The 274,076-nt window shown below is 43.1% G+C and overlaps 30 protein-coding genes, 1 non-coding gene and 3 pseudogenes across 47 annotated transcripts; 15 read left to right on the forward strand and 19 right to left on the reverse strand.

Moving 5' to 3' along the window:
* Window positions 1–4,936: 4,936 nt before the first annotated feature.
* Window positions 4,937–5,745, forward strand: LOC133888487 (36.4 kDa proline-rich protein-like). The gene has a single exon (XM_062328758.1). It carries the CDS (start codon window positions 4,996–4,998, stop codon window positions 5,473–5,475), a length of 480 nt encoding a protein of 159 aa, XP_062184742.1. The 5' UTR covers window positions 4,937–4,995; the 3' UTR covers window positions 5,476–5,745.
* Window positions 5,746–6,528: 783 nt separating this feature from the next.
* LOC133888485 (coatomer subunit epsilon-1) lies at window positions 6,529–11,062 on the reverse strand. Its single transcript, XM_062328757.1, has 7 exons — window positions 10,785–11,062; window positions 10,604–10,687; window positions 9,149–9,300; window positions 8,426–8,561; window positions 8,167–8,322; window positions 7,964–8,043; window positions 6,529–6,832 (listed from the first exon to the last, which is right to left on the reverse strand). The coding sequence occupies exons 1-7, from the start codon at window positions 10,944–10,946 to the stop codon at window positions 6,739–6,741; spliced, it is 864 nt and encodes a 287-aa protein (XP_062184741.1). The 5' UTR covers window positions 10,947–11,062; the 3' UTR covers window positions 6,529–6,738.
* A 505-nt stretch (window positions 11,063–11,567) lies between these two features.
* On the forward strand, window positions 11,568–13,074 carry LOC133888486 (probable cinnamyl alcohol dehydrogenase 3; annotated as a pseudogene).
* Window positions 13,075–13,306: 232 nt separating this feature from the next.
* On the reverse strand, window positions 13,307–15,983 carry LOC133888483 (pentatricopeptide repeat-containing protein At1g79490, mitochondrial-like). The gene has a single exon (XM_062328753.1). The coding sequence runs from the start codon at window positions 15,845–15,847 to the stop codon at window positions 13,499–13,501; it is 2,349 nt and encodes a 782-aa protein (XP_062184737.1). The 5' UTR covers window positions 15,848–15,983; the 3' UTR covers window positions 13,307–13,498.
* A 100-nt stretch (window positions 15,984–16,083) lies between these two features.
* LOC133888488 (uncharacterized) lies at window positions 16,084–17,286 on the forward strand. Its single transcript, XM_062328759.1, has 3 exons — window positions 16,084–16,282; window positions 16,601–16,724; window positions 16,826–17,286. The coding sequence occupies exons 2-3, from the start codon at window positions 16,628–16,630 to the stop codon at window positions 17,050–17,052; spliced, it is 324 nt and encodes a 107-aa protein (XP_062184743.1). The 5' UTR covers window positions 16,084–16,282; window positions 16,601–16,627; the 3' UTR covers window positions 17,053–17,286.
* Window positions 17,287–17,428: 142 nt separating this feature from the next.
* Window positions 17,429–20,454, reverse strand: LOC133888484 (zinc transporter 3-like). Of its 2 annotated transcripts, XM_062328755.1 has the most exons (3): window positions 19,712–20,454; window positions 19,016–19,165; window positions 17,429–18,381 (listed from the first exon to the last, which is right to left on the reverse strand). In XM_062328755.1, exons 1-3 carry the CDS (start codon window positions 20,351–20,353, stop codon window positions 18,076–18,078), a joined length of 1,098 nt encoding a protein of 365 aa, XP_062184739.1. In that variant the 5' UTR covers window positions 20,354–20,454; the 3' UTR covers window positions 17,429–18,075. The 2 variants fall into 2 exon arrangements, with proteins under 2 accessions (XP_062184739.1, XP_062184740.1); XM_062328756.1 differs by lacking the exon at window positions 19,016–19,165.
* A 13,404-nt stretch (window positions 20,455–33,858) lies between these two features.
* Window positions 33,859–36,837, forward strand: LOC133889744 (polygalacturonase QRT3-like). The gene is made up of 3 exons (XM_062330206.1): window positions 33,859–34,310; window positions 35,099–35,335; window positions 35,423–36,837. The coding sequence occupies exons 1-3, from the start codon at window positions 34,074–34,076 to the stop codon at window positions 36,410–36,412; spliced, it is 1,464 nt and encodes a 487-aa protein (XP_062186190.1). The 5' UTR covers window positions 33,859–34,073; the 3' UTR covers window positions 36,413–36,837.
* A 2,800-nt stretch (window positions 36,838–39,637) lies between these two features.
* LOC133889269 (uncharacterized) lies at window positions 39,638–41,478 on the reverse strand. The gene is made up of 2 exons (XM_062329779.1): window positions 40,940–41,478; window positions 39,638–40,336 (listed from the first exon to the last, which is right to left on the reverse strand). The coding sequence occupies exons 1-2, from the start codon at window positions 41,287–41,289 to the stop codon at window positions 39,838–39,840; spliced, it is 849 nt and encodes a 282-aa protein (XP_062185763.1). The 5' UTR covers window positions 41,290–41,478; the 3' UTR covers window positions 39,638–39,837.
* Window positions 41,479–42,446: 968 nt separating this feature from the next.
* On the reverse strand, window positions 42,447–46,699 carry LOC133888274 (uncharacterized). 2 transcript variants are annotated; one of them, XM_062328452.1, is made up of 10 exons: window positions 46,460–46,699; window positions 46,108–46,330; window positions 45,019–45,090; window positions 44,678–44,767; window positions 44,518–44,560; window positions 44,270–44,376; window positions 43,954–44,049; window positions 43,222–43,412; window positions 43,068–43,137; window positions 42,447–42,946 (listed from the first exon to the last, which is right to left on the reverse strand). In XM_062328452.1, the coding sequence occupies exons 2-10, from the start codon at window positions 46,318–46,320 to the stop codon at window positions 42,839–42,841; spliced, it is 990 nt and encodes a 329-aa protein (XP_062184436.1). In that variant the 5' UTR covers window positions 46,321–46,330; window positions 46,460–46,699; the 3' UTR covers window positions 42,447–42,838. The 2 variants fall into 2 exon arrangements, with proteins under 2 accessions (XP_062184436.1, XP_062184437.1); XM_062328453.1 differs by having other exon boundaries at window positions 46,425–46,699.
* Window positions 46,700–46,981: 282 nt separating this feature from the next.
* LOC133888276 (small ribosomal subunit protein uS17) lies at window positions 46,982–49,074 on the forward strand. The gene is made up of 6 exons (XM_062328454.1): window positions 46,982–47,133; window positions 47,787–47,827; window positions 47,915–48,015; window positions 48,291–48,435; window positions 48,529–48,618; window positions 48,810–49,074. Exons 1-6 carry the CDS (start codon window positions 47,122–47,124, stop codon window positions 48,904–48,906), a joined length of 486 nt encoding a protein of 161 aa, XP_062184438.1. The 5' UTR covers window positions 46,982–47,121; the 3' UTR covers window positions 48,907–49,074.
* Window positions 49,075–51,074: 2,000 nt separating this feature from the next.
* LOC133888323 (UDP-N-acetylglucosamine diphosphorylase 1-like) lies at window positions 51,075–56,910 on the reverse strand. Its single transcript, XM_062328515.1, has 15 exons — window positions 56,563–56,910; window positions 55,927–55,981; window positions 55,667–55,818; window positions 55,519–55,558; window positions 53,630–53,719; window positions 53,431–53,543; window positions 53,238–53,312; window positions 52,969–53,008; window positions 52,798–52,880; window positions 52,646–52,723; window positions 52,410–52,553; window positions 52,260–52,327; window positions 51,856–51,970; window positions 51,597–51,753; window positions 51,075–51,477 (listed from the first exon to the last, which is right to left on the reverse strand). Exons 1-15 carry the CDS (start codon window positions 56,734–56,736, stop codon window positions 51,380–51,382), a joined length of 1,482 nt encoding a protein of 493 aa, XP_062184499.1. The 5' UTR covers window positions 56,737–56,910; the 3' UTR covers window positions 51,075–51,379.
* A 5,619-nt stretch (window positions 56,911–62,529) lies between these two features.
* On the reverse strand, window positions 62,530–73,244 carry LOC133888363 (uncharacterized). Of its 2 annotated transcripts, none has more exons than XM_062328568.1 (5): window positions 73,206–73,244; window positions 65,034–65,111; window positions 64,830–64,934; window positions 64,508–64,657; window positions 62,530–64,138 (listed from the first exon to the last, which is right to left on the reverse strand). In XM_062328568.1, the coding sequence occupies exons 1-5, from the start codon at window positions 73,215–73,217 to the stop codon at window positions 63,167–63,169; spliced, it is 1,317 nt and encodes a 438-aa protein (XP_062184552.1). In that variant the 5' UTR covers window positions 73,218–73,244; the 3' UTR covers window positions 62,530–63,166. The 2 variants fall into 2 exon arrangements, with proteins under 2 accessions (XP_062184552.1, XP_062184553.1); XM_062328569.1 differs by lacking the exon at window positions 73,206–73,244 and adding an exon at window positions 66,601–66,833.
* A 629-nt stretch (window positions 73,245–73,873) lies between these two features.
* LOC133888362 (probable potassium transporter 11) lies at window positions 73,874–79,134 on the reverse strand. 2 transcript variants are annotated; one of them, XR_009903786.1, is made up of 10 exons: window positions 78,201–79,134; window positions 77,376–77,601; window positions 76,869–77,114; window positions 76,687–76,737; window positions 76,177–76,440; window positions 76,027–76,079; window positions 75,833–75,947; window positions 75,397–75,651; window positions 74,135–75,268; window positions 73,874–74,026 (listed from the first exon to the last, which is right to left on the reverse strand). XR_009903786.1 is itself a non-coding variant. In XM_062328567.1 (9 exons), exons 1-9 carry the CDS (start codon window positions 78,318–78,320, stop codon window positions 74,226–74,228), a joined length of 2,373 nt encoding a protein of 790 aa, XP_062184551.1. In that variant the 5' UTR covers window positions 78,321–79,134; the 3' UTR covers window positions 74,061–74,225. The 2 variants fall into 2 exon arrangements, 1 of the variants encoding a protein (XP_062184551.1); XM_062328567.1 differs by lacking the exon at window positions 73,874–74,026 and having other exon boundaries at window positions 74,061–75,268.
* Window positions 79,135–93,041: 13,907 nt separating this feature from the next.
* Window positions 93,042–95,263, forward strand: LOC133888615 (peroxisomal 2,4-dienoyl-CoA reductase [(3E)-enoyl-CoA-producing]). The gene is made up of 5 exons (XM_062328923.1): window positions 93,042–93,331; window positions 93,836–93,995; window positions 94,200–94,369; window positions 94,449–94,671; window positions 94,936–95,263. The coding sequence occupies exons 1-5, from the start codon at window positions 93,146–93,148 to the stop codon at window positions 95,088–95,090; spliced, it is 894 nt and encodes a 297-aa protein (XP_062184907.1). The 5' UTR covers window positions 93,042–93,145; the 3' UTR covers window positions 95,091–95,263.
* A 148-nt stretch (window positions 95,264–95,411) lies between these two features.
* Window positions 95,412–99,575, forward strand: LOC133888616 (MADS-box transcription factor 31-like). 3 transcript variants are annotated; one of them, XM_062328926.1, is made up of 7 exons: window positions 95,412–97,000; window positions 97,451–97,673; window positions 98,216–98,285; window positions 98,365–98,526; window positions 98,635–98,679; window positions 98,790–98,834; window positions 98,920–99,135. In XM_062328926.1, the coding sequence occupies exons 2-7, from the start codon at window positions 97,486–97,488 to the stop codon at window positions 99,133–99,135; spliced, it is 726 nt and encodes a 241-aa protein (XP_062184910.1). In that variant the 5' UTR covers window positions 95,412–97,000; window positions 97,451–97,485. The 3 variants fall into 3 exon arrangements, with proteins under 3 accessions (XP_062184910.1, XP_062184909.1, XP_062184908.1); XM_062328925.1 differs by lacking the exon at window positions 95,412–97,000 and adding an exon at window positions 99,296–99,575 and having other exon boundaries at window positions 97,013–97,673; window positions 98,920–99,131; XM_062328924.1 differs by lacking the exon at window positions 95,412–97,000 and having other exon boundaries at window positions 97,013–97,673.
* A 6,024-nt stretch (window positions 99,576–105,599) lies between these two features.
* On the forward strand, window positions 105,600–115,671 carry LOC133888472 (gamma-aminobutyrate transaminase 1, mitochondrial-like). The gene is made up of 19 exons (XM_062328741.1): window positions 105,600–105,781; window positions 106,580–106,710; window positions 106,839–106,923; window positions 107,088–107,160; window positions 107,269–107,366; window positions 112,217–112,309; window positions 112,748–112,821; window positions 113,018–113,056; window positions 113,204–113,292; window positions 113,398–113,474; window positions 113,558–113,632; window positions 113,837–113,884; window positions 113,973–114,056; window positions 114,136–114,223; window positions 114,330–114,408; window positions 114,507–114,597; window positions 114,685–114,763; window positions 115,009–115,124; window positions 115,209–115,671. Exons 1-19 carry the CDS (start codon window positions 105,740–105,742, stop codon window positions 115,281–115,283), a joined length of 1,536 nt encoding a protein of 511 aa, XP_062184725.1. The 5' UTR covers window positions 105,600–105,739; the 3' UTR covers window positions 115,284–115,671.
* Window positions 115,672–123,462: 7,791 nt separating this feature from the next.
* Window positions 123,463–132,979, forward strand: LOC133887830 (uncharacterized). Of its 2 annotated transcripts, none has more exons than XM_062327814.1 (9): window positions 123,463–123,626; window positions 124,636–124,735; window positions 125,418–130,103; window positions 130,218–130,442; window positions 130,534–130,692; window positions 131,179–131,337; window positions 131,645–131,803; window positions 132,110–132,256; window positions 132,341–132,979. In XM_062327814.1, the coding sequence occupies exons 2-9, from the start codon at window positions 124,664–124,666 to the stop codon at window positions 132,557–132,559; spliced, it is 5,826 nt and encodes a 1,941-aa protein (XP_062183798.1). In that variant the 5' UTR covers window positions 123,463–123,626; window positions 124,636–124,663; the 3' UTR covers window positions 132,560–132,979. The 2 variants fall into 2 exon arrangements, with proteins under 2 accessions (XP_062183798.1, XP_062183799.1); XM_062327815.1 differs by lacking the exon at window positions 123,463–123,626 and adding an exon at window positions 123,797–124,545.
* Window positions 132,980–140,835: 7,856 nt separating this feature from the next.
* LOC133888227 (protein NARROW LEAF 1) lies at window positions 140,836–147,119 on the forward strand. Of its 2 annotated transcripts, XM_062328387.1 has the most exons (7): window positions 140,836–141,285; window positions 141,870–142,407; window positions 143,609–144,136; window positions 144,251–144,394; window positions 145,071–145,311; window positions 145,708–146,208; window positions 146,447–147,119. In XM_062328387.1, the coding sequence occupies exons 3-7, from the start codon at window positions 143,657–143,659 to the stop codon at window positions 146,833–146,835; spliced, it is 1,755 nt and encodes a 584-aa protein (XP_062184371.1). In that variant the 5' UTR covers window positions 140,836–141,285; window positions 141,870–142,407; window positions 143,609–143,656; the 3' UTR covers window positions 146,836–147,119. The 2 variants fall into 2 exon arrangements, with proteins under 2 accessions (XP_062184371.1, XP_062184370.1); XM_062328386.1 differs by having other exon boundaries at window positions 140,836–142,407.
* A 708-nt stretch (window positions 147,120–147,827) lies between these two features.
* LOC133887905 (lecithin-cholesterol acyltransferase-like 4) lies at window positions 147,828–152,317 on the forward strand. Its single transcript, XM_062327921.1, has 11 exons — window positions 147,828–148,644; window positions 149,013–149,104; window positions 149,456–149,574; window positions 149,732–149,867; window positions 149,977–150,028; window positions 150,408–150,508; window positions 150,615–150,797; window positions 150,878–151,035; window positions 151,408–151,462; window positions 151,570–151,623; window positions 151,704–152,317. Exons 1-11 carry the CDS (start codon window positions 148,410–148,412, stop codon window positions 152,118–152,120), a joined length of 1,602 nt encoding a protein of 533 aa, XP_062183905.1. The 5' UTR covers window positions 147,828–148,409; the 3' UTR covers window positions 152,121–152,317.
* A 360-nt stretch (window positions 152,318–152,677) lies between these two features.
* On the reverse strand, window positions 152,678–153,608 carry LOC133887906 (cysteine-rich and transmembrane domain-containing protein WIH2-like). Its single transcript, XM_062327922.1, has 3 exons — window positions 153,450–153,608; window positions 153,176–153,323; window positions 152,678–153,036 (listed from the first exon to the last, which is right to left on the reverse strand). The coding sequence occupies exons 1-3, from the start codon at window positions 153,481–153,483 to the stop codon at window positions 152,991–152,993; spliced, it is 228 nt and encodes a 75-aa protein (XP_062183906.1). The 5' UTR covers window positions 153,484–153,608; the 3' UTR covers window positions 152,678–152,990.
* Window positions 153,609–157,817: 4,209 nt separating this feature from the next.
* Window positions 157,818–159,127, reverse strand: LOC133888836 (cysteine-rich and transmembrane domain-containing protein WIH2-like). The gene is made up of 3 exons (XM_062329210.1): window positions 158,809–159,127; window positions 158,264–158,417; window positions 157,818–158,111 (listed from the first exon to the last, which is right to left on the reverse strand). The coding sequence occupies exons 1-3, from the start codon at window positions 158,834–158,836 to the stop codon at window positions 158,066–158,068; spliced, it is 228 nt and encodes a 75-aa protein (XP_062185194.1). The 5' UTR covers window positions 158,837–159,127; the 3' UTR covers window positions 157,818–158,065.
* Window positions 159,128–162,821: 3,694 nt separating this feature from the next.
* LOC133888665 (uncharacterized) lies at window positions 162,822–168,298 on the forward strand. Of its 3 annotated transcripts, XR_009903810.1 has the most exons (6): window positions 162,874–163,019; window positions 163,333–163,442; window positions 163,579–163,634; window positions 164,480–164,838; window positions 164,990–166,031; window positions 166,127–166,523. XR_009903810.1 is itself a non-coding variant. In XM_062328992.1 (4 exons), exons 2-4 carry the CDS (start codon window positions 167,171–167,173, stop codon window positions 168,114–168,116), a joined length of 750 nt encoding a protein of 249 aa, XP_062184976.1. In that variant the 5' UTR covers window positions 165,840–166,031; window positions 166,127–167,170; the 3' UTR covers window positions 168,117–168,298. The 3 variants fall into 3 exon arrangements, 1 of the variants encoding a protein (XP_062184976.1); XR_009903809.1 differs by having other exon boundaries at window positions 162,822–163,019; window positions 163,333–163,634; XM_062328992.1 differs by lacking the exons at window positions 162,874–163,019; window positions 163,333–163,442; window positions 163,579–163,634; window positions 164,480–164,838 and adding exons at window positions 167,297–167,372; window positions 167,467–168,298 and having other exon boundaries at window positions 165,840–166,031; window positions 166,127–167,194.
* Window positions 168,299–173,618: 5,320 nt separating this feature from the next.
* On the forward strand, window positions 173,619–179,914 carry LOC133888502 (protein argonaute 2-like). 2 transcript variants are annotated; one of them, XM_062328774.1, is made up of 4 exons: window positions 173,619–174,238; window positions 174,875–175,030; window positions 176,526–177,678; window positions 178,131–179,914. In XM_062328774.1, the coding sequence occupies exons 1-4, from the start codon at window positions 173,704–173,706 to the stop codon at window positions 179,581–179,583; spliced, it is 3,297 nt and encodes a 1,098-aa protein (XP_062184758.1). In that variant the 5' UTR covers window positions 173,619–173,703; the 3' UTR covers window positions 179,584–179,914. The 2 variants fall into 2 exon arrangements, with proteins under 2 accessions (XP_062184758.1, XP_062184759.1); XM_062328775.1 differs by lacking the exon at window positions 174,875–175,030.
* A 3,595-nt stretch (window positions 179,915–183,509) lies between these two features.
* Window positions 183,510–187,894, reverse strand: LOC133888430 (protein FAR1-RELATED SEQUENCE 5-like). 3 transcript variants are annotated; one of them, XM_062328669.1, is made up of 6 exons: window positions 187,070–187,894; window positions 184,591–186,628; window positions 184,387–184,502; window positions 184,220–184,297; window positions 184,101–184,142; window positions 183,510–183,946 (listed from the first exon to the last, which is right to left on the reverse strand). In XM_062328669.1, exons 2-5 carry the CDS (start codon window positions 184,949–184,951, stop codon window positions 184,119–184,121), a joined length of 579 nt encoding a protein of 192 aa, XP_062184653.1. In that variant the 5' UTR covers window positions 184,952–186,628; window positions 187,070–187,894; the 3' UTR covers window positions 183,510–183,946; window positions 184,101–184,118. The 3 variants fall into 3 exon arrangements, with proteins under 3 accessions (XP_062184653.1, XP_062184651.1, XP_062184652.1); XM_062328667.1 differs by lacking the exons at window positions 183,510–183,946; window positions 184,101–184,142; window positions 184,220–184,297; window positions 184,387–184,502 and having other exon boundaries at window positions 184,961–186,628; window positions 187,070–187,147; window positions 187,246–187,894; XM_062328668.1 differs by lacking the exons at window positions 183,510–183,946; window positions 184,101–184,142; window positions 184,220–184,297; window positions 184,387–184,502 and having other exon boundaries at window positions 184,968–186,628; window positions 187,070–187,147; window positions 187,246–187,894.
* A 204-nt stretch (window positions 187,895–188,098) lies between these two features.
* Window positions 188,099–191,374, reverse strand: LOC133888431 (uncharacterized protein At4g15545-like). 3 transcript variants are annotated; one of them, XM_062328672.1, is made up of 10 exons: window positions 190,820–191,374; window positions 190,667–190,735; window positions 189,589–189,642; window positions 189,397–189,466; window positions 189,215–189,289; window positions 188,876–189,034; window positions 188,744–188,786; window positions 188,587–188,665; window positions 188,354–188,489; window positions 188,099–188,267 (listed from the first exon to the last, which is right to left on the reverse strand). In XM_062328672.1, exons 1-9 carry the CDS (start codon window positions 191,096–191,098, stop codon window positions 188,400–188,402), a joined length of 918 nt encoding a protein of 305 aa, XP_062184656.1. In that variant the 5' UTR covers window positions 191,099–191,374; the 3' UTR covers window positions 188,099–188,267; window positions 188,354–188,399. The 3 variants fall into 3 exon arrangements, with proteins under 3 accessions (XP_062184656.1, XP_062184655.1, XP_062184654.1); XM_062328671.1 differs by having other exon boundaries at window positions 188,876–189,124; window positions 189,397–189,463; window positions 190,820–191,373; XM_062328670.1 differs by having other exon boundaries at window positions 188,876–189,124; window positions 190,820–191,371.
* Window positions 191,375–192,411: 1,037 nt separating this feature from the next.
* On the forward strand, window positions 192,412–192,531 carry LOC133889857 (U5 spliceosomal RNA). Its single transcript, XR_009903939.1, has one exon. It is a non-coding gene; the product is annotated as a U5 spliceosomal RNA (small nuclear RNA).
* Window positions 192,532–192,600: 69 nt separating this feature from the next.
* Window positions 192,601–195,390, reverse strand: LOC133888433 (uncharacterized). Of its 2 annotated transcripts, XM_062328674.1 has the most exons (5): window positions 195,034–195,390; window positions 193,907–194,095; window positions 193,038–193,589; window positions 192,844–192,935; window positions 192,601–192,675 (listed from the first exon to the last, which is right to left on the reverse strand). In XM_062328674.1, the coding sequence occupies exons 1-3, from the start codon at window positions 195,211–195,213 to the stop codon at window positions 193,230–193,232; spliced, it is 729 nt and encodes a 242-aa protein (XP_062184658.1). In that variant the 5' UTR covers window positions 195,214–195,390; the 3' UTR covers window positions 192,601–192,675; window positions 192,844–192,935; window positions 193,038–193,229. The 2 variants fall into 2 exon arrangements, with proteins under 2 accessions (XP_062184658.1, XP_062184657.1); XM_062328673.1 differs by lacking the exon at window positions 192,601–192,675 and having other exon boundaries at window positions 192,763–192,935.
* A 1,188-nt stretch (window positions 195,391–196,578) lies between these two features.
* Window positions 196,579–201,705, reverse strand: LOC133889585 (probable LRR receptor-like serine/threonine-protein kinase At1g56130; annotated as a pseudogene).
* Window positions 201,706–203,069: 1,364 nt separating this feature from the next.
* Window positions 203,070–212,724, reverse strand: LOC133887958 (probable LRR receptor-like serine/threonine-protein kinase At1g56130). The gene is made up of 24 exons (XM_062327999.1): window positions 212,446–212,724; window positions 211,620–211,806; window positions 211,270–211,341; window positions 209,990–210,061; window positions 209,835–209,906; window positions 209,542–209,613; window positions 209,358–209,429; window positions 209,207–209,278; window positions 208,594–208,665; window positions 208,428–208,499; window positions 208,247–208,321; window positions 208,045–208,116; window positions 207,887–207,952; window positions 207,726–207,800; window positions 207,289–207,333; window positions 207,126–207,190; window positions 206,644–207,023; window positions 206,350–206,548; window positions 205,909–206,070; window positions 205,696–205,814; window positions 205,077–205,287; window positions 204,759–204,990; window positions 203,967–204,117; window positions 203,070–203,524 (listed from the first exon to the last, which is right to left on the reverse strand). Exons 1-24 carry the CDS (start codon window positions 212,561–212,563, stop codon window positions 203,186–203,188), a joined length of 3,072 nt encoding a protein of 1,023 aa, XP_062183983.1. The 5' UTR covers window positions 212,564–212,724; the 3' UTR covers window positions 203,070–203,185.
* Window positions 212,725–217,485: 4,761 nt separating this feature from the next.
* Window positions 217,486–220,354, reverse strand: LOC133889743 (multiple organellar RNA editing factor 3, mitochondrial-like). The gene is made up of 4 exons (XM_062330205.1): window positions 219,850–220,354; window positions 218,300–218,397; window positions 218,140–218,205; window positions 217,486–217,948 (listed from the first exon to the last, which is right to left on the reverse strand). Exons 1-4 carry the CDS (start codon window positions 220,200–220,202, stop codon window positions 217,701–217,703), a joined length of 765 nt encoding a protein of 254 aa, XP_062186189.1. The 5' UTR covers window positions 220,203–220,354; the 3' UTR covers window positions 217,486–217,700.
* Window positions 220,355–221,910: 1,556 nt separating this feature from the next.
* On the reverse strand, window positions 221,911–222,622 carry LOC133888848 (auxin-responsive protein SAUR71-like). Its single transcript, XM_062329220.1, has one exon. The coding sequence runs from the start codon at window positions 222,527–222,529 to the stop codon at window positions 222,179–222,181; it is 351 nt and encodes a 116-aa protein (XP_062185204.1). The 5' UTR covers window positions 222,530–222,622; the 3' UTR covers window positions 221,911–222,178.
* Window positions 222,623–232,412: 9,790 nt separating this feature from the next.
* On the forward strand, window positions 232,413–233,127 carry LOC133888913 (auxin-responsive protein SAUR32-like). Its single transcript, XM_062329308.1, has one exon. It carries the CDS (start codon window positions 232,566–232,568, stop codon window positions 232,902–232,904), a length of 339 nt encoding a protein of 112 aa, XP_062185292.1. The 5' UTR covers window positions 232,413–232,565; the 3' UTR covers window positions 232,905–233,127.
* Window positions 233,128–245,019: 11,892 nt separating this feature from the next.
* LOC133889586 (peroxisomal ATPase PEX6-like) lies at window positions 245,020–252,501 on the reverse strand (annotated as a pseudogene).
* Window positions 252,502–256,868: 4,367 nt separating this feature from the next.
* Window positions 256,869–259,434, reverse strand: LOC133889837 (uncharacterized). The gene is made up of 2 exons (XM_062330315.1): window positions 259,144–259,434; window positions 256,869–258,796 (listed from the first exon to the last, which is right to left on the reverse strand). Exons 1-2 carry the CDS (start codon window positions 259,318–259,320, stop codon window positions 258,335–258,337), a joined length of 639 nt encoding a protein of 212 aa, XP_062186299.1. The 5' UTR covers window positions 259,321–259,434; the 3' UTR covers window positions 256,869–258,334.
* Window positions 259,435–274,076: the final 14,642 nt, after the last annotated feature.

Raw genomic sequence — 274,076 nt, forward strand, 5'->3', positions numbered from 1 at the left:
ATGAAATTATATCGAACAAAAATTAAGGATAAATTTTAAAAAATGAACTACTTCGTGAAGCAGTTTGGATAACTGTTTGTACAACAAATATTTTTCACCGAACCATATCTATTTTACCAGAAATTAAATTAATTCACAAACATATCGCTCGATGAACGGATGATATAATGGTGTCACACGTTGAGTAGGTGACATAAAATTCTCACTCGTTGAACGAATTGTAACTTCTCTCAGTACCGAGGCCTATAAAATCTCGTCTATTCATTAGGCGACATCTTATTCTCACTTAATGAAACAGCAACGGTACACTAATCCTGCTATTTTTTCAAATGGACATATAGTTTTGAAAAAATTAAAAAATATATATTAAAAAACCCGGAGCGGAGGGCGTTGCAGAGTGCCGGACCGTACTGCCGGCCTCGTTTCTCGATTTCCCGGCCACCAGCCATTCGCGGTCGATGCCCAAATCGCGGTGCGTTGACAAACCTCGCTGCATATGGATGGGCACGGGATATATAATCGATCGATCATCGACGCATGCAGGCACGTACTGGTCGCCGCCGCGCGCGCGGTCGATCGGGTCCGTAATACACGCGCGGTGTCGGTCGGGCGGGGTCGACGCCCGCAGCACCGTCGTCGTCGCCCACGCCTCCGTGCGTCGTGTCGAGACGACGCGTACGTACGAACTACGGCGACGTGCTGCCGAATGCCGACCACCCGTGTCCCGATCGATCGGTCAACAATGTACACGCTGCTGCAGTGCTGCTTGGACGTGAGACGGCGTACCGACCATTGTTCCCTCCTCCCCAGGGCAGGAGGCATCGCAGCCATGGCCAAGGATAGATCGAGGCGCATGCATGCATGCCAAGCCAAGCCAACTGCTCAAGTAGTGCAGACATGAGTTACATTACGAACAACTAGAACGTGCATTTCGCCAACTAATTAAAGAGTAGGGTCTCCATCGAAGGAAAAATCCACTAGATTACGTGTACGCATGGTTACCAGGACTGTTCATTTGCAGCCAGCTTAGGCCGAGTTGTTTGCATCTCTGATCTGTTCATACTTCATAGCCAAGAGGCGCCCATTCGTTACACAGTATTCAAGCCACTGTTCGTACAAAGCGACAAGATCCGGCTATCTTCTGCAGCTTGCAAGACGATGTACATTGTTCGTCCATATCAATTTCAGTAGATAATCATCACTGCTTGCGTATTCTATCACACCCGGCCAATGAAGTCAAATTCAATTCATTTTCTGATATGTGTGCGTGGCGAAGAGTTGAGATACAGGTACCACATCCAGGCATTTGATTTTCGTTTTACAATTTTTTTTTGTTTACTAGCGAAAAAACCGAAATCCATGAAATTTTGTCGATTATTTTTCGTCTTGTGCTCTATGAATACCACACATCAGTGGTAAAAAATCCAGAATTAAATATTCATTCCTCTCCAAAATTCCCAAAATTGGCGAAATTTGAATCACTGACCACATCACATTACATATAGTCAGTGGCAACGAATTCACCACATGTTACTGTTTTCAACTCTCCACATTCAACGAACCAGTAGGGTTTTCAGGATTCCTCTCTGATTCAGTTCGCGTACCATGAATTTAGGAGAGTACTTTAAGCTCAAACCCACCCGAACAGGGTGTTGCCAACTTGACAAAATATTTCCACTAGTAGTAAATAAGTACTAGTGGCAGATGGTTAGTAAGAAATATATTTCTGGAAGAAAAAAAACTGATCTACACCCGAAGAGTCGTCGCCAGCCGGAAGACAAGAAGAAAGGCTCGCATTTGTGTTGGACAAGGGGCCAGCAGGTAATGCAATTCATGAACGGGAGATGTTGTGGCGCCCAAAGAATCTGAGTAACAGTCACAAATTTAGTCCATATATATGTGCGATAGGCTTCTAGCACATGCAGCATCATACATGCATTGTTCAGTTCAGACAGGTCGGGGCGAGAAAAACACTGAAGAGATGGCTGGGATGATAGGTATGCGCGATGTCGGCACGGGAAGGTGCCAAGCCGTCGCGCCATGCCCTTCCAACGGACTTGCAATGCTTGACATCGATCGATCGCCCTTCTCGGATCGTTATTGGATGGGGGAGAGAGACCGTCGCTGGCCTCGCTAATCCGATCCGTATCCATCCATTCTCTCTACTGCGTGTTTCTACGGAAATACGAGTAGTGTGCGTGCTAGTCTGATACGATATAGCTCGTACGGATGGTAGAACGTATCGATCGGTCGATGGATCATCATCACGTCGAACACGAAAATTCTACTAGGGTATTCGTACGTGTGGCTTATCAAGACTGTTCATTTGTATCAAGATTCGTGTTGAAATATGTATGATTTAGAATGACGACTAAAGAGGGTAAATAAGCGTCTTAACAAATTTCTTTCGAAATAGATAGTCTTCTCCTATTTTTTTCACCCAACGCACCTTAAGAATAAAACGCAACATAAAACATAGAAACACAGTGGAAACACAGAGCTCAACCCGCAAAATCCGTCTAGAATAGAACAAAAACTCAAAGAATTCAAAAACTAAACTTGAAGATCTAATCAAATGTGAGTCTCATGGTTGGAATCAAATACTAGGTTCGACAGTAAACTAATCCATAACTCATCCCTATACAAAGTTTGAAACTTTAGAAGAAAGATTCAAAAATCAAAGATAAGATCACCGGCTAAAGAAATTCTACAGGTTGATGATATAGAGGCAAGGGAGTTTAAGACCTATGAGTCTACACTCGTATGTGTTTTTTTTATGCCTGTAGCAATAAGAAGAATGGCTTTACGAGGTGCGGAAAATTCAGCTCAAAAATCAAAATAAAAATCACAACGAAACACCAAAAACTTACAAGGAAAACCAATAGAGTGAAACTAGAAGGATGAAAATTCAAGCATATGTAAAAATATAAACTTTATTACTCAAATAGGTTAGATCTATTTTAGGTGGATTACAAAGATTTTTCACTCCAAACCCTCACATAATATATAGTCTAAACACTCATCCTTCATCTCCTATAAAACTCTAGCACTAGACTCTTAAATAAATGGCAAAATAGGCTCAAATGATTGATTATCCCTCTCACATAGCTATATCCCTCTATCTATAGGCTAGGAAATCTGAACCCAAATTTTCTAACTTTTTCTCAAAATATCTATCTCTTGCAGTAAACTCCTACCTGTCACTAAGGGTATTTTGGTCAAATTTTTTTACATTCATTGGACGGCCGCAACGCCTTCATGACATAACTTCGCCTCGACGCAAACTTTGCGATGGTGTCATGTACTCATCTAGTCCTCCAATGATTTTGAGATCAAACCGTGAAATTATCTGCACGCTTCTCAAAGTGTGACTCACCACCTGTTTACACCTTAAGCAAGCGCTTTGATGTCGACACGTGTACTCTGTCTTGCGATCCTGACTATCGGTAAGTCTCTCATGCTCCCGATCCTTTAGGCCGCTTTGTTACTTGCACCAGCATCTCTTTCGCTTGACTTTGTCAACACACCGTCTTCATCTCCTGTTTCATGATTTACTTGACGTCAACGTGTACAACTAGGATCACTCTTTACTCCGTTCGGCCTCCTTAATCACCCGGCAACAAGCACCCGTTTAGCCCTGATCACCCGTTGTCAACCGCCAAGTTATATCCATCACCTATATACCATGACATAAGCAAACATATTTCTTCAACTACAACTATAATTAGTTCATAATGAAAATACTCAAATCAAGCTTAAACAATCTAAAACTCAACAAACCAAATCGATATCCTTATCAATCACTCATCATATATAAACCAAAGTATATTTTAACTTGGTTTCTTAAAAGTTAGGTAAAAATAATAATCACCAGGTAGGTGAAAGAATACGAATGAATAAGTATTAGATGACAATAATGGATGATGGAGATAGCCTATGCATATACAAGGACATGCAGAGTTATATTTCGTGTCTAAAAGTCCAAAAACCGTGACTCGATGGATCCCGTTGCGGAGATGGACACCCCTTGGCACACGGTAGAGCTAGCCATAGAAACAATACGATGACTGGTGGTTGAAATAGCATATGGAAGGAATGCACTAGCTACCCTCTAAATATCTGAGGACAAGGTCAATGGAGTGAGGGCCCATGCAAGTGTATATGCATGTATGTTGGAAAGAAGAACCCAATAATTGCTAGATTTCGGTTGTATAAGATTTTGCTTATGTCTCGGCCACATTTTAGCCAAGCCGGATAATAGTATATACTATTATACTCCTGCCAGCTGTACAATGTACCCAATACTAAATCAGTAAATTCAACCAAATGCATGTCTTTCTGACCATTTGACAGTGTGTTAGACTGTGTGTGGAGCATGTTCCTTGCTGTCTTCCACACACAAAATTTAGGGAATAGTTAGCTACATGATGATACTATTCAATTTCTCTCTTCTCTTATGATTCGAATCATAAGACGGATAATATGAATAGAATCTTGAGAGTCTTTCTAAACGTAATCTTATAAAATTTGCTTCTAATAGCAGCGGGTACTCTGGATGCATGCATGCTCTTAAATTCCTCGGGACACATGCATCAACAGGTCAATTTGGAGCCCGTATTGATGTGATACTCAAACTTACTGCATCAAGGAAGACGCACTTGCTAAAAAACTACAACAAAACAACCGAGCAAATGCAACCAGCGACAGTTAAAACAGTCTTATATCTGGCTGGCTGTCGATTCAACCGCGACATGCAGACCCCACGTCCTCACAAGGTCACATGCGCCGCGCGGCAGCAACGTTGCCCGACTCGACGCCAGCCACAACCTTGGGCGCCACTCACCGAGACATGGCACTCTCCCAACGCCATGTACAGTGCGCCAAGACACCGTCATTTCACGCCTTCACGGCCTCACGTGGCGCCTATATAAGCGCGCCCCCGCTGCCCTTCTTCCCTCGCACCATCTAAGCTAAGCTCAAAGCTAGCCACACGCCATGGCCGCCGCCGCCGCCAAGAACCACCGCATTGTTCCCCTCCTGCTCGTTGCTGCCACACTGATCGCGCAGCTCGCGCCGGCCGCGGCCTGCCCCTACTGCCCGACGCCGAAGCCTTCGCCGCCGCCGCCCCCGCCCCCGAAGGTGAAGCCACCGCCGACGCCCGTGCCGTGCCCTCCGCCGCCGGCCACGCCGACGCCTCCGTCGCCGACACCGTCGGGCAAGTGCCCCATCAACACGCTGAAGCTTCTGGCGTGCGTGGACGCGCTCAACGGGCTCGTGCACGCCGTGGTCGGGGCCAAGGCCAGCGAGGCGTGCTGCCCGCTGCTCTCCGGCGTGGCCGACCTCGACGCCGCGCTCTGCCTCTGCACCACCATCAAGGCCAAGGCGCTCAGCGTCAGCGTCGTGCTGCCCATCGCCATCGAGGTGCTCGTCAACGAGTGCGGCAAGCACGTGCCCTCCAGCTTCCAGTGCTCGTAATTAAGTTCACTAATTACTGCATATGTGTATCATTATATCTGAAGGCATGATGGGTTAAAGTTTTATAGTACGTACGTACATGAGCTCTGACGTCTTGAGGTGTAGAGCTGTGGAGTGTGCATTTTGCAATTGTCTACCGATATTGTATCCTGAAGACGTGTGATTTGTGGTTTTGGGTTTATAATAATTAAGTAAGTTTATGAAAAAACTGTGTATGATGTATATGAATCTTCCGGTGTATGCTTTGAAACATGTCAACTTTCGTGTCAAGTCATGGGAAAGTTATGTTTTTGCAACTAAGAGGTTTCATTTCATTCTTTAGCCACTACATTTTTTTTTTGAGTTTTCATTTTTACAACTCTTCAGTTCATGTGTTGTTTATTTTTGGCTCTACCATAAGTTATCTTCAAGTCAACAATTGTTGACAGGACTAAACATGCCAGATCTATGGGAATTGACCAAAGTATTTCTAAATGATGGTTCATTGGATTGGGCTGAGGAAATGGTGGGTGAGGGGTGATTATAAAGGGGCAAAATTGTCATTTTGCATCTTACTTCATACCTTGGCCTACGGAATTAGTCGACAGTGTCGACTCGACACAGGGAAAACTAACTTGTGAAAAAAAGAATTCGGTGGCAAAAGGCCAAAACCAAGACATCCAGATGACCAGATCCTTTCGTTTTGGGACAGCCATCCAACAGATCGATTTGTTACACTTCAGCACGTCGAAATCTGAAATCAACTGGACGCCCTACATGTATCACTCGGAGGAGCTCACGGTAAGCAACAAACAGCAGCAGGAAACCATGATGCAGTAACAGGACTATCGCCGAAGTATTTCCTCATGCTCTTCTATAAATGGCACTCTCAGGTCTCAACAGAGACTCTGTTTCTCCAGCGACATACGTCTAGTAGACGAACATAAGCAAACTGCCACCCAAAAAAAAAAAACGTCAAATTTTCAGGCAGGTTGCCACGGGAAACCAGCAACAGGTCCAGCATGCCGCGCGAGAAAGTTGCTTACAAGATTCAAAGAACGTCGCCCACAACAATAATCGACAGTATTAGTAATCGGGCAGAATAAAACAGAACAGCGATGTTAATGACAAATGTAACAACTCGATATTCTACATATTCGTTTATACAGCAGTTGTTCTAGTACAAGATTCGAAAAACCATCATACTTCACTGTGTTAACACATTCAAAACGGAAAACGGGATCAATGTGCCGCTTTCTGTAATCAGGCAGGGGTTTGTCGAGCTCAAGCGACAGCTTGGAGAGCCCTCTCGAAGTTGGCTTCTGACGATGCCGCGCTCTTAACTAGCACATGATCAGGATGCGATAGCTTCAGCTGGCTGCAAAAGGAAAGAAAGTTAGAAACAAACTACGCTTGTTTTGGCTAGACAAAAGTAAACATTGTGTTAGCAAACAGGTGCTAAACACTGAAACAAAGGCGAATTCTATGTACAATGCCCAAGGTGCACCGGAAAATGGTAAATTCAATTTATCCATACTACCTAGTCTTCATTTTACCCTCAACTTTTCAACATATCAATCTTCTTTGTGATTTGTAAACATCACTCCAAAATCAAAGGAGCGTAGGGGATCCTAGCATGATACCCTGCAAATTCTCTTCATACTATATTGGCAGCATATAAAACAAGTAGAGCAGTCTTCTTGAATACGCGTAGACCAAAAGTTGGACTGGTAAACACAGCCAACATAGGTCAGTTTCAAACTGCTGGGGAAACCTTATCAGGATATATGAGATCAGGAAGAAGTGGCTATAAGCTGTGCGGCATGAGACTAGAACAGACAGATTCATCCAATTGAATAAGAGAAACAGATTTGCTAATTGAAATGGAAAAATATCTCATGACAATGTCCCTGTGGTCCTACTCCCAACACATTGCGAGACCCCAGATCAACATGTTTCTTCGATAGCTGAGGCCAATCCTACAATTGCTAGAACTTGAGTAAAATAGTTGAGTGGCTGCTGTTTGCAAGGCTGAGAAGCAGGAACAATATACTAGTATTGCTCCAAGGTGGCGGCACTTTCTTTTTGAGACCCCAAGGTGGCGGCTCTTTTGCATAACAGCACATGATAATTACACTAGAAGTATAGAATGCTAGTTTCTGATGCCTAATTGTATTCTCAATGTAACTGCTAGTCTTAAAAGTTTAAGCCATTAAACACTAAGTTGACGGAAACATTAATTCCACAGAGTCTCTGTTCGTCTTGCACTCTTGCTAGTTATTTATGTTTATAACACATCATCTGCTAATAATGGCTCCTCTCAGTACATATTGAACATAGGATATGTGCAGTCCAAGTACATTCATCAACTAGTATATTCTAGGATCACTAAATCAGGCGTGCATTTAACATATTAGTTCAAATTCATAAGAGGAGCCCTACACAATCACCTAATGAGTAGCAGAACAGCAGAAGAAACAGTATAGATGTTTTTCGTTTCACTTTGTACCTGAGGAATCGCGATGATGGTTTGCCAAGGTGGAGATTACATACAATAAGATTGGCAAGAGTTTCAGGATCTTTTGCATCCTACAAGAATTAAAAAAAAAGGTTTGAGTATTGTCTTGAACATTACACCCTTATGCATTTCAAATAAAATAACAAATTTCAAATATTTTTTTATTGCTGGAAAGGTGAGTCATCAGTGCTAACCTTGTTCAATGCTTCAAGCAATAGAGTCTCGGCCTCCTCAAAGCTTCCCATGTGCATACAACAAACTGCCTTACCATTCAGAACCATCCCTGTCATTGGGTACTTTTCAGCGAAATCTTGGAATATGAGATAAGCTTCACGGATCTTAGAGCCGCCCTACACCATTGATTAAAGTGCTTTTAAGCACATGTTTCCAGTAAAGACCAATGCAGTGATGAAACTTGAGTATTTCATAACATTGGACTGTGAAATTACTTACAACAGCAATGCCCAGCCATGCATTTGCAAGTTGTGTCAGAGTATGATCTTCATCAATTTGTTGCATGATCTTCAATTGCTTCTCAGCATAGTCTGAACGATGCATCTTAATAAAGATCTGGACATTCAATGCATGCCTGTAACCAAGCGAGTGCCCATTAACAATCTGTGTTAAATTTGATGGATGCCGAACACACTAAAAAATGAGGTTCAAAGCACAAAGATTCACAGTGAATTTACAAATCACCAATCTCAAAATCCAAATTTGTGAAGTGGTATCATATATGACTTCCATTTACAGTACATACCGAAAAAAAATGAACATCTATAGATGATCCTACAACCAGAAAGCACATTTAAGATAAATATCCCCAAAAAATGAACATCTAAACGGCCCAACTCTAAAACATCACAGTTTCAACAAGATAAACATAAAGACCATCTGGTCATGGAAGGCGGGAAGCATAAACACAGCAGAAGTGTTCAACTACATCATAGAGGTAGTGAACAATGAAAGAAACTGTAGTCTTTGTAGTTACTTCTCCAGAAGTAAGATTTTGATTTTTTTATAGTGGACAAGAAATAAACTTGTACAGCATTGTCATGAGTCAATCAAAATTCATTGAGCATTGCTGCTGTTCAGTCTCATCCATAGTTGCGAGACAATTCATTCAATACTGAAAGTCTAAACCATCAAAAGATGGAGGGGAAAAAAGAAACTTACAAATCCAGAGTTCCTCCAGAGTGTGTGTGCTTGAGAGCCTCATTGTAGTCTTGCTCATGCATAAATATAATTCCAGCAATCAATCGCAGAACAGGATTGCTTCCAATTGCTGAATCGCTCAGCCATTCCTTGAGACTGGAGATTGCACCTTCCTTCAAAGTTGCACAAGAAATAACATAAAAGGATTTTCAGACTATCTGGGTTGAAAGGAAAAGGTACTAATGGAAATTAAAGGAATTATGTCCATCTTCTAGGTCTCAGCTATACAAGAAACCTATACTATAATACGCACCAAAAGCAGACTGTTTGAAATTCGAAATATACTATTTGCATGTGATCTTATTGGGAACTTGAGTATATACATCCAACCTTTCACTTTTATCGCACGTACAGGGTTTTAAACAGCAGTGCCTTTAAAGTGCAAAACACAGACATGAATGCACACGCATTACACAAGTGTGCTATCATGAACTACTATCTAATTACTGGAACTGAAATGAAGAAAGGGAAACAGTCAAGCAAAGTCTTACTCTCCAGGTGCCACAAATGAGTTATCATCATCTGTCAATTCGCCACATGTCATTACTTCTGGTGTGGGGAAAACACATATTCTATGGTAATAAAATCCTCAAGCAATATCACATGATCTAATGTTGTTTGTATGATATCATTATGGGTTTCGACAAGAAACAAACGATTCCAGAAATAACATTTTTTGGTAGCATTGCATCATCTTTGGAAACTTTTTCAAGACCCAGAGCTAAAGTTGTGTCTTTATTTCCCAAATACTACACATAACACGTCTGAGTTTGTAATTAAATGGCCCAGTTAGATTTTTTCTTCAGAATAAGTTTAGCTGCTTCACACTGTAGCAACCTTACAGACAAAATATCATCGTAGCTCATAGGTGTCTGCACAGGTTGCACCAACAATTTGAATGGGCAGCACATTACATGTCCAACACCCAGTCCTACGCCAACAAACCTGCCTGACTGTGTCGAGGAAGTGTTACTACTACTGAATTGAATTGTCAATGCTAAATTGGTGCCACGTCACCGAAACTATGTTGTTGCAGAGATGGAAGGGAGAAGAGGGTATTTTCCTCTAGCAGAATACAAATGTAATACATTATTGAATGCTGGTAAATGCCTGATGCATAGTAAGTGTCAAGGGCAATGTTCTAAGAACAAACAAAACATATAGCCCTTGTGCAAATGAGCTGATGCTTTCGATTGAAATGGCACTAGCGATCAATTATCAACAAACTCGTCAGTCCTTAGCCTCTAGTAGTGCAAATGATGCACATGATCTAACCCCAGATCACATTACTCACTATTGCAGCGACAGATCTAACCCTCCGATCACAACAAACCCCACTCAGCAACCCAGATCCAAACCCCGCGCATCCCAATCAGGAACAGATAAGAGGCTACAGATCAGATCCAGCGCGCTAACCTTGTCGCCGGAGAGGTACAGCGCGAGCAGCTTCACAGCCTGCAGCGACGTTGCGGCCGACGAGTCGATCTCGCTGATCACCAACTGCACACAGAGATAGAGACACGCGAGGACGCCCACCGATCAGAGGGAGAGCCAATTCCGGCGAGCAACGGGGGTGCGATGGGAAGGGGACCCGCACCTGGTAGGAGCTGAGGGCGATGTAGGAGCGGAAGACGATGGCGTCGCGCTCGGCGTCGGCGTCGGCGTCGAGGCCCGGGACGTCGCTGTTGTTGATGGCCGCCTGGTAGGCGCCGAGGTAGAAGAGGTTGCGCAGGTTGAAGAGCAGGTCCGGGGTGGCCATCGGTGGTGCGCCGGCGGCGACGGGCGGTTCAACGGCGAGCGGGGAGATCCGAGAGGGTACTCACGCGGCCACGCCTCTGCCTGTTTGGTGACTCGAGTGGCTGAAGGGAGAGAGCAGATTGGGGCCGTATTTATAACTGGGCTATAGTTGGGCCTCGAATGGAGGCTTGTGGGCCCGAGGAGGACGGGTATCGTGGTTTCATGGGCCGTGATGAGGAAGATTCAGCATAGTACGTGGGCTGTGGGCTCAGAAAGTTTGTCGGGCCATTAATTTTGGGCTGTTTTGGTACTGCAATATGGAGGCCCGTGCGTGTTTAGTGGTGATGCGTTTGTAGGAGTTTTTTTATTTTTATATTTTCTAACATAAAAAATTAAATAAATAGACCCAATTGTTGCTGGGTACATGTTCTTACTAATTACTTCATCAATTATTGCTATCCTCGCATCGCTACATTACTTTCATTGAACCAATCCAAATGAACTGTTAATGTTATCCTCAATGAATCTGATAATACTACGTCTGACATGAGGCCATCTCAAATTCTTAATGCTCTTATCTTCAACAGAGGCAACGATTGCTCCGAATACACAAATAATGCTGGTGGATGGATGCAGGCACGAGATCGCTGGACTGGTCACCGAGGTTGGCAAGAACGTGCAGAAGTTCAACGTTGGTGACAAGGTTGGCGTCGGGTGCATGGTCAACACTTGCCAGTCCTGCGAGAGCTGTAAGGAAGGATTCGAAAACTACCGCTCCAAGATCATCTTCACCTACAACTTCCTTGACAGGGACCGCACCGTCACCTACAATGGCTACTCCTACATGGTCGTCGTGAATGAGAACTTTGTCATCCGGTTCCCTGACAGCATGCCCATGGACAAAGGCGCGCCGCTGCTCTGCGCTGGGATAACCGTGTACACTCCCATGAAGTACCATGGTCTGAACGAAACCGGGCAAGCACATAGGCGTGATCGGCCTCGGGGAGTCGGGGGGCTTGGGCATGTTGCTGTGAAGTTCGCAAAGGTGTTCGGGATGAGGGTGACCGTGATCAGCACCTCGCCGAAGAAGAGGGAGGAGGCTATGGAGAAGCTTGGTGCGGATGCCTTTGTTGTTAGTAGCGATGCTAATCAGATAAAGGTAAGAAATGTTTGGTTAGGTTCATCCGTTCATGGGATCTCAAGTAGTTCAATTAAAAGATAAATTAAATGAACACGTTGCAGATGTAATACTCCTGTACTAGTATCAAGGGGCTATCTTGCATTGCATTAGGGGGAAATGAACTATTTATTGTGTTGCTTACACAAACTTCAGTCAACTCACATGGCTGGACCTGCCTATCTATCAATCTGTTACAGTTATTGTGCAGCTTCAGTGCTCTATAAGTACTAGCATCCTTGGTGAAATTTTGTTGCCTTCCTTGGTAAAATTCTGTTGCCTGATCACAAAACATCCAAAGTTCTATGGACTCAACTTCAGATCAGGTTATGTTAGATCATGGTATCATCTTTACCTGAATGTTTACGCCTGTATTTTGATCTGTGTTTTACAGTCTGCGATGAGCACAATGCATGGCATTATAAACACGGCCTCCGCAAGCATGTCCATGGACCCTTACCTTGGGCTCCTCAAGCCCAGGGCAAGATGATCTTGCTTGGCCTGCCTGAGAATCCTCTGCAGATCTCTGTCTTTGCTCTCGTTGGCGGTAAGTCAGTCTCTGAATTCAGATTGAATTCCGTATCTACAGGGATCATGTCTACATTTGCGCGTTATCTCATTCTTTTCGATCAAATTATTGAAAGGTTTTGATCTCATTCTTTTCGATCGAATTCCTGAAAATTGTTGCAATGCTACTCTGATGATCTTCCATGGTGGTGAATGATGAGAACGGTTGCGAAAATCTGAGCACACAGGCGGCAAGACTCTGGCCGGGAGTTATATGGGGACTTGGGGGAGCATCAGGGACACGCAGGAGATGATCGACTTCGCCACCGAGCATGGGGTGACGGCCGACATTGAGCTGGTCGGCGCTGAAGACGTGGACTGGGCCATGGAGCGCGAGCGCCTCGCCAAGGGCGAGGTCAGGTACCGCTTCGTCATCGACGTTGGCAACACCCTCATAGCGGCATGACCAGCGAGCTCTGTAGTTAGCTACGACATCTGATTCCTACTTGAATAAATAAATGTAGTAAGAATGGTACATTGCTTAAACATACTGTCGTGTGTTTATGTATTGTGTGATAAGGGAAGGGATTATATTTGGAATAAAAAGGGAGGCACTATGTAGCCATGCAGTATATGCAACTGTATTGTAGTCGTAACACATGCTACGTGCTGACGCTCAGATGAACAGAACCTTACGCTTAGGGAGGAACCGTTTGTATTCTCTCTCTTTCTCTTGTTCCCAAACTGGTCCAATTGTTCAAACATTTCGAATTATTATACTTGTGCACACAGAGAAACGGATGGACATTCGCACGGTTTGAAGAAAGATTTAGTATACAAATACATTTCAGCTTGGAGACTGTGTTCAAGCTACAAACTCCAGCATCTCATCACCTTGTCATGCCAAGGGATCTGGGGAGGGACAGGGACCGGGCCTCCGGCGCCGAGCTTGGGAACATCACGTTGAGCCTGTGCATGAGGACGTCGGCCTTGGACGGTATCTCGTTCAGCAGGAACTGCTGGACGATCGGCTTCTTGAACCACTCCAGCACGGAGTCGCCGGGCGCCCGCAGGACGACCTTGTTCACCTCGAACGGGGACTCCAGCGACGCCAGCACCTGCGCCACCACCATCTTGAGCGTTGGGCCCGTCACCAGCTTGATGCGCCGTGGCACCACCCCGTAGTAGAGCATCCGCTTCCTGAACCGGTGCAGTGTGTGCACGGTCGCCACGAGTGCCGCGCCCACGGACAGGTTCCGGACGTCCAGGGACCAGGCGATGTGCTGGTCGAAGACGATCGCCTTGGCAAACAGCTTGTTCTCGTACGCAACCTTCCACACGCAGCGGGCGCGGTTCATCTGCCCCATGAGCACCAAGTAGTTGAGGAGGACGTTCACCAAGTACCTGGCCGCGCTCTCCTCGTTGTCGTAGTCAATGCCCTGGAAAAACTCGCGCACAAAGGAGAGCACAGGCTTCTTGCGCTGCTCCGGCCCGGTGAACAGCCCGCACATGAAGTCATGCGCCTTGTGCTTGCTGGCGCTCAGGATGTCCATGATTGCCCGCTCTCTGCTCTCGTCCTGACACCGCACCAAATGCGCGAGGATGGATGTGTAGAGAATCAAGTCCACCTTAGCTGCCCCAGCGATATATGTCTCGAGCAGTGGCCGCGCCGAGTCATACAGCCCTGTCTTCATGCAAGACTCGAATAGCTGCCTTATGATGAAGTTGTTGGTCCTTATGCCAGCTGAGCCCATGAACCGTAGCCACCGGAGTGCAAGGTCAGTAGATCCATCCTTGATGTAGATCATCAGCAGGTCACTTGCAGTCACCTCGATCGGGAACCCTGACGCCTTCATCTCCAGCAACACCTTTGCAGCCAAATCCAACAGCCTCTTATTCGCCAGCATAGTCAGCAGGGCTGAAAACGTGCTCAACCCCGGCCTTGTCCCTGCATTCGCCATGGAGTGATACAACCGCATCGCTGCATCCACCTGCCCTGCCGAAGAATGCATTTCCACCAGACATGAATATGTGGACGGTGTGGGGAAGAACCCAGCCTTCTCCATGTCACCGAACAGCTTGGCGGCGATGTCCAACCTTCCAGACCGTGCATTCGCCTCAACCACCATGGTGTACAACCCGAAGCTCGGTCGGAGCCCTCCCCGCCTCATCTCCTCCCAAAGCTCCATCCCAGCATCCAGCTTCCCAGACCTCAACAGTCCCTCCACCATGGCGGTGCTCACTGCCGTGCTCACCCGGTGGCCCACGGCCACCATCTCTCTGTACATCCCCATGGCCGCGTCGAGCCTCCCTGCCTTGGCCAGCACGTCCACCATCACGGAATACACCCCCGCCGGAGCCCGCCCGACTCCCTTCCTCTGCTTCATTTCTTCGAACATCTTGCGGGCGGCGTCGATCCTCCCTGCGCGCGCCAGAGCAGGCACCGCGAGCTCGTACGTGCCCCCGTCGAGGGCGCACCCCGACGCCACCATTTCGTCGAGTACCTCAAAGGCTTTGAAGGCGAGGCCCCTGGTGAGCAGCAGCGAGAGGAGAGCGTTGTACGCGGGCGTCTCGAGGCCCCTGAAGCCAGCGTCACGGAGGCGTTTGAAGCAGTAGAAGGCCGGCTCGAGGAGGCCGTGAGTGGCGAGCGCGGAGACGACGGCGTTGAGCGTCTTGGGGAAGGCGGCGGGGTCGGGAACGGCGAGGGTGTCGTCGAAAAGGGCGAGGAGGTCGGAGGAGTGGGTGGCGGGCGGAAGGCGCGCGGCGAGGAGCGAGGAGAGGTTGTCGGAGGGGACGAACCAGGGCTGGAGGCGCGCCCAGGCGATGAGGCAGATGAGCGGGGCGGGGTCGGATGCCGGGAGCGAGGCGGCGGCGAGGAGGAGGAGCGCGGGGTCGGGCGCGGAGGGGAGCGCGGAGAGGGCGGCGGAGAGGGGCGCCCCCGAGCGATGGCGGAGCGCGAGCGCGGCGAGGCGAGCCGCCGCGGCGGGGCGCGGCAGTGGGTGCGCGGAGGCGCCAGAGAGGATGGTGGTGTCCGCGCCAGGCACGGCGGGCCGCGCGCCGGTTGCCGAGGAAAGCAGCGCGCCCGACTCGTCCAGGTACTCCACCGTGTCCGTCCACTCCGGCGGCGGCGGCGGCTCGAACGAGAGGCCCCGGCGGCCCCGCGCTAGGGGTAGGGAGAGGGGGATGACCGCGCCGCCGCGGGGGCGGATGCTGCGCGCGAGGCCGACGCGGAGCAGCATCGGCTCGGTGGCTCGGGGCTAACTGGCCGCCGCCGGTGGAGATGCGGCCAGAGGCCGGACTCGAGTGGAGAGTAAAATTGCAACGACCAGCCAAGTTGACAGCCCGTACTGCAACGGGCCGGCCCGCTTCAACCCACGAATGGGCCACCCGCTTCCATCCGGACATGGCCTTCTTCTCCTTCCGCACGTGGCGGTTGCTGATCCAATCGACGGCTCGACGCCTCTGCCTGCTTCCTCCGGGCTCTCGGAGTCCCACGCCACCGTCGAGTCCCCTCCCGTCTCCAGTCTCCACCGAGCCCGCCCTGCTCCAGCCTCCACACCCCCCCCCCCCCTCATCCACGGAAGAGTAGTAGTCGCCGTCTTGCTCCTCCCCTCTGCTGGACCGGTGTGGACTGGAGATCCCATCGCGACCTGGATTGGCTTCCTCTTTTGTTGGTAAGGAATCTCTAGCCTGCTTCCATGGATCGTTCTAAGGGCCTGTTTGGAAGAGGAGGAATGCTCTAGGAAATTTTAGGATTTGGTTCAAGTTTGTACTAAATCCTAGGGTTTTGGATCCTAAAACCCCTTTTCCAAACATGGCCTAAAATAGTTGCTCTGCTCGGGATCTCTTCCTTGCTGCTAGCGATCAATTTTTTGGGGGTTCAACTGAACCCCCACTCCCCGAGTTGAGCCATCTCCTTGCCGTTTACCCCTTGAACTGCAGTATGTGCGAGTTGATTTCATGGTACATGTATATCTTGCCATTTGTTTCAGCATTCCCATCAGGCATCAGGAGAAGCGATGTCAGGAGTGATCATGAAGTTCGCGGTTACATCCATGGTGATGTGGATGGCCCCGGTTGCGATCGTGTATGGGTTTTACTACCAGATAATTCCAGGTTTGGCTGCTGTTCTTCCTACTTGTCGTGTGCTCCGTCACTTTTGTGGTGGTGAAGTGCGTACATTGGTATTTGGAAATGATGTTTTACTTCTTGATCAGGTGTGAGCCAGTTGTCATCCTCGACACAGACCCTGGCCAGCGGTTTCCTTGCCGTCATATCAGTTAATCTGGTCATTGGCTTTTACATATGCATGGCAATGAAGGAGACTCCCCACCAGGAGCCACAGCCAGATCCAACCTTCCTGGCGAACGCTAAAGCAAGTATTAACCAGCCAACATCTTCTCAAGCGAGTGATGAATCCAAGGGGAAGGGGAAGGTTGAGTAAGCAGTACCGCAGGTTGACTTGGTTCTTGTGTATGTTAAGCGTGTGTTATTCAGGAATAGCAGCCACATCCTTTTAAATTGATGATTTCACTGTAAATTTTGAGAGTTAAGGTTATGGAACCATATGATGGACCTTTTGTACCCGTTTACTATGGATACTGTGTTATTAGTATGCTTATATGTATGTTTGGTGCTAGACGGATAGCTATATGGTTGTTAACTGCTGTTTTGGTGACATGATTGCAACTTTGATCCAACATATTTACTCTTGAGAGATGAGATTGAATTTCATGATGAACATCCAAACTTTTAAAGGTTAAAGTTTGTTAAATTGGCATTAGTTAGTTAGCCAGTAAGTATTTGTGAACAATGGGTTGAGCTGGACATAAGGATCAAATAGGACTTTGTTTTACTGCAAACAATTACATAGTTTTTGTGACACAAAAAAGATACACTCTTCATATATTGTTATTGACTTCCTAAAGGATTTCAATCGTATATGAAGCTTTGGCCCAACATAGAATAAAGGAGCACTTGCTCTGGTAGCACTTCAGAGTTCAGTCCTGTTTGTTACATGTTCCTTTCTTGCAGGAGCATACAACTGTTGAATAACATGTATATACCTTTTCATTTTTCAAAATCTTCATTTCTGTACTGAAGCTTTGAATTTATCTGGTTTGATCGTGTAAGTACGACTTTTATTCTGACCAAAATAGGCATGCTGTGTTGTTTCTGATATTGGAAAAGCAAATGATGCAGGTTTGTTAATTCTACAATAAAAGTTCATGGCAGTAATATTGTACTACTTATGACTTTATGGCTTAGGAGTTAGGCTAAGCTAGTAGAAAGCGACTAGCCAAGATTTTATTGTCTTGGAAAATAGAAAAATCATGGATGAATATGGTAAGTACCTCACCAAGAGCATGTCATTTTGGGAAGATAAATAACTCCTGGCCGAATGCAATCAGGCCTTAAACTTTAGCCGGGAATAGGTGGAAACACAGTTCTTTGTTGCTCTAAAGATCTATGCCCATATGGCAAGCATGGACATCAGCCCTGCGCCTACGAAAAGTGCAAGATATGTCATCAGCTGAAGCTTTGTGTTCGTCTGTAGCTTCAGTTTATTGAAATCTGTGGCTAGAAGGTCAACTAGGGACATATAGATCAAAATTCCTGCCGAGGCTGAGTTGAAAACTCCTTCGACAACGAAGGCAGTAGAACTATGAACATTGTAGCTAGATGAAATTGCAATCCCTAGTGCAATGCCCACGGGTGTGGTCAGGGAGAAAAACATTGCCATCATGACGGTTGCCCTTAACTTGAAATTTGCCTGCAGTGAGAAGTGGAAATCAAGGAATGTTAGTGTTTAATTGATGTGAAGCACACTATGAAATTAGCTTTTCTCCTTGGTGTTCATTTATTTTCTTTCTTGAAAATATGTGCTAGCTTTAGTTTATGAAGTAACATATCATTGCTAGGGTCTGTTTGCATGAAGCAATTGGTGCTCTCTCTCTCTCTCTCTCTCTCTCTCTCTCTCTCTCTCTCACACACACACACACACACACACACACACACACACACACACACACACACACACACACACACAGTTGAGGTTTGTTTGATTTAGCTTTTGCAACATCAGTCTGTGGAATGATTTATCACTGATTGGTGTTGGGAATATACTTTGTGTTTATTATTATTATTGGAAAAAAATGATTAGTAATGGTTCATGCTTGTAACGTGTCATGTTACTATCCAAGAACATTTCATTTGAACTTTATATATCTCAGCCTTTCTCTTGTTTATCACCCCTTTCTCCCAAAGGGATCACTTCTAGAGTTCTGGTGGTACACATGCTCTGACATGCTGATTTATGGAATTGCCTTTTTGTACAAGTTGTAGCTTCTCATTATTTTGTCTGTGGGATATATTCAGGTATTTTAGGTTGTGGTGCAAGAATATACCTGCACAATACAACCACCCAAGCCTATGCCTTCAAAGAATTGATGGAAACTAAGGGCACCAACAAGAGGCCTGATGGTGGATGACCTCACAGATGCACCTAAGGACACCCCAATGATCACTGAATGCACCAAGATTCCGAGCTCAAGGACCTGCATGGTGAGATATTTAACTTGTTATCTCAAGGGCTGTTTGTCATGAAAATGCCAACCTAGTTGGGGAACAGTGTGCAAAAGGAGTCAGTTCTAAGGATGGAGAGGAACATTATGCTCTGAAGAACAAATTATCACACCCACCAATAGGTATCGATCTCCTCTCCCAACACCTGTTTCTTCATTATTGTATGGAAATATGTACCATAGTGATTTTGGAGAAATACTAATATCGTTATGTTTTTTTATCTGGAGCTGTGTACGGGAATTATGTATATCTAATGTTCAATGTAAATATCTGATCGATCATAGTAAGATATCTGGAGCTAGTTCAGCAAACTGTTATGTTATTATCTTGATCTGATTATGTGCACTATTAATGGAAAAACGAGGTATTCTTTATTCTATTTCAAGTTATATATTTCATGCTTCTTTACCATTTTCTTTGCTGCACTGTTTTCTGGCACTCGTGGATTAACAAAACTTCAACTTTTTTTTCAGTACTATAGTGAGAGAGGCTTATGAGCTTCAAGTGACTGCTCTTACCTGAGATACCACCCTGTGCCGGATTGTGTCAGCTATTGAAGCCTCCTCTGGTGAACTGATGACGTCCGCTTCTCCATGTGAATGCCCATGTGTTGCATGGGTGTGCACATGCACATGTTGTACATGCCCAGTCCTCTCCTCGTCTACAGGTTGCTCATGTATCTCTAGGTTGTCAATTGGTCGTGCCTTGCTGAAGTGAGACCGGCGGTAGTACCCAGCAGCCACTGAGTCTATCACCATTGTGGCCATTGCAGCAGACATCGAGACGAGGCCTGCGAAGGGGAAACCATTCCTATCCCTGCCACCTTTGTGGAGGCACGGGGATGTCAGGCCATCAAATGCTGCTGGCAGAATGTGGACCATGCCAGTGGCAAGGATGACACCAGCCGCAAATGCCTTGACCGCGAAAAAAATGTCACCATCAGGGTTTAGTGCGGCCATGGAGCGGCCAAGCACCGGGACCAACACGCCGGCTGCTCCGGCTGTCAGGATGGACGCCATGGCGATCAGCTTCAGCTTCATTGCACCATGGCTGTCAGCCCCATCTGTGGCATTTGTGCAGTTGGAGGTGCTGGCCGCAGCCAGTTGTGCGAAGAGCAGGAGCCATGGAAGCACTTGAAAGGTATGCTTCACAGCCTCCATGGCACTGATTATGTCTTGTATGGTATGCTGTGTATTCCAGACAGTATGAGTGACAAGGGCATGGAGCCAATGGTTGGTACTTTATATAGGAGGGAATGTGTTGATTGGGATGGTTGCTGAATTGCCATCCTGCGGCCTGGTGGGGTCTGCTACTCTCAGTTTCCACATCCTGTGGCCATGTGTCAAAAACTACTGTGCAAGGTGGTGTTCATACTGGAGCCTATACTATACTAGTCACCAGTGTCAAGGACTGAATCCCCACAAGGCCACAACATGGTGCTGCTGTTAGTTGCCACTTTATGATGATGTTTAACGACCAGTGAATAGTCGAACATGGAAAAAAGGAGATCCAGCACAGATCTCTGAATCTGATCATCCTCGGTGTTAGCTCCTGCGTCGCTTGGTTGGCTTGTTCAATGACTGCAGGATCATATGGATTGGCCATGGTATATAGAATTCTATGCCATTCATCCTGGGAAAGCAAGGAACATATTGAAAGGAAAAAGGCCTACTGACGGCTAAGGACGCAAAGGGGTGAGTGATGCTTTCTGGTCTAGTCAGAGCTCAGTGTAGTGTTCACACCATGTTGTCATCAGTTAGATAATTAGACTAAACTCTTTCGGGACTTGCACTTTTCTGGTGAGTTCTTTTTGGGAGCTTGCTGATTTTCTCGATGGAGGGCTGAAAAGATTGGGTTGATGATTGGTGAATCATTGACCTGATAAATTTATAGAATAGATTAGGATGTTTTGAGTAGACAAACTATAGGAAAATATAGAAGGGTTTTTATATAGTTTCAGACTTTAATTAAGATAATAACTTTATATCATATTTGTCTTGTATTGAATAGAGTCTGTTACAAAGAGGTGCGTGATTAGTCTGGATGGATCTAAATGTAGTTGGTGACTTTCTTGCTTTGCTCATGGTGTCTTCTCACTTGTGCGATTTGTAAAGACTTGTTAGCTCTTAATGGCTCGTAATGGCTTGTAGAAAGACTTGACCTCTGTAGGGTCTATAGACTCTGTATATTAGTGGGGATGTCGTAAGTCATCTAAAGTCTTTTTGTTCTTGGAGTTTAACTTCACTATTTACAAGAAGATACCTTAAGTTACTATAGGTAGTTTTTTTTATCTACGAATCTTTTTCTCAGAGATAGAGATATGCATTGAGAATTACACGAAATATTAGGGTGTCTGGATAGGTTAATTATCTATTAGTCATCATCAAGCTCCTGACTAGTATGTGATATGAGGTTTCGACGGGTCAAATACTTGGTCAGTAAAGATAAGTATTTTGCCCGAACGTGTCATTGGGTAAGATTCAGATTTCTGATTGGGATGATACATCTAACTGGATTCTTTGGGTTCTCATATCATCTATTTAGGATTCCGAATACCTTTGAATTCTCAAATGAATCCTCGAGATGATATTCCATTCAAGTAGGGTTTCTGATTCGTCCGAAAAGCATCATCCTGTCCTTGCAAAAGGACGATGAGGAAAAGATTTATTGATGGTTAGGTTTGGAAGTTGGACTGTCACAACAGAAGTTTTACGTGGTGGTGAAGAGATTATTTTCTTTTTTTTCTGGTAAAAGATCATGATGATGTTTGAAAACTGAGTTTATTTATCGGTGTAGTACCTCAGCTCTCTTGTTATTTCATACCAATAGCCCTCGCATGTGACAAAAGAGATCCTAAATAGAAAATGTGATAGGACCCGACACAGAATATCATAGTTCCGAGTAATACTTTGAACCGCTGTAGTGGCTAGTCAGAGCATCATCGAGTTCGCTTAAGTTTTCTTATGTAACATGTGCTTGGAAATAAAAACTTATTCTTTTGTTAGTAAAAAACACAAAAGAATATAAATAAAAAAGGTGGAACTTATTGGGAACTCGATACCAAGGAGATAGCGAAACCTAACATGCTTGGTGCTATTTGCTTCTCTTCTAGCTAGGATAGGAAGACTTCGTTACTAATCGGGATGCTTAATCGGGTCAGCCCTAGGTCCGATATGAGTGGGAGGTGTTGTAGCCCCTGACACTCAAGGACGATAAAGAACCTTTGTCACACCCCATGAGTTTCTAACTTAGAACATCGTCTCCACGCAAAGGAAGTCACTTTGCCACACACATAATATATTATTGTTAGCTCTTGGTATATCGTATTCATCCAGGTGGCTCGACTGGTTATCTGGGAAAAAAGCTCAAAGATAATAAGATAAAATTGGCAACTGACCAATATGAATTAGCCGGTCGGGGTACGAGAAAATAATCGAATGCTCATATTTCCCCTTTAGTCATATAAACTCTTGTTTCCTGAAATTGATTCCCGTGTGACCTTGTCTGGGCTTATCTAGGTGCGCGTGATAGATAGAGGTACCCAGATTACGGCTTACCGCCGATGTACCCATCTTACGAGTGCTAGACGTTGAGTTTAGGGAAGAAGAAAAAAGAGCACAAAGAGATTCAAACGACTTCACAAGAAATACAAACATTTACTAGTGTGAACTTACCCTCAATACTTATACATAGAATTTTTGGAGTTGGTCGACATTCTAAGAATTATTGAAGACTCATCAATCCTCCATTGCTAAGAGACCGAGGGTGAGTGGATTCAACAACTGTGTGGAGAGCATTCCACATTGAGGATAGCTTGTTGCTGTTATGTTAGCCCTGAACAGGTCGTAGAACCAGGTTCTCGGCTTGGAGGGTTCATTGTCGAACGTCTTGGTCATAGTAGCTCTGGAGGGATTTTATATTCATTTGATCATATCATCACTTGAGTCCTTCCTCGGTAGAGATATCGAATGAGACGAAAAGGAACTTGAAGTCCCTGGGCCTTAGAGTGGGGTCCCGTGAATTTGCGAGGTCATCATCTTGAGTGGACGGATTAGGCCCCCCATCTCCAATGACGAAGACTTCTCAGGGGTAATCTCAAGTGGAGGAGGAGTCCAAATCCATCGTAGATTTGTCATAGGAGGAAATCTTCGGGTAGGTATCTCGATAATCCATATTGTTGAAAGCTGCGAGGGAGGATCTAGACTTGCAGCGAACGTTGTTCTCGCGATTGTCTTGGCAACTGAGTGGATTGAATTCGATGTCGTAATCCTTGCCGTATTGATCCATAAAGTGACTTACCTCGTCGCTAGAGTTGTCGCTAGTTATATCTTCACCGAGGTCCACCCGATCGAATGTCGATTCGTCGTCGGTCGAGGGAGTGAAGTTGTCGTAGAACACTTCGTCCGAGAAGCCAGTCCTTGGTGCAAGTTTAGACGAAGCCGACAGCATATCGTGTGTAGATGTTTCAACGCCTATTATCATGATTCTCATGAATGACGCTAGCTATCGATGATTGGTGAACCGCCGATCTTACAAATTTATAGAATAGATTGATAATGCTTTGAGTAGATGAATTACAGAAAAACACAGAGAGGTTTTTATATAGGTTCAAGCCTCCCTTATAATAATAACACTACATCTTGTTAATCTTGTATTGAATAGAGTCTGTTACAAGGGAGATGCGTGGCTAGCCTAAATAGATCTAAATTTAGTCAATGATTTACTTGCTCCGTTTATGGTGTCTTCTAGCTTGCGTATTTTGTAAAGACTGTTAGCTCTCGATGGCTCGCAATGGCTTATAGAGAGACTTGTCTTTCGTAGGGTTCTCAGTTGTCTTTCGTAGGGTTCTCAGGTTTCGTATATACAGTGAGGGTGTCGTACTTCCTCTAGAATCTTCTTTCTTATTTTCAAAGATAAACTTTTTTATTTATAAGATACCTTAGGTTCCTAAAATTAGTTTTCTTTCATCCAGAGATCTTTTTCTCAGAGATAAAATATATCTGAGAATTAAAAAAAAACCCTAAGATGTCCAGATGCAGTAGTTATCCATTAGTCATGGTCAAATTGTTTGGCTAGTGTCTAACCTAAGTTGATGAGAATAATATTTGTTAATGTGAATGACCGATGGAGTCACTCGATCAATCAACCTTTCTCGCGAGGTTATTGCTTCTGTTTGGGTGTTGCCGGTTTCCTTATCTTCTACAGTATCCTGGTGTCGCAAGGAAAAGCACTAGTCTTCATGTCGCCTCACCATGCTGCTTTACCCGAGTGCTCCTGAACCAAACTGATGTGGTGATGTCAATGACATTGGCAGCCATCGCGACGACTTTCTAGAAGCTGCGTCTCACCCTTTGCTAAGAAGCTGAAAGCTCTCTCTACGGAGAGAACCCCTAAATGTATCTGACGTTTGTTGATCCGGACTATCCATCCCGACATACGGGAAAGATCAAAGGCTGGTTTTGTTACAAACAACTATCCTGTAAATATGATTACATCCTGAACATGGGTTCAAAGGTGAAGCAAATGAGATCATGCGAAACGGAAGTGATGGATCTAAGAGAAAGCAACTCTATTGGGGCCCTGACTCCACTGTGAGCCAGTTCCTGTACGTTCGGACCAAATGCATCCGATGTACGGCCGTTTGGCTCTTTAACTGCCAATTGATTGGGTCACATGATTTTGGATACTTGTTCGTAGTTCCACTAACCTTGGCGCACAGAGGTCTCTTCGTCCCATATCCAATGTCGAGCAATATTTGTGCATGCATCAAACTCTAGCCATCAAATAAGGAGGGACGGGACCCCCTGGTTGGAAGGTTGATGGTGAAAGCTGAAACTTTGTGATGGGAAAGAAAGCTCAATTTGATGGAAAAGAAAGCTGGATTGACATTGCCAGATTCTGGCCCCAGTATGGATAAAAGATCTCCTCATCGATTTGCCGTATGCTTGGCCGGTGTTGCTTGCCATGGTCAAGCTATCTATAGATTGAGGAGATTTAGAATATTAAAAGAGACTTAGATTAATTCTTCTATTGCTTTATTATAATGGATGTTATGCCCTCCTTTACATAGAGTTAATCTTAACAATTTAAACTAACAAAAATTATCACTAATTAAACAAGTCATGTGCTACAGTGCCACGGTTATTGTTCACGGGGTCGTAACTTGAGTTTATTACCTACCTGGTCTATTGACCCCTACAGGGCTGGGTTATGGCCGGTGCACTAGAGAGAAAGAAGCCGGCGAAGGCGATGTGACACGCAGAGAACGGCATATTGGACGGGACAGCGAGATCCTTGTACATCAACAGCAGAAGCACCATCAGAGCAACTGTGGAGGAACCAATAATGCTCGCGAGATGCATGCATATGTAAGACGATGATGGTACGCTTGACTTGACCCGAGGGAGATAGTGCATGCTCGCTTGGCTGCTTGACTCGATGCTCTGCCTGTAACAGCACTGAAAGGAATCTGCAGGGAATAGCTAGCTCGTGCAGCTTCAGAAAGGGGCCTAGTTTTTTCACAAGGTGGCAATAGATCAACCAAATCTGCAACCTGACGTGCTACTGCGTGTATCATTAGGTGTTTCGCTAGTTGGAAGTACTGGCAAAAGGTCAAAGGAATTTACATGTACCACTAATCGATTTGAGCTGTGCTGCATCTGCATTTTGCCAGTAGCTTCTGAAAACTGAGGAATGGAAATTGTGGGTGTAGAAGGAAATAGTGCAAAGGCGGATTCTGTAATCTGTACCAGCGCGGCCACCAAGCTCTGACCTTGGCCACCGGCAAGCTCGGACGCCGCGCGCGACGCGGTTTTCCATTGGTTGGTACTTGGCAGGACGCCACGCTGGGGGCCCGTTCCTGTGAGTACGCGCGTGCGGCGTCGCCTCGAGGGCTCGTCGACGAGCTTTTCCATCGCTGAGCCGGCGTTTCGAACCCCGACCACGGCCGCTGAGGCAGTCGGTGCTTTCCCATCGCATATCCCGGCCGTCTAGTGCGGGAAGACACCCGCGCGGGTGCTCGTTTATCAGGAAGGCGAGAGTGCGGCGCCGCCCACGGAGCTCCCCGGAGATCCCTGCCGTGGCCGGCGGGGACGCAGGTGGGCGCGCGTGGGGGGAGAAGCCAAGAAGGGGTGGTCGGCATTTCAAATGTCGACAACCATACGGCCCAATGATATTTCGTGGCCCAGTCATACAATGCGTATTAAGCCCATGAGGATAAGGGCCCAAGTTTGTTTCAAGTCTGGGCTCCGGCTAGATTTCGTGGCCTGTTTAGAGTTTTTTATTTTAATCTTTTCACATTTAGCAAATTTAATAATTTTAGACGGCCGTTTAAACAGATGCTTATAGTTGACATTTTAAATTTTAAACGGGCATCTAAAGTTGCTAAATTTAAAAAATTGAAATTAAAAAATCGCCTGTTTACGCTCTGGCTTAATTTTCCATGAGCGTGCGTAGCCACCAGATTTGAACAAATAATTCACCACTTTATTTTTTAAAAGATAAGAGAAGCTTTATTTGGAGATGAATAGTGTTCCGGTCTCTGCACCGAGCATGATGCTGATGCACCAAGCCAAAGCAAAGGAAAAAGGTGTAGTGCGCACCGAGCAACACTGAGTCTCCGACCTACAGCTCAAAACCACCCTACAAACCTACAAATTCATGGGTGGGATTGGCGATTGTTTCATCCGAGTCAGTTGCCGTCGAAGCTGCATATGGATGAACGAATTATGAGGCGCGCAGTTTGGTCTCCTTTGCGTCAGTCGCTCTCGGTAGGTATATGGCTAGGTGCGGGCAGTTGGCAGCGACACCAAACACGACCTGATTTGCGAGGCTCTCGCTTTCTTCCCTCCCATACGTACGTACGCACCTTGATTCACTTGTCAAATATGAAATATATCCCGCGAGCTCGACTGGCTACAATGGAGCAGTACGTAGTCAAGGTCGTTATCTCCCCTGAATTTGGGAGACGGTGTTGTGTGCCTGCACCACGTGAGAATCCGGTGCCTGATGTATGTCAGCTGATTGCCCTGTACGTAGTAGATAAAGTGATACTCACTCTGTTAAAAAATCTTGCACTAGTAGAAAACTGATCGACGTAAGTAACCAACTTCTATACACGCGGCAGAGATAGTTACATACCGAATGAACACTTATAAATAGCTTGACTTAAAATATATATAGGTAATTAGCAAAAATTCGGATACAAAGGTTAAGTATATTTATATGCATAAACGATTTGAACTCAAGTGTAAGTATCTACACCTAACTAAAACACTATTATATCTTAAAATCATCAACATAACAAAACTGTAACTTATAACATATCAACTCTTCATCAACATCAACAGTTATGTCCCAACATTCTATCACAACATCCTGGTATCGAAGACTCTACGATTAATACAGATGGAAAGTAGCGTGCTCATGATCAAGAGCGTGACAATTCGAATTGTTCTTACACCCCGCAAGAGTCACATCTTACCCACACGATACGAGAAACATTTAGCTTGTGCTACCCGCTAAACTGCACACAAGGGGTACATGTGTCAATCTTTTCTAATTGAGCCCTGGCCGTTTGAATATGCACATATAGGTGTGGAGGTCTAACAGGGCTACTTCCGAAGCACCCTAGTTACGCCTAAAGATGTGGAGGTAGCTAGAACTACTCCTCAAGCAAACTAGATACCTCTACAAGCCTATGATGCTCACAACATCTTTCCGATGTTACCTCTACAAGCCTATTATACCCATGACACCATAAACCCACATGCCAAAAAGTCACAGCTACAAAAGATATTTGGCTTATCTTACCATTATATCGACATGTGGTGAGTACGGAAAGTGCTAGAGCCAACAACAACAACAACGGATGATGTTTAATCGATTCAAGCGGACATATAGCATTTGAGACTCCCTTCTCGAGCCATCCCTCTTGCCCACCAAAATCTTGTTTCATCCTAACTAACTTAAACATTCCATCATCATCATCTTTGAGAATAAAAATATAAGCTCTAAGCTCACGAACGATGGTCGAACTACTACTCGACTTCTACCGACGACATAAGCCTTGCTAAGCATGACATATTCATTTTAAATTAGACCATTGATTGTTATACCCAGAGTTACAATGGATAAAAGGATATCGATACCAAGGAACATTAATGTAACAATTAGGATCCAATCCTAAAAACCCGACCTCGACTAACTATCATGCATGACATACATATAGTATACTTTATCAAATTAAAGACAACATGTGATCCAAAGTAATGGGTGCAACATGCTTAGATGCTTGCCTTGCTTAAGTGCTTCACACACAATATCATAATCAGGTTCCACCTCAAGAAAACCCCCGTCGATCTCTGGTTTATCGATCGCTAAAACAAAGAACGGTGCATTACAATTGACATGACGAAATGCTATGATATATGCACCAAATACCATAAAAATAAGAGATGAGTTATTGAGTAAAGAACATGATGGGACAAGAATCATATGAATGGAAGTGCTAAAGCTCATGTTATAAAAGATTTATTTAAGGTCTGATAAAAAAAATTATAATTAAGCTAGCTATCAAGATTAAATGAGCTTCACAATTTAAAGTACACTTTCATCCTAAAGTATATTTTTATTAGATATCACTGATCATAACATGAATTTTCCAAGTAGTTTCATAATTTTAGGATACCACATTAATTAATTGTGAGTTAATTAAGCTAAAACATAATTAATTAATTAATTATAAAAAATATTTCTGGAGTTCCAACATTTTTAACATGTAGCTAATACTCATACAAAGCTAACATAACTGGTCTCATAATTTTTAAAGTTTATATGAATTAACTATAAAATTTACAAGCTATCAGCAAAATAAAAAAAAAGAAAAAATCTGGAGGGTCCGGGTTGAATCCGGAACCTTCGGGTGGAGGTCCTATGTTAAAAATTACTTGAATTAACTTGAAAACCTCCGGGTTGTAACATAACGCGAGCTTTTTGACGATTCTTTAACCGATTCGACTTACATATTAAAGTCTAACCTAAATAAGCATGTATAGGCACTAAGACATGGATTCGAATCCTAATTTATCCACTCCACCAACTCGAATCACTAGCTCGTCTCATCCAAACATCTCACAAATGCTCCATTTCATCAAGAACAATATGCATCACCATTCTTCAATTTGCAGCTCCAAAACATGAATTCATATATCCTAAAATGTGCATTGTTGCTACGAGATCCTAGGAACTTACCCAAGATCTTTTGCCAAGGCTTGTGTCCATCGATTTGGGGAAAAAACAAGGAAAAAAGGCTTGGAGGAGAGGAGACCACGCTGCTGAAAATTCAGAAAAAGAGGGGTGACGAAAATTGATTGAACTCCTCCAAATCTTCATGCATGTTAGAATTTCTTGGGTGTATAGGAAGCTTAGGAGATGGGGACTCCTCCAAATCAACATTTGTTTTTCCCAAACGAGGTACTTTAGTGCCTAAGAATTCTAATCCAATTAAATGGATTCACTGCCACACCTACATGAGACTTAAATTAGTGAAAACTTTAACATTATTTATTTTCAAAATACACAGCAAAGATCAAACCACTATTAGAAGTAACTAGTACTCAACCATGCTTAACAATTAAACATGATGCTTATGATGCTCATGATGTATGATTATGCTTAATGACATGATTACGGAAATTAGGTTGTGACACACATAAGAAAATCCCGCGACCAACTTTCATTGGTTGCGAGATAGGCACTCCTCCCCGACGGACAGGTCATGGCCGGCGTAGAGGTCTCGTGTCCCGTTTCATAGCATTAAATGCTACGTGATGAGCTCTTAGGTGTGTCAGACTGCTTCACATGCATGCGAGATCGGTGATGGGACATGGTAGACCGATTGAGTAGGGTGAGGTAAGCGTGGAGGAGTCCAACAGATGGGACGAGCTCGACAGGGTCATTAGAGCAAGAGGGGTACCTGCACCATCTGTTATAATAGCATATGAGTGGAAGGTTTAACTAGACATGGGGCTACTGCTTTTGGACCTATTTGTAAGTTCTCCTTCTCTCTATTCTAGTATATAATGAGAGGAGGACCTGGCTTATAAAGGGGAGGATAGAAGAGAGGAACCGGGCAGAGCAATGTATCTCAGCAGAAACTCATCTATAACAAATTCACAAATACTCATAACAAAATACACATGACGTAGGGTTGTTATCCTTCAGGAGGCCTGAACCTGGATAACCCCTGGTGTTCTTTAGTTCTAGAAGATACACATCCGTCCAAGACGTTGATCACGCGCTCATCGTCCAATACATCTCGTAATCATTGTCTAGAATTAACCCACGACATTTGGCATTCCAGGTAGGGGACACCTTTTCGAGTTTGGTAAGTTTTAGTAGTTTGTTTGGGCTACTCCTGGCTACATCCGTGGCAACCGCCGAACCCCGCTCCAAGGACCTTAACCGTCACATGGTATTCACCGTTGGGCACGACCCAAAAGAGTCTGACCGTGTAGTACGGGGCGCCGGAGGCCCTCATGTTTAGAGTACTGGTTGTAGGCTTCGAGCTGTGCGCCTTAGGGAAGCCTGCCCTCACTACTACAACGCCGTTGGGTAGACCGTCCGCAGACCTATGCGTTTTTTCTCCTCGCCAACGCGACATCGACAGCGTGATCTGGAGCCATCGGCTAGGAAAGATCCCCAAATAGGTAAGAGGGTACCCTGAAATTAATCAGCTGTGTGGCCTTTTGGGCAGGGTCATCTCGAGGACATGAAAACGGGTCTTCCGCTCTTCAAGTTTCTAATAGAAAGAACGACCACTTCTGACGGATACCAGAAACAGGGGCAACCTTCCAGGATCTCAATAGGTGGTCCTTTTGTCCTCCTGTACTACCCACTCCTCGACAAAATGAGGAGTCGTTGCCCTATTTTGCAGCTACCCTCACAGGTCGCGGGAGCAGTATTGGTCATCGAGCGGTGAGGGTTTCTGTGACCAGAGATGACGACTTGAGGCCCATCTCAATGTAGGAGCCCACAACACCACCGTGGAGACGAAAGCTGCAACTTCCGGTAACCAGCCCGATCTATAACCTGGCCATGTAGAAGTACCTAAAAAGGTTGAGGCATGACTCGATCCCGATGAAATTCTTGCACAAATGAGCGAAGACGCTTAGCATGATGATGGAATTGGGGTTGAGGTAGAGGTGACAGACGTTATAGAACGAGATGACGGTGGTGAAGAATTCGGAGAAAGAAGGAACAAGGCCGATCAGGAAGAACGAGACGAACATTACAATCTCTCCATGACGGGGAGCGTATGTGCGAGACCGGTAATGGGACAGGACAGACCGACTGACTAGGGTGAGGTAAGTGTGCAGGAGTCCAACGGATGGGGACAAACTCAGCAGGGTCATCAGAGCAAGAGAGGTACCTGCACCGTCCGTTATAATAGCCTATGAGTGGAAAGTTTAACTAGACATGGGGCTACTGTTTTTGAACCTATTTGTATGTTCTCTTCTTCTAATCTAGTATATAACGAGAGGAGAACCTGATTGATAAAGGGGAGGATATAAGAGAGGAATCAGACAGAGTAGTGTATCTCGACAGAAACTCATATGTAACCAGTTCACAAATACTCGTAACAAAATACACAGAACATAGGGTTATTATTTTTCAGAGGCCTGAACCTAGACAACCGCCGGTATTCTTAAGTTCTAGCAAATACACACCCATCGTCCAATACACATCGAAATCATTATCTAGGATCAACCTACGGTATTTTTTTAATTGATTCGTTTTCATTATCCCGATATTCCCATGTTGATACCCGTTTCCGACTTTTGTATTTTTTTAATTCTTTTTTCATATATTTTTAAGAAAAAAATACGAAAATAAAATGGTTAGAGTATTTTGCGACGTTTCCGTCCGGTTTCATCCCACCCATCGCTGGTAGAGAAAAGGACGGAGGAGATGACAACGGAGGTTTGCTCCACCGGTCTTCCAGATTTAGATATATGTGACGGACCCGCTGATGCGACCTGGGAAGCAACAGGGGAGAGCGACGCCGACGGTGGATGCTTTCGGTTCGGCGCGTCGTGATCGGATACGGCCACGTATGGGATGGGACGTCGGGGCACTCGTTTCGTTTCGTTTCGTTTCCTCCTTCCCTTTCTTCTTGTGATGTGCCCAACAGATTCAACAGCAGATGCCAGCTGAAGCTTACTACCTTGGGACGCAAATGCAACTACTGTACGTACGCTTAGCGTTGTCGGTGCAGTGGAAACTTCCTGCAGAGATCGTCAGGCGAATGCCCTTCTCCTGGAAGATTTCAGAAACTATTTTTGCAGCGACCCATTTTGCAGCGAACCAGCAACTATTTTTTGCCCATCACGACCTGACATTCGTCGAGCGTCTGCAGCGACGTGCGGAAAGCGAGCTTTGCAACTTCAATTCTCATTTCAACTTTAAGCGAGCGCCAGCAGCATAATTGTGGTAGTTCCTGTTCTTTTCCCTCAAATATATAATAGATGCTACTTCTTTTGAGATTTCAGTTTCAGAAAAATATAAGTTTTTTGCAGACATGATCGTACCTTCCAAGTGTAAGTAATCAATTCTGGCTAGTTGGCAAAAGATCATAAAAAGGGCACAGCACACTCGCTGCTACTTTTTCTTAAAAAAAGCAGATCAAACCCCAACGTTAAGGTGCTTTCTTTCAGAGTCCTGATTGACTCGCTGCTAGTACAGCAACACAGTTCCATCTCCCAACTTATTCAGAAATACTCTCAACATATATATACAGTACAGTACACCGGACGGACCATAAGTTAGAACATGGTGGCTTGCAAGAAATTCTGAGCATCTCAAGCATGCAGGGTAGGGAACAAAGACAATGGGAAAGGAGATCGAGCACCCAAGGAAAAGGAAAGAAGAGAAAGGGTAGGAGGAAAAAGATGGGGAAAGCAAGGGCAAGCAACCAAACGGAGCAAATGGGGAGAAAAAGAATCCCCACACACCAAAGGAGCTTTTCTTGAGCTCCTTCGATCCGATTAAACAACACCCGACACACCAAGCCGGTGCACTGCACTTCTAGAATCTTGATCGATTCGCACGGCACGCTCCCTCGTTGAATCTACCGTCCCTTAATCTATTCACCACCATCATGTTCATGCATGCCAAGAGTTACCGTTGGTAAATTAAGTTAATATGGTACATCCAACCACCATTGATCGACAGTATAATAATCAAGCCGGGTGATTACTGGGTCGGTCTAGCTGAACTGCAACATGTTCACATAGCCCTCCCTGCCGTTCGTCAGAAACAATAGTGCTGCAATGCTGCATGCACTGAAACAGTCAAAAAGGAAGAGCTTCTTGCTGCGATATTCAATGGGGTAATCCTACGCTGTATATGTGCTGTGAGTTGGCAGGACGATTGAATCGACTTGTCAAGCAATTATCGAAGGCGTTGCGCTTTTGGAATTGATCCTTTCGTCAATTTCGGCCTGGCTCCTCCCGTCCTCCGTTGAGTTGCAATGACCGCTTCCACCAGCCTTGTAACCATCGTGCGGCAACATGTCACATTGGTAGCTTAGCTGGTATACCTACCTACCTCTCTCTCTCTCTCTCTCTCTCTCTCTCTCTCTCTCTCTGCTGCGCAGGTGCTTGTATTTGTAACCCCACACGCACATACATCTCTCTCTCTCTCTCTCTCTCTCTCTCTGTCTGCGCAAAGCATTGCCATTTCAGCAGCAAGGGGCAAACACATAGCGCCGCACGCAGAGAAAGAGAGGGAAAGGTGAGGAGGACTGGACGCCATTGATGTCGTAGCAGAGAGGTCAGGTCAGGTCAGGTCAGGCACAAGAAACCGAGAGAGGGAGCAAGCATGGAGCCTGCAGGAAGGAGGGGAAGAGGTGGGGGCATCCTGCCGCTCCTCGGGGCTCTGCTGCTTGCATTGGCCGGCGGTGCAAGTTCGTGGCCTCACGACGGCGCCGTTGGTGTCGGTGCCGTCGCCGGCGGTCCCGGTAGAGTGGTCGGCGGCGAGCGGCGGTACGGGGATCTCGCGCTGAGGAGGATGGAGAGCGTCAGATCTTCATTCGGGGCAAGAAGAGATTTAGCAACGGTAAGCACGCGCTTAACAGCTGCTGTAACATGCTAATCTTTCATTATATTCCGACTTGAGTGCGGTTCAGGTGTTGATTGCTCCGTCCTACCTCCTTTCCTTTAGTAATGAATTTCTTAATGAGCAATTCGTAGTATCGTACACTTCCGTTTGATCATATTCTTGGAGTACGGGCAGTAGTAAATTGCAGGGAGAAATAGAGATAGAGAGAGAAGGTATCGGTTTGCTTTGCATTTGCAGTAGCTTTTCCAACAAAAAAAAATTCCTGCACTTTGCAAGAAAGGCAACGCTTTCCAACCAAACGGAGCTTAATTTGTATTGTAAGCATCTCACCGTCTCGTTTTCTGCCGGGCGTCGCTGTCGATACTCACCAAGAAATCCAAGCCTTCCGAAGAATCGGGCTTCACAAACTACTATACTCAAACGTCAGGCTCATCAATCAACTACTCACACAGACAAGATACCGGTACAACTGCAAGGGCGTCAGGTTTTGACTGCAGAACCCATGACGCCGTGTGAATCTACCTGCATTTCAGCACTTGGCACCAGACTTTGGACATTTTTCCAGCTTCTCATGCAATCTCGTCAAAAATGTCCGGCAAGCTTACGCACCAGCAGATCGACTTTCTCCGGCTGTCCTTCCATCTCTGATAGCAGCTCGAGCACTGTACCAGCTGCTAGCCACCCCAACAAGCACCAGATGCTCGCGTCGCATGGTTGGCGCTTAGGCGCGGCGCACTTGGCCTGTCACGTCTGACTCTGACCTGGCATGGTGAATTTCGTTGCAGGCTTCGGCGGCCGCGCGGGTGTACCACGTGACGGACTACGGGGCCGACCCGACCGGCGGCGCCGACGCGACGGCGGCGATCAATAAGGCCATCGCCGACGCGTTCAGCCCGCCGTCCAACGGCACCATGACCGGCGGCATCCCCGACCTCGGCGGCGCTGAGGTGCACCTCGACGGCGGCACGTACCTCATCAAGGGGCCCCTCACGCTGCCGGCCTCCGGCGGCGGCAACTTCAAGGTAAGAAACGACACGCCACGTCGTGGTGCTGCTCGAGTTTTCCGGCCAGTTTGCAGGCTTGTGCTGAAACTGGTGTGCACGTGTCAGATTCACAGCGGGTCGTTGCGGGCGTCGGACGACTTCCCGACGGACCGGTACCTGATCGAGCTGTCGGCGAAGGGCGGCGGCCGGAGCTACGACTACGAGTACGCGACGCTGCGGGACCTGATGCTGGACTGCAATTACCGCGGCGGCGGCGTCACGGTGGTGAACTCGCTCCGGGTCGGCATCGACAACTGCTACGTCGTGCACTTCCAGTCCGACGGCATCGCTGTGCACGGCGGGCACGAGACCTTCATCCGGAACAGCTTCCTCGGCCAGCACATGACCGCCGGCAGCGACCCCGGCGAGAGGGGCTTCACGGGCACGGGCATCCGGTTGGACGGTAACGACAACTCCGTGTCCGACGTCGTCATCTTCTCCGCGGAGACCGGGATCATGGTCACCGCGCCGGCCAACACCATCTCCGGCGTGCACTGCTACAACAAGGCCACCGGGTTCGGCGGCACCGGCATCTACCTCAAGATCCCGGGCCTGACGCAGGCGTGGATCAGCAACTGCTACATGGACTACACCAGCATCGTCGCCGAGGACCCCGTGCTGCTGCACGTGTCGGGTTCCTTCTTCCTCGGCGATGCCAACGTCGTTCTCAAGGCCGTCAACGGCGTCGCCAAGGGCGTGCAGGTCGTCGGCAACCTCTTCAGCGGCCGGGACAAGGGCATCGACATCGTGCAGCTCGACGGCAAGTTCGCGACTGTGGAGCAGGTGTACGTGCAGCAGAACTCGGCCACCGGCATGACGGTGAAGTCGACGTCGGCTCGCGGGTCGATGGACGGCAACGGGACCTCGTGGACGGTGGACTTCTCGCCAGTGCTGCTGTTCCCGGACCGCATCGGGCACGTGCAGTACTCGCTGGTCGCCGGCGACGCGTTCCCGGGGCACACGCTCCGGAACGTGTCCGGCAACCAGGTCGTCGTCGCCACGGACAAGGCCGTGTCTGCCACGGTCCACGTGCTGGTAGACCAGAACAGCAACTGAAGCGAGTCGAGACTCGAGCGCGCGCTGCTGCTGCTGCCTGCTCGTGCGACTGCTGCGAGCAAGGCGTGATTCCGTTCTTTTGTTCTCGCAAAATTCACCCATTCATGTGGTCTGAGAGATAGCGGTTGTTTGACCGAGAAAATGCTCCAGAATGGATCATTTTTCGCTCTCTGAAATGAAATGTCTCAAAAGCAACATAATGGATCCTTGATCAGCCACTTTCCAAAATATCGCGAGCTCTGACAGTACACCAAAACAAGCTAAGCTGTTCGTGATTTCACTTCTGAAATCTGAGCACGAGCAGACAAATTAAGGACCTTTCGCTTGCAGTAGATCATAGGTGACATGATCCAGACCTGGCCGGTGTGTTTTCTGGTCAGCTGTCTGTCGATGATAAGATTTTGCATTTAGTGGCTATTGCAGTTATTAGTACATGCGACCAGGAAGGGTACCTCCGATCAGTGGTCAGTACCTGTGACCATAAAAAGTAACTTTGACCAAACAGTACATACGACTAGTAAACAGTATTTGCGATCGATGAATAGTATCCCTGACTAGCGATCAGACGATACGGACAGATGTTCAGATTAAGAATGTAGTCGAATCGAAGAAGTCCAAACTATAATAAAAGATACTCAGTTAGATATATGAGAATTTACACGGTTGAATAGGAAAGATATATTAGTTATAGAAAGTCTGGAGATCAGAAAGTATAGCTGAATAAGGTTTATTCAGTTTGTATTAGAAGTTCTGATCTTATACGGCTAAGAACTGCCATACTTTAAATATGAGAGGGTCATAGCTGATTGAAATCATCACCAATTGATCAAACATAATTTACATTATCTTTCGTCTTTTGCCTATCATGTAGTTTCATTCACTTTTCTAATCTACATTGCTGGCTGTTCTTGATCTCGACGACCAAGGATGAGCCACCAGCCATCTGCGCTCTGACGGGTTCCTTTCGAGCGTGGGTGACAACGAAGGTTCAATGACACAACACTACGACCAGGGTATCCTGAGTGCTGCTCACCGGATATTGCACACCAGGTGCTCAGTGTTTGACGTGCCATCTTTTCGCGTCAACACTGTCACTCTCAATTGTACCAGAAAATGGTCCTCTATTCATGCACGCTTAATAATCATTTTCTCCATTCTGATTCAGAAAGTGGCCCTGGACCGAAACTCTGAAAGTAAGATGCTACTAAAAGTTTCTAAAGCATAGCCAGTAGCTCACCTGCTTTTCCGGCTAATTTTCAATCCGTTCGACTGGTCATTTCTTGATGCTAAAGTTTCAATGCTAGGGTGGCTTAACTTTTGCAGTTCAACTGCCAGTGCTTCAAACTGTTTTGCCAAGGTTTCCAGTCGACGAGATATGGCCTTTTAGAAGTTCTGGTGCAAGTTTGGACACCGTAATGTGTTAGTTTACCAGCTTTCGCTATGCGTGCTCTGTCTCTTGATCCCCTCATTCAGAAAAGCATGTAAATGGAAATTTTGTATTCATTATCTAATATTTAAGCAGCTCAGCTCACCACTTCCTCTTGTCGATTCCGCGCATAATTGACAAGCTTCTGAATTTTGGATCTCCAAATGCACGTTATGATTGATATTGAACGGCAAGTTCCCAGTTCTGTACTGAATCCCAAAGTTACTGACACACAAGGTCTTAAGGAATGCTGGTCAGTCAGTAATTGCAGTTTTCTTCTCTATTTCAACTCCACAAAAGTCTAAGCAAATCCATGAGCCAAGTTCTGTCCTTCAAGCACACTGCATATACAATGTGGAGCCGGTGGGAGCTCTCTATGGCTTTGGTCCCAGACCATGTGAATTGTGGCTTCTGGAAATCTGAATAACAGCATGATACATGGTCACTAATCCAATATTATTATTTTGCGAAGTCCACGGATCGGATACCATAAGCTATGCAAAATAGAATAGCTCCGCCTATGGCTATTTCACCGTCAATATTGGCTTGTTTAAAGTTTTGTCAATTCTGTATTAGCACCTATTATGGTGCTAAGTTTCAGTACAAAAAAAGTGTAATTTTCCTGCTCCTCTGTTCCAACTTGTCAAACTATTTAGTGGGAAGAAGGTAGATAGGTATAGTTTACCATCTGAATAAAGGTCGTGTCTGCAGCCAAATCAATAGAAGTCAAGGCATGACTGTGGAATTCAGTTCAGATTATTTGACTTGTGAGTCACCTAAGTCTAACAACTAGATTTCTTCTCTAAGAGATAAAGAACCTGGGGGTTTGCAGAAACTAAAATATACTATGCTACCTTGTAACAGATCCAACACCTTCCTACTGAGATCTGCATGCCGTGATGGCATCAGGATTAGTTTGCTAGGGTAGTTGCGCCTCTGAAGGAGTAAAGAACAAACCTTGTTGGGAGTTGAGACCTCATTTGACTTTCATCGATCGTACTGATTGTTGTTGGTAAACTAATCTGACAAAACGAAGCACCCACCTATGATTTGAGGTCAATAATTTAAGATAAAGTACCAAGGCAATTTTTGTTAAGGGAAGTAATGCATCGTACAGTACTTCAACGAATAAAGTTAGCAAATTGCAAAAGTTTGTTCTTTGCAAACCTGATACGCCTGTCAATCATTCATGCTGAACATACTTTCAATCTAACTCGATAGAGACAGGATTCGAGAATGATGCCATCAATCTCTTTTCGATGAAAGGTCATAGCCTGATAGGTTTTCACTTTCAGAAGAGATTTTAGTGAATGCATTTTTTTCAGATGCATTAATTCAGGATCCATTGTCAGACTCTTAGCTTTTCGGAGGCAAATTCTAGTGCATGATTTTTTTTTTAACAGACGTTCATAATCAGTTGACTTAAGCAACAGTAAAACTTCTGTTAAGACTTATCGTAGTTCAACAAAATTATTTCTTGTAGAAGAAATCCAGCAGCAAGTAGCTACATGCCTGTGCTGCGGCCTGTAAGCCTAAATTATGGTCCCAGAAACACTACCATACTATCTTCAAAGTTCAGTACTTCACTCTTGAGTCACAGAGTGAGGTACCGTAAAATTATTTCTGAACTCTTCACCCAGTATTGAGGGCTCTTCACCGTTCATGAATCCTCACACTTGTTCACAACCCAATCTGCCAAATTCTTTGAAAATTGAGCAAGCAGTTCAAAAATATTGCAATCATAATCAGCAAGTTTTAAGAATCATATTTTGCTCAAAATCCGTGGATCTCACAGGATATAAGCGTGAAAGCATTACCCCAGAATGTGACAAGGATGATCAAATATAGACATCTAGCATGTATTTTATCTAAATTTGTTGTTCTAGAGCTACAGTATAAAAAGATATACTAGTAGTATTGTGATTCATGTATCCACATTCTATACATTTTCCCTAGGAAAACTCACTACCAAGCAACTAGTCCTGGAGCTCATTCCATCCTATGAACAAGTTACTAGACCTTCAATGCCAATGCCAGTGGAACTATGGCCTTCTCGCTCCACAGCTTCCACCACCGCTTCGTAAAGCTTTGTCCATGAGCACCCATCACCTGTCCCAACCAAGTCCCAAAATGTCAAATTCGGGCTTGGCGGGCATGTGGCGACTACCATGTCAGCAATGCTGCCCACTTTCGCTACAGATCGCGGGAAGTCCAATGCCAAGTTGTCGACTTTATGTTCATAGATTTTTCCATTCCTGTCAACTTTGTACCTCGACGTGCCACTGAAGCAGCCATATGATTCCCACGGGACACGTGGGGTGCCCCACAGCTCCCACCGGACAACTATTGAGTTCTCTGTCAGTTGCCAAATGCGTGATATGTCAAGCCCAATCTCGTGGAACAGTAGACGCCCGTGGAATCTAAGTGCCCAGAATATTGTCTTGTAGTTGTCGATCCCATGGAATGTGTTCAGTGGGTCGACAAATGTGATGTCTTCACTGCAATATGTGTAAAAAACATTTTCGGTCACCACTGTTACATGAAAAAGTATGTAGAGCATGCCTACAAAGAGATAAGTTTGCAAGAGATGCAATTTACGCAGCCCTAGCGTTCTTGTCAGACATGATTACAAACTCAAACTAGCATAATTGCTGATGATGGACTGTTGCATCCCATTGCACTCTAACAGCGTAGCATCAGAACTAAGTGATAAACCGGTGGATGTTCATCAATTGATTCAGTTGTCAATCTTGAATATGACAAATAATCAGTTCTAAAAGGCTAACACTGCAGCAGCAGAACAAATCAACAACCAACTGTTTTTTCATTTCTAGAATCATGGTGGTATCAACAGTTTTACATGATTAGCCATTTTATGAACACTGAATGGTAAGCTGCACAAATTTATGTCTATGTTTGACCTTAATCCACTGGAAATACCGAGCTACGATTACCGGTACTTGAAAATTTCTCCATCATCAATCAGAGCTAAACTAACAAATTCCAATTCGTACTACATACACATCGATCAATTCTCAGAGGCCTAATCCAAAATAAAACCGAAATAGCGGCATGGAAGAAAAAGGCCTCTTTTTCCTCACCGGTAGATATCGTAGTTGGGTTCCCGGACGAAGACGGCGGGCAGGTCGTCCCGCAGCGTGCGCACCGCCGTCCCGAGGTTGAGGTAAAAGTCCGACCTTTGCGGGTTTCCGCCGCCCTTGCTCCGGTTCTTGGTCGCCGTGGACTTGGCTGCGGGGATGGCGGCCTGCTGCGAGGCGCTGAGCAGGAGCAGGAGGCTGAGGTGGCCCGGGGACGCCACCTGCGCCGCGCCGGAGCCCGAGCCGTGGATCTTGCCGCCGCCATGGCCCGGCAGGGCGAGCTGCGTCTTGAGCAGGGGGCTCGGGGGCGACTTGCAGGACGGCGTGGTGAGCTTAGGGAGGAGGAACGCCATGGCCGATTGGCTCCCTGCTTCTTGCTTTTTTGATTTTTCTGGTCTCCTCTCTCTGCTTCGTCTACGAGCCTCGGTGTCCCATGTAAAAGCTTCCAAGTATCGATCCAATTGGGCTGCGTTCTTGGGAGATTGTGTTCCTATGTGTGGAGATTTGAGTGGCTCTGAAAGCTGCAGCGAGCCTGTGTGGGAGAAAAGATTGTTGGTGTGAGTTACTGGTCCGACGTGGTGCGGTAGCCTGGTTTTTCTTCCTTTCTTTTCATTTCCCCTTACAATTCTTCACCTTTTAACTATACTATAGCACTTTTCTTAACATTTGCTATGGAAAACGCTAATATGGTCCGCACCCAACACCAAGTATCATTCAGTGCATCGTGACCATTTAGCGTCGGCCCGTTAAGACAGAGAGTGATGACTCTCCTTCGATTATTTTCCTTATTTCTCAAACCTTTTGTGACCATTTAACGTCGGTCCTATTACTAGTTAGGATAGAAAGAGGGATGACTCTTTTTTAATTATTTTTCTTATTTTTTAAACTCTACCCTATGTGTACCGTAGTTGTGGAGATTTAACTTTTACATCCATATTTGTCATAGACTTAGCTTCACTCTGCAGTACCTCTTACCTAGCATCTTTATTGATTGAGCTAAAATTGCTGCTACAATCATTGGATCTTTGCCGCCCGCCTCTTTCAAGACCGATGGTTCCAAATCTCAAACAAGTGAGGCTTTCCAATATAAACTTCAAAATTTTCTTTCTTTGAGATCTAAGTTTTCTCTTAATTGAACCTGAAATATTCTAGGTGGGGTTGCAATTCTTCTTCACCACTTTCCCTTGCTCTCCAAAACCTACCCCTATGTGTACTGCCGCCGTCGAGTTCCTGTTTGCTTCTGCCTCCATGCTCCATGGACACCACTGCTTTCCTTTTAAATTGTCATCTTCACCAATTTTGTTAGAGTTGTTGCTATCAATTACTACATCCTCGCTGCCTAACTCGACCAGGTGAGGCTTTGGTTTATATTCCATTTAAAACTTAAAATTTTGTTTCTTTGCGACTGAAAGTTTCAGTTTTGTTCTATTGAATATTTTGTAGAAAATGTTTTTGTCTTAGTTTTTTCTTGGTTTCAAATTGAGAACTTCGAATCCAGGTTCTTACGGCATACAGCATACATTGCACACTTCTTTATAGTATGCTTCTTACGGCATCACCTGAAAACAATATAAGTTACTGATCGGCTGAGCATCAGTAGAGAGCTTCGCATAATGGAGTTCTTTCTCTGTCCTTAGGACTTGAACTGTCAAAGCAAAAGCATTTCAGGTGCACGCAAAGAAAAAGAGCAGCTTGGTGTGCTCATTTCTACAGCATTACATGACAAGCACATCAACTTAACTGCTTATGGTGATAAAACATAACAATTTTTCTTTCTTTTTTTTCCCTCAGAAAGTCTAACTACACCATACAAGTTTCTTCTGGACAGCTGACACCTCTTCTCTAGTTGCATTCACTGTGAGATGATGCATTATTGTTGTGAATTGCAACATCTAGACTGCTTCACATCCCCATCATGTGATCCAGGCCTGGCTGAGGAGCTCCTCCCATGCCTCCACCTGTCACATTATGAAGCAGTTGTTGGAGCCAACGCCTTGTTGCTGGGTCATCCTGTGTTTGCAGTAAGTCAATATACTTAGTATTTGATTGAAACTTTTAGTTAAGTGTATCATTAGTTTAGTGGAGAGAGCAAAAATGAATTGGCGACAGCTGACTTAAGAGTATGACTCACCCTAAGACAGTTAGTGAATGTCCCATCTTTCAGCATGTCAGGTAAGCAACTTTGCAGTGCAGCACAGGCCCTGCGCCGAAGAGTGTAATAAAAAATTACAACGTTAGGATATATATGTGTTATAACTTGACAAAATATAAATGATAAAACGAACCTGGGATTATCTGACAGCCTGAGGTAACATCGAATTATGTGCTTCAGCAACCTTGTGGAGGGCTGATCAGCAAGTGAAACAACCATGCTTGCTAAAACACTGCCTACAGCAAAGAAACGCTCAGCAGTGGCACAAATGTAGCGCAGCCCAACATCATCTAGAAGAATCTTTTGGACAATGAAGGTTGCCACCTGCATATGCACATCTGGCCAAGTTAGTGATGAAGTGACAGCTATAAACTTAGTTGAATAAGAGCTCGTTTGGTCCATGAGACTTATTTCGGCCTTAAACCCAACTCCACCACCAAAAGAAGCCTAGGCTCCTCCTAAGCTCATATTCAAATACTTGTTGCTTATGCGCAAGAGACATTGAAAAAAAAGAAAAGAAAAGAAAAGAAAATGGCAATACTTATGTGCCAACCAGATGACAAACAGTATGTTCATGTGATAAAAATCTGCCACTAAAATTAGCAGCATAAGATAGTCCCTGAATTGCCACACAGCTTCGGATGATCCTTTTACAATACACCTTTTAGGCTCATGAATAAAAAGGTGGTAAGGCTTCTCAGAGAGAAAATGGTATAGGACAAGAAAATCCTAAAGATAACTCATGGTAGCAAAGTAGTACTCCAGATAAATTTCAGACAGCGAAATATATTAAAAAATATATTATGCCTTTCCAGTGCTAAGCAGAAGAGATAGATGATGAGAATTGAGATGACTAACTACATACAGTTTTTGAAAGCTCACTGCCCATCTCCATGGTTCGCAAGCACAGAGGAATTATTTCAGTTTGCAGCAAAAAACTGATGACTTCAGTATCATCAACCTGCATTATCACAAAGAAGTTACATTCTTGTTTGCAGAATTGATATTTTTAGAACAAGTGGGGACTTCAATATATCATCATGTATTTGGACAAAATGAACAGCACATCCCAAGAAGTAGTAATGTGTTGCTATTGCTATATGGTAACACATATCCATCATTGGAGGCAGATGTACTATAATGGATTTGCTAGTTCATGTAAACTCCCAAGAAGGGATTACCTTTACAAGAGCACCGATGACACCCAGGCTGGTAAGCCGCAAGTACTCAAAAGGTCTAGATTTGCTGGTAGTATTAAGGAACGGGTACAAGTACAGTGGAATGTGAGCTGAAAAAATAATTTTTTGTCAATATTACTTACATTATACCATTATAATATGCCAAAAATATATGTGTTGGGAGGGAGAATTAACAATGCGCCATCATCAATGAATTTAAACTAAATTATGCAAAGGGCTGAGATTGTTACCATTTAAGAAAAGGATCCTTGTTTCAGGGTGCGATGCGACACACTAAGATAATTAAAAGAAGCCAAACAAAAGTTAAACAATAATTGTATGCCATAAATCCAATGTACCCCCCAGCAGCCAAAAGTTTGTGCTATTAACCCCTTAGTTGTAAAAGTGTACCTGAAGAAGCGCAAGTGCGTTGCAGACTCGGTTTGATGCGCCAGCTGATAATGTTGGAGGTGAAAGTGCAGGGTAGATTGATACAATCTCCTGTAAAGTGCCAAATATAGAAAGCGAGAAAGATTGACTTAAACCCAAATAAGTTGCATTAAAATTAGTAATAAGGCCACCAACACAGTGCTGATTTCTACGACAAAGAATGACTGAGCTCAATAGCAGATATATCACAGTAACACAAAGTAAGGTATAAAGTAGCCTCAAAGCTAACTGCCTAGCTTCTAGTTCTTTGTGATTTCAAGCATGCAAATCCAAACTACAGAAGGGCCGGAAACTATGCATACCTGGAGTAGCGCTGCAATTGTGCCAAAAGAGTGCCACAGCAACGGGGCAAGATCTTGAAATATCTCTCTTTTCTGAAAAGTAGATTCATTTAGATATTGAGTAGTTGTGCCTCGCAAAATGCCATTCAATGGTAATGAACATACAACCTACATGTGTTCAGTTCAGGATTATTTGATAACAGATTGACTACAAACGGACCACTGGTGAGTTATTTACCACTTATCACAGATGAGGTGTTTTCGAAAGAAAAAAAAGGCTATGTGCCAGGCGAGTGGCAGGGTGGCACGTAGTGCTTGATTGATTTGGTGGGCTAGGCAGACAATTTTTGAAGCAGTGCATAGAGGATAAAGAAAGTACTACAAACTTCTTCATCACACTCACCCAACATTCTTGGCAATGAAGCCATTTATTTGGGCATCCATTCATACCCTAGCAACTAATTTGCAATAGCAATACACGATTCATGAAAATGCATATGAGCTAATGGAAATAACTAAGTCTATAACAAATAAGTCTTACAGGCTAACATCTTGATCAAATATATATATATATATATATATATATATATATATATATATAGGAAAACTAGTATGTACTCCTGGGTGTATGTACTCCCACCTCTCATATACCACTTTTACACGTGTGTTATACTTCTTTATCACTTTAAATATACTTCATTAGTAATTATAAGATACTACAATACAAATCCCATATATAGGAAAACTAGTATATATATATATATATATATATATATATACAAAGTTGAGACTAGAATCAAGAGAAGCAATCAGGCAACAATCAATGCACATTAACCATACGCTCCTACAGTAAACCTTACACCAAAACACCAAAATTAAACTAGGTCACTCGTTACGACAAAACCACATAACGTCACTAGGGCGCAGCCATATATCACAACAGAAACTGAATTCCACAAATTTATCTCAACAAACCAAATCAGAGATTATTCCCACAATACACGTCACTGTTATGTACTAGAGATCATAAGGCACAAAGCATTACTCACGAGGAGTTTAAAAAAAAAAATCCTCACGAGGTGGGGCTACAATAGTTGCGGCGGAGGGAACCTTGGAGAGTTCGAGGAGCGCGTTCTCGCGCAGCTCGGGGTCACAGAGGTCCAGCACTAGCTGCTCCGCCGACGCCATCTTATTCCTGTCCTTGACCGCCTGGCCCAGCGCGGGTCCGATGCTGCCGCTGCTCCCAGCCACCGGGGACGGCGACGGCGGCGAGGCCCCGGCGAACGAGGGCGGGATGGTGAGGGAAGGCTGCAGGTTCGCCATGTCACCTCAACTGCACAACCGTAACTAAAATCATAACAAATTCCTTCACAAGTCTCCAGCACAGGACGAATCAGGGGGGCGCGAAATCAATCGAATCGAGCTACCAATCGAACTCCGGGTGGATCTACACTACGCTAACCTTAGCTCCCGCGGTTGGCGGGCGCGGTGGCTGAGGGCCTGAGGCTGCTTGAGCCCGAAACGGACGGCTCAGCCAGACCTTCCCGGGCGGCGCCGTGCGGCAACTCCACAGAATAGGTCGGTGGTGGTGCCGCGGACACGGCGTGGAGGAGTACGAGGAGGAGGGAGAGGCGACGGCGAGTCGGCGGTGATGCGACGGCGACGGGAGATGAGCGGAGGGGGTGGGGGGGGGGGGATTAGGGCGGCCGAGGAGAGATCTCGGGGCCTTTGTCTGACCAACGGACGGACAGGGTCGAACGGCTACGAGATCGGACCGTCCAGCGAGAACGCAGGGCCTGAGCCGCTCCGGGGGTGGTGTCACACCGCGCGAACGGCGTGATCAAAGCTGTAGTAACGGACGCTGCATTAACCCAACATTAATGGGCCGGGCCTGCTAGTCTATGGGCCGCACCGATTTGGGCCGCATGGGCTGGGCTTTCACGCGACCTGTCGAGAAATTCTGTAACCTACAGGGGTCATTATGCAAAACCTAAGCTTCCGCCAACGAGGCTGCGCTATAAGAGTGCGCCCTAGGGTTTCCGCGGCGCCGCCACCTCCTTCCGAGTCTCAGCTCCGCATCCTCCGCGCGCCGCCGCCTCGCCGCTCGACGCCCACCGCGCAGCCATGGCGGAGCAGGTAACGCTCCACTCGCGTCTCCCGTGTACGTCGTTTTCCGCCGCTCGGTGTCACTCGCTAGGGCCAGTTCTTCGCTATGTGACGCGCATTCGCGTGGGTAGATGGGCGCGTCTCCTGATCTGGTCTGGTCTGGTCTGGTCCCGTGTGCCGCCTGGTCGTTGCTGATTTTTAGTTTGAGGCCACAAGAATTTGGTGTGGTTTTATGATTTAGGGTGGACTAGGTGTGGTAGGGTTGTGTACTGGCACTTGCAAATCTCACTTATCATTTCTGAATGTTGGGGTGCCGCTGGTTAGTTATTCGCGGGACATGATTATTGTGGTACTTGTAAACTATCACCAACATTGAAGTTTGATGAGACGTGGTATAAAATTTTGATTGTTGCAGTTCCATTTTATGCGGGTAACATTCGGAGTCCTGACCATGCCATATCGATGGTGTCGTGGCTATTCTAGTTATTAAATTTACTGTGCACTAGTTATGTGATGCATTTTTTATAATAGTGTGATCATGTATGTTTTATTTTGGAGCTAAGCTATTACTGTATCATTTAGATACTTTATGAGTTTTTATTTATTCCTGTATATAAGCAATCTAAGTTGTTTCCAGCTGCTTGTTTCATAGTTCTAATGTCTTGCATCTACCCATTTTCCAGACTGAGAAGGCTTTCCTCAAACAGCCAAAGGTTTTCCTCAGGTGAGGGTTTTTTGCTTCTCCCTGCATGCTTTCTGTTCTTGATGATTAATATACATATCTTAACGAACAATTGTGTTTTATTTTTAGCACGAAGAAATCTGGCAAGGGTAAGAAGCCAGGCAAGGGAGGCAACCGATTCTGGAAGAGCATTGGTCTTGGCTTTAAGACCCCCAGAGAGGCAATTGATGGTATAATTGATTCTTTGTTTTGTTGTTCTATCTTCAAAGTTCTAGAATTCGAAGATTGGCATGTTATTTAAGATAGTGAAGGACAAGATGTGGCCTTCATAATTTTTCTTCTCAATGGTTGCCTATTTTTTCTTCTCATTTGCTAATTTAGAAAACAATATCAAGGTCATGGTGCCAAGTACTATGATGTACCTTGATAATGCATTGATAGGATATGCCCTGTGTCTTGTAAGTGTTGACAGATGATTTAATTTTCGTTTCTCTTCCTTTTACAGGGACTTACATTGACAAGAAGTGCCCATTCACTGGAACAGTTTCTATCAGAGGCAGAATTATTGCTGGAACATGCCACAGTGCTAAGATGAACAGAACCATCATTGTTCGCAGGAACTACCTCCACTTCGTTAAGAAATATCAGAGGTAAGTGAACTATTTGTGAAGCCTAGATTTATATTTTCGCTTCCAAGTGAAATTCCATGTTTCTAATACATGAGTTATCTGTACACGTTGCAGGTATGAGAAGAGGCATTCCAACATTCCAGCTCACATCTCCCCATGCTTCCGTGTCAAGGAAGGTGACCATGTCATCATCGGCCAGTGCAGGTAATACTCGCATGCTCTCATAACTTGGTATGTCACTTGTGAATCAAATGAACACTATGTTAGCCTTCCAACATTCACCTATAGAATAGAACTACCGTTGTGTTGTTAAACTTTTGTTTTCAATTCACTGGATAGCCTTTTGCCAAGGGAATATTGTTCATTGCTGAAGTATCATTTCTGCAATGTAACAGGCCCCTGTCAAAGACTGTGAGGTTCAACGTCCTGAAAGTCATTCCAGCTGGAACCACCGGCGCCAGCGGTGGGAAGAAGGCCTTCACTGCAGCCTGAGCTTAGACTCCGGTCCATGATTAGTCTATAGAATGGAGGTTTTTTTGCTTAAAAGTCCTGCTAGGCTTCTGTTTCGACCTATGATTTGGAGATTGTTTCCCATCAAAATGAAGTCTCGTCGTCTGAACTTGTTTTAAGGAATTTACTTATGCAGAGTTTTGTTGCTGAGATCTGTATTGTTTACCCCGTACTGTTGTGGCTGTGGTGCTTGCCCCGTCGTAGCTGTCCCCAATTGATGCTACGCTGCTGTCGACCATGACATCAACATATCAAAAATCGGGCTTTGCGTTTGCTCTTTTGTGGTTTTGTGATGTGTTTTCTGTCGTACAGTTCTCCTTAGATCGCAATTCTGGACAACGTTTGTACAGAGCATGTGCTCTGAAGTCGGACCGAACTATGGCTTTGCTCAACAGTCCAAACAACAAAGCTTTGGAATGCGTGTGACAAAGCTGGATAGACTACGCTGCAGTCTTGTGCGATCCAAAATTCTATAGAGTGGACATTGCTGACGAGAACTTTCTCGAGGGCTGTGAGCAACACAAAACGCTAAAGAGTTGCAAATTCGCATCAGAAATTCGAACGTAGTGGCTGAAAAAACATGGTATGGCTAAACAACTCTAGATTTAGTAGGAGCCTTATTTGCGAGTGGGAGCTTTAATGGCTATTCATAGTACAGTTTATTGTTGTTTTTTTGCTTTTCAGAGTTATGAACTAAAACAAACAGACTGTTTTACTGTTGGTTGTTAAAAAACTAGTTTCTGATAAAACGAACTAAAATCTGATAAACTAGTTGAGAGTAGTTTTTAAAAAAAACTAATATGCTGAGAACTTATAAGTTTCTCTTAAAAACTAACAGTTTTTTGGCATAAGCCATGAACAGTTTTCAATAAAAACTCATAAAATTTAGTTGTGCCAAACAAGGCCATGGTTATTCAATCGGGAGAGGGGAAAAGTCGCTGTGCGAGTGTTTGCATTTTTTTACCTTTACATTCCGTATGTATTTCTTGTACTTACTATTATGTATTTATTGTTACTAGAATTTCGTACAAAATTTTGTTTTTCGGTAAAATAGAAACACTATATAAATTTAAAGTACGTTTAGATAGAAATTAAAATTGGTTTATCGTATAGTTTTAAACCTTAGTTTTAAGTTATCCTAATTTACTCCTCTCGGGTGGCGTTTGGATAAACGTTGGGAAAGGGATATGAAAACGTTGTTGGATATAAAGTGCTGGGTTTGGATTTAGGAAATAAGTTTTTAACCCTATACTTTGTTTGGATCCATCAAGTTTGGGATTGGTATATAAAAACTTCTGAACCAAATTGTCCCTTATTCCAATAGACTTCATCAGCAGCCCCTCCAACGAGCAACAATTGACAATTACGTCCAAGTTTCATATCCCAACTAAACTCACCTCCCTCACCGGATTACGATAGGTGGGATATGAGCCCCTCATTTACCTTTCCCTAACCCAGCTCTTGTCCCATTCCCTCCAAACAAATATGGCTTTAGATATATTCCAATGCTCATATCCCTTTCCAACCCTCATTTCCCGGTATCCAAACGCCACCTCAGGGCATCACTGATGCTTACAATCTGAAAGAAGCGGAAACGGTCGGTTGCTGGAGCCGAACAATAAAAACTTGATAAACAGCTGTCTTAATCTCTTCATCATCATCGTTTCCGTTATCCAGCCGGTGAAGGAGCCGCCGACTGGCCGGGCACGCAAGGCCTGCGCGCGCCGTGGGGCATTGGAGCTAACCTTGTACGTGGCTCAGCACCGGTCGCGCGCCCGGGACATTCCAGTCGTGTGTTTGTGCCATCAGGAAGCGAGGGAGAAGTGAGATGGCAGCTTCCAGTTGAGCACTGTGGGTAAAGAAATGCGGTGCCAATGGGAAGGAACTGACAGAGCACCTCTCTCATCTTCCAAAGCCACAATACTTGACACCATAATGGATTGTGAGAAGATTAACACGGATGGGTTTGCTGCTGGAGCAGCAAGAACCGACAACAAATGTTGATCAGGGACTGTCAGATCTGAGCCTGGCAGCTTATCCTTTTCATATCCACTACAAGGCGAAGGCAGCAGGTGTCGATAAAGTAGGAGGCCGAGGTGGGGAACTTTGAAATAAGTAGCCCCAAGTTTCTCTCTGCCGCGAAGCATATGGATGTGAATGATGCTAAGGCATGCCATTCCAAAGACTTATTGTTTCGACATCGAGCAGGCAAAAAACTTGTAAATGATCTACACATGAGCAAACACAAACCAACAAAAAAAAAGGCATTTGAGCTCTACATTACAATACTCATCGAACATACAAGTATACAACAAGAAGCTGACCGGTATCTGAAACTCTAATGCATCCATCCATCTCATGCCTAAAGGAAACAGGCAGACCCTGCAATCCTTGCGCGGCACTGTTCCATCCATTTTTGCAGTTACAGAAATGTTGCAGTCATGAACTGGTGCACCTAAAATGATATCTCGCTTGGCGCATGGAATGTTCGTCCGCGGCAGATTGCTTCCAGGTTCTCTCCAGCGTAGGAGGAAAGTGGAGAAACTTCGACGCCTATGAGTCAAAGCAAGGAAGCATCATGAGATAAATGGTCAGGGAAGTCAACGTTGTTTGGACGTTCATTACAAGTCTCTTCCATAAGTTTCCGAATATGGGCACCGGCAGAAAATTACCTGTCATATACAAGGGCACAGAATGGGTCAAGAAGCCACCAGCAGCGACTACCCATCTGCTATGGAGACGAAGCAGCATTAATTTTGCGCTATCAGGGGTGTCATACGTTGCACCGTTAGCATTCTTTACTGGTGCGAATTCCTCTTCCCGCAAGACCTGAATTTTTCAGAAATGCACCAGTAAGTTTATTCTGCTCTTAAGACTTAAGAGACAAAAAAAAGGACAACACGTAAAATATGATTAATTGAAAATTCAAACCTCAAAAAGTGCCGTGGATGGGGAGTAAGTGAAAGCGTCGAATATAAACTGCTCAAGCTTCAGTCCCACTGTATACCCATGGATGGAAGGAATCTTCTTCTCAGCTAGATGATATCTGGACACAAAATTTTCCAAATGTCAGGTGCTACAATGTAATATAATGTGTGATTATACTTGGCTATTGTCAGGTAAAATTACTGCCCATGACATGCCTTACAGATTATCAACAAATCACGAAGTGGAACTCTATGATTTATCCTGCGCTTCAAGTTTTAAATATAGTTGTCACTCTCTAAGAGTAAAAAAGCCATCATTTGCAACTAGGTAACTAATGTAGTTGTCTACTCTATTGTTAATGGCAGACTTGCGAAATTCGGAACGAAGGAAAACTATAGAATACTCACACACTGTCTTTTTCAAGGCTGTTTGCCACTTGATTCAAAAAGTCCAAAGTGAACATATGCAGGCAGACCTACAAAGGAAATAAAAACTCATACAGCTGTTATACTTCAGAGGGAGGGATGGGAAGCGAGAAGCGAAGGATAGAAACATACGTTGCTCCAACAATAACGAAGGCGTCCTGTTGATTGATTAATTTCAGTAGTCATAGCCGCATCCATTTCACTGTACTCAACCACTGACAGAGGTCCACCGCGACCTCGTTGAACAAATACTCCAACGTTCTCTTGTGGATAAGCCTGTTCAGTATGCAATTGACTATCAACAACGAGCATGGTACAGTAAATGATAGCCCACCAGTTGATGAAGCGTGAGAAATATTTGATTGTACCTTCCTAACAACTTTAGCAGCTGAAGAAACACCTTTGTCGATGAAGTACCCTAGGAATGTCGGATCTGCAACACGGACCTACATGCATCACATTAATTAGAAAATGAACAGGAAACAAACAGAAGGATTTCTCTCCAAATGCACATGCTCACCAGCACGTTGTCAACTCCATAACAATCTACATATTTTACACCCCGTGCAGCCATATCTTCCATCAACTTTTTAGACTTTAATGCTGTGTGATGCCATTGTAGAAAACTAAGCGTCAGAAGGATTACTTAATAAATGATATACAATTGCTGTTACACTTTCATGGGGATTACCAGCATAAACTCCACCATTGCCGTCAGGAGCTTTAGCTACCTGGTTTTCAGCAGAGCATGCAGAACAAGAAAGACATCACTTAGCATAGGAAGATACCCTTATGAAATAACATTGTATCCATAACAAAAGTAGCAACAGCATTTGAATTTAGTGATCCCACTCAGTGAGTCAAACTCAGAAATCAAGGTGCAAAAAAAAAAAAAAAAAAAACTCTGCCTCCTGGCTGTACAAGGTCAAAAGAAAGTGGAGAAATGAAAAAAGATGGCACCTTATATGGTATCTCCATAATAAATCTGCCATCAGCGGATACACACGGAAGTGTCCCTTGTTGGAAAAATGTCACCTGCCAAGAAAAGGTTCAAGCCTGATTATGTAAGAAAACTCTTAGTAGTGAATTGGAAGTCTTGACCATTTTGTTGAAATTCCATGGAATATGTTAAAAATTTGTTACTTGCTCTTACTTGGTCAACTTCTAAGCCAAAATATTTACGGCTTTCAAAGAATTTGCGAGTGGCGCCATCGGTAAAGGGGCTTGTCATTATATACCAGTGGATCGGCACAATGTTACTTGGACCTGCAAGTTATTTTCAGTTTGAAGCTAAGATGTGAAGCAATCAAACAGATAGATAATATAAATGATGTTGCATTAAGAGCTATTACTTTCGCTAGATTGAGCAGCCAGCTTCTGAACACACAAAATCCGTTCAGCTTGGAGTTGGAAAAGTGACTTTCCAGATGGAAGTCCAATACCTGATGCAAAAAAAAGAAAGAAAGAAAGAAAGAGGAAGAAGTTATATCCATCAAAACAAAATAGGACTTATAATTATCAAGAAAGGGGCAATTAGACCCCCATATGGCTGAACTAAGATGAGGAAGTAAACACATGTTTTGCCATTCTAATGAAATGTCACAACATAAATACATGCAAAATAGATAACATGTGAAATACAGTGCTAGTCTTTGACAAAAGTATAATATTTAGAACAATAAATAATTCACAGCAGCAATAGTATGCATCTCTATGGTTCCAAAAAAGGAAAAGGAAATGCATAACACTACACATTTGATGTGCGTAGTCAAGTAACATACAAGGATTCGCCTTTCCTATAAAGTACCTTGGGCTTCCCTTAACAGTACGGAGACTGAAGTAGGTGCATTTCTAGCCGATTCTTGATAAGGCACGGGCCTCACTCGCTGGGTGGAAAGGGAAGCTTATGGCGCCAAGTGGGAGACTAACCATTGTCAGGTCGGTTCTCTCCTCTCAACCGATCTTCCTTTGTGCCACCAATCCCCCAAAGCAAGTCCTTAAGGCGTTGGACAAGATTAGAATGCGTTTCCTTTGGGCAGGCACGGAAGAGCTAACGGGTGGCAAATGTAAAGTCAACTGGAAGCGGGTTTGCAGACCGATGGGCCTAGGCGGCCTAGGCATTCTTAACATAGAGAGCTTTGCTAGAAGCCTTCGTCTCAGATGGCTTTGGCAACAATGGAAGTCCCAACCTCTGTCTGGGGTGGGATCGGAAATCCCTTGTAATGATACGAATGAGCTCCTATTTGCAACGTATACCACCATCACTGTTAGGAATGATGAGCACATTTCTTTTTGGTGCTCGGCTTGGCTTCAAAGGATTTAGCCCCTTTGGTATTTAAGAAATCAAAGGCCAAAATTTGTACCCTTCAGGAGACCATTACTAATAATGCATGGATACCGTGTCCTGAGTCCATGGTGGGAGTGACAGCTCACTTTATCACGGAGATGGTGGACCTTTGGACTGGAGTCCGGCAGGTCGAGCTATGTCCAAGCATCTGCGATGACATAACCTGGAAGCTCACATCTTTAGGTGAATATTCGGCTGATTCCGCATACAAAGCACATTTTTATGGTGTCTTGGACACTGAGTTTCAAGAAATCATCTGAAAGGTTTGGTCCCCTCCAAAATGTAAATTTTTTGCTTGGCTGGCTCTTCAAAGCAGCTTTGGACTGCTGACAGGCTTTCTCTTAGAGGATGGCCTCACAATCCACTCTGCTTGCTCTGAAGATGCATCCTGGAAAGCCAGTATCATTTATTCGTGGAGCGCAGATTCTCTAGAAGGGTTTAGGACCTCATTGCAGATCAGATCGCTCAACCAGCTTTGCATTCTTCTTCATGGATGCCGTCAACAACCATGCTCCAATGGTGATCTCTTTTAACAAGCCTAAGCATCCCTAAAAAGGGATTAAAAATCTCTTATTGTCCTTTCCAGCTGGGAAATTTGGAAAGAGAGTAATGGGCGGATTTTTAGGAAAATAGAGCAATCTACGCTTAGCTTAGCCCAGAGGATCAGAGAGGAGGCAGACATTTGGACATCTGCAGGATAGCGCCGCTTGGGGCGTCTCTTTTTGGGAGAATAGGTCTTTCTACCTTATCCGACCGGTGTTTCCGGTCGGATTTTTTGTTCCTTTTTTTCTAACGGTTTTGTAAACTTTGCTTCTCCTTATTAATATAAGGGGCAGCTCTCCTGCCGGTTCGTTTCGAAAAAAACATACAAGGATTCAGATTGAATCAACTTACTGAAGCATCCCTTAGGATCTGAGCTGCCAAGCCGAGTCCCCTGAGCACAACATTAGAATAAATCAAACCATGAAGGCAGTGTCTCAATTCAGTGTAGGCTTAGATATGATGCTATCTAGAAGAAGACATTTTTTAGAATTAAGAATACCTGACCACCAGCCAAAAGGACAACTGCTAGCTTCCCCTCCGAAATGGCTTTCAGCCCCTTCTTCCACCATCTTTCTTTGTCCTCCGGAGACCTGTCCTCCACCTTCGAGACGCTGGATTCTGGCACGGGCTCCACAGCAGGCACCGGGATGCCTGTGTTTGTTTAGGGAGAACACCACATAACTGAGGATGCCAACTAAAAGATACACGTGACATAGTGTTCTTCATGAAGCAATGAATATTAAGTTGTCCACCTCTCACCTTGTGATCCAAGTGAGCGTCGAATGATCCGATCGATTCTTGAAAGATCTAGACTCTGAAAAAAATACAGCACACAGTATGAATAGCACCATTAGCCACTGTCAGAGTGGTAATATGGCAGAACAAACAAAATGCTGCAGATTTTCTTTGTGCTATTTTACATGGGAAAATTTGATGAAAATCATTGGAGGGGAACGGGAAATTGGGAATTGCCTAGAGAAAACTGATGGAAACTGTTAGTGCAATCATCCTCTTATTGCCCAAATCTTAACCTAGCTCACAATTCAAAATCAGATCGAACAAACTATTAGTGAGACATTTCCAACTAAGAGTGAAATCTATATGCAGAATCCCAACTCGGAACCAAAGCCTTTGTGCAGAATACCGACACAAAAACAAAGCTTTACGCAGAATTGGTCCTAAAACACAACAAAGCTAAGTTCCGCGCGCTGCCTCGACGAGGGGAAAGAGTTCACCAACAACAAGCCGACTCGAAACAAATTTCGCCAAGAATTCCAACGCAAGAACAGGCTTTCACGCGAAATTCAGAAGCAAAACCAAATCTTTCCCTCTGCGGACGCGACACGCGGAATCTTGGCCCCGGACACCCCAAGCCGCGGCGCATTGGACTCTCACCTCGATGTCTCGTACGAGGAGCTCCCGGTCCTCGGGCGAGAGATCGTCCCAGAGCGCGAAGGCGCCCTCCTGGCCGTAGTCCTTCATCCTCTCCAGCAGCGCCTGCGGCGGCGCGGCGCCCCATCTCCCCACTGGCCCCGGCGCCGACAAGCCGACCACCATCTCCTCCTTCATCTCCTCCCACGCAACGCACAACTACACAAGCAAGCAGCAGCGGAGGGCGGAGGCAGGTGGAGAGAGAGAGAGAGAGAGAGAGAGAGAGGAGATCTGTGATTAGACAACGATATGCTTGTTGGCCAAAGATGCCAACTCGGCCGAAGGGATTGTTCTTGGATCGCTGGTGGGTTGGCTGCTTGCGTGGTTATATACCGCGCGTGATGCCTCTGCATGTGTCCCGTCTCATCCCTCTGGATTAATTTGGACGGGAGCAGATTACAGCAAATGCCGTTGGATGTTCCTCCAACAAAAATCTAATCCTGTCATTTTCTTTATGGATATGTTTACATATTGATCAGATTCTAGACCCTCCTTGAGTACGAATTAGCTATCCGTTCATAGTTCCTAGGCTCCACTTGACGTCGCAGTGGGATTTTAGAAACAAATTTCAGGCAATTTTGATTCTGCAACTGAGTTCTTGCAGAATTCAGGCACCAAAACAGAACAAAAGCGTCGTGACTCCTGGGACGACGACCAAAGACTGCTTAAGAAAGATCATCCATCTCGTTAGCAGTGCTTGCCCATTTCGGGACCCTCTTGTTCCTGTTTCCTTAATCAGACAATCACATGATGAAAGGATGGATAAAACGTCACTTACTCACGAACCCAACCCAATGTTTGAATGACACGGAGGGTCACTAGAGGGTACCTAATCCTATAATCTTCAGCCATGTAAGTACTCGCAATATATGAAGCATGATGGGACACAAAGTAGTATATATCCTTGCAGCTTGGACACTTGCTCCAATGGAGGCATGGAGCGTGTGCAGTACACTGTTACGGGTTTCTGGAAATTCTTTTGCTTCCAGGGAGCCTATATATACCGGTTAATTATATTTTTACCACTCTACCGGATGACATATTTCAAAATACCATATATCCGGATTTTATCTCTCAAATATCACTCAGGTCCACATTTTCATCACGCCGCGCAACACCATCCCTTTGTGCTGTCTCTTCGGTCGGGCGACGGAAGGAAGGGAGGGAGGGAGATGGGTGCCGATGGGGAGGGGAAGGAGACGGCGCCAGAGGGGAGCCGGCCAGGGAGAAAAAGTGGCCAGGCACAGCGGGGCTCAGCCTGACGGCGGCTCGAGTTCAGGTGGTTGGGGCTCACCAGGGAGAAGGGGGCGCTGGGGAGAAGATAGCGCCGGAGAGGGACGGGCTAGTCGAGTGGCGCGGTGGCCTTGGTTGAGTGGTGGTAGCAGCAGGCAAGCTACGCCAGAGACAAGTACACCAGCGATTGAGTGACGCAGAAGCTAGGATGGCACGACAGTTCGACGGGGAAAGGGCCAACAGAGAGGACATGCGGTGGAGTGTGGCGCGGTAGAGCATGACCAAGCGGCAATCAGGGCGCCACACGCATGCTACGGCGCTCTAGCCTGAGCGCGGTTGAGCAGGCTGCTGGCCGAGATGCCAGGTGACGGGAGAACGGAGGCGCGACGCGATGACCTTGCGCTGCGGCGGCGTGAGATGAAAACCAGACCCGAGCGGCGCGGTGGAGAGAAGCAGAGCGCGATGAAAATAAGGTCGGGAGCTCGTCGGCGACGGCTTGAAGACGGGTAGCACAAGAGGAGCGACGCCGAAGGGACAACGCGCGACGCGGGCTAGCGGCTGTGCAGACGGCAGTAGGGTGCACGAGCGGCTACGCACGATGACAGAGTGCAAGACGGGCAGCGGCACATCTGCGCACACGGCAGGATAGCGGCGCGGGCGCGATAGCGGAGAGAAGGGAGCTCGGCGCTGCGTGACGGCAAGCGGGATGGCGCATGACGGAAATGTGGGCCCGAGTGGCATTTGAGGGATAACATCCGGATGGATGATATTTTGGAGTGCGCCATTCGGTAAACTGGCAAAAAAAGTGAATAACCAATCTATGTCTATCTGGTTGTCACTGAATACCTAATGATCTCTTCTATAGTTCTATACGAGCGTGAGATTATTAGAATTTTCCTTTTTTTAAAAAACTTTTTTACAGATAGATCTAGAGAGGAATAATATTAAATAATAAATCCTTTTTACAACGTCATGGTATTTAACACTGTAGTTAAATAACATAGGTACCATGTATGATTTTTTATATCCAAAATAGAAAATAGGTAATAGACGTCAAATGTTACGGCATCGTGTTATTCAACTACGGCATCAAATGATATGGCGCTTAAAAATATATCTATTTTTAAAATTATTTTTACAGAGATCTATTGGTAAAATATATTAAAAAAGATCAAAATGTAAAAAATCCACTGCGTGCATGACTGATGAGTGTCCACTCCGCTTGATGACCAGACCTACCTCGCCCAGTTGGGAGTTCCAATTAACTCGCATTCACTCTCTCATCGCCCACGTTTGCATTTATCACAGGACTGTCTGCCAAGTGCCGAGCACACAAAACTTTTCATTCATGGAGAATATACGTAAAAAACAAGCTACAATTCAGTTCAATCCATGGATGATAACAAGAAGGGTTAGTTGCTGCATTTGTCCAATATCATCTGTTAATTACTTCACACATTATTCTTCCCCTTTTACAAACTTCATGGTCTCCAAATTCAAGAAATTAAAGCGAGGAAACCCCAGTAAAACACATGCATTGAACGTGTGACTACATGATGTACCTTCTTTAGGAAAATATGGCTATGCTGTGTGATTTAGTAAAAATCTATTTGACAGAGCTCTTATATGGAGTCAAAGAAGCTCTATTAAACGATAATGTGTAGTTTTTAGCTCTCAGAGTAATTTCGTTAGAGTAATTTTTTTAAATAAACTAGATGCTAAGAGCTAAAAAAAATCAGTTTCTTCTGATTCATTTCTTCTACAAAATCACTTTATCTATAAAATTTATCTTAAAAAATCATTTTTAGTATTTCCTTTAAATAATTTAAATCAGAAGAGCTCTATCAAATATGGAGCACTGTCAAACATGAGTAGCGGGAGAAAAAGGAGCAACAGGCAGATCAAGCTACAGTGGATCACCGACACCAAGCTGCTGGACCAAAAGCTTCCAATTCCAAGTCAGTTTTTAGTTCCTACCCAGAGAAAAAGCATTCCTGTCTTTTTCCTCCTTTTTTATCGGTTGTCAAAACATGCATGATGTAGCCTACACCCCCCCCCCCACCCCCCGTCGATTGCATTCGACACTCGCTTACTTCTTGATCCGAAAAAGAGAGAATTGCTTACTTCTCACTCAACAGCAACACAAGTTCCATGATGTGAAAACATGAACAAACAGAAGTATAGATAGAAAAAAAAAACTGAAAATGTACCTACATCTGCATGATGTGTGATTAATTAGTTGGAGGCCTGGCTGAACCATCTTGTGATTGTGAGCATTGTGCACCAACCATATCATCTAGTGGTTTTGGTTTGGTGGCATGTCACTTGAACCGAGCTAGCAGACCATCAAGTAGCCGAAAGAGCTCATTGCCGCTGCTAAAAAGAAAGGAGCGTTTCTGTCACTGGACGGTAGATAGATGCAACCGCACTGGCGAGTACCAACCACCCGGTAGTGTAGCAGGCACGAAAAGATTTTCACAGATCGGGCGATGCATGCATCGGCACAGGAAATAAAGAAAAAGGGAGTGAATTGTTCAGGCTTTGCATTGGATTGTTGCTCTGCAAGCACGCAAGGATATGCATACACATGCCAAGACTGCTCTTCGGAATTCCTTTTCTGTCCGAGATGTCTTGCATTCATCTCACTACTACTTTTATTTGAACGGAAAACAGGGAAGCCCACACTGTGAAATTTTATTAAAAAAAAAGGCAGAGAAAGCCAAAAACAAGAGCATATTTTTTTTTTAAAAAATATAGCTTTATTAACTCTTATCATTACATCAAACTAATACAATCTATAAGAGTTATCTCAGCCTCTACATAACTAAGATGTACACCGCCACAAACAAGAGTATAAGGAAAAGAAAAGGAAGAACTCTATACAAAGCTTTGAAGCCAAGCTACAAGTAACTGACTAAGAGAAGAGTTCATTCTGTGGGTTTGAACAAAGGCTGTCTCACGGAAACAATCCCTCCATCTACTGAAATTTGCATCCGATCTCTCAAAGGTCTTAGCATTATGTTGTTTCCAGATTTCCCAAGCTGCAATAGAGAAGACCTCCATAAAGAAAAGATGTTGAAATGCTGTTCTGGCTCTCTGCGGCGTTTCAAAGAAATCCAGGTCATAATTCCAGTGTATGCCAATCGCTGACCAACACCGAACACTGAAACTACATTCAAAGAAGAGATGAAATGTAGTTTCTTCTATGTTCTGATTGCAAAGCACACAGTTATAATTGTTTTCTTCAATCCCAAAACTTCTGAAGGAACGATACTGAAAAAAGCTTAAAAGAACTTCTAGTTGGCGTTCATCATTTCAGTGATCATGGACCACAAAACACCAGATTTGTCGGCCTTATCAGCTCTGATTATAAGAGTGAAGCGCTGGTTTCTGGTGCTCCTAATCTTGTGGCCGGTCAGCTTTAGCAATTGCATTGTGCTGTAGCGCGTAGGATATAGTCGCTAGTGTTGTACTGACTCTGACTAATAAACGCATCATCATTTCATTCATTCATAGGTCTGAAGTCGCTGTCATGCTAGGACCCATGGCTGCAACAAACTTGACCTCTGAACTAGAGAACCTTGTTGATTAATTGGCATCAAACCCTCTTTAAATTTTAGATGATTATTTTTTTCCTAGGCAAATGTGAGAACGTCTAGATGAGCATGAACTTGGTCTTAACCACCTCCATCCATGTAGGTCTTTCAAGTCTGTAATTAGAAGCTATAAATTTTGTCTAGAACCAAGTGAAAAGTGGAGGTTTTCTTTATCCAAATTGTCCTGTTTAATCTGAGCTATATCTAATTACTTAAAAGGGAGTCAATTTTAATATCTTTTTATTGGGTCTTTACTAGTGGTGATCAGTGTTCGGTACATTGTCTGGTCTCTTTGTTGTGAATTGGGGCCGATTCTGCACTGCAGAACAGTAGTTTCGCAGGTTACGGAAAAAAAACTCCTCTGAAAATAAAACTTATTTGTCGGTGTACCAGAGAACTAAGGGGCGGAAGCATTTTACAAATTTATATATATAGTACCCGCAACCAAAAAAGACGGAAGCATTTTACAAATTTATATATATAGTACCGCAACCGAAAAAGAGAGAAAGAAAATGTATGGTGAAAATTTGACAGCTGACCTAGAGCAAGTAACAACAAATGTCTAGTTGCTAGCAAAAGTCTCTTGTCTTTGTACGTACCATGCGTATATTACAACGTATCCAAAGAATATGCTTCTTGTTTATGGGCTTAGGAAAGATAAGTGGAAAAACTATCTTAATGCTGTGGATTAGGGCATTATTCTGTTAGAAGTTGCGGTCATCATGAGAGAGCATGGGATCAGATGATAAGGCCGAATCTTCAACTTATTATGGCAGCTGCAGCTTCAGAGAGTAACTACAATCATTGAGTGACTTTCTATCTGTATACTCCATTTGGAGGTCTAGTCAGCTTTGTTTGCAGCAGTTAGGAACTTTTAAGTAGTTAAGGTACTGCTTTTCCTGATGATAAAGTTTAGGGTCACCAGACAGCCTGCATTATTGGAAGATCATCTCTCAAAGATTTCAACTGATAAAGCATAACAAAGGGCAGTACATCAAACTATATTGCTGTTCTGATCTTGGTTCTGGAAATAGTTCCAAGGACCACAAGCAGAGACAAGACCAGTATCTGTACTTGAGTACTCTCCATGGCATCCAATGCATCTCCCAACAACTGATGTAGCCATCCACAATTAGTACCCAACCACAGTGTGGTAAACCAAACAAAGAACAAGCAAAATGTCAACCACACTTAGGTACTTCGAGAATCAATGAAGAGAGTACACATCAAAACAACAACCGCTACTCAATCAAAAGAGAAGCTCAAACCAGCAAAAAAAGGAGCCAAGTTAGATAGAACTTGGTCCAATGCTGCAATGCACATCAAATGTCTACCAAGTTACAAGTAGTAAGACACAGGAATAGCTTCTCTTAGACAGAGTAGAACCCCGACCAATTCGTGGGATATCTAGTCTGCTCTAACGATGCAACAAGTGAATACATGGTCAGGTTACTACACAAACACAATCAACAGAAAGCATTGTCGAGTGTACCACCAGGCAGCTTCCCGTGAAGATCCATACGTCATACGACAGCTATATTAGTGATGGATCCTCTGAGGATCCATCAGATCCTCTACACAGTTACCACAAGCTGATAAGCTGCAGTCTTGTTTACAGCATGCATCCTTGTTGAAGTACCTAACGAAGAGTGCTAAGAAGACTATAACTAGGACATGAGCTTCCTTCTGATCTGCCTTTTGGCAGATTAGAATGTAGTTGGATATGCCCCAGATGAAATTTACTGGGGAGGGAACCAATTGCTGCCATAGAGCTTATCGGTTGACCTTGGCATTGGCAAGCTGACATGGTCAACTTGTGCATGGTTTCTAGTACCATCATAAGCTGAAGAGGAACAGTTAGGTGTCGCTCCTTTATTCATGTTCTGTGGTGGAAGGAAGTAGTTTGCAACAGCTATAGTGTCATCAAGAACAGGAATATCACCTGTGAGAGTCCTGAATGCAAACTCAAGGCATGGGTCTGACCAGACATGTTGAAATAGAGATGACAGGGAAGATCCATGCATATAATCAGCTGTTTCACCTAGTCCAACTTGTTGTGGCAGAACAGGTGCCTCAGCTGGTGCATTTTGGCATACAACATTTTCTGAAGAGCATGGGACTGAGGCTCCTTGTATTTGATTGGGAACTGAATGGTCACTGTCTTCAAACTTTTCTGAAGAACTCGCGGTAGGTGCTCCATATTTCTTCTCAGGAAATACAGAGGAATTAGCCTTTCGCCTAGGTTTTTGAATTTGCTTTGGTTGTGAATGATTGGTGATGTCTGTCTGTGTGCTGATATGTCCATCTTTGGGCATATTATTTGCTTCCTGGCTAATCTTCAGTGCAGCTAAACGAGGTGATGATCGAAGAGGTGTAGAAATCCGTTTGTCAGCTTTAGTTTTGTGTTTCTTTTCCTTGGGTTTCTGTTCCACATTTGCTCCTTTTATAGCAATAGATTCAGCTCCCCATCGAGCGTGTTCTATGGAGCCTGACTGGATACTCTTGCCTTCTGAAGCTTCAACTCTATCAGCTTCTCCTTGGATTAGGTTTATACCAACAGAGTTTGACGATGGCGTATTTTCAGCATTCTGTCCACTTTCTGGATTTAGCAGAGCATCCTTCAGTGGCTTGGTACCTCCTACTGTTGGTCGACCATATTGATTAGATTCATCAGTGGTATCAAGTTGCGTATAATCTGGTGGTCTTCCTGTCTGAATTTTACAAAAACAAAGATCAACAGTTGGGGCAGGAACCATCAACTACGAAAGTGAAACAGCAACATACAAAAATCCTTCCAATTTTACTCAGCTATAATACAAAAATCAGAGAGCAAAAGCACCATTACAATTTAGTATGAAGCCTATGTCACCATAAGAAACACCATGACTTCAACTATCATGTATGTGCATGACTAGTACCCATCACACAGACTAGGTGCATATAGGGAATATGAAATTGATGCTTCCTAAAAATAAACTCCTTGTTGCTTTGCATCTACTTTGTCAATCCAATATTGTAGGTAACACAAGGTTTTCAAGATGAAATACAGATGTGGGTCAAAATTCGAAGAAACAACTTACATGATGAGATTGGTCCCCTGCAGTATGCAGGTCCACAGTTTTTCTCTTGTTTGGCAACATAACACATTGACTTATGTCTCCAGATTCAAGATAACGGTACACATCCTTAAGAGAGAGAAATTCATATTCATTGGTTGGATCAATATAGAACTGTACACCAAATGAATAGACCAGTTACAATTACAGAACAAAGGGCTATATAGAAAATAAGGCATCAGAATCAAACCATAAATACAGAGATGGCATGTTAGAAAAATAAGGTCAAAAGAAATTTATCAATTTTAAATATTTTCACAATTTAATCATGGGAATAACAATATACCGTGTCACCCTTGATTCTAGATCCATATCGATTCTTTCTCGGTCTGCATTCTTTCAACCAACCATCAGGCAACCCCTCTCCAGCAGGCTCATTCTTGCCATCAACCTAAGCAGGTAGCAATAAGTGGACATTTAAACAAAATTGTCAAATAGGAAGGCCAAATAAAAGAAAAACAAAAAGAAAAGGAGTTCTAAATGTACATACAATGGCAGCAGATGTTGCACTGACAATCTCACTTCGAGTTATAGGATGAGAGCCCTCACATGAATCCATAATTATGACCTGTTTGGATATGGCAAACCACAGGATATCCTGTTAGCACAGACACACTGAATAAAATTTGTCAAGTCGTGCAAGGAAACGACATATGTTAAGGGAATATGCATGGAGTTTACTGCAAAAAAAGGCTAAGCGTGATAAGTATTTATGCTTCCTTCTTTTATTGTATAGTTGTTTAATACCCGTTCCTATTTTCAATAAATGGGTTCTTGTATCCTTCAAGGCCACTCCCAATACAAGTGTCTTAGAGCAATGTCTATCTTATTCCACCTCATATAGACACTAGTGAAGAAATTATTTCTCCAATGCGAAGTTTCTTCCACATCTTAAAATATGTGTCAACATCCAAGTTTCAATTGGTCCACGTTTATTTGATGCTACATGCAGCACATGAACATGGACATTGAGAACCCCTAATGCATTTCTTAGCTTGTTTATTGTATTGGATATTGTGCCTAGCTTATGTCTTATGGAAGACACTAGCTTGATCTCTCTTCTCTTTAATTCTTTGCCAAATCATAAAAAATCATATGTGGCATGATCATTTAATGCCTAGGAAATAAGTCAAGGTGGAGCATTCGGAGTGGCCCAAGCATCCTTCATTTCTTTGATGAATGGCAGCACTCCTGCCGCAATTTCGAAGAAGAAAAAAAGCATTTATGCTCTTGCATGAAATGCACAACCTCATGTCTTGCTAAGAAAACAAATGGCAAAGGGGCCACGGCCATGGACCACTACTTAGAATTCACTACATGGTTCAAAATGAACCCGGGAAACTGAAATTGTTTTCGTCGACTCCGTGCCTTAATTCACATATTTAGCTACTTATGGAATGTGATAGTCTAAGCAAATCCTAGCGATGACTCATGACTGATGACCAAGTATGTCCGTGCTTTTTTAAAACGAACTATGCCCATGACAGCAGTGAGCTACCATCACACTAGAAATAGCTCATCTAACCTACCTAGCAACTTACTTTTGAAGACTAACTGCATAAAGTTCTAAACGAAAGCTCTAAATACCTAAGTGGGCCCAAAAAGAACCTAGGTGGAAGTTCATGGAATTCTTTCCTTTTGCTTAGTTCTTTTCTGACTATCCAAAGCATGGGGCTGCATCTGTAGCAAGCCATACAATTCAAGCATAAAATCCCAGTATTGAGCTATTTAGCTTACCCAGACTAGTTAACTGCTGGAGCAAGTCACACACAACCGTCAAAAACCTATCTTTTTGTACAGCCTCTGCATCCAGATCCAAAATCTCACACAGATCACCTAACCAAGCAGTACAGAAGCCACCAAATCAATCGCATGCTATGCTATCACCAAAAATCCTCCCATGTTCCTAACAATCCAAACGCTAGCTTTCCAAAACACAAAAAGGCCCAGTGGCACATAAAAAATTCAGCTAAAAAACAACTATTTCACACTTACTGATTGACTCAAATTAGCACCACGTGCCAGCAAGAAACGAGGCCGAGCAAGAAAGAACTCACCGGCTCGCGCTACGGACCGACTGCTACGCCCATGGAGCGGAGCTCGATTTCGCCAGCCGGGACAAGGAGAGGAAGAAGAGCAGGTGACACGGGAAGACGAAGAGGAGACGGCAGGCAAGGTAGTTGTATCTCCCACTGCTCCACGCCTCCGCCTCCACGCACTAGGAGGAAAGGCAGCAGCTTTCTTTTACCGGTGCCCACTGCCCAGTGCTTGATGCCGCCGCGAGCACGCGACTTTTGTCTGCTCTTGTGAATCTGTGATACGATGAGGTGGTGCGTGGTTGTGGTGTCATGTGTGTACTGTGACAGACTGACAGTGTCCTTGCAACATTTAGTCTCGTGCACTCTCTCTGATTGGAAGAAAATCTTGAATACCGCAACCGATCTTTTTTTTTCTTCCTTCGGCTTTGGTTTTTTGCTGGGTGCTAATCACGTAAATGAATCGATCATCAGGTTCCTCCAAAATCATTTTTGTTGTTGTTATGATTTCTAAAGGATGAAACTGCCCTTTGCGGATCTCTGCGTTGTTGCTTGGTGTGATTTCTTGAAGAAAATCTCCAATAATGTTGTAATGGAGGTTCGGAGCCAGCCGTTTCTTGCGCTACAGCGACTCAGTCATGTAGCAACTCTTCGGTTGCATTCCACCATACATCTCGAAGGTGAGGACCTTGAGATATGATGTCTCCATCCAGCTCGTCTCCTTGGCGCAATTTCGGACACCCTCCACCTCCAGTAGCATCAGCGCGTTCTCCTACGGAGATGAGGCCGGCGAGGGAGGCATGGGTCGTCCTAGCCTTCCACCGAGGCGGCGATTGTCCTTCTTGCCGTTGCCATGCACGATGGTCGGATCTGGACTATTGTTGGTGCATAGTCGTCCTCACGGTGTCCGGTGGGCTAAAGGAGTCATTTGCTGTCCTCGTCGTCCGTGCATATCCAGTTCGGATCCTTCCCTGTTGCGTCGCCCGAGGAAGGGTCTGTTCACATGCCCCCGTCTGTTGGCGCAGGCGTGGTGTGTCTGCTTTCAGCGCGTAGAAGTCTGTGGAGCACGACCCTATCGCGGTCTACCCTCCCGCACGTGATGCCCATCATAGTGCCTAAGACCCCATGCTAGAGGAACTCAATCGATGTGCCACCAAAAATATGGCCACGAGGTACTTGCTAACTCTCGATGCATTACTCTCGTATACTCGAGGCGTGCGCATCGTGTGACGCATGCGGTTCATTCCTCGGGTTCTGAGGCCCCCGCTCTCTCCATTGCTAGTGCCAGTCCAGTGTCCACCTCTCAAGAAAACTTGGGTCACCCCAGCAATGGCCCGCACTCGGTGGGCCGTGGTTGTCGATCCGCCATGCACTCTGCTCGGTGCTCCTCCTCTCTGCGTTTGGGCAGCCGGCTTCGTAGACGGGCCTATTGTCGGACGACCTACACCACGTCTTAGCAACAAGCGAACGATACTCTTGTGAACGCCTAAGTTGTTTTAGTCATCGCGGATGCTTCAACGGGCCACACGGTTGAGGCTGCGGTGACGACTTCCTTCCTCCAGAAGCTTTCTATGGAGATTCACACACCCCATGGAGACGTTGGCCTGTTGTTCTAACTGCTTCCCGTGCTCGGAACTTGCACCTCAAAGGAGTAAGCGGCTGGTTGCTTAGGCCAGCATCTCCTCGATCAGACCTGCCAAGAGAGGGGAGGCTCTGCTCATGCGGCACCTCGACCTGGCCAAGGACGACAAGGCCATTACGACATAAACTCACCAGGCATATGCAACGCTCTTTGATAAACCTCTGTCTGAAGAGCACCTATGGGCAATCAGGGAGCTCTTTACCGGCCATGGTCTGCCTGCGGAGGCCACCGCGCAAGCCACAGAGGCCCCAACTTGCTAGGTGCCTCCACGCAATGTTGTTGTTACCGCTTTCATGGATAATTTTATCATTCTCAGTTGGAATGTCCGCAGCCTCAACTTCAGGGCCCATCGCGACTTCGTTCGATCCATGATTACAGATCACAGTGCTTTTGTTTGTGTGCTTACTTGAGACTAAGCTTGATGTCGTTACTCTGTTTCTTGTTAATGAGATCTGCGGCCCCGTTGTTTCCGGCTTCTTCTTCTTGCCTGCCGCCGGCACTAGGGGTGGCATTATCGTTGCCTGTTGGTAACCTTTTTCTTTAATCGTTATACAAGTGCTTCATTACTCGATCAACGTCCTCATTTCTTCACCAACAGACGGCTCCTTTCACTTGACAGTTGTGTATGGCCCCAATGATGAGAGCCTTAAGGACTCCTTCCTCTCTGAACTTGCTAACATGCGCGCGCTAATACCTAGTCCTTGGCTAATTATTGGATATTTCAATATGATCGCTTCTTCTTCAGATAAGAACAACGCCAAGCTCAACAGACGGCCTATTGCATAGTTCCAACAGTTCATCACAGGAGAGGAGCTTGGGGATATTCATCTTGTTGGCTACCGATACACTTGGTCCAACGAGAGGGCCTCTCCCACGCCGATGAGGCTTGACAGAGTGCTAGCGTCCTCAGAATGTAACGACATGTTCCCAGACTGTCTCCTGCAAGCCTTGTCTTCCGATTGTTCGGACCACTACCCCCTCCTGCTATCTTCTTCAATGTACACACAGAGGCGCATACATTTTCACTTTGAGGCTTTCTGGACTAAATTGTCTGGCTTTCTTGATGCCGTCCAGAATGGCTGGGTGTTGTCGCCTGAGGAGCTGTCCAAGCCACAGCTCTCTAGGCTTGACATCTTGCTTCGACGTACTGCTAAAGCACCTTAACGTTGGAGCAGCGAATACATCGGCAGCATCAGGGATGAGTTGCTCATTGCATGGGAGCTTATTGCTCGTTTTGACGTCGGGGGTCTCTCAACTACAGAATCTGAGTTGCATAGGCACCTCAAGTTTCTTTGTTTGGGTTTGGCCTCCCTCGAGCGCTCAATTGCACACAACCGTTACGGGTTGGCGTAGCTCCAGGGGGGACACCAATTCTAGGCCCTTCCACTCCTTTGCCAATTTCCGGGTGTGCAAGAACACCATCTCTTCTTTAGCCATGCCGGAAGGCACGGTTTCCTCCCACAATGCTATGGCGTATGCGTTGCTCGGCCATTTCACTTCCATTCTTGGCATCACTCCTTCCAGACCTTTCTCCTTGGACCTGTCTGGACTCGACATCAATCCTCTCGACTTGCAGCTGCTCAATTCTCCTTTCGATGAGGAGGAGATTCTAGAGGCAATCTAGCAACTGTCGCTCAACAAGGCTCCAGGCCCCGAGGGTTTTATGGTGGAGTTCTACCGTGCTACCTGGCCTTCCATCAAGAATGGCGTGACCCTTGCCATCTGTGCATTCAACATCGGCGACCATAGGGGTCTCAATGGGCTCAACAACGCTCTCATCACGCTTCTACCGAAGAAGGAAGGGGCCACCTCGGCCCTGGATTTCTACCCTATTAGCCTTATTCACAGTGTTAGGAAGTTGATCACAAAAGCTTGGCTCTTCAGCTCGTGCCTCGGCTTAGCTCAATAATCACTAGCAGTCAAAGTGCGTTCATCGTTGGGCATTTCATTCATGACAACTTCAAATTAGTCCACTCCACTGCGAGGTTATTCAAGAAATCCAAGAGACCTAAGATTCTGTTCAAGTTGGACATCGCTAAGGCGTTTGATTCCATGAGCTGGGCTTTTCTCTTGGAGGTTATGCGAGCATGGGGCTTTGGTCACTGTTGGTGCTCCTGGATTGAGGCAATTCTTGGCTCCTCGTCCGCTGGCATTCTTCTAAACTCTATTTTAGGGTCATCTTTCTACCACGCGTGTGGGTTGAGTCAGGGAGACTCCTTGTCCTGTTCTTATTCATGATGATGATGGACACTCTTAATCGTTTGCTGACCAAGGCAAGAGAGGCATGAATCATCGAGTCCACGGGACATGCTTCAATTCGACATCGTTGTTCTCTACACGTTGATGACACAATGATCTTCATTTCACCAAAACTACAAGACATCCGAGCACATTTAGATATACTTCATTTCTTCGGTGAGGTTTCCGTGCTTAGAACTAATTTGGACGAATGCACGACCGTTCATATTTGCTACGACGATCATGACCTCAGAGTTATCAGCGAGAACCTCCCGTGTCAGCGGTAACCCTTCCCCATCTAATACTTGGGAGCGCCTCTCACGATCAGCCGGCTACGCAGACATCACCTCCAGCCTTTGGTGGACAGGGTAGCCGCTAAGTTACCAACCTGGCAGGCTAGGCTAATTTCAAAATCTGGCCATGCCACTTTGGTCAAAGTGGTGTTGTCCTCGACTCTTTTGCACACGATCATCTCCTTTCCTGTTCCTCCGTGGGTAATCAAGGAAATAGATAAGCTTCGGAGGGCCTTCTTATGGGCTGGTGACAAGGTGATGACCGGGGGTCGCAGCGCTCTGGCATGGCAACGAGTGTGCCGGCCACTGGTCTACGGAGGATTGGGAATTCAAGACATTCGGATTGTCGGCTTTGCTTTGTGCCTCCGATGGCTCTGGTGACAGCGCTCGGATCCCTCTAGGCCATGGGTGAACATTCCCCTAACTCATGAGCGTGAAGTCATTGCCCTTTTTTATGCTTCAACCATTTTTTAGATTGGCAATGGGGAATCAACTTTTTTTTGGACTGATGCGTGGTTGGAGGGTTGTTCTATCTGTCTGTTGGTGTCGGACCTCTTTGGTTGCATCACTCCTTCGCGCCTTAAGTCTAGAACGGTGAAGGACGCTTTGCGCAATTGCTCCTGGGTGCGAGACATCACGAGCCCCCTCTCTGTTGCCGCGATCACCCAGTTTCTGCACCTTTGGTCCAAACTAGGATCCGTTCACCTTGGTGACGAGCAGTATCGTGTGATATGAAGATGGCGCCCTTTAGGAAAGTACACGACAAGGTCTGCTTAACACCTCATGTTCCAAGGATCCATTCATTTCGAAGGTGCAAAATTACTATGGAAAGCGTGGGCGCCGGCAAAAGTAAAATTCTTTGCCTAGCTCGGCCTCCATGGCCGCTTATGGACCGTGGTTCGAAGGAAGCACCACGGGCTACAACCGATGATCCGTATTCGTTTTGCTTGAAACTTTCGGAAACGGTTGACCATCTGTTCTTACATTATTCCTTGGCTCGTGAAGTTTGGTGGTGTGTTATGTGGGTTCATGTTATTGCGGATGATCTTGTTCTTCTCGACTGGTGGGTTTATCCGGGGGTGTGTGGACGAGGAAGTCCGCAAAGACCTGGACTCACTCATACTCCTAACTTGTTGGCGCATCTGGTTGTCACGCAAACAACATTATCTTCAACGGCCGTCGCATCTCATCCGACTGCTTATTGGCCCTAATTTGGGAGGACGCCGAATGATAGTGTGATGCCGGCGCGATGAAACTATTCATCCTCTTAGCTAGGCTGCGTTGCTGGGAGTCGGTTTTTTAGCTAACGCCGATGTTCAGTCCTAGGGTTGTTTTCCTTTTGTATTAGTGTGATTGCGTGTTTTGTAGCTGCATGGCGTGGCAGCTTTGCTGCATTAAAACTACAGTAGTCTGGCAGTGCCAAGTGGAACAGCATTCACTCTCTCTACTTGCCTGACCGATTCTGCAGTTCAGGTCTAGCTCACATCAATCTCTGTACGGATGGAATATACCCATCGGTGATAGGAAGCCAGCCATCTTGGTTGCTCCAATTATTGGTCCCGTCCTCACAAAATCAACCAGCGATCTTCACGAACAGACAGACAAGTTACAATTCCAAATGCGGCAGAGGCAGATGGAATAAACAAGCAAGCTGATTAAAGCTAAACTGGGGGCTGTGAATTATGTCTTCCAGACGGATGAGAGACTCTAGTTTCTGAAGGGGAGCCGCAACGATCAAAAGGAGAGGAAGCGTCTTGGCAGACAGCTACCGGAAGGTAAGGAATCCTGCACTCTGTGACGACATGGTTAATCGAAAAAGATGTTGAGACGTCGACATGAGCGGATCGTTAGACCCCACTTTCCCTGTGCCACATGCTGGAACATTGAAAACGATGGATCGCACGTTCTTGGATGCTAGTACAGTACTCTAGGTTTTCATTTAAGCTGGCATCCCTTTCCATCTGAAACTCGAGCATTCAGAAACTTTAACAACACCAACTCTTCAGTTATGCAGCTGAAGGAGAAACGTTCACTGCAAGCTCACCAAACAAAGCCTACTGCTTCTTCTTTTTTAAAAAAACTCCTACAACTTTTTTTGAAAGATAAACAAAGCCCCTACTCGTCAGAAGCATCTCGATAGTCCGCACCCAGGATTCAGACTGCACCACAACCTGCAACGCTAGCCTGCAGCCTTCTAAAATCAAAAGCTTGTTGACACGAACGCGGAAAAAGTGCAAACTTCTCTCCGCGATAAGATCGAACTCGTGCATGTCAAGGCGCCCGAACACAAGCAGAACGCACCAATGCGCGAGGCCATGCCAGCCAGACGAGAAGATGCGCCATTGCGCCGGCCGATCCAACCACAAGCATGCGCATTGCGTAGCCAAGAACTGGCCCAAGCAGGCAAGAAAGTGACGGCATGTGCGGTAAAACCGGCGCTATACTGCACGTACCTGATCCGCCATGGGAAGGCGGCGGCGTGTGGGGGACGCGGAAGGCGAAAGCGGAGCCGAGACTTGGATTGGCGAGGGCGCTGCATGAGACGATGCTGAGGGGCGGAGGTCGGGGAGGGAGGCGGCTTCCGTAGCAGCTGAAGACGGCGACGGAGGAGATATCGAGGCCGCCGGGGCGGACGAGGGCCCACTGGAAACCGTCGTGGGCGCGGGCCCACTCGTCTGGCTCCTAACAGGTAATGCAGGGTGTCTTACCGGTCCGTTCTCGCAAAGACGCAATCTCGGCCGTCCAAAGCATTATCCAACGGTACACTGCGACCCAAGATTGGGTCGCGATTAATAATCGCGATCCGATCCTGGTCCCTAACGGATAATTGGACACATAGGGGGCTTCCTTCGCAAAACTTCCGTCCACCTGCCCCAACCAGAGCCATCTTAGCCGTTCGAGAGAGATCCAACGGTATTGGAGGCCCCTAGCCGGATCGTGATTACAATTATGGGGGGCGCTTGACGGAATAACTCAAACACAAAAGGGTTTCCTTAGCAAAACTTCCTTCCACCGCTTGGGTCGAGCCTAAATGGGCCGCACAGCATGGCCGGACGGTTCGCGAGGCCCGTGGTAGTTGTGGGCCACTACGACCCGTCCGGATCGGGCCACTTCACTGACATGTGGGGTGGAGTCATCGTGGCTGCCCTACCTGGCTTGTACTGGAAAGAGATCCTCCGACGAAACCACAAGTTAGCCGTGTGTCGGTGATGAGGTTACAGCAGGAAGCATGACCATCTGCATCATGAACACTGCCTGATAGGTACAACGACGACTGAAAAGTAAAAACAAAGAGAGAGATACTCATGAGCAAGAACACGTTGTTTCATTCGAGAAAAGAAAAGAACTGATTATTTTGTTATGTACAATACGATTTACATACCCGCGCCACTCCCACGTCCATGGAGCGGTACAGCAGAGCTGCTGCCCACATGGAATAAAAAACAGGGAGAACGGAAGAGGAAATTTCTCTCTCATATGTAGTATATTTGGCCGACATTGAGAAGGCTCTCGTGAGGAACATTGAATATTACACTGTTCTCCCTGCAGATCCTCCTCATGAAGGCATACATGTAGTCCACAGCAAGCCTCTTGACGATCCCTGAGTCTCTCCGTGCCCGCACGATGGTGTTCCCGAGGATGTGCACGACGCCGGCGTCCTTGCACCGGTTCAAGAACTCCAGCTCGTCGCCGACCGTGCTGGCCTGGCCTGAATACCTCAGCAGACTGCTCCCCCTGAGAGGTGACTGCGCAGGCACGATTGAGTCCTGCGATGAGTAGCTCAGGTCGCCATTGGAACACATTGTGTTGCAGGTTTTTTCAGTCAAGAATGCGTTGTTCATTGATTCAATGGTCCTCTGCTCTGGCACGCTGAACTCATCGTAGTCGGAATAGCCATCCATCATGCTCTCTAGTCGGACGAAGAATAGGATGCAGTCGAAGAGCATCTTTTCAAAGTCTTCGTCTCTCTTGTGGAGGTCTTTGTACCCGTACCTTGCAACACAACGGAACATGTGGAAGTTCTTTGGCCCAATTCTCCTCACCAGAAACCGTTCATCGGTTGGGACAGTGTAAACTGGAAGATACTTAACGCAGACGAAGACGACCACCGAGTGGATCGCAGGGAGGTTGGTGATGAAGTGGGAGAAGATATGTGGGACGCCGCTTGCCAGTTCGGTATACACAAATCCTATCCCTGGAACCCTGACCAGACCAAGGCTCGGACCAAGGCCGAGAATCCAGGCCATGGAAACCTTGCTGTGCATCTCAAATTCATACCGCTTCACGGTGCAAAAATGCCACACGTACATGATGATGAAGAAGACTGTTGCAATGACTAGCGGGACCCAACCACCTTGGTCGATCTTTAATATGCAGGCAGAGAAGTATGGAACCTCCACCATCAGCGAGAGCACGGTAAAGGTGACGACAAGGATCCAGTGGCTCTTCCATACAAGCAGCATTATTGGTACCATGAGGAATGTTGTGACAAGCATAACTATAACCACAGCAGTGCCTGCTCATACAACATGAAAGTGGAAATCAGGTGCTATCTGATGCAATATGCAGTGCAGGTCATATCATGAAAATTCAGTACCAGCTGTTCTCATTTCAGAATAATTTGGTTTTCAGAATAAATCTTACCATATGCATTTCCTATCTGGCTTTGATTCTTGAATCCAGCAGTGACAGCAATGCAAAGAATCAGAAGGACCCAATTGATGTCGGGGATGTAAATCTGCCCAAGGAATTTCTTTGAGGTGTGGACTACTTTTACACGTGGAAAACAACCGAGTGCAAGAGCTTGCTTTATTATCGAGTAGGTGGCAGATATAGTCGCTTGACTTGCAACTATGGCTGCAGCAGTTGCAATAACAAAGGCCGGCCAGTATATGGCGTCTGCAATGATCAAACATCTCACTATGAGCACCAAATTACAAAAAGCACTAGTACACAGGACGCACTATCAATAATGGGTTATGAACTATGCCAATGTGCACCCATCAGACATGATGTGGTGGCACAGACACCTGTCTTAATATTAGTGAATAGGATGGTAAGATGTTAGAGCTGAGGGGACCTGGAATGGAGCGATAAAAGGCGTCAGCCACATGATTCTTGTGAACAATTATATAGGCAGCCTGCCCTGTGTATGCCAGTAAAAGGCAAGGGAATACAATCAAGGTGAAAGCAATCTGCAAATAGATATATATTTACTTTAGCGAACACGTAATTACATAAAGCTATGACTACTCGAGTTTGAAGACATGTTACCTGAATCGCCAATACAGGAAAATGACAGAGATCAGCAAATAATGCTTCAGTTCCTGAATAGAAAAAAGAAGGTGCTTCCTGTTACAATGGATTTACTAGAGGTTGATGAAAAGGTAAGCTCTATCGCTACAAAGAATAAAGAGGTCCGACCTGTGATGCTAAGCATGATTCCTCCAAGAGAGGTCCAGCTGTCGGAATTCCCTCGTCGTCGGAAAAAACGGTATATATAGACTGGGTTGTATGCTTTTAACACGGAGCTATCATATTTGTGTATATTCACAGCTCCGACACTTCCAATTAGAATGAACCAGAGGAGAACTATTGGTGCAAAGAGCCATCCCACTTTATCGGTGCCATAGTGCTGCATGCTAAATAATCCAATCAAGATGACCACAGCGACAAGTACAACATCATCTGTTAGATTCAGAGGAAAGCAACGATCAAACAATTTTGCAATGTTAAATTATCGAAAAGATAGATTGAGATCTTGGAATCTTTGTACTGACACCGAAAGGGATTACTGATGCATGAGATTGTTTTCCTTCCATTGTTATAGTAAGAAAATGATTTTTCTTCCACCACCTCATGAATTAACAGTCAAGAAAATGATTTCTCTTCCATCGTTGAATTGTAAATAGTATTCAAGATAAGAATATTTACCAGTACTCATGTTTTTCTTTTGAATTTTTATTCCACCTGACGCAGAAAGAACTGCAGAAAAAAACAGAATCATAAACCAGGTTAAAAAATTCTATCGGATTAAGTCACAATAATATGATGCTTAATCCCTCAAAAAAAAATTATGATGCTTAGTTTTGCTTCAGAAAAGTGATGCTAAATACCGGATATGGCAGGAGTGAGGATTCCATCTCCAATGGCTGTACAAGTACCAATGAGAACAATGATAAGGAGGATGTTTCTTTTATATGCATGTGCCTCTATCCATCTCTTTATTTTTTCTGCAAGTGAATTCTCCTCATAAGTTTGTCGACTATACGTTGTTAGTTCTTCATCGGTCCTGTGTTGATTTGGTATGGTGTTGATCTTTGCATGCCGGCATAAGAGGGAATACAGAGCAAATGTGCCACCTGTGAAGAAAGAGTGATAAGCCAACATCTTACAAAGTATGCAAACAAGTTGGCAAGTGAAGAATCAGCAGGATTGCGCAAACAACAGTCAGATGGCAAAACTTTACAGTTCACACCTTGGCACATGAAATTCTAATTTGTAGAAATCATGCACCTAAGAGATCTGCAGTCAGTATATCCTTTCTTTTTTTTTTAAAGGGCACCAATCAGATTATAAGAAACACGATATTTGTTACATTCTGTGAGGATCAAGTATCTTACCTTGACCATTGTCATTTGCTCGCAAGACAACAAAAACATACTTCAGAAGCGGGATGAGAGTGAGGGTGTAAATAATCAAGGAAAGAGCTCCAATAACATCCTCATCTTCATCTACTCCTCGAGGAAAGACATTATAGAACACATACAAAGGTGATGTGCCCAAGTCACCAAAGACCACTCCAAGGCTCTGAAATGCGAGCCGTAATAACAAAACTGACGAGAATTTCTGCATGAAGAGAAACAGTCAATAGAAATTCTTGACTTAGCAATATATTTGCTTAAATCACAAACTAGCATTCTTCTTTTGGACTAAAGATTCTTCTGGTAAATTGGGGTAGAATGGGCTACCTGTTTTTCCAACTGAGATCTAAAATACTAAGGTTAGGAACAGCTTGACTTATCTCAACAAGAGCAATCTCTTTCAGGCTTATTCACTGAAATATTAGAAACCCTTTTTTTCTTTCTTAATGACTTCGCTCTTCACTTCATATCCAACTATTGATAGCTGGCCTACTTTCAAAGGATAGGTGCTAAGCATGAATAGGTGGGAAAAAACTCCTTTAGTTAGGAAAATGGTAACAATATCACTATGCGAACCAGTTTTATCCAATCAGGCACTACAAATGACAAATTACACGTTCATGCAGTAAAGTCCAATAGTCCACGTCGAAGTAGCACATTTGTTCTAAAACTTAGATGTTGTCAAAATACAAAGTGCACAATGAGATGGATTAGTCACATGCATACAGCAATCTTACACCTATTGTGGGTATGGTAACAAAACAAAATCAGCATGCAACTAATTCACGAAGAGAAATGTTAGACCTTTTCTCTGTACATATTCCTCAGCCTGCCTGCCTCCTCATCCATGGGCTGATCAAGGTTCTGATCTAGCTCCCACATGCTCCCCCCTTTTGTCACCTCACTCTCTGACAGCGACGCCATTGATCTCTTTTTTTCCTCAGCAACAGCTCCTCAAATCCTCACACCGACCCGTCCACTTCCAGTCTTCGCATCAACCAAAATGGAAATTCAGCCTACTAAAAAGCATTCAGACTCCAACAATATCAAGAAGAACTCTTGGATTCCCCGCTCAAATTCACTCTGCTCCCACCCAAATCTCCCCACTAAGCAGCTCTCCTTTCCCAGAAGAATCGTTTCCGCCGCTTTGGAATTTGCAAGAAACAAAGATGGAAATCTTTGGTCCAACAACGAGGCGCCGATAATCACAGCAAACCCACACACAGACCAAAATCACCACGTAGAAATGGGTCGCAGATTCCTAGTGCCACCACAAACCAATCTTTCCTCCCGAAGACCTCGCCAAGATCAAATTTTGACGCCGTGGGCGCCAAGGTTAACCCGAACCCCGCGACGGTCGAGCCCCAACTGGCGAAACACGACGGTTGCGACGGAACGGGCGAGAGCGGGGAGGAAGAAGACTTGAGGTGGAGACAGCGGCACCCAACCCAACGGAGCAAAAGGGGGCAAGAAATACTGCCAGGAGCAGCATGTGTCTGCACGCTGCGAGGAGAGGAGAGGAGGCAGGTGCGGCACCCACAAATTCGGTCAAGAATTAAATGACAAAAAGCTTTTGGATTTGGATACGAATGATTGCAAGTTTGCAACTATTACAGACAAGGAGAGGAAAACTGAAGAAGAAGATGAGACAGAGGGATGGAGCAAAGGATAGGTTCTGATGCTTCTTGCAGTTGCAGGAGCGAGCTTCTGGGCTCTGGACGAAGCGATGATGCTGACAGCTGACATGGCAAGTTACCGTCTCAGTGGTAATGTGGTTTTGATTTGATGCTTCTAGATAAATTATTTATATAATTAGTTCCTAATCTTTTTGGTGGTTTAGGGATCCAGATTTGTCACCTTCTGTGTTAAACTAGTACTACGTAGTACTTTGGCTTGCTTCTTGTTTGCTAGTAGTCCCGGGGTTGTTGCTTACTTGCAACTTGGAATATCTAAATGTTGTTTGATATTGTTGAGTTTTCAATGTGCTGGGGATTTTTCTTTAGTATCTCCAGTTCTAGATTGCCGTTGTCAGCCAATCGAGTTCTGTAGTAGTGAGTGGGATACCATTTGTTTACTTCAGTGATCTACGATCGAAATCCACCTTATTTTAATTGATCTTTACTATTTTTATATACACCTGATTTTATTGAAAGGAATTAAATATGGAGAAGATGAATTAAATAAAAAAATCCATAGAATTCCAGTAGGTATGTGCTAACAAATGTTTAAATTAGCAGAGCATCCGGCAAGGACAGCCTCGAATAAAACAATCACATCTGAAATTAACTATCATCTCGTACTTTAAGATAGACCTATGAAAACTTGGTTAGTGTCAAGACCTGAAACATACTGATAGGATTGTAAGAATCTTATTGTGCTTGTGCCATATATTATTCACAGAAAAGTACTACAATCATGTAAGACAGGACAAACCCACCCTATAGGGCGGCCACCCTAACCACCGGCACCCATTAGCACCTCCTCCTCTAGCGAGATCGTGAGAGCTTATGTGAATCCCGCCATCGGAAGCAACACAATAACGAACATTTGTTCTGTTCGTGAGAATGACGAAGAAGACATATCATAGGAGTATACCGATTCATTATGGGCTTGCCGCCTTTAGCTTGGAGTCTTGGATAATTGGATCAGAGTCTTGGACAATTAGGCTTGTCGGCTTGGAGATAGCCCAATCAGCAACCGAATCGTCGATCACATCCGGTCTTCCCATCTCTAAACGTTGTGCAGTGCGGGCAAAACAAAACATAACACTAGCTAGCAGCGGTGACTGTCAGACGACGAGCGGTCGGAGGCACGCAACGAGCCTCAAATCGGTGCGGCAGCAAGTCTTAATCACTTAATCCCCTAGCAGTATCAGCTTAATCATTTTCTATATCATCCATTTACCTTTTACACAATAATTTATGTGGTTGCAATATATGGATACAATATATTAAGATGTACTTGTATTTTTTATTTAGTTTGTCGCTCGAGTTCATCCTAGCTAAATTTTTTAGTTGCTAGTCAGATGTTATCCTCTGCATGTTGTGTGAGATTAGTTGCTAGTGGATGTTATTCTCTGCATGTTGTGTGATGCTCCACCACCATATATGCTTAGTCGATTGGTTGATAGGATTATTATTCCTCTCACAGTAGTCTATTTTCTTCTTTGCTTGCATGATCCTTTTTCACTTCTTTTTTTTCTGACAAAAAGCAGCGGAGTGCCCTTACATGTTAACCAGGAACATAATTTACATGGGTCCTCTTTACATGGTAACTATCTAAGTGTCTATGAGTTATAATAAAAATATAAATATTAAACACGGTATCATCAAACACAAATTCAATGTATGAAAATATGAATGCGTTATGGAGCGCTATTGTATGAATATATCAGGAGCGATATGGTAGTTTTATTTCATATAGGTTTCAAAAATGAAGAAGAAATTATCCACTAATTTATTTCCTAAATTTTTTATTTTTATTAGTAAAATGGATCTATATCCACAGCCGATAACAAGATAGAGAGGTTGAAGGATGAGGATGGATAGAAAAAATGAAAAAAAATATTCGAATCTTAGGGGTTTTATTAGAGACAGAAGATTAGGGGAAGAAGTGACATGGGACAACTCATGTTTTATATAGTATATATTACAACCCCGCGGTGGATAGAAGCTGGATATAAAAGGAAAAGAAATGCAATTATATATTAAGAGAGGGATGCAACAACTAGAAAAAGTTCGGGTGGCCGGAGAGTGACCAATCTCTCATTTCTTCGATAATCTTTTGGGTGAAGACCTTGAGTTGAGCATAATCATTTTGTTGTTCTTGTTTGTGTTTGTTTGGCTTAAGTTGGATGTGTACTCTTCGATCATATTCCGTTGGTTTAATTTGTACATAGAACATATGAGTTATGCATGATTGATGCATGTCAGTATATATCTAGAGATAATTCGTTATGTGCCACTGATTATTAATAAAATTATTGATTTATCATTGAAAAATCATGATCCTTTTCATGTCATCATTTATTTTTTTTCTTTCCATGTATGACATCGTCAGCGTAACAGAGTTGACGACAGTGATGCACAGAGAATGAAAAACCTTAATTTTTCATCCCCTCTACCTCTGTTATGCCGGCAATAACAATTAGAAAGTGAAAAGACTAAATTGATGATATGAAAAGGACTATAAATTTTTTAGTAACAAATCGAGAGTTCCGTTAATAATTGAGGGGCATTGGAAATTATCTCATATATCTCTCCCTCCGCTTTGATCCCTAGCTCAACCCATTCCCGTTCGTCGCCGATTTTCCATTTCAGATTGGCCATATACCCGTGCCGCGAAGACTCTGAAGCGGGAGACTGCTACTGTAATGATACACATCAAAGAAGGAGTGGTACCGGCTGACCTTGTCAAGTCGGAGCTCAGGGGGCTTATTCCGGTCAAGTGGAATTGGAACGTTCAAGAGCATGGAGCCAACAAATATATTATTCCTTTTCCAAATAAGATGGAGCTCCAACGTCTGATTGTGACCAAAGATGTTAGGACTCACAAGGGAGAGGGTGTCATGGTGTTTGAACAATGGGATCAATAGATCAAACTGGTGGCTCAACTACATACTGTTTGGGTGGATGTTTATGGTGTGCTCTTTGATATCAGATCATTCCTTCCTTTATGGGCTATTGGCACTATACTCGGGGCTTAAAAAAAATTGATATGGTGACTACAAGAAACACTAGCATTGTTCGGCTTCAGTTGGCGGTGTTAGATGTTAAGGGAATCTTGGATGCTACAGATATTGTAGTAGATGACGGGATGTATGAAATCTTTTTCAAGGTTCTTGATGACACCGACAGTTCAACCAAGGATTCCAATGTGAAGGATGATTAGGGCAATGACGAACAACAAAAGGAGGGAGATGACGAGATGGAGGATCGAGAGCCTAAGTGTGCCAAGGGCGAACAGGTAAAGGAGCAGTTTGGTTTGAAGGGAAAAAATGGCGATTCTGATGAAAGGGGCTGAGCTACCTCAAATAATTGAGATGGCTTCTGTTTTGGGAGATGGAAATTTAGATCAAGGTCTTGCTTGTTTTAATCAGCATGAATCTTTGGTGGAGCAGGCAATTGACATGGCGGTGGACAAGCTGTTGCTTGAAATTGTGAACAAGGTAGCTAGGGAGGATGATGGTGCGGCTCATGATGATCATTTGGGACTCCCATCGGTATTTAGGAACTCTTCCAACATCATACAGAGATGTGCGGTTTCGAAGTGGGCAAGTGCAGAAGATACACTTGCTAATATACTCTAGCAAGTGGTGGCGACGTGGATGCTCATAGCGGGGTATGTGTGTCGTCCGCGGATGAGCGTGCCTTTGGAACTTGTGAATGCACCTGTGGATGCACCGACAGATGAACTGGCATCTGAGTTTGGCACGCAACCTCTTTGTAATCCGGCTGAAGTTGTAGCGCAGGCAAATATCTCTAGGTCTTCCAATGTGATGGTCGAACCTGTGGCTACAACAGTGGAGGCTGATCTCGCTGGTGATGATGCTGCCTTGGTGCGGTCAGGGGCGGGAGCCAAGCCCACTGCCTTAGTGCGGTCAGGGACGAGAGCCAAGGCCGCTGCCAAGGTTTTTGAAGATTCCGTCGAGGTGGTGGCCAAGCCAATCTCTTCGGATGAGATGCCCTTGTTCGGCACAGGGGTGAGTGGCGATCCCAAGGCTGCTGCCACCGATGGTCTCCAAGCGTCCGATGCAGTGGATTGTTTGATGTTGTTATTAAAGCATTAGATTTTTGAGAAATAGAGTTATCTGGATGCCAATATACATGGGCAAACGAAAAGAGATCCACCAACGTTTGAAAAAATAGATAGAGTTCTGACGTGTACAAAGTGGGAATTAAAATACCCCAAAGCAATCGTGCAGGCTTTAGATAGGTCAAGATCCTACCATACCCCTCTCTTACTTGACACTGGTTCATCTTCTCCTTGTGGTAAACAATCTTTATTCAAATTCGAACTAGGTTGACTTATCCGAGATGGATTCTACGATATGGTTGCCGACATATGGCAAAAGGAGCAGCAAGGCACAAATGCCATGCAAAAGTGGCAAAATAAAATACGTGCTTTGTGACAATATTTAAGGGGATGGGCTAAGCATGTTAGCGGAATGAACATTAAGGAAAAGAATATACTAATATCTAAAATTGATACGCTTGACAAAAAGGCTGAACATACACCTTTATCAGCATATGAGATTGGGTTCAAGTACTATCTTAACGAGAGATTGGCCCATCCCTTAAGAGAGGAAGAACTTAAATGGTACCAAAGAGCCAAGATAAAAGACTTACTAGAAGGAGATAACAATACAAAATATTTCCAATTACTAGCCAACGGGAGACATAGGAAACAAATAATATATAAGCTAGTAAAGATGAAGGAACGATAATTGGTGAGACTCAACTCAAGGGATATATCACCAAATACTATAAAGGGCTTTGTGGTCCTCCTAAGATAAATCACTTCTCAATAGATGAGACATGCCATGAAGACATTCCTCAAGCGAGTATACAAGAAAATGAATTCTTGATTGCTCCTTTTTACGGAGGATGAAGTTCGAGGGGCTATTTTTCAAATGGAACATAACAAAGCCTCTGGTCCTGATGATTTTTCGTCTGAATTCTATCAAGTTTTTGGGATGTAATCAAGGTCTATTTAATGGCTTTGTTGGCTAAGTTTCATTAAGGCTCACTACCACTGTTCAGTCTTAACTTTGGAGTAATTTCTTTACTTTCAAAATCGGACACTGCCACACAAGTACAAGAATATCGTCTAATATGGTTGCTTAATGTCAGCTTTAAAATATTTACTAAAGTTGACACTAACAAGATAAGTGGGGTGGCAAAACATATGATACATCCAACACAGACTGCATTCATGTCTGATCAAAATATTATGAAAGGAGTCATAATCCTACATGAGACCATTCATGAATTGCATAAGAAACATCTAAATGGAGTAATTAAAGATTGACTTTAAGAAGACCTATGATAAAGTGAAATGGTCATTTCTGTAACAGACTCTAAGAATGAAGGGTTTTTTCTGATATGTGGTGCCAATGGATCCAAAATTTTGTATATGGCGGGAGTGTAGGTATCAAAGTCAATGATGATATTGGAACTTACTTTCAAATCCACAAAGGTTTACGACAAGGTGACCCCCTTTCTCCAATCCTCTTTAATATTATGGCGGATATTTTGGCAATTATGATTGCCAGAGCCAAAGAGGATGACCAGATCGAGTTGTTCCTCATTTAGTGGATAGTGGGTTGTCAATCTTGCAATATGTGGATGACACTATCATCTTCATATAACATAACTTGGAGCAAACCTGAAATATGAAGCTTCTGTTATGTGTTTTTGAATAGCTATCTGGACTTAAGATTAACTTTCACAAAAATGAAATATTCTATTATGGGGAGGCGAAGGAAAGGGAATATCAGTATACACAATTATTCGGATGTGATACTGGATCATATCCTTTTAGATATCTTGGTATCCCCATGCACCACCGAAAAGCTTCGCAGTAGTGATTGGAGAAAGGTTGAAGAAAGAATTGAGAAACGTTTGAGCATATGGAAGGACAAACACTTGTCAGCGGGAGGCCAATTAGTATTGATTAATTCGGTTCTCTCTAGTCTGCTAATATTTATGATGTCTTTCTTTGAAATCCCATAAGGTGTACTCAAAAGACTGGATTATTTATGGTCCATATTCTTTTAGTAGTATGATAGTCACAAAAGAAAATATAGACTTGCCAAATGAAAGATTTTGTGTCAACCTAAAGATCAAGAAGGGTTGGGAATACTTGACATTTCAATCCAAAATAAATGTCTCCTCAGTAAATGGTTATTTAAGTTACTGAATGAGGATGGGGTGCAGCAATAATTGCTCAAAAACAAATACTTTGGGAGTAAAGCCCTCACACAGGTTAATGAAAAACCTAGAGATTTATATTTTTGGAGTGGACTGATGAAAGTTAAACAGGAATTTCTAAAATGGGGGCACATTCAATATATAGGATGGCACCGAGATTTTTGAGAGGATAGGTGGCTAGGTAATACACCTTAGCGAACAATATCTGTCCCTATTTAATATAGTGAGGTATAGAGGTGCTACGGTGACGGATGTTATAAGTAATATACTGCTCAATATATCTTTTCACAGGTTGATTATTGGAGACAGATTAACTGTCTGGTATAATCTAGTACTCAAGTTAGTTAACATACGATTAACATAGAAAAGAGACGCTTTTAGATGGAACCCTGATAATAGTGGATAATTTACGGTCCAGTCTATGTATACAAATGTCAAACAATGATCTGTCCTTCTCGAATATTTTTTATGGCGCTTAAAATTACCCTTAAGATAAAGATCTTCTTGTGGTATGTAGGACCAAGGGATCTTAAATGTAGCTTTTGCAATCAAAATAAAAGCATACATCACTTGATTTTTACTGTCATTTTGCTAAATTAATTTAGCGTGTCATTAAAATTGACTTTGGGATTGATACACCTAGAAACATCAACCACATGATAGGTGGATGGTTTATAGATGTGCGATAACTTAATAAGAATAAGATCTTTATCGGTGTAGCAGTTATTTGTTGGGTTATATGTCTATGTCGAAATGATATTACTTTTGAGAAAAAACTAATCGTAATTTTCATGCAGACAGTTTTTAGGCACATATTGATTGAGATATTGGAGTCTATTGCATAAATAGAACATAGGTGGTGTTCCTAAGGTGTGCATGTTTTGGAGCTTGTGACGATGGATATCTTCGTTAAAAATATGTTGTGTTTTAGTAGTAGATTGGCTAGGAGCTGATTTATATGCTATGGAGTTTAGAAACTATTTTTTCTCTCGTTCCGACTCGTTGGAAACTCTTTTTTCATTATTAAAAAAAATGCAGCATAATGATGCGTGATCTGGCGTCTGAGTATGACACCCCTATTGTCCTTATGCATATGAGGTACGTGTCCTTATGTGAGTACGGCACCTCAGTTAAATATGTACTTCTCGAGTCCTGGTTCCCATGATATGGCAGAAATCACCTCATGTGTAGCCGTTTGTAAGAAGAAAAACACATTCATTGCTACATAAAAACTTCAGCGTCGGACCCTTTACTGCCGGTTTTGTATTTAGCAGTGATGGTCAATATTGAAAATTATATCTTAATCACTATCAATGGTACAACCGGTAATAAAAGTGATTCCTAAAAGCTAAATAAATAAATAAATAAATAAACGAGATGGTTCGTTCTCCGTCGTTGTCACGGTCGCTCGCCGCCCCAGCCCACTCGGCTCGCCAACTCAGCCTTGCTTCATCCTGCATAAGAAAACACTGGGCACAAAGACCACTACCACAAAACAAGCCAAAGATGCTAACCGCACACTCCTCGCCGATCACCCCTGACATGCACGATCCTCGATGCAAAGGAGTAGCATTGGACGCCATGGCCGGATTTGGCTACAGCCACAAGCCAACCTCCCCGTCATCCCTGAGCAACTCGAGACCAACCAGCAACCAAATGGGCTCGCCTAAGGAGGACACAAATGAAGTTGCCCCTCACGATGACCACAACGCGAGGCGGGTGGGACACGACGGCGTCGAGGAAGGGCAGAGGGGCTCGTGTAGCGTAGCGGTGGAGGAGGAGGGGCTCATGCAGCGTGGTGGCGAAGGAGGAGAAAGGGTGACTGCAGACACGGGAAGTTTAAGAGAGAGATGAGCGGATGAGAGTACGGGGCACTAAGAAAATATTAGCGTGGAGATGAGCCGGCCAAGCGTGAGCCAAATGATGATTGAACCAAAATTTCAGATCCACTTTAACCATCACAACGGGCTCGAATTATAAACCAGCTATAATAGTATAAGTGTCAGTTTATGTCAAGAGATGACACTGATACTGAGTATCAATGTTGGTTCGATTCGACTTAATCATTGATCAAGCGTGGGATGTTACAAACCGGTACTGATACTTCATTAGTATCGATTCTGACCTAAGACTCAAAACAAGTACTAATATTTATAAAATGTTTATATGCATCCTCAATGTCGCGATGCCCTGCTGGTATATATGCCGGAAACTATGCTCCTTCATCATATGTAAGCATCGCCTCTAATACTGCCATGGAAATTAAATAATGCCAGAGTGATGATGCCATGATAATGCCAGAATTAGAAATGAAGTAACCTATATCCAAGTACTAGGTATGCTTTCATCGAGAAAGAGAAACTAAGTAACCAATATCCAAGCCGAGTAATTGTCTACGTACGTGTACACCAATCAGCCAATCAATCGGAACGTGGACCTTCAACTCCCAGCATCAATCAGTCGACAATTCATGCATGAAAATGACGTGTCCCCTGTCTCCTCAAGAAGAATGGTCGATCGCCAAATAAGATGGCTTTTTTTTTCCCAGAAGGAGGAGGTGAAAATGAAGAGATCGAGATCGAGAGCGCCAGCCATACCAATGGTCGCTACCTCGTGGCGGCATATTCCGACGGCTGCGCCGGGTCAAATTTATGACACGACGACGGCGCCACGCGAGAACGACGCACGCGGCTGCAGCTGGTGCCGGCCGGCCGGCCGGCCGGCATAGTCAGAGAAGCCCTTGGCGCGGTGCGCCACGACGTGGACTCCTGTCGCGCGCTCGCTCGCACATGCAGTGTGGCAGTCAGCAGGTGTCTGCCTAGCTGGCTAGTGAAAGAGACGTACGGCGTCGAGAAGGGGCCGAGATGGATCGGGAGTAGGGATGATGAAAACGGGAGTCCGCAACCTCATCCCGTATTTTTGTTTTCGGATTCGCGGAAAGGGGATGACGAATTTGGAAAATAGGATAAAAAACGGTTGAGACATCGTCATACCCGTTTTTACGTTTTTACGGTTTTGGGCAGGATAATCCCGTTTGTAGTCCCATTGCCAGCCATCACGAGATCGGCCCATAAGACCCATCAGCCGAGCCTAGCCCATAAGGCTGCCAGTAGTTTTTTTTTTTAATGGAATGACATAGGTTCTATTACTTTAACGGTCCCGCTAAATCGCTGGAACTCGCGACTATAACAAAGCCATATATATTGGCTTTCATTTATCAAGCCTGCGCCATAAGAAGCTAAAACGAATGTAGTGCTATTACAATTCCTGTGACACCAAACTACATAAGCCGGAAGAAAATACAGGCTTAACAAGGACTTTGCTTCCTTAAAAATGGCACCATTCACGAAGAATCATAATCATATCCCATTAATAGCCTACTTCGGGGTCATGGCATCCGTCTCAAATATGGCATTTGTATAACCCAGATCATTTGCGCTTTTGATTGCGTGAAGGAGAGCTATCGCTTTAGCCTGCCGAGCATAAGCAATAGAATGTAATCTTCCTGCTCCCGCTGCTTCAACAACACCTTCTGAATTTATGAAGATAAAACCCCACCCTCCTGAATTAAAGCTTTCATTAAAAGCATCATCTATATTAACTTTAATATACTTTTAAGGTGGGGGTATCCAACGACTGCACTTCACTAACGGTTTCTACATATTATTCTTTTTCCAGAAATCTGAGAATTCTCTTACATGTGTATCAAAACAGTTCAAAAGTTAATCTAAATTTCTTATGTTATCACCTCTGTTTGCTTTATTCCTCTCATACCACCGTAGCCACATTAAGATACATACCTTGGAACATAAGTTGTTGTTGAGGTTTAAGATGTTCAGAATCACGTCTTTTGAGTGAATACAATCAACCATTTTTGCACGAAGATCATTCATTTGTGCTGCACGCCAAAGTTGTTTAATAAGTTTACACTTGAAAAAATAATGGCCACCATCTTCATTAACTCTGTAGCATGCTGGACATTTTTCATCAACTTCTACTCCTCTTCTTCTCAGATTAGGTCTGAAAGGGAGGCTATGATTTGCCATTCTCCACAGGAAGTGTAGTACCTTAGTTGGAAGGGGAAGGCTCCAGAGCTTCTTCCGTGGGAACATAACTTGACCATCTAAAGAACATGAATAGGACGGCATTACTCGGCTTGATTTACGAGCCTCCACATCCATTGCCACCTTGTATGCCGATTTCATAGAAAAGAGACGTGTCAAGCTATGAAATAATCATGGTCTTCATGTGATGGAATTTGTACTATAGTATTTGCATCTTCTTCACAAAAAGTTTGCTTTACCAGGTCTATATCCCAGTCTCCCTCAGTAGGGTTTATCAGTTCTGAAACTTTCTGGATTAAGTTATGTCCCCGGCTTGTGATTGGCCTTCTTGTTGAGCCCCTTGGGATCCAAGGACCGCCATATGTTTATGTTTTCCCCATTGCCAACTCTCCATATTACTCCTTCTCTTAGCAGGTTCACTCCTTTCACCACACTTCTCCATGAGTAGGACATACCGTCGCGTGCTGGACGAACTTTCGGAAGTGGAGCTCACTGTAAGGTTGCCAAGAGTTGGTTGTACTCTCTCATGTACAGTACACTCGCGAAGAACTCAGCGTTGCAGGAACGAGAAATCGAGAAAGACTTAAGGCCTGTTTGTTTGAGCTTTTGTTTTTAGTTTTTTCTGAAAAAAATATATGATTTTGGCTTGTCTGAAAAGCTGATTTTGAAAATAGACTATTGATTTCTACAACACATTTTTAGTTACTCAAAAAAACATATCTCAGCAAGTTTCTCAATTTTAGTTCATTTTACTTAAAAATAAGCTTCTGGCTTCTGGCTTCTACCAAAAACAGAAACTAACAGAACCTTAGCTGGCCCGAGTGGTTTGGGCTTTTAATGGGCTGATGAAGCAAAGGTGTATGGGATTAGACGGACCGAAAAGAATGCTCTTTTTAGGCACGCCGGAATTACAGCCCGCCTTAGCCTTGGGCCATGGAGGGTTCAGCCTATAGCCAGCATGCCTCTGTTTCATTCTGAACTTGCAGAGAAGTTGATCACCAATGCTCTCTGAGCTCCGGGTTCTGCAAACTAGAGTATTTCTGGAGTAGAACACTTCCGTTTCTGTGAGCGAATTGTGTGTAGCCGAGTTGCATTAAGAATATCGATCCTGCTAGCTCTTTCTGCGCCAAGATGGTGATTCATTTGATCAAATTAAGAGGCGATGCACAGGACTCCTAAGTTGTACGCTGATGATGTGTTCTGTTCAGACGATGCCTGGGCGCTCCTAAATCTCAGTCGTATGCTCATGTGTGTTCATTTGAATCACCAGTTCCGACCGATACTCGCATATTTTTTCATTCTTGTTTCCGTCCGGTTAAATAAATGTGAAAGTAAAAACGGTTGAGACATTTTCCCTTCCGTTTTCATCCATAATCGGGAGGCGTTGGAGTCGGGTGATTTGGCTTATCAGTCGTGCTTGCTGGCGCGCGTAGGATAGGAGCAGAAGCGAGCCTACCGTGGATGCGACTGCAGGCGCTTTCGCGAGCTTTTAGCGTGCAACTCGCGTCCACCGCGCGCACGGCACACCACTTGGTTCGGCGCCCAAGCCGGCACCGCTAGATCGCGGGAGGGGGAGGAGCGAGACGCAGGGGCGTGCCGGTGAGATAGGCCGCGTTGGTGAGGGCTTAGGACTTTATTTATTTAAATATTTTTTTCAATATTTATAAAAATATATGATTATTTTAAAATATTATACATCTACTCTATTATGATATGTTAGAAGGATGGTAGAAATGGATCGCCCATCCAACGAGTAAAAATTTGTGAGACTCACGATGTAACAGATCAAAAATTAAATTCTTTGATCAACGTAACATTCACGTCAACCTATGGTACACATCAATCAGCGATAAAAATGTCACTAGTTAATAGGATAATAAACTCGGCTAAGTTTACTGGAAAATGTGTCGCTCACACATACACGCTTTTTTTAAGTCCAAAAGTATGTTGACAGGACGTTTCACACACGGTTTACTTTTTCACACACATACACGTTGACGGGACGAATGTGGACTTTCCTAGTCCCAGCTCTAAATCGCATGGCAGTGCCACGCTGCCACGTTCATGTGTTTATGCTCCCGCCAAGCATAGTTCGCTCTGCCAAATCTGCAGCTATCCAAGGCAAAAAGAAAAGGAAACCTGCATGAACGAACGATTGAGGTTTGCCTCATGGATAAGGTGTCGCCAGTTCACCTATATGAACGATCGATTAATGTTTGCCTAATAGGAAAGGTGTCGTCCTTCTAGTGGGTTTAGTGGAGTCATATCGCTCTTATAATATATAATAGCAAAGGTGTTATTTATTGATGTAAGATGTCCCGTTAATTATGATATTTAATTTCTGATTTATATTATGGACTTCATACGATGTCACTCGTTAAATAGGCGATATCTTGCTGTCGTCTTTCTAACACACGACGTTAGTTATGAAATTTAATATTTTAAAATAATCATATATTTTTTATAAATATTAAAAAAATAAAAATATAAAAATTGAGGGTTTATACGGTGCGAGCTAGACCACCTGCGCCGGGGCACGTCGCAAGGGGAAGCCGAATTCCCTTCTGTCGGCCAGGGGAAGAGCGGGTGGGTATGGGCCATGTGGGTGCATCCACGTGTACAACGTACGATTCTATGATATATACACGTATGTTCCTGATGCAATTATGAGTATACAAAATACTCTAGTTGTACGCTCTCGTGGAATTTTTAGAATTTGATCTTTTCTAAAAGAAAATTCTACATATAAATCTACAAAGAAACAATATTAAAACATTGACTTTTTTTCCGACATCATAGTAATTACTACATATGATTTTCCAAATCTAAAATAGAAGATCATTTATATGACATCGTGTTATTCAACTACGATGTTAACTATCATGACATGTAAAATAGTTCATTTTCAAAAATTATTGTCAAAAAAAATATTTGTAGTATGTTTGAAAAACAACAAAATGTAAAAATTCCACTACGCTCTCCTTCTCTGACTCTCGTAATCTTCTCTCCCGAGTCTCGTACGCCGTACCCACTTGGATGACACGAGGGAGGCGAGGAGAACACGGAAACGGGGACGAAGAACGGCATCCACGAATCAACGCCGTCGCGTGGCGTGGTGTGTGGCAAGGGATTTTCCCTTCTAGCACGAAATAGGGCAACCCTAATCATAAAGTTACTCCACACTCTTCATTTGTGCCAAATGCTAAGAACTAGTTCGTAAATATAAAAGGTATAGTTAAGAAAATAAATATCACACTAATGACAAAGTTTAGTATAAAATAAGTCTATGATATATGAGGTAGAGGACTAAGAAAATTTAAAAAAACTATAGTTATAACGTGGGCACATATCTAAAATATGTGACACGTCTAAGATATAGTGTGACAATATTAGATGTGAATCAAACAACTTTAAGACTACCTCAATCATATTTTCTTCATTTCATTATTTTTTTAATTTTTTTCTGTTCTATTCTCTTTATTTTCTCTTATTTTCAATAATTTTTTTAAAGGAATTTGTAAAGTGAAAGAAAAGAATTTCATCTGCAAGGAGATAAACTAAAAGAAATCCCTTTTAACGATAACTATAAAAAACCGTCAAAACGTTGAAATAAATAAGAATCCTTCTATAAAGAAATTCTAAAGTGCAGCGGGAAGTGCCAAGTACCACTTCTCCGAATCTCCGATAACTAACCACTTCCAGTCTTCCCCATCTGCATCCCCAAGGACTCGGGAACGCGAGCTGGGCCAAGGCGATGGAGTCGCCGTTCCGGGCGGACGTGCTGAAGGGGAAGGCGGCGCTGGTCACCGGCGGGGGCTCTGGCATCTGCTTCGAGATCGCCGCCCAGCTCGCGCGCCACGGCGCGCAGGTCGCCATCATGGGCCGCCGCCGCGAGGTCCTCGACAAGGCCGTCGCCGTCCTCCGGTCCCAAGGCCTCCGGGTGCGCCCCATCGACTCGCCCTGCTCCACCTCCCACCGCTGTGCACGATTCTTGGTTCCCTTGCGGGTTCTCCGCTTAAAGATTGCTGCTTTCTGGTCGTAGTTGAGGAAAAAATAATAAATCTTCGTATTTTTCCTCACTTCTTAGTTGCCTAACCCTTTGTCTCAAGGAAAAAAGTTGCTTAACCTTACTAGCGAGTATAGTAACACGGGAATTCGTTAGTCGCATCATGGTTGATGGAAGAAATATCAGCTGGATTTTCTAGTTCGGGCTCATCGAATCAAATGCTTCGGTTTTGTCTGGGGAGCGCCTCCAGTGTAGGAACACGCCTGTGGAAGCACCTTATGTAACTTCACAATTTATCATGCTTGTGCCTCTAACTTGTGAAATAAAAGTTCGCAAAAAAAGACTTGCGAAATAAAATTCGTAAGGAGTATGCTCCCTGCCATGATTTCGATGTACCAGTGTTACTCGTTAGTAATTCAAAATTGGTGTGACGTGCAGGCTGTTGGTTTCGATGGAGATGTCCGCAAGCAGGAGGATGCGGCCAGAGTGCTTGCGGCGACAGTTGAGCATTTCGGCAGGCTTGACATTCTTGTCAACGGTGCAGCCGGCAACTTCCTTGCTTCCCCGGAGGATTTGACGCCCAAGGGATTCCGAACTGGTACTTCATCATAACGCGCTCTTGTTTCGATTCAATGATGCTCTTTGTTCCAATTGCGTGCATTGTTAGCAATACACTAGTTTGTGCAATTGTGCTAGGCTGCTAGCTCAGTAACTTCTGTGCTATTAACTTGTTTATTGTACTTCGCACCTATTATTCTACTGTTTCAAAGATGTTAGTATTGGCCAAATTTTCTCTCTGCAGTTGTTGACATTGACACTGTGGGTACATACACAATGAGCTATGAAGCCCTGAAGTATCTTAAAAAGGGTGGACCAGGGAAAGGCCCCTCCACTGGTGGCCTCATCATTAACATAAGTGCCACACTGCATTACACCGCGGCTTGGTACCAAATTCATGTCTCTGCTGCTAAGGTATTTGGATCTTCTCTGAACCACTCTGTAAGCGAAAGTCGTAGAAATAAGTAGACTTCTGATGGATTGGCTTCTATAGGCAGCTGTTGATAGTGTTACAAGATCATTGGCTCTGGAATGGGGAACAGATTATGACATTAGAGTCAATGGAATTGCACCAGGACCAATTCAGGACACTCCAGGACTGAGGAAGCTAGCACCTGAGGAAATGAACAAGGGGCGTCAAGAAATGATGCCATTATTTAAGTTTGGGGAGAAATGGGACATAGCAATGGCTGCACTATACCTTGCTTCTGATGCAGGTTGGTTCTGTTCTTCCATGTTTCCTAACTAGATTATCAAAAGTTCAGATACAAACTGAATTCCAATTAGTTCTGTGCACCGCTTACCTAAAGGTCCTATCAAAGAGCTTTTGTCCCCAGAGTTATAGAATTAGCAGGCTCTGTTTTGTGGTGTTTGCTGGTTTAGGTGTAATCGTATTTCTGAAGTAATTGATAAAACAGCAAAATGGTTTAGCATTCACCTGAAACTCAGCCATTTGACTTATTCTGTAATCCGGTCCGCAGGCAAATATGTAAATGGGACTACACTGGTGGTTGATGGAGGCCTTTGGTTAAGTCGCCCTCGCCATATTCCCAAGGAGGAAGTGAAGGAGCTCTCGAAGGTTGTCGAGAAGAAGGTTAGGACCTCTGGTGTTGGCGTGCCATCCAGCAAATTGTGATGGCATCTTTGGTTATGCCAATGGCATCTTTGGTTATGTCACCCTTCTGTGTGTTCTGTAGCATCTATCAATATTGTTGTCACCAAAATTATTGTCTATGTGACTCTTGTAATCTGCCGGGCAGAGTTTATTTGCTTGAGTAATTTCCAATATTTACCGTTCTTGTCTTCAAATTGCATTAGAAATACTTTGATTGATATGGGTTGCCAACCAAAAGGTGTTTATTGCCACATATTCACATGATGTGCTGTGAACAAGTCGCAACATCATTGTCCGTAATCTGTTAATTGTAGATGGAGTATTATATTGAAGATTCAAACAGCTTCCGAATCCTCCATGTTGCAACTCCTTTTACAGGTAATCTAGCTCTATTTTGTTTAGGATAAATATGTGTCACACATCACCAAATCGGCTCTACAAAGTAGTAACTACTGCAAAATTGAGGAAAGTGAGGGAATTTGTATGTGTTACATGGTAGATGGAGTATTATATCGAAGATTCAAACAACTTCCGTATCCTCCATGTTGCAACTCCTTTTACAAGTAATTTAGCTCTATTTTGTTTAGGATAAATATGTGTCACACATCACCAAATCGGCTCTACAAAGTAGTAACTACTGCAAAATTCAGGAAAGTGAGGGAATTTGTATGTGTAACAAAACATGTAACAACTATATTCCTTACCAGGTGTGAACACGATGCGAATCTCCAAGAGAAACAAAAAGAGACACTGACAGGCCAGGGAAGTTTGTGTGAGCCTCCTTCTGTGCCTCAAGTGCCTCATGAGAAGGGGAGAATAATTTCTTTACCTTATAAGTCACTATGATGGTACCTTGGACTCCTTTGGGAGTATTCCATTTAAGAAAAGCTATGCTCTGCCATCTTTTTCTTCTGGTCCTTGATCATGACTCGTGGATGAATATCTGAACTCTAATGATGCCAGTTCACATGTTCCCTTCAGAAAACCACCCCCTACGAAGGCTACCAAATCAAAATTTCTGAATGAGTTTTGAATATATGAAATAACACTTTCCTCTTTGAATTTACGTAACCTCATTAGCAAAGGTTTCTAATACTCAGTATCTATGAAATAACTGTTATGATATTCTGGTGAATAGCTGCAAAGCTTATGCTATTTCAGAAGCATGTAAGTTAGTGTTCGTCTCTTCTATTAGAAAAATGCAATTTGCATTGATAGTCAGTGAAATGCCTCTCCAGAGAGAATTTCATTGATTATTTGTTATGATTTGACATGCAAAACTGGTAATCCAGATAAATGATGGTGAGAGATATGCGACATATGTCATCTATTTGATTGTGCCTGACATCCAGTAGGTGTTTAGTGTGGACTAGAAGCTACCTATGGAAACTGGAAAGCATCATTGGTCCTAGTTATTCCATGTCTTGGTCAATTCTAGCTTTGCCATCTTAGAGAAGACGCCTGGTTGCAAGCTCATCGCCTGCTATGCTACGTAAGAGGCAGTTACCAGTCCACACCAAGGCTGTCTGTGGCTTTCAGTATTACCATTTTCAGTAATTTGGAGCCATATCTGATACACACACATACTCCATCAACATGCATCACTCGCATATATTCGACTCACTTATCTGAATTGTCTAAGCACATACTGTTGCATGTGATGGTTTGCTGAGAGAAATCTGTAGAGTACATGCTAATTGGCAAATGAACAGAAATTATAGAAAGTTAAGTTAGCTAAATTGTTTGATTTAATATGGTTCATATGTTCCTTGGTTGTGACGTATAGTGGGACAGTCAGGCAGGAGATGATGTGACTAACAATAGTCTTTTTTATTTGTTTTAAAAACGTGAGCTGAGGAACTTTGCAGATCACGTAAAAGTGGCCAGACCCCCTTTGCTTCCCTCCCTATCTTCTGAAGAAGCAGATACAGGTGATACCACTCCCCCATGAACTTCTCTCTTTCTCTCATGTTCTCATTCTGCAACTTAGCACATGAGCACATCGTGCAAATGCTATTTATTTAATTATATGTAGTCTATGTATGTAGATTTTCTACCTCTTCTCACGCTTTTAAATCTATTTGATCTTCATGAAAGTTTGATTTTTTGCGGGCCAACTGTTACTTTGTGAAAGTTCAAAGACAAGGAAAGACAAGAACTGCACAGTTCTACTAGCATTTGGGCCTGTATGCATAACTTTCCGTCCTATCCTGCACCTGAAACCATTTGATTTCATCTCTCATGATTTTGATGGTTTGAAGCCATTCGCTTACATAGTTACATCTCCTCTCATGCATTTGAAATCTATATTTGATTCTGATCATGGTTGAACTTTGGTACCATGAATCATGACTGTTATATTTGTAAAAAAAATCTTGCAGGTTGGATAGGAAAAAAGGAGCACCTGGCTGGACCAATGGGGCGTGGAAAAGTAGAGCTTAAGAAGATTGAGAATCCAACAAACCGCCAAGTTACCTTCTCCAAGAGGCGGATGGGGCTGCTCAAGAAGGCAAATGAGCTGGCCATTCTTTGCGATGCGCAAATTGGAGTAATTATATTCTCTGGCAGTGGCAAGATGTATGAGTACTCCAGCCCCCCATGGAGGTGTGCAAAATATTCTTTTCCATTTCATTTATCGTCTGTCTTTTTGTTTTGATCATTGTTTATTCATTTTCATTTTTGACGGGAAGCAGAACTTTCAGATATGGTGTATTCATCATTATTTTGTTTGGTATTGTCATATTTTGAAGATACATATCTTGTGCTTGAAATTTCTTAAGCTTGTTTGGTAGTCTTGCAATTTTACAAATTTCATATACATAGTTTTCAAATTTTTGTTGGACATGTTTTCTTATATTATACAAGATTCAGCTTATTCTGCAGTAAGATTTTAGTAATGACACCAAAGTTTAGTAAGCAGTTGAACATTTTAACTTTTTTTTCCCCGAGAACGTCTTTTAACTTAGTATTGACCATTTGAAATCTGCAAAGAGAAGGTGAAGATTATCAACTAAGTGGTCTAAGACTGGTATCATGTTATTATCATTTAGTTTCAATGAAGACATCCTTTATAGTTGAATGCGCATCATGAGTTTTACCTCCACTTGAATGTATATCATACTTTACTGTTTCTTTTTTGGTTGCAGAATAGCAAACATCTTTGATAGATACCTGAAAGCCCCTAGCACCCGTTTTGAGGAGATGGACATCCAGCAGGTATCCTGATTCTTTTAAACCAAGATGCTATCTTTTTATTCCCATTGATGTAACCTAATAATCTTCCTTTTCCATATAGAAAATTATCCATGAGATGACAAGAATGAAAGATGAGAGCAACAGGCTAAGGATCATCATGCGGCAGTATATGGGTGACGACCTGACCTCATTGTCTTTGCAAGATCTGAACAACCTTGAACAGCAGATTGAGTTCTCTCAGTACAAAGTTCGTCTCAGGAAGGTAACAACTAACAAGCAAACAGTTTAACGCATAGCTGTAGGTTTTTTAATCCAACTAATTCCTCATTGGTCGTTGCTAGTGCTAACACCCTCGTCTTGTTTCTGGCAGCAACAGCTACTTGACCAGCAGCTGCTCGAGATGCACCACATCAGGGTACTCAAAACCCAAAATGCATCGATTCAGTATATTACCATGTCTTTGTACACACTATCTATAACGATTGAGTTGTGATAGCATTTTTCTTTTGTTCCAAATTCCAACAGGAAATGCACATTTCAGAGGACCAAAGTGACTATCTGTGCCACATGGTAAGGCATATCAACTTTCTCCTAGAGTGATTCTCTGTTCCACTTTATAGTATATTTTCCTGAACTTGCTTGTGTCCGTGAATAGAACCTGGCGAGGCAGCAAAACGAAGCAGCTGAGATGGTGAATCCGAAGCCGTTCCCATGGTGGGATGTGGGGGGCAGCCAGCTCTATGGCCAGGATGCCGAGTCGTCCATGACGGCGCTGCAGCTCTCGCCTCAGCTGCACGAATTCAAGCTCCAGCCGCTGCAGCCCAACCTTCAGGATGCCAGTCTTCAGGGCTACGTTCGTCGACTGTGGTAAGTCGCTATCGGCCTCATTCACAGCTGCTGAACTGTTGAACAGACAGTGCTGAATGCATCAGAAGTTTTTAAGTCTGGAGAAAAAGATGTTACATACTGTTTGGAATGTGTTGGACGGTTGTGAAACTGAATGATCTGACCAGCTGCATTCGTATCTGCAGATTCCTCTGGACAACGGAGAAGCCCGGACGCAATGAGCAGCTGAATGAGGATGTTCCACTTCTCTGTCTGAATATGTTCGAGAGCTTCGGTAGTTCAGTCTGACTAGCTGGAAATAAAATTTAGCACACTTTTGTGTTATCACGTTGCTTGCTATGCTTCACGTCTGTAGACGAGTTCGTGACCTGTTTGTGTGCTGTCAAGAAGCGCTTCTACTTTTACTTTGATTCTGTGATATGCACTGAAACTAATGCTCGTTCTGTGAAAGTTACTACTTCAGTAGCATCCTGCAAGTTGTTTCTCTTGTTCTAGAATGGTCGCTAAGCCTCACGATGTCCAGGTTCCGTGCACTGGGTCTGGAGGTTTCCTGTGAAACTCGAAGGATTCCGTAAGGAACGGTGATGCCGGGTGAATTAGGGATTTTAACATCATCGGCTCATTTTTAACAACGTAAATCTAGCAAGGTAAGGTGCAAGAGTGTGTTCGTCCGGGGTTTGGACAGTAGGTTTGCACCTTATTAAAAGGCCTCTAATAAAAGTCTCAGGAAGAGATCTGGTGCTTAAAATAAACAGTATAAATATAATTAATTTTTATCTAAATATGTTTCAGACTTATTTATTTTTACTCTACCGTTATTAAGTTTTGCACACTAAAAACTAATCATACAAATTACACATATCAATTTTAAGAAAGGTAATACGGAATAATAAGTGTAATAAGTAAATACGGAATATAAAAGGTAGAGTGAATACAAACTTAACACGACGATTTCTCATATGGTATTGATGAGTTGTTACTTACCCCTAGTCTATATTGGAGCCCTCGTAAGGACCAAGCTTTTTGGTCATCTACTCTAAGGATTCTAGCCATTAGAGCTTTCTACACACGGTGGGTCTCCCACTAGATCTCACTTTGGACGCTCATCGTTGTTTTTACTATAGTAGTGCTTCACCGCTTTGGCACATGCCACTCCTCCAGCTCACAATGCTTACGATAGCTCCACAACCTCCTCGAAGGGTCTCGTAAGATACAAACATAAGTTGTCTAGGCGTCGGCAAATACTAAGAGTAACAAGTGATGGATCACTCACTTGATCTAACTCTAGACTAATCAGCCAACTAGATGCACACTAGGTATAAACTAGCACTAATCAGGTACTTAATATTGTACTAATTGCCTTGATCTTCAATATATTCACTTTGGTGGCTAGAGCTCTCAAATGTGTAGCAACACTCCCTTTAAATGGTTTGGTTGTGGAGTATTTATATGCCTAACTACCCAAAAAAACTAGCAATTGGAAAAAGCTATCCAAAAATTTGAACATAGAATGTTCCAATGAATACTCCAACGAGTACATTAGATCATCAGGAATGTATAGTTCCAACAGCTACAAAAACTAGCTATTGCTATACATCATGTTCATAGGATGTTTAGTTGATTCTTCAACCCTTAGCACCGGAACATGCATTATGTGTAGCATCCTAACTCCAAGCCAAAAATGCTTCGATGAAACATCCGTTGATCACTGCAATATACGATCAATCATCAAATGCAACCATCGGATTATTCGATGAATCCACTGGATCCGAGTACATTGGATTATCCTGTGCATGTAACTTCATATTACAGCCATACATTTTTTGCTTCAGAGTTCGATTTTGATGATTTTGTACTCTATAGAAACCTTGTGAAAAGCTCTGCATGTCTATACTAAAATCTTAAGCTCAAAACCATTTGACTAGATTCAAATTCATGGGACAAGTCTAATTCAGGGCATATTTGTTTTTTATTATGATTCTAACAATCCATATTTTGATTCTCATAATCTAGAATCTGGATTTCATAATCTAAAACAAACTCGCTCTCTCCCTCCTAGAGTCTCTCTTTGCTTCTGCCATTGTAGGCCAAAGTTCGACATCGACTGCTGCCTAGGTGGCTCGCCGAGACAGTGTTCTCCGACTATCATCTGGTTCGACTGAGCATCGACAGCAAGCATGGGCAACAATGGTGCATGGCCAACAGTGGCAGCGCACTACTGAGAAGGAAGGGCAGGGAGGAAAGGCACGCAACGCTCAGTGGAGCATGACGAAGCTCACCCTGGGCTCAAAGTCGAGGAAGGAGGTCGATGACCGAGAGATCAACGAAGAGGTGGAGGAGCTCATGATGGCAGCCGCTGGAGAGGAAGAGGGAGGCGTGGGCGATGGGAGTTTGGGTTGGCTTCAGCTCGGGGAGGTCTTGGACGAGCTCGAGGCATGACTTCTCCACTGGATCTAGGCGACAGACGGAAAGGAGGACGGTCGAGATGGCTACCAGAGAAGAAGAGGGAGGTGCAGATGGTGGGAGCTCGTGTCGGCTTCGACTCGAGGAGGTTGTAGACAAGCTTGAGGTGCAGCTTCTTCACTGGTGCTCTGCTCTACTATGACAGCTCAGCCGAGTGACGGCAAGAGGGAGAGAGCGAAGGAGTGAGCGGAGAAAGAAGCGAAGAGAGAAAGAAAGAAACGAAATATTATGTTTGTAATGACAATGGAGGGTAAATATGTGCCATAATATGATAAAAGCAGCACTGGATTATGAATTGTGGCATAATCTGATCTTAGATTATGGATTCTAGATTGTAGAATCACTTAGTTTGTTTTAATTTATGATTTTAGAAGTTAGAATCCACAATCAGAATAAAAAACAAACAGACGCTCAATCATTGCTTTGTCCCAGGTTCGCTTCTTTTTGTTCCTGCTTTAATTCTTGATGTCTTAGTTTTTCTCTTGTTTTATTAGGACTAGATAAACCTAAGGTGCATCACCACTAGACTATTTGCCTAAAGACATTAGATCAAGCTACCAAATCTAAACTCCTCTTTATAGTGCGACAAAAAAAAAACAAACATATCTACATAATTGATGCTCTTAATATTATAACCACTTGTCTAAGCAATAGATACTTATATCTTTATAAAACTCTTCTTTTAACTTGATATTAACTCCTAATCTTATTTATCATGTTGATATTAATCATCAAAACATAGGGTCTTTGATTTGTCATATTCCAAGCAAGACAATTGGGACTACCGAGACGTGATACCACGGGCAAGCAGGCATGGCGATGAGATCAAGATGGAAAGAAGTGCTCCGGCTAATCCAGAATGGGAGGTTGCAACTAGCAAGTATGTACACGAGCAGCGCCACCGCTAAGGTCCCGATCGATCTGCATAATGAACACCTTAAATGCCATCCATGGAGTGCAGCGCAATGAGAAGGTCGACCATGATATGTTTGGTTGCCCGCAGTAGGGGTCTTCTGGTTCTATTCGTACGTATTTTTACGGGAAGGTTGTTTGGTTATTTACATACATTGTTATGTTGAAAATAATAACACTTTCAGATTTAACTTAATTCAATTCCTAATATAGCATGAATAAGAACGTATGCAAATAATCAAAATCAACTAAGATTCGACTTGCTCTAACAAGTCTTGACTAGATACTCGAGCAGGATTTTAACTTACTCCAACAAGCCTCGACTAGATCGACTATCACTCGAGTAGAGCTCGACTAGATACTCTAGTAGAGATTGCAGTGTACGTATCCGATGACGACGTGAGATGTAGAGACCCCTGTAATATCGATGCAGTAGGTGATGAAGAAGGTGTAGTCGAAGTTGATCTCGATGTAGTAGACGACGACGATGACGACAATGTAGACGAAGTAGCACACGATGATGTTGAGGAAGTAAGTCGTGAGCAGTTGCGCCGAGCGCTTCCAAAAATCTTATTCGCCCTCTCTTGATACAGGATCCTAAGTGTGACGGGTTCTGGAGACTTGCTCTCCTATTCATTGGTGCACGCCAGTGTAACAGGATGGAGTAGACTACGTGCGATGGCGCAGCAGAGAGGAATTGAAAAAAATCCTAATTGCGTATGGCCTCACTTATTTGTGACGACGGATGTCAGATATATATAGAGGGAGAGTCGCGCGGTTGAGACGTGCCACGATCAGAGTCGGTTACGCCGCCATGATCGGAGTCTTGATCAACACAATTTCTATATATTTATTCATTTGCCCACGCAACAAAAAGAATGAAACCGCAAAAGGAGACCGCATCTGCGCGAGGAACTGGACCCGATTTCGACAGATCATTCACGCAGGTGCCGCATGTTTACGCCCTCCACCCCTGACCGCGGTACACCACGCACGTTCTTCTAGTCCTCTCATCTACACATGCTAAGTGGATAGATGAGAGAAACCCTTTTAAATTGGTCTTCATCCACATTCACTACTAAGGTAGGACTAAAGATACACACATTGCTTACATGGTTGAGCCTTTGAGATTTATTTGAAATTATACAAATATAATGGACTAAGCCCATATATTCTAACATGCACATCTCTGCATCCACGGATATAATTATACGGTTGGAGTCTGGCCCAGTGGATACGTTCGAATCGAGCTTCTCTCTAGAGTTTAGCTCGGTGGATGCATTGCATCTACTATAGTATTGCAATGGGGCTACTCATTAGTCTCAGGTGCAATATCATTGGATCCTTCTATGCAAGTAACCAAACACCTTCGCATGCTCATTACATCCGCAGGTGCAAAGTCACTACATCCTTGTATGCAAATAACCAAACACTCTTTTTTAGTCACTACATTCGCTTAACCTGTTTTTACTTATTCTAAATATACGCTATAGCTAGGTTTGAAAACGGTTTGGATATTTTTCGCTCTAGACTCGGAAAAACAGATACGGATGGTCTTATCGGGATACAGATACAGATATTTCCGGATCGAATACAGATATAGATATTTCTTATCCGGATAAGGAGACGGATACGGAAACGGAAACATTTTTCAGCCGGATACGGATAAAAAATAAATAATATCCGGATAAGAATAAGGATAATATCGAGTTCACCCGAGCCATTAAAGAACAAGCCCATCACCATACTTAGACTACATTATTATTATTATTGTTGTTGTTGTTTTTTTTTATACGTATAATTTATTTTCCTTATGTATGATGTTATACTATATTATTATTTTATTATTTTTATATATACTTAGGCTACATTATTATTATTATTGTTGTTGTTGTTGTTGTTGTTTTTTAGGGTTTTTATAATTTGATAGATATTCAGATCCGTATTTATATCCAATTTATATTGGCATCGTATTTGTTTTCGATATTATCCGTATTCGTTTTCATATCAAGATTTCTGTATTCATTTTTTCCGATTAAAAGTAAGAATAAAATATGGAATTATCATTATCTATCCTTACCCGATTCGTTTTTATCCTTAACTACAGCTTTACAAATAATCTACGGTCAACCAAACACGCACCCAATCCTGTATCTAGACACCACTGACTGTCGCATTATCGCCATAGAAACGAATGTGGGTCTTATCCTATGCTACATTTGCTATCCTACTCATCCCCTGGACGATGACGCAGCCAGCTAAGCCACGTGCTTGGACGTCGACTACCATGGCCCCGTGACCTGCCACCTCCCCTAGCCCGTCGATCTCAACGCAGCTGCAGCCATTGCCATTGGCACCGCGACTGTCTTCCACTGCCGTGCTTGAACTAATTCCCTCCGTCGCCATCGCCGTAGCTCCACTGCCGTGCTGCCGCCGGTCCTGCGTGCCACTCGGATCTGAAGCCAAAGAGATCAGTGAACTCAAGAATCCGAACGTACGTTCTCCCGTTTTCATAATTGGAGGAAGGAGGCTCAATTATCTCTCGATTTGGGATGGAAACGAACTGATACTCTGACTAGCAATTTAAACATGGCTCGATTGAGACCGGAGGCGGAGAGTGATTCCACAGAAAACCTTAATAAACATCACATCAATTCCGATAAGGGCAATATCGAGTATTTTGTACGACTCTACAGATAGCCTCGTCAAGGTAGCATGAGGTGCCTCAGCAGATTGAGGCGTATGTGTAATAATCATATGACTATATGTTCAGTTTAGCTGAAAAGAGATTATATTTTAGTTAATCATATGACTATATGTTGTATCAGATTGAAATAAAAAATAATAGTTAACTTGATGTTTATTACATAAATACACTCTATATTACTCAATTTATCATATTAAATTTTAATCTAATTTCAAATATATTAATATAAGTTAATATTTATTAATTATATACCAATATCATCGTTAATTGAGTTAGGCTTGTATCCCGCGAGTTTGCCTCTGTAAAATTACAATTAAAATCTGTTTTCCGAGAGCCAATTCACATAATAATCTTACATCTCGTAAGACAAACTTTAAAGATATATAAGTAATCAAACATCAAGATGCGACATCATGTAAGCTTGATTGAGGCATATGCAACCAATATCGCCCTTACTCTCCTGTGTACAAGTTTCCGGCCTCCCCTCCCTTCTCGTGCTGTTCCTCCCAAGAGTTTGTGAGTGTGACGTCCGTACATCCCGGGAAAGATGATTGCGCGCCGCCTGCTCCGATCCAATACCTCCGCCCAGGTGACGATTCGTGTCCCTCTGTCGTTGTAGATGTAAAAAGGCGAAATCTTTCTTGGGAATCGCACAGGCCTGAAGCCGCCTTCTCTTCTCCTGAACCCGGGGGGGGGGGGGGGGAGGGGCGGTGTTTTATAGGAATCTTGGCGTTGGTGGATTCAGAAAGTGGGGATTTGATTGGTTCTCGATTTGGATAATATGTTTGCTTGATAAAGAAAGAAGCCTTTAAGCCAAATTCGTCGTACAGCCTGAATTATTCTGCTGCTCATGCTCTGCAAAATATAATAAATTGATAATTGTATGATTTCTGGGTGGAAATCACAACTGTTGTGAGCTAGCAGTCGAGTTATCAGATTATATTTCAGGAAGTTCTGTTCTTTAGTGTTTCCGTTTAAATCACGGCCTTGAGAGAAAGCAGAAACATCTGTTTTTTTTTTGCAATTTGGGAGAAAGAATTAGAATATTCTCTTCAAGTACGTTTACTATCCTTTTGCCTTTATTCTTGTGATTACGTGAGTTTACTTACTGTACCTGGTTCTTTTCCGTTACCTTTTCAGTTCATCGTTTATCACGTTTATCACAGCTTTTAGGTGATATCGGCATTCGAATGGCTGAATAGTTGGGTTCCCAGTTTTTTGGGGTCTGTCATTCTTGTATTTGAACTTCATGTAGAAAGTGTGCAATGCTAGACATTGAATGACACGAATATTCGACTACTTGGTGTCGTTCAGACTTTAGACATCACCTGCCAAGGTTTGCCATTGTCACAGCTCACATGTGATCCTTTTTCCTTCTCATGTACAGGCAAGCAACTTAGTGAAGTATGTAACTAGCACTGGAAGTTTGCAAGGCCATGCAGATAGTTTGCCAGCTGCATCAGTCAGACATTTTAGTTCAGCACCATCTCGTCAATCTGACTCAACTGAAGAAAATGGGTAGACAAAATTATTTTTATCTTGTCTGGAATTGTCTCAGTTTTATTCTACAAAATACATGCATTGGGATGTATGCAGAGTTGGGTTACAGTATATGTTTACTTCTTATTAAAGTGTGAACCTTCCAGGTTTAAGGGGCATGGCATGTTGGCACCATTCACAGCTGGCTGGCAGAGCAATGATTTGCATCCGCTGATAATCGAGAGATCTGAGGTTGTGACTCTGAACTTTTGCATTATTTTGGTTTAGTTTTCTTGAAATGTAATATTGAATTCTGGAAAAGTAAGTTTAGAATGCGGATTATTGTATATTTTATGATTTTTATCTCATAGTGAGGAACTATATTTCTGGGTCTAACTTATTACTTGTATATGCAGGGTTCTTATGTTTATGATATCAACGGAAATAAGTACCTAGATTCTCTTGCAGGACTATGGTGTACAGCTTTAGGTATGTATCTACGATTTTGTGATGATGTACCACCATTTATTCCTTTGTTTTTATTAATGCTAGAACCTGCTTCTATTACATCTCCATCGTTGTTCATAATGTCTTCAGGTGGTAGCGAGCCTCGACTAGTCCAAGCTGCAACTGAGCAATTAAACAAGTTACCTTTCTACCACTCCTTTTGGAACCGTACAACCAAACCTTCATTGGTACATGTTCTGAATCTCTCATCCAATGTTGGTTTATTCATATCTGGAATCAGTGGCGGTTATCCTTGTGAAAAGTAGAAGAGAGATGGTTTTTTTTTGGCTCGTGTACCCACCGGTGTTGTATCTACATGTATATATAGAGCTTGCCAATGCCGGATCACATCAGATAACGATCACGGTCAGTTGGCATGTTTGTTATAGATTGGCACTAGATAGTTACAAAAGATAGAGCCTCTACGTTTCTAGATATTTCTACAGCCCCCCTCAATCTGAAGCTCATACTATGTGAGATTTAGATTCTGCTTAAGAGCAGAAAATTGTCGAGCTGATAGAGGTTGTCATGATGTCTGCTACTTGATTTTGAGAGGATATAAACCTGATATCCAGTGTTTTACGTGCAACCCTTTCTCTCACGAAATGGAAACCTATCTCTTTATGTTTTGTGCGAGCATGAAACATTGGATTCGCAGAGAGATAAGTGGCACCTAAATTGTCACACCAGAGAACAGGACTCCTGGCTTGAAACACCCCCAATTCTTGCAGAAGAGACTGAACCCAAGTCACTTTGGCTGTAGCATTGACTAACACCTTGTACTCAACCTCAGTGCTTGATCATGCCACCGTTTAATGTTTCTTCGAACTCCAAGAGACAAGGTTGCTTCCAAAGAACACTGCATAGCCCCCTGTAGAGCGCCGGTCGTCTGGGCAACCAGCCCAATCAGAATCTGAAAAGGCACTCAGCAGAGTAGAAGAGGATTTCTGAATTTGCAAACCCGTGCTGAGTGAATATTTCAGATATCGCAGAATTCGTTTCACAATACTCCAATGTACAGTCGTGGGACATGATAAGAATTGGCAAACCTTGTTTAATGAGTATGAAATATCAAGCCTTGTGATGGTTAAGTATTGTGTAATGCCCCAACTATGCTTCTATATTTGGAGCATTCTTCTTCTGACAAAGGTTCACCATCAGTCCTTGATAGCTTCTTAGTATATGTCATTGGAGTTGTAACACCTTTGCAGTGTTCCATATTAGCCTGTTGCAGTAGATCACTGATATATTTCCATTGTGTAAGCACTATGCCCTCTTTGCATGGATTAACTTCTATTCCAAGAAAATAATGAAGAGCACCTAGATCTTTTACAACAAATTCCTCTTGGAGCTTCCGGAGTAGAGCATCAGCTGCCTTCGTCGATGAACTTGCTATTAATTATATCATCAACGTAGATAAGCATGTACATAGTCACCCCTGCTCGACGGAAAATGAACAAGGATGCATCGGTTCTTGATAGCACAAAACCCAATTCTTGAAGTTTAGAGCTGAGCCAGGCAAACCAAACTCTCAGAGCTTGTTTAAGTCCATAAAGTGCTCTATCAAGCTTACACACATGTCTTGGGTATCTATTGTCTTTATATCCCGGTGGTTGTGTCATATATACCTTTTCTTCGAGAAAACCATGAAGAAAAGCATTTTGCACATCCAACTGCCGAAGTCCCCAACCTTGTGAAACAGCAATTGAAAGAACCAACCGTATCGTTGCAGGTTTAACCACTGGACTAAAGGTGTCTTCATAGTCCAATCCATAACGTTGTTTGAACCCTTTTGCAACTAATCTTGCTTTATAGCGATCAATGCTTCTATCAGCTTTCCTTTTTATTTTGAAGATCCACTTGCAGTCAATTACATTTGCTTTTGGATCCCGTGGCACCAATCTCCAAGTCTGATTTTTAGTCAGGGCTGAATACTCTGCATCCATAGCTTGCCTCCAATTACTGTCACTAAGAGATTCATGGTGATTATGAGGCTCGGTGTGACTCAGGTGACTGACAAAGGCCCTGCGATTTGGGTCATGCCGAACAGTCCCATCATGGAACTCTCGAATCATGCAAATGCAATCCTTGAGCCGTGTTCTCATGTGATGCATTGGAGTTGGATTGATCACTTCATGTATCTTAGTTTCAGGTGTTGCTTGTGGAGACTCTGAACCTGATGATTCAGCACCAGCTGCGGGAGCTGAAGATGGAGCACTCGGCTCAACACCCTACCCCCTTTCTTCTATTGCCAATGCCATGTCTGATGCCAGATTGCCAGCATAAGGTGTTGTACTGTGCGACACTCCTAGATCACAACCCAGTCCAGCTTGTTGCCGGTCACCAGTTGAACTTGTTGCCGTACCTGCACCAGGGTTTGTCCGCGCAGGAACATGAGCACTATTTGTATATTGGCCAGTACAGGGATCAAGGTACACAGGTAACAAGTTGCTATCTTTGGAAATGCGAGTACGAGAAGGTGTGGCAAGCTTTTCTAAGGCGAAAGGAAAAACACACTCATCAAATACCACATCGCGTGAGATGTAGATGCGACCGGTGGATGGATGTAGGCACTTGTAGCCTTTATGTAAGGAGCTATAACCAACAAAGACACAACGTGTAGAGCGATAGGCAAGTTTTCGGTCATTGTAAGGTCGCAAATTAGGCCAACAAGCACAAACGAAGATGCGAAGCATTGCATAATCTGGTTTAGAACCAAAGAGACGTTGCATGGGTGTAACATGACCAATGACACGGCTAGGAAGTCTATTAATCAAGTATGATGCTGTTAAGAAGGCTTCATCCCAAAAGCGTAGGGGTACATAAGAGTGAGCAAGGAGAGCGAGCCCGGTTTCAACAATATGTCTGCGTTTTCATTCTGCGACCCCATTTTGATGATGAGTGTGCGGACATGACACTCGGTGAGAGATTCCTAATTGCTGAAAGAAGGAGTTGAGTTTTTTATACTCTCCGCCCTAGTCGCTTTGCACACTAAGGATTCTTTTCTTCAAAAGTCTTTCAACATGTGATTGAAACTGGATGAATATTTGAAACACATCAGACTTGTTCGTAAGCAAATAGAGCCATGTAAAACGGTTATAATCATCAATGAATGACACATAGTAGCTGTAGCCCCCGATTGAGGTACCGGGAGAACCCCAAACATCTGGATGAATTAGTTCAAGAGGTGCTACAGAATTACGAGAGGACAGATTAAACGGAAGCTGATGACTCTTTGCTTGGAGGCAAGCATCACACATGTTTATTGGACACTTTTGAACAAACTAAATCATCGAGTTGAATGACGCGATGAACGATGGCTGAAGAGGGATGACCAAGGCGTGAATGCCATTCCTCGGTGGATAGATGTGTTGCAACTTGGGAATGCTTCGACTCATGCGTGGAAGGAAACTGGTAGAGCCCGTTCTTGCATGAACCTCTAAGAAGAGGCTCCTTCATGATTTGATCCTTTATGACAGAAAAAGTAGGATGAAATTCCATGAAGATATTGTTATTTGAGACAAGCTTGTGAACTGAAAGTACATTTCTAGTGGCGGGAGGAACATGTAGGACGTTTTTGAGTTGTAAGGGAGGTTGATGAGTCATGATATTTGTATGGCCAATATGACAAATAGGCATACCTGAACTGTTGGCGATCTGCACTTGGTCCTTGCCATTATATCTCTCCTTCACAGTGAGGTGATCAAGTTCATTGGTTATGTGATCAGTGGCTCCCGAATCAACATACCAGTTTGTATCCACATTGTACAACGTCACAACTGATATGAGTGATCTTCACCTTGATATGAGTGATCAAACCTGTGCCAACACTTAAGTGCAGTATGGCCAGGTTTGCGGGAAACTTGACACATCGGCCTCCCATCAGTGTGTTGTACATCAGCACCACTATTGTCCACCTCTGCCACGACCATGTCCACGACCATGGCTGTTGTTGGATCGGCCACCCTTGTTTGTGCCAAAGGTACGATTGATGAAGTTCGCTGATGATTCCTGAAGCTGCAAGGTAGGCTTGTTACGGGCAATACGCATCTCGTGACTTACAAGATGTGCGTAGATGTCGTTGAGGGAGAGGACGTCTGGTCTGGTGAAGATGGACGTGACGAGCGGACCGTAATCCGTGTCAAGTCCGGTGAAGATGTACACGATGATCTCGTCGTCGTGAAGTGGCTGCTCGATTGCCGCCAGTGTGTCGGTGAGCTGTTTCACCGCATGGAAGTATTCGACCACTGTATGGTTCTTCTTGATGGTAGCCAGTTGTCGCTGAATGTTCATCGTCCGCGCTCATGTGGTCGAGCCGTATAGATTCTCAAGCACTGACGAAACCTCGCGAGAAGAGGTCAGAAAGAGAACTTGGCTGAGGACCGGCGCTGTCAGCGACGCAAGCAGGGTGCTGAGGACAAGTTGGTCCTTCCGCATCTAGAGAGCATAGGTAGGATTTGCGACCTCTGTCGTCTCGCCTCCAGCCTGAGCCTGATTGATGGTCATGGCTGGACACGATTCAGATCCATCAACGAGACCTAGTAATTGCTGGCCTCGCAAGTAGGGCAAGATCTGTGCTCGCCAAAGGAGATAATTGTCGGGTTCAAGTTTGATGTTGATGAGGGAGGAGGAGTTGGCAGCAACCCAGCCATGGTGGAGGTGGTGCTGCCGTTCATGGCAGATGCAAGGGTGGAGCTGGTAGCGCCTATGGTCACCACGGCGGTGGGTGGTAGTGTGCCAGCCATCTCGTTGGAGATTATTAGGCTCTTGATACCATGTGAATAATAGAAGAGAGATGATTTTTTTTGGCTCGTGTACCCACCGGTGTTGTATCTGCATGTATATATAGAGCTTGACAATGCCGGATCACATCAGATAACGATCACGGTCAGTTGGCATGTTTGTTACAGATTGGCGCTAGATAGTTACAAAAGATAGAACCTCTACGTTTCTAGATATTTCTACAATCCTAGTTTTGTGAAAAGTCACTTACTAAATTTCCAAATACTGATGATTGGTGCCTTGCTGCTACTTTCAGGATCTTGCAAAGGAGGTTCTTAGCATGTTCACTTCAAGAGAAATGGGAAAAGTGTTCTTCACAAATAGTGGTTCAGAAGCAAATGACTCTCAGGTGTGACTGTTGATAGTACCAAACTATTTTCTGCAGTTTACAGTTTAAACCTGTCATTATGTCAACGGCGTTGTTGTTACCATTAGTCACATTTACTGCAAGTAACTGAAACTGCTTAAATAGTGGCTGTTGCATGACCACTGATCTTGAAAGTACGTAAACATGAAGACTAGATGGGATAACTTTACATGGTGTTTAGTGTTCGCACATTGCTAAAGAAATACGCCTGTGTGCTCTCATTACTAGTAAATGGTAGTTGGTTCACTGATTATGGTTTTCTGAGAGATGGACATTGCCCCTCTAGTTTTCTTAGTGCAGAATATCTAGCTAGTTGGCTGGAACTTGAGGTTTTTTGTTCTGGTCTATTAATGTTTTCTGTTCTTCTCTTCTGATGTGCTCGTTTCTCACATGTTAATTGCTGACACTTGTATTTTACAGGTCAAACTAGTATGGTATTATAACAATGCATTGGGGAGGCCAAACAAGAAGAAATTTATTGCACGGTCAAAAGCGTAAGCTTTGTACTCTTATCAGCTTTTGTTCTTCAAACCAAGAGGTCTTGTTGTGCTTCTTCAGCTAACAATTGGCATAAGTGTCTGTTCCAGCTCAACATAGCAGTATTCCTGATGTCTCGTTGTTTAATTTTAATCCTATGAAATCTGTAGATGTTTGGGATGTCATTCTTACTGCTTGCTACACATATTGCAGATACCACGGATCAACATTGATATCAGCGAGCCTAACTGGGTGAGTACAGTCCTACAGAAATAAGTTAGTTTACCTACACACATCTTTAAATGATGTCTAAGAGCACTCATATATAGATTTTTTAATGGATATTACCGTCTGTATCTTTTTTATATTAACAATTTTCTAATTGCAACTATCTTTTAGTCTTCCTGCCCTGCACCAGAAGTTTGATCTACCAGCACCTTTTGTTCTGCACACAGACTGCCCTCACTACTGGCGATTCCATCTTCCTGGTACTACTGCTTTAAAATTTTGCTAGATGAATGAATTCCAGAAATAAAAATCGCTGTATGATCATCCCAGCATATTGTGCTAATAAATTGTTTGGTGAGAAACAGGTGAGACAGAAGAAGTATTTGCAACTAGACTTGCCAACAATTTAGAGAATCTTATTCTCAAAGAAGGACCAGAAACAGTAAACTTTCTTATCACCAAGCTTGTATGCTGTCAACAAGTCCAAAGCTTACTACTTGAATTATGTGCTATCTTATTATCCAGATTGCTGCTTTCATTGCTGAGCCTGTGATGGGTGCTGGTGGTGTCATCCCTCCTCCAAAGACCTATTTTGATAAGGTTATCTACTATGAATTCCAATATTTTGTTAACTCCTTTATGAACAAATTGAACTGTTCTGGAAGTATAGTTGCTTCGTTCCACAAAAATACTGTTGCTCATGAGCTGAGAATTGGTGTATTATGCAATTGCAAGGGTCCACATCAAAGACTTGATATCTTGTTCTTATTGCTTATCTTGAGTTATTTTGTTTTCTATCAACAGGTTCAAGCAGTAGTAAAGAAGTATGACATCCTTTTCATAGCAGATGAGGTATTTAACACTCCCATAAAATCGAACAATGTCCGAGAAAAAGAGAATTTCTTTTGTGCAGATATTGTTGACTGATAGTTCATTCTAGGTCATTACTGCATTTGGAAGGTTGGGAACTATGTTTGGATGTGATATGTTTAACATCAAGCCGGATCTAGTTTCATTGGCCAAGGTGAGTTTTTCAGTACCATTGTACATTTGAACAGTGCTTGTCTGATGTAGAGCGAGTTATCCCAATTTCTCTGTAACAGGCTCTTTCAAATGCCTATCTACCCATTGGAGCAACTCTTGTTAGCCCTGAAATATCAGATGTGATTCATTCCCAGAGCAATAAGCTTGGTAAGTTAATGCGACTATGTGAGCTCAACTCTATTGCTCCTGCATTGACAGGTGCTGAGTTTTTCCTGAAACGTTGCATGTGCTGAGATGTTGCCTTTTGTTACAGGTTCATTTGCTCATGGATTCACGTATTCCGGTCATCCAGTTGCCTGTGCTGTGGCCATCGAAGCTCTGAAAATTTATCGGTACGCTGCACTTTTTTGTAACACCACACAGTGTCCCTGTGCCTATTTGAGTTCTTTATTTCTTGTTCCTGATGAATCATTTGCTAAATTGGAATCAGGGAAAGGGATATTCCTTGTCATGTCAGGCAAATTGCTCCGAAGTTCCAGGACGGAATTAGGGCGTTTGCAGAAAGTCCAATTATTGGGGAGGTATGCATATCTATTTCTGAATTGCCAAACGTACCCAGAGGTTCCTTTTTGGTTCAAATACATGACTACTGTGCTCCTGTACTGCAGATACGTGGGTTAGGGATGATACTTGGAACTGAATTCACTGCCAACAAATCACCAAATGATACATTCCCTGTTGAATGGGGTAAGTAACAGATACATGTCTACATGTAGTATAATTGAATCAACTTCGAAAATTATTGTTTTCATTACTTTAAAAAACCATTATTTCGAGCTATAACCTGAAGAATTATGCTAGCTTGCCATCCTAAAAGAGCTGGAGCCACCAGTAATATTCCAAGATACCTAGGAAAGTCATCTTGGAACCAGAGGGCAACCTGAATCTTCCTGAAACTCAAGGTTTTTATGATGCCGGATGTTATCTTTCAGGCGTTGGTGCAATCTTTGGAGAGGAGTGCCAGAAGCGAGGCATGCTGGTTAGGGTTGCTGGCGATGCCATCATGATGTCACCGACACTGATCATGACACCTGGTGAAGTCGATGAAGTAAGATCAGGGATCCGCAGTACCACTACTGTCCTATCAAATAATCCAGTAACGTCAGCCTTTACTCGTATCTCTGTTTTTCAGCTAGTGAGCATATATGGAGAAGCCCTGAAGGCCACAGAGGAGAGGGTGGCAGAGCTGAAATCCAAGAAGAACTAGCCAACATATACCATCTCTCGTGCAATGACGATGATGACAAATTGACAATGTCGGTGGCAATGATCTCGGCTGGTGCACAGAAGAATAATTCATCGCTGTCAGATGGCGGCAATAACGCACTGGAACAAGCAGTGTTCTTGATGTGCAAAATAGCAGCTATTCTTTCACCAAGCAATGGTGTCCGATAGCTATAATAATACACCATATATGGTAATTTCTTGCCCGTTGAGCACAATCTCTTAAGTTTGCGACGATGTAACTTTTGCAAAAAATAATGTTGGAAGACACAGCTGGGCACTTTCTGGAACAAAATAATTTCATATTTCCTTTCGAAGAAAAAATAATTTCATATAATACATGAAGGGATTGCAATTTTTGCCTGTGGAAATTTTGGGTTCCAAATATAACCTCAGAGAGTGTCCTGGAAAGGGTAGTCGATCATGACACTGGGACTAGCAACCAAAAAGAGCTTAGTAATCTTATCACTTTTAATTTTTTATAGTCTTTATATATAACTTTGACTATTATTTTTTTATTAGAATATAGTTATAATATCTAATAAACATATAATATTATAAAAGATTTTTTAAGATAAATTCACCTATATAATTTTTATGTTTTCAAACTAAATATTCTATAAGTTATTGACGGTCAAAGTTTTTAAAGTTTGATCAGATTTTAGTTAAAATGATAAATATTTATGATCGAAAGAAGTAATAAAAGTTTTTTTTTGGAAATATTTTAGAAGATGCGATTCAATATTTTGCAAAACCCAGTTCAACATTTTGAAAAGATGGTATAACATTTTCACGCAAAATGTTGAGCTAGTACACACAAAATGTTGGACTAGTATATTCAAAATGTTAGATAAAAAAACAAAAAATATCCATATTAGATTTCGTTTTGTTGCATTAATTCAAAACAACACGGTGATTCAAGGATTTGAAAACGAGTTACGGTTCAAGAGAAAATCAAGTTTAAAGTCTCGAATTCAAAAAAGCCCACCCACCTAACCCCATCCGGTGCTCGACACGTGTCCCACCAGCCGACCCGCTCCGCACACGCGCATCCAATCCGCTCCGCTCAGCCGTTCGATCCCACCTCGCACTAATCTCAAATCGCACTACCCCTAACCATTTTTCGGACGCGCTACCTTTATGAGGTCGGGTCATAGCTGAGCATGCACCGCTAAAGCGTGGGTTGAAAAAAAAAAGAAATGGTAGGCAGATCCATTCAAAAAAAGGAAAGAAATGGTAGGCAGATCCGTTCAAAAAAAAAAGAAGAAAAGAAATGGTAGGCAGTGAAGGACTCTTTCTTTGAGTGGGCCCTGCGTCAGTGGGCCCTGCGTTCAGTGGGCCCCGCGCGAAGAACTGTCTCTTGCCAAATCCAGTCACCTTCCCGCGGCAGGAATACCAGGGCGCCGTCCCGTTGGGCCCACAAGTCATGGGCGTGCTTAGCTGGGCCAGGCAAGCACACATGGCGGGGCCCGCGCGGGAACGTTTCACAGCTGGAAAGGCGGTGGCCGCGGGCCCGGCAAAAGCAGTCGCGTCCACGTCAGCATGGAAATGGATCGTTTTCTGTTTGACGACCTCGTAGCCTTTCGGTGCCTCTAGTTTCAGGACCTGGAAGCCCAACATTTTTGTCCGTTTAGGTTTGAGTTCTAAACTCGTATTTTTTAGATTAATTTTTAAAAAACAGTGCTATGCACATGATGTTGTTTAACGGTTAAAACGTGTGTTTGCACTATATGAAGTTATATATTTCTAATTTATTTAGACGTATGCTAAAATATATTCACGTAGTATATATACACTGAGTGTGGAGCTAGCAGCCGGCCATAGTTTGGAGGCTTCTCCAATTCCGCCAAGCTGACGCTGAATGGTTTACCAGAACTTTCTGACGAGGTTGGACGAAAGGGTACGCGATTCAGAGTTTCAGAGCACCTGGAATGGAATGGAAAAGCGAATCTGCATGCTTTGCTGCACGTCGCAATACTCGTATTCTTTATCGCAAAAAATACTATCTTTTTGAGGAAACAAAGCGTACTAATTTGAGCAGTTCGAAAGTGTATAGTATCATATATGTTTATTGACAGTAATCTGCTTGCAATGATCTTGCATCGACCTCCTTTTTCCAATGCTGCAGGACACCTGAACGTGCATGTCCACATGGACCAAGCCACCTGCAGCTGCACCTGTACATACGTGCCTCCAAGAATTTGTCAAATGCTGCGTCTGCGTGTGATTCCAGCCATTTTATTAGCCTGGAAGATCGTAACAGTGCCGATGTCCTTCTGATGATATCATTAGCGAATGGCAGCAGCACACTTGTTGTTCCAAGAGTTTCTGATCTGAAGGTCGTAAGGTTACAAATGGAGAACATAGCTAGAGTTTCAGAGATTCTGGAAAATCGTGATTGCTGGAAATGTACTAAACGATTATGAAAATCAATGGATGGTGCAAGCGAGCGTGTGGCTCATTGTAAGGCGCAAGGATACGTTCTTACCGATCTGAGGTTCGAACCATAGGCTTACACCCCATTAAAAGGCCTTCAATGAGGGTTCTGAAGAAAGGGTATCCAGAGCTAAAAAAAAATCATTGGATGGTTGATCTGCTGAGTACTAATCTACGTGTGTAAGACTGTCAAATGGAGTAATTCAGCTCTCGGGCATAGCTTTCACCAGGAGTAATCCAACTTGCTGAAAAATACTGAATTGATTTGATTCAGGCTCGTAAGTCATGACCGGCAGAATTTCTCCTGATGGAGCTGGCCGATTGGTAAATAATTGTCGAATCAAAGCTAGTACCAATTTGTGGATCTTACTATTAATGAAGACAGCTTCACATGGAATATCGTGAGATCTGAAATCTGATGCACACTAAAAGATACAAACAAAAAGGATGAATAAGCTGCCTAAGCAATAAGAATCTAAAATACAAAAAGCAATTTGTACTAACTGAATAAACTAAACTCCTTCATTTGTAGGCTAATGTTCTTGAACCGAGCTAGAGACAACTACACCTAGTCAGTGACAGTATCAGCATGCCGAAAGCAGTTGCTGTGGTTGGTTTGGGCGGCATATTATCAGCTGCCGTCCACTGCATCATGGGCCAAATGAGACCAACTCAAAGAGATGCAGAAACCAATGGTATCATCTCTTCTCCTCTCTCCATTTTTCATTTTCTTTCGTGGAGTTCGTGGCTGAGCTCAACTGGTCTGTGCCATGATGCCATTTCCAACCACTATTTTCTTTTCTTCTAGCTCCCGCGCCAACCTTGCACACTATCTCTAACTTCATAAGGTGGGGCCACCTTATCATGCTACACTATAGAAAAATAAATAAATGTATAATAAATTTGCACTGACTTTTGTATCTTACCTGATGTAGACTCGAAGGTTATCGCAAATGCATGCTTGCAAACATAAGCTTACGACATGGGATTGTCTTGTATATATTAACTTGTATTGTGTTTTGAACTTTGAAGTGGTACATGAAGTCATGAAGAATCTTGTTGGATGATTCACAAGATTTTCATTTGCACTTGGAAAAGTTCTCAGGTAGATTTTTTTCTTGATTTAAAGCCTTCAATAGCATGAGACGATTTCTCATACAAATCCACCCATATTAGAAGGCCCATGCATATTCATTTTAGTTACATGAAGCTAGCTATCCAATAATTCCCAAATAATTGGTTAAGGACACTTAAAGTGGGTGATAGGGCGAGAGGAAAATCATTGTGATAACGGTAGTGAGGGCACACTTGAAAATGATTGAAGTTTCTTGTTTGCGGGTCAACAGAAAGATAAGCTTGCAAGGTAATCCAAATTACAAAGACGTGCACGATCAAAGCACTTTTGGATTGAGTGCATTATCGATCAATGAATGTTTCTTTCGTATAATCAACCTTGAATGAGAATCGGCTCTCAAAAGGAAAAGGCTTCAAAGTGGGATCTGAAAATGACCTGGTGAGGATACAGAACTCGTTGTCATTTTGATTGCCCAAAATTCTTGTATTTTGTCGGACCCACATGAATAGCTTGTCAATGCATCAGCCGTCTACGGTCTAAACACATGTATATACATGCGGCTGTATGACTCCATACCCTTGTGGTTGTAATCTCCTGCAAAATTTGCTCCTTTTTTCCATAATCCATAGTGAAATCTTTTATCATTGCCCGGGAGCTGATTGCTCGCCTGGACGCCGCCCAGGAAACTCGGAGACTATCGCTGGAAGAGGCTCACCTCCGAAAACAAGTTAAAATCATGTCCCTCGGCCTCGCCTCGTTCGAACGTACAATCGCTAGGAGCCGCTCCAGAGTCACTTGGTTGCGCGATGGCGACGCTGACACAAGGCTGTTTCACTCTGTTGCCAGCTTTCGCGCTCGGAGGAAGCTAATCACCTCTCTCGATTCAGACGACAGCTCGGTGTCTTCACATCAGGGGATGGAGGAACTTTTGTTCAACCACTTCGATTCCATCCTCGGCGCTGCTACGCCGCGGCAATCCTCTCTGGACCTGTCTGCTATCCATGTCTCACCTCTAGATTTACAATTCCTCGAGAACCCTTTCAGTGAGGAGGAAATTTTTCGCGCCATAAAACTCCTGCCGTGTAACAAGGCGCCTGGGCCGGATGGATATACACCTGAATTCTACCGAGCGGCATGGCCAATCATCAAGACAGACGTTTTTGCTGCGGTTTGTGCTTTCACCTTCGGCGATAGGAGAGGTCTGCCTAAACTCAATAATGCGTTGATCACTCTGCTCCCGAAGGTGGCTTCAGCCCGAACCCCATCCGATTTCCGCCCGATCAGCCTCATTCACAGCTTCGGCAAGCTGCTTTCAAAATTGCTAGCTCTCAGACTAGCCCCTTGCCTCGATCAATTGATCTCCAAGAACCAAAGTGCGTTTATAGCTGGTCGATCGATTCATGATAATTTCAGAATGGTACACGCCACTGCACGACTTCTGAAGAAATCCAAGCGTTCTCAAATTCTGTTGAAATTGGATATCTCAAAGGCCTTCGACTCAGTTTGTTGGGCATTCCTCTTGGATGTCTTGAGGGCGTGCGGATTCGGTGAGCAATGGTGCAACTGGATCACCGGACTTTTGGGCTCTTCTTCAACCCGTATTCTGCTTAACTCCTTCCCAGGTCCGATCCTGCGCCACGCTAGAGGGCTGCGCCAAGGGGATTCACTATCGCCCCTCCTCTTTGTGCTCGTCATGGACACATTGGAACGTCTTCTGCACCGGGCTGGGGAGGCCGGCATTATTGCTCCTGCAGGCCACCCTTCGATCAAACACCACTGCTCGCTTTTTGCAGACGATGTGGTCCTCTTTCTGTCCCCTGCGCCAAGTAACATCCGCAGCCACCTCACCTTGCTCCGCTTCTTTGGCGAGGTTTCGGGTCTCAAGACGAACCTCGGCAAGTGCACGGCAATCGCCATAAACTGCTCGGATGCAGAACTTGGACAGGCCCAAGACCTTCTGCCGTGTGGGTTGTCCAATTTTCCTCTACATTACCTGGGCGCGCCACTGGCGATCGGTCGGTTGCGCAAAGCTCACTACCAACATATCATTGACCAAGTGGCCGCAAAACTCCCAAGATGGCAAGCTAGGCTCATTTCCAAGCCTGGCAGAGCGACGTTGGTCCGTTCGGTGCTGTCAACCACGCCGCTGCATACGATGCTCTGCATTGCTGTTCCACCTTGGGTCATCAAAGAAGTCGACAGGATTAGAAGGTCCTTCCTTTGGGCTGGTGATGCGACCATATCAGGTGGTCTTTGCACCGTAGCTTGGGCGAAAGTCTGCAGACCTGTGGCTTACGGCGGCCTAGGCATTCTAGACCTTCGACGCGCGGCCATGGCTTTGAGTCTACGCTGGCTCTGGCGGCAGAGGGGCGACCTCAACACCCCATACGCCTCGGTCCCTCTGCAGCACGCGCGTGAGGTGGTCGCACTCTTCAATGCCTCAACAATCTTTGTGGTAGGGAATGGGAAGACCACGTTGTTTTGGAACGACGCTTGGATTGACGGCCGTTCCATACGCTCTATAGCCCCTGATCTTCATCGCTGCGTCGCTACTTCGATCGTCAGCATCAGAACAGTTCGCGAGGCTTTAGACGACCGTAGATGGATCCGTGACCTGTCGGGACCTCTACCCTTACCGGCACTTCTACAGTACCTTCATTTATGGAACCAGTTAAATTCCTTCTCCTTCAACGAAGCTGATGATAGGATTATTTGGAGATGGTCTTCCTCAGGTGTATACTCCGCTAGCTCAGCCTATCAGATGTTGTTCCAAGGCTCTGAATTTTTCTCCGGAGCTAAGGTAATCTGGAAGGCCTGGGCGCCGAGAAAAGTCAAGTTCTTCGCCTGGCTCTGCCTGCATGGTAGACTCTGGACGGCCTCCCGTCGGTGACGCCACGGTCTTCAGTCGGATGATTGCTGTTCCTTCTGCGCCCAGCTCCCCGAAACGGCTGACCACTTGTTTCTGCACTGCGTTGTGGCGAGGGAGCTTTGGTGGAGAATCCTGGGCATTCATTCACCGCAGGATCAGTCCAACCTCTGCGACTGGTGGCTACACATCCGAGCACGGGCTGCCAAAGAACTCCGCCGAGGGGTTGATTCTCTCATCTTGTTAACCATTTGGACAATATGGTCAGCTCGAAACGCCATAGTGTTCAATAACAGCCGTTCCTCCACTGACGCTCTGCTAGCCACAATTAGGATGTCCGCTGAACAATGGTGTCTGGCCGGTGCTTCACACCTGTCAACACTGAATGCTCATTTGCGCCAAGTTGGATCACTTTCTATGGCCAATTAGCTCCTGCATGGGAGTATAACTCCCCTCCTCTCGCTTATGTAACAACTTTTTAAGGTTTCAGGTTTCTGGCCCGCTGTAACTATTCATGGGATCTTTGATCCTAGTCTCTCCTTACTTAATACAAATGACGCAGCTCTCCTGCGTTCTCCAGAAAAAAAAAAAATCTTTTATCATTTATCATGCATCAAGCATGTTTTAGGCGATAGATGGATACAGAAATTTTCCAACTCGGCAAAATCTATGTTGTTTCCACCTAAGCTCAATACCGATTCAAATAGTAGTAATAATAAAATAAAACAAAAATAAAAATGCATCAAATATGTCAACAAATTTATATGCTTCAGGAGGGGCCTCACAACAAATTTCCTTCCAAAATAGCTCCAGACTCAAAATCTAAAAACTACACGTACATACTTTAGTTTTTTCCAGAACGGGGTCTCCCCGAATTTCATTACCAGGAAGCAACGAAATTACACATAGTTTTCTCCGATGAACAAATATGTCAACAAATTTATACGCTTCGAGAGGGGCCTCACTGCAAAATTCCTTCCAAAAAATAGCTCTATACTTCAGTTTTATGGCATGTACATATATTTTGCTTCTGAAAGTATACAAAATTGCTTGCGAGTTTAAATCAATTTGCTTTCTGAAATTTGCCTGTAGAAAAATTGTTCACAAATTGTTCACATTATTTTATTAAAAATATGTAGTAGCTAGATTTGATATTGTATTTGCATGGTTCTAATTTATTCACAAAATTTGGTGAACACCCGATCTAAATTGTCTTAACTTATTTCTTATATTGTTTACAAATTTATTCTAATTTGCTTACGATTTTTCATGAAGTTGCTTACATAATTGTATTTATAAGGCAACTGAACAAATGTATTATTTATTAAATGTTTACTCTTTTTTTTTACCACGCATTTAAGTGAGTCATAGATAATTGTTACAAATCTAGATGTAAAAAAAAAATCTTAAAGTAAAATAAAATGTTCATGTTCAGATATTTAAAAAAAGATATACATACTATAAGTTTAAAATATATAGGTGTAATTTTAGATGGGTCCGGAAAGGCATGTGCCCATGTTTTTAAGGCCGCTGTCACGGCCAGGGGTAATCTAGTACTTCGATCAAGTCGCCAATCGCGTCTCACTCGCTTACATCGGGGCCCGCAGGTCGCTCGGACCCACGGGCAGAGACTGTTGAGGAGGTGATCGCATGGGTCGGTGAGCCCAGCAACCCCGCTGGCCTGCAGAACGGGCCCCACCTGTTGGAACCGGCCAACTCAGCAGTACGAACCCGCATCCGGCGCACCACCTACATATAAACCCTCCCACGCAGAAAAAACCCCGGCAAAATAAAAAAGAGTCCCCCTTTCTCTCCCTTCCTCCCTCGAGTTCAATCTTTTCTAGATTTCTCGGTGGTTTTGGTTCTGGTTTTCGATCGCTGGTTGCCACGGCGGAAGTGAAGCAGAAGATAGACGGAAGAAGGATCGGACAACCGGGACCTCTTCCAAGGTGAGCAGTGCTTCGTTTCTTTTGATTAGGAAGTTTCGATTTTTTTTTTTTTGTTCATTCCATTTTTTGAGTCCGACTGCGGCCTTGTTAGCGATCGTCCGTCAGCGGCCCACTGGTTTAGATTGGGGCTCTTGGCTTGCTTGCTGTTGCTGCCATTTTCGCTGACTTGGTTTAGTTAGGGGTGGTCACCTCGTCTTCTCCGATTCGTGCTTGTAGAGCAGGAGCTGTTAGAGTTGCTGTTCTTTTCTTTCTTTGCCTTCTGCATTCCTGCTTGTTTCCTGCCTTGCCTTTTGTTTCCCTCATTTCGATCGGGTTCTTGGATTGCGCGGTTCTTTTGGTACGATCTTTCGCGGCTGCGGCGGCGGTGGCGGATTTGGTTCGTGCGAAATCGATGGTGCTTTACTCATTTCGATCGGATCGTTGCTTGTGACCTTGTAAGTGCTGCGGGTGGCACGTCTCTGCTCGGGTTAGGCCGCGAACGGTCGTGCGGGAGTTGGTGAGCTCGGGTTGTCGTCTTTGTCTTCGGCTTTTTTCATGGTTGGTTGCTGGGTTATGTGTTGGTGTTGATCCTTGCGTTTGATAGCTAGAAGCTTGTTCATCACGGCCAGTGAGCTCGATCAAATTAAATCTTTGAAAACTTTATTTGATCGACCGCATCTTAGCCTTTTCAGTTTGTTCTTTGAGCACCTTTGCATGATTAGACTTCAATTGTTTTCTTTCGCTATCGGATTTGTGTGTATCTGGTAAGCTTTGGTGGAAGATGGAGAGATTAACTGATTATTAATACCACAATGTTTACTTTACTTGAAAATTGGATTCTAGTTGTTGCCTTTTCTCTGTATCCTTCGTCGTCCAGTCACCAGTCTATAAAGAAAATCCATTATTTATGGCATTGAACTGCTGGATCCTGCTTTGACTAGTAGGTTGCAGAATTACTCCACATTAGCTGAGTGCATGTTTCATCTATGATTCAGGGATTGATGTTAGTGGTTCTTACTGTAATTTGTAGGGACCGATATCTGAGGTAGTTGTGCAATATGGAAGTTGATCAGGCTGCGGCAGTAAGCGCTCCGGAGACGACTGGTCTCAAGTTGCCTGATAAGACACCGGTAAGAGACATATCCCTGATGATGAGTTCACGTCTGCGAATACTATTGCACAGTAAGCAAATTATGTTGTTGTGAACTGTCGATATCCTTACGATTTTTCATTCATGTTCCTTGCAATAGCTTGTTTATCTGGCTTCAGAAAAAGCTTGTTGATCATGTCTAGTTGTGTTATTTAGCTTCAAATGCTATAATACTTGCATTTTCTTGAGTTTCAAAGAAGTGCTCTTCCTGAATAATTTGTTTTCATGTTGTGTTCATCATATTTTAGTTCCTTACTCTGGTCTCTGCCTCTCTCACATACTAATTATATTCGATTGTGAATATCCCTTAGTCCTGGTGGTTGAAACGACAAATAATAATCGGTGGGCATAAGAAAATATGAAAATCTCACTGCACTGTGCATTGAACTCTGCAATGCCATTTTCATGATTGGTTAGGTGAGGCTATATTAGAGAGTTAATTGCAGTTTTCAGTTTTAAGACATCATTGCATTAATAAGGTCATAGAAAGTGGGTAGAGATTAGGAAGCCACCAGCAAAATAATGGGTTAGGAGCCAGGATTACTAAGTCTGCAAACCGCTACTGTAATGCTTTTACTATTTCTCTCTCGACTAAAAACTATTTTATGTTGTTCTGAATTCCAAATAGATCACTGAAATTTTCGCAATGCCAACGTTCACAGGTACATGCTGATGAAAAGGAAAATCTACTAAATGGGACTTTAAATCTGCAAATGAAGGAAGCACAGAATAATGAAAATGATGGAGCAGGATCCGATGGATTTGAGCTGATAGATGTGAAGGGAAACTTTGATTCGGCAAAACCTGAAGAAGAAATAGCAGCTCCAAGAGATACAACAGATGATGTCTCACCTGTTGCAAAGGAAAGTTGTATAGAGGAAGAAAAATCAACAGCACTTGAACAAACACTTGCAGGTAACCATCCAGAGTCATCCATGTTGAAGCAACAAACAAAACAATTGCAAGAACTTACAAGGCGTATTGAAGAGCTCGAATTTGAAAAGGAAACACTAGTAAAGGATTTGACAGAAGCAGAAAATAAGCAGAGCCTGCACTACAATTCCTTACAAGAAGCACAAAGTTCTCTCACTATGAAAGATAAGGAGCTGGCTGAAGCAACACAGACATTGAAGGATCTGGGGTCTGAGCTTGAAAGCTCAAAAAAGAGGATTCAAGAAATTGAAGCCGAATTAGATTCATCAGCAGATAAGCTCCGCAAACTTGAAGAGTTGAAGGATGAAAGAAGCTTGCATGCTGCACAGGAGGCGAAGAGGGCCTCAGAACTTGATAAGATGCTTGAAATGGCACAATCAAACATGAAAGAGATGGAAAAACATATTAGTAGTCTTCAAGAGGAGATAAAGGGACATGAAGATAAGGCCACAGACCATCAGCAAGTAGAAGAATCATTTAGAAGTACGATATCAGAACTCAAGGTGGTACAAGAGGCACTGGAGTTGTCAAAGTCACAAGTTGCTGGTTTGGAGCAGAAGCTTGCCTCTCAGGATGCTGGCATCAGTAAACTAACTGAAGAGTTGAATCTCCATTGTTCATCTGAACAATCTCTTAAAGAGAAGAGTCTTAAACTAGAGAATGAACTTGCTACAGTGCATGAAGATCTACAAGCAAAGCTTTTGAATTTGCATGAAATGGAGACAAAACTCGATGAGCAGGCAAAAGAAAGACAGACAAGTGAAGATACACTAGAGAAGCAAAATGAGCAGATACTCAACTTGCAGACTGGGCTAGACAAATTGAAGTATGAAAATGAAATTCTCCAAGGGACTGTTGCTGATCTTAATTCAAAACTTACAGAAAAAGACTCCCTGCTGAGTCAGGCTGAAGATGAGCTTGCTAAAGCACAGTTGCTCCTCTCAGAAGCACTGTCACATAAAGAAGAATTGGAGGTAAATCTGAAATCTCTCAGTGAGCAGCATGGTGAGTCCAAAGCTTTTGCAGAAAATGCAAACCAAAAGATTCTTGAACTTGAAGCACAAATCCAGGCAATGTGTGCAGCTGAAGAGGCTGTCAAGTCACAGCTGAAAGAAGCTGGGGCAAGTGTGGAAACTGCAGAGAAGAAAAGTTCGGACCTTCAGCAACAACTCAGCGACATTGAGAATAAATTAGTAGCATCAAGTGAAGAAATAGAGTTGCTGAAAGAGCGCGTTCAACAAGAAGAGGCTTTGTCAGCAGAAAAAGGAATACAGCTGGAAGAAGCAGTGGCCAGTGTAGAGGGATACAAAGAAAAAATCAGTGAGTTGCAATTGTCCCTAGATTCTTCGATATCCAAAAATCAGCTACTTGAACAAGAAGTCAAGGACCTGACTGTCAAATGCTCAGAGCATCAAGAACAAGCTCATTCAGTTCGGCAAAGAAGTCTTGAGCTGGAGGATTTGCTTCACACATCAAAGTCAGATGCTGAAGGTGCATACTCCCGGACTCAGGAGCTGGAGCAGGAGCTGAACAGCACATATGAAAAGTTCAAGGGGGTTAAAGAAGTACTTGAGCAGTACAGAAGCAAGGTTTCACAACTTTCCGATGATTTAGTAGCTTACCAGACAAAAGCAGCTAGTCTTGAAGCTGTGATGGAAGTGTCAAGCGAGAAAGAGAAAGAGCTTATGGAGTCGTTGAGCCAGCTAACAGAAGAAAAGAAGAAACTTGAAGAACTAACAGCAGAGTATGAAGCTAAACTTCAAGAAAACTTAAAGGAAAAACAATCTTTTAAAGAGAGTTTGCAGAGCCAAGAATCGAAGGTGGTGGATCTACAAGAAGAGTTAATGAAATTGAGAGAAGAAAAAGAACACCATGAAAACACCATTGCTGATCTTAACCTGCAGCTCTCCAATAAGAATGACATATACAGTCAACTCGAGTCCCAGTTAAGCCAGGCTGGTGATGATCATAGCAAAACAAGATCACTTCTCTCCGACGCACAATCACACAAAGAGGAACTGGAGCTAAATCTGAGATCTCTTAATGACCTTCACACTGCATCCAAAACAGCTGCAGAGTCTGCAATGCAGAGGATAGCAGAGCTTGAATCTCAACTTCAGGAATTAACTGCTTCTGAACAGAGTTTGAAGCTGCAGCTTACCGAATTTGAGTCAAAGTTAACATCTGCTGAGAAGAAGAGCACAGATCTCGAGAAAGAGCTTAAAGATGCTACATCAGAGTGCAGTAATTGTCATGTGAAGATTGATGAACTTTCTGGGGAGTTTGAAGCATACAAGGAGAAATCAACTTATCTTGAGACTTCATTAGCAGAAACAAAACAAACAGAGATTGAATTGTCAGAGAAGTTGGCTCAAGTTAATGAAGAAAAGGAGAATTTTGAAGAACTGTCAAAGAAAACAACCATAAAGCATTTGGAAGCGGAGAAGCAGGTCCAAACTTTACAGGATGAACTAGAATCTGCCCGAGGTAAACTGGAAGAGGTGGAAAATGAACTCCAGTCTCTGGGTATTAGAGAAAGCTCGGTGCTTGAGAAGCTTAAATCTGCAGAGGAACAGCTGGAGAACAAAGGGATAGCTCTAGAACATGCCACTTCCAAGAAAATAGACCTGGAAGCTCTGTATCAGTCTTTACTTGAAGATACAGAGATGAAGCTTCAACACGCAGCAGACAACTTAACTCAGAAGGAGACTGAGTGCCAGCTACTGTATGAAAAGTTAAAGTTAGCCGAAGAACAAGCAGCATCTTATCAATCAAAAGCAGCTGCAGCCACTGAAGAGGTGGAGTCCATGAAGGTGGAGCTCGAAGCATTTGAAATGGAGATTTCTACTCATGAGGCCACCATTGAAGAACTCAAGACCAAGGTCTCCAATGTTGAGTCAAAGGCGGAACATGCGTTGGCTGAGCTTGCGATGGTGAGTGGAATAAATCAGGCACTGAAAGAGGAACTCGATGCTAAGCTGGCAATGCTTCATGGAGTTCAGGAACAGCTCAATTCTACTCATGCTGAAAAGGAAGAAGCTGCCGCAAAACTAGCTGAGCATGAAAGAACAGTAGTACATTTGAGTGAGATGCACAGTAGAGGATTAGAACTCCAATCTGCAGCTGAATTAAGGAATGCAGAAATTGAAGCTCAAATGCGCGAAGCTCTTGAGACAGTAGGACAAAAAGAGTCTGAGGTGAAAAACTTGAATGAGAAGCTGGTTGCACTTGAGTCCGAGATCGAAAGTTTGATGCATGTAAATGAAGCCTTGAAACAGGAAATTAATGCTAAGCTGATCATGGTTGACGAGTTGCAGGAGAAGTGTAGTTCTGTACATTCTGAGAAAGAAGAAGTTGCTGAAAAGTTGGCTGTTCATGAGAGAACAATAGAACATTTGACTGAAGAGCATTCAAGAGGCTTGGAGCTGCGATCTGCAGCTGAATCAAGGAATGCCGAAATGGAGAGTGAATTGCGTGAAGTTCTTGAGAAGATAGCACACAGGGAAACCAAAGTTATGAACTTGAAGGAGAAGCTAGCTTCGCTTGAAACTGAGAATGAAAAGCTAGCTGATATGAATGTGGTGTTAAAAGGGGAAGTTGATGATAAACTGGCCATGATTGATGAGCTACAGGAACGGTTTAGCTCTACTCATGCTGAGAAGGAAGAAGCTGCAGAGAAACTAGCTGAAGTTCTTGAGAAGATAGCACACAAAGAAAGTGAAATTACAAACTTCAAGGAGAAGCTGACTTTACTCGAAGCTGAGAATGGAAAGCTGGCTGGTATGAATGAGGAGTTAAAAGGGGAAGTGGATGCTAAACTGGCCATGTTTGATGAGCTACAGGAACAGTTTAGCTCTACTCATGCTGAAAAAGAAGAAGCTGCGGAGAAGCTAGCTGTTCATGAGAGGACAATCTCACACCTGACAGAGGTGCACACAAGGAGCTTGCAGCTCCATTCTGCAGCTGAATCAAAGAATGAAGAAATTGAAGCTCAGCTCCGTGAAGCGCTTGAGACGATAGCACGGAAAGAAGCTGAAGTTAAAGACCTGAGTGAGAAGCTGGATGCTCTGGAAATTGAGTTGGGGTATTACGAGGAGCAGGCAACTGAAGCTGCTGCCACTGAAGCAAATCATAAGGTTAAATTTGAAGAAGCTGTGCAGAAAATAAGGATCCTGGAGGAGCAACATGTGGAAGCACAAAACAAGGTTGAGCATTTCCTTACAGAGGAGGAAAGCTTGACTCTTGAAAATAGTAGCTTGAATGTGGAGCTGGAAGTAAATCAGAACAAGCTGAATGAATTACAACTTGCATTTGCTGCGGTAGTAGCAGAAAAAGAGGCGGCATCTGAAGATATTCATTCATTGCGTAAAACACTAGATGGAATGATTGAGCGCAAAGAAGAATTGGAAATCCAGGTGATTTTTTTTAATTATTACATCTTCTTAATAGTAGCTTCAAATGTGTTATAATACTATTACATAGCAGTAGAGAAGCTTGTTTTTCTTTAAATAAAGTAGAACGTTTTTCAGGTATCTTCTACTTTGGACGAGCATGAAGAACTGAAGAGCAAGTACCAAAATACACTGGAAGAGAAGCAGATATTGAATGATAAATATGAAACTGCAAAGAAAGAGCTTGACGAAGCAATAGCCAAGTTGGAGGAGAAAATGAATGTAGACAAATCAGAAAAAGAGTTGCACATCTCAAAACTGGAGAGACAGATTACATTATCTGAGATAAAGTACATGGAGGAGGTATTTGTCCCTGTTTGTCTCCCTCCAAACTATTTGATGTTTGACTCTGGAAATGCTACCTCAATATGTATATTGTATACAATTTTTTCAGATCAAGACCATGCAGGTGGAAACAACTGAAAAGGATGAAGCACTAACAGCCAAGATGCAGGAACATGCAAACCTACTGCATGAGAAAGATGAATTGGAACAACAGTTGCTGGAAGTTAGAAAGGAACTGGATGATGCTTACCATACCATTGCAAATCAGGTAAATCAGTGTTGTTAAATATGTTTTCAATATGATAATGTTCTTATTTTCAAGCCTAGTTGCTAAGTGAACAAGGGACTGTCGAATCAATCACTTGCTACTTGTTTATAGACGAACTTATATGTACTGGTTTTGCTTCTATATCTGTGAGCTTGCCCCTTTCATTTATTGAGAGATCATAAATTGTTAAACCTGTCTCGATAAACCTATTTCAAAATGTCCACATGGCTCACAGATTTGAAATGTTTTTAGTCTGGCTTAATTGAGAACATCTAAAAATGGTAAAGAAACAAAGAGGCACCTTCCCCTTTGTATTGCCTTGTGCTCAACAGTCTTGACATGTACTGAAGTTGTCAACTCAAGGAATCAATATTATTCAAATTGTTCCTAAAAAAAGTACCTAAACATTCTAATCTGACATTTCTATTAAAAAATTGTATCTTTGTCTGGACAGTCTTGACATGAAAAAAATATTTGTTTTTGCAGGAAGAGCAAGCTTCGGTGAGGGAGATAAAGTGGGATGCATATAGTAAGTATTCAGAGGATCAATTGGAAGCTGAGCAGCAGTGTGCTGCAGAGCTGGAACAACAAGTGTCAGCTCTTAAACAACAGCTCCAAGAAGCTCAGATCCATTACAAGCAAAAGGTGGGGTTTTATCTGAGTTTTCTTTTTATGCTATGTGCTAATTCACCTGTTGGGGCCTAACAGAGGGCGTTGCGGCTCTGTAATCAAGGATTTGTCATGATCAAGCATCTGTTATCTGCTTTTAGTCTCCAATACCGACAGTGTCCATGTCTCTTATGACAATAGATTCTGAGGAAAATACACATCTTTTGTGGCAACTAGATGGCATACGAAAAGCTCCATTCTGTCACATGATGTTTTACTTGGACACTTTGGTATTTCTGATATGGGTGGCATTTTTCTAAATGGACAATCTCTCTTTCGACAGGAAGAACAAGTTTCTCAAAGGGAGGTTCAATGGGAAGCAGAACAAAATCATTCATTGGATGAACTGGAAGTTCAGCGTCAGTATGCCGCAGACTTAGAGAAACAAAACCAAGCTCTTACACAAAAGTTACAATTAGCCGAAGCACACTACGAGCAGAAGGTAAACATCATCCTTGCAGCAATATTTAATAGTAAAAAGACCATCACCGTACACGAGGTCAGCAAATATTTAAAATAGCACAATGGAGCTTTACAATCTTGTGGTAGTCGTACTTATACTCTTGCTAATACAGAAGCTGATAAATTCACTCCATAATGTCCACTTTTCTGACTGATGAAGGGTAGTTTGCCTTCATCATAGAACGTCCCTTTGTTACTGGAACTTGCTAACCTGGAGTTTTGGGACTTTTTATATACATGGCACATTTGCTATTTTCCCTTGCATTGAATTGTCTGGGTTTTCCAGGTCACGGAAGAGAGGGATAAACTTGCTGAGGTTACTGCAGAGTTCAAGAAGTTGACACAAAAACTTAGCAGGAGCGTTGAAATGGAGAAGAAGGTCCAGGACCTTGAACAGGAGCTGCAGCTAGCTTATTCCAAATCTGAGGAACAGGCAAGCAGAGACATGGCCATGAAGTCTCTTATCTCTTTGTTCTCTAGTCAGTTGTTATTTGCAACTAATCGCATATATTTGCAGGCAAATGATGCTGTGGTGTCAAGATCCCGAGAATTCAGCCTGGGTTCATCAACACTGTCAAACAAACAACACGACAGATCTCAGGCTCCCAACACAGCCTCTCCAAACCCAACTCAGCAAGAAATTCAAGAACCTTCTGGCATCATGGCCTTCAAATTCATCCTGGGAGTTGCCCTGTTGTCCATACTCATTGGCGTATTTCTCGGAAAGCGCTACTAATGCTGCTTTTGTGACAGTCTCTTGGTGGCCATGGGAAATCCCATTGTTAATATTGCTTTCAATGAACCTCAGTTAGTTAGCCAAAGTTTGAGAAAATTGGTGCCCGTCATTGGAATGGATCAATGACTTTTAGGGAGAAGTCGGAGGTCTTGAATTTTTTTTCTCCTCTTGTTGAGTTTTTCCTTCAGTTTCTTTTTTGGTAAAGGGGTTAGGAATTTGATTTTTGTTCATTCCTACCCTTTGCATGCCAAAGGCCATTTTGCATGCAACTGGTTTTGCCGTCAGGAAGTTTTCATTTGCGTTTCTCTGTAAAAAAACAGAAGTGCAGGGACTCAAATGTGAAAGCATGAAGCCTTTGCTAATATGTTCATATTTTCATATGGAGAGTGCAAGTTCTGTTATCATGTACAAATACATTCACTCCAATGACTTTGATGTACATCTGAAATGCTTGTCAGCAAGACCATTTACATTATCTAAAAAAAGAATTGTCACTTCCTCTCTCTCTCTCTAAGATCTGAAGGTTTTCAAGCCCTGCCATGTCTTGTTTGTCTTGAAGTTGCATGGAATATATTTGTACCCAATGACCCAAATGACGTACTTCTGGTTTCTGAATTCTAATTTTACTGCATAGTTTTACATTCTCTTGGAGGTCATTCAATATCGAATGCATAAACCTGGTCAGATCTGCATTTTGCAGCAGGCGCATGCATGGCTGTCACTTTGTACCTTTCTCTAGGCAGCAGCTTTTTCAGTCAGCCAATTTCTCATAAAAGCTCTATAGAATTAAGCTGTCCCAAACAGAGACAAGAAAGACCGCTCATACTATTAAGCCCAGTAAGCAAGTCTTCGGCCCAGATTGGGTCCAGCCTAAGAAGGCGAACATGTAAGGTAGTGCTGCTATAAACTCGCGAGGGATGAAAGGGAGAGGCATGACAATTGTAACAGAATTCCAATTAGTCTTTCCTCCTAATACAATTCCTCCTCCATCCCAGTTGCTGTTCTCCTGATCCCTATCACAATTCTCCTATCCTTGCCCCCTGCTGCTAACATTGTATTGTTCATAATGATATAATGATGTTGAGGACCCTACTGTATGGGAAATCTTTTCCCAGCCATGTGATTATGTGACATGTTTAGGTGACAGATTTAGTGACTTAGTAAAGTCCATTAGCTTTCTTCCATCCTTATCTTGTGGGTCGTGGGGTCATTGCTGTTATTAATCCATGCTGTTTTGCAATAGCGCTTCACTGTTTTGTCTGAACTTCCAGCAGCCTCTGAGATGTGTTATCCTGACACTTGGCACAGATGAAATGAACGACTAGGACCATCATTATCTATAAGGTGTACTGTTTATTAATTGCCATTTTCCTTTTGTTTTTATGCGCACTAGCTCCCAAACAAATCCAACTAATTTGGAATGATTAAACCGATTCAGTACATAGTAAAAAAAAAAATCTGCTAGACGAGTGCCAAAACTCAAAAGAACACAATGAACTTTCCACACCTACATGTTGACTGTTCGCAAGATCCCCAAATGATCTTTTTTAAGAACGAAAGAGGAAAAGGTGTAAAAGTAGCAAAGGCAGGAATACTGTCATTCTAAGGCCTCTTTGGATAGGGTTTTTTAATATATTTTTTAAAAAATAGAAGCTATTAAATATGTTATCTTTTGGTCTCGGTTTCTGATGTTTTTTTGGCTGATTGAGAAAGTGATTGTAGTTAAAATAAATTGAGTCTGAGAAGCAGACTAAGATGATCTTTTCTGTTTTTAGTGTATTACGAAACTAAAAATTTATTATAAAAATTAACCATCAAAATTCAACTATCGTTGTCACTTTATTTCTGATTTTTAGTGTATTATAAAACTAAAAATTTATTATAAAAATTAACCACCAAAATTCAACCATCGCTTCATTAGGCAGAGTTATTTTTTCAAAAACTCTGAAGGCATATCCAATCAAAAGGGGCCTAAAGCCTACCTCTCAAATGCCATAGCAATATGGAGTAGCCTGCCACCCTATGGCAGATATGTGGCTGTTCCACTTGGATTGGCAAAATGGGACGCACAGCATCACAGCAAAAGCATCCATGGATTCCAGCTTGCGTTCAACAAACATTCTCAGCCACATCCTGATGATTGATGACTGGAACAACAACAGAGCAATTCCATCGTATATCGTCAGATTCCTCCACTCCAGTCTGCATTTGCAATGCGTAATTCTCTCGATTCTTACATAAACTGGGCTGTTTCGAGTGTGAAACTCCTGCAAATTGCCGTTTGATTCCGAGGTCCAACCAGGGGCCTGGAAATGCATCTGGAAATGGCTGGAAATAGCTAGTACCTTTATCAGTTCCCCTGGCTGGTTCTTTCAACCAAAAAAAATACCTTTATCAGGTAGCTGCATCAGTACCTCGTTGTCATTAGCGATTGGAGCGCAGTGCTCTGCTGAGGATAGTGTCAAATTGGCCTGGTCCCCTGTACTCGCTGGCTTTTCTTCCCCAGCTCGTACTGTAGAGTGTTACTGTACACACAATTACACGTGTGGTGGGGTGCTTTGTTCCAAAGCCTAGCGTGATCTCATTCACTCGTTTCAAATCCAACGCCTAGGATGTGAGCCAATGAGAGGAGAGAACTTTTCCGGAGCGTTGGATCTGAAACGGACGGGCGAAGATGTGGGTCAGCAGGAGGTTCGGAGAGAGGGAGCGTGGCACTGTTGAGGATGCTCTCCGGCATGGCGCCAAGGGCTGGCCTGCCCCGTCATTGGTGCTGCCATGATGACATAGAGAGCGAGCGAGGGGAGAGAGATGGTACTGGTACTGGTACTGGAGTGATATCAATGTGGTCAAAGGTGAGGCCAAGTGCCAGGCTGCCGTGGTCTCCCTGCTCTCAGCTCTCTCTGCGGCACGCCATTGCAGAGATGCAGAGATACAGGTTTGTTTGCAGTTAAAAATGATTACATTTAGGATAAATTTTATGAAGTGATTATATATAAAAAGTGAATTAGTGAAAGTTATTTTTTAACTTATTTAGTTTACTTCAATGAATCATTCCTACGAATTTTACTCTGAGTTAAAAACTGAAAACTGTTGTTCGATAGAACTTCTCTTAATTTTACTTAGCAAGGTACTTAAAAATTCTACCAAACAAACCCATATACAACGTAGTGTAGTATATTTACAATCAAAGCTCTCATTTATCCCTCTTTGATATCTTTGGTTCCATTTTTAAGGTATAAAGAACCCACGTAACATACATATTCTACACATGTTAGAAAGGAACTAAATGACAGGAGAACTTCAGTGCATGGTAACATACAGTACCACTGAACACGCATATATATATATATATATATATATATATATATATATATATATATATATATATATATATATATATATATATATATATAGGAAAACTAGTATGTACTCCTGGGTGTATGTACTTCCACCTCTCATATACCACTTTTACACGTGTGTTATACTTCTTTATCACTTTAAATATACTTCATTAGTAATTATAAGATACTACAATACAAATCCCACGAATTTTTTTATGAAATTCCATGATTTTTATCTTAATTTGCGTATATACTTCTTTTATGTATAAAAAAGAGTAATTAGCAAAAATGAAAGGCTAACATTGAATTTTTTTCCATACAACTCATATTGGAGTATCTTAGAATTAGTATTAGAGTATACTAAAAATGATAAAAGAGTATAAAGTATTTGTTTAGGTGGTATATTGCATATGGGAGTACATACTCCTAGGAGTATAGAATAGGTGTCCTATATATATATATATATATATATATATATATATATATATATATATATATTCTAAGCTAATCCGGTCGCTACAGCTCCTGGGGAAAACCTATGAGCACCTAGGTCGAGCTTCGCTATGGCTCGGTCTCTCTGGTCCCATTTTACTTTGGTGGCCCTTTGGATCTGCCCTCTCTTTGATCGCTTGCTCTTAACGATCAGTGGCGAGGGTGGTCGTCGCTACTCCATCATGAGTCTGTCCGCCCCACGCATTGATGTTCTCCGGGCATGCCTGATGGCTTCAATGTAAACATCGCTCATGAGCATGGTAATTAGAGCCGCCCCGGCTCTAGCAATTCGCAGAGTAGCAAGAAAGATTACGAAATACATCTCCGACAAATAAGCTCTCACTGTCACTATTGAATACTATTACATACTCCTTTCATATTAAAATCGATGATATTTTAAAGTTATGTACAAGTATTAAATTGAACATAAAATATCTATATTACCCTCTTTTACTATTATTTATTGGGTGAGAAATAAGATTTGTACTAGAAAGAAGTTATTTAATGGAGAATGTAAGATTAAAAAACTTAGATAAAGTTATCTCAAAATTATAAAAAAATTATATATTTTAAATATTATAGAAAAGACTAAAAACGTTATGTATTTTGAGATAAGCTGAGCATGTGCCCCGCGCCCACTCGGATGCTAAAAAACGAAGGAGAATCGTGGCCGCATTGTGGCCGCAAGTCTCCGTGGGGCCACGGCGGTAGCGTCCTGCCGCTGTCTGTCTACAGGAAGCAGTTTGCCTTTCAATGTTATGGACATGATCCGAGACGATTCTACGCGATCCTGACAAAAATATAAAAATAGATAATGTATGTCGAGTACTCCCTTATTTCGTAATGTTTGTCTATGATTTTAAAAGTATCTATTTTAAATTATTTGTTTATTGCGGTAAATAAGGATACTTTATGATCCATTTTTCTATTATATTCTTGAGTGTATGCATATATTTACTCTAACGCTAATGAGTTATTGGCTCTCATCCTTATATTGATTAGGTACTATGGTCATCTTTATATATTTTTTTTACTCGATTTCAGTATTTCTTGGTTTGTACGTAATGATGGACATGGATAAATATTACGAAACAGATGAAGTATTTATTAAAATAAATAATAGATCAATGTATTTATAAATTTAGCATATGTATTCGGTATTTAAAATCCAGAAACACAATTTCGATACATCAAACATCGAAAACGAGGCAACTTCACTTTTTTTGCCAACTGAGGTGCCAAATACGGCACTGTTCACCGTATTATGCACCTCAGATGTCGAAATCTCCGTGTTCCAAATACGATGAATTTGGTCTCTCCCGTGCACCAAGCCAGCAAGAAGCTAGGAAGCTGAAACTCATACAAGTGTAAGATTTTTTTATTTAACTCACGATTTTTTAGTACAAAAATAGTCTAAAAATCTAAATATTTTCATGAGCAAACTAGAGATCACTAGCAACCCATTTTAATTGATTTGATAAAAAAAAACCTAAGCCAATAATTAATTAAAATTCTCCAAATAAACTAACTTTTATAAATTCTAGCAATATTTAATGCCTCAAATAAATTTTCAAAAAATTAGAAAAATTCACTAATATTCTTCTCATGTGATGTACTAATTTATAAAAATGTTTCCAACCCTATGTTATTTGGTGAAAAAATGAGTTCCTTTGTAATGCTCCATTTATATGCATTTTAACCATTTTATGTGATATCTGAAATTATTTTTATTCAAATTGAATTAAAAAGAGAATATCGCATAAAATGGTAAAAATGCATATAAATGGAGCATTACAAAGGCTTAATATTAATATGAGAAACAAGGTTTTGTGCATGTTGAATTATTTTTAAACAAAGCCATCATTCTTCAAGTTTTTTCTTCTTCTTATGATTATCACTAAGATCTTAATGACTTTGATGTAATTATTTGAACTCGTGACATTCCTTAATAAATTTGTGCTTCATCACTTATGTATCCCCTATAGAATAATCTAACAATTCTCAACAACATTGTTAGTTCATAAGTATTATCATTGACTTATCTGAGCATTAATTAGAGCTCATCTATCTAGATGCATATCACTTCTTCATGTATCACTTATGAAATAACCTACTAATAATTTTTAACACAATTATTAGTCCATAGATATTATCATTAATTACAAAAACACATTTAGAGGCTAGATGCACTTTCAGTAAATTGGGAATACTACTTTTGTTTTCCCAATCCGTGATCAAAATCTGATCAAATTGGGAACTTAAAAATGGGAAAATGAATTCTACTACTAATTTTGTTTTCCCGATCTGTTTGGCTAAAGTAGATAGGTGAAACACCTAAAATGTTTTCCTAATTGCCGTCATGAGCTAATTAAGCTCAACTCTTAACCAAGTTACAGATCATTTTTGCAACCACTAATTTGCAAAATATATAAATGTTGTGACAACCTATATTGGTTCTTGAATTTAAGTATATTGTAGTAATAATCTAATTGCTGAAAGTGCTAGCCTATTTCAGGTTTCAAACAATTAGAGGATTATTTTCTTTTCAATTCTCATAAGTTCAGACCATATAAAAAAATTTATTTCTAGATTCTTCTGAATTGAGCATAAATTATTTTAAGTGCAGTATTACTGCCTTCTAATTTGGCATAATGGATTCCTGGCCACATGCTAGTGCATCTAGTAAATTATCTTCCATTTTTAAATATGTAAGCATGCTATATTGCTATTGGGTAGTCAGTTGAGAAAACAATGTTTGTGTTTTGCAAAATGGAAGGCCCCAAGGGTGAAGCGGCAGTGAAGGTTACCCAAGTTTGCTTTCTATATGCAAATACTTTGAGAGCCTTGGGAACCATGTTCGAGGACCCTTGGGAGCCATGTTGGAGAAAATGCAGTGATATGAAGTTTTGGCCTTTGATAGCCTTTGGGATATATTTGCGACAATGGCCTGATTAGATACCGAAGCATGTAGATTATGTTTTATTCTAGTAGTATACAAACTGAGGCTTGATGTCCTATCCTTGGAATCTGATTTTTTGTATGTACACGAGAGTTGGAACCTGAATGGTTTATGGTGCTAATCACCCTTGCATTTGTTTTGTGGCACATTAGCATTGAAGAGTTGGAACCTGAATTTTCTAAATATTAATGTGTTTTTATGTTCTATGGTTATTCAATATTGTGCAAGATCAATCAGTGATTGTCTGATTGAACTTGCACAGGATTTGTGGAGTATTTGTTGTTGGTTACTATTTTGTAACTCATCAATTTTTTTATTCATGAATCTCATATGTGCAATTGTCTGAAACATGTGCAGGTAAAACACTATGAAGTCCTAGAGAACTGAATTTTGGTGATGTGCAATTGAAGCACAACCTAGAAGGGTCGCCAAAAGAGTTGTGTTTCCTTTTCCTTTCAGTCTCTTTTTCTGTTGTTTTAAGTTTTTGAAAACTTGATGTGTAATGGAGTCACAAATTACAACTGTAATCCATTATTGTAAGTTTAAAATACTTTTTTGAATATTCTAATCCTGAAGAGTCCTTAGCATTAGGTTTGAAAGAAATAATCTTGAATGTCATGGTACTGATGTGTCATGCTTCTCAAATGGTCTAAACCATGCCTAAATTTCAGAATTCTGAATGTCACACGGCTGTTTGTGCCTTTTTGGGTTCTGTTGCTTCCTTTCATTTTCTATTTCTTAGTGAACAAGCTATTTTTAGGTAAATATTCACAACCAGCAAGCTTAATACAACAATAAGCACGAGGGTTTATAGCCAATAAATAGATAAGCTAATACATATGTAAACTAATCCATACAAACCTAGCGGCGGTTGTGCGAGTTGACGCAGAGCCCGTAAAAACTAATCACGACGGCGTGCGGATTGCCACTTGTGCCCACGCCGCCCTCGTGGCTGATGCGGACGTCGGGGCGGGCAGCCGTAACCTGCTCCACTTGCATCTTATTGCCTTCGATGATATGGGCACGATCCAAAAGATAATCTAATCAATGTTCAGCAACCACGGCTGCATATGTATTTGTATGCCTCAGCCTTTACCAGAGCATGATAAACTCAGCAAGAAAAAAGCTGAGAGACCTCAGGCACTGACATGGCAGTGCAGTGCGATTGACGCATGCATCTGTGCCGATTCAGGCCGAGTGCTTATACCGCTGGCTAGCTAGATTCAGGTTACTACCAATGAGGATTAAGAGAGAGATTAGTGTAGATAATTGAGTGATCAACTTCTCTTGCTCCATCGATAACGATAGTAAATTTTTTTTACATGTGTTCTTTGATACTTTTACAGTGGTGTGCGGGACACGGGGTCAAACCTGCCTGTGCAATTTCAGTACGTAACAAGTTCAGTAAGTTATCTTCTGTGATATTTTGGCTCAGACAATTAGCAAAACGTAACAAACTTATCCAAAAGCAGCTCGTTCGTCGTTCATCGTTCATCCAAGTTGCCATCCAAACATCTTAATCGATGGTGCTTGGAAGCATGTAGTATTTGGAACACAGAAGAAAAAGGCTTCAAGTTGGCCTTGCAAATTTTGGGCAAGATATCAGAAGGTTCTACCGTTCTAGAGACTTCAGTTACCACCACAAGCTGATCCAAATTTGTACAGCGACGTCGCGGGTCTACCGGTAGCCTACTACTAGCGTGGAGCATGTCTTCCCGAAATGTGTTCATAATCTTTGAGAAACTGCTACTAGTGGTAGTGGCCCGGTTTGCTAATCTTACGGATGATGGAACATGCGGCAATTTGACTCTTCGTAGCTTCTTTATGTAGGTGACCACTTGGTCTTGCAAACAAAAGATAGAAGCACAATTTCCCGAAACCAAAATGGAGGCTATTTTGTGAGAGATTCTTGCTAAATTTACATGAAACCTCAGGTATGCTCCGTTTTGGCATAACAGTCAGTCAGAAACATCTTTTAGGAAACATATTTCACCACGGCGCAGCATAACGCATCAACCATAATTAGCCGAAGGATTTCTTAGGCCTAGCGGATTTCAGCTATTAATCCTCTCTGGCCTCCTTTGGAACAAAAGAATTGTGGAGGGAAAATGAAAGAATCAAAATTCCAAAAGAAAAATTCCAAGAGGTCCTTTGGATGGTAGGATTGGCGCAAAGGAATTTCGTAGGATTGAAAGATTTCCTCCATAAGTTGAGAATTCTGGCTGAGCTCTAACATCATGTTTTCAGTTCCTTTGAAAGTTCTAATACATCTTATCTCTTTATCTCCCTTGCTAATGAACATCTAACTGTCAAATTCTTGCACTTTTAATGTGAAGCATGCAAACACTCCATGTGAGTAATTTCCACGGTTTTCCATTTCATAGAATTCAAATGTTAGGCAATTTCAATTCTGCAATTTTCATATTCCTGAAAATTATGTGTTACAAATGAGGCCTAAAGTGGTTTGAGTATATGTTCATTTTTCTGAATTTCTGCTTCTCCCCCAACGCCACAAAAGCGCTCCTCCTGAAGGCAGGAACCCTAGCCCCAGGATCAGGGAACCGCAGATGGCCGCGTCCCGGCGTCTCCACTGCTCGAAATCCGGTCCGTCCACTTCTGCGGGAGACATGGACGACTGACTATGCAGCCACAGCGCGAACCGACACCCCGGGCGGCATATCACACGAGCACAACAGTATTAGCTGCTGTTCATCTCTCATCTCTAACCATGATCACCTAGCCGTGCTCCCCTCCCCCTCTCTCTCTCTGCCCACAGATTCCCCCCCCCCCCCTCCCTCTTCCCCCTCTCTCCCTAGCCTCTGGCCTATTATTGTTGGGTGTGGACAAGGCACAGGCGCACAGGCTCGAACAGTAGATGCTGTATTGAGGAGGCCGGAGGGAGGAGGGCACGGCGCTGCAGGAAGGCTGCTAAGCTGGCGGGTTCTGCTTACTGCGTCAACCCAAACAGTGGAGGTTCCAGTCCCCATTTCCCAATTATGGACAGCCAGCAGCGAGCGGGAGAAGACTGAGACCGGTCGCCATTGCTTCCGGTTGAGGTAAGCGGCTGGAATTCCTCTCCTAGAATCCTATCAAGATTGGATCTTTTGAGCGCTGTAAGCTCGGGAATGGAGAAAGGCGGGATCTTGGCGGCGCCTTCTCCTGCCTTTCTTGGTTTCGGTGGGGGGAGGGGGGGGGGGGTTCGTTACCTTATCTTAATTCATGATTGCATTTTATGAGTCTGCTTAGCTTTCGTGTTCGTTCTATGGGTGGTTGGTTAATTTGTTCGGGGTCCCTGTTGCCATGGAAACGGGGGGTTCTTGGTGTTGTTTAGCCGAGTAGCGCAACAGCTAGGCAGGGTTTCTCTTCTTTTCCTTTTTTGTTTACTCCCTTTCCCCTTTTGAGTTCGATCGTATCATTGGTAAGTGTGATTGCTGGTAATCCGCTTTGGGTACCAAATGTCATCGAAAGTGAGGTCCTGCCCTTGTAGAAACTAGAAACAATCTTGGAGGTGTGATCGATGCCTTGCTATGTTTTTTTGTTCAGTGTGCTTTTAGGATCTGGGAAATGCCATGGAAGTAGCATTGTTCATGTGTTTATTTCAGACATAGCTAGAACAAGTGCTACCAAATACCATTTCTTCGTGGCGCTTTTTCCGCCTTTTGTTTCTGCTTTTCCCTTTCAAGAAAGTCATTTTCAGTACCAAGTCCTACCCTTTACTCCGAAATGGGACTGTCATTGCGAGTAGTTATCATGTGGGTTTATGCCAAATCCTGTGATTAAAGGCGTGTGCCACCTCTTAACCTTCATGGCCCTAATTTCTGAAATTGTCGAGTCACTATTGCCTTTAGAGAACAAGGGGGTGAAGACCTGAGCCGTGGCTTTTGCAGATTCCGCTTATCTGTTTATTTCTATATCAGATGTGCCATTCGAATGGATCATATTCTTCGTACAACTGATTGGTGGTGTATGCCTATTCTGTCATCTTTCAGAGACACTAAACTCAGAATACTTTTGTTTGCGTGGCTCTCCTTGCAATCTTACAGAATCTATTCCTGAATAATAGCAGGCTGCTCCACAAGTAGTTGTTTATTAACAGATTCGCTATTTTGACCATAGATTGCCCCATTCATTATGAGTCTATAAATTGGAATCACATTCTCAGGATTTCTGGCTTTTGAGTGTTTTTGTGAGTGCTAGATACCTTATGCTATTAGTCTTGACGATCATGTTCTCTGACGTGTTGCTTCTCATTTTTAGGACCACATCTTCTCCTATCTATTATAGGTCTGCAAACTGTTCGGCAAAATGAGGCCTTCAGATGACAGGGCGCAGCTCTCAGGCTTTGCACAATCAGAAGAATCATCACTTGATGTGGAGGGGCATTGCTACCATCACCAGTCATTCCCTTGTTCTCCATCAATGCAACCGATTGCTTCTGGGTGCACACACACAGAGAACAGCGCGGCATACTTCTTATGGCCAACATCAAACCTTCAGCATTGTGCCGCCGAGGGACGTGCAAACTACTTTGGCAACCTTTCGAAAGGACTTCTGCCCAAGTCTGGCCGGTTGCCCAAGGGTCAGCAAGCAAATAGCTTGCTTGACTTGATGACTATAAGAGCTTTCCACAGCAAGATATTGCGCCGTTTTAGCCTTGGGACGGCAGTGGGCTTCCGCATCAGGAAAGGGGTTCTGACAGATATCCCCGCGATTCTTGCCTTTGTTGCTCGCAAGGTTCACAAGAAGTGGCTTAATCCGACCCAATGCCTTCCTGCTATTGTTGAGGTAGGGTAACTTCAGTTCATATGTATTTTATATTATTGGACTAACTTGGTTTTTCTACTTTGAATTGGTTTTGTCATGTTTTGAATAGCTTTCACTTAGTCGGATCATTGACAGGGTCCAGGAGGTGTTTGGTGTGATGTCGATGTTGTTGAGTTTTCCTATTATGGTGCACCAGCTCAAACTCCTAAAGAACAAATGTTCAGTGAGCTTGTTGATATGTTGTGCGGCAGTGATGAATGTATAGGTTCAGGCTCTCAGGTACACCTTTGTTCTTTTCTGCATTGATTGATTTAAAAAACATATACCATTTGGATTCAGCAGGGCATGCTACCATGCGCAGCTGTGCACAATGATTGTACTGGACAAAATCATGTACTACCAACTGTACTACTAGTTTTGTAAGGGGACCGTTCAAATTTGTCAAGATTCTTCTCAAAATTTAACTAGTACAAAGAAAAAAAATTCTACGAAACGCATAATATTATGCAAAGGAATGACAGTTACTTAATCAGTTATTCCTATCATGTAATATGCCTGGTTATAGTAGCTAGTGTGAATCCTGCAAATGTTCAATTCATCCAATTGGATGTTCTGATAACGAGTAGAATTAATTCCCCTGTAAAAGTCTCTGCTATAGCGACTAACACATCATATCATTTGAGATACTGCAATTGGTTGTTGTGCTTAAAACTTTGGAAACCCACACAAATGTGGCTGAGGCTTCAACAGTCAGGCCTTTTATGTGTTGCTGTGTTTCTTTCGTCTAAATTTCCTACTCATCACTTCTCTTTGAAACAAACAGACTGTTTTTCTGTTAGCATTTTTTCTAGAACTTAAGGCAACTGACATTGCTTCTCGTGATGATGCAATGGGTGGTTCAAGAGGGCATGCTACTGAAAACTTCCTGCTTACCGATCTTATTTCGTTGTTTCAGGTTGCAAGCCAGGACACTTTTGGAACTTTGGGTGCGGTTGTTAAACGGCGATCTGGCAACAAGCAGGTTGGTTTCCTCACCAATCGACATGTCGCAGTTGACTTAGACTATCCAAACCAGAAGATGTTTCACCCATTGCCACCCAATCTTGGGCCTGGTGTTTATCTTGGAGCTGTCGAAAGGGCAACATCTTTCATCACTGATGATGTTTGGTATGGAATTTATGCTGGAACAAACCCAGGTAGAGCAGTTACAAATTACCTTTTTAATATAGTAAATCATGTATTACTTACAGGGTTAATTGCTTGATTCGTTTTTTTAGTTTAAATTTGCGCAAGATGCCATTATTGATTGATCTATTCATATCATGGAAGATTTGACATTTGTGATTCTACTTTTTTTGGCTGTCAAATTAATGCTAAATTGCTCTCTAGATTACTACTTGTGAACAAAGCAACACTAATTTTATTATGGGAAAAAAGAAATTTTAGTTCTTTTTGAACAAATAAAAAGAACTAAGTTCTGTTTTACGCTGGTCAAGCAGTGCATTTACCTTTTGTTTTGCTTATGATTAAAAATGATAATGCTTACCCTTCTAATTCCCAAACATATATGCTATGTTCTAATGGATCTGCAGAGACATTTGTACGAGCCGACGGGGCATTCATCCCATTTGCTGATGACTTCGACATCTCAACTGTCACAACTACAGTTAGGGGAGTTGGTGACATTGGGGATGTCAAGGTTATAGATCTGCAGTGTCCGCTTAATAGCCTCATAGGGAGGCAAGTATGCAAAGTTGGCCGAAGTTCTGGTCACACAACTGGGACTGTGGTGGCTTATGCCCTTGAGTACAATGATGAGAAAGGAATAAGCTTCTTCACTGACCTCCTTGTTGTTGGTGAGAACCGCCAGACATTTGATTTGGAAGGTGATAGTGGAAGCCTTATTATCCTGACCGGCCAGGATGGTGAGAAGCCACGTCCTATTGGGATAATATGGGGTGGCACAGCAAACCGTGGGAGGCTAAAGCTTACAAGTGATCATGGCCCTGAAAATTGGACTAGCGGCGTTGATCTTGGCCGCCTTCTGGATCGTCTGGAACTTGATCTTATCATAACAAATGAATCACTCCAAGGTTGATCTCTTCCTCTGTTTTCAGTTATATGTGTTTATTCATTTTTGCAATTCTGAACATACAATATGCTGTCCAGAAAATTATGATGAAATGCTCAAACAAAAAATAAGTTCACTGAAAAGACATGCTGGTGGCATTGTAGTGTTGATGATATTTCCATGCTTGCATTCTTGATTTTGCACACTTTTGTTGTTTTTGTTCCATGATACTAAGCTGACAGAATTTCTCCACAATAAAGATTCCGTGCGGCAGCAGAGGATTGCTTTGGTGGCTGCAGCCAACTCCGCCGTTGGGGAGTCTTCCACCGCAGTTGTTACCATCCCAGAAGAAAAGGTGGAAGAGATCTTCAAGCCTTTAGGGATCAAAATCGAGCAGCTGCCTCGACATGACGTGCCAGCCTTGGGCACTGAAGGGGAGGACGCAACTGTGACCAATGTTGAAGAGCGTCAGTTCATCTCAAATTTCGTCGGTATGTCCCCCGTGCGCCGTGACCAGGATGCTCCAAGGCACATCGCCAACCTGAATAATCCATCAGAGGAAGAACTCGCCATGTCGCTGCACCTCGGTGACCGGGAGCCCAAACGGCTTCGCACGGACTCGGAATCAGACCTCGACCTGGAGAAGTGAAGCGCTCATTCGGGGTCTCGGGATTGTCGTGTGGACATTCAGAATTAGTTCCACGATCCTCTGCAGTTCAGCTAACTGAACCTGCAGTGTTAGCTTGAACAAGCAGCTTCCTGGCAAAGCATATCATGTGAAACTTGATTCAGCCCTTGGTATCCCTGCAGTTCTGCTGTGCTCATGAGACTTGATATGCACAATGCTGTACCTCCAATCCTGGAGAACAATGTGGTGATATGGTCACTATCACTTGTGCGCTATAATCAATTATTCATGATGTTTCAAGAGCAGTTTCTCGAGATCTTCTGTCTTCATTTCTTGAAGTGGAAAGTGCTGTTTTTTTGCTGGTCGGAGCATCATCTTATATCTCTGTGTCTATGGTCTATGGACCGGGACTACTAGCAACCGGCAGCAGGCGTAGTAAGAATACACCGAACAGACGATCCCGAACTAATTTTTTGTCAACCCGTTTCCAGAAGCGTATTCACTGACATGTGGGCCCAAGACGCACGAGTTGCCTCGTAACGTAAGCGTACTAAACTGACTTCTCTCAGCGCCTGTTTATTTTAGCTGGAATTCTGAAAAATAGATTGTAGATAGTAAAAAATTAGATGGAATTCTGAAAAATAGATTGTAGATAGTAAAAAATTAGATTATGAAAAGATTTAGATGATTGATTAAAAAAAATTATGGACAGTTTAGTAAAATGGATTTTTACCATTAAAAAAATTGAAAAGAAAATCAAAATTTCAGATTATCACAATCTAATAAACAGATTATAAAAATTATAAAAATTTATCTGTTTATTTCAGCTTCGATTATAAAAAGCTGAAAACAACAGTCAAAGCTGAAACAAATCTGAGCCGATCACACTACGTAATAATCATGCACGGCCGGAGTCACTGACGACGATGCCCAGAACCCGTAGGGTACCCCTGTCAGTGAGAGAGACAGGTAGACGCTAAGACGAAGCCACGTAACCGTTGGTTGCTTCGTGTTGCTCCCTTCGGTTCGGCGTTAGAGCACGGGACGGGATTGCGAAACCCTCACGCCTCCGGAACCCCAGCGGCGCCCCCAATTCCGGAAGCGAATAACACACCGGGGGAATTCCACCCCGATCCGTACTCCATTGTCGCTCGCGATTGGCTCCAACCTTGCAGCTTCGTTCGTGTTGTCGGAGCTGGTTTGGCGGGAAGCCTCTCGCTCTCCTCGCGCTTCAGTTCGAGCAATTAATTGAGGGGGTTGGTTTGGTGTTCATCTTGTATTCTTGTACTGGGGAAGCCAGAATTGCTGGGGTCTTTTTTTCTTTTCCTCCGAGGGGCTGGAGTTTTCTTGGAGCAAATTACTCGTCTCCGACTCGCGGCAACCAATCTGGACTCCTCCAGTTTCCTGTCTCTTGTTCGATCGGTTTGCCTTCTGGTTTCCCCCAAAGTTGCGTAATTTCCTTGCAATTTGCTGAAATTGTCCATCTTTTCGGCTCGCGAAACAAAGCGCAAGCTGCTGAAGTTGTTATCTGTGCCAGTTTGAGTGGTGATTTTTGGGTGGTAAAATCTTGAAAAGGTTCAACCTTTTTGGTGCCTATGACGGTACTGGAGGATTTGATCCGGGCAATAGAGCTCTGGCTGCGGATTGCGAAGGAACAGGTGCCCTTGGTGGATCCCACACTTGACCCGGTGCTACTTGTTCCTGGTATTGCCGGCTCCATTCTTGAAGCTGTTGATGAGGCTGGAAACAAGGAAAGGGTGTGGGTGCGCATCCTTGCTGCGGAGCATGAGTTCCGAGACAAGCTCTGGTCCAAGTTTGATGCCTCCACTGGTATGAGCAAGGCTCTTCTCCATTAGTTTGCATGATATAGTTTAGGTTGAATGGGCTATGATAGTAATACATAAAATTCTAACGTTCTGAATTGTATTGACTTACTTATTTTACACAATTTGCAAAAATAAACAAAAAAATAATGTTCGAATGTTGAACAGACAAAAATGAAGGCACGCTTGCAAAAGTCACACGGCCTTCAGGAATCAATGGTTATAAAATAATATCTGGAAATTTAGCATCTTTTGTTTTTGGCTTGATAAGCAAAATTACAAGTTTAGGTCACCCCATCATGTTTTTGTTCCTTCAGTTAGTAAAATCTTTCCTGTTTCCATGTGATGTGATGTGAAGTTATTCGAATGGAGCAGGTAAAACTGTTTCTGTGAACGAGAAAACAAGCATTGTCGTCCCTGAGGATAGATATGGATTGTATGCCATTGACACATTAGATCCAGACATGGTAAGTCATTACTTCATTTATTTGGCTAAAGCTCTATTGTTGTTTTGCTAGTTTATTTAAGCTTCATGTCAAATAATAGCTTGTAGAAGTATATGTTTGTGATGTCTGCTTAACTTTTATCTCTTAGCTCATCGCCCTAACATCAATACATTATTTCCTGCTCAGTTCTTGTTAAAATGGTCATTTTATTGGTGATTTTCACTTTGCCTATTGTTGACCAAACAACAATTTGTTAGTGGTATCTGGGACTTTAAAGGCACTTGGATTTGAACTTGGAACTACGCCCTAACAAAGTGCATAAACGGCAGTGGGTACCTGATCTCATAATTTACTGCATTTTGAATTAAACAGATCATTGGCGATGACACTGTGTACTACTATCATGACATGATAGTGGAAATGATTAAATGGGGATATCAAGAGGGAAAAACGCTCTTTGGATTTGGTTATGATTTCCGCCAAAGTAACAGGTAAGTTATGCACTCTGTTCTTGTTTTATGTATATTACCTAGCTTGTGATCCTTTACTGATTGTTAAGTCATTATTTTCTCACTACGTGAACATAATTTCTGTCGCTTTACTCATATTTAATATTTTCCGTCCTTTTGACACCCTTCTTTTCTTCAGGCTTACAGAGACACTTGATAGATTTTCCAAAAAGCTGGAGTCGGTATACACAGCTTCTGGGGGGAAAAAGATCAATCTCGTTACTCATTCAATGGGAGGATTGCTTGTGAAATGTTTCGTATCTCTTCATAGTGATGTGAGTACTTCTTGATGTATTTTGGATCTTTTTAGATTTGCCATGTTCAGTATCTTGCGCGACCTGCAAGGCTACTCCTTTCTTGAATGATGTTGTTTCCCTTCTATAGGTATTTGGAAAATATGTTAAGAGTTGGATTGCAATTGCTGCACCATTCCAAGGTAATACTTGCTTCAGTATCATTTCACTTAATTTTATTCAATATAAAACACATTTGAAACGGTTATTTTGATATTCTATATTCCTATCGTGGAATTTTGATCATTAGTCCAACTGTCATGGAATATTTATCAACTTTTCAATCAGTTACCAAAAATTTTCACCTGTATATTAAGAGTATTGTAAGATTTTTACTAGGCAGGTATTCAATATTGTCTTGCCTTTTCACTAGTGATTCCTAGTAGTCAGATGATACATTTTTACCATTAAAAGATCACATTTTTATGTCTTCATTTCATGATTTTCCTTGCTCGACCTGTTACCTTAAATCGTGTCTGCTAGAAATCTGACATGACAAAGCAACCTGCTACTTGATCACAGGTGCCCCTGGGTACATAAATACTAGTCTGCTGAATGGAATATCTTTCGTTGAAGGATGGGAATCAATGTTCTTTATTTCCAGGTGGTGTATGCAGCAATTGGTATGCGTTTATATCCTATCCCTTCATCTCATCTTCTTCATATGTTCATGTGGACACCATGATTTTGCCTTTGAAAAGAAGGCTGAAAATAGTTGTTCTGCTTCAGCTGCTTGAGTGTCCATCAATCTATGAGTTGCTAGCGAACTCAAACTTCCACTGGAAAGACACACCGTTACTACAGATCTGGAGAGAGAAGTTGGATGACAATGGCAAGAAAAATGCCTTGTTAGAGTCATATGAGCCTGCTGAAGCAATGAAGATTATTGAAAAGGCTCTTTCCAAGCATGAGGTGAGTCATTCGCATTTCATAATCTGGTACATTTCAGCTTACATTGATGTTTTTTTCTGATAATTAAACTGTAATGGCAGATCATCTCTGATGGGATGCACATTCCCTTGCCCCTTAATTTGGATATATTGAACTGGGCAAAAGAGACTCATGATATATTATGCAGTGCAAAGCTTCCAGAATCAGTGAAGTTCTACAATGTTTACGGGATTGATTATGACACTCCACATACTGTTTGGTACTTTCCTATCTGAATACTTCTGATTTTTGTTTCAGTTTTGTTCATGTACCAAGAAGAATCTACATTGGCCCCAATGATATTAGGCGGGATGATGGGTTAATTGTTGTTCATAAATGGCTCAGTAAATAGGAGTGGTGGATGTGTCAGATTATAGCAAATTGGTTGTGTCAAAATACTTATATCACTATGATTGTAAACTTGTGTTTTTCTTTTATACTATAAAAGATGTCCCCAGGGCCCAAACATGCAGGTCTGAATTTAACTAGTAAAGGACCATGCGCTAAGGCATGATAAACACCATCTATGTGGGATGGCTACTTAGACAGGATATTTGTGTATTGGATGTACTAATAGCCATGTCTCTTGCAGCTATGGGAGTGAACACCATCCAGTTTCGAATCTCAGTCACCTCTTACACGCTCAGGTTAGTTCTTTCGCTAACTTTTGTTCCTGTATACCAACCATGTTCTGGCTTCCTGGAGCAGAAGAATCAATCCCCTTGATATTGTGTCTGAGCCATTTTTTTCTCAGGGAAAATATATCTATGTTGATGGCGACGGATCTGTTCCAGCAGAATCAGCGAAGGTCTGGTGATATTGGTGTTTTTATTTATTATTGAGAATTCGAAGTAAAACATTTATTGAGTGGTAATGTTAATTTTGCAGGCAGACGGACTCGATGCAGTGGCAAGAGTTGGGGTTGCTGCTGATCACCGTGGGATTGTCTGCAATCGCCATGTGTTTCGAATAGTTCAGCACTGGCTGCACGCAGGAGAACCTGACCCGTTCTACGATCCCCTCAACGACTACGTGATCCTCCCAACAGCTTTTGAGATCGAGAAGCATTGTGAGAAATTCGGGGATCTCACATCAGTTAGGGAGGATTGGGAGATCATCTCCCCCAGCGACGGCAAAACCATGAGGCCAGCCGAACTTCCTGCTATGGTCAGCATGCTATCCACAAGTCGTGAGGGCAAGGAGGGCGCTCTAGAAGAGGCGCAGGCTACCGTTGTCGTTCACCGAGAGAACAAAGGGCGGCAGCATGTGGAAGTTAGGGCTGTTGGAGTCAGCCATGGTGTGTAGGCATAGTGAAGTAGCTAAACCTGTAGCACATGCTGTAAAGTGGGTGTACATAAGGCCTGTCTAGGTAATACGTTTGCAGGACTGTAAATGTACTGCTTGTAAAATAAATGTTCTGAACTGAAAAATAAGCCGGTTGGATATGAACACAAAGAATAAAAGATCATGATCAAAATTTGATTGTGAATCTTTCGCGGGAAGGAATGGATTCAAACTTGCTCGTATCTATTGGTTGAAATGTTTGGAGTTTTTTAGCTTGTCTCAGTCGAGGCGAAAAGGCTTTGTTGTGTACTCAACTCTATACCGGATATGCGGATGCTTTGCTGGAGCCTTGCAGCATATTCTGCACTTAGCATTCTCTTTCTTAAGCCGTAAGAGTCAAATGTGTTGCAGAACAGTATTCAGAATATGCCATTTCTCCTCATGGATTTAGTCGTCTGACATTTGTCATGTTACCATGGTCTTTCTTTGCTTTGGACTCTTGCCATTTCGTCCAATCAACAACCAATTCTTTCTGGCATGATGTTAGGTGAAAGTAGACTCTTGGACCCAACTGGACATTGAAAATTCAAAACATTCATTATCTCGAATGTCTAAATCATGCATGCACATTCATCAAAGGCGGCGAGATTTACGTCTAAGCACCAAACCAAGCTCAACACATCGTCTTACAAATTGATCGGAATTTTTTTCACTACACAAAAACCAAAACACCAGGACTGACCACTAAAGTTGTAGATGAACGTAAACCATAATAAATTCATAACATCACACACGTCAAGGTGGAAACAAGGATCATGACTCAGAACAGCTCTGGACCATCTATTCGCCTGCCGGCAGGATCGATCTTGACGCAATCTCCTGATCGGGAACTCAGAAGCACATGTCGAGGACGCAGCAGCAGCACAGAACAGCCAAGCTGCAAGTCGGAAACAGGAACGCACACAGAGAGAGATCAGAGACGCTATTATTCAGGTTACGAAAATCAGAAGAAAGCGCGATGCGGGCGCGCGCATGAGATTGTTCGAGCAAGCATCCATGTGTGGAAATCTCATTACCATCCTTTCAAGCAGCCGTCGTTGCCGCCTTTCTGCGGTTCCTGCGGTGGCGGGTAGCCGGCGGCCATCGGAGGCGGCGCGCCGTAGGCCGGCGGCGGGTAGCCCTGCTGGCCCGGCGGAGGGTACGCCGTGCCCGGTGGCGGGTAGGCTGCAAAGCCAAAAACTCAAAGAGATCGGATCGAGAGTCGAGACGCGCGCAACAGTAAGCAGAAGTTTTCCCGCCAGAGCAAGAACCGAAGAGGAAACCAGCCATGGATGATTGATTGGTCAGTACCTGCAGTGCCGGGAGGAGGAGCCTGGTAGCTCATGGTCAGCAGCAACAACCCAAGGCGCTAGATCTGAGCCGCGAAAACAAGAGCAAGAGTGCAAGATGAGATGGAGAAAAGAATGCAGAGCTTGCTCTTTATAATAACGTTGGACGCGTAGTGAGTTGTAGGAGTATTACTTTGACGCGTAGTCCTAGGAGAAAAAAGAATACATTAAGCAGATAGCTTTGGATTATTCAAACGCCCGCCGGTCGAAGCTGCCTGCTGAATCAGCTGCTGCTTCGTGTTCGTCCGCCTTCCGAATAACGCGCTTTTTACGCGTCCAATAATGCGAGGGTACGGCGAGCATCGGTTTCCAGCGAATGCAACTCCGCGTGTGCACGCAGGTTTATTCCGGTCGTTTATTTCTCTCTCTCAGCGTTCATAGTTTGATTCTCCCTTACGAGTATTTTTTCACTTATCTTTTGATATGAATCTTAATATAAATAAATAGTTATAATAAATTATGCGTTTGAATGTTTTTATAGAATTTTCGTGTTCATCGGTTTCTGTTGGCAACAAGAAACGTCGGTTTCAGATCGGCTCAGCATGGCAGCAGTGCGTTACTCGTTATGCTTTTTCAGAGATAGCTGGGGTGCGAGCTACGAGCTGTAAGACGAAAATTTCATTAAGTATACTACGTTTGATTTATTAGAATGGTTTATTTATATTAAAATTTGTATTGAAGTATAAATAAAAAATTATAAATTATATATAAGAATTAATAGATGAATAAATATTTGATAAAAAAAAAACAGTCCAGTGCGTGCCCAATCGCATCTGCAGTTGCATTTCCCGAAGAGCTAAGACCGTCGTCCATCTGCTCCGGTCTGTTTGACCCGGCCGTAACTCCGCCTACTCCTCGTCAGCTTCACTCTGCATCGTTCTAAATCTTTCTGATGTCCTTCAGGTAGCTCAAATATAGTAGTACTAATTACTTCATCAATCAAGTGTTCAGAAAACTAGTGCAAGTAGATATACTTAGCCTCTAAGTATCCATCATGCACGCGGTTCCCATCGCTTTAATTTCGAGGGGCCTGTTTGGCTGTTTTCCATTTGGACGTTTGCTGCTCGTGCTGCTTCGGGTTCGTCGAGCATTTGTGTTTGACAGAGTTTTAACTTCAGAATTTATATTAGATCTAGAGTTTATAAATCCAAATAAAGTAGCTTAAACATTTATTTTCGTTTGTCTAATCGTAACTTTAATTTTAAAAATTTCTAAAGTTAGAAATATTTAGCTTTAAAAAATTATAAAGTTAGGACTCTGCGAGATACGTACTAATCGGCACAGACAACTTCCAAAGGAATCTGGTTCTCAGTTAGGTGAAGATTGGTGTTCGGCAACCAATTTTATATGGCATTTTCGACCAGACCAATACAATTCATGCTCTCCCAGCCGTCGACCAGACCAATACAATTCATGCTCTCCCAGCCGTCTCGCTCCTGGTCAAAACTGATGACCTACGCATCCTTTGACATTCAAAGCTTTGCCATGGCCTAAGATATATCGGCAAAAATCTAAAAACAGACAACAAAACGTCACTTTATTTGTTTAAATAGATAACATATCAACGTATTTATAAATCTAGCACTTATATTTGGTAAGTCAAATTTCAAAAACTAAATTTTGGTATCTAAGGCACCGAAAACGATAAGTCCGACTTGTATTTGGCAGCTAATTAGTTGAAAACGGCACTGTTCACCATATTCGGTGCCTTATATGCTGAAAACTCCCTGTATTCGGCACTTGATGTGTCGAATACGACCCGATGTGTTGTGGCCGTCGCATCGTGTCTCTGCTTTCAGTGCGTCTCGGTCACGTCGTGTCGCGTCAAGATGCTTGTGACGGTTTTAGGAAGTCCCGCACTTTCGTGTTTCGCTATAAGATAAGAGCGCGCTCATGAGGAGTAGCAGCAGCGCATGCACGAGCCGCAGCGTGAGAGTAGAGCAGAAGCACAAGCAAAAGAGCAGAGGAGAGGAGAGGAGAAGCAGCAATGCAGCGTCTGGAGAGGAGAGGAGAAGCAACCTGCGGTGAGGAGTAGCAACAGCGCGAGGAAAGGAGAAGTAGCCCGAGACGAGAAGGAGCAGCAACGCGAGATATAATAAGTACTTAAATTATATTTTTAATTAATACTTACAGCGACAATAGTAATTAGAGTAAGTAGATTGTTTAATGCACTTAATTACATTTGTTCAATTATTTTGTTAGTTTTAGTATGTGAATTTTGATTATTTGCTTAGTGAGTATAATAGTAATTAACGTGAATTTGTATAATAATAATTAGCGTGATGTTATGTAATAGTAGTTGCCTGACCTGTGTCACCGTGTTGCAAATGCAGATGTTGTTGACGGCCTACGCAGGTGCAAACTTTGTAAATAATTTGATCATGACAGGAGAACTTGTCTGATCTGACATTAAACTATCAGGCCACTATCGAATTGTACTGTATTATATTTATTACATTTTAGTTTATTCTTTGAAGCTACTCGCAGACATGATTTGTATTCTAAATTGTTATTCGTCTGTTATTTATATTACTTATTTTATAATATATCGTATGATGCTGACATCACAGATATTGTATTTTTATTTGAACAATGAAATTTGTTATTCACCTATTTATTGAACCATGAAGCTTATAATATATTCTAATTTATTGTTCACCTATTTCTTGAACTATGAAGCCTAAAATCATTGTCATGACTTATGGTGATCTTTTTGAGCTTTTTTAACAGCGATATGGTGAGAATCATAGAAGAAGTATGATTTTCACATGACAACAGGTATCACGTTTATATGTACTATTTTATTATCATGATAATTTACTACTAACTTAGTAACACATTAAAATAGGTTGCTAGTGAACTCTAGTTTACTTATAAAAACGTCTAGAACTTTTGAACTACTTTTATACTCCCAAATAAAATCAAAAATTAAATAAAAAATATAAACACACGTGTGCAACGACGGCTAGCTTTCTTCCTATACTTTCTGCCACCACCGTCCGTACGTATTCGGCATCTGAGGTGTTGAATAAGGCATTGTGTACGTATTCGGTACCTGAGATGCCAAATACAGTACACAATACCGTATTCGGCATCTCAGGTGCTGAAATCTGTCAGGCCCATCCTTTTTCGATGCCTCATGTTCCGTAATCGGGTTTTTGGTAAACGAGATACCGAACACACATGCTAAATTTACAAATATGTTAATATGTTATCTATTTTAATAAATAATTATCGTATGTTGTCTATTTTTAAATTTTGACCAGATATATCATATAAAAGATGAGTGCAGGTATTATTTCCCGTCACTTTTGCATTTGCAGACTTTCTTAAGTTTTCTTGCTCGGCTTTTTGCCTCGAAAGGGAGGAATTTGGTTCCTTAAGAATTCATGCCCTCCAGCCGTCACTTTTTGCTCGGGTTTCGAGGCTAGGCGTTTAGACCTAGTCTATTAGGTATATTAAAGGGCCAAAAATCAAAGTATGCAGCTACAGTATACGTGAGTACTAAGTAGGTGTATGTATGTATATATAAGCATACATATATGTATTCGTATATATATGTACACATAATTTTTTGCGAAATTCTAAAGAAACAGAGAAAGGAATAATAGTTATATTGATAAATCAGTTGAAATAATCTAAAATGCATAGAAAAATATCTAAAACTCAAAAAAATATGAAACAAATTTATTTAGGTTCGTATTACTGTCGTCTACATGTTAAAATTATGTGCATGCATAAAAGTACCACTGTTTTTTCCGTAATTAGATAAATGTGTTAAATATTGATAAATTCATAAATAAATATTAAGATATCTAAAAATGATGAATCTAATTTTTTTAGTCTTCTTTTGTCATGCTTTGTGAAAAAATAGGTGCCATGTAGGCGCATCAATCCGCCTAATACATAAGTTATTTGTCCAGGTGCTAAGGGCTGGGCTAGCATATCTTCCTCTTTCAAGAACCCGCGCTAGTCAGTACGCGTTGTTACATCTGCGCTGCCCACGTTCGAGTCTATTCAGCATTGGTTCTCATCAATTTTACAGTAGAAATTTCTCCTACTATATTTTCCTTTAAAAAAAGGTCCGCAGATCGCAGAGGCCAATGTGATATATGCATAGTGAGTGAGATGTCGATGAGTGGCATGATCATTTCTCAACTTTTATAATTTATGCGGTTGACGGTGATCTTACTGTGCATCATGGCTAATTGAATCCATGAGTTCCAGTTAAAAAATACACTCTTTTATTTAGCCAACTGGATGCTGAGAAATCAACATACACCCGTACATACACACTAAAATCATTCAGAGTCAGCAAAAGACACAAAAATTGCAGCAATAACAGTAGCCAAATCAAATTAAATTCTTAGAAGCAACATATCATCATACAAAGTTGCCCGGGCATTCTTCACGACACATGAACTCCATAACCCACGATTAGCGACTACTAACACGACAGAAACAAATTAAAGAACATTTTTTGGCTGAAGGAACAAAGATAAGGGTTCATGAACAGCTCTGCACCATCGAACTGTCCTGCCTGGTCGATGCTGACAGAAGGGATCCCCTCACCAAGGCTCAGAGGCACATGTCCAGCAGGCAGCAGCAGCAGACAGCAGCCAAACTGCAAATCAGAGATCGTCAGCGAGAGACCTGATCAATCAACCGATGAATCCACAGGTTGAAGAAGCATAAGCGATTCAAGCAAGCGTGAATGCGTGATGCATGCGCGGGTGCATGAGATCTTTTCCGTAGCATGAGTGGAATCTTACTTACCATCCTTTCAAGAAGCCGTTGCTTCCCTGTTTCTCTGGCGGCGGCGGTGGCTGCGGGTAGCCGGCGGCCATCGGAGGCGGGGCGCCGTAGGCCTGCGGAGGGTAGTAGGCCTGCTGGCCCGGAGGAGGGTACGCCGTGCCCGGTGGCGGGTACGCTGCAAGGTCAAACACGTTCACCACGAGAGAGATCAGAGAAGCTCGCGTACGGGCAGTACCATGAGAATAACTGGAACCATTAGAAGAAGAAGAAAAAAAAAACTCAAGAGATCGATATGATTACCCATCCATCATGCATGCATGATCTGCAAGCATAGATCATGCTCATGCTAGCCTGCGAAATCTCTACGAAATGAGCTGATGAATCTCGAGAGAGAACCTCTTATGATCGATCTCTTGCACACAGAAATTAAGGCACTGACAAACATATGTTTTGTTTGATAACTCAGAGCTACCAAGTACTAACAAATTAATCACAAGAAATTTCCCGGGCAAATATATACATAGCATGCAGGAGCCAAGGAGATCGACAAGGCACGGCCTGATTACCTGCAGCTTCGGGAGGAGGAGCTCTCATGTTCACTAGCAGTCGTTGCTCCAAAGATGTAGACGCCAACAACCGGGGAAGCGAACTTGGCACTCTAGCGCCCTCTGCTATACCTTTGAACTGAAATGCTGATGATAAGCAAGAGGCAATATATAATGCAAGATGGGACGACCTGATCGATGGAGATAAGATGGAGCTCGTCGTTATAACGTTGGGCGTCGAGTTGTAAATCACACCACTGGTATGGTAGGTGGTACTTGTATACTATATTACATGTACTTAGAACTAGCAACACAAGTAGATAATTTCTTAGGCGCGTCGTCGTGTTTGAAGAAACTAGAGAGCACATGCGGACAAGCAACTCCTACTCCACATGATCGAGCACATGGCTGCTTAATCACTAATCAGCTTCAGCCCTTTCGGGGGGAAAAAACTAATCAAATTCTTCCTAGCGATCGTCGATTTTCCCTTCCTCTTCGCGCTGTGTTCGGTTGAGCTTCTTCTGATTTAAATTTTCTAGCAAAATTGATTATTTAAGAAAAGTGATTATGTAGTTGAAAGTGATTTTTTAAATAAATTTTATAGAGAAAATAATTTTATGAGGAAAGTAAATCAAGTAAGTTGATTTTTCAATTTCCAGCATTTAGTTTATTTTAAGAAATAACTCCCTGAGAATCTTTCAAGAAGCTAAAGATACAAACTACTATTTAACAGAGCTCCTACTGATTTCATTCTAAAAATTAATATGATAACTATATTAAACAGATCATTTATATTTATATAGAACCGCTAGGTAGTTACAGTATTACATAGGAAAAGAATGGGGGCTATTCCTCCATTCCAAACGCTCACTTCGACTTCCTTTTCTCTGTTTCTAGATTCCTACAATTTTTCGCATTCATGCACGCGGCCATTTTGTGCTTTGGGCGGACAAACGAGTACGTTTTTTCCCTTTGCATCTACATTAGGGAGGTTATGCCTCGGATTCTTCAACCACCGACTTTACAAAATACTCCATGATTAACTTGGACTAACTCCACTAGTGTCCTTAAAACACTGTGCATAGCTTGGTAATAGTGATACGACCAGGTATGCAACAGCTTATAGGTACTCTAGTGCTATAGTGACAAGAGAAAGGGTTGATGTACTCATATTTAGAGTACTCTTTCCTTCCTTTACAAATGGTATGGTGAGGTGAGGATTGGTCCTATCCAGATCCCAGCGTTTCTGTTCTAGCTCAGTCCTCAAGATTGATGATCGATGTCATGTCACCTAGGTGGTTCGGACCACATGGGGGCGCCGGTGCATGATCCAGAAAATTAACCGCAACTTGGTCTCTGTTTAAGGACTTGACTTTTGGAAGCGCCATCGATCAGCGATTCAGCGTATGCTTGATATATAGAACTGCAAAATCCCTTCGATGGTACACAAATTTTGTCGTGGATAGTACTTCTCCTCGGTAACATCTCTACTATGGGCAGAGGCGGGGTTGTCGTGGATAGTACTTCTCCTTGATAACATCATCTAAGAAAACATCTCTACAATCTATTATATCTGCCCGTAGCATCTCTATTATTCTTTTATTTTCCTTTTGATTCCTAGTTCTTTTTCTTGCGTGAGTTTGGCTCATTTTAGGACATGTACATTTGTAAAGATGCTTAAATATGCCACATCATCAAGCATTGGTACAAGAGTCTTAACCTACAATGGGAACATCTATTATGCAGATGCTTATATAGTTTGTTGGAACATCTATTATGTAGTATATGCTTATATAGTTTGTTAAGGCTAAGAGCCCACTTAAGCACCCGTAATCCCCCAACGCACTAAAGTCTCCTACCAAAAACTTTTTACCGGCTTTTGTCCCTTCCACAGAAATCACTCGTTCATCAGTCCATCCAAGCCCAATCTATCAATCGAGCTCTGTAAGTCGCAGATATGGTCGAGCCTCCGGGATTCATCCTCACTAGCCCGTTGTGGCAGTCCATTTTGAACCTCGGCTCCGGCGGCGGCGGCGGCGGCGGCCTCGTGAAGCTAGCAGTATACAAGGTTGAGCCACCGAGATCTCTCCTTCATGGCTCGTAGCGACTACGACCTCTACAGTGACCATGGAGGCAGCACGCGTTCAAAGTTACGTGAGCTTCTACGGTTCCTCAATGCGATATCTCATTCACTTCGCCTGGTCCGATCCTACCATTTTCCAATTTCACATCACATACTCTATTTCACTCCCTGCCTCGTAAATGTAGGATTCTGCATGGATTCGAGCTATAAGATTTGATGATAAGAAGATGGCAGAACAATTATAGCTTAATAAAGGATGAAGTCCCAGGCCGAAGTGTCAATCGCCTAGTGGAGAGGCAATGCCTTCCGCAAGCACCCGCTCCACAATGGCAAGTGAAATGCGTAAACACCTGCACCCGTAAGCGCCCTGCGTGCATTTTACACCTACCGGTACCGAGAGCGCATACCCATTTGGGCAATGTATTTATTGTAGCAGCTGAGAGTGCATGCACAGTGATTTGCAGTGGTACTGTGCAAAAAATACTGTAACAACAGTATACCGTTATACTGTAGCGACGAATTTTACTGTTTATCGTTTATTGTATGCACATTACTATAGCCCTCACTAGCAACCGCAGAGGATTCCGATCGTACCCATTTGAGCTTGCGTTCATTTCTTCGTTTCCTGGTAGGGACGCCCTAGCCTGCTTGGAAGGACTACGATAAGAGTTAGCTTTTGTCATGTCCATGAACTTTGCTGCGATTTCAAATAATCAAATCAAAACTTTTCTTTCTGGGGCAAATGCATTTGCCCCATGATCAATGGTGGGAATATTGGTTGTTTATAGTCTATAAATATATTTCTTCAATATTTTGGCATACATAAATATTGGTTATTTAGTCTTCTCAACTCTTCGCTAAATATGAGTAATTCTACAACTCAAGTCACATTTTTTTCTTCCATTGATGCAAATAGAGCTAACTAACTATGTGTCTAATGTGATTACCTCTAGATCTTATATGTATCTTGTAATGGATTATATCTTTTTTCTTTTGTATTAGTGCTTGTTTCCCAAAGTTATAGTCTATGTTACCCGTTGCAACATCGCCACATAGCAAGATCTCAATCAATATATTTTACATAAATAGTTTCTCTCTGTAAACATTCTTAGGAAAACTCTAGATAATTCTTGCAATACCAATATTTAGGATATTCTAAATTAAGTATGCATTGTTTTTCAAAAAAATGGTCTTCAAGCTATGTGGCATATGAAATTTCGTGGTAAGATAAGAATTTAGAAAACAAGATAAATCTATTTCATGAGGCAATGAAACACAATTGATTTGCAATAGAGGTGATATTGATTAAATCTATATCTTACATTATACTTAGCATATTAGTTTAAGCTAGAAGGAAGATTATTATAGGTGTTGTGGGAATACAGTGGAGCTGGACTATAAAAGATAACAAGAAGTTTATGGTGTGTTTCATAACCAAAACTAAAAAAGTATATTATGGAATATATAACTAAATACAAATTCAATTGAATCCATTAGCAAGTTTACAAAGTTGTTGGTCCTATTAGACATAACTTGCAGGAAAAAAAAAAGACTCCGAAACAAATACAATAGATGTCTTGTTTCGTAGATCTCGGACACTGGACGAGAGCGCAACAAACATTTCAAGAGTACAAAATCTGGTCTGTTCAGCCCATGCGTAGAGGAAGACGGAACAGGCCAGCCTACCATTGCGGAATGCAGGATCGATTGCTGAATAGACTTTCCGTTTTTCTTTACACGACTGAAAAAAATATTAGTGATTATTTTGGCCTCCGGACTTATTATGTCAGAAGCAAATTTTATAGAACATTTCTATAAATGACTTCCAGATTTTAATTCAGACACATATTTTTTATCCAACGATTACGTTAAAAAAAGAAAATATATATTATTATAGAAAAAAAATCTTTTGTAAAATCTGATCTTTTAAACCTGGTCGATACGAGAGCCACACTAGGCTAGTCTCCCTCGATGAACACCGACCGCACCGCACCGCAGCCGCAGCTCCCTCTCGATTCGGCCGCGACCGCGAACCCCCTCCTTCCACCGAAGAACGGCAGGCAGCCGGTCGCACTTCCCCCGCCCACGCGTCGATTGGATTGGGTTGGATTGCTGATCCATCCCAATTTAGGGTTGTTTTCTTTCGTTGGTAAGGAACTCAACTTGCTTGGATGCAACTTGTTCTGGGAGACAGATCTCTTACCTGCTTTTGTGAACTATCACATCCAAATTTTCCAAAATGGAAGAAGGATTACACCAATTTGGCCACTATTAGTAGATAAAATGATTTCTTTCACTTCACAATCAGAATTTTGTATTTTAGAAACATTTCTAGAATGAAAGCCTTTACGCTCTTATTAATACGATTTAGTTGGGTGTTCAACTGAACACCCATGCCCAGCGCAAGCCTGCCCCTGCTAGAGTGCACTGTTTGGCTAACGATTCGGCTTGTCCTGAAACAGCTGGTTCAACTCGCGTGGATGCATTGACCACAAGGAGAGTAATTTCTTTGGCGAAGAACAGTTTTAGACGCTTTTACAGATTTGGGGTATTGCAATGGAGATACTTAACGGTAAGGGTATTCTCATCATTGTCGGGGGAAAATATTGTTTCTGTAATTCAACCTTCTCAACATTTTAGTTCAATAGTTGGAATCGTCAATCGTGTATTGCCAGCTTCTGTCATTTACTACTGGATCCTTAATTCAGGTGTTTGCTTTAGCTCGATAGCCATCAACAGAACCAGAAAAAGCAAGTTAGTGAAGGTACTGATTTATTTCATCATCTAGCTTTACAGTTAGTTTTCATTCAGTTTCGATGGTGTGCCTTGGAAAAAAAATATCTGAAATCATGTGTAGGTTAGCCCTTTTATCAGAGTGTGCCCTCCATCTTTTCTACGTAATCAAAAGGGAAGTTAATTTGATATTACTGGTCTTATAAATGTAACCATCAGATGCAGATTATTTTTTTTGTCAAGTAGTTGTTGTAAACAGTTTGACACCAGTAGTACACTGCTGCTACCTTGATCGACCTTATTGATGAGATAATGACAAAGAGGATCCTCACCAACAATCTTGCAAAGCAAAATTAAAATATGTACACACCATTCTTGTTATTGATTTACAAAGTCTGCTGAAGGATCAAGGTCTTAGTTGATCTAATCGAATGGCAAAACATTGTGGATCATTGATTAATATGAGTATAGCAATTACACTTTTTGTCTGTAACCAGTTGCTTTTCCCTTCAAAACTCGAACCAAAATATAAATGATCCAGATGCATAGCCTATTGATGTCTCGTATTTTCAGTTTTTCACACATGTTTTAGTGTCCTTTGACAAGGAATTTGCATTTTACCTGTCTCCCATTCAACCTGCAGTAGTTTGTGCTACATATTCAGGTTATTAGTTAAATAGGAGTACATTAGTATGGCCTATCCATAGTTGATACTGGACATTACACAGTAAAAAAAAATCTTAGTATATATTCCCTGTTCTCTCTTTGAGACTCGTTGTGGTGAAGTGCTGCTGCAGTGGAAAACGCTTGTGCCTATCCTCTTTGTTGCAAACACTGAGATCGTTTTACACTCATCCTTTTCGTTAAAAACTTCAGGTGGGATCCCAACATCAACGAGTTGGCTGGGCTTCATCAAGGACATGTTGTGAGTACTCTCCTGATACTGCTAGAAAGAGGCAGGAGAGGTATCAGCAACCCCAGAATGTTGATCTCCCTGAAATACAACCAAAAAACAAAAAGAAGCCCTTTCCTGTTCCAATTAAAAAGATGTTGCAAGCTTCTCGGAGAGATAAGAGGCTTGCGCAAATGCGGATAGAGAAGGCTCTTGAACCCCCAAAGAACGGTTTGCTTGTACCAGAGCTTGTTCCTGTTGCTTATGAAGTTCTTGATAACTGGAAAGTGCTCATCCGAGGACTCTCTCAACTTCTGAATGTTGTTACAGTTTATGGTTGCAGGTAACTAAAAAATGCTTATGTGTGTCACCAGCTGTTAACATGAGCAGTATGATTTAAAAGTGCTCTTATATGGGTGTGTTGTAAAATAACCTTCATCCAACATGATTTGCCAAGTGTCCTGAACTTCTGTCGCTGGCTGGTGATTTTGCAGAAAGTGCCCTCAAGTCCATATTGGTCCGGTTGGCCACCAGATTCAAGACTGCTACGGTTCAGGAAGCCAGCGTCGGAATAGTCATCACTCTTGGGTTAGAGGCTCCATCAATGACGTCCTCATCCCGATCGAGTCTTACCATCTTTTTGATCCATTTGGGCGGAGAGTCAAGCACGAGACCAGGTTTGACTATGACAGGATTCCAGCAATCGTTGAGCTATGCATTCAGGCTGGTGTCGACTTACCACAATATCCGTCAAGGCGACGGACTGCTCCTGTCCGGATGATAGGTAAGAAGGTGATTGACCGTGGTGGGTTTGTTGATGAGCCTAAGCCACAGCGGTCAGAAGACTGTGTATCTCTGCTTGCTGAACTCGACACTTTTAGCAACCAACAGGGCCAGTCATCCTCACCATCCAATGTGAAAGAGCTTGCAGATAGGACTTTGAAAGCTTATATCAATGTCAGGCAAGGCGTTGGGCAGCTGATGAGCAAGTACACTGTGAAAGCATGTGGGTACTGCTCTGAGGTCCATGTTGGTCCATGGGGGCACAATGTGAAGCTCTGCGGGTCTTTCAAGCACCAGTGGAGGGATGGCAAGCATGGGTGGCAGGATGCGGTAGTGGATGAGGTCATCCCCCCAAATTACGTGTGGCATGTCCCTGACCCCAATGGCCCTCCTCTCAGATCCTCTCTTAGGAGTTTTTATGGCAAAGCTCCGGCCGTTGTCGAGCTGTGTGTACAGGCAGGAGCTAAAATACCTGACGAGTATCGGCCGATGATGAGGACTGACATTGTCATCCCAGACTCTGAGGAATCTCGGATGGTTGTGTAACAACAGTCTTCTACTTCTACCCTGCAGTTCAGTAGTTCTCCACCAACCAAAGGTGCCGTTTCCCAGGCATGTGGGGCTGTTGGCCCTGTAATCGTATTGCTTAGGGAGCAGCAAATGCATAGCCTGTATAATACAAGTAGCATGGCTGAACCATGATCAACCAGTTTTAAAATTATTCACAGAGTTGGTTTAAGTATTCGTCGAAAGGTGATCCCCGAATATCCTGTATCCCTGTCATCACCTTTTCAGAGATACTATTCGACTCATTTCTCTAATGAACCATTGGACTGCTACTTTTGCAGGTTAAACGCATGAACCGAGGATGCACGGCGACAAACCTGAAAGGGAAAAGGATGGCCTCCGCAACTTGTATGATGTACATACCATCTTGTTTAATGGCCGCAGCTGCTTTATTCTTGCCTATGCTAGACTGTGAGGCACTTACAATGCTCAGGCACGGCCATACAGATGGCCTCCCCTTTCTCTGCCGGTGTAGTCTGGTACTATGCTTAATTGTGAGCTAATTCTTTGAATTAAACTAATCGCAGAGGTTTTGTTCGGGTATTTGTGCGCCTGGCTGTAATTAATCATGGACTAAAAGCTGCCCGATTGTGCCCGTCCCCAGATCAACACTCTGGGGCTATGGCGGCATGTATACTCCTATCAGATCATCAGTATATTGTGTTCCCCTTTTTTCTCTATACTTTGTAACATGCATGCAGACGCTTCCTCTTTGGTGCCATTTACTGATGGTGCTCATGTAATGTTTTGAGGCGTATGTCAAATGGATGGTTAGAACTGAGCCATGGAGGAAAGATGCATCCCTGAGTAACAAGTTCTATGATGAACTGAAGAGATCCTAGAGCATCTGCAGTCGCTACTTCTGTGAACAAATTTGCCAGCTAGCACTTGAACTTAAATTTGTGCATTTTTCATTCTAGAAGAACATAGAGGCATTCAGAATAGAACATTCAAATTATAAAATTGTTATTATATGCTGGCCAAAGAATATGTCATCACATAACAGCCTATGAATCTATGATGCTGGCGCAAGCACAAGCACAGAAAAAAAAAAAAAAAAGAGTGAGCGGCTGCAATGCAAGTACACGAGTTTGAGTTGTCCTGGTATATACCTCTCCTCCCCTGTGTTCGGGCGATTAAAATAACGCAAGTAAATACAGCTACGAATCGATCAATGAACCGTGGACTTATGGGGTATCTAATGGTCCAGTTGCAAAAGCTGCCTCTGTGGCCGTGTATAAATACAAGGCTGCAGCTACCAACCTGCCTCAGCACTCAGCAGCAGGCAGTCGCTCCTGAGCTCCTGCGCCGTAGTCATCATCACCATGGCTAGGGAAGAAGAGCTCAAGGTACCAAGACTTGTTCCAAATCAAGCTACTTTTGTTCAGTTCAGGCAGCCATTGGTCCGTTGTTTGTATTACATTGACTGACATGGCTAAATCTTTCCACAGAGGGTTGATCTGAAGGTGAACGTGAGCTGCTGCGAGGGGTGCAGGAGGAAGGTGATGAAGGCAATGAGCCTGAAAGGTCTCGAGATCATTCTCTGTTGCATTCTGCTTCTGCTCTGTTCCTTCCTGAGACATGGTGCTGAAGTGTGTGTGTCCATGCATGGCCCGTGCAGGCGTGCTGAGGACGGAGATCCAGCCGTCGCACGACAGGGTGACCGTCGTCGGTGACGTGGACGTTAAGGTCCTCGTCAAGAAGCTGGCCAAGATCGGTAAGATCGCCGAGGTGCTGGCGCCGCCTTCCGAGGAAGGCAATAAGCGCGATGACAGCAGCAAGAAGGACAGCGACAAGCCGGTGCCGGTGCCGGTGCCGGTGCCGGTGGAGGAGCAAAGCAAAGGCAAGGACGACAAGGCGGCGCCGGCGGCCTGCAGACAGGAATGCAAGAAATGCGCGCACGAAGCCGCACGCGCCGACGATGCCACCGATCACGCCAACGGGAAGGCGTCGTCCAAGGATGGCACGGCCAACGCCAAGAGCGCCGAGGAATGCAAAGGCGCCAAATCCTCCGCGCCCGATCACGCGGCGGCGGCGCAGCAGCAGCAGCACTACCACCGCGCCGAGCCCGCCATGGTGGTGCCGGTGCACGTGCCGTACTACGCGCCGACCGCGGCGCCGTACTACGGCTACTACGCCATGCCGCCCCCGCCTCCGATGGCCATGGCGATGGCGATGCCCCGGCGCCCCCCACAGCTCCGGCCGCAGCAGTCCCGCTTCGACGAAGACTTCTTCGACGACGACAACACGGTTGGCTGCCGCGTCATGTGAGCACGCGTGACCGGCCATGGACGCCAGCCATAGTGCCATACTGCCATGTAACGCCGTTTTCATTTCCTCGAGCGAATCCACATCACAATGCATTTGTCGTGCATGCACGGTGTAACCAAGAAACCATCGATGGATTCTTTCTTCTCTGAACATTAAACATTTAAACGAGAAACCGTTGCTGTCGGGGGGAGCTGTTGTGCGATTCCGTTTCTGTTCTTGGCGTCCCATCTGTGTTGATTCGCGTCGCGAGAGTACCAAATGACACCAACACGAGCGGAGTCGGAGAAGAAAGGGAAAGGAAAGCTGAGGAATATAGGATTGCGCCCGCGGCCCAGCCGAGGCTTTATTGATTCGGCATCGGGAGAAACGGTCGCTCGCGGCTTGGCGTTGGGGGGTAGGTAGGCTGCTTTGCTGAATTCCGTGCCCCGTTGGTCTCCGATTCCAGTCGGCTTTGCTAAGAGAGGACGAGTGTGGGTTTACGTTGGACGCTGAATAGTTAAAGTGATGGGGAGAGGCAAATTAAGCCGAACCGCACATTAGAGCATCTTAAAAAATTCTGTATATAGCATCTTATAGTCATGTTTAGAGATTTTAGCCTTAAAATCGATCTCTAATAGATTTTCAATAGATCTTTCAAAAATTACCTAACCGAAAACCGGCCTCTTTCTTCTTTATTTTTCCCGAGGAGTCCCGCTCCCTATCCACGCCTGGCCCACCTCCAAAATTCACAAGATTTCTACCATTTTTCGTCTTCTGCTAAAGTCCCGCATCTCAATAAAAGTAAATTCTGTAATTAGATATTTCGTTCCACTATAAAATTATTGAAATTCACAAAATTAATTTCAACAAATTTTTTATCCCCGGTGATTATTACTCCAGCACTACGTGTGTAAGACTCTTGTTCGAGGATTTCCTATGCCTTATATATCAGTCTCTGTATCAAATAGCTGATACATATAGTACAATATTTATAGTAACATAGTCATACATCGTATATAATGAGAGTAAGGTTATAAGAGTACAAAATGTTTTAAAAAAATACGATACATTACAAACCCAACCAATCGGCTAGCAAAAATACAACGAAAAAACAATCCAAAGCCATAGGTAGCTTGGGTATGAACGTGACAGCTAAATCTACTCTTTATCTACGCCTTCGTTTTCCGCAAAGTTGGCATCCATCTTTTCATCTGAATGACAATAAGAATAAATATGGAATGTACCCAGTAAGTCCTATACTATTTTAAATGGTCGATATATGCATAAAGGATAATTCAAAGATAAGTCTTTACGGTTTAGTTTTAAGTGTAAAACAGTTTTATGCAAATATATAGTTATATTCTATATTGTTAATTTTAAAATAGTTTAAACAAGGTAATAAGGTATATCTAGGGTTTCGATCCTAGAATGAGCTACACCTCACTCCGCAGTCCCTAACAATATGCCTGGTGTACCTTTAATACCACTCAGCTCCTGGCAGATCGAGCCAACAACATCATCATACAGCTAATGCTCGACTTAGAATTCTATAACATTCAATCAATTAATATGCGACTTTTTACTATCGTCCAACCGTTACACAAGCTTTTTCCTCGGTTCAATACATAATGGCTATACACTCACCCGTTAAAGATACATACACCCCGAGTCTAACCAAGTGAGGTCATTGCTTTGCATGTCTATTGTCGTGTACACGACTATTCGAATAGATTTACATTCTGTAGATGTTGTACATTGTATCCACACGATATGTTTAACCTCTAACAATTGCAAGCGGAGAAACGAATTATACCAAGACACTACAATCATCTTTCTTGACCAGGATAATCAAAACGGAGACCTTTGATTAAGATAGTTGATGTTAGCCATGCTGAGGGTATGTCATGTTGTGAACAACTTCCTCACTCCATGAGAAACGGCGAATCTATGCCTTTACTCTTTGCTTTTCAAAATTTGAAGGACCGGAACAACAGCTAGGGGGGGGGGGTTGAATAGGAGCCTTTAATAAATTCTTTGAAAGAATAAGGTCTATGTCCAATTCGAACTTAACGCACCTCAAGAAAGAATCAAAACTAAGCGCAACACCAATCATAACGGAAACAACATGAAAGTGCGCTCATAGCGAACAACAAAAGTTTACCGACCAATACTGATGAACAAAACTCCGACCAGTACTGATTAATAATACTCCAACCAGTTTGATGAACAGTACTCCTACCAGATGAACAGTAATTACGACTAGTCTAATGAACAGTACTTCGATCGGTACAGATGGCCAGTATGTCGATCAGTTTGATAAACAGTAATTCTGACCAGTTTGATGAGCAGTGATTTTGATCAGATGAACAATATAATGACTAGTGCACCGACCTACAGAAAGGTTTGAAAAAGATCTAGTTGCTGAAAACACTGTTCATGGATGTTCAGAATAGAAACCGAAAGTTACGAACTGATTGTAGTGCTGAAAAATTGCAGCTCAGAACACAAGATCCAAACTAGAAATCTAACTAAACATTGTCCAAATCTAACAAAACATGTCTCTCCGCCATCCTCTGTGTTCACCCCCGGTTAGCCATAAACATAATCAAATACAATTAAAACATGTTATGCAAACTGAATGCTCTAAATCAATAAATACATCAATCACTCATCATCAATAACACAAATCTCCCTTGTATTCTCAAAATTTCTGTGTTCGGTGATTCCTTTATCGTTTTATATTGCTTATGCTTACTAACGCTAGCTTGCTATGTCGATGAATAATGAGATAGCCCTGTGCTAAATACTTGTGATTTAATTTCAGAAGTATTAGAAAACAAGAATATGAAGTTTTATTCGCTTGTGAAATCACACTGATCTGCAGGGATCTTGCTATGTTAAATAAGTAGCATTGTACTAAATATGAGTAACTCAATTTTGAAGGTGTTAGAAAACAATAGTAGCAGTTTGTATCCAGTTAATAAAATCACACAGATGTACATGGATATTTGTCTGAATACTACCATTATAATCGTCAGTTGTGTTTTGTAATAGGTGTGCATTTTCTCGCCTCATTTTTTTAGTTGATTGGTCAAATTGGAGAGGCATCGTCGGCTGTCACCAAGGATGTCAACGAGGTTAGCACCATTTCCTCTCAATTTCTACTGCTTATTTTGGCTGGCCTCGGCCAAGATTGTTGGCAATAAATGAAATGAAAACCGCTAAACTGATCCTGTAGCTATTCTTTTATATTTGATAGCTGGTTTTAGCATTTTTGTTGGAAGATAACTCTTGATTTGTTTTCAGTACTCAATTTATTTTCACATGTTTTAATATTTTCCTACTAGCTGTGCCAAGTTGGCCTGACTGTAAATGCTTCTCTCCTATAATTAGGATACGTAATAATTCTTGGTCTCCTTTGTTGCTTGCTATCAAACTGAAGTTCATATGATTATGGTCTGTTTTGATGCTTCCTATCGGTGAATCGATATGATTATAAATGGCTATTGGAAGAAAAAAATAATTCTCTTCTCCTTGTTTTCCCTTCGCATTGGAGATCAAAAGCAAACTGAACAAATTTTCTCAATGCTAACAAGTCCGTTTGTCCTGCAGATTATTGAGAAATATGTCAAATCAAACTCTTTTTTCCCTTGAGAAATCCAATTCTAGTTTTATGTTAAATACGTACTACTTGTCAGTTGCCATGTAACAAGAACTCAACTAAGGTCACAGGTAGCTTGAATTGTGTTCATTCAATATATACAAATTATAATAGTGACGATGGATAATCTTAAATTCAAATTTAGAATAGAGATCAATGCTTATATATGCAATTGTTCTGATTTCCATCTATAAAAGAAGATGATACCATATCAACGACGGGTCATACAGCGCGATATTTTTTTAAGTAGCTCCTCTATTTCTCAAGAAGCTGAGCTTCCAGCTTGCACTCTTTCTTAGGCAGTCATTCCAATGTGACAGAGAACCATGCCAGTTGCATCGCCTGCATCGTGTCCAATTGGAAAGCGTGCTCAAGATCACTATCCAATCAAAAACCAGACAGATTTTTATTCAAACACCAAAAAGTATAGCTGATGTTTTCTCCTGCAATGTAATTCTCAAATATGCATGCTAGAGACCTGATATGTTGCTGAGAGAGGTTAGTCAGATCAATTTCGTTTTCTTCCTTTCCCAATTGAGTTATTAAGATGGGGATGTGTAGCAGGCACTTTTATGTCCAACCTTTCATCCTCTTTCAAATAAAATACTATCTTTATTCTCTTTTATTTGTCGTTTAGGATATCGACATGGTCTCCAACAAACACGTTTGATTATTATTTTTGATAAGTATCTTTTTTAGTAAAAATTAGATAATATTAAAGTATTTTTATGACAAATTCATTACTAACATTTTCATGTGCCAAATCTTAATAGTTTTGTGTATATTAATATTTAAAGTTTTTAAAGTTTAATTACACGTATTTTTAAAACGATATCTATTTCAGAACAGAGGTAATAGCTTGATATCTGTGTCCTGGATTTAAAAACTGGAACTTTGACCTTCCAAGAAAAAAAAGAAGAAGAAAGGGATGCCATTAATGTCAAGTTGATTTGAGCATTTTTCCGAGCCCAAGTAAGGAAAAGCTCTGTCTGTTACGGGCCGAAAAATAAAACTTCCGCCTAAGCCTGGTCCAACATGCTATGGACCTAAATTAGGACGGGCCTAGTACATCCCCGGGCACGTGCTGCACGCAGCCATGGATCTGAAATTGGATTGGTAGTTGGTACAAGCAGCTTGCAATGGAAGCAAGAACTTTCTAGAGCACGGGGGTTCCAACAGTACTTGCAGGACCTGCTTTCGCTTTGGCAGCAGCACGACGATAGGCCGGGACGTGCCTTCGCCCCGAAGGACGAGGGTCAGGTAGCCAAGATTCTTTCCTTCGCCTGCTCCTGCACTCAACCGTCCTCTACTGATTTGACACGTCATCATCATATCATCGTACTACTACAAATTCGAATGCACTGTGGAGCACGTACTAGTGCATTTCACTAGGCACGGGAACCACGTGTCGAGCTATGCGATACTGCCACAATTTTTTTAGGCTGCAACACATTTTTTTTTGTTTCAAACAACTGTAGATTTGCTCAATGCAGTGGCACAATTAGGAATACTAATATTCGATGGGGAGGGGGCATATTTTATTGGCTTTGTACAGTAAAATGTGTAGCTGAAGAATGTTAGTACAGTTCTTACTAGCTCTGAACTGAACAATTTCACCAAAGTGCAGGGACCTAACAGCAAAAAGGGGTACTATCACGATGACCACGACTACGCGCGTCAATTTCCCTGCACGTTCGTCATCAGGGACTTGACTTGCATTGACTGTGGTTTCCAAATTCTACCCCTGCCAACATCCGCATATTGCACTAAAAGCTAGCGGATTCGGGGGGGACAAAACCGCCATTTCGTCCCCTTAAATTCCGCGGCACGCACCGGGTATAACTACTTCATACCGCGTCTGCGCTTCAGCGAAGTTGGAAACTAATCTCCTGCTCCAGAATTCCAAACCCTTGCCATTTGATCTCATCTCATCGACCGATTGCTGCGATGGACTACGAGCGCGGCGGCGGGGGGCGTGGCCGCGGGAGTGGTCGCGGCGGCGGCGACCGTGGCGGAGGTGGCTACGGGCGCCACGGAGGAGGCGGCGGCGGCGGCTACGGGCCTCGCGGAGGCGAGTATGGCGGCGGAGGAGGGGGCTACGGGCCTCGCGGAGGCGAGTACGGCGGCGGCGGAGGAGGGGGCTACGGGCATGATGCAGGCGGTGAGAGCGGAGGAGGAAGCTACAGGCCTCGTGGAGGTGGAGGCTACCACGGACCTCGCGGAGGTGGAGGTTACCACGGGCCTCGCGGAGGCGGAGGCGGAGGAGGCTATGGCGCGGGCGGGCGCGGTGGCCGTGGCCCTGGCGGTGGCGGTGAACAAGCGCACGTGTCGGGCGGTGGGCGTGGCGGGAACGCGTGGGCGCCGTCCGGGAGAGGTCGCGGAGGCGGTCCTGCGGAGTACGTCCCGGTGAGGGCGCCTGCGCAGGCTACCGCGCCGAGGGGGATTGCGTCCGTGGAGACGGCGAGCTCGTCAGGATCCGTCGGTAAGTGCCTTTTCGGATTTAGTCGTGTGAGCTGTGCAGCTTGGCACATTACTTTGTTCGAAACTTAAGGCGGTTCATCAAGTGATATGGGGTTTCCTGATGCATGGTTGATGAACGTACTCCGTTCCATCTCTCTTATGCGATTGATAGATCGAGGGGGCGCCGTTCCTCTATGTCGACCGATGATACAGTAATAGCTGCTTACCTTGTGGAATTACGGGCTAGCTTGTGATTTCCATTTTGTTGGCGGCGTGTTGATTTGGGGTAGCATTTTCTTGAATTTGATGCATTGAGCTATAGGTGTAGCAGGCATTTATTAGCCTTTATGCTATTACAGCTTGTATCCATAAGAATATTTACTACGTTTCTTACCATTTTGAGATCGGAATTGATTAATCGAGAGGATGCACAAACATGAGAAAAGGGCAAAATTACTGTAGATAGCATTGGAGTAGATGATCCTCTTTTTGGTTTGCCAGCTTGCATTTTTGGAAGATTCAGTGTATCATTTCCTTCTTGTATCCCCAGACAGGAAATTTATTGAGAAAGCACTCAGAGCTGTTGACAGTGAAAATTCGGGTCCTGCATCTAATGCTGGACAATTCAACTTTATCTTTTCTGTGCTTTTCTTGTTAGTGTCAAGCGGTGGCCGTGGCGGGAACGCATGGGCGCCGTCGGGGAGAGGTCGCGGAGGCGGCCCTGTGGAACTCGCCCCGGTGAGGGCGCCTGCGCAGGCTACCGCGGCGAGGGGGAACACGACCGAGGAGGCGACGAGCTTGTCGGGATCCGTCGGTACGTGCTGCTTCGGATTTTCTCGTGCGAATTGTGCAGCTTGGCACATTACTTTGGTTCGTAATGTTAGTAAACTTCCGATTTCTCTTACGCGAATGATGGGTCGAGGCGGTGCGTTTCTCTAAGTTGGTTGATGGTACAGTTAGGCTTATCTTATTGAATTACAGACTTGTGCTTGCAATTTCCGCGTGCTGATTCATCTGGGGATAGCATTTGCGTCCTCGCGATGTGAGATTAGTCCATAATTTTTAGTGTTTTGCTATGAAATAGTTTCTAAAATTAAATATGTTTCGAATGCATGTGTTGTAGAAGAGATAGGCACTTCAGGTTTGAAAATCGAGATGTAGGAGATTCAAATAAGGACGATCTCTGTCTATGATAAGCTCCATTTAGTGACTTGGATTTATTGGTAGCAGTCACTGAGTAGCCTTGACCCTTGAGCATTTACATAAGAATCTTTTCTTTCTTAGCTCGGGAAGGTCACTGCAATAGTGCGAAAAGCAGTGAGAGAGTCGGAGATGTGGCATGAGCACGCACCAAAATTTTTTTATACCGTCTGCAAACTTTATCCCATCCCCGCCATTTTGAGATCGGAATTGATTAATCAAGAGGATGAATAGAACGCGAGAAGTTAAAGAACAAAACCATTTTAGCTATCATTGGAGGTGGATAATTTATTTTTGTCTTTCTATTTTAATTTTTAAGTGCTTGAAACTAACTTAGTTTTCAATCATGATTGAAAAATAAGTGGGTTTCAAGCACTTGGAAAAATAGTCACACCCTTATTTCTTGGTTTGATATATATTTTTTCGAATATTCAGGGTATATCATTTTATTCTCCTGTCCTTAGATAGGAAATGTATTGAGAAAGCACTCAGAGCTGTTGCCAGTGAAAATTCAGGGCTCTGTTTCTAATGTTGAACAATTCACCTTTCTCTTCTTTGCGCTATTTCTTGGTAGTGGGTTATTCTATAAGTATGCTTGGCAGTTGTCAATAGAAATTGTTTTGTGCTATGCTTTGGAGAGTGAATAGTTGAGAGATGTCGCACTGTGGGAAGTTTACATTTCGGAGTAATGGAACAAGATATATGAATTATGGTGGAGAATTTCCTACCTAAAACTGAATTGTTTGCTATATTTAGACCCTTCCCTTTTGGTCGTCCAGTTCTTGCATAATCCCTTTTGTGTCACCGGGTGTTGAGGCATTTGTAAAAGCGTGGTGACAGTCTTCGAGCAAACTTTTCTCCTTAATACAAAGGTGCAGCTCTCCTGCGTATTCTAGAAAAAATATTTACTCCAGCATTTTAATTTGGTAAAAATGTACGCATTACATTTACTTCAGCATTTTAATTTGGGTAATTGTTGTGCGAAACAAATTTTTTAAGGGGATATTATAGTGTGTTTAACCTTTTTTCTTTAACATCATGCAATATTACTGTTTTCCTTATGTAAACTTGACGCTTGCTGTTTCTAACTGCTCTTCCTTTTCCTGTAGAACACATTGTATCCAGTGAATTGGCCAGAGTAGAGCCATTAGCATCGTCATCAGTTGCCACATCTGCTGTTGGCTTACGAGTGGCAATGCAAAGACCTGATGGTGGAGGCTCATCATTTCAGGCCAAGGTCAGGCTTTTGGTGAACCACTTCACTGTCAGCTACCGAGAGGCATCAACCATCTTTCACTACGACATAAACATCAAGCTTGATCAAGCTTCTCCTAAGGCTTCAGGCAAAGAGCTCTCCAAGGCAGAATTTCTATCTGCCAAGGATGAGCTCTTCAAGGACAACAGCTTTCGGCGGTTTTCTTCGTATGTTGCTTATGACGGCGGAAGAAATCTATTTACTTCTGCTGAACTGCCTGAAGGTTTATTTCATGTGAGAGTCCGGTCACGGACCTATATTGTATCGGTGGAGTTCAGGAAGCAGCTGCCGTTAAGCCAACTTTCAGAGTTACCTGTGCCTAGAGAGGTCTTGCAGGGTCTTGATGTCATTGTACGTGAGGCCTCTCGCTGGCGCAAGATTATCCTTGGTAAGGGATTTTACTCACCAGATAGCAGTCAAGAGATTGGGTGGGGTGTTGTGGCTCTGAAAGGGACCCAGCAGACCCTTAAACACACTCAGCAAGGGCTGATCCTATGCGTGGACTATTCAGTTATGCCATTTTACCAAGCTGGACCGGTGCTGGATCTTGTTCAGAAATTTGAGAAGTCCCTTGATTACAGGACAACACTGAAGAAGTGGCAACTGGAAAATTTGGAGTATGAGCTTAAAGGACGGCGTGTTACTGTGATTCACAGGAGGACTAATCAGAGGTACACTGTTCAATGTTTGACAAAATTGCCTGCCAGCCAGATCACCTTTGTGGATGCTGAGTCAGGGCAAACAAAGAGGCTTGTCGATTACTATGCCCAACAGTATGGCAAGGTGATTGAGTATCAGATGCTTCCATGCTTGGATTTGAGCAAGAACAAGGACAGACCGAATTATGTGCCAATTGAGCTTTGCACTCTTCTTGAAGGGCAGAAGTATCCAAAGGCAAACTTGGATAAGAATTCCGATAGAGCACTGAAAGATAAGGCCCTAATCCCTGCATTTAAGCGTAAGGAGGAAATTCTGAACTTGGTGAAAGCTAGAGATGGACCTTGCAGGTAACAGTTTGCAAATGCCTGACTGCGCGTTTATTTTTGCAAATGCTTGACTGTGCGTTTATTTTTTGTCAACCTTAAAACTATGACATACTACCATGCTTAATTGGTACTGTGAAAGTAGATTCAATGCAACATAACTTTTTAGTAACAGTGCAATTCTTTTTCTGCATGAATAATGCCTCTTCCTCAATCTTCATAACTCAGCTTTTGCTTATTACCCGTGAAAGAAACATGAGACTGTACTGTACTTTTGAGGGGGGGGGGGGGGGGGGTATTAGTACTTATGTCAACTCTATTGTTCTTCGAATGTGTTGCGTCATTTTTCTTTGGCAAAGGCACAACAAAATGTTCTGTATCTTTTTTTGGGCAACGAAAGAACTGATTATTGCCATTCCTTTTCAAAGAAACAACTGACGTTTCTTACCGGGTACTAATTATCATTTCATTTCCAGGGGGGAAATAGCCCAGCAATTTGGGATTTCTTTGGATGTTAAAATGACAGAAGTCATGGGTAGGATCCTTCCTGCACCCAACCTAAGACTCGGCGCCTCCAATGGCAAGACGTGTAAATTCAGTATTGATCAGGAAAAGTGCCAATGGAACCTTTTGAAGAACAGACTAGTAGACGGCCGGGATCTTCAGTGCTGGGGCATCGTCGACTTCAGTGCATGGCCGTCTGACTGGCGAACCCTCAACAGAAACATGTTTATTGAAAAGATCGTGAGGAAATGCTGTGACCTCGGCATCCGGATGAACTCCAAACCATGCTTTGAGCACGTATCAGAAATGGCAGTGTTCTCCAATCCACATCGACTGTACGAGGAGCTTAATAAAGCAAAGGAGGTTGCAGCGACAAAGAAGCAGAGGCTGCAGCTCCTCTTCTGCCCGATGTCTGAGCAGCATCCAGGATACAAGACACTGAAGCTGATCTGCGAGACGCAGCTGGGGATCCTGACCCAGTGTTTCCTGAGCCCCCTCGTGAACAAGCCACAGGGCCAGGACCAGTACATGACCAACCTTGCTCTCAAGATCAATGGAAAGCTTGGGGGCAGCAACGCACAGCTGTTCGACGAGCTCCCACGGGTCGGCGGCGTGCCTTTCATGTTCATCGGTGCTGACGTGAACCACCCGTCGCCCGGGAACGTGGAGAGCCCGTCGATAGCAGCCGTGGTCGCGTCCATCGATTACCCTGGCGCCAGTAAGTACGTGCCAAGAATCCGCGCCCAGCCGCACCGCTGCGAGGTGATCAAGCACCTCGGTGAGATGTGCCAAGAGTTAATCGGCGTCTACGAGAAGCAGAACGGCGTGAAGCCGCAGAAGATCATCTACTTCCGCGACGGGGTGAGCGACGGGCAGTTCGAGATGGTCCTCAACGAGGAGCTGTCGGACATGGAGAAGGCGATCAAGGAGAACGGGTACGCGCCGACGATCACCGTGATCGTGGCCAAGAAGCGCCACCACACGCGCCTGTTCCCTAAGGACAGGAGTGAGCTGCAGACCAGGAACGGCAACGTGCCGCCCGGCACGGTGGTGGACACCGGCGTGGTCGACCCGTCGGCGTACGACTTCTACCTGTGCAGCCACAACGGGCTGATTGGGACGAGCCGGCCGACGCATTACTACAGCCTGGTGGACGAGCACGGGTTCGGGTCGGACGACCTGCAGAAACTGGTGTACAACCTGTGCTTCGTCTTCGCGCGGTGCACCAAGCCGGTGTCGCTGGCGACGCCCGTGTACTACGCTGACCTCGCTGCGTACCGCGGCAGGCTCTACTACGAGGGAATGATGGCGTCCCAGCCCCAGAGGAGCGGGTCGTCGTCGGGATCGTCCTCCGGGGGGGCTTTTGAAGTCGGGACCTTCCCGAGGCTGCACAAGGATCTGGAGAACAACATGTTCTTCATCTGACACCAGCTTTTCATGGTCTGGTAGAATCCTTACCACGTCGCATTATCGAATGGTTTCAACTCTTAGTTTCGCATGTTGTGACATTTGTGTGTGTTTTTGGCTCTTACCGCATTTGAGTGAAGTCCACGGGTCTAACTTTAGTTGAGTTGTTTTGGCACCCCTTTTACAGTCTGATGATCTGGTGTAGTCATTTCTTCTGATACAAACTCGTGCTGAATAGTAGTACTACGCTACACCGTATAGAGTTTGTTACTGAAGATACTGTGTGGCAGTAGATCAGCGAAATGAAAGGGTCAATTTTTAGTTGCTCTAAAGATACTGTTGTACATCACTGCGTCGTCCTTTCCTTGTGTAAAATAATTGCTGCAGGCCCCATCTGAATATCAGGTGTCAATTTGAGACGCATTCGGCTCAGATTTTCTGAGTTCAGAGTTGGAACCACCGAACCCAGCACGCGCACAGAGGCAATGGCGGTGCTGCAAAGTCAGCGAAGAGGACGATGTATTCACCCTTTGGTAGAGCTGGGACTTTGGGCCGAATTTTTTGAGCCGGCCTGAGCTCAGCACGGCCTGGTTCAGTTTAAACCCGACCCGACCAGAGCACTGATGGGACGAGCTGACCCAGCCCAATTTATGGGCCGGGCGGGGCCTTGATATGGGGCTCATGGGCGGTCTGGTCCGGTAAAAAATGGGTTCGCGCCCTCACGCGCGGTGAAGTGTGGTGGTGCTGGGCCTGTGCTAGCCCGGCCCGATAAGACCCATCGTGCATCTGGCCCGGGTCTGGGCCTAGTTGAAGGTGGATTGGGCCAGCTCGGCCTGGCCCAAACAGTTTATCGGGCCATCCTAGCACGGCCCGAAAGGCCCGAAGCCCGAAGGGGTCGGGTCGGGCCGGCCTGACCCGGCCCAAGTCCCACCTCTACCCTTTGGCGTCGCAATTGCTCCTTTGTTCGATATGGTCAACGATGTATTCACCCTCCACAGTTCATCCAGCTACATAGTTGTTGTCATACCCACTGATAAGCCCCATTGATTACCTCACCTTCTAACTCTCTCACTCATTTCCACCTCAATCCAAAACCGAGAGAGACAAGAGAGCATCACCTCGATCACTACGATGACTGGAGATCGACAGAAAAGACCTTCCCCGAACTTCGCCAAGCCTCCACGAGCTCCTCCCCGCCATCATCCTCGCCGGAGAAGCTTCACACGTGATTTTCTTCTACCTCAAGGCTGAGCACCACCCTGGAGCTCGATCTCCCAATCGAAGCCTCCCCGAAGCCGACCAAACCCCTAAGAAGTTTTCTCACATTAAGGTGAGACTTCCTCAACCATTTTCCCATCATCTCCGAGCTCTAACCAACCCACATTTGCTTAGACTCAAGCTACACCCCTAGCCATAGATATCATTCATGGGGGCCTAGAGTTTAGCTTTGTGCATGTCGCCCAATCCACCCAAAATGAACTTTCATAATCTTGTAGAGTGTTTTGGCACCACCCTTGGCTGAAGGTGTCGCCGGTGATCTCGCCTCGATGCTGCTGGCCAGGCTCAATGGTCTGACCGCCACCTGAGCCGACCTAACCACCAGGTTAAGACTTGGCTAGCTAGAGTTGATTTCAGACTCTATAGTCAGGAGTCAGGCCGCCAAACCTTATGATCTAATCGTCATTGGTGTGGTCTAACCATCATAGCTACTCAGTATCAATTCTTCTCTGTTTGACCCTCGCGGTCTGACTGCCACCCCCTCTCGGTCTGACCATCAATTACTCAGAACCCAGTGAGTTTATATTTTTATGATGTGATGTTTAAATCTTATTTAGCCCAATCAAATCAAATGTTCTTTTACAAATGTTTTCATGGCATATCACAGTGCATCTCATTTACGATCATGCATCATAAACATACCTCTTAACTTGTTTTTTATTCATTCAATGTGTTGTTCCATTGATTAGAGAGTGACGTATCGACGAATCAAAAGGTTGACCGGGATCTAACCAGAGGTGTACGTGAGTGAAGCACGAAAGAACCAAGGCAAGCATCTATCATATTGCATATTTATTTTACAATGGTCATATGGATGAACTTACTATTATTGAATGGGTAGATCATATCTTGTTGTATTACCTTCCTTCTGATTGATGTTATCGTTTCCTTGTAACCTTGGGTAACGATTATGCTTAGCCTTGCTTAGTGTATTGGTAGAGGTTGAGCGGTGGATGTCGCCATCGTTCACGAGCTGTAGGATTGTAATATAGTCTCTTCACGATGAAAGTTAAGTTAATGTGGTAAGTGGTGTTGGATTATAAGACTTGAGCTGGTGGTAGGGACAAATGAGAAAGGAGTTTCGGATGTTGTAGCCCCGCTTGAGTTGATTAAGGACCGTTCTAATGTTTGTCTATGCCCAATACTTACCATACTTACCACATATCTGTGTATATCTTAATATCTTATATCGTGTGCACCAACTAACCGGTAGCCTTGTAGTGCATCAAGAAAAATGATAAGATAAAGAAGTTTATATTGGGATGGCGAGGACCCTAGGGGTGTTCAATGGGGAAGAGCTTCGCCAAAAACTAGGTATCCTCAGTAGTGTAGGCACGGGCCGGTATGATGTAGCACATATGAGAAAAGTTATCACGAGGGCTAAGATGACAGACTTGTGTCGTGTGGGTAAAATTGTATCCCTACAGGATGTAAGAATAATTTAAATTACTCCGTTCTCGGTCATGAGCATGCTTGGTGTCCAAACATACAATGATAATGAGATGATGGTCATGCTCATCGAGGATGAGTGTGATAGGGAAATGTTGATGTGTGTCCCTTTGGGTTGATCTCCTATTTAAGGTTACTCATTAGTTTGTGGGTAAGATTTGGGAACTTACAGTCATATCGAGTCGTCTAAATCTTCATACTTGGTGCTTATGTATAAAGATGAGTAAAATAGTATTTAAGCAAATGTATCAACTTATAACTTAGTTTCTTTGCCACCATCCAAATACATTATCCTTTGAATCAGAAATATATATATATATATGTGTGTGTGTAAGTCTAGCAAGTACCTTTGTACTTACGGTACTATTGTTGAGTTTTGTTGCAGGTAAGGACGAGACGATATTTGGCTTCTTTTACCCTACCGACGTCGGCAATGGGCAAGAGTAAAACCATACGACCCAAGACTAACCCTGGTGATGCTTAAGGACAAAAGCATCACTGGCCTCTTTTGTTATTTTGTTTTCTGCTATGTATTTTAGACAAATGATGTACTAGAGATAAGCTTATTGTAACATAGCTTCTAGTCCTCATTTTAGTCAAGTTTGTTGATAACTTAGCACTACCTTTTACTCTAATAATTTGTGTCAAACCGTGTTGTAATATAATTTGCATATGTTGTACCTTATTATAATGAATGTGTTGTAAATGTACATATGCGATCCTGACAGCCATGTATCGGAAATATCAAAATTGCACTTATTTTAACCAAATGGTTGTTGCGATGGGCAGTTTAGATATAGGTTAGCACATGGCTAACCATGTTGTAATATAATTTGTACTTGTTATACCTTATTGTGATGAACATGTTGTAAATATACGTATAGGATCCTAACAAGCATATACCAAAAATATCAAAATTGCACTTATTTTAATCAAATAATTGTTGTGATGAACAGTTTATATATGATTTAACATACGGCACATTAGATATCGATTGTGTGCTAGCTCTTATCTTTATAGTTAATCAACACGTTCAATTAAACCGAATACGATTTAGACGGCTCTTACAGTTGTCAAGAAGGATGTCTGGTTTCTTCCATTGTGTCTGATTCGTGCGTTAGTTATTTGCTAGGAAATTAAGCATCTGCTGCACATACCATCTTGCACACCAACACAGAGGTGAGGGTCAACATACCTCACTAGTAACAATCCCTGACAGAATATATTGTGCCTCAGCACATCCCTGGGACTGGGAGCAACCCAATCTAGTTCTTACAGATAACCAATTTTATATATACAAAAGCCCCTTTTGGGATCCACAGCTGGAGGGAAAATTCAGATCCTACTACACTGAATTCCACCCTACTTCTAGTTCTCAGGCAGCTCATGATAGTCAAGATGTAAGACGAAAGTTTGCCATTGAGAGTCCAGCAGTCCTATGTTCTTTCAACCTAGGTGAACATCAAGCGACCTCTTGCATCGAGGAAACGATGCCAAAGTGCCCAAGCAGGAAGCTATCACTTTGTTACCTACTAAAATTCTATAAAAGAAAATGCCACACCGGTATTGATGACTGACCCTGATCACCATTCTGATTGTCGATCTGGGGCGTTGTCTAAACAAATTGCAACGCATGTGTATCACCAGGATATCCCTGGAGTGTACAAATTACATTTCAGTAAATATGGCATCCAGAGTGATATGACTAAATAACAAAATAGCAGATATCCAACATAATGCAAGGGGAAAAAGGATAGGTCAAGCATACACTTCTCTACAAACGACAAGAATCATAATACAGAACTCACTTGGGGAAATGGCTGCTGTTACAGTGTTGAAACTGAGGCGGCCTGCAGGCAACACAAACCTGAGAACCTTGATACTTAATCAACATAATAAGAAATTTACATTAAAGGCGAACACAGACCTGACCAAACTGATTCAAATTGTCATGAAGGTGCTGTGAGCTACCAAGCCCAAAGTTGTGACCAAGTACATAATGTCCCTGAATGAGGAAAGCATCGGCTAATGTAATTTTTTCCCAGACCAACAAGGGGCACATGGTAATATTTGGCATCCTGCTTAAGAATTCACCTTCATTAATTGATCTGGGAGGAATGGATTTGAAGCATTCTTTGGTTCAGATTGTATACTTCCTGGTGTAATATTCAGCTCTCCTCTTGGTCCAGCCTCTCTTTCATCAGGTTGCCCTACATTGATGGTAATAAAAGAAAATATTTAGATTTACATGCTGAAGATAAAAAAGGGGAAATATCCCTAAGGAACATATATACACACCCTTTCTTGCTTTCTTCCGTTTATTGGTTTCCAAATCATTTCTACGGCGAGCAACTTCATACTTCTGTCCAGTAGAACCCTGAATCTCATTGCTACTACTAAGTAGATAGCTATTCTGGACCATGTGAGTCAATTGGTCCTTGATGGAATGGCCAGATGACTTGTCAGCCAGTGTAGATTGCAAAGTTCTTTCTACTTCTGCGAGAAGTTGATCTGACTGGCTTGTCATCAGTGCAAATGTCTCTATGTTCTCTGCAGCCTTAGCAGCAATCTTATAGAACAAGTGGCAAAGAACTGCATAACGTCCTGGAAAAGAAGATTTTGTGTAACTGTCAAAATTAAACCCATCAGTTTCATCCATGGTCACCAACTTTGCATCTTTCCTCCACCTCTTCAGAAAACACTGGGGGGGGGGGGGGGGGGAATCTCTTTAACATTCCTCAACTCATATACTTTTAATATATGGCAGCATAGTAATCCAGAATTTTCAAAAATTTTGCAAGTACATGCAACCGTACCATCTGATGAGTCAAATCGCACAAGCTGGTCCTTAGTTTTGTTCTTGATGCTAATCATATATCCAGAAAGAGAGCCAACCTCCCCACAACCATAAGCCATACAGTCCACACTTCGTTCATATTCCTTTCTGAATAACTCAAAAGTTACTGGGGTATACAAATTCGCAGCCTGCCATAGCAATGGCAGAGATATTCTCAGTGCCCCTTGATGGGCTTGGTAATCAACTTGCATCTCTTCTTGTCTCCTCTTCTCTGCTGAACTTTCAAAAAACTTCAAAAGAAGGGGTAGATTTGTATTGCAATCCAAGTACTCTTTGAGTCTAGTGCCAACATTTTCAGCTTGTAGCATGCTTTTAATGTCCCCAGAGAATATTTGCCGACTGTATGGCAAGGCCCAATTTTCCCGATCCTCATAAAGCTTAATGAACCATTCATTCTCTTTAAGGTTGTGTTTGTGCATTATCACATTCCATGAGTCAACAAACTCTTGTTCATCCTCAACTTCAAATACACAGTGTCTGAAATCATATGTAAATTCTTCAGAAGCACCAAGCATATCTGCTAAGGACTTAACAGTATTCTGGTATATTTGCCACACACAGGAACGGTGAATAGTACCAGGCCAAGTGAGACCCAGTGCTTCCTTCAAGGCCGCGGATCGATCTGTCAAAATTGTCTTTGGTTGTTTCCCACACATGACACTCTTAAAGGTCTCGAGAAGCCACTTGAAAGATTCAGCAGTTTCATCATACAGAAAAGCAGCACCAAATATGACCATTTTCCTATGATGGTTCATACCTAGAAACAAAGCTAAAGGCCTGCTGCAGTCAATCACTTTGTAGATCATGTCAAAGCAGATCACATCGCAGAAGTAGTGATAGTCCATGATTGATCCTGCATCAGCCCAGAAGATGTTAGCTGCTTTGTCATTTTCATCCAACTGAATGGCATAATAAAACGATGGATTATCACTCTTCATTCTTCAAAAATAATCCATCAGAACTCTGGGATCCCCAGATTTTATATCTTTTGTAGACTTGGACCGGAGGTAATTCTTGTACCCTGGAGGAATGTTACTAGCATTTTGATTTTCAGGTTGAGCCTTGGTCAACACTCTCTGTGACTTCAGCATCTCCATATCAAATGGTGCAGCAAGCTGGTGATTATGATCCTCCACAAATTCCGTTACTCGATATCTACCACTAGGTGTTAATTTAATAGCTATCGTGCAGGGCAACCCATCCTTGTATCTGGGCGAGGTCTCTTGGCCTCATTCTTTGAGCAAAAGCCCTCCCTAGAACAGACATAGACCCTTGACCTAGTGGCATTTTTAGCAGTTTTATCCCACTACTTTTTCGTACGCTAAATCCGACATTTCCTGCATAACTAACATAATACTCGTATGCTTTTTCTTCATTCTCAAAAACCATTCCAACTATGGGCACTCCTCCAGCATTTGAGACGACTCCTGGTGGCAATTCTGGCTCTTCTTCCAGCTTTTCTTCTGGTTTATCTGCAGTCTGGGGGAAAACACATTCTCTTACCAGAACAGAAATGCAGAAGACTATATGAACTCATCTTTCTACCACAACATTAAAGCATCCATATCGTTAACACAAATCTTCACCGCTAGTAGCACGGTGCAAACCTCATTGTTGCGAACTTACGATCATTGCGAATTTGTGACACCAGTACAATAACCACTAATCTCCGCATTGCATAGCTACTTATCTACTACCTAGTACACATTTATCCAGTCAATATACCCCATACTCTGACAGTAAACACTCAAGCAGACTAGCACAATAATCCACATTTCGCACACCGGAACTGTAGTGCATTAATGCAAAGTCCTCTCTAGATGATGGCATAGCAAAATTTCACATCTAAATTAGCCTATTGGTAACGTGCAATCCCAAGCAGTCTCCCATTCTTGAGAAACCAGATGTCCCGGACCGTACCTGCACGTCCTCCTTGCCGAGGAACTTCCCACCGACCCCCCTTCGCCGCCGCTCCGCCAGAGCCTGCCGCGGTGGGACCTGCAAGCAGCAGCAGCAGGCAAAAAAAAGTTGTCATCTTCACTCTAATTACGCTCTCCCCAATCCCATCAACTTAACTGTCATCATACGAACCACACCTTACTGGCCGAGCGATTCATGACCTTTCGGTCGCTCCGCTTCTGCATGTAGCGGAGGATGATGTCCCGGCGCTCCTCGTGCGTGTAGCGGGAGACGCGGATTCCCAGCTCCCGGAGCAGCCGCGACGGCTGCACCGGGGGTTCCCCTGTCTTTCCCCCGTCCGTTTCGTCTCCAGCGGCATGCGTTTCTTGGCCGCCGGTCCCGGTCTGGCTCTTGGGAGCGGCACGACGCTTCTTGGAATTGGAGGGGAGGTCGAGGTAGGTACGCACGATGTGAAAGATGCGGGAGGTCGGGTGGCGACGCTGATGCTCCTGTGATGGGGATGGGGATGTTTCGCCGGCGGCGACGGGGTCACCGGATGTGGAGGGGGCAGCCATGGTGAACAGGTGGTGGGATCAGAGGAATTAGAAGACGAAGCCTTGAGATGGGTGGAAGGGGTGGGTGCATGACATGTGGGGCCTCGACCTAAGTGCTTTGGGGGCTTACGTGGGACCGCCGTGTCAGTCAGACTGTTTGTGTTCTACCTTCTTTTGCTTTTCAAATTTTCCTTTTTTTTTTTCTTTTATGTCACAACCACGGTAAAAATGCTCAAATGCATCACAAGTTCACAACTAGCAGAACAAAGCATCCCATGGATATGGTGAAAGATCGAGTGATCAACAAAAAATCACAATCAAGACAGAATTACCGAACGTTCCATAATCGCACTAATTCTGTATAGCAGTATGAACAACTGCAAAGAACAGTTTTATACAGAAACAAAGGGAAGACACGTCTCAAAAGATTTGGACCTGAATTTACAACAGAAGGACATGAAGTGCAAGGAATCTGAATGTATGCTAAATTGCACAAACCAAAATCTCGACAGCTATGAGGTTTTTTTTTTTTTTACATTAGGTCCATTTACATCAAAATATTGAGGATGGACAGCTCAAATTAAGGTGGCCTATATACAGATCTCTGGAAATTTGATATTGGGACCTTCGAAAGAACAGTAGTTTTATTCCGACAATTTGCTTCCCTAGAAACAAAAGGCATGAAATAGACATGATTAGCAGACCAGAACATTAGATTCCTTGCTCGTAAGAGATGAAGGAATGAACGAACCTGCTTGTTTAAGAGAAAAGGTACATCAGCCGGTGACAAATGTTCATTATTGGTTGCGATGAAGCATGTTCTGGAAAGAAATATACAAGTCTTTGTGCTCTGTTCCAAAAATCTCTTCTGCTTTTGATAGGGTGTCCTGCAGGTTTTAATCAAGTAAAAACATCACATTACATGTTTTGTGGACATCGATGAGTTGCCGTTGTAACCATGAAAATAGTGGTAAATTATGCTACCTCTCGCGATTGTTTCTGAGCATTGAACTCCTTGATATTTGCCAAAAATGCTCCAAATTGCTCATAAGAAAGCCTTGTCCTGAGAGTTGTAGGCACAAGTGTTAAGAGAGAAACAAACTAGAAATTGCTGCATAAGATGACCAGAATAGTAACCGACCGTGCTTGTCGAAAGAATTCCTTTCCATCTATACGAGGCCGCCCTGGAAACAGGAAAGAGTTAGTGTATGTATATTCAGTAAGGTCCAAAATAAAAATGAGATTCCCACGGATAGTTGTCAATGTCTGCAACCTGTGAATGAGCGGCGTCGCGGAGGAGAGGTGGGTGCTGAATACTGATGACTTGACGATCCTTGCCATGATGAAAATGTCGATTGGCTCTCAGATCGAGATCTTGTAGGAGAAGTTGGACCAGATAAAAACTTGGGAGAGGATGGGGCAGTTGAATATGCTGGGGGGGAACCACCAGAGGATGAAATCATAAGTGTTGAACCAGGAGTTAGTTTTGGAGGTATGTATGATGTGATTGGGAACTGGTATCCTGTAAATGCTTTCTATGTAAGTGGCTGTGCTGAAAATAGAGATAATGCATTGATATTAGTTTAGCTGTTCAGTACTGAGAGTGAATTACCTCCACCATGGGCGGATTCAGTAAGTGTAGATCTGCTGGAAGCTTCTGAAGAAGTGTGACTGCTTGAAACTTCATCTATCAGGTAAAAGAATTAAAAAAAAGAAATCAGGCATCAGGCACGCAGTTATGGTTATTACTTCAACAATAGATGACATGAAAATTGTAAGGATGTTGTACAGCACCTTTCCAAGAGGGTAATCGAGCAGTCAAATTATCTTCTGCATCATGGTCCTGACCGGTTTCGGACAACTGCTGTGAAAATATGCAAATAAAATCAATTGCCAACACAAAAGTTCCAGCAGAAGAGAAGGCTTAAAACGTAATAGGGAATCTCGACTAAGCGTGAAAGAAACATTTTGATCAATAAAACTCACCAATAAATTATCTTCGCTCAATGATTTCATCAACTGTTTCTTAAATGCCTCCAGCTGCAAAGAAAGAACGACATCCAATAATTTGACAACTAGAAAAGCCCCCATTTTTTTTCATGCTCAATAGAAATATAGTTTGACATACTTCATGCTGATAGAACACCCTGCCAGGCTCATACAAGTGTGATCATTCAAGAAAATAGCAAATACAGAATTTATGATTCATCAGAGACCAGAGTCATGGAAGAGTGAATGCTCCACTGAAAAGGTCACAGCCAATGATTATAGTTTCCACACCACAGTGTGCATGAAACTACAAAGTAGACCGACTGAAAGTAAGGCAATCACCGATCCTGTACTTATTTCTATTGAATTAGTTTCGTCAGTTTCACATCCCTAACATTTCGATTTCGTGTTCAAAATTACTTACTCCTCACATGCTTCTCTAGAAGCTCATCAAGCTAGTCCGCCACACAATCTCAATGTCTGCAGTACAGTTTTATCTAGTATTTACCAACTATACTAAATCCTTCACCATACTAATACTGACATATAAAAAGACTCCCAGTCTCAGAATTTTGCAGCCCAGCCTAAGCTGAACCATCTGACCAGAGTCACAAATTTTCTACCTTGGAATCTCAAGAATCACCAAGAAGATCAATCAAAGACTGTAGTTTTCCCTCACAGTAACCATTGGAAGCAACAACACTATAAAATTACACAAACTCTCCACTGCGATGAACACTACAGACAATAGAGTGAACAAAATTGTCTCATTCCACAGTAGAAACAACGCTAGGAACACATATCTCATCTGAATTCCAATGGGCGTCTGGCACATCTTTACCAAGTGTCCACAATCATGGTCACTGGGAGGCACATTTCTAATATGAACAGGCAAACAACACCAAAAGGACAAGGTTTTAATCGGAATCTGAACAGGTTACAATTCCACCAAATAACAGTTCACATCAAAATTCGCAGGCTTCCCATTGCAATCCGTGGTAAAATTAAACATTGTAATGAAAATTGGAAGCATTCGCACTAGAAAAGGGAACGGGATAGTTAGTAAAAGCCGCACTTTTGCCAAGTTCCTCGCCAGCTTCTTGGCCGTCGCGGCGAGCGTGTCCCTCTCCTTCGCCAGCTTCGCCTGCACACCAAGAATCAGAGGGCAAGCAGCTAAGTACAAATCTAAGTTCCCTGGGCAAGGGAAGTCCGGCGACGGTGAGCGTACGTTCTCGTCGAGGGCGGCCAGGAGGCGTGCGTCGGAGTCGGCGAGGCGAGCGCGGAGGTCGGCCTCGGTGCGGTCACGATCGGCGAGGTCGCGACGGAGGCGCGCGACGTCTGCCTCGAGGCAGGAGATGCGGGAGGCGATGGCCATGGAGGTGATCTTGCGCGCCACGTCCAGCTGCTCGTACGGGTCCGTGGGGATCACGGCCAGGATCTGGTCCGGCAGGTGGAAGTTCACACCCGCCGCCGCCGCCGACGACGACGATGACTCGTGCCGCGCCATCGATGCCACCGGGGACGGATAGGTGGGGTGGTTCGTGGGGGCGGTGGCTGTGGTCGCCGGCTTCGGGGAGGAATAGGAATGGAAAATAAAGTTTTTTTCCTGGTTTTTTATTTGTTTTTCGCATGTGATATGTGATGGGGATTGGGCTGGCTGGCTGTACACTGTTGGGTGTTCCACGTAATTTTCTCACTCTTTATTCTTTTTTTTCATTTTCTTCTTTGTGATTTTATTTGCAGATCCTTTTATTTTTGTACTCCGTATTACTTAATTTTGAGTTTGGTAGGAGTTAGAGCCAGGGTTCTCAATTTTGTTTTACAATTTTTTTCATTTACGGTTGAAAAAACTGAAATTCGAGAAATTTCATCAAAATCTCGATCATATTTTCATCCTTTGCTCTGTGGTCTCACATGTCTGTAAAAAAATTCTACAATTAGATATCTTGTTCCCTCTAAAATTTGTTAAATTTCACTAAACATTTTGGTGAGATTTTAATCCTTGGTGAGCCATTACCCTCATAATAAACAAGGGTTAGGATCTTTGAAAACGATGAACAAGGGTTGGTAGCAATGACATATATCAAAAGAAATACAAATAAATGCAGTAGTGACTGACTAGACAATACACAAGTAAACTTGTATTTGCAAATGTAATATTCTTATAGCTTGAACTAATGCCCTTCGACTTTTGTAGGCAATCCTTGAACTGAAAACCACATTTTTTTTTTGAAGTTATAAAGCTTATATATGATTTTTTTGCACTAATTAACAAAGATACAATATGTCGAGATGATGCACTTTAATCACTAAGCTAGCTTTTCCAACCTAAACTAGCGAGATTAGTGGAGCATAAAAGTTCTAGTATTCTACAATATGCAGCTATGCAAGGTCTTTAATCCTTTAAGAAAAAAAGGACATGCAATTCGGTGATGAGAATGAGGTTTTTATTTTAATATTTTCATTTTTTAAATTTAGCAATTTAGATGGCTATTTGAAAAAAAATAGCAAATATAGGCCTCCATGGACGAGTGCTATTTTTCAAACGGGCACATAAAATTGCTAATTTTAAATTTTAAAATATATAAAAAATCATGAGAATGAGATACACAAAAGACAAGGGCCATCCTCTGCAGGCCCAGCCCAGTAATGGCTAGTCAGTGGCACCTCTCACGGGCCTGGCCTAATTTGGTTGCGCAGCCTCCCCTGTGCGGCAGATGTTGCGCTCGGAGGGATTAGTACCACCTCGCTGCTTCGGGAACGTTGCGAGCCGAGGGAGAAGAATATAAACGGGGCCAGGGCGACCGCAAGAAGGCACGCAGCTGCGCGGTGAGCACAAAGCGAACTATTCTTTCGCCTTTTACTAAAGAATACCGTGTGCGCGCCGCAAATAGCAGCATACGCCTATTTTTGGAGGGTGTCCTTTCATTTTGGAAGGGCCCCAACAATTCTAAAGAAATGTTTTATCTTGCTTTGTGTATTTATATGTTTACCATTCATAGCAGGATTCGTCCGCTTAATGATGTACGAAGTCATAAGTCTTGTTCTAAATGATGAGTAATTTCATCGTTTCATTCAACGAACCTGGAGCAATCTCGGATATCACCCGACAGCTTATTAGTACGATCGAAGTGAAATTTCAGGTATCCTGGGAGCAAAACGCAAAATCGTGGCACAATTTGTCAGGGCACCACAAGGGTCCTTTACATGATGAGTCAGATTGAGCCAAGAGGGTTATTATACAGAAGCGACCTTGCTGCAATATCCATCCTCATTGCTTCAGAACAAGTTCTGCTCACGGGCTTTACTCCCAGATAAGGTTTCAAAATCCTGAAATCTGAAACCTGCATCACGATGGACAACGATAGTGAACAAATATGTGGATTGCAACTAAAAATTTGGCCACGCCAAAAGATATGTGAAAACTTACAGGGAGAGGGAACTACCTGAACTTGTTTTGTTTGCAAGATGAGGCCAGTTGGTTCTGTTATCATCTACAATTGGCTTTCAATTCAAACAAACACCAACCAATAGACAGTTGTTCCTCCAAAATAATTCAGCTAAATATGAACAAGTGGGACCTCGGTTAGTAGGAAATATAGGGAAGCTGTTAGACTATGCACAGACCAGTCTGAACACTATTGAGGCACACCAACATTTCTGACTTTAAACTTATATCGAGGCACTTCTTCTTCATCATCATCTTCATCTTCACTTGAATCGTTTTCAACTTTATCCCATTTCGAGTAATCAAGACCTGAATGGCCCTTTGGTTTTGGGATCGTTTCCCAACCCTGGGGTTTTGAAAGCAGACTGGGAGGTACCTGAACCTTTGGAGATTCAGTTGCAGGTTTTTTGTCGAGGGTTGGTTCGGTTGAAGGTTGATCAGCCTTAGCGATGAAAGTTTCAATCTTCTTATCTCCTTTTGAAGGCAGTTCTTCTTTATCTTCATCAAGATACATGAATTCCTCTTCCGACTCAGGAATTGGGGCTAGTGACTTCAAAATAACACAGAAGATGGGAAAGAAAATAGGTCAGCTAAGTAAACAATCCATTGAACAGCTACAATAGTTTGAGTCATTCCACAAAAGTTTTATGGGATTTATTCTTTTGTATTAATAGATAAAACAGGTTCTTTGATTAATACTAACAGAATTAATTTCTTTTCAAATGTTCTTTCTGTTGTTGCTCTTTTGTAATTATTTAAGGAAAGTTATAGGGATGTCCAGTGTCAGTGTGTCACTGCATATTAGGTAGCGCTTGACAAGAAGCTAAAGAAAGTATATTCGCTTAAGAAAGTGAACAAAAAATATACCAGCTGTGTCTTCAGCCTTGCCTGAAGGTTCCGATACACTTCAGACGATGGATTTATTTCGATCAATCTGTTCACATCAAAAAGAGCTGACTGGTAATCTTTCAGAGTAACAAGAGTCTGGGCACGCAACATGAGAGCTCCAGCATGCTCTATGTCCAACTCAAGGACAGATGTGCACTCTTCTGCAGCCTATACCATAATCATAAAAAAGGGAATTCAGTGTTTGCAGCATGATGATGATATAGAGAAAAAAAGAAAAATAATTGATTTCAGGAATCAACTTATTCCAGAGAAATATCCACTATTGTTTTCATCTCCTGCCCAAGTAATCCGATACTTAAAAGCAGGAGAACTGAATCATAATTTTGCTTCACTATTTGAGGTTTCACAGGGCACCATAATCTTGCTCATACAGTCATACACGCAGTAGGTCATCAATACAGTCTTTTGATTAGCTCCCGTGACAAAATATGAGATATTGTAATTCAATTTTTCCCCAAAGACACACTCATACTTCTATAGAATATTGAAGGTTGCGAAACTTCCAGTTTTTCTAAAAGCTTGAGATCAATTAGATGTAATGTGGGCATTCATCAATTTGCTGTTGCTAGTCACTAGTCACAACAGCTAAATTTCTGTGTGCCCAGCCCGATTGTACCGTTTCTGCTATTTTTGGACAGGCAACAGAGAAAGAAAAGCATTTGACCAGTAGCTTCTCACAGTACTTGGTTCTGGTAGCATCTCAGGACACTAAATTGATCGGCAGTTAACCCGAATGCACACGCCACCACAATAGGAAAGCTACTGCGAAGAGTAGTCCAGCTCGGTCATAACAATAAATCTCCCTGCAAACAGATGCCTGGCAAAATATTCTTCTCTCAAGAATGGAACACATCTATAGTCCAAACTACATGTTCTCGCTGTGTTACCACCAGTAAACACAATCTACCAGCCCTAAACCGTCGGTATCCTTAGATCTGCAGCCGAACAGTGACAACTGGATGGCTAAACAAGATTGAAGCTTTTACCCTAATTGACACTTCCAAGCCCCTAAGGGACCCGCGCAAACCCAGCACGAAAGCAACGACGTAATCCGTGAATGAAAGGAGAACAAAGAAACAGGAGACCTTGGGGAAATCGTAGAGTTTGAGGTAGCAGGCGGCGCGGTTGCTGTGCAGGGCGATGCGCTGCACGGCGCCCCGCGCCGCCGCCAGCGCCGCCGAGTAGAGCTCCAGCGCCTCGCGGTGGCGGCCGCCCCTGTAGAGCTCGTGCGCCCTCTCCACCGCCGCGGCGCCCGTCCCCGCCATCGCCGGCACGGAAAATCTGGAAGCGATTTGCGGTCGAATGAATCGGAGGTTGGTTTGGGGAGGAGGATTTGTGAGGTGGGATTTAGGGGATGATCACGTGGAGAGGAGAGATGACGCCGAGCTGAGGGGAGGTTTGAATGTGGCTGGATGGTTACGGGTTGTCGGGTTGCTGCCCGACCCGCGAGAAGCACGGCCTTTGGGGTTATCTCTCTCCACTCTTTTTGTCTTGTGTTTCTAGAAATTGACGGACTTGCCCTCACCTTAATCATCGAACCTTCCGAGCTTCCTGTCACACTTACCACGTATTCAAGTGCGTCTTCAATCATACGTCTATAGATTTTTAAACTATTAAAAATATTTATATATGTAAATTGTACAGATTTTAAAATTTGATAGGTACAGTAGTACTCTCGTATCTCCAACAACACACTAAAAGATAGTTCTATATTTTTCAGTATCTATATTCTGTCGTAGTAGATAAGATTATGGGTAGATATTACACTAAAATTTTTATATATTATTTAAGTTATTCAGTGATAAGTTTAATAAAATTATCTGCTGTATTCACCGGCACAAATCAAATTGATGAATAAAATTGCCAGGTTCTCGTTGAGGGGGTTAGCTAATGATCCTGAGCATGGATAGCTGGTAACTCTGATTGTGCTCTATGGACCACAACCGCCCAATTCGCCCATGTGAGTACGCCTACGGTGTCGTAGCTAGTGTGAAGTACTAGATGTGCGTTATTTCGTTTACAAATCAAATTAAAAGTACTAGTGTGAAGGCTTATTGAGCAATGTAGTTGCATGATACGCGCACTTCGATATTTCTTTTCTGAAAGGGAGGTGAGGAAAGGGAAGAAGGAAAAGTGCGTGCGCGAGAGGCGATCACGAAGCCGTTTCCAGCATGCCTTGATGCACGGGGTAGAATTACGAAAAAAAGGACGATGCTAAATTTCAGGTGCTCACCGTCCTGCTCTCGCGCCTGCCTCCTTCATCAGGTCCGTCTGTTTCTTCAGGCATCTCTTTGATCCTAAGAAGCACATCGCTGACCTCCGAAACCCTCACCGCTAATCGCTTTGAAATCGCCGTCGCCTTGGAGATCAAGCTCATTTTTAGACGTGTGATAATTAGGAAGTGTCAGAGAAAAAAAAGGTTCCTTGAAACGTTCGTTGGGCTCGACGCGTCCCATTCTTCACGGGAACGACGAGGGACACTGCGAACCCCAGCGGCAACGTAACTGACTACCGGGCACGGCCGGTGAACGACCGAACGGCCGGTTAAATTCCTCGAACATTATCACCGCAAAAGCATCACCCTACAAAGAGGATGGCAGGCTGCAGGAGCAAGAACAGAAGGCATTCATTCACCTTGCTATCAGCCGGTGACTATTAAAACCAGCACACTGGCGCACGCTGCCCTCGCCGATGATAGAAGTGAACAGCGGCGGCGGGGTCACCGGCGTGACCTCCCCTGGTTCCGGGCTCGCCAAAACGCCACCGTGGGCGCCGGGAGACGGCTGCGTAGATGATGAACCGACCTGGCTGCTCTTGAAGCTGCCGCTGACAACCTTGACCTGCCACTCCGTGATGTAGCTGGGCTTGGCGACCCCTTCGGTTATGCCAGCGTCTCCGGTGAGCATCGAGACGGCCTTCGACATGGACGGTCGTTTGTGGGGTGAGCCCTGGGTGCAGAGGAGCGCGACGCGGATCTCCCGCAGGACGTCGTCACCGTTGAATTCGGAGAGCTTGGGGTCTACGAAGTCAAGCGGGTGGTCGTTTTCGTACAGTTCCCAGACCTGAAAGCATTGGAAATGGATATTAAAAAAACACTGGAAATTTGAGATGTTACTTTACCGTATATCCATATTCTGTTCATCCACTACTAAAAAAATGGATTCAAGGCATTTCACATAATTTTGAAAACAGTGAGCTCCTGCACCACCACAGGTGACAATGCACATTATATTTATGTATAGCAAAAAGAAGCGAAGCACATTAATTCATTGGGCATGCATACACAGTTAGGGATCTAATTGTGGTTTTCTGGATCAAAAGATGTATCATAACTTAACGTGGTGTCAAACTCAGTGTTATCTGGACACCTGTGTCTAATATTTTTTATCAAATCGGACACCGTGAATCCGAGTCGGATTCCGAGTAGTATTTCGTGTATCCAAATGTTCTTTGCCCAATCGGACACCCGAATCCGAGACTATGTCTAGCTAACACTAGCCAAACTATATCAGTTGGGGTTTCATCAAGACTTTCAGTATATGAACTTGATATTCTCACTAGTATGATGCATATTCCCTCAGAAAATAGTATGATGCATATTTTAGACTGTAGATTTCTTTTGAGACGATTTTCAATTGTAAATTTTACCAACAGTGAAGTGAGAAAACTGAAGTTATGAGTAGGTTTAAAGTTTGTATTGATCTTGCCCTTTCAAAATATAGAAGTCCTGTCTTCCTCGAGTGAATTTTGATAGTTTGATTCACCAGCAACGATCTCCAACGCGACCACGCCAAATGCAAACACATCAACCTTCTCGGTCATATGACCCGTCATGGCGTACTCAGGTGCGAGATAACCACTTGATGATACAGCCAAAGTAGACAACCAATTGCAATTAGCTCACATATGGAAATAATATAACAACATATCCAAATAATATAACAACACAGCCAAAGTACTCGAGATATAGTTTCTATTTCTGTAGCAAATTCTTTGTTCCCCTGATTAGATGATTGAGAGAGCTGCTTCACTGCCACCGCTCTTCCATCACTCAACTTACCCTGCAAGGAGTTTTTTTAATATACATTAAAGTATCCTGGCACAGCAGGGGTTTCCCCTACTGTTCCCCCCTCCAAAAAAAAAAAAACTTACCCTGCAAGGAGGTTGCACTTCTTAATTCTGCAAGGTATTTCATAGATCAAGGCAAGGTTTTGCTTATGAAAACACTTAAAGCATCAGTTTACGCTGAAGGACATATCATTTGGCTTTTCTGTGTAGTAATATTTAGATTATCAGGAAGCAACCTTTAAGCGAATAAGTGTTAATAAGTTCAAACATCGAATACAAATAGAGTTATATAAGTAGAAAGACGAACCTTGTAAACTGATAAACTGATCCATATCCTCCTTCACCAAGTAGGTTACTAGAACAAAAATTTTCCGTAGCTGACCTAAGCTCACTATAACTGAAGACATTTGGTCGTCCAACTATGGTGTACAATTCTGCAAGGTCCAACAAAGCTTAGCATAATTTCTTTGCGCGGTCAAGTGCACAATGTGATAATGGTATATCAAGTACCTTCTAGCTCTGATAATAGCTTTCTCCTTTTCTGACTCCATACAATGATTCCGGCCAGTGCAGCCAATGCAAAAACTGAAACACCAACTACAACTCCAACAATCACACCAGTTTTACTGCTGCTCCTCTTGTCTGCAGAAGTACGCACTGTAGGGACGAAATCCGAAGAAAAGATCACTTGGTTGGAGCATTGAAAACCTTGTACAAAACATAATCGAGATGGAATACGCAATATGTAAAATAGTTACAATTACATCAAGTAAGTGGATAATGTGTAATCTCAACCCTTATCATTAGTGTTTCGATGTTTGTGCTACTTTTAAATTTTAAATGGCATACATTCAAGATTCAACTCAATTTACGCAGACTAATCGGTTGCATTTACTATGTAGCTTTATTGCCACCACCGGTCAAAAAAAATTTGATTAATAACTTATAATAATATATTGGGGCATATGCAATTTGCCACTGATTTTTTATTTTTTGCAAGAATGTCACTCGAATGATAGTTCTGGTGATATTTTGTAATTTTTTAGTGGCAAGTTTGCAATAACAGTTCAAAGCAATAGCATATTTGCAGTTGCCCCTAATATATTCTGTTACAACTGTAGAACATCGTGAAAGTACTTGCATCATCAAATTTCCATGTTCTGATTCTATCTATTAAATATAATAGTAACCAAAATTTTAAAAGTTTGACATCATGTATACCACATGGACATGTCTTTTTTATGATTATACTGGTATGCATTCGTCAATACTTCAAAATGGCATTCTGGGGAGTAGTATAACTGCAATGTACAACAAAGAGTTAAAGTTCAGGTGAGTATTTTTTTTTTTAGACAAGGGTTTCCCCGGCTTATATTGAAAGCCAAAAAAGAGGTCTAATACAGACGCAAAGAAAGAACAAAACAAGTAGCAAAACACGAGACAACCAGATAGGGACACCAGCTAACAATAAAAGCACGAAGATTACAACCATTGCAACACAGAACAAAACAGCCGTCGTTCACCCTTGAGCACCCAAAGGTCAGCTCACAAACCAACTCTCCAAGGACCATATCTTCACCACATCCGTGAGAGGCACAGGATTAGCATGAAATGCATAGATCCAATGGAGCAAAAGTGACACCATGGTTTTCATGGTGACCTGTTCATCAGGATTGAGCAGAACCCTCCACATCTGCAAGAATGAGATCCCAGAAAACAAAATATCAATTAGAGCAGCAGGAAATTTCTGTTCAATTGTCATTTTTTTCGAGTCCTCCAAATAGCCCACTTGAGTACTTGAAGTTGCACTCAAAGCGGATATTGCAGGCCCATAATAGCCTTGAGTAGGAATGCAGCAAGTACCCTTGCCAGCCCAAAAAAGATGAATCTCAAGGAAGTTTTTGGTCACTGGAACAACATATTGCTTCTTAACAACAATGAAAGATTTCCCTCCTGCTGCCTTTCTTATGTCGAAATTATGCTCCTTGCGCTCTCCCTGTACCAAAAAAAAAAAAGTCTTGACCAGAGCATATGATCTAAAAGCATCAGGTACCAATAGATATAAGTTTGTAGGCTTGTAGCCACCTGAACATAGATATCGAAAACTCTCCTCCCTCTACTTCTCCAAGACTGTATGTCTGGAAAGTCAACCTCTGCAAATTGAAGTGTGACTGTGTAGTTTCCATTGTCAAGTCCAATGCCATGGTATCTCAGAGATGATGGTGACATCCTTGCTGTTTGGAACAGTGCAGAATCTAATGTGTTCTGAAACTGGCGCGAACTGTAGATTATGTAACTTCCATTGGGTGGATCCATAAATCTTCCAACGCTGCTAACACCCCACTTAGGTGCATGCAATTTATCGAAATAGTCTTTAATTGGAATCTGCAATCACAAATCTAATATTTATGGAATAGACATGTGCTCGAAATTGTAAACAGTTGAAGTATTACACTGTGGAGAACCGAGAAAACAGGGAGTATTCCGCTGAAGACAGTTCAATCCCCATGGCAAAACACTGCAGACGAAATGTTTCACTATATTGAGTTCTGATTACAAGTTAAGATGGACAAATCATTTTTACATTAGCCTTGATAGGGGAATTGAACTGTTCGAAGTATTTTGAGTTCTGAACAAGTTAAGATGGACAAATAATTTTTACATTTTTACATTTTTCAATATCAATCACAAAATCATTTGCCACCAAATTCCTGAGTACAAAGTACAACATACAGGGAAAATTAGCAATTACTGTTTGATCGAATCAAATAGGTTTTGTGTTCAATAAATAAAAAGTAAATTATTCATAACAGAAGTTTCATAACACAAACTTACAATTGGAAATTTTTCTGGGTAGCCCAAGAAGGAAAACTTCCTGAGAGATGGTTGTATGAAAAATCTGTGCAAAAAAGTGCAACGAAAGGTAGACATTAGATCAAGAATATTTATTTCCTTGAGCAAAATGGAAAAAACAAAGAGCACATGAACATACAAATTGGTTAATAAGGGACCTTTCGTGGCTGGCAGACTTCCTGAAAGGCTATTATTCCCAACAAATCTGATTCGAACACATTTTGGAAGTAGGATATTTACAAATATCAGCAAAAGGTCAAAAAGAAAGAAAAACAGAGGTCCATTCAAACACAATAACTTCAGCAAGTAATGCATAAATGCTTACAAATAACTAAGTGCCGCAAGATTCAAAATTGATTGAGGTATTTGGCCTGTGACGTTGTTGAAACTCAGATCCCTGCAAACAATAGGAAAAAAGAGCATTACAAAACAAAATGGCAAACTTTCAACTGAAAATTAAAGTATAATATAAAGAATATGCCACTTCATTGAGACTTCCTGACCCGGGTTTTTTTTGGGGGGGGGGGGGGGGCAATGCTTACAGTAAACTTAAAATTCCAAATTTGGAGAAGTCTACCGATGCGTTCATCCTATTTTGTTCTTACTATCTTACTGGTTGAATGGTTGTTGTTTGGTCCTAGCGGCTAACATCTAAATATGAAAGTTATTTTCCTTTGCACAATGAACATGCAACTATCTTACAATCTTATGCAAGACTAGAATAGCACGAACGGATGAACGCATGCACATGATCATTTGACCACAAATTTTTCAAAGGTTTGGATTGACCAACGACTCATTCCAGATGCAATTGCCGACGTGGATAGCCTGAGGAGGTTGGAACACGACCGTGTTTGGTTGCAATTTGAACATCGTTTTCCATATTCTGATATGCTCAAGCATAATCTCTTATTCAAAAACATGCATATCACCAGGCATATATACTCCAACTGATAAAGTAATTTATTATCCTTTAACCCAATCCGTCTTATTTTGTTCTTACTATCTTACTGGTTGAATGGTTGCTGTTTGATCCTAACGCCTAACGCCTAAATATGAAAGTTTTTTTCCCTTGCGCAATGAGCATGCAACTATCTTACAATCTTATGAAAGACTATAATAGCACGTACGGACGAACACATGCAGATGATCATTTGACTACAATTTTTTCAAAGGTCTGGATTGACTAGCGACTCATTCCCGACGTAGTTGCCGACGTGGATAGCCTAAGGAGGTCGGAACGTGGCCACGTTTGGTTGCAATTTGAACATGTTTTCCATGTTCTGATATGCTCAAGTATGATCTCTTATTCAAAAACATGCATATCACCGAACATATATATTCCAACTGATAAAGTAATTTATTATCCTTTAACCCAATCCTCTTATTTTGCTCTTATTATCTTACTGGGTGAATGGTTGATGTTTGATCCTAACACGTAACGCCTAAATATGAAAGTTCTTTTCCCTTGCGCAATGAACATGCAACTATCTTACAATATTATGCAAGACTAGAATAGCACGAATGGAGGAATGCATGCCCATGATCATTTGACTACAAAATTCTCAAAGGTTTGGATTGATCAGCGACTCATTCCAGACGCAGTTGTCGACGTGGATAGCCTGAGGAGGTCAGAACGCGACCGCGTTTAGATAGATATAATATAAGATGCGACCTGTCGATGCAATCATGCAAGACTGTAGTGGTCAAGATTTTCAAGGAGAATCGAGACACTTTGTCATAGACAGCTTCTACGATTTTAACCAATTCAACGGGGCAACGTCAGCTGCTTTCCTCACTGATTTATACGTGTTGAGCTCTAACTCTCACCATGCCCGGCTTTGCAGTAAAAGGGAGCAAAAATTCTTTCAACCGTATCAGTGTGAGCTAACGAACCGTCATTGGCATAACCATATTAGCCCAATATCATGCGGCCCTGATCTTTTGATCCCAGGTTCAACCCAACACCTTACTAGAATCTCAAGAGATGGCTACAACTGTATGTACAGGTCAGGAGTGAACTCCCGTATAATTATAATATCTTGATGCAACGATGAGAGTTAATAAAACCTTTCTTTATTAAAAAAAATGTTCATGCCAACACCGACTGCAAAGTGACCACGCCCAGACGTGCATGACAGGAGTCCCAAGCAGGGCGCGAAACTTGTTCAAGGTCGAGGTCCTAGCTTTGAGAGGTAGGTGTAGTGTGGCACCATGTCTGATCCAGCCAATTGCAATTTGCAGATCTTGTACACGTCCAAACGGACCAAAGCAAACAGCATCTGATTAATTACACGTACAAACTCGCTCCGATCATCACCGTCCTTCATCAATGACTGAGCCCAGGGACGGCAACGAGGCCTCCCTCGGCACCGAGGTCGACTGCCCGCTGACATCGCTGCTCATGAAGCTGCTGGTGTTGCCGCCCTTGATCTGCCACTCGGTGATGTAGCTGGGCTTGTTCACCACCTCTCCCACCTCGACGTCCCCGGCGAGCATCGACACGGCGCGGGACATGGACGGCCGCTGGTGGGGCGAGCCCTGGGTGCAGAGGAGGGCCACGTGGATGGCGCGGAGCACCTCGTCGCCGTTGAACTCTGAGAGCTTGGGGTCCACGACATCGAGAGGGTGGTTTCCCTCGTACAGTTGCCAGACCTGAAGGCATAGAGGTAACTTCAGTGATGCTATATTGGGGTCAAATTCAGATCTATTCTAGATTTGTTGCGTTAGAAAAAAATTGCAATCGAATCATCATAAGACGATTCAAAAAACTAAGCTCTTGTACTGCAGGTCTGCAGCAAGATCCACTGATCCTGGGCTGCTGGCATGCTAAAATTTAGCATACTAGAATTTAGCATACTAGTATACTCAAGTACTATATCAATCTAAGGAGACTACAACAAACATTTTATATACGATTTAATGGTTTCACTGCATTTTTTTAATGCAGTAATGTGAAAAAACTGTGGTTTTATGAAGGCATGCAAGCTCTATATTATAAACCCTTAGCATAATCTTACTGTAGATTTTACCAATAGTACAGAAACCAGAGTGCAACATTGCCTGACCTTGAGCCAATAGTTCAGAGTGAACTTACCCATTCTAAAATATAAATCTTGTCTTCTTCAAGCGTATTGTCAAAGTTTGGCCTTCCAGCTAAAGTCTCCAATACGACCACACCAAATGCAAACACATCAACTTTCTCGGTCATATGACCTCTCATGGCGTACTCAGGTGCAAGATAACCACTTGACAGAAGAGTAAAAGGATTGCCGTTAGCTCATACTAGCTCATACATATATGTATATATATCATTAATCTATTCTACAGGTATGCTCATTGTAGTTCATGTCTGTTGACACTTCCAGTTACAATTCAAAAAATAGTAGAGTTGCAATCCGCGAGACAGTGAGTTATAACCAAACGTAAATAAAAAAAATGGCAAAATTAGGTGTATACCATCGCAAAAGTGCCCATATAAGGACTACATGTCATCCTCACACCGATGATATTTTTCAACTTTTGTGATTTTTGCGATGATACCTAGCAAATTGCCCCCAAAAAATTGAGTTGCAATTGCGTTATGGACAAACGTAACTCCTAACGAATTCCTCGTCTAATAATGTACAACCTAAGAAACACGATTGTAATCATAGTACAATCTAAAATATAACTCTCTATATATATTAATTGTAACTGATTGTAACTCATTAGCTTCTCGTATTGCAATTATGTACTTCTAAACGCACGGTTGTAACTGATCTACCTAGCGGATTGTAATTTACAGCTTTTTGAGTTGTAACTGGGGGACTGTGGATGTGCGCAGTGGTAAACTATAGTGCATGTGCGTCTGTAGGCATAAAAGGGAGCAAGGTGGGAATGTACTTACAATGTACCGGCAACTTTTGTGCTGACATGTGTCTTCTTGTCATCGTAAAGTTTGGCAAGCCCAAAATCCGAGATCTTAGGGTTGAGGTTGGCGTCAAGTAAGACATTACTAGCCTTTATGTCCCTGTGCACAATACGGATGCTAGACTCTTCATGGAGATAAACCAAACCCCTTGCGATGCCTAAGCATATCTCAAAGCGTGTTGGCCAGTCGAGTTTCAATTTCCCACTTCCTGCAAATAGATGTTTAATTTTTGATATTCATATAGAAAACTTTAACTCCCAGAGTCACAGTTGATCAAATTGAATGAACTTGTACCAAAAAGTGCTTTATCAAGGCTTCCATTCTCCAGGTACTCATAAACCAACAGTGGTTTGTTGCCCTCAAGGCAGCAACCATACAGCTTCACGAGATTACGGTGTTGCACTCGAGAGATAGTTTCTATTTCGGTTGCGAATTCCTTTTTTCCCTGATGAGATGTTTCGGATAGCTGTTTTACAGCCATAACCCTTCCATCGGTTAATTTACCCTGCAAGAAGGTGCCATTTTTTAACAATGCAAGTTTCAGGCATCACAGAACCAAACATATTGTATTAGAGAAAAGAAGTAGATCACCCACTCGCACTTTATCAACAATGTGCAGAAACTATGAAAAAAATGGAAAACAACAGAAAATGGGAAAATAGTGGGAAAAGTTCTTACTGTGTATATATTGATATTAGCGTTTTTTTTTTAAGAAAAGGACTTTACATCACCCAAAAGTACTTGGAGTAACAAAATTTTCTAACTGGAAAAAAAACTAGCCAGTTTTGGATAACAGAATTTTTTTTTTACACAAATGGGTACATCCTTTTGCTGTGCACAACTTAGAAAATTTACTTTCAGAGGTAAAATTTCATAGCAAATTCACATCCATGTGCACTATAGATGAACTAACCTTATAAACTGACCCATATCCTCCTTCACCAAGAAGGTTATTGGAACTAAAATTTTCAGTGGAGGTCCTTAGTTCACCATAACTGAATACATTAGGTCTTCCAACAATACTGTACAGCTCTGCAAACATCACAGAAGATAAGTATATAAACACAACCTCTTAGCGAGGAGGTTAAGAATATGTTTTGACTTGTGGCCATGGCGTATCATTTACCTTGTTGCTCCAATGATAGTTTTCTCCTTTTTTGCCTCCACATACAGAGTCCAGCAAGTGCTACTAGTGCTAAAACTGCTGCACCAACCACAACTCCAACAACTACACCTGTTTTACTACTACTCTTCTTCTGTGCAGCACTACGCACTGAAGGTTTGAAATCTGTCAGAAAGTCCATTTGTTAGAAAAACGTGATCTTACAGCCGAATCAGTATATTTTAACTTTGGATTCTAGGTGTTTATGAATTTTCACTTGTTTTTATTTGAAAATACACATGAGAATAACTGCACAGTTCAGAATGGATATGTATCGCTAGTATATGTGTATGTATTGGTTCAGTCAGCAGCATTTCTTGTACTAGAAACTATAAATGCATTAGTTCATTCCAAGGAAGTTATCTAAAAAGTATTAAGACAATGATTCGTAGCTAAGGGGAGTACTTGGAGTTGCACTCAAAGCTGAGATTGCAGGTCCGTAGTAGCCTTGAGTAGGGATGCAACAAGTGCCCTTGCCAGCCCAGAAGAGATGAATATCGAGGAAGTTTCTAGTGACAGGAACAATATACTGCTTCTTGACAGCAGTGTAAGATTTCCCGCCTGCTGCCTTCCGTATGTCAAAATTTTGCTCCTTAAGCTCACCCTGTACCAGAAACAAGAAAAATATAATTAAAAAAATCTTGACCAGCTCATAAGCTAAAACCTAAAGTGTAGGTTATCAGCACAACTGGAACCTACCTGGACATAGATATCAAAAACCCTTCTCCCTACACTCTTCCAAGTCTGTGAGTCTTCGAAGTCAAACTCTGCAAACTGAAGTGTGACCGTATAGTTTCCATTCTCAAGTCCAATACCATAGTATCTTAAAGACGATGGCGACATCCTTGCTGTCTGGAACAGTTCTGAATCTAGAGTATTCTGAAACTGGCGTGAGCTGTAGATTATGTAACTACTGTTTGATGCATCCATGAACTTCCCAACATTGCTAACACCCCACGTTGATGTTCCTGTAACATAATAGGATGCAGCACCAAGATTGGCATCGTCAGACTGATACATGGAGTTATCCGAGCCAGATAAAGATCTTCTGCTCCCACAGTCCACAGCAAAGGAGGCAGCTGCAAGCAAGTTAAATTATTTAATATTAGTGTTAATTTAATAAATTTGTCTATTGTTCGTCAAGTAAGCTCATGCTCGAAATTGTAAAGGTGGAAACTCACATTGTGGAGAGCCAAGAAAACAGGGTGTGTTTCGCTGAAGGCACTCCAGCCCCGAAGGTAAGACACTGAAGGTGTAAAACAACATTTTCAATCCAAGATATGAGCTGAGATAACATAATAATTGTACTTGAGGACTTGAGGAGCTATTGGAATATGAACTGACCTGTTATTGGAGTTATTGATCACAAAATTGTTTGCCACCAAATTCCTATGTAGAATGGAACATAGAAACAAAAATCAGAAGGAATCGTTCATACTTAATAGCATATTGCGGGTTTGTTTGGACTAAGCATAAATCATGAAATACTAAAACAGGGACAAATAACCGATTCAATTTTTTCGCAAAGTTGTGAGGTTAAGTACATTTGCTTCTACATAGATTCTGAATCATAGGTGGCTTAGAAATGCAACAATTTTTAAAATGAAGGATAAGCTAGATGCACCAAAAGCAGCTTTTCCGATGTATCAGAAATGCTAGTTTAATGCATGTATATACTATAAGCGTAGTAATCCAGGATGGTCTGGATTATCTTTCAAAATAATAATTGGACTGGATATGGTTCCAGTCGGTCAATTGAAATTTCAGAACTCAGGACTTACAAATGTAAATTGTTCTGAGTTTCCTGAGAAGCCCAAGAAGGAAAGTTTCCTGAGAGCTGGTTGTAAGAAAAGTCTCTACACAAAAGAAAAAAAGGGCAACGTTATAAATAAACACCTTCCTGCTTTTAATGCACAAATGCAATTGGACCACAATGACATACAAGTTTTTAAGAGAAGGCCCTATAGAACTTGGAAGGCTTCCTGAAAGGCTATTATTCCCAAGAAATCTGGTCAGAACGAATTTGCCAGCATTAGCAAGATAAATAATGTATGTCTTCAGTTCCTAGAAATGAGCATTGGAAGGCAATAAAAACCATACAAGAAGTTGAGCGAATTCAGATTCAGCAGGGTCTGTGGTACTTGGCCTGTGATATTGTTAAAACTCAAATCCCTGTAACGTAAAACAAATGAGAATAGGAGGGAAAGGAGTCATCAAACAATGCATAATCCATAGTAGTTCATTAAAGAATCTTGCACAAAACACAATTAACTGGAGTTTAGGAAGAAACAAAATGCCTTACAGTAAGTTTAATCCTGCAAATAGTGAAAAGTTTACTGATGCCAGACTATCAGATATCTTGCAATTCCTCAAAACTCTGCAATGAAGCATGCCACCCGTTTTAGGATTTACCAACTTGGTTGCACAACATCAAATATCATATCGTAGTTTGAGTCACTAAGTTAATGACAAGTTATGCATACAAGGTGCTCAAAGATGTCAAGTTACTGATGAATGCCAGTGAAGAACTCCCATTTATTATGTCACCTATTCGTCTGCACCACAGAAATAGATAATTCATTCTTCCCCTCTGCAACCTTGATATTTAAGAATGATACTTAGCTACTCTCGTCATCAGAAGTCACTTACAAGCTTGTCAGTTGGGCGAGATTAGAAAGAGTGGTTGGAAGTGGACCTTGAAAAGAATTGCCTTGAAACCGCCTACAAAATTATAATCCTTGTTACTATTTTAAAGCGTCATTTATTTGCAGATGCATTTACCTACTACCAAGTAAAGAAAGAAGGAAGATGACACTTCTTTTCTTTGGAAAAAGTAAATAATTTTATATAGCTATAAATACAACTTATTTAAAAAGGATAACACTATTAGACAATAGTACTGTATCATCATGAATAGTGAAAAATGCAATATTTACTAATACCACATCATATCTGACCTTAAATAAATTATTCTGAGAGGCCACTGAATGGAGATTCAGCAGAGTGAAAAAAAAAACATCTCTTTTTTGGACCACAATGAGCCAAGTAAGTTTAAAATGAACGTCATACTTCAGTACCAACTTAAGTTCTGCTAAAAGTAAAGGTCGACTTGTGTAGAACTGTAGCATACTGTACTCATACTCTTTGGAGAGAGGAAAAAAGGAATCTAAGCAATATGGAAATGTAACAAGATATCCAAATTGTATTTACTATTTTAAGTTGGGGAATAATTACAAAGAATGAAGGTTAATAAAAATCTTACAGTTCTGTTAAATTAGTCCAGCTCCCAATATAATCTGGTATTTTCCCAGTAAAATCGTTATCCGATGCCCACCTGAACATAAAGAAGAATACCACATAAGATCGAGTGGCATGAAATAACACTGTCAACCAAACGTCTTTTATAGTCATACAATTGTTTCATTCTTGTAAGCTTGGAAAATGATGATGGAAGAGGACCACTTAAGCCAGCACTATCAATATACCTGCAGTTAAGAGATACAAATATGAGGACACATTAGACATGGAGCCTGCTAGTCCAAGCAAAAAATGATAAGAAGAAAATGTATGGAGTGCCCAAAATTAGTCAAGGCGCACAATTGCTCAAGTTTAGCCAGGTTCCCCAGTTCCGAAGGAAGGGAGCCATTTAAGTTGTTTGAACCAAAGCCCCTGAAAACCCACCAAAACAATCAAGGTTAGTTATAAAAAATTGAACACTGAAATCTCTACTCTTGGAAGCATACTAAAGCAGCATAGCTGCCTTTCCAAATAGAGGTTAATTAGTTGAACGAATGATGTCAAGTAGAGAGATTTCTAACTTTTTATGATTCTAAACTTAGTGAATATTTCTAATTAAATAAGGTCATGGCATTAAGAAACATATTCCTTACAGTGATACAAGATTCGTAAGGTTCCCAAGCTCCTTTGGAACAGATCCAGACAATGCATTGATGCTCAGATTCCTGTATGTTCAACAGAAAAAAGTTTAAAATTTGATTTTAAGCAAAACATGTAATGGGATAATGTTTTAAGTTCTAAATCTCACATGTACTGCATAGCAGTCAATTCCCCAAGGAACGATGGTAAAGGCCCTGTCAAGTAATTTTGTCCTAAATCCCTGAAACAACATTAGATCAGATCGTATATCAATGAAAAGAGATTGGCTCATTAGGTATTATTCTTACTTAGCATATTTGATTTTGGGTGCAATGTTGAACTACTGTGAACTTAAAAATATCTTTTTAAGTTACTGCCAAAGCCCATGAGAAATCAGGGTCTTGGGTCCAAATCTCCATTGGATTTTACTGTACAAATGATAATTTTTTTAGACCAGTCCAAACTTGAATGGGCCAGCTCAGGGCTTGGTCCGTGGCTTGTTCCGCCCCTGAGAAATAATAGCCAGCCTAACAGATAATGGCAATTGTCAAGGCGCTGTTTGGTAGCTGGTCGAGCGGATGCGAGGCCACGCGTTCGGTTGCCTGGTCCAGGCTCCTGTCATGCAAATTCACTGTGCCGGCCAGACTCCGTAGAAACGGATTTCAAATTCATTTCCGTCAGGCCTGGCTCGCTTGGTGTAGCCGGGTGTACTGTGTATTTTTTTTATTTAACTCTTGATTTTATTTAAGAGTACAAGAGTGATCCAAAAATTCTAAACGTTTTCATGAGCAAACTAGAGCTCACTAGCAACTCATCTTAATTAGTTTGATCCAAAAAGCCTAAGGCAATATTTAATTAAACTTCTCCAAAAAAGCCTACTTATATAACTTCTAGCAACTTTTTATGCCTAAAATAAATTCCCAAAATTAGAAAATTTCACTAATATTCTCATCATGTGATATACTAGTTTATAAAAATATTTCCAACCCTAGGTTATTTGGTGAAAAAGTGAGTTTCTTCGTAATGCAACATATACTCATACGAACAATCAAACGCAATCTCTTCTCAACCAGACTGAGCACATACAGTCAACCAAACAGACCTTATTGCATCTCCCTAATCTGACTAAACTCAGTCTGACTCACTAGATACAAACCAGGTTGAGTCATGCAAGCAACCAAACTGGCCTCAAGTGAACCATGCACCATCCTGGCATTCTCTACAAGCACTAAAAGAGAAATATGATGGTAGTAGCAGATCTAGAACGTGCAAACTCCATAGTGGCAACAAGCAAATGGCAAAAGGTGATGGCAGAATACTATTAAGCAATACGCATTGGCAAATAACAAACTCCCCCAATGACCCACAAGTAAACGGTCTTTATTGGACGCTTCAGATACAATGCTTATGTTCACAGACCATTTCATGCAAGAAATTGAGAGTTCATACAGGTTGGTCAAGCGCGTGAGATTCCGCAGTTCTTCTGGTATTGGGCCAACTGCATTCAACGAGTAAATTTTCCTGCAATGACCGAAGTCAAGTACCCATCAGCTCATACCATCTCAATTTTGCCATCGTTGTTGTTCGACAGATATAAACACCACTAGGCGTATGGAGCACCACCGAATCCTCTACCAAGCGCTATTCAGTTACAGAGATAACGAGTTAAACACACATTAGCACGGCGAGGTGCATGCATCGCGTGCCACAGGCTCAGCACAAACAAAAAGCCTCAGGCAGGCAATCCGTCGAACACCTGCTGCGCGGAGCGGCAAGACGTGAGCTGTGAGGAGACTTACAGCCTGGTGACGTGGCAGACGGTGTTGTTCTGGTCGGTGCAGTCGCACTTGATGGCCGGGTTGAAGGTCGGGTTGTTGTCGATGGCGGTGCCGTCCGTGGCCGTGCCGGTGCAGGGGTCGCCGCTGATGTTCCATGCCGACGACGCCGTCAGCTCGAGCTTGGCGAACACTGCGTTCACCGCCGCCGCTGCAACCGAAAACCGGGTTCACACTTCCAACCAAGAGCAACGACAATCAGCTCCTCAACCGTCCGATGGCCCGGACTCGCGCCGATCGGACGGCCAGGAATCAGGGCCCACACTGTCATCGTAAAACCGGCCAAGCTACACCCGTGGTTTCTGAATTTTCGTGGGCAGGAGGCAAAACCGAAAGTCAAAAGCCAAAAAAATATGATATCGATAAGCTTGCCGTAGTTGACTTTCCAACCGAGACATTTGGAACGAGCTGGTTTCTTGGAACAGATAGGGTAGGTGATTATCTGGACTGGAACCAGCCAGAGGTAGCTGGGACAGATCATGCATGCAACTAGTCAGCTCTGCAGACGTTCTCCTCCACCCCAGCACAGCACAACTAAATCGACATGCCATGGAAAAATTCAGAAGCATCCATCTCCCAAAGTTTTCTTCAGAGCAGGAGAAGCAAAACAGAGCAAAAAGAAAAAAGAAAGGAAAAAACAGAGAAGAACCATGAAAGTAGCTGACCATTCCAACTGCAAAACGCAGCCGGTGTCGCTAAAACTGAGGAGAACAGGAACCAAGGAGCCGATCGATCGATTCAAGCTGACCGAAAAGCCCGTTAATTTCAGGAAAGAATTGGAGACACTCACCTTCCGTCGGATCGGTCCTTGTTGCTGCTTGCTGAGCTTGCGCAGCTGCTACCAGCAGCAGGAGCAGCAGCATCGCGAGCACAAAGCCATGGAGGCAAGAGCTCGATCCAGACCTCATCTCCTTCCTTCCCTCTATCCGCTCTAGCTTCGATTGGCCCCTTCCCGGCTTCTGAGTCCGAGTGAGATATATGATGACCTAACGCCCCGACCTTGGAAAGGGACTTGTCTCAGGACCCCACGCCGCAACCGCAGACGTACACCCTCCACGCATGGAGAGTGCAAGTAGCGACTTGTTTATATTTCAAGCGGCGCCAATGATGTCTAAATACAGATGAGGGAGACGATCCTAGTATCTGAAATGGACACATGTGGCTGTAAACTTGCAAGTCGACAATAATTTCGGGTGCCCCACATTTGCCCCTGTGAGGACGCTGGATGGCGATTGCTGAAGCATGTTGGCTGGACATCTACTTTTTTAAAAAAATACTAATATAAACGTATACAGCTATATCGCTACACACACGTAATATTTATTAAAGATCAAATTATTATCATCAAATAATAATATTATCACTGTCGGTTAAAGCCTTCAATCAACAGTGATAATCAATCATCGCTACTAGCTGAAGCCTTCAGTCGGTAGTAATAACCGCTTCACTGTCGATCGGGACGTTGCCAATCCTAAAATTAACAGTAAAAGAGATTTTTTAATAGTGTTGGGCAGTTGGACTTGTAAAGAATTGTCTGCTAGCGGCTGCTATAAAAGGGAAGGAAGTTTAGTATTGATGCGAAGAAAAGTATGCCCCCTTAAGGCTTTGAGTGGACGAGTTCGACGCATTAAGAAAAATCTTAGGCGGTTGGTGCTGAAGAGTTGACTACGTACGTACGTCCGAGATAGCGCCGCCCGGCCTTCTGAAAAGAGCACGGCCCAGTTATGAGGCCACGCGCCCATGCATACAAATGCAATGGGCTATCTGGATGTGTTGGGTTTCGGTGCCAAGAAATTTGGACGCGTCCGGTGGCCAATTTACCAGGTCCAACCCAACTGATCAACCGCTTCGTGGCAGCCTGACCTGCATGCATGGTGATGGTGGTCAGGTGGTGTACCGTCTCGACTCTCGTGCATGTCGGCCGCGGAGTCTCAGCACGCAATGTGCGTGCGCAGCAGGTCGAAACGACGACGAAGGGCGACTGCCGGTGGTGCCGACGACCTGATCAGTGACCTCGGCGACGACGTCCTCATGCGCGTCCTCGAGCTGCTGCCCGACGCGAGGGACGCGCGGTGCGCACGGGGGCGTTGGCGCGGCCTCTGGACGCGCGTCGCCGCCCCCTGCTTCGCCTCCAGCAGCAGGCCGGAGTTCTGTACACGACGAAGTTGAGCGTGGACATGGCCGCCATGGTCCAGAATAAGTAGTCAAGGTGGCCCTGGTTGAGGTCGATCGTCAGAGATCCACCCGAGGCTCTCCGCCGTTGCGGTGAACTAACGTCGCCACGACGGCGTAGATGAGCGAGCTCATGTAGCTTCCCAGCGCGATGGTGAGCAGCACGGGCGACGTGCACGTGCTCTTCATGGTGTCCGGCTCCTTGGCGTAGTAAGAACTCCAGCTGCGCGATGTAGCAGAAATACCTTCGCGCTGGCCAGGAAGAAGTACTGAGGGAGCTGCCACGCGATGCTGATCGCCTCGCCGCGCGCCGCGTTGTCGAGCCGCTTCATCTCCACGAGCACCGAGACCGCCGTCGCGAGCGCAATGAGGAGCCGCCCGGTGCCCATGCGCTGCAGCTGCGACGGCTCGCCGTCGCCGCTGGAGGAGAAGCCCCTCAGCGCCGGCACGATCACCTTGCTGTAGAGCAGCACCCATGTCAAGACGCAGACGACCACGAACGAGCCTATCGACGCCGCTGGCACCGGTGTTAGGATTAGTAATCATGTCATGTTTGTGTTCAAGAATAAAATGTCCACTTTAAGTGCCAACGGACTGGTAGCTCAGTAGTAAAACTTTATAGGTGGAGGGAGTCAGCGGGAGTTCGATTTCCGTTTCGCACCTCAAAAGTTCCTCAAAGTAGATCATGTAGTGTGGAGACGCCTGAAAAAAAAAATGTACGTGATGCCCGGTTGATCAGGGAGACCGGGTTCAGTGTATAGCTAGAGTTAGCCGTTTTCAGTTTCGTCAGTAAGGATTTTCGGTCATAGTCCGTTTGTAAGTGGCCGCAAGACGGGCATGGGATGGCACGTTCGGGTGTGCAGGTAGCTTGTTGGGCAACTAGCCCATGTAATTCACATTTCATTTTGCCTATTTAATGAATAGAAAAATCGTTACTGAAGTTGTATCAGCCAAAAAAAAATGTCCAGTTTCTAAACCTCTGCAAGTTACTGAAGCGTGGCTGGCAACTCGTTGATTTTTGTCAGAGCGCGATTGCGAGCGTTCCAGCACGGGGGCCAGCCGATCGAGCTGATCCCCAGCTGCCATAACAACTGGTGCTGACAGGATAGACATGTTCATGGTGCTGCCCTGCTGGATGGAGGTGATGTTCATCTGCAAGTACGCAAAGGAGACGATGATGTTGGTCATCCTACTGTTACAGAATTAGTTAAAATTAACGCTCTATCAGTATCAGTTCAACAAGAACCGCGACTGAAGATATATCAGTACCAGTTCTTAGTCTCCCGCTCGTGAAAAATAAATGAGCCACCAAAAACCGGCACTGAAAAGGATTATCAGTGCCGATTCTAGCCACAAACTGACACTGATATTATTTTTTGAGTGTCGGTTCTCTCTAAAACCGACATTGATGCCTGTCCAGATCCGAATTTGTAATCAAATCGGATTTTAGCTCTCTCTCTCTCTCTCTCTCTCTCTCTCTCTCTCTCTCTCTCTCTCTCTCTTTGCGTTAGCTCTCCCACTCCCTTATCTCCTCGCCTTCGGTGCCCTCGCTCTCTGCTCCTTCACTCTCTCACTCTCTGCTCCTTCGCTCTCTGTTGATGCGGCTGCTGGCCTCTGATGTGCCGCTGCTGCTGTTGTTTCCCGTCCTTCAGCGGAGAAGGCACCGGTTTCGCAGATAAGGCACGGATCCACGGAGAAGGCGATGGGATTCGTGGAGAAGGCAGATAAATTCGCGTCATGCTCCTCCTTCAGGCCACCAGTGCTTCGTACCAGCGCTTCCCCCACATGCGGATCCGCGAGCTCATCGCTGTCAGCTTGCATACGATGTGTTTCACTGTCGGATGAGCTTGACGATCACCACAAGATTGAGGTCATCCCCATCCCCATCATCGATGGCGACTATGAGCTCGGCTACGCGTCCATGGTGGTCGCCGACCTTGCCATCCCCATCATCATGCTCGACCCGGCCACCCCCCTCCTCGAGCCATGGTGAGAGCCACAGCGAGCTCCACGGCAGGTAAATGCACTGCTGCTTCTCTTCTCCCTCGAATCTCTCGTCTTCCCTCTCATGTGGTGATTTATCATCTCTGATCAGTCAAGCTCTATGATATATATATATATATATATATATATATATATATATATATATATATATATATATATATATATATATATATATATATATATATATGAAAACTACTCTGTACTTCCAGAATACATACTCTCTATTATGATATACCATATAAATGAACTGGATATACTTTTTTGTCACTATGAGTATACTTATATATACTTATTCTAAGATACTCCAATGTGGACTACATGAAAAATAGAAAAGAAGTCCATCAATTTTATATTCATAGTGACAAAAAAGTATATTCAATTTATTTATGTGTTATATCATAGTACAGAGTGTGTACTCCGGGAGTACAGAAGAATATGAGCAGAGGCTTCAACACTGCCCGCATTGGGGTTCAATAGGCTTGATATGAACTACAGAAAACATATTTTTGAGGCATGTGCTTGTGACATAACCTTTTCTGCTGCCCCGCTCAGATAATGAGAGAACCCATTAAAAGAACAGAGGAGGCTAGAGTGTACTCATTAGTCGAAAAAGAAATTATTTATCGCTTGAAGAAGTCACATCCAAATTAACACGAAACTGGAACAGAACAGACGATCATCTTGGGCACCGCACGGTCGAGCCGTCGGGACCGTGGACGACGCAGTCCCGGCCGTCCGGCGGCGCGCACTTGCAGTCGCACCCGACGAACTGCTCGCCGGGACGGTTGGTGCACGTGACGTACGCTCCTTCCACACAGAGGAAACCGCATTCGTCCTCACCGGCTTCGACCGCCCCCAGTATCAGAAGCCCTAGTTTCGAATACACGTAAACAAAATCTCGTCACAATCCATTTTGGAAGATATGATATTCTATCATTTCTAGTCAGATGAAAGATACTTGAAGATGGTTCTGTTACTTGGTAATGGAGATCGGGTATCCTTGTATTAAAAAAAAAGCTGGGAGTCCGAAGCCATATATGAACGCGACTGAAATGCAAAATTAAGCTAGAGTAGCCACAGAATATTGCGTTTTCTTCTGGTCCATGCGTGACCAAAATGACGATCTGAGAACATGTCTAAAGTTTAATTTCTAGTAGTAAGTTAGCTTTTTCGAAATGATAAAAAAGAAGCTAGAGTAGCCATGTGAAATGGAATCCTACCGGAGAAGAGGGCAACAACGACTGCGAGAGAGAATTTCATGGAGGCCATGCTTGCTACTGCATGTGGTATTATCAGTATGCATATGCACTAGTACATAGCACTGCACGCACTTATCTCTTATCTCTAAATTTTTGGGTATATATAATAAGCCTAGAGTTTAACCTTCGCCGCATTCTTCCCAACTAATTTTGTTTTATTTCTGCGGCATTGTTCGTCCCAAAGCTCACTTCGAGGGTTCCATTCGAGGAATGCTACGTCAGTTGATGGCAGCATGCGCCTTCTCGGTGGTGACGGGTCGGCAAGATGGCAGCAGCATGCCAAGTTCACACGGGAAACCCAAGAAAGCAAAGAGAGCCAGGTCTAACAAGTTGAAACACCAGAAGAGGAGATTGTGTTCAGTGAGCAAGACAGATTGTAGGTCTAATAACAGATATAGTCACGAAACACAATGCAAAATACAAAACCTGAAAATACGACTACAAAGGTTTACAATCAGCAATACCGAAACAGCTTACTGTCCAGCAACCTAGCATGAAGTTACAAGCTTCAGTCATGAGTTACGATCATAATAGGGATGGTCACGAAATTTAGCTTGGAAAATCGGACAGCAGTTTAGTGTATTAGCAAAGACAGCTTCAAGTAAAATCTCTAAGATGACCTTCCTACTCCTGGTGGCACGGTTTCATAGTGTTGCTGTGGACTCTGAGCGACCTCCTGAGAAAATGGTGGCCTTTGCTGTTGTGTCGAAGGGCCTCTTTGCATTGTTTCTCTTCTTTCAACTTGCACAGTCTCCCGTCGTCTATCATAGCGGGGACGAGGTCTACTCCTTACCTGCTGCCTCTCAGTGAATTGAAACTGAGGCCTGTGTATGACCTTGCCATCTATAAATAGATCACCTGGCACAAGTGGTGCTTTAATCTTAGTACAAGCCAATAACTAAAGCATATAATTTGGGTCAAGATGAGAACTCAACTGTAGGACGAAAGTTCAAAACATAAAAAAATTGGAGCATGAAAAGACCTTAAAGGTTGCATCCAGCCTGACCAATGAAATTTCACTGAACAAGTAAGAAACAATAATTACCAACCTCCGTAATCCTTGTTGGGAACATCCAAATATGAATCAGGTAGCACCCAAAGAACTCCCGGCAATCCTTCAAAAAGTAGCAAAATCAGCAAAATTAAATTCAATTCAAACATCATTGTGCAAAAGAATTTTACATAAAATTAGACCCGTCCAAATTCCACCTTTAACTTTGTACGATAACTCCTCTGAAATCAAAGCCCCAAACCCTGTGTAGGTTGTAGTGCAGACTGAGTAGATTTTCTTCTTTGCTTCCTCCTCACTGCACAACAGAATCACAATCAACATTTTAATTTATGGGCACCATTGTGAAGAGTTATACATCTTCAGGGTACACATGTGTTTAATAACTATGATTTCTTACCAGACCATGGTAGTTTGTTGAGAAAAGTATACATGAACTTAGAATATATTCTTATAACCATAGATTAATGCTTAGCAAGCAAATGACAACAAGTCGTAATTTACGAAAGAAGAAACAGATCAACATAAGTGCATGTTGGACAGCCAATGTGTCGGAAGCCCAAGAGCTGGGCTCCGGCAATTCAGCACATTGCTGAAAAGAACCAAAGCTCCACAAGCTAGTGGGTGTTTGGTTGTGCTGCAATTGCAAAGTGGCAGATCAGCTGCAATTGGCCCATTAGGATGTATCTACATATATAACAGAGTTAATGGGCCACAAGGGGCAAGCTAGGCTAACCATAGACCTATACACAACGCCAAGCTCGTACGACACATGCTAAAGATCCATTCTTGAGTACTTACTATGAACTCATGTAAATGACCAGGGGTGGAAACAGATTGATACAAATCGGATAATCCAGATAAAGTTGCTGATAATCGAGACTCATAGCATACTAACATATCGAATAGTCCAGATATCAATGCCAGATAAACGGATAATCCGGATATCAGTTGCTATCCCTAGGAAAGACTCATCAACACCAATATGCTTAGGCAGCTCATGCTTCACTGATCATTTGCTATCTGAATGGTTGTAGCATTGCCGGATTAGAAGATCAGGATCAGCACATGAAACTCCAAGATCAGCCACCAACAACCAATGAAGCCGGTTAATCTCTGACATTGTGGTAGCAAGAGCTGTGAGAGCCGTTTCAGCATTAGAGCATGAAACCGCAATCTGTATGTTGGACTTCCATGAAGAGAAGCCAACAGAGAAGAAGGCTCTTAGTTATACTTACACACTTAAGACCCTCATGGCGTTGGGGAATTCGATGTCAAGTGGAGATGGAACCTGCGTTGATAATTGTCTATAGTCTAGTATGCCATCCAGAGCAACAAAAGTCACATGAGGCGGCGTGCCTAGGCCCAAATGTGACATTTAGTTAGGCGAAGGGGCATCAAGCTACAAAAGGTGCATGAGGCGGGTATGCCTAAGCCCAAATGGGAGTCGAATGCTTTTAACAGCAAGGCGCCTGTAAGGCTCCAGACGCGAACGTCGCAGCATGAGAGTTTAGGGCAGAGAAATTCAGAAGAAACTAGACCATAACATCTCTATATACCAAAATGGATTAAGTGGCATGCCCACTAAAAATGTAACTAACTAGTGACACATTCAATTAGTAGGACTTTTGCTAGCGTAATGTCAGTCAGCTCAAGAACAAAGGAAACAAATTGAACATTTACGGATTCAGTTAGTCCAACGTGATTACTCCAACAAGATCAATTCATCAAGTAACATAATCACATATACCTTCCCAGGACGGAGGCGAGGGTCTTGACGTAGGCCGCGACCATCTCTTCCTCGGAAGGCTTGGGGTCCGTGGGGAACTCCAATACGATGAGCCAGTGCTCGTAGTCACAGCCGTCGAGGAGGATCGTCTCTTTTGGCGGCCGGTTGCTCCAGTTCGGCGAGGGGTCGTTCAGCGGCGAATACCCGGACCCGCCGGACGACGCGGTCTTGGCCCCGCGCGATGGCGGCGCCCATGGGACGAGGTGGGCTGAGGCGGCGGCGAGGGGGTGGAGGCGGCGGGGGAGCGCGCGGGAGGAGGAGAGGAGGAGCGCGGAGAGGCCGCGGCGGGTGGCGTATGAAGCGGCCGCTGCCATGTACGGGGGTTTTCGGGAGGGAACGGCAGTGGAGACGACGGCGGCGTGGGCGGCGCTGGGAGGAGGCGCGGTGGCGAGAGAGACAGGAGAAGGGATGCGGAATGGCCAAACGGAGGAATATCGGGTGGGCTGGATGGGTTGGGCCGACGAAACGGTTCGGTTGCTTTAGGTGGCGCGCGGGCATCGATGGAACTGGCCCACTATTTCTTTGTCGAGAGAAGATTTTTTTATTTCTATATTTTTTTTTCGAAATTTGCAAATGTATGGGTAAAATTTAAAAATCCCTAGCATATAAAATATGAGTTGATTTCCGTATTACCTTTTCTCGTATTCCTCTCCCATCTAATAAAAGCCCCTAAATTTTGAATAATTTACTCACTTTTATCGTCCATTCTATTTTTTTAGCCTCCCGTTTCTTATCGGCTACGGATATAAGATCTTTTTACTAATAAAAATAAATAATTAATTAAGACAAAAATTAGTATATAACATTCTAATTTTTGGATCTCACATGAAATCAACTACGATATTGTTTCTGATATATTCATTCAGCAACGCTCCTATGATATATCTATATCTTCATATTTTAGATTTATGTTTAATATTTATAATTTTTTTTAAAAACATGTGCACTAGTCTACGTATCTATATTCGGAAGGGCGACAGGTTCTATCACATGGTGGGCGCGGCGGCGAGGACGTGCGACCAAGTGCTATCAACATGCATGGTCGATCAGACACCCGAGTTGAATGACACGAACCGGTTAATGACACGAACCGGCACAGTATGCCGCGCCAATAGCACCTCGGTAACACTGGTAAAGAATACATAATCCCCAAACCAAGATGCAAAAATAACGCTTTTCTCTGTCCGGAAAACTACAAAGCTTGTTTCACTTGCCGAAATGAACAGGTGCTGAACCTAACAGCAGAAAAAAGCTGCCAAAATTAAGCCACAGTGCCCTCTTGCCAATTGTGATCCATCCGAATTAGTAGCCCTTCCACTTTGGATGGCCATCCGCTCAAATATGTGTTTACATCCGAGATTAGATTCGATCCTTTGTAATGTACGTTTATGATTGCAGCAACACGTACGAACAGTTCCTGTTTGTTTACTGATCACCAGTAGCGACTAGAGCTAAGTGTCCTTCAATTTTTCTTCGGATTCCATTCCAATCCAATCTCAGCAGCTCCACACGCTCGTGCTTTAATCCGTTATTCTCTCCACACGCTTTTGGGAATCTGTACGTACTGAAATCAACAGGCCATTTGTTTGAAGTTCTATTCTGTGCGTTTGGCAGGAGAGCATCAAATTTTCCAGTACTAGGAAAACAGGACAGGTATTTTTGACTAACAAAATGCTCTTTATTAGTGGTTGAGATCAACATGGCAGCCAGTGTACCAAATTTAAAGCCGTAGCTGAACAAATCATCCAAAACGAGTCAAGTATCTTAGGGGCAAAAAATATTGGTAATTAAGATTAGCAATCTGGTTAAAACCGTATAAAATGACCACGCTTATACTTTTTTTGTTTGTGGATGGATTGGAATCTGAAGACATATGTTGGTGCACATATATGGGGAAATTTTACAGCTGAAATGATCGAATTTTGGGCCATCTGATCTCAAGTGTTCGAGAGAAAACCAGTAGCTGAAACAGAATATAATTAAATCAAAGACTGTCAGAGTAAAATTACTCAACTAATTGACAAACAAGACAAAGATAGTCCACTCAAAGAAGGAAAAGAGAAAGATTTGTGCTACAAATAGATAGAATAAACATCTCATGGATCTGGATTTACATATTTACATACATATTATTACACAAATGAGAAAAGAAAAACAAAGGAGGTGAAGAAGAAACAAATGGAATCTAGGAGCCCCAAGAAGGACAAGCAAGAAAACAGAAAGCACAACTCAGGCCTGCACAGCCACGCCTCAGGAGCCGGGAGGAAACACACTATGCTACGCTAGACTCTCAGACAACCACGCTGAAGTAGGCGAGCATGAGCCCGCCGTCGCCGCCGGCGAGCGCGCCGAGGAGCCGGCGGAACACCGCCGCGGGGCAGGGGATGCGCAGCGGTCCCCGGCGAGCGTAGCCGTACTCCTGCGCGGCGCATCGGAGAAGCTCGGCGATGGGCGGGCGGCCCAGAAGCTCTGCCGGCACGACGAACCGCTCCGTCTCCTCCCCCTCCGCGCCCACCTCCACCGGCACGTGCCCCGCCGGCACCTTGCCCCCCGGCGACGGCGCCGTCCTCTCCGCGACGGCGCCCGGCGCCACCCGGCACGCCCCCGTCGACACGCACCGGAGGAGCCTCTTCATGGTCATGGGCCGATGGGCCAGCTCGCGGCTCACGGGCGCCGGTGATGGGGATCGAGGACGAAGCTGTAATGCGTGAGCACAGTGGCAGAGAGGGGAAGACGGGGGCGTGTCTCAGTGTGAGCAGGCGTTGCTATATAGCCGCGTGGGTGGGACGAAGGTTTGGTCGATGAGGCGGACAGGTGGGCCAGGTGTATCGGTGGGCCCATGTGGAGGTGAGAAGGATGGGGGACTGTACGAATAGGACCACGGCGAGTACCCGAGGCGTGAGGAGAGAGAGAAGGGATGGGAGTTGGGATCGGATGTACAGGGTGGCGTACGAGACAGTGTGCGGCAGGCTATCGGCTGGGAGACACGTGTCTCTGGCATCCTGTACGCCGCATAATTCGACGGAACGGAGGGATCGCGGCTCGCTGGAGATCTGGACGTGTGGTAAAAAAATGTTACGCTCTCGGTTGTCACTGCCTCGGTAACTGTCACGCTCGTAGCAGCTCTATCATCAGTAGCACTACTACTAGTCTAGTACTATTGTAAAACGAGACTTTTACCTTGCTCGCTACCGCTTTTACGCTCCGCACCGACCATCTTTAATTCGTACTCCAACCACAACAGATAATTCTATGTGCGTCACTTAAATATCAACTAAAAAATTAATTTGTCACCAGTTTTTCATCACTTAGGGCATTACCGTTATAACAGAGATAATAACAATAGCACGTATGTTTTTCATTTCATATGTTTCACTATTGTCACTTTTGCTAGGACAATAATAATATAAAGGAAAAAATTTAAGTGATAGTTTAAAAATAATTATGATTTTTTAATAACAAATTAATATTCTTCTTAACATTCCGTGACACACGGTGAATTATCTCGCTGATCAACCCATGGCACATCGCAGTTGGCTCGACGATCCAGACTCCCCAAACACACACACACGGGCACACGTACACGTATCGTATACCGCATCTCACACACATGCACATTTCCAGCCTCGACCAACAGCAGCTCCAGCAGACGGGTAGGGCGTTACCGTCGCCAGAATGGGATTATGGGACTCGCGTCCGAGGGCGACGGCACGTGAGGTCGCTGTTGCGGGCTTCCGTACGCCGTACGCGGGACCCCGTACGGTTCCGTAGCCTCGGAAGCGTGCGGCGGCGGCGGCGACCCGGCACATGGGGCCCCGGGCCGTACGTCACCTGTCGCTTTCCCTCTTGCAGCGCGCGGAAACGAGGGCGGGGCCAGCGGCAGTGGGGTGTGGGGGTGTGAAGTGAATGCGAAGGTCCCGGCAAGTACAGACATGGGGCGTGGAAAGCGTTGCCGACATGGGGGACGACTCATGGAGCTTGTCCCTGTTGGCAGAGGAAAGCCTTTTTTCTTATTGGTGTGTGGAAATTCTCTTCTGGTCCTGATGGGAAAACTACTGTGTTTCGTTTGAAGTCGGGCGTGTGGTTTGAATTTGGTTTTGATCTTTCTTGGGGACTTTGAGATCCTACTTAGATGCTGCATCATCATCCTTCAATTTTCTGTCTCTTTTTTTTTTAAAGAAGGGAGCATCAGAACTCAATGGCATTTAGGGCAGCCCCTGTCCATCCGCACAGACCATCTCTTATCATATTTTTTTATTTTATTTTATTTATGATTCCCCTTCTTGTTCTATATCTTTTATTTTTTTCTTATCTCTAACAATTTTATTTGAAGGGATTTGTGAAGGGAAAGTAGAGAGAATCTTATAGTGGAAGGAATATGAGAGAAAATCCTTTCGTAAAGGAAAGCTGTTTGGAGTGCTGAAGGAAACGAGAATCTCTTCGCGAAAGAACGATACTCGCAAGGAAACTGTTAGATCTTAGGCTATCTCTAGGAGAGCAGGCAAACTATCGGCATCCGTATTCTTGCCGATTCTAGCTACTGCATACGGCTCCAGCAGCTACCGCATATCTTCTTTTTCACTGCTACAGTGATGCTGGTTGGATACAGCTCCCAGCAAATTTGAGGCCGGATACGGCTCCCGTATCACTGTAGCTGGTGTATGCACGTGGGTCCGAGGGGAGTAGTAGAGTAATAGAAGGTAGGAAATATGGTAGCTGTTGGAGATTAAAAAAAATAGAGGGTATTGTAATAGCGTTAGAGGATGCTGTAATAGTGTTATAAGGGATGAATTTTTAAGTATCTGCTGGAGATGATCTTAAGAGTTATTTGGTAGCATGCATTAGTCCTGGCTCAAATCTCTAGATGTAGCTCTAGGCTGTTTGGATGGCTGCATGTGAGCGAGAGTCTAAGCGAGAGGATGCAAAATCACTGTTGCAGCATGCTCACGGGAAACAAATCCGTTTCTCCCCGGTCAGGCTGCAATAATGATGATATTAGTGTATAATTAGTGAATATTAACTTATATTAGTATATTCTAAATTGGATTAAAACTTAATATAATAAATTAAGTACTATATATTATTTATACAAAAATAAATATCATATTAATATTTACTTTTTTATTTCAATCTTATACAGCATATACTCATACAAACAATCAAACATAATCTTTTCTTAACGAGACTAAACATATGCATCCAATTAGATAAATAGTATTGTATACATATAGCCTGATTTAAATAAGCCTACTCATTGGATAGGGCCACATTAGGCCACGTAGATAACCAAACGGACCCTTACTTTCAGTAGCTTAGTATATTTTCCTCTAAAAAAAAGGGAAATACTTGTCCAAATAACATGCTATATTTTTTTCGTTTAGAGCCGTATATACTATTAGTTTTAATATAGATGATTCTATATATGAGTCATCTGTATTAATAGTATAAACGATTTTCACAATCTTAAGCTACTTCTTATTATTTTTTCATTCAGATTTATTTTAGAACCATCTATACTAATCTTTTTATAGATAGTTTCAAAGAAATATTAAGATAAAAGTATCTACTAAATCATTTTTTTAGTGGGCCATTGTTTGATGAACAAGAATTGATTGATGTGCAGGAGCAGTGGAGTACTACTGTGTAGTACCGTACTGAACCATTCATCAATGATCCTATCCCAAGCACAAAAGTCATAGACCTGTACAGAACGAAAGTTGAAAGGTGAGCCGGGCGCACCTTTGCGTGTATGGTGCACCGTTGACAGGCGGAGGATCCTCTTTATTCGTGGATTCGAATCGTTGCCGAGTCCATAGTCTGTCTGTCTGTCTGTCTGTCTGGAAACGAGATCCTGAACCAAGAACACAAGTCGCAGCCGTCGCTTGCGAGAGTGAGAGAATTGTGGACCAGGTTACTGAATAAAAATACATGAGATCAGCTGGCATACCCACATTTTGAACGCAGTGTAGTTGTACCCACCACACACATATATATATACATGCATGGATCAACTCACTCACCAACAGCAAGCAGAAAAACAAAGTGACACCCTGTCCCCAGCAGAAGTTTGCCCGGCCGGGACAATCTGTCACCTCTGAAACCCTGAATCATTCAGTGCAATACCCCTGATGAACCAATCAGAACCAAACTAAAATCGGTAACAAAGCCTTCCCGTGCGTACGGTACGTGCACGAAACGAATTAACCTGATGCTTAACATCGTGTTTTGTTTGCGTCCTGAGGCTGTCGCTGGGCCGTCCGACCCAAAAACCGAACCTACGTCGCTGTTTGGTCTGTGTCGGCGGGACATTCTGCGCAAGACAACCGCCGCAGGGCAATCTCCAGGACCGATTGGCAATCCTCGGTGCATGCCAGAGGGGCTCAATCCTCAGGAGATGTCTTTGAGATGGCGACGCCGTGCGAGACGAAGCGAGCCGAGCTTTACGCGATGGAGCTGATGCCTCCTTCGATCCGCCCAGTCCGTACGTCGGTCCAGATGGCTGGGAACGAGGAAGGCACGAGACGCGTGCGATCGAGAAAGAGTTTAGTTCGGTCGGAACAAGAAGGTTAGATTATGTCTAACGGATTTTTTTCATGATCATAATTTATTTGTAGAGTGATTTTTGTTTTTTTCAATATTCTAACGGTTTCATTTCATGTTCTCTTTATAAAAGGATTCATAAGATTATTTTCTCAAGTACGAGATTCTCTTATTTTTTTCACGAATCCTTTTAAAAACAAATGGTTAGAGATGAGAAAAAATAAAAAAAATAAGAATAAGAAAGGAAATAAAAAAGGACGAAAAAAAAAATAGATTGATCTTAGGTTGCCTTCTTTCGCTTCGCCGTACGCCCTACCAGCATCGAGCGTACGGCATCGGCATGGGTCAGTTGACGGGACAGTCGGCCGGGATCACATGGCCTGCCACCATGAGCAAGCAATTCCTGTTCCTGGATTAGTTTTCTTGTTTTTTAAGCCGAGTTTGTGGGTTAGTTGTACCCGAAAAGTTTGTTAAAGGGAGGTTGAACTGGTAGGGAAGAATGTGCTACCTGACTGCCTGCATGGTACCCAACTCTGCAACTCGACCGCCGCTACTAGTAGATCTCGGAGCTCTGGTACGCGAGGAACAAGTGTTAAATCGTCGATGGGCCTAAACACGTACATCGCAGATGTGCTCCACCCAGCCCAATCAGCTCCACCGGGCGTCCTGCCTAACCAGAGAGGAGAAAGCATGGTGAGCTGGGAGCTTAAACGGCCCATCGGGCGTCTGACGTCTGGCCCACTCATCTGAGAACTCGGTACGCGGATCCGGATGATGGAGTCAGAGGCGCACAGTTCTGAGAGGAGCTATCGAACCCGTCACATTCATTGCACACCGAATACTGTTCATAAGATCATTATAGTATTAAATCTTGTCCGTCTATTTGTGATCGAACAGAAATCCTCTAAAGCCAGGGGATTCCAATTCCTCTGTATGCCTCTAAAGCTAGGGGATCTCAATTCCTCTGTATGCCACTTTTACCTTAAATATATCCTTCCATGGGTCTTTAATAGAGGATAAATTGATGAAATGGTGTGAGTTGTTTGACAAAATAGCTTTGTTCAGCTAAACAATCAGCAATATACTTTTCATTGGTCACAACATAAAAGTGGCAGGTTTTCTGTTCAATCTATATATAAAGTTATCATAAATCATAATATCGTTCCAACAAATTTGGTGCTTTGAAAACTTAAACTTCTTTTAAAGATCAAATTTTTCTATGGTATTTGAACAAAGATGTTATTCTAACAAAGGAAAACTTAGTGAAATGAAGATGGCAGGATAGTGAGAAGTATTATTTTTTAATAATAATGAAACTATCCAACATCTGTTTATTGATTGTCATCTTGCTAAATTTATATAGAGAACCATTCAAATATCATTTGGTATACAACCACCACATATTGTAAGACATATTTTTGGTTCTTGATACATGATGTAGACTCCAATATTAGATATCAGATATTGATTGGGGCATCTGCTTTATATTAGACTATATGATTAAGTAGGAATGATATTATGTTTGACGAAGTAAAACCAAACTCTTATATACAAACAGATGCAAGAGAAGATGAGACAAGGATGCCGCATGCTAGAGACTAACATTATAGAGATATTTTTCAACCATAGGTGGATATTTATTAATAGGCTCTATTTTTTATGGTTTGTTATATCTACTTTTATGAAAATATGTTACATGCTGGTTTTGAATTTGTGCTATGTGTTATTACTCTATTTACAGTAATGGTGAAACAATATAATAATAGATGGTTGAGTGCATAATTTATACGGAGACCGAAATAAAGAAATTCCTTCTTCTAACAAAAAAAAGGTTTAGCTGAAGACTCAAGTCCGAAGATATTGAGCCTGTTCATGGATTCAACAACGCCTCAACAATTTTGTATCCACGCACAGGCGTGAACAAGGAAGAGCAGTGCCTCACGTCGCCAGCAGCGCACTCTCCACTTGTACGCATGCATGCGTGGAAACCAAACAGGCAAACAGCTCGCCACGCCATGGAGCACTCGAGCCAGAACGGGAGAAACCCGGGCAAGATTCTTCAGCACCTGCGCAGAAGAGCCTCTCCATTTCTGTGCGGTCATGTCCTCTCATGGGGTCAGAGTCCCCTTTTCGGCTGGATCGCTACGCCGCCGCATGCGGGTTGGCCAAGTCAATGATCCCGGCCTGCATGCCAACGATTTTCAAAGGGGTGATAAGGAGATCAAAGCTTGGACGCACCTAGGCTACTATATGCGGCGGCAGTGGTCTCACGTAGCCAGCTACTGATCGAGACCGGCTGTCCGTTTCACACTTTCTTTCCAGAATGATCTTGATAAGGCACTGTGTTTTGCAGATAACAAATTCTCTGCATACCTTTTACGAAAGAGAAACGTATTAGGCGAATATTTCGTAGTCCTAAGTAACTAAACATATGTTTTATATAGGTAAAATCAAATTAGTATATAGTAATTCAAATAAGTAAAAAAATAATATAACAAGAGAGATATTTGTATGTATGAAATCACAATATGATCATGTAATTTTAAGAGGGAGTAGAATGACGAACACTTAGCTAAGGAGGTGGATGGGACCGTATTGTTCAAGTTAGCCGTCTGTAGCAATGTTGTGAGTAAGATCAAGATGATGACCGATTTGTGAAGGGATAATAATTTTTTATATTAACTTTATGTAAAGATAGCGCGACAAAGGTGACTTCCGTGGTAGACGACGGTAGAGGCAACGTGTGGGCGGCAACACACTCTCTCTACAAAGCTGACGTTGTAGGCGAAGTGTGAGAGACGACATATCCTCTGGAGAAAGCTGGCGTTGTAGGCGAAGTGCGGGAGGTGGGGTACCCTCTAGAGAAAACCAGCGTTGTAGGTAAAGTGCAGGAGGCGATGCACCCTTTAAAGAAACCCGACGGTAAATATATAGAAGATAAATATTAGATGCCTAAATATAAAAGATAAATAATCAGATATTGAATGTATGTTTATAATGTAGGAAAGATAACTATTGAACATCTAGGTATATAAGACAAATCGTATGATATTAAATGTAATTTGGAAAGAGAAATGAGATTCACCTTTGCACGGTGATTGTTTGATCGATTCGGATAGAAGATAGAGGTTGATCCGATTTGCTATAATTCGTACATTTTATATGAATATAGATATAGTGACCTCCTTGTATATGGTAACCAACACATCGGATCCCGGTGATTATAGGATCGATTGGTTAGTCGTTGTAATCTGTACACCATTATGTGCTGAGCCACAGATCCTAAAGAAGAAAAGAGACTTTCCCTGGATTTACGTGCCCAAAAAGGGAAACAAACCTACATTTTACGTGCTGCAGATCCATCCATGTGTTCCCGTCGAACTAGAGACCTTGTATACGGCAGCCTTTTGAAGCGAAATAAATTCAGGCATGCTGTTTGAATCAAAAGGAGATTTTGGATTGAATCCGGCCGCCAACATTCGGAAAATCAAGGGAAACCTGCAGGTTTAGTAGACAAGTTAAGAATGGAAACCACGGCGGATCAGTGGAATTTGGAAAGACTTCGCACTCAAGATTTGGGCATCGCCTTCGTTGACGCTCTGATGAGTTGCCTGCTTTGGCACGCGCTATGTCTGACTTGAGTTACGGACCAAACGAAAACAAGGCATGGATGCAACGTGCTTTTTTGTGTTTTCTTGAGAGGAACTTGCTTGTTTCTCATGGGAAAAGCATGTATGCAACTTGCATCTTTCACAAAATGTGGGCTATAGTCAGGGGCGGATCAAGGGAGGTCAAGCCCTCCCAATGGCTGTCACACCTTTGCAGCCCCTAAGTCTTCCTTCCATTTTTTGCAAGAGGAGAACGAATAAAAGGTGGAAGAAGAGGCAGCCCCCTACAAGCTTTCGTGGGCTCCGCCACAGGCTTTAGCTTAGTTTAAGTAGTACCTCCGTTTTCAAATAGACATCATCATAAAATATGTGAAATTAAATTTTAGAATTTTTTTACCACTAATATATATATAACTATTAGAATTTTGCACATGAAAATAATAGTAGTGAATTTATCATAAAAATATTTTGATATCATCTAATTTTTATCAACTTTTATTAAGAGTTAATTATTAAAAATAATAATTAAACATGTTTGTTAGAGACTGTGTTGATATGCTAAACGAAAAGTAAAAGAGAATAAAAAATAGTATTAGTATATGATTCGATCGTTTGGGCCCGGATTACTTTGTCACGGTACCGCGAGGTGTCTGTCTGATAGGTCGTAATGGATTTGGACAAGGTCAGAACCAGTGTTTTCGCAATATAGAACAAGGTGTTTGAAATTTTGAATTCGGTGCACGTACACGGCATCACCTGGGCGGCTGGCTGCTATGACCCACGTCAACCTTTTCAGCTGTCTGCCTGGCTTTCTAGTTTGGCTCGGCTCAATCCGGCTTTGCTCGGTTCCATTTGGCTGCTGAACCGGGCAGGGCGGATGCAAAGGTAGTCCGGGTAAACTAGGACTACCCTAGATTTTGGGCGAAAAAAAATAGTATATTACAATGAGTAAAAGAAAAGGCCCAAAGGGCACAGCCGCATAGCGCCACAACCTAGCTGTCTAGGTCGTTCCAACGTTCCCCAAGCCTCTCTTCCCTGCTCGCTCCGTCTACAGCAAGCCATTGTCCATTGACTTGATCCCCTTTCCTATTTCATCTCAACTCTAACCTGTTTGAGCGGTCAGCAGGTAGAAAATAAATATATCCATGAAGATACGGACAGAAAGACCCTATAAAATTTTACTATTCTCTAGGATTGGTTTTAGGCCTTTCCTGCGCAGCTTAGGGGCCCGAGCCATTAGTGAGATACCTTATTTTATATAATATTAAAAAACAAGATAGAGTGAGATACATAAGTGTAAAAGAAAATCGATTCATCAGATGGGGAGAGATGGCTAAGTAGACTAAAGCGGTGGATTTCTAATCCGTTGTACAATTTTTTTTACCGAGGGTTCGACGATAGGCGAGCATAGTCACGCAGGTTGCAAGGAGCCAGGGACCAAGGAAATAGGGAGGCGTGCCGCACGCGCACAACGGGCGGCGTAGCCGATGGGCGATCGAGGGTATGCGTGATGACTCCAAGCAGTTAATGAGTCAGGTATTAATTAATTCCCTTAAGATCCCAACAATAGCTTGATGGCGCTCACAGAAGCAGCCGAGGGAGAAAGTTGTTATTTGTTTGGCAAAAGAAGTGTTAATTTTGTTAAGGATGGATGAATAAATTGGAACATAGGTGCTTATGCGCTTGATAAGAGTTGAAAGAGTATTTTCTACAATGAGAAATGATAAGTTGAGAAATAATATAAATAATAAGTTATTGAATAATTGTTTATCATATTTATTGAGTGAGATATTTTCTTCAAGGTGAGTGAGAATGACATAATTGAGAGTTTTATGATCATAGAAAAGTGTAAAATGAAGAATCTAGAGTAGTATTATAATCTCCTATTCATGTAAGACCTTACTATTTATACTGTATTTTTTTGCAAATTTTAAATTTATTTGTTGACTTTACAATATTATAAGATATTTTTAACATGTTTATATTGTATTTTTGGTATTTTATACTCGTATATTAAATTTAGGGTCTTATAAAAATTTGGAGTATCTAACCAACACAGAAATCCTAGTTCCGTGACTGGAACACGGCCGGGTTGGTTTACTCTTCTTTAGGATAACACCACATGCATAGTCGCGTAGTATGTACCTGCACAGAAACCAACCGGGTTAATCGTATAAAAGCCCCTTCTGTGACAAAAAATAAATAAAAAATCAGCCGGGCTGGACCGGCCGACCTGGATCCGGTCAGAGGCCTGCTAATTTTTCAACGAAACGAAACACGGGTCAAGAATTGGACGACACGAGCCGGATGTCCCAATCATGTGACCGCACGCCCCTATATATATACTACACACACGCTGCGTGCAATCACACGGACTGCTACTGCTAGCAAGTTGATTGCCATTCTCTGGCACAACTACACCGGCACGATCCGCCGTGCTCGACGATCCAAAGCTCCCACGATCCGCCGTGCTCGAAGGTCCAGTAGTTGTGCTCCTCTCTCTCTACGTGTACGTGAGTCGTCGCCATCATGAACTGGAAGAGGAAGAGCTCCGGCGGCTGCCGCCAAGAGATGCGCGAGCGGCTAATCCCGGCGAGCGGCGATGGGAAGGGTGCGTCGTCGTCGTCGTCGGGCGTGCCGCGAGGGTGCGTGGCGGTGCTGGTCGGCGGGGGCGACGAGCCGGAGCGGGTGGTGGTGGACGTGCGGGCGCTGGGGCAGCCGTGCGTGCGGGCGCTGCTGGAGATGGCCGAGCGGGAGTTCGGGTACGACCAGAAGGGCGTGCTGCGCATCCCCTGCGCCGCCGAGGAGTTCCGCCGCGCCGTCGCCGCCGACAGCACCGCGCACGGAGGCCACCGGTGCAGACGATAGAGATGATGCGGCGCTGCCACGCGCGTTCGCGCCTGGTGAGTCGTGTACATGTGTACAAGAGCCTCGTGTCGTGTGTGTAGTGATCAACACTCCCTTGCATAGAGACATAGGGTAGATAGAGCAGGATATATACAAGCGTGCGTGCTTCTAATTTTAGGTGATGAGTTTGCAAGTGTTCAAATTGTGGATAATTTACACCTTGCCAATCAAAAGTTGATTGATCCACTCTCTTTCGTTCGTGTACATGGTCGCCTTGTTTGAAACGCTTCAACTTACGTTCGGACCGCTTCGTGAATTAATTGGGTTTCGTTGCCCATCTACGAGTTCATATTGGCTCATTCAAGAAGAGGGTCAGCTTTAGTGATGAAAATAAACTTGCTTTGTCGGCACACGTACTCTCTCGCTGCCGTGCGTTCCCCGCCCCTGACGCCGGGCTAAGCCATTCTCAGGCTATAGTTTCTCCGCACGGAACTATACAGAAATATAACTTCCTAGTCTTTTTTTACAGACACTCCTATCTTAACCGTCAATCCCTCGTATTTATAATCATTCATCTATTAATTCTCTTATATATCTTTTAATTTTTTTACTTATTATTTTATTATAAATCTTAACATAAATAAACAGCTATTATAAATTATATGTCTTTCCCTTCCCTAAACTGCACCGGTGGTGCATGCATGTGCCACAACCTCGCAACACGTCAAATTTTACCGGGCGATGCGGGCGGGCCGGGCACAGACACGTTGATTCAATTGAATCCTACCGAGGCAGCCAGCTGTGCATGCACACCCCGACGTCAACGTGCAAGTGCAGGCCGGCCAAGACCCTGCGTGCCGTGGCCTTCACGGGCGACTGCCTCATCAACCCATCGCGTCGCGCGGGGTGGCGTACGTCGCCTCACGCGCGTGCGCACCCTGGCGACTATCTCTCTTCTCCCCGCCTTGCACCAGCGTGCGGCCGTCCGCCGGGTCATGGCTAATTAGCGCACGTCCGCCAGCAGCCAAGTCACGCCCCCTTCCAGCAGCTATCGGATAAGTTGTTGGAACCGCCTTCCTCTTCGGCACTGGTGAGAGCGAGGGCGACAGAGCTCCACCTTCTTCCTCCGGTGAGTCCCTGCCACTTGTCCCTCTTTTTTTCTCGTCTCTGATGATTCTATCTTAACGTACTCGTTCCTACCCTATCCTACTTCATTGTCTCTAACGACTATCCATCGTACTAACCTAATGTTACTAAACTATTGCTTTAACACCCTATTATCAACCCGGCCCACAGCGAGTCCTCCACCACCTCCACCCGCCACCACCATCTATCCGGCCGTCTCCCCCGAACCTCCCTCTAACCCTGCCGGGCCGAGCAGAGGAGCTCACCCCGACCCCGAACCATAACTCTAGTTCTAATCTTGCTGGCGGCAAGCTCTGTCTTCACCATCTCCGGTCGGACACCTGGTGGCCGCGCGTGGTGGTCAAAGCGCCGCGTGAATTCGTAAGCAGCGCGTCCGCCGACGCGTGTTTTAACCATGGGGCCGTGCGTCTGCGTCTGCGGTCAGGGGCCGAGATGGTTGATCGACAACGTAAGCGCCGTTCGCGCGGCGCGCTGGCTTCCTGATTCCTTCCAGGCGGTGACACTGCATCTAATGTATGATATATTAGTATGGACCTACAAATTAACCTGCACCGTGTGAGCGCTGAACTGATTAAACCCAGACCACTCGCAGGACGATCGGGACTGATCGGCATCCTCACGTACGCACGAGTGAGCTAGCTTATCCAAGTACAGTACTACCAGTCATTCATTAATCATTAGTCAATGCACGCATCGCTCTCCAGGGCCCTAACATATACACATGCATTGAACTAATCTATGGCATGCGACGGTGCAGATGCAATTGTTTCAACATTATATCACGACACTAAACAAGCATGCACACATGACACAAGTACCTACTAGCTAGGACCCCGAAGTCAGCAGGAGTACCTATTACTAGTCATTATAGTACTCCGTATTAGCCGGAAAACAGCCTCGAGCATTTGCCTGGCGAAACGTCAGAAGTACGTCCGGATAGGCGTGGTCTGTAGTTTAGTGCACGCATGATTCGAGGGAGACGAGGCATGGGAAGTCCCGTGGTGAGGCAACCATTAAAATCCAGACTTGTTATCAATGTATTATGAGAAATAAGTTATAATGTATCTTAATTTATTTGGAATAGTGATTGATATTAGTATTTATTTGATTTTATATCTTCGGTTTTGTACGGGCTTTGATATAATTTAGAATTTTATTTGAGCATATTAATTATGGATTAATTGTAATTGGAGTTGGAGATATGTGTTTGCTCGTCTCATGGTGTGTAGGTGATGAATGTAACTTGGCGGTCGACGGCAGGATAATCAGGGCTAAACAGAGTGCTTGGTGCCGGACGATTAAGAAAGTCGGACGGAGTCAAGGGTGATTCTAGCTGAACACGTGGAGGTCAAGCAAAGCATGAAAAATGGATGAAAACGGTGTGTTGATAACGTCAAGCGAAGGGAACACCGGTGCAGTGACAAGGCTGCCCGAGGGATCGGGAGTGTGGGAGACTTACCGGCGGTCAGTGTCGTATGACGGAGTACACGCGTCAATATCGAAGCGTTTGGTTAAGGTGTAAGTAAGGCGGCAAGTCACGCTTTGAGAAGCGTGCATTCGATTTTGCAGGACTGAAGGAGTACGTGGCACCATCGCGAATCTTATGTCGAGGCAAAGTTAAGTTGTGAAGGCGCCGCAGGCGTCCGATGAATAGAGAAGAAAATAGATTAAATATCCTCAGTGGTAGGTAGAAGTGTACTACAGGAAATAGATATTTTAGGAAAAAGTTAGAAAATTTAGGGGTCAAATTTTCTAAACCTATAAATAGAAGGACAGGACTATGAGAGAGTTTGAATCAACCACTTGACCCTCCTTGTGCCACCCATTTTAGAGCTTAAAGCTAGAGTTTTAGACGAGAGAAGTTTGAATATTTAGCCTATATAATAGGTAAGAGTTTTGAGAGATAAATCTTTGTGATCCGTATAAAATAGAGCTGATCTCTTTGAGTAACGAAGTTTATGTTTTTGTATATACTTGAATTTCCCTCGTTCTAGTTTTCCTCTATTGGTTTCCTCGTAAGTTTATGAGTTTTTCGGTTTTCAGTTTTAATTTTTGTTTTAGTTTTTGTTAAAATTTTAGTATATTGTGAGGTTATTTTTTTTTTATTGCTAGAGGCATAAAATTCACATACACACACTTATATAATGAGATCGTGAATTCACTTACCTGTAGACAATTAATTTAGAGAGTTTTGTTACTTGATGTTTATCTTTTCTTGTTTTCTTTACAAGTTGTGATCTTTCGAGTGTTAAGATATATATATTGATTTTGAATAGAACTATGATTCATATCATCTGTGGAGTCGTGTTATCTCGATTTTCTCTTGTTAAATTTTTCATCTATTTTTACTTACGTTTGAGTTTTAAGATGTGTTAGATAATTTAAATAAAAGAAAATCATCAATTTCAAAAAATATATTGAGACACATATTTACCCGTTCTTATATCAATCTCGTTCCTACGTATTATCATTGGCACGACCCGTTCCTAGTCCAACGAATGATTGGCACGATCGTTTACGAGATGATTGGGCTTGCTCCGTCGCGGTCGCACCCTCGAGCGTTGACGAACGCTGCTTCATCCTTCTCCCCGGGTTTTAATCGTTCACACTTTGATTCGGCATTTCGGCCGCACATATAAACTATAGTATTTTTCTTAGCTGATTTTCAACCCAATGCTCGCAAGTCAAAAGGGAATGAGATCATCGAAGAACATTAACATTTTTTTTAAAAAAGAATGCCTGACTTCACGGACTGACACGAGCTTACGTGCGGGCACGATGAGTGGTGATATAATACCTGACACGTCCCGTCAAAATGCTCGGATACAGCAAGATTTCATGAGGACAAATGTATTGGGACTCGACTGTAATGAATTCGAACACTCTGTTGCGAAGTGGCGCAAACCTGATCCGAAAGGATTGTTAAAGCTTGCAGATAAGATAGAGTTGTGTTTAAATGTAACTTGTATACTGAGTGATCCATTGATCACTGTTGTGGACAAACCATTACTTTTGACAAGGATCGCTTTCAGTGGGGAAGCTTTAGCTTCAGTCACGATAGTGTGACCAATTCAAAACAGAGCTATTTATTCAGGCTGCGAACATCACAGTGCTTGAAAATTCAGATGGTTTTATTTATACGTTTCCTTTCGACGATTGACGAAACCCGTCTTACACACCCTCTTGCAAGGCCAAGTGTTCCTGGCGTTGCGTAGGTTGGGGTGTATTAGAAAGGCAACACTCATCACTACTTCATTTTTTTTTTATCAAACATATAGGAAAACTACGTATCATTGTATTAAGAAGAATAATATATAGAGTACAACACACCTGAAAGAGAAACATATAGATAAGAAAAAGAAAAAAAGAAAAAGAAAAGAAGAGAGGAGAGAGGCTGCACACTCCCTCCTTACATCTTCATGGTCACAAACGCGTCACGATAAGAGAAACGAACAAAGAAGAAACAAAAACTCGATCACGGAGCACAAAGTCCTTTAGCCGCCAGACACCATAGGTTGGCCTCATCCTTAACGTTCTCGAAGACGCTTGCATTGCGGTGCCTCTAAATCCACCAAGTGACTAGAATCACGAGGAAGTTGAACCCGCGGCGACGTTCGTTGTCCAAGCTCTGCGCCAGTGCCACCATGTGGCTAGCTGGTCTTGACTATGCGACGTCAAGTGTTGTAAGCCAACCATCAACAAGATACTGCATCAAACCTCATGGGCGAACACACAGGAGACGATCAAATGATGGGTCGTTTCGTCTTCTTGGTTGCATAAGAGGCATTAGTTCGGGTGCGGGAGCCAGCACCATGTCAGGCGATTAGCCGTCCAGCATCAATTGAGCAGCAACGGCCAAACGAAGAACTTACACTGCAGTGCCAAGCTTTCCACAGTCGCTACCATGGTTCGAATTCAACACAGCCAATAAGGAACCTCAAGTATGCCGATTTGGTGGAGAACTGACCCGTCACTGAAGGAGTCCATACGTGAGTATTGACCACCCTATAGTGCAGCTCCAAATTTTGAAGTGCATCCTAAAGCTGAAGATAATCCACCAAGGCCAGCACAAATAGGGCGCCCTTGATATCCTTCACTCATTGAAGGTCCCATAGCCCTTGGCTGACCATCCTTCAATTAGCAACGCGCTTTGGGACCAACACGCAGAGCGTTATCGCGATGTCGGCCATGGACTTGCCATGAAGCCTACGATCGCTCCAAAACAGAGTGGACTCGCCATCTCCCACCAGAGAAATCACTGGGATTGCAAAGAGCACCTGATCATTGGAGGCGACCTGCAAATTGAGCCTGGCCCATGGCCTATCCAGCTCTGTCTTCTGCAACCAGATCCAGCGCATGCGCAAGGACCATCCGAACGTCTCTAGATCATGGATCTCGAGACCTCCTAAATGTCGTGGTTGACACACCCAACGCCAGGCGATAAGAAATGGCCACCCTGGACATCTTTCCTCCCTTTCCATAGAAATGCTCAGCGCAAATTGTCGATCCACTTCGGCAACTCTAGAGCAATAAGCTGATAGATGGGCTTGAGGGTCTAATGGAACTCCAACGCCATCATCCTGAACTCAAACAGGTCCAATCGTCGTGCTGTATCCGGGTGGATGCTCTCCACCCAGTAGTGAAAGTGCCTAGAGGGGGGGGGGGGTTGAATAGGCTTTTCTGAAAAATAAAACTAAAAACAGCGGATTAAAACTGCCGGATATTCCGATGAAGGCCGGATACTCCGGTATGGTCCGGAGTATCCGGTCTAGTCCGGAGTCTCCGGCCTAACAGGGATTTTCAGAATAAATGTGAACTAAAGATAACAGCTAGAGTCTAAGAATTACACTAGGTCTACTAGATATCACAAAGCTAGAATAACACTTAATACTAGCAAGATTGTCACTAAAGCAATTTAAATGACAAGTTACCAAATTCACACGATAAAGTAAATTGCGCAAATAAGAACACGTGAATTTATCCCGGAGTTCGGCCACCTCACAAAGAAGTGCCTACGTCTCCGTTGAGGAGCTCACAAAGAGCTAGGTCTTTTCCAACCCTATCCTCTTCTAGCGACCACCAAGATCAAGCTAAAAATTCTTACTCAATATGAAGATATTTACAAACTTCCCGAGGCACACCACAAGTTTTGGGTGCTCTTCGGGCGACTCCTTTCCTTCTAGAAACCCAAAGCTTCAAGAGAGATGATTGCAGTAGATGCTCGATGAAGAACTCAATGCTCAAGTGGCTTGAACCCTCTCCAAACACACACTCTCAAATTTGTGCAAACTTTGCTCTAAAGGTGATCGGAGGGGCTTTGAATGCTCTTAAAGTGCTCAAGAGGTCTCAAGTTTACCAGCCACAGCAAGCTCTAAATGCTATGGAGAGAGGGGGCATTTATAGCACTCTCTCACAGACTAGCCGTTACTGTTTTTGTCAGAGCTTACCGGAGTATCTGGTGTACACCGGAGTCTCCGGTCCTAAATCCAAAAACGGCGTCAGAACGGTTACCGAACGTGTCAAAACTAGCCGTTACAGTTCTGTTTAATTACCGGAGTCTCCGGTGAACACCGGAGTCTCCGGTCCTGACAGTCTTTCCAAAAAGATTAAGTCCGGAGACTAGCCGGACCCTCCGGCATCTCCAGGTACCGGAGTATCCGGTGAACACCGGAGACTCCGGTCTTTCTTTTCTTTTATCAAAAAGATTAAATGCTAACCGGTCTTTTTCCAAAAAGAATAAACCGTAACCGAGACTCTCTGCCGGAGGCTACCTCGGAGACTCCGGCCGAACACTGAGTACCGGAGTATCTGGTGAACACCGGAGACTCTGGACTCAGTGAAGATTTTCAGAAAGAATTTTGTGTCCGTGAGTGAATGTGTCTCTCAACTGGGTGGTTTTAAAGGATCTCTTGAGCATTGAGACACTAACCAAGCAATCAAATCCATCCTTCTAAAAATATGTCTCTCCTAGACTCAATTTCAAAAATAAAAGGAATGTAAACCCTATCTAGTACCCTTCGTTGATTCTTCATTTGTTTCGGCGGGCGTCAAACATCATTTATCTTCACAACTAATGCTTAAACCTGTTCAATACTCGAAAAGTATGTTAGTTCTTTAATCATTTTGTCATCAATAAGCCAAAACCCACTTAGGGGGCCTAGATGCACTTTCAAGTAGCACGGTCCTAGGAGCTACTCAACAGTCGCGAGCTCCCAAGCGTGGGATGGTATTCCGTCAATGGTGAGGTTGACGGGATGGAAGAGGGGTCAGGTAGCGTGCACCCGCCTAGTCCAAGGTTGGAGATGGAGGCGGAAGAACGACAAGGTGACAGATAGGCTCTCGCCAAGTATGCGCTCGGCCACAGTCGGGTCTGGCAAGAGGAGGTGATACTCCATTGCCAGGGTGCGGTGGATGGTCATGTCGGCAACCTCAAGGAAAAAAGGTATGCGACCACGGACAGAATGTCACGTGGGAGAACCTTAGCTCTGGTTCCGACAGTGACGGTGATCAGGATGGCACGCCACAGGTCATCCTCCGCCGGGGCGATGTGCTCGATCTTGTCCAGAATACAGAGCGCACAGGCAGGCTAGGAAGGATGTGGGCGCGACGTCGAGTCATCGCTGCCCGATGTGTCAAGCTGCCCATGTGGCGACTGGTTAGAGTCAGCCGACACAACATCAGACAACAGCATGGGAGCAGGGTGCCTGGCATTGGACTGCTGACAACGACGAGGTCACTTGTGTCGGTGGGTTCAGGGGGACCATCCGCCACCAGAGCCGCGGGTGGCGACACTGAAGATTGGCGCTGGCAACACTGTGGCTGGGTCAAACCTGTTGCGGCCACTGCCGCTGCACGAGTCCAGGGCCGCGAACACACATATGCCTTGTGTCTGTCACGTCCCAAATTCTTAATCACGCATTTAAACAAAACCATGATTCTTAAGCATTATGCTTAACTTTTGCATAATGGTAATCTGGAGCGCTAATGCACTTCATTAAAAATTATTTGGATAAGAGAGAGAAAATTAGGAGAGAAAATAATGAAAATTGCATTAGAAATACCCATTTTCTCTAACAGTGGGCCCCACATGTGGCCCCACCCCCCACCCACTCCCTCTCTCAAGTGGGCAGCACCCCACCTGCCCTCTCTCTCTCCTCCCTCACTCCCCACGTCCACCCAAGCTGCTGCAACAGCAGCTCTTCTCCCTCTCCCACTCAAGCACTCTCTCTTTTCTTTCAAAATCCAAGCTCAAGTGGAGGATTCAAGGTATGCATGTGGTATCATTGCATTCTCTAGCTCATGAGCTACTCATCCATCCAATCCATTTTCATTTTCGTGGAAGAATCGAGTACTTCTTGAAGTTCTTGGCGTTTTGAGCTTTTTGGAGCAAAAATGGGATTTTGGTCGAATTTGAGCTCTAGAGTCGTGTTGCTAGTTGATGAGTAAGTTCTACTATAGTTAGACTATCCCTAACATACCCCCTTTAGGCTTGAAAAAGATCACAACTTGAATCAACCAAAAATCCACTTGAGAACAACTTTTTTGGGCTGGCTCGGATACTCCAGACTCACCCGGATACTCCAGGTTTAGCAGAATTTGTCCGTTGAATTGTGTTGAAAATTGGTTAGGGTTTAGGGTGCAAGATTGGTTTAGAACCTTTTGGATAAGGCATATGCACGTTTTGTGTAGCACAAATTTGTAAAATGAGTCAAATCACCAGAGGGAAAAATCGTGAAGAACCTAAGTTTGTATCACTCGGATTATTCGGACAAACCTAGAGACTCGGGGTAGTTATGTGATCGTGTAGCCGAGAGCTTCGATCAGAACCTCACTCGGAGTGTCCGATACATTCCAGATAGTCCGGATCAACTCGGAGGTTCCGAGTCAAGTTAGAATAATGCTAACCGAGAGCCTTCACCGGAGGGTGGCCCGAATACTCCGGAACCCGAATATTTCGGATTCACCCATATACTCCGGGCCAGTCAAATAAAAAGCAGTAACCGAGCGCCTCTTCCGGAGGGTCCGAGCCGGGATACTCCGAGCCATTCCGGATAGCTGTTAATTTCCGGATTTCATTTAGATCGTTTAGTATTGTATTGATTCGTATATCTTATACTTCTAGCATGTTGTTAAGCTTTGTGGCATGCTTTTTGCACTTCATTCATACTCATTGCATTGCACGCGTTGATCCTTTTTAGAGATCACCGATCTGTCGGTTTCGAAGGCCGAGACCGATCCCGAGGCGCCCCACCTGTTTGAGCCAGTGCATCCAGGCAAGCAACTAAGCATATTGATCCCTCTTATGTAATTGGATAAGTTTGAAATTGATGAAATATGCTTATGTATGTATGCATATTAGTGAGTCAGTGTCAGGTAACAATGGGTAAAACCTATGCCAATTGCATTCTTCTACCTTGAATACTTGTATATTTATATTCCTTGTATCCTTGAGATGTTGCCAATGTCTATATATGAGTTCGACTTATATGCTTAGCCATGCTTAGGTCATTCGATAGAAGTCGAACGACGACGCATTCTGTGGTTCGCGACCATAGAGCCTTCTTATGATTGCATACACTTGTTGAGGTTGAAATGGTTGTATAAGTGGTGAGTATGAGACGAGATGTGGGCGGTGCTAGGATGGTGTTTTGTCTAATCCAGATGCGGAGTTCCCCAGGGTAGGTCAGTAGAGGAAAACCGAACACCGTAGACCGCTTTGCGCCGGTTAAGCACCGATCGTCGGTGTCGTTAGCTTTAGCACTTACCTTACTCACCACATGGCGATCTAATGGTAAGGTGAGCCGAATACCTTCGCAGCTGTGGCTTTTTGGGCTTGGACATCGACGGTGTGAGCGGGCGGGCTTGTAGCGGTACTAGTTTGCTCCGGGAGTAGTTCTAATACTGTCACGCTGAGCGATGCATGATCCAAACGGTTGGGACTGGTTGGAAAAGGTTGTCACGAGTACCCCTTGTGTGCACTTTAGCCGGTGGCACAAGCCATATGGTTCCCGTGTCATGTGGGTCCAGGAGTATCCCCCTGCAGAGTGTATAAACAGTTCAAACTGCCGCGCTCTTAGTCATGAGCATGATTTTGTCCATTTGCATCGGTCGTAGAGTTCCAAGTTTGGTTTGTGGTTCAGTATGTGGGAGATGATGATGTTGGTTCTTGTTACTTATTGATATACATGTTGCTCACAGTTACATTTGTTCAGTTGTTAGTTGCAGGACAGTTTTCTTATGTTTTGTCAAAGTTTCAGTCGCTCACACATATGTCCAGGATGCTTAGTGCATATGTTTTACTTAACATGTGGTTCATCCTTGCTAATGATCAATGCATAATCTTTGGAGTCAAGCTATGTATATGTGCTCTATATGGTTTAAGTCTTGTGAGTATCTTCGTACTCATGCTTGCGCTTTCAGGTACTCATGTTGCTAGAGAAGAAGTTGTTTTTGGCTACTTCGTGTCTGCCGATCAAGGTGGCGGGCAAGAGTAGTGCATCCTACTCTGAAGGTGGCGTTTTGAGATGGTGCCTAAGGGCATGTGGCGCCATCCTCTTTTATTGTTCATAAGTTTATCTTTTCGCTGCGTAGTTCTTTTGTGGTAATGAGTTAGGGGTTTTGTCTCCTCCTAACTCGATTTTGTTTTAGTTGTTGAAATCAGTTGCATGCTTAATACTTATAATATAAATGTTTATTACTCGCTCTTTATTAAGCTATGTTGTGATATACATATTGGAAGGCATGTGTTCCGATCCTTGGGCACAAAACACATGCGGGGACTACCAGGATGATATTCCAGTTAATCATCGAGGTTATGACTTTGAATAATGATTCTCCTGATGATTAATTAGAATATTATTTGGACGGTTCCCCACAGTGTCCCAGGTCCCGGCAGCTGAAGCAGCAGATGGTGCGGCGACACGGCACCGCCCGATGATCCAACGCGAGGCAATTGAAGCAACGTCCCCAGAGGTCGGCCGGAACCCCGGAGCGAGGTCGGACAGGTGACGGAAGCCACAGAGCAGGACGCTTGGCTTTGCGCCACCAAACCTCATGCCAGCCATCAGCATCCGTCGCCGGCACTATCTTGGAGGCAACGAACGGTCGAGGTGGACGAGGAGCCCGTCGATAGAGGCGGTCGACTGCTGGGACACAGAGACCATCCCGTCGGGTGATCGGCACGGCCGCACCTGGAGCAATCGCAGGCACCGCGGACGACTGCGAGGAGGCCACGACTGCATCCTGATAGGACACCAAAGATTGAGGCCGTAGCTCCAAACAGGGCTCGGTTGAGAACAGGGAGGGCAAGCTGGCGTCTTGCCAGCGCTGGTGCTTGGTCCGACCACTGGGGAAGAAAGGCAGGGCGAGGGGAGAAAGGGACCCCGACGAAGGAGAGGTGGCCGACCACGTCGGAGTGAGCACGACCGCAGAGGTGGCCACCAAGGTGAAGCTGCTGGAGTGGTGGCGATCGCCGGATAGAGAGCGAGGGTTGGGCTGGCGGAGGGACAGGCAGGGTTGCTGACAGTGGCGCCAGCAAGCGAGGGGAGAGGTGAAGCTGGTACAGCGGAGAGGTGAGGCACGCACATGGTGAGGCCTAGTGAGTCGGGCAGTGACAACTGATCCACTGCTCCACATTCAAATGCCGAGCAAGAACAAGTCATTACTGACACTACAAGAAAGCAATTTTCAATGGCTGCCACTGTCAGGGCGCTTTCCAGGGGAAATATTTGAAACAGATAGCTAATTCGGCGCAAAGCCAGCTCCGGCATGGTCATGAACTTGTTTTGTTGGAGATCATACTGCGATTTGTTAAAGGTGCAAAATACTTCACAAAAAATATTATGCAATGAAATGTTGCATTTAGTTTTCTTCTCTTAAGGACAAAATACAGTAACAAACTGTAACGATTTACACCATTTGCTAAAATCTTCTGAATCATCTCACTGAAAACAAGTTGCACAAGTTAACAAAGAATGACAGGCAGTCCCTCTTCAGGAAACAAGATTGTCTTGTGTTTATAAAATTAACTGAGTTATCATATGCTGATGTCAGGATGTAACTGGATAGATCTGGGACATTGTAGAACTAGGAAAATGCCCAGATTCATCATCGGTGGGCCGTGCTTTTTTGTCATGGCAGCATCTGTCAAAAGTCAAAACAAGCATTGAACATGTAAAAGATAATTTAAGACGCGGAAGTTTAGGAAAATTAGCAGTTAAAGAATATGAACCTTGGGGTGCTCTGGTGGGAAAAAGTCATCAATGAGAAATAAAATATTATCTAACATCATCTAGAAGGTCCTTCAATCTTCTGCCTCAAATGTTCGTAGTTTTGAAGCTCCTCCAGAGGTAATGATGGTGAGATATCTCCTAACACCTGTGCAGTAACAAGAACAGTTTATTTTCTAAGATCATCCTCAATCATATTCCTTTCATTTTATTCCCTTCTCAATTCTCTTTCCCGTTCTCTTTCCCTTTATTTTCTCTCATCTCTAATAGCTTCTCTTCGAGGAGAATCACGAAGGGAAAGGTGAGAGAATTCCGTCATGAAGAGAATGACCCTGGGAATCCTATCGTGAAGGAAACCGTGAAGTAAAACCGTTGAAGCGCTAAAGGGAACAAAAATCCCTTCACGACGGGAATTTCGTTCGCGAGGAGAATCTGTTGGGCGTGGTCTAACATGCAACCAAACAAATATTATTGAGCTTGCTCAAAAAGATTTGGAGTCTTACCCTCATAAAATTATCAATCTCAACAATGACTTCTTCAACGCTGGCATCGCTACTTCTTGAAGGACCAGTTCCAAATGTTTTAACCTGGAAATACAACGTGCAAGTTGAACAGAGGAAAGCTAAGAAAGAACCAAGGTGGAAAAGCAAGGGAGCAGAAATACTCACTGATCGCTTTGCTGCATGAAACCATTCGTCCGCACACAGTGCATAAATATCAGCACCAGTAAAGTTTGGAGGACAGCGCTGAGTAACTGACAAAAGATAAACATTCTCGTGGAGCTTATATTTGCGCGTTTGTGCTTTAAGGATCCTGAAGAGCAATTATACTGAGATCACAGTTGCGACGAATTTGAAATCGACAGATTGAAAACTACCAATCACAACCTTTCCCTGTATGATGCATCAGTATTTACACCAACATAAAGAAGCTTATCAAACTGGCCAGGGCGGAGAAGTGCAGAATCAAGAAGGTCAGTCCTATTGGTAGCCCCAATAATGAAAAGGTCCTGCAAAAAAAAATGGTAAATATTTCCCTTCATGTTGAGCATCCCAGAAATGGCATGTAAAACAAACGCAGCATGGTGGAGCAATCAACCTGGCTGTTATCACTCAACCCATCTATCTCCACAAGTAACTAGTAAACACGAGAAAGGGGAAAGTGAGGCGAGGCTGACACATCAATTGTAACAGTCTCTAGGCATGAAACCTGACGTTTGTGCTACTAAATCTTTTACAAACTTTTCATCAATACTCTGAAAAGTGAAACTGCATAAGAACAAGATGCATTGTAGCAAAATTAACTATTGGGACAAATAAAATTGACAAAAAAACACCTTATCAGCAACTGTTGCAATGCCTTCGAGTGTCTCAGATATCAGTTTGTTCCTCTGCTCTTCGTTCATAGTCTTCATGTCAATCTCATGGCGGAAACAACGCCTAATTGACTATTGCATTCCTTCAGAAATGTCTGCGGTTGCAACTTGTATAACTTGAAGGGAGCTTACACGTTCATGTTCCACGAGGTACTGCAAGAAAGATTACTCAATAATAAGGAATATGGCTTAGAGATGGTCTTAAATCATTAGATCTTGTTGATAGAAAGGGGAATCAAGACTTACTGAACTCCCATTTACATCTTTTGCTGCCAGAGAGTCCTTAGCGACCCAATATTGTCCAGTGTACTGCTTAATGACAGATTCAATGTTCGATGCAATCCCAGATTGCTCAGATTGTGGGCCTTCGCTGGAGGATGCATTCCCAATTACATCAACGTGGTCCATCTGATTGCAAATATAGGTCGTTTTAGCTTTCTCAACTATTCTCTAAATATAAATTATTCTCGAACTTTTATGCATTTTTTTCTCTTTTATTCCCTTCTTGCTTTTATTCAATAAATACTACCACTCTCACAAATTAATAAATTATCTTTTTTAATACAGAATAAATAAAGAGCAACAACAACAACAACAACAAAGCTTTTCAGTCCCAAGCAAGTTGGGGTAGGCTAGAGATGAAACCCATAAAATCTTGCAAGTCTAGTCATGGCTCTGGCACGTGGATAGCTAACTTCCACGCACCCCTGTCCATGGCTAGTTCTTTGGTGATATTCCAGTCTTTCAGATCCCTCTTTACAGACTCCTCCCATGTCAAGTTTGGTCTACCTCGACCTCTCTTGATATTATCCGCACGCTTTATTCTTCCGCTATGTACAGGCGCTTCTGAGGTCATTTAATCTACTTTCTTAATCGTTGTGCATAAGTCTAAAATGATCTACATTTGTAATCGGAGGGAGTAATACACGAGGAGAATACCTTCACCAAGAAAGTTATTTGGTAAAATAAATGTCGAAGAGGTGAACAACATCACCTGACAATGGATAATGTAATGTATTCCCATAAGAAAATAAAACAGGGTATAGAGAACTATATTTTCCTAATTGAAACAGGAATAAGTCTCAACAGAAGGGAATAAGTTCGGGAAAGACACAAAAAGATGAGTACTTCTGAGCTTGTTTGAAGGCAGCCGCAAGTGCAGCGGGCGCCCCACTTTCCGACGACATCATTAGATCGTGAGAGCTAGACTCTACCACATGCAGACCAAGATGGTTAGCAACATGCCTGACCGTTGTGCGCTTCCCACATCCTGCAACCCACCATTTTCCGGGAAACATGCTCGGTTAAAAGCTAAGTAGTGATTATTGGGAATAAATTTCATCAAATTTCGGCACATAGAACAAGATTATAATAATTTTTTTCATACATAACATGTTTGCCCATATCGATTTCTCCGACATTCGATCAATAATACATAAGCCACCAATCCACCACACTCATTAAATTCAAACTTCACTTTCCAATAGACTTTAATATAGTCACTCTAGTAAAACATCACCTAGAAAACCTAAAACAACATCTATTTAAGAACAAAATCAAATTTCTAAAACGACATCTATTTGAGAACGGATGTAGTATTATTTAAATGCACCCTAGCCTGAAGGGCCGTATAAAAAGGTGGAAAACTTGATTTTTGGTAAAATATCTGAAGGACATAATGCTGGTGCAATGATAGATGCTAAATGCTCCACTATTTCGCCGTGCAAAGGAACTGAATCGCCACAAGTAGTAAAGAAGGTGTAAGGGGGAATTGCAGAAGAAGCACCTCCCCCAAGCACAAGGGCTGTTTGACTACAATTAACACCAATAATTGGTTCATCTGATGGTTCCGTGCCGGTCACTTAGCGAATCAATCAAGCATTAACATATAAAACTTTATATATGACTATGAACAAATGACGCCGAGTATAAGGTAAATAGTTTGGTCACCTCTGTTGAATTTATTTCTTAAGGCGTGTTTGAAGTAAGAAAAATATATAATTTATCTTAAAGTAAATCATATTACAAGGATGCATTTTATTATCCAGCTGACTGCATGCCAGACAGGAGCTCATGCCGCAATTCCAATCATTTTGTATGCAAAAGACATCCCCTCTTGCTAGGAACCTATCAAACTTAAAGTGCTCGTTCAAAGCTGAATCTATCATATCTTGGTAATCTCTTCCTCCATGCCTGAATTTATCTTTAAAGATGCAAGCACACCACATTCAGGAATCCTCACAACAGAAACCCGTAAATGCAAAGCATATTTAGGCACTTGAGGGCACGGAAGAAGCTCTAAGTGAAGAAAAAGATCATTTCCGGCACTAGCAGCAGTGTCATGCTCTTTAACTCGAGAGCAAAACTTGAAAGGCTCCCCTCCTTTCTGAATAAGAAGCTTGCGGCAAGAAACATGCACACCCAAGTTGAATGCCAAAAGTGGGCTAACAAAAGCAACATCTTCATCCAAAGACGCAAAACCAGTAGCTGGAAACGAGCAACAAGGTAAGAAACCCATCACACGATCAGAAGGAGAGGTGGAGGCCACATGTTCAATCTGATCTCTCTGGACCTCATCAAGGGATGGTTGCTCAAGTAATACAGCTTTGACAATCCTCCCAACATTATTGTCAGTATTCTTGACAAGCACCTGCAGATGAACAGGAGCTTATTATTTTACTAGTTTCAACAAAAGAGATTCCTATATACTAAGTACCAATTTACCATCTAAGCTACAAAAAAAAATGCACACATATTCTTCTATTAGTAAAATTTAGTGATGCACCGAATCAAGCGCATAGCTTCCTGATCCAAATACAAATACACGCCCAGAATAGTCAATTTTTGTAGCAAAAATGATCTAGACGTCTTGCTCATTGTACTTATCAGTTAACACAGCTCAGTTTGACTGTACAAATAACCGATTTCCATCCAATTGACCACCAAAATTCACAAGGACACCCTTCTAGTTCTATGAGCACCCTATAACTCTACGAAACCATATTCATTCATAGAAACGTGAAGCAAAATTTCCTCAATTCAGCCCCTAAGTGATCGAATTTTCCAACAAGACCATCCAGCTCACCGCAAAAGCATCGCGTTTTTTATAATAAATTGATGATTTGTCCCGAGTTGAAGCTCGGCGAGGGTCCACGTACGTACCGGCGTGCCGGTGACGACCGCGAGCCTGCGGAGCGCTGGCGCGGTGAGCGCGACGAAGGAGGTGAACTCCCTGAACTCGCCGCCGCCTCCGGAGGTGCGGGCGGGGAAGCGGAGGACGCCGGCCTGGAGGCGCCCCGCGGGTCGCGGCGGTCACCCGGGAGCGAGTCGAGGAGCGCCTGCGTGGAGGCAAGCACCAGCGTCTTCCTCCGCGGTCGCGCTCTCCACCATGGCTGGGAGTTCGACCGCGACGGGAGCCGGGAGGAGGAAGCACACGAGACGATGGCATGGGAGTTGGGAGTCTGGAAGACGAGGAAGGAAAGGCGTGTACAGTGGAAGTCAGTATTACTACCTGATCAATCGAATAGGATGCAATTAGTGTGATTTATTTTTGCCGGAACCAATTAGTGTGATTTAAATTTGGTTTGAATTCTATACACTGCGATGTGAAAATCCAAGTTTTTTCAAGTACAGGTCGAACGTATACACTTATCTATGCATAACACACACACAAATATATATATATATTGAGATTTAATCTTAAAATTATGAACACTTATACGTACTCTAGGACTCAAATCTAGATAAATATATTCCACCATAAAAATCTAACCGACTGAGCCTGCGAAGATCAAAGTTTTTTTTAAGGAATACAATGAAGATCAAAGTTTTTTTTTTTTTTTTGAGGTTTGCTTGTTTGTGTCAATGCTCAAGAAAGAGCCTCGAAGCTTTTTTTTTTTTTTAAAGCCTCTAAGAAAAGAAAAGAAAAGAAAGTGATCTTGAGAGGGGGAGAACGGCATCCCAAAATGGAGAGGCCTGAAAATTCATGGGCCGTATCCAAGTGTTGGGTTAGACATCTAACTTGGCCCAGTCTTGGAACTGCTGCTGGGCTGCTTCCTTCCTCAGTGTTCAAACCGTTGAAAATCATTCGAAATTTGTGATATTCGGTTAATTTGATCTGCACCGTATTTTAAATTTAATCGGTTTTTAAATTTAAATCAAAAAATAAAAATTCTAAAATTTTTAAAAATACTAGAGACAGTTCTAAGACCTTATGTGAAAAAATAAAAAATAATGCCGTTTGCATCATATTTTATGGAGAGAAAGTTTGAAAAAAATTATTGAAATGAGTCGTATGAACAGGATGATTTGACCCATCATATTAAGGAAAAGATCAATATAAAAACACATATTTTTTAGTTAATAGAATCTTTAAAATTGATTTTGCTTCATTTAGAGTTTTATTAATTTTTCCTCATAATTTTTATAAGTTCACAAGCATAAAGTAAACATGTTAAGAAATAACATTGTGATCAACTTTTTCATATTTGCCATTATTTTTCCTACATAAAGCATAGTATAAGTAAACTAATGAAAGTGGTTTCACTAATTTTGGAGATGTGATGGGTTAGTTATGAATTAATCTAGTTGCAACATATTTACACAATCATGCATGCTACAATAACTATTTCATGAGTTTATGTATTTTTAAAAAAAACATAGAATCATGTAATAAGACTAACAAAATTGGTTTCATAATTTTGGATTAGCAAAGAATGTTGTAATATTTGTGATAATATGAGCATATATATATCCATATTCCATAAAAACCATAATGACAAGAGCTGGAAAAAAATATGTCTACACACATGATATAGAAATAACAGAACTGTAAAATAACAGTGACAACAGTAGACATCATATGTACCTCAAGGAGTTGACAGTAAGCATTAAACATGTATGAATTGCTCTCAGATTATGTATAACAATTGGCCCCAAGACATTAGATGTCCTGCCTCCTAATTGTTCTGTTGAAGTCATTATCGATTGGGCTGTTATCTAAGTTCTCAACTAGCAAATAGAGCCTAAACAAAGATCAAAAAAATTAATGGACAGTGCTATTGTGATCAACAAAGGGCACAAACATGAACATACTTAGATAATTCAAATTGACAATAGCTAAAAGAACTGAATCCGTGTCAACATCATACAGAAACGAAATTAACAAGTCTCCTCTGAACCACAATAGCTCTACACCATAAATTAAACAACAGATAGCACTTTGGTACTCCAACTACAGATGTGTATCAGTGAGAATGAACATATCAGATTATATCACCAACATAGAAGTCTAGGGCTACCGAACACAGGCTCAAATACTATCGTACTTAGATAAAAAGCCCAATCTCAATTCAACTATTCATCACAGAGCAATACCCACAAGCAACTCCCTGTCCAGAGGAAGGGAGAGAGGGAAACTCACAGAGAAACACGCTCGAAGGCGTGAAGAAGAGAGGCTAGGCACGGCTCGCAAGTTGTTGTCCTAGAAAACCTAGCATCCGTCGTTGCCAGCGGCATGAAGGAGATTGGAGATACAAAATCAACCGTACTGCAAAAGCATGTGCGGGTGAGCCTAGGCAACATAGCGCCGGCTCCAACACCACCAACTCCCTCTGACGGTCCTCCAAGCCGAGCAGGAAGATGAACTCCACACTCAACCACACACCAGACAGGAAGAAGGTCAACCAAAATAGAGAGAGATATCACACTTTTCCTCTTTCCTACCAAGAAGAGAGCTCAGCAAGATATGCAAGCCCTCACTGGCAGCACGCCCACTAAGGTTGGGTCTCCCGATCCCCGGCGTCGCTCGATCCAATCCCCATTGTGCAAAGAGGATCCAGTGGACAGTAGGGACCCCAGCCTTTGCCATGGACGTGCGCACGAGTGCGGGAATCCCGGGGGTAGCCGTTCCGCCACCGCAATGGAGCCGCCACAAGCTAGGACCAATTGGTCCCAAACAGCCCCATCGAACCCTAGGTCAGCGCCCCCGGCTGAAGAAGGAGTTGACCGATGGGCCTGGGCCGAAACCATCTTAGGCTGAACGAAGAAGAGCTCACTCGGTTGGCCCAAAAGCAAATTTTCAACATGAAAAATTATATAAGTGACAATAAAGAATTAACTATGCATTTAACTATGTTTAGAAAATACATTTTATCATAGAAAATATTCAACTTTTTATAAGTATAAATAATTTTATCATATAGATCATGTTACAAGAAAACCAAAAAAATTTATTTCACTTGTTTTGAAGCTCGGATGAATTAGTTATTGATTTTACAAGGTTACGCCATTTTTTGGTTTTTTTTTAACTTCACTGAAATTCGAGAAATGCGTTCGGTAAATCAGAAAATTTGATCAGTTTTCGGATCAATTTGAATGGTTACCAATTGTTGATTCAACTGGATTTTACCTCCGACTTGCAAATTTGACCGAATGAAACGATTTTTCCACATTTCAATAATTTCAAAAATAAGCTGGTGGGCGATTTTTGACCCTCAAACGATTTTGTTAACCTTAGGCTTGACGAGACCGAACCGGCCATTGGCAATTTCCAACGAGCATGTGCAAGGCGTGTCTGCTCTATGCTTGGCATACGTTCTCCGCTGCGAACTGACTGTGGGTCATGACATGTCATCTGCCAACCCCCTAATATGACATGTCTCCACCTCGATCTCCTGGGAGAAATAAAAGACAACAATCTTCTTTGTCCCTCCAAGAACAGGTTTGCATGTAAAAAGTTGTCATTGTTTCTTTTTTTTCGATAGTAACAAAATGTTGTCGTCTCCACATAAATTTAGGGACGGCCATGAAAATTTGTATATGATGATGGAATAGCAGGTATCCCATCTAGTACTTCATATGGAGATTACGAAGCCGATAGTTATTACAAGGCCTTGAGCATATAGATAATCTTCACGTGCACCGGTGAAACCACACGTGGCGGGTGACAATGGATTTCGTCTGGTCTAAGACTATCCCCAACCATATTCCCTTCCCGATTCCCTTCCTCGTTCTCATTCTCTTTATTTCCTCTCATCTCCAACAGCTTCACTTCGAGGGGAATCGCGAAGGGAACGGAGAGAGAATCCCGTCCTGAAAGGAATGACCCTGGGAATCCCGTCGTGAAGGGAACCGTGAAGGAAAATCGTTGGGAGCGCTGAAGGGAACGGGAATCCCTTCACGACGGGAATCTACCCGTGAAGGAATTCCCTTGGACATGGTCTAATGAACAAATTGACCCGGCCGATCGACTTATGCATTCCTGCCATCAAGGTTCAAGGGCGAAGTTACATGTTCCAACACGAGTGCATTGGCACCAAAAAAATATCAATTATTAGTAATTCAATTTCACTTCAAATGTACTATCTAGATTCAAACATATATATATATATATATATATATATATATATATATATATGTGTGTGTGTGTGTGTGTGTAATCTAAATATGTACAAGTGTGCACTCATCTTATCTAGTTTCGCCCTTGCCGGCCATCATTTGTTCTCGAGTCTCGGAAGACCACCGGAGACGTGTGTGAAAAAAGGAAAAAAAAAGCCAAAATCCGGCCATGAATGCCATTAGGCACCTAAACGTGAGCGATGCTGTTCCCCCGGTCGTGAAGGCAGATGGTCGTCGGCACCATTCATTATTGCTCGACGTTGGCTCCTCTTCCCTGTTCCTTCCCCGGCACGGATCGATGGCCCCCGCCCCGGCTGTTCCGTTGCATGCACCTCTTAACTCCCGTCCCCGTCCCCCGACGATCTCGATCTCCCCCGGCCCGCCAATCAATGCGGTTGGGAAGCTCGCGCGGACTGCCCGGAGAAGCCACGCACACACGCCTGCGCCGACGACGACTCGCGCCCTGCGCCGCACAGCACGCAGCACGAGAGAGAGAGAGAGAGAGAGAGAGAGAGAGAGAGAGAGAGAGAGCAAGCGCGATGCTTGCCTAACTTCCCGCGACCGACTCCCGGCCACGCGAGAGCGACCGAGCGAAAGAAATCTCGATCGAATTTTCGGCCTTGGCACGCCAGTTTGGGGGTAAAAATGAGCTGATTGATCATCGATCAAGGCGCGGGTTCGCGCCTCGGCGGCAACACTCTCCGCTGCTGCATTCAGACCGCCGAAGGCTCCGTTCCTGCACGGTACTGTGCGTGCGTCGCACACAGGAAGGGCTTGCAGATAGATAGACGCATAGAGGCGAGCACTGACCTACACAAAGCGTACAAGAGCCCCAGCAGGCCATGGACGAGCGATCCAAGACGGCTGTAGATAGATATGGGTGCATGAAGGTGCACAATAAATTGCGTTGCGACCCGGCAGATCCGACGACTGCAAATCTCGTCATCCATAAAAGCTATAGCTAGCTCCTGACCGACCTGACCTCACCTCACCTGACCTGACCTGAACAAGAGCAAGAAACTTCTCTTCGTCTCACACGTTTTTGCTCACGACCGGTCTCATCGCAACAGCTCTGCACTATTGGTAGGAACTTCACTCAAGCCATTTGGATATAGGCTGCATATGAATCTGGTGCGTGAAATAAGTTACTCCGAACACATGGCTTTTTTCAGTGGCAAAACCAAGTCAACCGTGACCGCGAGAGTTTTGTCTCAAAGATTTGTTTATCTTCTTTCAGAGATGTTGGCAATCTTTTCCTTTTTATCGAAAAACCGAGATGTTGGCAATCGGAACCATAGAACCATGCACATAAGCGACGTTAATCAGATATGAGTGCTTAGTTCGGCATGCAACTCCCGTAATCGTATCAAACTAGTTTAAGTATAAATTCAATAATTTTAATACGATCTACGTGCCTTTCAAAGGCTCCTTTCTCTCTGTACCAACGTTCATTAAAATTTTACGTGCCTTTCAAAGGCTCCTTTCTCTCCGTACCAACGTTCATTAAAATTTGAGGCTTTCATCTCCCTCCAATTTTCCGCCGTGAATGAAACTGCTCATCATTATTCTGGACGCGGGACACGTGGTAGGCCAAACTAGGTCTGTTTTACAGAGCTTTAGTTTTAATCTTTTTAAGCCGATCATTTATAGCTTAAAAAATTCTTAAAACAGGAGTTATATATACATTGATGGTGTTTAATTAAACTATATTTCTATTATTTTAGATTAAAAATAAATGGTTGAATCTTGTTATTTTATCCTACGAACTCCTGAACTTGTAAGTCTCAAAGTTATAAACTGCCCCTTAATCCTTAGGCGATTACCCAGCCAGTGACGTAGTGCTACTGTTAGGGCAATTAATCCGACAGCGTAGTAAGCAAGGGATGAACCAACCGCGGCGTCTTCGTGATGACAACCTTACCTAGGGATGGTAACGGATCTGCTCCCGTTGGGTTTTGCTGGAACGGATCCAAACCCAAAATCCGACTCATCAAATCCGACCCGAACCTAAAATCAATATCGGGCGCAAAACCATCCCCGCTCCCGGCCCTGACGGGGACCCAAAACCCAACAGTGTGACGGCGGCGGGTCAGGGCGGGGCGGGCGAGTGGGGTGGGGAGCGACAGGGCGGGGCGGGATGGGGCGGGCGCGAGTGCTGAGTGGACGAGGTTTCGGGTTTTAGGTGATACCCACAGATAAAAAAACAGACCCGAATCCGAACCCGACCCGAGTTAAGGCCCCAACCCGACTCGATCCAATAACTTTGTGAATTTTTTCATCCAAACCCATCCCCATCGGATCTAAAACCCGCGGGACCCGAGCCCCCATCGAATCTAAAACCTGCGGGACCCGATCTGACAGGAGAAATTGCCACCCTTAACCTCACCAAATTAGCATCCACGGGTGCAAGTCCAACCCAATTTAATGCCAGAAAAAAAAATATTAGGTGGGCGCAGCTATCGCGAAATTAACTACGCAAACCTGCCATTAATTAATTAATTCCATATTAATCAGTTGCCGTGACATTGTTCGGATGCAGTTGAACCACCAATCAACGGACGCCCAATTAGGGACTTGGTTTGATTAGCAGCTCCGTAATCGTCGTTATCGCAATTAATCAGGCGAAACCTCCGTGGATTGGATTAGCAGGAGGCCGGGAGATGCATCGATCCGCAGGAATGGCGATCGGTGCATGGATTAATGGGGGCATTGAATGGGGAGAGCGGCAACCAACCAGATGTATGGGTCAACGCGAAAGTAAATTTTATAGTTTTTGATCTAGAAAGATTTATACTGTATTATTTATCTTGTAACTTAATAGTTATACTTAAAAAAAGATAAAAATAAATAAATATATATCATTAAAAAGAGAATTTTTTATAGAATAGATTTGATATAATTTGCTTCCGATCGACGGTGCCTGGCTTTACTTGAATTGCACTCGCCCAATGCCATTCATTACGCGCTCATCGCCATGTTTATTGCGTGCTAGCTTAACTGTATCGTTCCGCGGGCCCATCCATCCTCCCATAAATGCTGCTCGTGATACGAGGATGTCGTAGGATGACTTGTGATTTTTTTTTTAAAAATCAGTACAACGGCAGCGCACGTATGCACCTACACAAAGACCGAAAATGCAGAGATGAGAAATTAACGAAATCAACGACGGATATATCATCTAACATTAAAATAAATTCATCTTGATTAGACATATAAAAATAAATATAGGGTTTAATCCCTCGACAGGGTATCATGCAATTTCTACCAACACCCTTCTACAAATAATTGTTATTTTAAGTGTTGACATTATCAGGTACACAAAACTTTCATGACGACTTTCTATCACTCGGAACATTTTTCCGGACGAATATCTAACGCGGAACTAGAACCAGTTTATTTTCTCTAGCTCCCGGTCACACCATTACTTTCCAAATTGAACCAAGCACGCATGACATGGCCGGTAAGTTATTTGTGAATTTTCCATAGCAATTTTGTGAAATTTGGTTCGGATGCAATTTTCTACAATTCGAACTAACTTTTCGACGAACATGCCAAACTGACACAGAGAACATGATTCATATTCAAGATGATCCAAGAATTTTCAAGCCGTGCCTTGTAGCAATATTTTATTCTGTGACATTTTTTTACAGAGAGAGCCTCCCTGCTACTAGCACCGGAAAAAAAAAATCATCGTTGCGTATAGAATTAGTATGTAGTGATACGTGAACTTCATCCAGAGTTGTGTTTCTTTTTATTGTAATAATTTATTGGCATTGGTTCTTGGCCAATAGGAATGCAATCGCTGCCTCACTGGTAGAGTTAATAAAGTTGAATTGGAGAAGGTATTGCATAAGTGAACTTAAGTGAGAAATTAAGGTATTCATATTGTTTATTCTGGATCATAATATTAAATCGCTCTATCTATCCCGTTACTATTCAAAACTGATTTCACACAGCTCTATATTTTAATAAAACTTACCATGCACACGATTATTTTGTATCCAAGCATACTACTATTAGTATTGAACCGATTAATAATCAACAAAATGTAATTAAAAAAAGATTACTACTACTACTACTATTTGTACATATAAGCCTTAACAAAAAACGAAGAAACAAGGAACAAAATAAATCGAAATAAGTCCAAATTCTATGTAACCCAGCTGTCTTGATCCTATGATCATACTTTCTACAAATATATAGACCTATACTATAATCATGTAATTCTTGTCAGGCAATATATTGCGCTAAAAGAACTTCATTTCTGATTTTCTATTTCCTTTTTCAAGTTTTTCTTTCTCCATTCACTCGGTCTCATCGGCGGCGGCATTCAGGTCAATCCTCGGCTTCTTGCCGCTGCCGTCCCGGGCGGCGGACTTCCTTCGCAGCGGCGGCACCCTGGCCGCGCAGCGCGGGCAGCGGGGGTCTTCCTCGGCGATGAGTACGTACGTGAGGCAGGACGGGCACGCGGCCGCGCGCATCGCCGGAGTCGCGGGCGCCGGAGCGTGGACCGGCGTCGAGCGGCTGCGCTTTCCCGCGGAGGAAGACGACGAGGAGGTGGACGCGGACGATGTGGACGACGTGGCCGGCGAGGCGATGGGCCTCCAGGCGGCAGCGCGCTCGAGGGCGGAGCGGACCATGTCGAGGGTGCAGACCGCGGCCGAGGTGGCCTGCGCCGCCGCGGCGCAGGCCGGCGGAGGCAGGTTGAGATCTTGGTGGCCGTCTTGGACGCTTGGATGGCGTGGAGTCAGGAACGTCTTGCCGGACTGCAAGAAAAAAAAAGATTTGAGATTACTTATCAGAAGAAATCATGTTCTCCATGATTAAACAGAGAAGAAAATCTCAAGTGATAGAACAATACAATTGTTTGGACTTCTGATGATGTCATGATCAAGAAAAAGTAAATTGATCTCTAAAAGAAAATCTCATGTGATCGAGCGATGCATGCATATCTGTTTCTTCCAAACAACCAAAAGTAAACTTAAATATGAAAAACAAGAAACTCCTCGAATTTCAAATTGGCAGGAGCAAACTCAGAGCATCAACCGCATGGACAGCCCTTGAGATCACACCAACAGCAAAAGAGCATGCGAATCCCAAGAACGCGACTCACCAGGAGATCGAGCCGCCTCTCCCACCCGGCAGGAACCGTCACCTCGAGGTCCACCACCTCGTCCTCCGCGGCGCCGCCGCATCCGCCGAGGAGATCCATGGTCACGATCTCCGGCCCGCCCTTCTTCCCCGCCTCGCCGCGGAGCAGCCTCGCGACAGAGCTCACGTCCGCAGCCATCACCACGTCGGCCTCCTCCCGTCCCAGGCTTCCCTTCTCGCCGGTCGTTGGCAATGGCGCCTCTCCCTCTCTGCCTCCTTGTTTGCGCGTTCGCACTGCAGGCGAAGCGGTGGGGCTTGCGCGCCTATATATATCGCGGATGCCGCCGCCCTGACCGGCACGTGGGGCCCGCACGCCAGGGACGGGAGGTCAATGAATATGAGCAGTGAGGGAGCGGGCGGGCGCACTATTTATTGGCCTTGTTTGGAAATGGTTGGCAAATTTATTCAGTTGGCAATTAATCGAGTGGTAGTAGCATGAAATTAATTTGAACAAAAGTCTACACTTAGGTCCCTCCTAATACTAGTTTATGAGACATTAATTAGGGGTTCATCTAAATAAAAAGATGATATGACGAGTAATTTAAACATAAAAAATAAATTTATTTATTAAGGAAGAAATTAGCTCTTTTGAACAATTCTAATTGATTGTGAGATAATAAATTGCTTTAAAAGACCTTAAAAAACTAACAAAACCATACATCCATTGTAAACTTATTTCTTAACATTAATTTCTTACTACCTCTTCTTTGAGACATCATCTTAAAAACAAAACATTAGGAGTAGTCTTTTTTTTTTACCGGAATTTACATTTATTCCTCAATCCATTCATACCATACAACATTTCATTGAAACTTTGGGTTGCCCACTTAACGATTAGTATAAGCCTTTTCTTCCTTAAAAAAAGAAAGTCAAAGTTAACATACATGCGATTCTTATGCAAACCATATTGTTGATGCTGCTTTTCGGTCCTGACTTAACCAAAACTATAGTTAGCGGCAACCATCTCTTGATATGGTGGTGGAGACGTGAGGATATGACTTCAACCATTAGAGTTCAAATTCAGGTGCCCATTATTAACACAAATGCGAGTGCTTTCAACAATATTATCTGTATGCTTATGACAGGGATACACTCACGGGTGTATGAATATGGTATGCATTTATAGTGACGTGTATCACCTTGTAATCCCAAAAGAACTGTAGTTAGCGATTTTGGCTAACCCAATTTTCGGTTCTGCATTATTGTTACTGTCCCATTTTCCAAGTTAAAGAATGGCCAACTTTTTTTGAGGACAAAGAATGGTCAACTTAAATGACTTTTAAGTTCATATTCATTGTGCAATTATAGTTCATCTATAAGGATGGCATGACAGATGGGCTAAATTAAAAGAAAGGATTTGGCTATAAATAAAGCACAGAAAAATAAGTTAACATTGACACCACATAGTGAAATGAAAGGACATATTATCAATCACTTCAAATAAATTGCCAGATCTTCTAAGTCTATGCTTGCCAAGATATGCAGATATAACAGGGAAGTGTGAATAAAATCAATACTCTTAATAGGATACCTTTTAACCAGTAGATTAGGATTAGCATTGTTCTGATATAGAAGTACTTGCTTCATTAGCTACCGGTAGTAGGTCAAGGTTAGCTAGGAAGAAATAAGAAATGATTTATTGGGTACGTATCTTTTTCGTATTAAAAAGACGTACTCCTACTCTCCAAAACGTAATCACACTCCTATCGTGTCACGAATTGATGGAGAAGATTGCTTTCCGTAACTACCGAATAGAAAGGCTTTTAATTTAATGGGCAACAACAACCACCCGTGATAATGAGACGAGCTTTGCATTGCACGCAATTAAGCTGCGAAAAAATCGACCATGAAAACCTGCCACCTCGAGTCCTTGACTCGATAGATCATCGACTAGAATGCCGTTGGCACGATGAATTTGTGCAACTAACCAGCGTACGTTGCCTTGTTTCTCTTAGTTGTACTTATCTCTCTAATCGCAATTAACAGTATTAAACACGAATGTGACTTTTGAATCAATCAACATGTCATCCAAAATTGAGGTTGTTGGCTGTAGATGAGTTGCAGATGAAGAAATGTACGTATGAACAGGATTGCAGCAGTGCCGATCATTTTCTGGCCATTAATGTTTCCCAACGAAAACATTTTGTGATCACGAGAAGTGTACTCTGCGATGGCAAATCTGCCTGTTTCTTCACTAGATAGATTAGGTGGGGTGGGATTTTCTTTCCCATTTCTGAATTCTGATATTCAACATATTTACAGCTGAGTCACACTAGCGCATTTCCTTGAGGTAGGGCCGGGTAATATGACCCGAACAAACGCATTAACTGACCCAACGTCGACTGAATTGTCATCGAAAAATAGCGTTATAAACGCGTCTTCAACGATATATATCAGTTAATTGCACGGATATTTATGTTATATTTTTATTTATATAGATGAGAATTAATATGAAAAAAGGTAGCTACTAACTTATAATTTGTCCATAGCGTATTCTAAGATAGCTTCAATCTTTGAATATACCTTTTCATGTAGATCTACATTAAATTAGAAGAAAACGGTATAGTTAGTTCATTAAAAATATTGTCTATTGTGCTATATATATAATATAGATATTTTTATAATTAGTGATTAACTATATTATTGGAGGTAGCTTAATCTTGACACCCAAGAGTTGATGAATTGCGCATTCAATGCAATCAATATCTTCATCCTTGCACTGCACTTATTACTGAACGGATTGTTAGGGCCTTTGGTTATCTCCGCATTAATGGCGAGACCAATGCATGCCTACCCGGGATCCTCTGTGGTCGGTTTGGGTCGCGGCCCTTTGGAAGTCCCGAACGGAAAAATGAAGGTTCAGGAGAGCACAGAAATAGAACATTTTTTTAGATCATGGGAAAAACATCCTGGCATCTGTATCGAGAGGAATCGAATGTTACGGTACTGAAATCCTGAAATGTTATGGCACTGAAATTCTAGAAGATTTAGACGCGGGAATTTTTTTAGTAAAAAGATTCCTCAGCGTAATGGAAAAACATCTTGGCCTCTGTAAAAAGACATGTTAGGGCACTGAAATGTTATGGTACTGGAATTCAAGAAGATTTAAAAACCGGAATTGTTTAGTAAAAAGTTTTACAGGAATCCAAACAAAGCCTCAGATCTTAGCATGATGTTTAGTTTTAACTGCAGTTTCGGAGACAGTTTTCACGGTGAGATTCGATGAGCTGCTATTTCATCTAAACGCGCAAACCATCAAAATATGATTATTTAAATACAAGTTGCATCTGTTTGTGAGTCATTTGCACAAAAAATAAAATCCAAATATATGATGATGATAGGAACCAAGTTTTTAGATAAAGAAAACTTTATTTTGATATGAAATAAAGTTTTGGTCTCTGCCCTAGGCAGGTACACGCAACCCACTGCTATAAAAATAATTTATTAGGACACTCCTGTACAGATGTATACTGTATAGTTGTATATGCGTCTATGATAATGATGAGACACATCTGGAAGTGATGGGACGCTTTTAGTACAGACAAGTAATATTAATACAGACATCTCGTACTTAGAGTCGTCTGTGATAAAACAAATATTACATACGGTTCTCAGTAGAAATCATCTATAATATTAATATAGACGACTAGTATTTGGAGTCATTCGTAATAGAACAAATTTCATAGACGGTGCTAAATAGGATCCGTCCGTAAAATTAGTACAGACGGCTTCAAAGTACAAGCCGTTTGAGAAAATAGCTGGGGAAGGTTGATCACTTTATTACAGACGGCTCTAAACATGAAGCCGTCTATAATATTAAAATAATACATCATCCCCTACATCTAGATCGAAGCATAACAATGTCAAACAATGAAGAACGGTGCACAACTTTTGGAAGGATAGGCCGACGATTTTGACAAAATTGTTAGATTTCGGTGAAAATTGAAGATTTATTGGTATTTGTTACTCTAAGGTAAACATTATATTCTAATTTGATTTAGATGATCTAGATTTGGTTTAGATAGCTAGCTAGATTGAGATCTACATTTTTTCTATGATGATATAGTTTTGTTCTATTTATTAGATGATGTAGATTTATGTTCTGATTTAGTATTGTGAGATCAACTATATCTATAGCTAGACTTAGATTTTTTTCAGGATGATGTAGAATATATTAGTTGTTTTATGTATATATGAAGCTCAAAGTATAGATCAAGATTTAATTATGTGTTACTATAAATGGCTAGTTTTAATCTAGTGTTCTAGATAGATTTTAGATATATGGTATACAAATATAAAATTATCAATAACTATATAGTATTTAACGATAAGTTTTGATTAATGTTTGCCTTTATTTTTAGATATTCATGTATATAATATAATAGTAATCATTAATTATTTTTGGATCAATTATCATTTGTATGGTTCATTCATGCATGCATGCATGGTAGCTTCATTTTTTTCGATGAAAAGCTTGGTTGCTCTCTTTTATTAGGTTGATTTGATATTAATTTACTTTGTACATTATAGATGGATTATGGCTAGATGTACGGTTCTCGTACGAACTAAGGGTACCTTGATGGTGTGACGGCTTTTCTGGCAGCTACTCAGAAGGATTGTTTGGAGAAGCGTGTTGAATTTATATGTTGTCCTTATTGTGATTGTAGAAACGAAAGATTATTTCTTAGACAAAACACATTCCTACAGATCCAAACGCACTTGATTATTAGGGATTTCAAACCAGACTAAACGTGTTGGACGAAAGATGGTAAAGAGCAGAATGTGTTACATGAAGACCTTGGTATTGTCAAAGAACCTGAAGTTGACGTAAGAGGAGAAGATGACGAGGAATTTTGTGCATATGATGATGATTGTGGTGGCGCAGACGATGATGTCAGGTTTGATCAGATGTTGTGCGATGCAGACGTGAACTTGAGTACTCAGATAAAGATATGCGATCTAGTATTCCTACGTTAGTCATTATTTGATATCATAGTACATGTTATCGTTCACCTCGTGAGAGAGATAAAGATATAAGACCCAATATTCCTACGTCAGATATACCCATTTAAGATGTACATAGAAATTCTCAAGAAGTATGTATGTAATCGATCTCGTTCAAAGGACAGCATCATTCAAGGTTACACAAACGAAGAGATAGTCGAGTTCTGCATCGATTATATGGAGCAGCTCAAACCAATTGGTGTGCCCATGTCTCGCCATGAGGGGAGACTAGATAGGAAGGGGACCATAGGTAGAAAATCAATCATTACTGACTTTTGTTATCTAAAACCCATTTTACGGTCTTGCAATACATGATTGAAGTATCCTCGCATATCGATATGCATAAGGACATGCTACGCATGAAGAATCCGGGCCGTACGGAGGCTTGTATCATAAAACAGCACAAACGCAACTTCAACAACTGGTTGGCAACACGATTTAATAATAATAGTTCAACAGAGGATAATATTGACTGGTTGGCAAGATGAACAAGTCATACAGTCGGTGTGCGTATAGATGCTTTCCAGGACAGACATGGGGTCTGTGCTTACTATGAGTACATAGAGGAGATTTAGAACTCGACTATGTACGTTTCAAGATCCCCCTCTTTTGATGCAATTGGGTCGCACTCTCAAGTGTTAAGGTAGATAAGTATGAAATGACTACTGTCGATCTCGAACATGCCGTATACAAAGACGAACCATTTGTACTCGCTAAGCAAGTTGTACAGGTCTTTTATGTGCAAGACCCGACAAATTCAAAGCTTTACAAAGTCATTCAGGGAAAAAGAAGGATTATCGGAGTTGAGAATGTCGTGAAAAAAGAATAGTACAATCAATTTGATGAGTACCCACTTGGAGATGGCATCGCCCTTAATGAAGAACAACTTCCGACCAAAGCCGCTCGCTATCTACGCGTTGATAATCAAGAAGGGCTTATTGTTAAAGTTGTATTATGTTACTCGATGATTATGTACCTATATATTGCAATGTAATATGTAAAAATAAATTAGTTATGAATGTACTTAAAAATTTTATCTCATTAATTTGGAGTTCGTATGAATTAGTTATGAATTTTACTAGTTTTAGTTCAATTTAATATTTAGGTTTAAAGTTCAAGTTATTTTTTTTTATTATAGTAACATGAATGATACCCACACAAGGTGATAGTATAGATTTAATCATAAATTTACATACAAATTTATTCTCATTTGGAGTTTGTATGGATTATTTATGAATTTTGTAAGTTTTAATGATTTGTTTGAAAAATCAATATTACAGATGGTTCTTTACTAAAAAGTCGTATGTATTATGTATACAGAGGACTTTTACTAAAATGTTGTATGTACTAATAATATTAGTACAGATGATTCAGAGTTATAACTCACATGTACTATTTGTATATACAGCTTTTTAGTAAAGAACCGTTTGTATTAATAATATTAGTACAGACGGCTCAGAGTTATGATCCATCTGTACTAATGCGGCTATAAATACCATTTCGCCCAACCCGCGCGGCACCAAGTTCTTTCCTAAAAACCCTAGTTGTGTCGTCTCCTTGATGACCCCGGCGACCTAAACCCTAGCCGCCGTCGGTGACCTCCCCGACAACCGTGCTCCTCCCTGACGACTCCTCCACGACCGGCCCTCCTCCCTTCCCGGTGTCCCCCCTCCCAGTGAACTCCCTCCTCGACGGCTCCTTCATCCCTAGCGACCTCCCTCCCCATCGGCTCCTCCATCCCAGGCAACCTCCCTGGCGGCCCTTCTCCCTCCCCGATGACCTCCATCCCCAGCGGCTCCTCCATCCCTAGCGACCTCCCTTTCCAGTAGCTCTTACATCCCAGGTTACCTCTCCGGTGGCCCTCCTCCCTCCCCTGTGACCTCCCTCCCTGGCGGCTCCTTCATCCTTGATGACTCCTCCATCCCCGACGACCTCCCTCCCTGACCAGCCACCGATAAGCCCTTCACGCGGCTGTTGATCCGCCTTCACGCGGCTTCATTTGAAGGGATCAAGCAACAACAAAGTTGATCTGTATATACTGATGTTGACACGCCTTCGTGTGACTTCATTTGAATATGTGTACCATTATTTTCTGACATAGGCATGAATGTAAAACTTGAAATGTTGAAGCACATTACGATCTGTGCTTCCAAGCATTGTTGTAATCCTCTCATTTTCCTTGCCAACACTTGAGTGTGGTTGCATACCTTTACTACTGCAGTGGGTGAACTAGATGATGTTTTACTCATGCAAGGAGTCGCCACTAATGCATATGCATATATCTATATGCTATTTTATTGGATTTGATATAAAGCTCGAATATTGTATATGTTGTTACATGTTGTATGATAATTGCATTGAATCAGCATTATATAAATCTCTAATATTGTTCTCTCCTCTTTCTCCTTGTTATTTAATCATGGATGCAGTTTCAGTGTATATTGTTGTCCTGTGACCAACAACTAATCATTATTGTATTTCATATTTTGTTTCTCGAATATGCAACAGAACTGCAGTACTGCACATCTTTTTTGATAGAAGGATTAAGAGTGTATATGCTAGTTATTGCTAGTTCATTTGCGTGAATGAACTTCCCGTTTACTCCTTATCTATGTCAACTTTGATAGCTGTCGGAGGATTAACTCCTGTCGCAGGGATCCCGAGAGACCCCTTTTTAGAGATTCGGCCGGGGGATGATCCTAAATAAGTTCGTCGGAGGAATAAATGGGAGTGAATGCAGATGCAACGGCCAGTGGTGGGGGATGATGATCTAGTGCAAGGAGAAGTAAATGCACCGGAATTTAGACAGGTTCGGGCCGCATGGTGGCGTAATACCCTACTCCTGTATGGATGTAATAACTGCACTGAGGAAGTCCCTCAAGGATGTTGTTGGTTACAAGAATATTGTCTAACTAAGAGCTTAAGGCTCCTTGTTCTTGGGCAGGGGCTGTGCTCTGAGTTGGTCTATGGTTCGGTTTTTTGGTGCTTTTGTGTTCGATGCTTGCGGTCTCTTGCCCGATTGCTCGTTGGGTCGTTCTTCCCTTCTCTTTGGGTCGGGGGTCACTTTTTCGTTCTCCCCTTCTCTTCTGTGTGCCGACCCTTTTATGCACTCGTCGGCTGAGACATGCCCCGAATGGGAAGGAGGGGGGCACAAGTTTCGAGGCACCACGACTGGGAAAGTCGTCATCATTTCTTCTGGGTGAAGTGACCGGGGGTGGAAAACGCGGCGCACGCCCGGTCACCTGTCACCATAAACGCCCTGGCAACGGGCGCCGTAGAGAGGGCCCACCGGGCAGCCGCAGAGCAACCCGGCGTGCCCGCCCTGTCTTGTTCCTCTGCCACAGCAGGGCGGCAGACGGAAAGCCTTGATCTTGCCGACGTTATCTCGAGACACACCGGATGATACGGGATGGGACCCGTGCAATTAATAGCCCCACGCCTCTCTGTTAAAGCATGGCAGGAACTGACACTGCGGCGGGAGCAGTTGGGGATGTCAGACCACGCACGCTCATTGAATGCGGCTTCGGACCTCCGACTGACTGACACCCCATCGGCGGGTGCCTCGGGGGTCTTTCTGAGTCGTCGGGGCACCGAGTGCTCGGGGGTACCGTTCCACGAGCACTCTCTCCCGAGAATGCCTATCCTTGTCCTCGGGGTACCGGGTGCTCGGGGGTACTATTCACCTCCCCGAGCACCCTCTCCCGAGCACTCTTGCACGAACCTTCGGGGAACCGAGTGCTCGGGGGCTGCCACGTGCAGCCCTGAGCACTCTCTCTCGAGCACTTTTACACGAACCTTCGGGGAATCGAGTGCTCGGGGGCTGCCACGTGCAGCCCCGAGCACTCTCTCCCGAGTGCTTTCACACTGACCCTCGGGGAACCGAGCGCTCGGGGGCTGCCGCACGCAGTCCCCGAGCACTCTCTCCCAGAACTTAGCTCTTCTGATCGTCGGGGGATTAGGGTGCTCGGGGGTGACCGGGCACTTCCCCGAGCACTTTCTTCCCGGAACTTAGACTTTACGGATCATCGGGGAACTGGGGTGCTCGGGAACCAGGGACTGTGGCCCCGAGCACCTTCTCCCGGGACTTGAACTTCCCTCACCCCGCAGGAGGGATCTCGCGGGATGGCGACACATGGCGGATGGCTGGCTTGGCCTCGGGACTCAGGGACCCCCGGTTCCCGATACACCGACAATAGCCGTCTTGGTTATAGAATCAAAATCAGAATGAAAAGGCAAGTCCATGGATGAAACTGCATTCCATAGTTATATACCCCCCCATTAATGGCCTAAGTTCTAAAACATAATGACAACATTTTGCTGATGTGATGTCAATTTCTTTCAACCAAATAATTGTGCAGCTTGCAAATTTCCATTTTAACCAAATGAGGGCTTACAATTTTAAGATACATAAACACCACCCTCCAATAAGAAACAAAGATACATTAACGAGATATAATATCTATTGTTTAGACAAGCTATGATGAATATATATAATTGATAAATATATATCGTTTTGGGGTTCTAAACACCTCAAAATGATAAATATGTTTGGCCATCATCTATACTGTGCTTGTCATTGCTCCTTCCCAATAAGCATATGACTTTTTTTTATTTTTGAAGATGGTGCCTGGAGATAAACATGAACTACCTCGTACCTCTTCTCCTCAACAAGAAGAGATCACTGCTCAACAAGATATTGAGGTCACTTCTCAGGAGCAAACAGAAGAAACTCAGACGCAGAAGCAAAAGCAAGGTGACCGAGGCAAAAACCAAATACCCATGGGTCACTACACCATAAACTCATATCAATGAGAAAGACGTGCCAACATAGCCTTAGCAAGCTCAGGCGACATTCCATAGAGCATGCGCCTCACTTGGAAAGATAAGGGTCAGGATAACCTACCCAAACTGGAAGGCCGTGACGCAGAGCGACAAAAACTTCTTTTGGCAAACAATTAAAGCCCAATTTGACTTCCCTGAAGGATGCTCCTTGGAGGTCATGGAAAGACAAGTAATAGCCAAGATGGGCAAGGCGTGGAAGGCCTTCAAGAGTGAGCTGTATAATACATATGTGAAGTAGGATCTTGTCCCCAATAAGATTACTTATGGGTACTTGACAGATCAATAGGTAGAGTTTGTGGTGAGGTGCCAGTATGAGGAATTTCAACAACAGAGTCAGGCTAACAAGGCGAGCCAATCATGTAATAGTCACCCTCATAGGCTCGGCACCGATGGGTACGCACGCAAAGAGTTAGACTGGGACAAGGAGGATGAGCAGGTAGCTCGGGAGAACCGATTCTCACCATTTTCCCAAATCCCAGAGAGACGGGCGTAGAACTGGTTCTAAGGAAGGGCAGTATGCTCGTCTGATGGTTCTGTCACCTTCAGGAAGCTAGAAACCGAGAAAGTGGCTCAAAAGATCCTGCAACTTTCAGAAGAATTCACTCAAGGATCATTTCAACTATCTCGATAAAAAGATATACTAACCTCGTCTCTAGGAAACAAAGAGCACCCGGGTCGCACGCGTTGCATAGATGTTTTCGTTTCATGGAAGTTGCGATTCCCTGACGATGTCGATTCATATAGGAGCCAAAGGAGAAACAAAGATGAGCGCAAAGCAACCGAGTGTGAATAGATGAGAATGGAGATAGTCGTTGAGGTCGAAGTAAGGATAAAAAAAATATGAATATGCTTTAAGAAATGATGGAATAAAGGATGAGACAATGGGTTGAGGAGCGGGTACGAGCTATGAGGCAGTAGGATGTGGCCACGACACTTGAATATTCAACGGCTTGGCACCGGAGAAGCTGCACATCTGTGTAACTTAGTGCTTCAGATAACATGCCCGATCAACATGACTTCTCTGTCGGTGAATTTGAAGGTGACCTCCCCATCGATGACATTCCAAAACATGTCATTAGTGAGAGATACCCCGTCGACGACATAGAGGCGGCCACCAAATGCAAGCTCTTACTGCCCACCACTGTTAGCTCTAATAACATCATTAAGGTTGACACGGGCTTGGCGTTCCCATGTGGCGGAGAACAGACGATTCATAGAGTCTCGCTACAGCCTAGTTACGCTAGGGTGTCAGTGGACATGATATATAAGAATTGCACGTCGCTCCCACCTCTTATTCCCCCAGAGGACGATATCGAGACATTTGGGGAGGTCATCCACTCCCTCATCCAGTGGCCAAAGAAGTGCATAACACTGGTTATCCCTCCACCACCTCCACAAACTCTGTCTCCAGTACGTAACGACAGCGACTTCTCTTTTCGTCATGCTCCACCAAAGGTTAAATCTCCTTCTGCACCACATGAGCAACAATAATTGTTCAACAAATCTGGCCAACAATCCGTCAAAACGACATCTCTCGAAAAGTGCAGAGGTAGCAAAAAGTTGGACAAGAGCAAGAAGGTAAAAGAACCTCTGTCAAACACCTATGTGGCAGGCCAGCCGTTATTGAGCAAGAAAACGTTAGAGCAATTGGGCTGGACAAGTATGATTCTGCATGACCTATACATGAAGAGGATCCATGAGGAGAAACAACTTTCTCCTTATGGTTTCAGCGCTAAGTACCCACGGTAACATTTTATAAAACTAGTTGAAACCTTCCTTGTGACCTTCGAGGATTTGTTCCTCCTCTATCGTCGTGACATGCTGGACATCGGTCTAATGAGATATTGGATATTGTAAGTGTTATTAATCACGGTCTATGCTTAATGAACTGTATAACTTATACACACATTCATCTATATTACTCTTATGTGTAGAGATATGATTCAAGAAGCCAGTAGAGAGAATCCAAGAATTGGATTTCTCGACCCACAAGTCGTATGTGGGTCAACGATCGCTTGATCTCCGGGGGAGGACGAGAAATATGTTGCGGAGGCCATGGTCGCTCTCTGTGGATTGAATGGATGCTAGTTTGTATCTATACACACAATCAACACTTGCATATAGCTTGACTCGATGTACTACGACCCAGAGAGGTATTCAGATCTGACAGACTTACTTACAAGGGCGTTCGCAAAGTATATTTTGATGGACAGCCTTGTACGGAGAGATAACCCTCAACGAGCCACCAACATAAGTTCCTGGTAATAATTCCACCATCCCACATCAATTTACCATTATAATATGCATTCCATAGAACTAAATTTACCGTGCACAAATTTATGTAGTGTCACAAGCAGTCGTAGGGTACCAACCTCTGTGTGTACTATGTTGCCCAATATATGATGTAAATCATTGGCTCTAGTCCACCAGTATATCTGCAGGTTAGTGTAATGATAGTATATTAAAACGTATTTTTCATTGTTATGCCTAACTATTTTAATTTTCTTCTACATATATAGTCTCATGTATATTAAAAAATGCCTCATCTATTTCATACATGCGGATATCATAAAGAAGAGCAACGAATTTAATGATCCCGATAACTTTAGGAGATAAGGTTTGTAATCTTAACAAAAGCTGGCCAATTCAATATATTAAAAATGTTTGCATCTTACAGTCTATTGATTTATTATACCTTTATGGCTAATAATATAGAAAATAAAGAAAATGAACTCAACAGTGTGCTAAAGCTAATTTATTGTTTTATATATTGCCAGACATGAGATTGACTCAAGAATGAAGAATGAAGAATGCTTTGCAAATGTTGTGAGGCTTTGTAATATTGACATTTTACTTCTGTTTATGTGTATGACTTTGTATGATATGTGTGACTTTATGATAATGAATGAAGATGTTTGATCTATTGTGTGTATGATCTACTTTGTGTATGGAGTTTGAATGCAAATGACAAATCTGTTGTTGTTTGAATGCAAATGATCTGCTATGTGTATGATATTTTACTGTTTTGTGTATGATCTATTGTTAGTATGTCAGTTTATATTTAGTATTATATGAATTCAGTACTATATATATGAATGTATAGATAGTTTTAGGCCTACAACCTTCTGTAGAAATGCACAACAGACGGCCCCTGTTCCTAGTTCACAGACGGCTCGCAACTAGAGCCGTCTGTATTGTACCATATTCATAGACGACTCAAAACTTCAAACCGTCTGTGATATTCTCATAGTATAGATGACTCGTTATTGGAGCCATATGTACTGTTACTACATCACAGATGACTCAAAACTTCGAGTCGTCTGTGATATTCCTCTATTGCAGACGGCTCCAGAAACGAGTTGTCTATACAAATCTTTTGTATCGACGGTTTAAAACCCATCTATACAAATCTGATTTGCACAGACTCTTTTCCATATATGGTTTGAAAAAGTGACCACAATAGGAACCTTTTAAGACCATCTTCAGCAGATACTCTAAAAATTTATCATCTATAATAATATTATAACATCGCCTAATACTATTACAATACTCTTTATTTTTTCATCTTCAGCAGCTACTTTATTTCTTATATTTCATTACTTTCCATCTCTCTTCGGGTACATAATAATCTTCCGTGAACATTGATACGAACAAGAGGAGAATCCTCAAATTTAGAGTACCATTTTCTCTCTAGACAATATTGTAGTGCTATTGTAGCAGTCAAAATCGTCTCTGCTAGGGACCTTTTGCGAGACACAAAGGCCGTATCGGGTACTAATATCGTTGCCACTGGAGTTGGCCAAAGCCACTTAAACTCTTTACCCTATTTTATCTCATCTAGCGACCATGAGCACCGTAGATTTGTGATATCTCTTTTCTTAAGAATAAGATTGGTAAGGAACGTTGGGATTCACTAAAGCAAGTGTACTAGTGGGATGTAGGGCTATCAAAAAAAATTTGAAGCTCGCGAACTACTCGAGTCCAACTTGTTTCAAGCCTGGCTCGATCTCAAAACAAGCCAATCCCAAGCCTAAGCTAAGGTTCACGAGCTCGAACTTGATAATACTCGAGTTAATGAGTATTACGATTTTTATTTGAGTTTATCACTTGCCAAATCTATACAGTCTTAACATTCTTTATATATCTTTAAGATCCAAAAAGACATTGCAAGGACCGGAAGGGAAAGGTCATCCTTAAACCTATTTAGATGACCACGTCATAATAATCAATCAAAATGACAAGACTATACGAGGTTTCTTCCATTATCGAACTTAGACAAGCCGAACTCTAGCCTAATCGAGCTTGACTCTGAGCCAAGCTCAAGCCTGTCCCTAAGCTCAGCTGTCATGGTAGAAAGCTCGAGAGGATAGGCTCACTCGAGCTTGGCTCACTGACAGCGCTAGTGGGATCCAATCTAAAAAGAAAAAGAAAAAAAAATAAGTGTGGGATAGAGCAAGTTTGCATGCCACCACCGTGCTTGTGTATGCACTTTGACCACAATTAAGCTGGTGACGGAGCCTGGTGAGAATGAAATGTGAAATGGAGCAACGAGTTCATATTATATTATTAAATACATATCGATTACTTGACCGTGGAGAAAATAAAATATTCGTCCTATTATGCGACTTTGAAAAATAATACTACTTGGTATTCATGATGAGGTGTTGGCCTTGCCCGTATATAAGTCAACTTGGCTACAATAATCCTGAACAACAATGCATGAATAGTCTGACTTGAGGGGCAAAAAAAAAAAGGTGAAAACCATGCTGAAGTGACTCTTCAACAATGAAGCGATGAAAAAGAAAAGCGGAAATATCCACAAGTTCAGTGACCTCCCATTTATCAACTTGCAAAAATGCATGGACAGATACAAAAATATATTCTGCAGGCATAGCTAAGCAATCAACGAATGGAGTAGTTAGTTCATAACAATATCAATATGGACTTTCTGCTCTATATATGCAGATTGTTCAGAAGTCGGCTGATCCTTAACTGGATGACAGTACAAGTTTCTGACGCAACCATTAGCGCCATCGACTGATCATCTAC

This window comes from Phragmites australis, chromosome 13 (assembly GCF_958298935.1).
Source record: "Phragmites australis chromosome 13, lpPhrAust1.1, whole genome shotgun sequence".
Taxonomy (NCBI): domain Eukaryota; kingdom Viridiplantae; phylum Streptophyta; class Magnoliopsida; order Poales; family Poaceae; genus Phragmites; species Phragmites australis.

Bases quoted from the DNA above. Each gene is read 5' to 3' on its own strand.
- LOC133888487 (XM_062328758.1), top strand. From the start codon at position 4,996: ATGGCCGCCGCCGCCGCCAAGAACCACCGCATTGTTCCCCTCCTGCTC.
- LOC133888485 (XM_062328757.1), bottom strand. From the start codon at position 10,946: ATGGCCACCCCGGACCTGCTCTTCAACCTGCGCAACCTCTTCTACCTC. The intron at 10,688-10,784 runs GTGCGGGTCCCC...CTCTGTGTGCAG, and splicing joins TCGCCCTCAGCTCCTACCAG to TTGGTGATCAGCGAGATCGA. The intron at 8,323-8,425 runs GTAAGTAATTTC...TCAATGGTGTAG, and splicing joins CATGGCTGGGCATTGCTGTT to GGCGGCTCTAAGATCCGTGA.
- LOC133888483 (XM_062328753.1), bottom strand. From the start codon at position 15,847: ATGCTGCTCCGCGTCGGCCTCGCGCGCAGCATCCGCCCCCGCGGCGGC.
- LOC133888488 (XM_062328759.1), top strand. From the start codon at position 16,628: ATGTCAGGAGTGATCATGAAGTTCGCGGTTACATCCATGGTGATGTGG. The intron at 16,725-16,825 runs GTTTGGCTGCTG...CTTCTTGATCAG, and splicing joins TTACTACCAGATAATTCCAG to GTGTGAGCCAGTTGTCATCC.
- LOC133888484 (XM_062328755.1), bottom strand. From the start codon at position 20,353: ATGGAGGCTGTGAAGCATACCTTTCAAGTGCTTCCATGGCTCCTGCTC. The intron at 19,166-19,711 runs GTAAGAGCAGTC...CTCACCATGCAG, and splicing joins GGCACAGGGTGGTATCTCAG to GTCCTTGAGCTCGGAATCTT. The intron at 18,382-19,015 runs GTATATTCTTGC...TTCTCACTGCAG, and splicing joins TGGGTGGTTGTATTGTGCAG to GCAAATTTCAAGTTAAGGGC.
- LOC133889744 (XM_062330206.1), top strand. From the start codon at position 34,074: ATGGAGCCTGCAGGAAGGAGGGGAAGAGGTGGGGGCATCCTGCCGCTC. The intron at 34,311-35,098 runs GTAAGCACGCGC...ATTTCGTTGCAG, and splicing joins CAAGAAGAGATTTAGCAACG to GCTTCGGCGGCCGCGCGGGT. The intron at 35,336-35,422 runs GTAAGAAACGAC...TGCACGTGTCAG, and splicing joins CCGGCGGCGGCAACTTCAAG to ATTCACAGCGGGTCGTTGCG.
- LOC133889269 (XM_062329779.1), bottom strand. From the start codon at position 41,289: ATGGCGTTCCTCCTCCCTAAGCTCACCACGCCGTCCTGCAAGTCGCCC. The intron at 40,337-40,939 runs GTGAGGAAAAAG...CACATATTGCAG, and splicing joins CCCAACTACGATATCTACCG to TGAAGACATCACATTTGTCG.
- LOC133888274 (XM_062328452.1), bottom strand. From the start codon at position 46,320: ATGGCGAACCTGCAGCCTTCCCTCACCATCCCGCCCTCGTTCGCCGGG. The intron at 44,768-45,018 runs GTATGCATAGTT...GGCACTTTACAG, and splicing joins CAATTGCAGCGCTACTCCAG to GAGATTGTATCAATCTACCC. The intron at 43,138-43,221 runs GTTCGTTTTATC...TCTTCGGCGCAG, and splicing joins AGGCTGTCAGATAATCCCAG to GGCCTGTGCTGCACTGCAAA.
- LOC133888276 (XM_062328454.1), top strand. The intron at 48,016-48,290 runs GTATAATTGATT...TTCCTTTTACAG, and splicing joins CCCCAGAGAGGCAATTGATG to GGACTTACATTGACAAGAAG. The intron at 48,436-48,528 runs GTAAGTGAACTA...TACACGTTGCAG, and splicing joins TTCGTTAAGAAATATCAGAG to GTATGAGAAGAGGCATTCCA.
- LOC133888323 (XM_062328515.1), bottom strand. From the start codon at position 56,736: ATGAAGGAGGAGATGGTGGTCGGCTTGTCGGCGCCGGGGCCAGTGGGG. The intron at 55,559-55,666 runs GTATTCTTAATT...TGTTGTGCTCAG, and splicing joins TCCTTTTGGCTGGTGGTCAG to GGGACTCGGCTTGGCAGCTC. The intron at 53,720-55,518 runs GTAAGTTGATTC...TTTTTGCATCAG, and splicing joins AGATCCTAAGGGATGCTTCA to GTATTGGACTTCCATCTGGA.
- LOC133888363 (XM_062328568.1), bottom strand. The intron at 64,658-64,829 runs GTATATTGTTAT...TTTGGTGTACAG, and splicing joins CTAGAATCAAGGGTGACACG to TTCTATATTGATCCAACCAA. The intron at 64,139-64,507 runs GTAAGTTGTTTC...TGTAAAATTCAG, and splicing joins CAGGGGACCAATCTCATCAT to ACAGGAAGACCACCAGATTA.
- LOC133888362 (XM_062328567.1), bottom strand. From the start codon at position 78,320: ATGGCGTCGCTGTCAGAGAGTGAGGTGACAAAAGGGGGGAGCATGTGG. The intron at 77,115-77,375 runs GTAAGATACTTG...CTTTCTTCACAG, and splicing joins AGCAAATGACAATGGTCAAG to GTGGCACATTTGCTCTGTAT. The intron at 75,652-75,832 runs GTCCCCTCAGCT...TGATCATTGCAG, and splicing joins CTTTTATCGCTCCATTCCAG to ACGCCATATACTGGCCGGCC.
- LOC133888615 (XM_062328923.1), top strand. From the start codon at position 93,146: ATGGAGTCGCCGTTCCGGGCGGACGTGCTGAAGGGGAAGGCGGCGCTG. The intron at 93,332-93,835 runs GTGCGCCCCATC...TGTGACGTGCAG, and splicing joins TCCGGTCCCAAGGCCTCCGG to GCTGTTGGTTTCGATGGAGA. The intron at 94,370-94,448 runs GTATTTGGATCT...TGGCTTCTATAG, and splicing joins TTCATGTCTCTGCTGCTAAG to GCAGCTGTTGATAGTGTTAC.
- LOC133888616 (XM_062328924.1), top strand. From the start codon at position 97,411: ATGAATCATGACTGTTATATTTGTAAAAAAAATCTTGCAGGTTGGATA. The intron at 97,674-98,215 runs GTGTGCAAAATA...TTTTGGTTGCAG, and splicing joins TACTCCAGCCCCCCATGGAG to AATAGCAAACATCTTTGATA. The intron at 98,527-98,634 runs GTAACAACTAAC...TGTTTCTGGCAG, and splicing joins ACAAAGTTCGTCTCAGGAAG to CAACAGCTACTTGACCAGCA.
- LOC133888472 (XM_062328741.1), top strand. From the start codon at position 105,740: ATGATTGCGCGCCGCCTGCTCCGATCCAATACCTCCGCCCAG. The intron at 106,711-106,838 runs GTAGACAAAATT...TGAACCTTCCAG, and splicing joins GACTCAACTGAAGAAAATGG to GTTTAAGGGGCATGGCATGT. The intron at 113,885-113,972 runs GTATTTAACACT...AGTTCATTCTAG, and splicing joins TCCTTTTCATAGCAGATGAG to GTCATTACTGCATTTGGAAG.
- LOC133887830 (XM_062327814.1), top strand. From the start codon at position 124,664: ATGGAAGTTGATCAGGCTGCGGCAGTAAGCGCTCCGGAGACGACTGGT. The intron at 131,804-132,109 runs GTAAACATCATC...TGGGTTTTCCAG, and splicing joins AAGCACACTACGAGCAGAAG to GTCACGGAAGAGAGGGATAA. The intron at 132,257-132,340 runs GCAAGCAGAGAC...ATATATTTGCAG, and splicing joins ATTCCAAATCTGAGGAACAG to GCAAATGATGCTGTGGTGTC.
- LOC133888227 (XM_062328386.1), top strand. From the start codon at position 143,657: ATGAGGCCTTCAGATGACAGGGCGCAGCTCTCAGGCTTTGCACAATCA. The intron at 144,395-145,070 runs GTACACCTTTGT...TCGTTGTTTCAG, and splicing joins GTATAGGTTCAGGCTCTCAG to GTTGCAAGCCAGGACACTTT. The intron at 145,312-145,707 runs GTAGAGCAGTTA...ATGGATCTGCAG, and splicing joins TTATGCTGGAACAAACCCAG to AGACATTTGTACGAGCCGAC.
- LOC133887905 (XM_062327921.1), top strand. From the start codon at position 148,410: ATGACGGTACTGGAGGATTTGATCCGGGCAATAGAGCTCTGGCTGCGG. The intron at 150,509-150,614 runs GTATGCGTTTAT...GTTCTGCTTCAG, and splicing joins GGTGGTGTATGCAGCAATTG to CTGCTTGAGTGTCCATCAAT. The intron at 151,624-151,703 runs GTCTGGTGATAT...TTAATTTTGCAG, and splicing joins TTCCAGCAGAATCAGCGAAG to GCAGACGGACTCGATGCAGT.
- LOC133887906 (XM_062327922.1), bottom strand. From the start codon at position 153,483: ATGAGCTACCAGGCTCCTCCTCCCGGCACTGCAG. The intron at 153,324-153,449 runs GTACTGACCAAT...TTGGCTTTGCAG, and splicing joins TCCTCCTCCCGGCACTGCAG to CCTACCCGCCACCGGGCACG. The intron at 153,037-153,175 runs GTAATGAGATTT...TCCGACTTGCAG, and splicing joins GACGGCTGCTTGAAAGGATG to CTTGGCTGTTCTGTGCTGCT.
- LOC133888836 (XM_062329210.1), bottom strand. From the start codon at position 158,836: ATGAGAGCTCCTCCTCCCGAAGCTGCAG. The intron at 158,418-158,808 runs GTAATCAGGCCG...TTGACCTTGCAG, and splicing joins TCCTCCTCCCGAAGCTGCAG to CGTACCCGCCACCGGGCACG. The intron at 158,112-158,263 runs GTAAGTAAGATT...TCTGATTTGCAG, and splicing joins AACGGCTTCTTGAAAGGATG to TTTGGCTGCTGTCTGCTGCT.
- LOC133888665 (XM_062328992.1), top strand. From the start codon at position 167,171: ATGGCTAGGGAAGAAGAGCTCAAG. The intron at 167,195-167,296 runs GTACCAAGACTT...ATCTTTCCACAG, and splicing joins CTAGGGAAGAAGAGCTCAAG to AGGGTTGATCTGAAGGTGAA. The intron at 167,373-167,466 runs GTCTCGAGATCA...TGGCCCGTGCAG, and splicing joins GAAGGCAATGAGCCTGAAAG to GCGTGCTGAGGACGGAGATC.
- LOC133888502 (XM_062328774.1), top strand. From the start codon at position 173,704: ATGGACTACGAGCGCGGCGGCGGGGGGCGTGGCCGCGGGAGTGGTCGC. The intron at 174,239-174,874 runs GTAAGTGCCTTT...TTTTCTTGTTAG, and splicing joins GAGCTCGTCAGGATCCGTCG to TGTCAAGCGGTGGCCGTGGC. The intron at 177,679-178,130 runs GTAACAGTTTGC...TTTCATTTCCAG, and splicing joins GCTAGAGATGGACCTTGCAG to GGGGGAAATAGCCCAGCAAT.
- LOC133888430 (XM_062328667.1), bottom strand. From the start codon at position 186,087: ATGAAGAGTGATAATCCATCGTTTTATTATGCCATTCAGTTGGATGAA.
- LOC133888431 (XM_062328670.1), bottom strand. From the start codon at position 191,098: ATGGCGCGGCACGAGTCATCGTCGTCGTCGGCGGCGGCGGCGGGTGTG. The intron at 189,643-190,666 runs GTGCGGCTTTTA...CTTTCTTTGCAG, and splicing joins TGGCGAGGAACTTGGCAAAA to CTGGAGGCATTTAAGAAACA. The intron at 188,787-188,875 runs GTTGCAGACATT...TCCTGTTTCCAG, and splicing joins GCGACGCCGCTCATTCACAG to GGCGGCCTCGTATAGATGGA.
- LOC133888433 (XM_062328674.1), bottom strand. From the start codon at position 195,213: ATGGCGGGGACGGGCGCCGCGGCGGTGGAGAGGGCGCACGAGCTCTAC. The intron at 194,096-195,033 runs GTCTCCTGTTTC...ATTATGGTATAG, and splicing joins AACTCTACGATTTCCCCAAG to GCTGCAGAAGAGTGCACATC. The intron at 193,590-193,906 runs GTATATTTTTTG...GTTATTTTGAAG, and splicing joins CAAGGCTGAAGACACAGCTG to TCACTAGCCCCAATTCCTGA.
- LOC133887958 (XM_062327999.1), bottom strand. From the start codon at position 212,563: ATGAGGTCTGGATCGAGCTCTTGCCTCCATGGCTTTGTGCTCGCGATG. The intron at 210,062-211,269 runs GTATGAACTCTC...ATGTTGTTTCAG, and splicing joins CTCACGCGCTTGACCAACCT to GGATTTAGGACAAAATTACT. The intron at 208,500-208,593 runs GTAAGTGACTTC...TCTGTGGTGCAG, and splicing joins CTCGCCCAACTGACAAGCTT to ACGAATAGGTGACATAATAA.
- LOC133889743 (XM_062330205.1), bottom strand. From the start codon at position 220,202: ATGGCAGCGGCCGCTTCATACGCCACCCGCCGCGGCCTCTCCGCGCTC. The intron at 218,398-219,849 runs GTATATGTGATT...TCTGTTGTGCAG, and splicing joins CTCGCCTCCGTCCTGGGAAG to TGAGGAGGAAGCAAAGAAGA. The intron at 217,949-218,139 runs GTTGGTAATTAT...CACTTGTGCCAG, and splicing joins TCCCAACAAGGATTACGGAG to GTGATCTATTTATAGATGGC.
- LOC133888848 (XM_062329220.1), bottom strand. From the start codon at position 222,529: ATGACCATGAAGAGGCTCCTCCGGTGCGTGTCGACGGGGGCGTGCCGG.
- LOC133888913 (XM_062329308.1), top strand. From the start codon at position 232,566: ATGAACTGGAAGAGGAAGAGCTCCGGCGGCTGCCGCCAAGAGATGCGC.
- LOC133889837 (XM_062330315.1), bottom strand. From the start codon at position 259,320: ATGGCTGCGGACGTGAGCTCTGTCGCGAGGCTGCTCCGCGGCGAGGCG. The intron at 258,797-259,143 runs GTGAGTCGCGTT...TTTTTCTTGCAG, and splicing joins AGAGGCGGCTCGATCTCCTG to TCCGGCAAGACGTTCCTGAC.